This window comes from Panthera uncia, chromosome X (assembly GCF_023721935.1).
Source record: "Panthera uncia isolate 11264 chromosome X, Puncia_PCG_1.0, whole genome shotgun sequence".
Taxonomy (NCBI): Eukaryota; Metazoa; Chordata; class Mammalia; order Carnivora; family Felidae; genus Panthera; species Panthera uncia.
The window spans coordinates 14,486,152-14,774,509 of record NC_064817.1 but is presented as its reverse complement, the minus strand read 5'-3'; the positions used below and the strand labels follow the sequence as shown (position 1 = coordinate 14,774,509).

Genomic DNA, 288,358 nt, shown 5'->3' with positions numbered 1-288,358 from the left:
GTGTGAATTGATGCAGCTTAACAGGGCCTGAACCGTGTACTATTTATGCTCTCATGCAATGGTACTCACCCAGTAGGTTGTTGAAAGATGTATTATTTAAATGATTCCTAGAATATACAGCCTTTTGTCTGAGATAATAGGGTTCTCATGATGGTTGAGTGCAGCGAAAAGCTGAGCCATGTTTAAGATGTGTTGGGTGCTTCATTCTTGGTTCCGGGTGAGTGGCAGGGAATGTGTGGCGCTGTTGGTACAAGCATGACTTGGGGGTCCTAATGGCTGCCTGCGCTCATGCAGGGCTAGAATGCTATTGGCAGGGTGCAGAGTGCAGGGAAAGGTGAGAGAGAGCAGGGGTTAGGGTGGGGGAGCTAGGCCCCGGGTCTTGCTCCTGTGGCCGTTACTGAGAGGGAGGGGCTTCCAGTGTCGCCAGCCCACCCCCCCGCCGCCCCCACGTGTGTCCATAAAGTGATGGGTACGATTTACCTTTTATAGTCCAGGACGGTTACCTTTAAGAAATGGCTGTAGAAGTTGTGTGTTTTAAGAGCCGGAACCAAAAGATACCAGGGCACTAATGACCCCAGAGGCTAAGCAGCTCACCAAAGATCAAAGTATTGTAGGGAGAACGCTGGCCTCTTCCATATGACAGTGGAATGGAAGACACTGCTAAGACTGCTTTTCTGGAATAGTAGACGATCCCCAGCTCTACTGATGGGCCAGAAATGTGCTCATTGCTTTATCTGTAAACTGTTCTCCCTGCATTTGTTTTAGCGTATCTCTGTAAGTGTTTTACATGTCAGGAGGGTAAAACACTGCCCTTCTTGCTCTTTCTGCCAAGGAGGCGGAAGCGGTTCTCTTTCCTTACCACCCTTCCCCTCGTCCTTAAGTGGTGCCTCCTTCGGCCTGTGTCTGCATGGTGCGTTTCCTATTTTGAACAACACCCTTAATCAAATACTTGGAATAAAGAAGTTGTTAAATAGGCATAAAGCACAATACAGATACTTTGCTAATTAGCACAGATCCTTGGTTTTAATCCTACAGGGAAAGGGATAGATTACTTTCCCCTGTGACCATAAAGCAACCCGAGAGTCGAATAACCCATTCTTTGCAAAGCAGGGGTGCATGTTACTGTTTTTTTCTTTTTCTTTGGAGGGGGAAGCCTCTTTTTAACTGAGAACCAGATGTATCAATAATATTTAATAAGGTTTGGAGAAAAGAAAAAAACTACCATGGATGGTCTCTTATCTGAATACATCTGTTTCTACCTCAATATATTATATTCCCGTCCTTGTCATTTGATTACATATGATGAGAACACATTCATCTTGATGGTTTTGTTCCTACCAGCTCGAGATCCAGTGTGATAAGAGGAATTGAATTTTTCTAAAGAGCTTAGTCAGAAAGGGACCCTCTCCTGGTTCCGTCCTCCATCCGCACGGCAGGGAGAAGGGCATGGGCAGATGTGGAAGGCTGCTGTCGGGAGTGTCCGGGAGCTGTACCACACTTCCTCACTTTCCTATCCTCATGCCTGTAGAAGCAGTTTAGAGACTGAAGCAGCTTATAGATGCTTGCAAAACGTGACCTTGTTATCCTTGCCATACACTCAGTCCCTTGACCTGGCTTATACCCTGCTCCTGCTCCTCAGGCCCAGGGTGCTGTGTCATTCTGACACTTCCTCCCCCTCGCTCGGCCCTGCCCCCACTCTCGAGCCCAGCAGCGCCGGAGCCTGGGGATTCTGCCTTCCTGTGTTCCTGCCACTTCCTGTCCGTGGGGCAGCCAGGCCCACGCTGGAGTCCACACCTCTCCGGGCCGGCTGAGCAGAGAGCCTCACCTCCTCCCTCTCCCAGCACCCTCCACAGCACCTTCTCTGGAGGAAAACCCCAGGGTGGCCACCCCAGGCCCCTCTATTTATCATCCTGTAATGGTGCTTTGCTCATGTGACCCCTTTGCTCCAATGAAAGTCTTTAGCAACTTTCTTCACCTTCGTTGTCAAATCCAGCTTGATTCTCCTTGCACTCATTTGCCCAGGCGCTCTGGTCTTAATCTGGCTTTTTGGCCTTGGGCCACATCACCGTTCTACAACAAGCTCTCCTGAGATGGCCCTGTCTTACTCATGTACCCTCCCTAACCTGACCCAGACCATGTTCCTGCCCCCCGGGATGCCCTCTGCCTACCCACTTAGCTGCTTTTTCAATAGCTAATAATACAGCCAGTCTTAACTCATGCTGTGTCATGTACCTACCTGGGCCCATTTTTCGCTTGTAACTTAAAAATGTTCCCTGTGTATTATCAATTTTGTTTTTATTATTTTTTCAAATTACTTTTTTTAATGTCTACTTATTTATTTTTGAGAGAGAGGGAGAGAGAGAAAAAGAGGGAGGGAAGCAGGGAGGGGGCATAAGCAGCGGAGGGGCAGAGAGAGAGGGAGACATAGATTCTGAAGCAGGTGCCAGGCTCCAAGCTGTCAGCACAGAGCCCGATGTGGGGCTCGAACCCAAACCGTGAGATCATTTATGACCTGAGCCGAAGTCGGACACTTAACCGACTGAACCACCCAGGTGCCCCCTGCTTTTATTATTGTTTTTTATGGTCCGCGAAATCAGGTCTCTTGATATCCTGTCCTTGTGCAGATTTTGACTTTTATTCCCATGAAGTATCTGCCAGCCTTGACCTAGCGTTCCAGTTGTTTGGAAGTATGTTAAAATGACAAGTGCCATGTAGATTACCAGCTCTGAGAAACCAGGGTTTGAATTCCAGCAATGCCATTCACGGCTATATGTCTTGGGGCGTGTCACTTAATCCCTCTGAGCCTCAGTTTCCTCAGCCAGAAAGCGGACCTCACAGGGCTGCCGTGAGGATTTGCTAAGGTGCTGTGTATACATGATTTGTTGCTTCACCTTTGGTTGCTCTTTCTCTGACCTCGGACGTGGGAAGAAGGGCTCTCGTGACTGGGCCCAGTTTGCTGCTGGAAGAGGAACACCTTGATATGAGGTGGGTAGCGGTGGTGGAAAATCTGCCCGAAAATAGCTCAGAATTCACAATGGGTGAGATTTCAGCAAGAATTTTGAGAAAAAAAAATACGTCCTAAGTATTTTGCTTGCTGAAAAGTGGAGAAAATGGATCTGTGTCTGTCAAACCCTGCTGACATTACAGAAAACTCTTAATTTTCCTCTGAGTTAAAGGATCACCTAGAAATTTGTTTAGATGAGTATGTGCCATGGACATTATAAAGAGAAGAGCTTCACTATGATTTGTTTAATGTGTATTTTGATATGCTTCCTTATTGTACATATGAGTTGAGAGGAAAGACCTGAATTGTTGTTCTCTAAATTCAACTGCTTTTGCTGTTAGAGGTTCTCAGTGTACCCCAAATTCCACCGGTGTTTTTCTTTGAGAGTCGGCTGAGGTGGTTTCCTTTTGCCCTGCTTTTCTGTGCTGTGGCAGGAGTCACAGGGCGGGCGTTGCCCTCATTTTTAGCCCTCGATTGTCATTTCGTGCAGCTTTCTAGAAAATGAGTCAGACACCCTTAGTGGGTGCCTGTGAGCCCTCCATGATTCCTGAAATAATATGCAAAGACCTGAACTATTTGTGCGTGTCCCTGGAAACTAGGATGAAATGTGGCAACCCAAATGGTTTGTTTTTTAGTTTATTTATAAAGAATTCTTATGGATTTAGGAACATTTCCACTTGCACAGAACACACCTGTGTTTAGCTTTTATTTCCAGTCACTCAAAAATAGCTCCTTCATCTGTGTTCCTGCCGCCCCCATCCCTGCCTTCGTGATTTGTGCTCAGAGCATGGTTGAAAGGGTTCAGAAGCCTCTGGGTCTGGTTTCCAACCAGGGAGCTCCTTGGAGAAAGGCTGACAGCAGCCCGGTACAGGCGAGGCCAGGCTTCAGCAGTGATGGTGGCCGCCATCGAAATGGCGCTCCTCGCCCTGGCCGCTGTCACATGGGGGAGAGGGAGCCCGACTGTGGAGAGGGCCGATGTTCCCGCCGTTGGCCTTCCTTGCCCACTGTCTCCTGGCCTCGGCCCCCCTAACTTGGAAGGAAGGGCTTCCCATGTGACCCCTTTGTAAATAAGGAACTCTATGTATTTCTTATTAAAAAGCTCCCCTGAGTGACCATGTCTTTGACCCCCTAATAAAGCAGACACAACCGCCTCCCCACCACCGCCGTTTCTTCATAGGCATAAGCCTATTTGGTAACGTGAAGGTGAACATTAAGGAAGATAATATTACTGATAAAAATCATGTGGCAGTGGAGATGGAGGGAAGGGGAGAAGCAATGTAAACCAGTATTGACATACGGGAAAAGAAACTGATAGATGCACCCTAAAGAAAGAGAGAAGCCAAAAGATTAGATAAAGGTAGAAATATAAAGTAGCTACTATAGAAAAAATACAGGGGGAGTTTCACCTTCTCCTCAGAGTATGTCAGACCAGGGACCCTTCAATATTTGGAACTTGACCTGCTGTGAAGGCGGAGTTAGGACTGAATACTAACTAACCCGGCCTCCTTCATCTCTACCTTCCTCCTTTCTAGACAGCTCTTGACCACCTAACTTAATAACAGGCCAATTTACACGCGCCAGCATGGTTTCCCAGTGTAGGATGCTTCCGGGTGGCTGGCACCAAGAGCCCAGGGCCCCTCGTCGCCATTCCTTTCCCTCATGGCAGTCCTGGAAGTTAGGGGGGACCGCGGGTGTCCTGTGCACGTTGCAAAGGAGGAACCGAGGCCCAGAGCGTGGAGGTGGTCCTCCCAAGGGTCCCCACGTGGCAGAGCCGGGGCATGGTTGTGCTGCCTGGGCTGTCCGTGGGGCTGTCGGACGCTTGTGGAAGGCGGGGTTGTCACTTCCACTGGTGACTTGTCTTTTCACCGAGTCACACTCTGTTTCTGGCTATCTAGGGCAAGTGCCTATCAAATTTTCTTTCTAATTTAATGAAATCATCATTATTTAATCAGGAAAGTGATATTACCATGCCATTGCCCCCACCCACTTGCATTTTGGTGCCCATGATTGTGATCGCTTAGGTTCAGGATCATCCATGCCTTTATGATTCCATTGTCACCTCTCCGGAAATGAAAGATAATCAGTGCAGAGGAAATGATGACCTCGGCTCAGGGCTAATGTTGTTCTTTTTTGTGCCTGAAGCCCTCTTCTCCCCCATCCTCCTTCTGCTTTCTGCCCATGTCCAGCATATTTTACCTTCCTCTTTTCTTCTGGGCCTGGGTACCACTTAGTTTTCTGTTTGCTTTTAGTATGAAAAAAGAGAGAGAGAAAGAGCGAGAGAGAGGGAGAGGGAGAGGGGGAGAGAGAGAGACAGAGAAAGGGAAAGACAGGAGTCTTGAGCTTCTTAAGTCATTCTGTGATTATAAGTTCTTTTGTTTGTTCTAATGTGTATTTTCCCTTCCTGCTTCCTCTGATTAATTCATTAATTGAAACATTTATTCACGAGAAGAATGTTTTCACACTTCCTTGCTTCCGGCCCCACAGGAAGTAAGGATGTTTCCTCAAAGAGAAGTGGCTGTAGGAATCTCAAGAAGGGTTCTCAGCTTGGCTTAAGTAAGTCCATCAGCTAAATAGATTGCTGGCCTTGACCCTTTCTCTCTGCACTGCCGAAGCTTTTAGCAGAGCTAAGCGTTAGGATTAAATGTGGTTTCAAGGGTGAGGAGTAAATTAGCACGTGTCACCCTGAAAATGATGACACACTGACAGACCCATTAGAAGGACATGCTTTATGAGTGAACGAAGAAGTTAAGCACAGGTCTGGGATCATCTGGGTTTACATACATTTGAAGAATGTCAGTGTTTAGCAAATAAGTCATTTATGTCATGGGATGTGTTTTGTTGTTGTTGTTGTTTGTTTTTTTTGTTTTGTTTTGTTTTTTTGCAGTATGGCCTGTCTTGTTAGGCTGCATATGTCCTTACTAGCAACAGAAGTCACAATATATCGTCTCCTCAGAGCATTAGAAATCCCAAGGAATACATACGGTTGACTGCTGTTTTGCTTCCTCTGTAACATAACCAGGACACGGGGACCGTTGAGAAGAATCCTGATACCATAAGTGCATTTGATCAAAACTCTTCCTCCCTGAGCTTGTTTATTATCATAAACACAGCGTTAAATTAGATGAGGCTGGCGAACATAGGACTTGAGGTGGTAGAAAATCTCTCTTTAGTTTACCAGTAGATAGTCAACACAATAATAACACCCCAAAATTTTGCTGGCCATGATTGCAGATTTTCCATAGATGAGTTCTTCGCAGTTGATGAGAATCTCCAGCCGTGTATGCGTCCACAAGTTATGTGAAACTGTTGAAAGGGACCCTAGTGTTCATTCGGCGTCATGATCATCTCTGTCCAGAGAGCTGTGCTTCAGTGGCAGGGCCTTAGTAATCCGTGCAACACCATCTTGGATACTTTTCTCCTACAACACCCAGAAAAACCTACAGGTGTCTTAAGGAATTAGAGAAACTCTTTCTATTTCTAACCTTTCTGTTGGCATTACCCTGAGAAGGCTTTTGTGAGAATCAGAGGAGATGTTGTGGCTGAAAAGGCTTTAGAAATCTAAAAGTTGAATTATAGTTACGGCTCTGATAAGTTATTATGGGAAGAAGAAAAACAAATTCCCAGTGACTGGAAGTTTCCTTAATATATTGAACTGTCCTGAAATTTAGTTCAGTACTTTCCCTGAAATTCCCCTTTATTATTTCTTTTTTGACTTTTCTTAGGATAAAAGTAATTTATTCTAGTTGTATAGCCTCCGTCTTATTAAAGTATCTCAAAGATCTTTGCATTCACATTTGCATTTTATTAAAATAGGCTTTTCTGAGATGGAAAGTGGCATGGGATGCACTTTTAAATAATACTTTAAAATCATGTAAATACTTTCTCTTGAGGAAAAATGAGAAAAAAACAGATAAATAGATAAATACAAAGAAAAGTCAAAATCACCTGTGACCTCACCACCTTCGGATACCTCTCAGTATTTGAGCGATGTCCTTCCAGATGTTCCACACAGAGACACGCACACATTATAGTTCAAAATAAAAATAAGATCGTATCATACACACTATTTTGTAAGCCTCTTTTTAAAAAATATATCATGCCTGTCTTTGGCAGCATGGCTAAATGGTTCCTTAGCATCCTAATATATGAAGTGCCACAGTTCTCTTTTATATTTAGCTTGTTTCTGGGTTTTCCTTATTTTAGACCATGTTGAGTGCAGTCATCGCTCTGTAAATTCTTGTGCACGTAATTAGTGCTGCCACTTTCTACTACTTGTGTAACCTTGGGAAGGTTGCGCGATCTGTGTGCCTCAGTTTTCACATCTGTGAAATGGGGGTGATGACAGTACCCACCTCCTGGTGTCGCAAAGATGAACTGAGTTTAAGTAGGTAAAGCACTTAGGATGCCTCACTTAGAGGAAGTGATCTATCAATGTTAACTGTTGTTATTATTTCCTGATGATAACTCGCTAAGTGTAATGCTGCCTCAGTTCCTTTTAAAGCTATTTAAGTGATGTTATGAAAGATTGTGCCAATTAGTCTCCCCACAGGAGTGTGTGAGAATATGTTTTCCTATCCTTGTCATCCCTGGATATTATCATTCTTTTTAATCTCTGCTAATCTGATCGGAGTGTGCATTTTTTAAAATGATTACTCAAGTTAAAAATTTTATGTGTCATTTTCGAATTGATTTTTATAAAAACACCTTACACACATGACATTAACCTGTCATCTTTCACATTTACAAGTGTTTTTTCTTCATTTATGACTCCTGGGGCTATTTAAGAAAAACATCATTAAAAATAAATATCTTTTGGACTTAAATTTTTTCCATTTTATGGTTAACTATATAGTGCAGTACAATTCATCCTTTTAAGAACAGTTTTACTTAAGGCCTTTATATTTTTGTCCTAGTTGGAAAGAGTAGCTGGCTATTAAATGCCTTCCTTTTCTGCCTTCCTCAGGGCTTTCAGAGGTTCTATTTAAAGCTTCTCTCCTTACAAGCATTTTTTTTTTTACAGTGGCATTCAGAGAGGCCCTGAGGTTCTGCATGGATATATATGGATCCTCATATTCTAGATCAGAGCTTGGCCAACTTTTTCTGTAAAGGGCCAGAGAGTAAATATTTTAGGCTTTATGGTCTCTGTCGCAGCTATGCAAAAGCGGTCAGAGAACTAAATGAATGGACGTGGCTGAGTTCCAATAAAACTTTATTTTTGGACACTCAGATTTGAATTTTGTGTAATTTTCACATTCCTTGAAATGTTCTTCTTTTGGTTTTTTTAAACCATTTAAAAATGTTTCGACTGTTCTTAGTGGAATGAACAGAAATAGGTAGCAGGCCAGATTTGGCCCATGGGCTGTAGTTTGCTGCCCCCTGAGATAGAATGTCTAGAAACAGACCCCCAAAATACAGCAATTAATTTTCAGCAAAGGAGCAAGGAAACTTTGACAAAGAAAGGATAATCTTTTTCAGAAATGGTATTGGCCCAATTGGTAATCCATAAGCAAAACAAAAACAAAAATACCCTGACCTAGACCTAATACATACATTAACTCAAAATGGACCGTAGATCTACATGTAAAACAAAAAGCAGAAAATGTTTATGAAAACATAGGAGAAAGAGTTGTTAGACACGACACCAAAAGCACAGTCCGTGAAAGAAAACACTGCCAAATTGGATTTTGGCAAAATTAAAAACCTTGGCTCTGCAAAGATACCCTTAAGAGAATGTTGGTTGGTCTTTTGTTCTTACAAGACCATCGGAGCCCCAATATTTAGTAAATAACTTCCTGATACGTGATTGCATGAATTTCAAGGACCTTGGTTTTGTTCTCGGTCTTCCCGAGAATATCCTTTGTAATACAAGACCATAAATCTCCTGTATCGGAGCTTTTCCTCCAAGGTGGCAAACAGATGTAGCCCCAGTCTACCTACCAGGCAGGCCTGGACTCAGCTGAGCAGCCCGAGGGCCTGGATCCGACTGGGAATTGTGTTTTTCATTCCCTGCCCAAGGTCTGTAAGCTAAATTTGCTGCGTGTAGAGAAAAACATCACCAAACGAATTTTTATGCCAAGGAATAAGTTTTCCTAATAGAAAAACTGAAATGTAGATTTGTCTGGTGAAGAATAGAAATAGAAGGTAGGAATTTATGAATTTACCAATAGCTGCTGCAGCTGGCTTGGCCGATCTTGACGTTCATAATGATTATGGCTATGTCTTTCACCTCATATTCCTTCCTGGTCCTTATCTGTAAAATGAAGGCACTCCCCAACCCTCATCCCTAACAGCTTTCTTTGTTTCTCTTGGAGGTGGTGCAGGAGCTCAGAAAATCTCTTAAAGCATAATGAAAGATGCTTTATAAATGCCACTCTTTGTCAAAGAAGCAAAATGATTTTTATTATATCTGCTCCCCTTTTAATGGAAGAAAAGCATGTGTTGGGATGCAGAATATACGGTTTTCTAAACACAAATGCACATGAGAGCTCAGCTGTAGGATGCACATCCTTGAGAGGTAAACGTATTCTTAGCCATGTGCTTCGGATGAGCCGAAGGTCCCATTAGAAACCGTTTTCACAATTGAGCCTTAAGTGTTCATCTCAATGTAAATGACTTAACAAGTAGAAAAGGGGAAATTTCTATGAAAAAAATACTGATGTATAACTTTGCATACTTGATTATGTTTAAATGGACCAAAGAAATGTGAAAGTGCTTCCTTAATGAGTTGTGTTTTGTGTGTAATTGTTCACGTGCCTTCATATGTTAATGGTTCCTATGGCGCATAAAGCCCGATCATGAGTACACAGGAAAGGTCCTCTCTTGCAAATATCTCCTTTTCACATGATGACTGTTTTTTTAAATAGATTTATGGGGGGAGAGGGTCTTTCACTCTGATACTAGAAAAAAGACTAAAAGCCTAAATATTTCCTGAAACTTGAGGTTATATAACCTAAAAATAAAATAACGAAATCAGTAAGCTATTCCTGTGTATTTGTTGTGGGCAAGCGATACGGCCGCGCCCGGGACTCCAGGACTTGCGCAGTATGAATGGTGATCCTGGAGCTGGACTGTTTAGGGAATTATCTGTTGGGTGCTGTTCTCTGAAGAGGCTCCAGAGAGAAGCATCTTTTTCTAAGAGGGAAACAGGCTGTGAGTAACCAGGCCTGTGGGGCTTCTGCTCTGGCTTGTCTCCTATTAAAATCCCTTCGGGCTTTCCTCCTGCCTGCCTGCCTGCCTGCCTGCCTCTCATAATGTCTGTGGAAGTTCTGTTCTCTTTCTGGGGACTGAGATTTGATTTCAGCTTTTTGCGCAGTTCTTGCTGACATCCAGATTCAAGGGTTACTTCTGTAGCATTTCCTAACCCATGTGCTATGAGTGGGTTATAGGAGTATAGGGTAGTGATCCCCTCAGCTCTCCGGGTGGATGGAAAGGGCCTTAGGTAGCCGGAACCCCCTTCTGGGTTGTTGGCCTTTAACATTTGGCCTCCAGCAGTATGCCATCAAAATATTATCATTTTGTATGCGTGCCATTATCTGGAAAAGGTTGGGGGACACTGACCTACTGCCTATATTTCACTTTTGCATATGATGATGTTTAACACCGACTCTACTTTTCCTTAGGGAATATTCCACCTTCCTGTTAGAGAAAGGTGTCTATGACTAGCAGAGGAGACTCCAGGGTAATTAAAAACTCTTGTATGTCTTTTCATTTCAGAAATTCTTTCTCTAGGACTTCTTTTGGGAATTAGACCTTGAAATAGCTCAGACTTTTAAAGATAGAGCTAAAGTTCGATTAAATCTAGAATCAAATAAATTCTAATTAAAGAAACAGCCTTTTTAAGTGAGTATACAACTTCTGGTTGTAGCCATGATGGAATCAAAGGTGTTAGCCTTACCCTCCTGCCATAGACAACGTTAAAATTGGACAAAATACATGAACCCACTGTTTTTAGGCATTGGGTAATACAAAGCATGGAGATGTAATCCTTGAGAGAAGTGTTCCACATCAACCCCGGGGGCGCTTTCTAAATTGCAGCATAGGGCACTGGAGCCCCAACAGAAAGCAGAGGACTCATCAGATAGAGGAAACAGAGATTATAATTCAGGGCTGCCCAGGTGACTGGACTTCTCAGGGCAGGCAATTGCAGAGGAGTGAGCTGTGCAAAGAAAGAGCTCCAGAAGGTTTTGCCAAATGCTAAAGTGTGCATCACTAGGGCAAGACCCCACCAGGCCCGGAAGAAAATCAGCACGGGGGAGTGGGTGGGCTGTGAGCTGAGTGAACATCCCAGAAGTCACCAGTGATGAGACGTGTTAGAATTCTGGCCAAGCAGGGTAGAAAAACTGTGCTGAACATACCTGGCATCTAATTGAGAACCCAGGAGAGGCAGCCACAGGAACAGCCCCTCCCTAACCCACCCTAACAAAGCCTAAAACCAAGCTTTGACGGATCAAGCTGATCTGCACGTAACTTGCACACCGTAACAAAAACTCAACACGGTTACAAGGAAGGCCTCAAAACCCAGTCTCAACGACGTAGTTTGCACAGTTGTTGAGAGCATACAGTCACAAATTACTGTACATATGAAGAAGCAAGAAAATGTGAGGTACGATGTGGGTGGCTTACAGAAGACATGGGGCATTTCTGAGTAGTTTTCAGGCATCTACACATGCTTCGATTCATATTGGCATGGCCAAGTGGAGGCTTGGTTACTGCTCTTTGTGTGTTCCTCATTCGATTTTTTATTACCAGTTATATATTATGTGAAATGAAAGAATCAGAAGTTAGTATTGCAAAGCCTATAAGTTATTGCCCAATAAAAAGTCAGGATTTTTTACAAGTTAGATGAACTCTTTGAGGTCATGAGTTCCCAGTGTCGCAAAACAGTGAATGACTCCCTAAGCCTTGACGATCCTAGGATATTGGCTTTTGTAATGGGACATTTTCCTTTTTTTTTTTCTTTAATTCTTTCATCAGTGTTTTATAGTTTTCATACTATGGGTCTTTTAACTCCTTGGTTATGTTTATTCCAAAGTATTATTATTTTTGGTGTAACTGTGAGTGGAATTGCTTTTCTTAATTTCTCTTCGCTGGGGCGCCTGGGTGGCTCAGTCGGGTAGGTGTCCAATTCTTGATTTCGGCTCAGGTCATGATCTCACGGTTGGTGGGATCAAGCCCCGCATCAGGCTCCACATTGATAGCACAGAGCCTGCTTGGGATCGTCTTTCTCCGTCTGTCTCTCTCTGCCCCTCCGCTGCTCATGCGTGTACACGGATGCACATGTACACACGCCCCCCCCATAAACATTTAAAACAATTCTCTTTCTGTTACTTCATTGTTAGTGTAACGAAATGCAAAAGATTTCTGTGTATTAATTTTGTATCCTGTGACTTTACTGAATTCATTTATCACCTCTCATAGTTTTTTGGTGGAATCTTTAGGATTTTCTATATATAGTATCATGTCATCTGTAAATAGTGAAATTTTACAGCTTCCTTACCAATTTGGTTGCCTTTTTTTTCTTTTTGTTGTCTGGTTGCTGTGGCTAGAACTTCCAGTACTGTGTTGAATTATAGTGGTGAGAGTGGACATTCTTGTCTTGGTCCTGCCTTTAGGGGAAAGGCTTTCAGTTCCTCCCCCACTGAGGATGATGTTAACTGTGGGTTTTTCATATAAGGTCTTTATTATGTTGAAGTATATTCCCTCTAGACCTACTCTCTAAAACTTGAGAGTTTTTATTATGAGTGGATGTTGTACTTTGTGAAATGCTTTTTCTGTGTCTGTTGAGAGGATTGTATGGTTTTTATCCTTTCTCTTGTTAATGTGATATATCACATTGATTTGTGAATATCAAACCCCTGGGGCAACCCGGGAATAAGTCTCACTTGATTGTGGTGAAGGATTTTTTTTTAATGTATTGTTGGATTTCGTTTGCTAATATTTTGTTAGGGACTTTTGCATGTGTATTCATCAGAGATATTGGACCTGTAGTTCTCTCTCTCTCTCTCTCTCTCTCTCTCTCTCTCTCTCTCTTTTTGTAGTGTCTTTCTCTGGTTTTAATGTGAGGGTAATGCTGGCCTCATAGAATGAATTTGAAAGGTTTCCTTCCTCCTCTGTTTTTTGGGATAGTTTGAGAAGAATAGGTATTAACTCTTCTCTGAGTGTTAGGTAGAATTCCCCTGAGGAGCCATCTGGTCCTGACTTTTGTTTTGGGAGAATTTTTTGATTACTGATTCCGTTCATTGTTGGTAATCAGTCTATTGAGATTTTCTATTTCTTCCCGACTCGGTGTTGGAAGGTTTTATGTTTCTAGGAATTTGTCCATTTCCTCTAGGTTGTCCATAGAATTTTTCATAACATTCTCTTATGGTCCTTTGTATTCCTGTGGTGCCAGCTATTATTTCTCTTCCTTCATTTCTGGTTTTATTTATTTGAGTTATCTTTCTTTTTTTCTTGATGAGTCTGGCTAAAAGTTTATCAGTTCCGTTTATCCTTTTAAAGAACCAGTTCCTGGTTTCATTGACCTGTTCTACTGGGGGTTTTTTTAATCTGGAATGTGACATTTTCTTGAGTGAGTTTGTCTCTGAGGCTGTCTCCTTGGCTTCTCTCATTAGCTGTGGTCTGCCAGGCATTTCTTCTAACGTTGAGATAGCCTGTAGTTTTCCTTTTTCCCTCTTCCCTCATAAACCATGATGTTGATGAGCCTGCTTTAATAACTGACTTATGGGGATGTTGGAAATTGTGAGCAGAAATCCCAGTCATGCGGAATAATTGCATCTCTTGGGGAGGCGTTAACAAGCAGAGGCAAAACTGAGTGCTCCTGGGCTCTGGCTTCTGTGGATCTGTCTCTCAATAGCCCCCCTGAAGCTCCACGCAGAAGACGTTCATTAGTAAATATTAAACAGCGCTTTCTGTACTGCTGGTGGGACGCTGAAAGTGTACAACACTCCCTTTCTCCTGGAGTGGTGTCTCAGTCATCAGAGGAGACCGTGAAAAACAGCCACGCTGGATAACTTCTGGGAAACTGGGACTAGGGCATGTGGGCACAGCTGGCCACCAAGAGCAGTGGCTGAGCGTAGTGCTTTTCTTTTTTGCTTGGACCAGCTGGTGAACCCATTTTCATCGTTTCATTTTTTGGTTCGATAGGTCCGTTTGTAAGCTACACATTCCCGTCTGAAGTCAAACAGGGCACTTACGATGTCTGAGAAAATGTGGCTTACGTTCTGGAGGTATTTTGAAGTTGTTTCCACAATTATAAACAAATAATAAATTCAGTAAAGATCAATAGGTAAGCCAGATCACAGAGGTGAAGCTTTCTTGAGTAGCTAATCTATACCTGCCTCTCCCTGATTCAACTCGACCTCACTTCTGGTGTTTGAAAATTGAGAGAAGTAGATCAGTAGTCTGAGGGAAGGTTGGGCCATCCGTCATTTCATCCATTCAGCCAGCCCTTATTCAGGATTGATATTTGCCAGGCAATGCTCTAGGTATTTGGTGGATACAAAAGTGTGAAGACAAGATCCTTATTTTCAAGGACCTGACCATTTTTGAGAATCTTACTATTCAAAGTGTGGTGCATGGACCAGCAGCATACGCATCACCCAGGGACCTGTTAGAAATGCTGAATCTCGGACCCGCCCTAGACCTACTGAATCCAAGTTGGCATTTTCACAAGATGCCGAAGTGGATATTATGTGCATTAAAATTTGGCAAGCGTGAGTCCAAATCATTGATTGTCAGCCTGCATATTAAGGACCGAGGAACCTCTAAAAAGTGCTGATTTCCTGGTCCGACCCCCTAGAAATTGGTGTGGGGTGTAGCCCCAGCCCTGGGAATTGTAAAAACTCCCCAGGTGATTCTCAGTGTGCAGCCAGCTTTGAGAAACCGTGAACTATTAGGTTACTTTGCGTTGTCGACAAAAGGGAGCCCAGGATGAGGTTTTGGCTAGATCTTTTCACAAATTTACAATTCAACCAAAAGACAAGTTTGTCTTTTCTAAACATCTGTGGCGCCGAGACTAGAGGCAGACACACCAGAGCGCACTTGGTGACTCTGCCAAGTTGTACGTCAGGGTGTGGCCGGAAGCTTTCCTGGCGCACTGTCCCTCCAGGTCTTTGGGACCAGTCCATAGAATCACAGTAATGACGACCACCAAGGTCGTGTCGCTCTTCACACCCCATCCAAATTGTCCTGTGTATCAAGAAACCGAGACCCAGAGTTTTGATAACTTGTGGACCACTTAATTCTCAGACAGCCCACATTGCCTGTCTTCCCCCTCTCCCTGCGATACCTCAGACACCCTGAGATAGGTCGGAGCATAGAGGTGGGAGCACGGCACAACTGAGGCTCTGTTTATTCATTCCTTAAAAGGAAAACCGTGGTTTGTAATTTATAAGGAAAAATACCATATTTTACTCTGATATCTGCCTGGTGATGAGGCATAGAGAAACCATTTTTGAGGACTTGGTCATAGAAGAGTGAACGTTCTGTGTCAGAAATGTCATTCTTTCCGTACCCTCAACTCTTGATCAAGTCCAGGTCTCCTTTCCTCTCCTTTCCTGTGCCACTGGAGCTTATTTCTAATGATCGTTGTTCTGGAAGCTTTCTTTCATCTATGTGCTGATTTTTTACTCTCTCCCGCTGTAAACTCCTGACTCATTCAGAAGCTGCTCTGTTTTCCTCATCCTTATTGGAATCTTAAAATCTGCTAGGGTCATCATCATCTTGGGTTACATCTTTGGTCCCGGTGTGATTATTAATAATGTCCCAGGTTTGAAAAGAAATGACATGGTCACCCTTACATCTTCCAGTATTTTGGCCATACTTCCTCTCTCCTCACTATCTCATTGTCCTGCTTTCACTCGCCTTCTGCCATCCTCCCTGGGGACATCTACTCCACTCTGATGATATTCTGGCCTCACAGATCACTGACCCGCTGTCCCTTCATCCTGCTCCTGCCTCTCACGGGTGCCATCTTGCCTCATGCCTCGCATCGCTGGTAAGTCGATGTTGGCTGGGAGCCCTCTGGGAGCCAGACACTGCCTTCACTCTAAGCACCAGTTCTTGAATATTCTCTTCCATGACCCCAGCTTCCCACTCTCCCTCTTCCCTTCCTTCATGCTTGGTGATCCTGCCTTTGACCTTTCTCATTACTTTGGTTCATGCCCTCATTCTCTTTTCAGGCTACCCGGTTTGTCTAGGTCCCACTTGTTTTTAAACCTGGCTTAGCACTCCTGCCGGCGTTTCTGTGTCATATTGATCCACTGCGTCTGCCTCTCCCTCTAGCCTCTGAGCTTGGGAGTCCTGTAAGGACATTATGATTTTCTGTTTACCCCTGAATGCCTCTGCTATCCTGCATGTTTTCAGTCCTTAGCAAATAAATTGAATTTGCTGTTCTCTTATACTTCCAGAAGCACAGCCCTCCTACGAATAACTGTCTCTTCATTTCCGCCATCAAAAGGCTAGTTCTTTTGCCTGGTTTGTTGAAGAAGATGTTTTTTCACTTCTCATTTTGCTGTCAGAATTGTTCCTGTTCCCATTAGATTAGCTTCTTTTGCTAGGGGGTAAGAAGCGCCCCGATTCTCTACCTGTCTCTGCCCCCTCCAGGTACCTTGACCCTGGGCTGGTTTCTGTCCTGCAGCAGGTTCCCTCTTCCGCTTTCCTTTGGCACACTTTGGCACACTAAGGCACACTGGCTGTTTTCTTTTTGGAATGCACTTATCTCATCCACGAGCCCTGAATTTGTCTTTATACCAATCAGAACAGTAAGACAGATTGTGTTCTACCTTCACGCTTTCCCTCTCTTACCTTGAATTACACAATGATTAGTACTGTTAATGTTATCCTTCAAAAGCAGAGTATAGACGAGCCATCCAAGCCATTCATTCACCACTGATGGGAGATATAATAAATATGTCATATGCACTGTTTTCCCCCGTAGGCATGTATGAGTTCTAAAGTTATTCTGGATATGCTTCTGCTTATTAAAATTTTCCTCATTGTTTTTCTTACATATGAAGGAAGAGGCTTCATCGCAATGATTCTTGGGTTACTGCTTGCATGAGACTAAGGTGAGGCATGGATTTGCACCAGTCAGAAAGTTGGAAAGAAGCTTTTTAAAAGAAATGTAGCACTGAACAGTATTTAAGTGCCTTTTGTGGATGTAATTCTGTATCAGATGCTCTGAATTGAATGTGCAGGGAAGTTCAGTCATCACATAAGCAAACCCTTCACACATGAAAAGATTTAAGATTATTTGAAAAACTGTTAATGATTGTTCCTCTTTCGTACCAGACCTCTTGGTTGATACCTGTTATCCAAGAGGGCCTTGTGTAATATTGTGTGGGGGTCTTTCACATAAATCTCTAATCTCCCTGGAGTTAGGGATCATGTTCTTTGCAGGTTTAATGTTTGGTGCCTACAGAAAGAACTTAAATGTACTTTGCATTTAATAGATGTTTGTTGAATTGAATATCGTGAAGTGCAAATTAACACAGTTGTGAGTGTTAGAGAAAAGCTAAAGCGTTCATCAATATCACTTTACTGAAGGTGAGTTTCAAGTTGGGTTTTGAAAAGAAGAGGGACTTGTCCGGAAAAAGAGGAGAGAAAGGTGCCAAGCATTTCCTCAAAAGCAGAGCCTTCTGGATTGAAAGATTTCATTCCTAAGGATTGAGAGTATAGAAATGTCACACCCTAGGCCTTCCCAAGATTTTCTGGGGTTGTGGATGATGATGTCTTCTCAGGTTTGGGAGAACGGCAGAAGCTATCCTACTCTGCCACCGCCATCCCTGTCCGTGAATCCTTTCTGTGGGGACTGATGCTAGATTGTTTAGGGAGTGATGTGACATGAGTGGGGCCAGAATACTTACCTGGGCTTCTCTTTGTTATTTTTCAAGAAAGATAAGCATTCTCTCATGTTGTCTTTTGAACTCCAATTTGTCCTGGGTAAGTCTGAACTTGATGTTTCAAGTGTCTGTTTTTTGGCGTTGGTCTGGACTAGAATTTGCCATCTGTGATTAAGGGCCCATTTCTAAAATCCACATCCTCTTCTAAAGGGTTAGTTTATCTTTGTAAATAGTTACCACTATTGGAAGGGAGGGTGGTGCTCATTTACTTCTCACCTGACGTGGGCCCTCTCTTACATATAGTCATCATGAGTTAAGGTAGATGGAGGCTACCTTGTCCTGACTGCAGGAGATCATAGGACTTAGGGTTAGAAAGAGTCTTCATTGACTCCATAAATATTTATTACATTGGACATTGTGCGGTGGGCTGGGGGCATAATGGTGACAAAGCCAGATGTGTTCTTCACCTTGCTAAGATGTATGATGGAGCAAGGCACCTGTGAGTCACATAAGCTGTGGCCCTCCGGGGGTCTGCAGCAGGACCCTGGGCCAGCTGCACATCTGCTGCTTGAGCCATCCTGGCCCACTGGTTTTGTAGAGGACCATGAGTGTCTCTCCATGGGCCCTGGGCATGATCTCCTCACTTTGCTGAACATCTCCTGCTTCAGGCGCAACTTTGAAAGTCCTATGTGTGACTAGCACTTTTTGGAAAGCCTTTGCTCGTTTTCGGCTCTAGCAGGAAGTTATCGATCACAATCTGAGAACTGGATTTTTACTCAAGGGCGTGTAATTAACAGCACTGTGTGTACATTGTCCATAAGCTGGGCCGGAAAAAGTGCCCAAGTGAGGAGGTTTGCAGTAGGCCAGGTGAGTCTTGGATTAGGGTGGTTCAAGTGGAATTAGAGCCGGGGGACAAATGTGAGATACATTGTGAAACCAGAACAAACTTGCCTTCCAACCAATTGGATATGAGGCAAAATGGAAGTGGTTTATGGCATGAGGTTAAGCGTCCAGGAGAACTATGAGGCCATTAGGCTCAGGACGGAAGCTTGGCACAGGCCGAGCTCTCACTGTCTGCCTGATACCTGGCACAAAATAGGCACTCAGTAAACATTTGATGAGTGAGTGAACAGAATAGGGATTACTTAAAGGGAAACAGGTTTGATCTAGAAGAATGAATAGATTTTGTTCATTCATTTAGTAAGCAAACATGGAATTCTGTAAGGTGGGGGAAGGGCTTCTCATGATGACACCCGTGCCCCATCACCACCGAAAGGAGAAGGTGAAGAAGAGCAGGGCGTTCATGAGCTTGCCAAAAGTGGATTTTTCTCAGGCCTGGCTGACTCTCAACACAAAGCCCTTTTTTCATTTCTGCAAGCTTTGTGACAGGCCAAAGAGAACCTTTGTGCATGTGATACTTTCTAAAGCATGTTTGCTGTTAATGAAATAATTTTATTTCAGTAAAATTAAGACGAAGAAGGTACATATCCTCCCATCTTTAAAAAAAAAAAAAAATCTTCTAGATTCAGGGCATCCGGCAGCCACACTGGGTTTTGAGTCTGAGCAGCTCTAGCACACTTGTGCTCTCCTTCTCCCGTCTGACTTTGAGGTTGATGCTGACCTGGTCTCAGTAACCACGGTGGATGGGTTGACAGTGGCCTCCAGGAAAGGGCCTCCATCCCCTCTAACAGGGTGTCAGACCTCCCTGGAGGGTGCTTGTCCCGTTTCTCACTCTCTGCTCTCCTGTTTCCTAGGACTGCATCGACGTGGGCTGGTGGGAAGGAGAGCTCAACGGCAGACGAGGAGTGTTCCCCGATAACTTCGTGAAGTTACTTCCACCTGACTTTGAAAAGGAGGGGAATGTAAGTGTTCCTGGCTTGGATGTCAGCGCTCCGCACGCTGTCAGAGTGGTGGCTTCCCTGATGGGTCTCGGGGTGAGGGGAGTTTAGCGGACCATTGAAGAGCACTGACATTTTAGTTCGATGGACCTGGTTGCTGAGCCTTCGGCTGTTCTGTACGCTGGGTGAGAGTGTGAATGAGTTCATTACCTTCCACAAGCATCAGTTTCCTCATATGACAGCTAGTGACAGTGATCCTTATTCTCGTGTACAAAGCGCTTGGTACAGTACCTAGAACATAGAAGCACCCACATGACAAGACCTCTTGGGTGCTCCATTTAAGTGGACCGCCTGCATCCTGTGTCGTATGTCCTTGGCGGTAGTGAAGTGCCCAGTATCGTGGAAGTGGCTGAAAAGCACATCGTGAAGCTGAGGACGCAGAGCGAAGCCAGTAATGTTCCTACACTGTGTGTATATACGTATACACCCCTGACCTGTTCTCTCTTTGCGGGGACCCATTTTCCACTGCCGTTGTTTAAATGAACCAGAGTCCACCTTTGCCTCACTGCGGGTGTATTGTTTCTCCGATGAGATGTAACAAGAGATGTTGACAAGTTAGAAGCACTTTACATTATAAGGGGGCAGCACCCTGGTCTTTTCCATTCTGTCCTGCACCTCAGGGCTCTTGGCTCAGGCTTTCACTTGACTTCCGTCTGCCTTTCTGGACTGGTTTCTCTTTGTGCCCATTGGGGCTCTGCTACTGGACCATGAACCTGACTTGGACCCATGACCATTCCCAGGGAGCTGACGTTTATGAAGGATAGCTACATACTGGTGGATTGGTTGGTAAGAATACGAAACCGTGTCAATGGTGTGTGTACTGCTTAGATGAACACACGTGATTGTTCGAGAAGCTGCATGGTACTGGTACCCACCAAGGTTATGCCCCATAGATCTTTAGATTGGTTTTCTTCCTAGGGCCACACCTTCTACGCTTTTGCACAGGTCACTTTCTTGTATTATTTAGCTGAAGAATGCTCTGTTCCACACATGTTGTGCTCTCTTGGAACTGAGTTTGGGGTTCAGAGAATCTGGATTCCGATTCCTAGTTGTTGGAAATAAGCTCAGGGAATTCCTAGGCTCATTCCCCACACCTGGTGTTTTCTGTATCCCTGACACTTAACTGCTGGTCCACGTGCCACACTTTATCAGCATTACCTGGAGCTTGTTAGAATGTTCAGACTCCGCTCTAGACCTGGTGCATCAGAACCTAACGTTTGAACAAGGTCCTCAGGTGACCCGTTGACGTGTTACACGTGACACATTATAATTTGGGAAGTACTGTTTCAAAGTCATGACAACCCCACCTTCCAGTTCTCCACGGTATTTTAGGAGAAGAATAAATTCTCAGAACAGAGAAGAGCTCACCACTCAAGAAACAAAAAAATTCTAGCAAGCAAAATCACTTGAGCCATTTTTGCTAGATGGTCGCAGTGGTGGGTTATCAGTTGATAGAATCCATCCCTGAGAAAAACAGATGCTAACGTTTAGTAATGACTGGATCGTAAATGGTTTGAAACAACAGGACACAGGGTTGAGGTTTGACAGACATTTACAGAGTGTAATGGTTGTAACTCCAGGCTACAGCATAGGACAGACCTGGGCTTGAATCATGGCCCCGTCCATTACTTGTTCCGTTCCAGGTCATCTCACTGAATGTGTCTAAGCCTCAGTATTTTCATCTGTAAAATTGTGAGAATAATCGTACCTACCTTGCTGAACTGTTGAAAAGATAGGAAAGCTTTAGCATAGCTATGTGGTGCTTGGTAAACGTCCCATATATGTTAACTGTTAGGGTCTTTGTGTAATTATCGCTCTGTTATCGCAAGTGTGGGAAGGCTCCAGCTCAAACTGTGCTGTAATGATGGAAGCCTGACTCTGGTTCATCTTGCTTCGGCTGTCAAATCAACGCAGTTATCTTGATGTCTTTATGAGCTTCCCTGGGAATCCAAATGCATCTGAGAACTTTGATGATAGCCTTTAAAAGGAAATCTAATGCTTTATAAAATATAGTCGTAGAGACAAGCGGGCACAGAATGGCATAATCTTCATGTAATTTCTCATCTTTTTTCAGGATCTGCTCCCTGGCTGTTATGTTTTGTTTATTCATTCATCCACCATGTGTTTATTGGGTCCCTTCTCTTGGCCTGACCATCTTGCTGGTTGATGTGTGTACACACACTTCCTGCCTTTGTGGGCTTAGGGTCTGGCAACGGATCTGATGTTCAGGGCCACAGAGACCTGCCAGACCTTTCCAAAAGGACACTGAGGGTGGGCCTCTTCCAAGGAGTGGAGGGGAGAGGGCTGTCCTGACTGCCTGTTTGACCCTTCTCACCCATCTTTACAAGCCTGGTAAAAGGTGTTCGTGTCCTGAAGCATTTGGATGCCATGTCCTTCGTGGTGACTCCTCTCCCTGTGGCCAAGGAACCTTAGCAAGCATGCCGCCCTACTGGTTATTTATGACCTTCTTGGTTCTGATTGATATAGTATGATTTTGAAGGCTAAGGTAAAATCTGGATAATTCTTTTAACAAGTGGGCAAAGCCTGTGGTTGCCTGCATTGTGGCACCTTGCCTTACAGTTCCCGGTCCTATTTTAGTGAGGCAGCAAATACACCAGGTGAGAGAGATTCCATGGCATACTCTTCTAGAAGCTCTGCTCTGTTACATAAGGTATTAAGGGAAGACTTCTACCGAGAGAGTGAAGTTGTTGGTGAGGAGTAGACTCAGCTTGCTCGTTGAGGCATGCACGCTCTTTGCGGCCCCATGGGCATCTCGCCAACCTCAGACAAGCAGCCACCGTCTCTTTGATAGGTCTTTTAACCTTGTCCCTAAGAAGCAGAAAACTCAGTTGGGGGGAGCAATGGTCGTACCTGTCAGACAAAGTAATACGTGCAGCTGAGAAGTGATTGTGTGATGTGGCATTTAGCTTTTAGAAAATGTAAAGTCTTACATACTCTTTATCCCCTCCGGCCTATAAAACCAGCCAACCTGCTGTGCACTGGCCATTACACCAGCCTTTATCGCCACACACAGAGTACTGGTGAGCTGGTGACAGCGTGTCGGGAGCTGGGGGTGTTGTTTGCCGAGCCGAGCCGTGTGAAGATGATTGGAATCATTAACACAAATGCGCCGTGTGAATGACAGAGTCTGAAACATTCTGCCACCGGTTTCAGCACATGTCATCTTGTCTTGCCAGTGGCTGGGGTTGCAACCATTCACCCAGAAAAGAGGACGGTCTGGGATGATTAGGGTAGACGGCAGCAAACCCCATCTCTTCGGCAGCCGACCTCCTGAATCAGTAGGCATCGCGGAAGCATTCTGACGAGGCTGGCCCGTTGCTGCGGCGGTGTGGACCCAGGTGGTTACCACAGAGCCTTCTGGAATTTCCTGGAGGGCTTTCTTTCAGAGAGCGCTCGGCAGATTCTCTCTCACTGGGTGACAAACGCTTTGGGGCTTTCTCTCAAACTATTCCCTGTGGGGGGAGCACCCGCTGATCTCTTGGTGCATATTTTAGAGCAATTATGTAAGCTATTTATGAGAGAACCTAGATTCAATGGCTGTCTGTTTATTTTGAGACTTGACAGTAAAATTGAATATCAAAATGGAAAGATTAAATATGCTGAGAGCTCTATTGAAGCAATCAACGTACGTGCTCTGTCATCATCATTGAAGGAAAACGGGGAACTTGGGCTCTCAAGAACAGAGAACTTCTACTGTCATTAAAAAAATAGAATAGATAGTCTGAAAGATGTTTCTGAAAGATTGCTTTTTAAGAAGAAGTCTCAGGCTGCAGCACTTCAACAGAAGCTGTTCAAATCACCCAAAGAAAATGTTACTGTGCTAGTATACGTTGCCGTGGAGGACTCTTCTGAGTATATACCGTGTCAAGAACCAGAGTGCTGCGAAGGTTCCCAGAGGCATTTCCATAGCGAATGTTCTGCAGCGGAGGGTCTGCCTCTCAGGACCGCAGAAACCTTCCGTCAAAGATTTCTAAAGATGCCTGTGGCTGTGATGCAGGCTCACCTTTGCCAACTCACAGAGACTTACCCAGTGAGCCGACTGCCAGCTTACTAATTGCAACAAGAACGGAAATGTCAGCCAGTCTGGAACGCATGGGCCCGCCTGCCCTGGGCATTTGCTCCCACTGGGCCTGGCTTTTTCGAAGCCAGATTGTACAGGAAACCACATGTACTTGGTGCTTTCTGGGAGAGCAAGGAAGGAAAGCAGGAGGAGCCAGTCGTTTGCAGGCATAGCTTGAGGCCCCCTCACGTGCCAGAGGGAAGGGGGTGCCCAGGCAGCTGTGTGCTGAATTCAGCTGAGCCCAGATGCTCTCTGCTAGTGCACTGCACCTTTGGCCTCAGCAGCTTTCCGTTCTTTTCTGTTCTCACAGCTGACCGGCCCCTTCTTGTTCATTGTCAGTCTGCAGACACATTGTGGTACAATCAAGTAGGTTTCCCACATTCCCAATCACAGTTGAGTACCAACCTTAAGATTGTTCTAGATTACTCAGCAGCTGCGTAGGGTCCAAACTTTTAGACGAAAGGAGGACTCTTCCTTCGTTTCGACAATGACTAATCCACTATAAGTGGATTTTGCCAGTGTAACTGTGACTACATTCTCTTTACCAAGTTCTTCGGAGGCCCCTGACTTTAGCCCCCATCATCTGACAACCCAGTTTATAAAACTGTCTCAGCCCAAATTTTCTTTGTTCCTAGTCATGTCCTTCAGCTCTTTGAGAACCACTATTTCTAGTTTCTAAAGATGTCCGATGATATTTCCCCCAAATAGTCTTCCAAAAAGAAACAAATATGTGCTTCTAATAAACAGCATTGTAAAAAAAAAAAAATTCACCTACAGCCTTGTCTGTATATGTAGTTTCCTGGGTAATTTCACTTGCAGAGATGAGGATTGTCAAGGCATAGTGTCACCCAAGTAGGACCTAATGATGGTGCCCTAACTGAGCTTTGATCACGTGGGCTGGATGGCACGCCTTCTCCCTTCTCTGCTGGTACTTACCGCCCATACTCTCTCAGCTGAGAGCCTCATTCAGTGTATTTTTGCCTGAGATGATTCTCTGTCATCATTTGATCTGAAATGTCATCTCTTTGAGGCAGAGCCCATGTCTCAAGCTTCTCCTTCATGGGCCCGAAAGTGTGTGTCTTAGTTCAGTCTGCTATGACAGAATGCCATAGACTGGGTGGTTTATAAACAGAAACTTATTCCTCACAGTCTGGATGCTGGGAAGTCTAAGATCAAGGTGCCAGCAGATTTAACATCTAGTGTAGGTCCACTTCTTATTTCATAGATGGCTGTTCTTGTTGTGACCTCATACGGCAGAAAAGGTAAGGGAATTCACTGGGGTCTCTTCTACAAGGACGCTAATTCCATTTATGAGGGCACCATGCTCATGACCCAATCAGCCCCCAAAGGCAACACCTCAAAACACCACTACCTTGGGGATTAGGTTTCACCATATGAATAGGGGGTCCATTCAGTGGATGAACATTCAGTCCATAGCAGCATGCTTGGTATATGGTTGGCTCTCAGGAATCACTTGTCCTTTGGTCATTTGGTGACCAGGTGTACCTTCCCTTCCTTCAGTCTCTCCCCTTCTACTTCCTGCCCTCTCCTGTACTAGTATGAGAGAGGAGGAGGGGCAGGGAGAAGCCAGGTCCCTTGTCCGATTCCTCTTTCCAGACATAGGAGAGCTCAGGTCTTTCTATCTGGGTGTGAGGTCTGGCTATGGGCTTGAGGCATCACTTTTACAGTGGGTAGAGGGAGCAAAGGCATGAGCCATGGGGGTAAACTATGCGAGCATCTTGGGGAGAAGCCAAATACCGAAGCCTGGGTGACTACCCAATAGGCTGGCAGTCCAGCTGGGCCCAGCCAAGAGATGCAGGCCAGGAGACGAGGGATGCAGGCCACCAGACCAGAGGTTAAGTAGAGGAAAGTCAAGAGAGACACTGCCAAGAACAGGTTTTCATGGTGGCTCCTGCAGAGCTCCTGTGCTAGGGACTCTTTAAGGTGCAGAGGGGCACTCCTCTGAGCACAGCCCCAGCTGCACTCTTCAAAGATGTTGCCAAATCTATCAGGGACAGGGGAGGAAAGGGCAGAGTGGAGGTCTTTGACCATTTTTAAACCCATGAGTAGTGCCCTGGTCAGGAACTGTCCATTTTTGTCCCCTCTCTAGCCTCACACAGACACTTCTAGAGAATTTAGCTGGATGCCTGGAAGAGGGCTTCCCAAGGCTCAAAATCAAGCTAAGATTTGCTTCCAGGATCTTACCATATTCATCTAACAAAGCCCCCCTAAAGGGCACCCAGCCATCAAGAGTACGCTTCTCTGGTTATTTTCAACAAACCACATGTGTGGGGCCAGAGCTCTGAAGGCAAGAGGCCAAGTGGCAAATCAAAATTCCTGCCGGAGGGGTGGGGCCAGTTGAGCTGATGAGCTCTTCGCCTGGGACTGGCCAGGCTTGCCAAACAGAGGGCAGAGTCAGCTCTGAAATCCATCAGCAGGAAGTAAAACTTGCCTTCCTGCTGTCTTCACTCCAGAACATTCAGATCTATTTCCTTCCTGGCGATAATGGTAAGCGATCAGATCTAGTTAATGCATCCTTTGAAGGATGGTGTTTGCTTCCGTGTCCAAGCCAGAGACTACACGGGCAGACGCACACGCAGGCACACACAGGCCTGGACGCCCCGCATATGTGAAGACCGTGGAAAGCATTCTGCTCTCCTAGAAATCACAAAATGGTGGTTCAGTGATGAATTGCCTCAGTCTGGACATTGAGAGGTGTGAGTTCTGGACCTTCTTTGGCCATCACCTGGCTGTTGACACGGCCCCTGTAGGCCTCAGTTTTTTCAGCTCTGGAGGGGACCCTGGGATCACTCACAGCGCTAACATCCTCTGTTTTTAGCATCCATCTGCAAATTGAGCAGGCTGAAGCCACCTGAATTTGGATCTGGAGTGTTCTATTTTCACTACGGAGGGAGGCATAAAGAGAAGAAATAGAACAAGTGCCTCTAAAAATTCATGACTCAAAATACTCGCCCGAGTTGAAAGGGTGTCTCTGAGCACACACGTGCGGCGCTAATTGGTGCTGGTGAGCGCAACGGAGAAAGCATCGGCCTTCTGCTTAACCTGGAGGCCCCTTCCGTCCTGTGTCCTTCATCCAGTCATGATCCGACATTTGGGGGAAAACCAACTGAGTGATGTGCTTACGTCTTTTTATCTGAGAATCAGGAGTGCCTGTGCTCAGGTTTTCACTGTCACATTTTGCTACAGCTTTTCCCCAGTCTGCCTTCTCGGTTCTCACTGCCGTGTCTTGTGTTGCATTTAAAGCGGAAATTCACTGTAGGCTCACGTGCAATCTTCTTTTAATCATTTGGGGGGGGGGGGCAGCCCAGAGCTACATGGAACCCTGGCCCTGGTTTTGGTTTCGAATTACCTTAAAAGACCTCGTATTTGAAAACGTGGCATCATTTCTCATCTCAGAAGGCAGGAAGGCTAAGTTTGATGGAATCAGAGAGTGAAGTCAAGTCAAAAGGAAAAAAACCAGATAGCCTGTAGACCCACGCCGCTAATAAGCAAAGCTGGCCCCCGGCCAGCGCTGCTCAAGCCTGGGGGATGCAAGACAGTCACAGACTGTTACGTCCTTTCCAAACTGCCCCCGCCTGCCTCCACTAGTGCCAGGGGCTCCTCACAAAACCTCACACCTCAGCCTCCTTCCTCTGCTACCGTCAAGCACACACTTACCATGACCACACTTGTCACACGCTGTCTGTTAGCCTGACACATCCCGTCCTCTCTCTCCGTGCCCCTCTGCTCTGCCCTGTCACGCTTCATGTGTCTGCTCCATGCCAAATCTGACACAACACTAAGGGATTTTTTTTTTTTTTTTTGCACAGTAATCTTGGAAAACATGATCACTTGCGATTGTTTTTTTTTATTTGGGGCCCTGTGGTCTGAGGCAAGGTCGCTGGGGGAACAGCCTCGGCAAGAGGAGGCTCATGTGAACTTGGTTATAAAAATTTTCAAATGAGCAGGAAGTGAGCAAGACATCCACTGGGTAGGCATCTTTGGGGCTTGGCTGGAAAGAACTAGGCCACAGGGTGTTGGCCGTTCTGTGAATAAGAAATTACTCTGATCCTGAGGTAGAGGAAGGTTAGTTGGCAGAGTTTCAACAATAACTTCATTAGATAAACACACATCTGTCCCCAGTCTAATTTATACAAGCGCAGAGAAGGGAGGCAGAAAAAGGAAGAAATTGGGGTGGAGAGCTGGGCAGACAGACGGGAAAGGGCCTTCTGTCGGCAGACGGCCTGGCCTGTATGCGGGGGGAGGTGGCCCTTAGAGCATCTTTCTTTCTCTTTTTTTATAAGGAAGTTTGTCTGTACTCATATAGACAGTACCGAAAAATATTAAGAAGGAAACACGCACGCACCCACACTCCCGTAATCCTACACTAGTCAGATACCACGCGATTAATTTATTCCTTTGCAGTCTTTTTCTCTTTCTGTCCATTTTGTAACATAGTTGATTTGCGCTCATACTATGGCTGCAGTTTGGTACTTGTTTGTTTCCAACTTTCACATACTACAGTTCCCTTTGCTTTTTCTTACACACCGTGTCCGGTATTTGGCCATGTGGTGCTTTGTCTAGTGGATGTGCTCTGGCAAGGCGGGTCCCTCACAGTGGTTAAGAGCACGCCTGTGGGTCAGACAGCATGGGGCTACTCCCCCAGCCCCCCACTTGTTTAAAAGCCTGGTGACTTTGGGAAGCGGCTTCATCTCTTTAAGCCTCAATTATTTCATCTGCAAAATGGGCATAATAATACCACTACTTACAGAGTTGTCAAAAAGATTCAACAGGGCAGTGCTTACTGATGCCCTCTGTTTATGAAACCACCTCCTCTCAGGAGGGAGGTAGTATTATTGTCATTTTACAGATGAGAAGGTTTAGCTAGGTGAGTTCACTTGCCCGGTGTCCACGGCTAAGAATTGAAAGAGCCAGGATTTGTAATCAGTCGGGCTCTGAAGCCCCACCCCTCAGCCACCATGCTACGCTACGTACTAGAAGTAACTTGGCCGAGTCACCCAGCTACTAAAGAGCAGAGGTGAAATGTCACGGAATCCGGAGCCTACATGCTATGATGCCTCCTGAAAAAGTTCCTTATTGGTCTCATATTCCCCAGGTTTTACTTGACATCATTTTTTTTTCTGGTGCCCTAGTACAATAGCAAGCACTGATGGGCACCGGTAGGTAGGGGCCCGGGACTGATGGGGGCTTTTACTGGTCCCTGCAGTGATATCACAGTGGTATATTTTCAGAGTGCAGGAGAGAGTTTGTTGGAACTGTTTAAAAAATCATTGATATGTGATGCCCAGAGAGGGTCTGTAGAAGCATCAGCAGCAACTTGGATCATATTCTCAAATCTTCCCTGTTTCCATCTTTTCTTAATGAAGTCGATGTTGAAATGGTTCTCTTCTCGCCTCTGGATCCCCTCTCTAAGAATGGTGTCCAAGAATTGTGCCCTAGATGAATTCTTGGCCCCTGAATCATTTGCCAAGTCCAGCCTGACCATCTTTCTCCTACAGTCGATCCTGGGTGAGCGAGGAGATGCCCTGGAAGGGGTTCAGGGATGGATGCCACTGATTGCATTGCTGCCTTGTCACCTACAGAGTGACAGGTTGTGAGAGAAAAACAAATCGCAGCCAAAAAAAAAAAAGCTCCATTCCAGTTTCCAGGGTACATCTGTTCTGTGGGGGGGGGGGGGGGGGGGGGGGGGGGGGGGCGCTCTCAAAAGGCCTGCCAGCCTTGGGGTCAGAAGGCACTGAAGGTTTAGAACCGTACCCAGCCCCTCGGCCTGCATTTGCTGAAGGTCCCACATCCGGAGCAGATCTGATTTCGAGCTGTCCCAGTGACTCCTCTGAATCACTTGGTTATTCAGCAGATTAAATCTTAATTGCAAATGCGGTTTCAGCGTAGGAGGACCATTGTGCTTGCTGGTTTCAGGCCATTTTTGCTGAGCCGTGCTTTTCCAGAAGGCTGTTACAAATTTAGAAAGGGGGAAATGGTATTTCATTTGTCCATCAGAGTTTTGTTTTGCAGACCGAATTTATTTTAGTGTTGGTTTAAAGGTGCCAAAACCTGACATCCCTGGAGAGAAAATGGCTCAATTTTTTGGAGAGCTTCTCTGGTCTGTCCAAACTGCATCTAGAAAACAATGTCTGAGGTCCTTATGTGACAGGCCAGGCTTGCCGACAATCTTATGTGTTATCATTTTGATTGATTTTTCAGAGACCCAAGAAGCCACCTCCTCCATCCGCTCCTGTCATCAAGCAAGGGGCAGGTAATGTACTTCCGTTCTGTCGACACGTGTGTCTGTCTGTGTGTATTTACAGCGCCCTTGGTAGAGCTCAAGATTCTTAGTTTCAAATGCTACAGATTACCAAACTGGGAAGTTGCCAGTTGGTCTCAATGGGCAGATTTGAAATATGCTGCCGTTTTTCCTAAAAAAAGAAACATCTTTAAAAATGCATCCCCGGTACAGTGAAAAAATGCAGCCTCCCAAAGAGAATCACCAGGAAGACTTTATTTTGGTGTAAACCATTTTTTTTTTATTTCTTTGTATTTCTAATCAACTGCTTTTTTTAATGTTTTTTTTTTTTAATTTGTTTTTGAAAGAGAGAGGTAGAGGGAGAGAGAGAGGGAGACAGAGAATCCCAAGTAGGCTCTGTGCTGTCAGCACAGAGCCCAATGAGGGGCTCGAACTCATGAACCCTGAGATCATGACCTGAGCCGAAATCAGGAGTCGGACACTTAACTCACTGAGCCACCCAGGCATCCTAATCAGCTGCTTTTGACGAAATAAAAACTTAATTGTCCTGCTTTGCCCGTGCCCTCCTGATCTCGAGGATCAGCTTAGGGAGGATTGCTTCCCACGGGTCGTAGCCTCACCATGCATGTCCCATGTGGTTAAGCATAGTCAGTACTTACTTCACTTACCCAGCCTCAGGAAAAATGTTATTCTAGCAATAAATGCTTTTCCTCATAATTCTTCTTTAGTCTTGAAAAGAGTCCAATTCACTTTTTCTGTGTAATTCAGATACTAAGGTTGAATAATATAGGAAGACGTGATGTTGTTGGACATTTGATAACTCGTTGCACACAGGGTTCTCATACATAAAAGTGATCATTCATATTTCCCAACAGAACTCCTCTTTATAATTATTAAGAACTAATTATGGGGAGAAATCCCTCCATGAATAACTAGTTAAGTGGCATTTAAAAAAATTAACAACTAAAACAGAGGAAGAGTAGGGGTATTTTTAGTTCTGCACATTAATAACTGTGATATTTCTATAGCATTTGAAGTATGAATAAATTTCCAGGTTGGTTTATTCACAGATTTATTAAGGAGTGATTTTTTTTCAAGTTCTTTTGGTCTACCCAGTTGGTGGTGGGAGGGGGGATCAGCTTGACCCCAAATTCCTTTCCCATTCCTTTAGCATAGTTGAGAATTACAGAGATTAAGCCCTGAAATGAGGTGTTAATTATATCTCCTGCTCCGCCCCCATCCTCGTTTGCATTGAGCAGTTTAATTTTGCCACCTAGTGGTTCACACCGGATCAATATTTTTTTTTGTTTTGAAATTAAAGCTGGCTGTTGATTTGCTTTTCTCTAAAGACCCCTCTCCTAGAGGCCTTGGTGATGCAGTACAGACCAAGGAGATGAGCTGAGTGGCCCAAGGCTCAAGCAGCCTAGAATGTAACCAGGATTGGATTCTTCATGGTAGTGGGATTGTCCGTTCCTCCTGTGTCTCTAGGAATGATAATAAACTTCTTCGTTCTCATTAGAAGCCTAGATTGTAGCATGATAGGCAAATTCTTTTCCTTTTAAAGCAGTTTTATCAAAGGTTATGCTGGATCTCTTTAGCTATTTTCCAAGTGTTCTTATGCACCTGAGGCCACAGGCACTGCTCAAGACCCCAGGCGCGGGAACAGCTGGAGTCTGCATGGCCACATGCGTGCGCTTGGGGAAATGTAATATGTAATATTTGAGGGATTCAGGCACAGATAGAAAGGACTGAGGGAGAATCGCGTATCTTCTCTGCACATGCCTCCACTTGAAAATGTGCTCTAGTTCTGTTGCTGCATAGCGAACCGTCCCAAATCTGCTGGCAGAAGACGACGATCTTCTTATGTCCGAGGACTCTGGGGTCAGGAATTTGAACAGGACACGACCGGGACATCTCGTCTCTCTGCTCCTTGACGTTTGGGACCTCAGCTGGGAATGCTGGGCCAGCTGCGGCTGGAGGACCCACTTTGGAGATGGCTGGTTCGCTCTCATGTGTGGCTCCCCTCGGCAGGAGTAGCTGGAGGGCTGGGCTCAGTGGGGGCTGTAGGCCAGAGTGTCCACACGTGGCTTCTTCAGCGGGCCTCGGGGTTGTTGACTTCTCATATGGAGGTTCAGCAGTCCGGCGAATGAGCTACATGGTCTTTTGTAACACAGACTTGGAAATTACATGGTATCGTATCGGCCACTGGTTGGAGCAGTCACAAGCCTACCCACATCCCAGATAAGGGGACACAGGCCTCACCTCTTAATGGGAGGAGTGGCAGACGATTCGAGGCCATGTTTTAAAACTGCTATCACGTGGAATCCAGGTCCCTGTGAAACTTCTTTTTATTTGTAGAGCAAAAGCCATTGACCCATCATTTGCATATTTTGATGGATGACTTGTTTATACACATTTTCCACCCACACCCCGTGATTTCCTGTGACTGTTTTGATGCCTACGGAAGTCACATTTAAATATCAGAAAATATTCATGGTGTTCTTGTAAATTAAGGATGTATACGCAAGCAAACTTTTTTTTTTATTAAATATAATTTATTGTCAAGTTGGTTTCCGTACAACACCCAGTAGGCAGGCAAACTTAATTACACAGGCCGGAAATGGCTTCTGCCGTCTCTAAGCAGCTTGTGTTTGCCAGGTAACACCAGCTCTCCTCTTAGGGGGAAAAAGTCTATTGACTTTGCTCTACCTGATAAATATTTAAAATGCTGGTGTGTCTAATAAATGGATAGAGAAAACATGCTCTGATCACTGCAATCCTTTCCCCCTTAGGTACCACTGAAAGAAAACATGAAATTAAAAAAATACCTCCTGAAAGACCAGAAACACTTCCAAACAGAACCGAAGAAAAAGGTAGGAAATCAAGTCTTCGTTGGCACCGATAGAACAGCGAGAGCCAAAGCTGTCGGTCCTGGGCTAGTCCAGATTACCCACAGAGTTTGTTTTTTGGGGGGGAATATGGTGATTATGGTTTTATTCTGGTTGCTTTTAAATACCCCATCTCTGAGGGAATATGAGAGAGGGTTATGTGGTGCTCCTTTGGGCCAGAATTCCTCGTCAAATGAAAAACAACCAGCCCGGTCACTGGACACATTGGGCTGTTTCCATCCCAGTCTTTCTGCCGTCACCGCCCTCCCTACACCAGCAGCATCCTGAAGTCAAGGTGCTGACTGGAAGTTTCTTGAGCGCCTGGATGTATCAGCCAGTTTCCATCCCGCTGTCTCCGGGCCTAGTGCCCCAGGAGAAACTCCCATCCAGACAAACGAAAGCTGTCATCCCCCCATCACTGCTGGACCTTTGACTCTTGCTACTGTGTCACAGACACGTGTCCTCGGTCAAGAATGCTGGCGGTGGGGGGCACGGCAAACGGGGAGCAGCAGCGCAGTGCCCACAGTCCCCTGAAGGCGGTCAGGACTGTCCTTTGAAGGGAAGTAGCTTCACCCGCCTCACACGGTTTTACACATGTGTTTGACTCCTGCCGTTCTCAGTGTATCTCCCAAAGAAATCTGCACACTGTGGGGGGCTCGTTTTGTTAGGTGTCCGCGATGTGATTGATCACACATTTTATGGGAAAAGTGCTGTGCTGTTATGAGCAGGAGGTGGAGCAAATTCCATTTTAAAAAGCAGCTGTTTGTAAGTCACAAGAGCGATGCTGAATTAATGAACATGATTATTTGGAGGTGTTCCTGGGTGGCCTCACAAAATTTTATTGTGAAATTTAATATTTTATATCAGTCTGCCAGAAGCTTTACCAACAGTGACAGCCCTTAAGAAGTTACACCTCCTTCTTTCACAGGGAACACTTGAAATTTGAGTTGTGAAACCTCATTGTGAAGGCCAGGTCTGTGTCCCAGATCAGTGAAAAAACAGCCCTGTGTGTGTATCACATGAATAGCCCTTTGGTCAAAGTGTGTGTGCTGTGACGTAACCAGACACTGCCCCCCCCCCCCCGGTCCATCCCCATGGGCACGTGATGAGTTTCTGGCTCTGTGACAAGGACACTTCCTGCTCTGTTCCACGCTGACCACCTTAAGGACTTGGCTTACATGTGAAAAACTGCCCTAGTTGGCTGGCCGAGTGGCCACACACTTCTGGTTCCTTCCACTCCTATGGTTCCTTGTTCCGTGCCACGGTGAGTCAGGAAGGCAGAAACCCTGGTCAAAAGCAACAGGGAAGCCAGAGAGCCAGCCCCACCCTGAGGCTTGGACTTCCTGTTAGGTGGGCACAAACCCCCCCTCCCATTTGTGCTGCAGGCTGCTGGAGGCCCCCCTGCCCCCCCCCCCAGCAGGAGGAATCCCCCCTCCTTTGCATTTCAACCAGGCCCTTCTTCCTCTGGTCCCCACGGGCAGTAAATGAGTTCACAGCATTTGGAGACAGAGCATAGTCCCCTACTAACGTGTGGGGATGAGCACAGTGATACGTGTGGAGTAGCTGGTGGGCTTTTTAAAGCTTTGCCAATCAGACTGGGCACCAGAACAGTATGAGTTTGTGTTTGCATGGAAAACGTGTTCAGGCTTGCCACTTAGCAGCGAACATAGGGAACCTGCCTGTCCTCCAGTGGGTGGCCCTCTGAAGTTCCATCTTTATAAGGAAGAATATGGATGCGTGCTTTTTATTTTTAGTTGTGTTTTTTTTTGAGGGGGGGGCACAAGTGAGCTAGGGGCAGAGAAAGAGAGAGAGAATCCCACAAGGAACAGAGAGAGAGGGAGGGAGAGAGAGAGAAGCTGGGCTCACCAGAAGTGGGGCTCGTGTTTTACCCTAAGCGGGGCTCGTGCTCACCCGATGCGGGACTCAGACTCACAAACCGTGAGATCGTGACCCGAGCCAAAGTCAGATGCTTAATGACTGAGCTGCCCAGGCACCCGGATGCGTGCTTCTTACACCACACACAGGGCAACGCTAACTGGGGACACGAAGCTCGTCCGTCATGCTGTACTCGCTTGGCCGCCACATCTGACTTTAACTTCATTTTAGTAGCTCTGACTCCAAAAACCCTCCGTAAAACCCCAGTTTACCTTCCAAGTTTGAACCGTGCACAAAAAGGATCCGGAATTAGTTCCTTGTTCCTGGAAATGCCCCCCATTTTATTGGCTCATGGTCCTTTACACAGACTGACCTGAGAGGCGTCGGGCCTCTTCCCTCCCCACACCCAGCAGGTCCTGAGTTTTACCAAACTCACCAACCATTTGCTGAGCAGTCTGCCTTGCTGGGCTCAGGTGAGGGAGCAGGGAAGTCTGCCTCTGAGGGTGGGTTCTGCTGCCGAGAAGGGAGCCCAGGCCTGATGAGTGGGCCTGCGGAAGGATGAGTAGGACCTCACCGCGGGTGGGCAGTGGCCAGAAGGGCCCTCCAGGCAGAGGCCAGCGTGAGCAAAGGCGATCTGTGGGCTGCAGCTGCACGGGGCTTTTTCTCACATGACAGAGAATAAATGATGCTCTAAAAATAAGTAAATAAATTTAAAAAATTTTAAAAGATGCTCTTTCACCTTCTACCTTCACAAGTAGCATCGGTGGTTGTTTTTTTTTTTTTTTTTTTTTTTTTTAGAGAGGGAAACGCACAATCTGCCCCTATGTACTGTCACTTACGCTAGGTCTCTCTGTCTTCTTTATGCTTTTTAAACGATGACTTAAAGAAAGACCAGAGAGAGAGCCAAAACTGGATTTACAGAAGCCTTCCGTTCCTGCCATCCCGCCAAAAAAGCCCCGGCCACCCAAGACCAATTCTCTCAGCAGACCGGGTGCGCTGCCCCCCAGGAGGCCTGAACGACCAGTGGGTCCCCTGACCCACAGCAGGTACTGCTCCGCTCTTGCCGCTGGGGGCGGGTGAGGGGGCAGGTGAGGGTTGGCGGCGGGACCCAGGAGAGGGGCCTTGAGTGTGGCCAGCTGAGGGAGGGGGGGATAAAGCTGCCCACCCTGTAGCAAAGCCATCTGCAAACTCCGGCTACTTCTGTCCTTGCTCCTGTGCTTGGGCAGCAGTGGGTGTGAGGCCGGGACACACAGCGTGGGTTTTAGGGTTCGCAGGTGGGGAATCAGGTATCTGGCAGGCAGGCCCTGCTCAAATGCAGGGATTTTTCCCTGTTCTTCTTTTCTTTCTTTAGAGAGATTTTTTTTTTTTTAGTTTTGTTATTCATTTTGAGAGAGAGAGAGAACGAGCAGGGGAGAAGCAGAGAGAGAGAGAAAGAGAGAGAGAGAGAATCCCAAGCATGGGGCTCGAACCCACAAATCATGAGATCATGACCTGAGTTGAAATCAAGAGTCGGACGCTTAACTGACTGAGCCACCCAGGTGCCCCTTCCCTGTGCTTCTTTAGAGCAAGCCAGCTGCCCTTCAGACTGGATGTCCCGCTGGCCTCAGGTGTGCATATCTCACTGGGGGCTCCGTCCCCTGACCCTCTCCCTGCTCTCTGGTGCCTCTTTCCACATCCCCAGGCTCCCTCTGCCTTTGACTGCACAGCCCTTTTGTGGAACCAAGGACCCGGCCTGGCAAATATTGTCTTAGTGTACGTGTCTCCAAACTATGAGACCATCAAAGGCAAGGCACACGTGTCGTTCAGGCCTGAGTTCTGAGATATGCCTGGCACAACTCAAATTTGTTCACTGGCTGGCGGGACGCACATGTCAGTGATGAGGAGTCACAGTTGGACTTTGTTCTTCCAGACCTGAGATGCTCACCACAGAGCAAAGAAGCGTCGTGTTCTCTGCACAAGTTAGTTGCCGGAACTTTCCACTATTACATGTGTATTTTATGTGTTGGTGTCCTATACCCGAGCAAGCTCGCGGCCTGGAGGTCTTACCTGTCAGCACACAGGTTTTCTTTTGAGTTAAGTTTGCATGGTGAGAGCCACATGGGGCCTCAGCGCCCTTGCCTTGGAGTCATGCAGGCCTCCAGGTTTGCATCTCACCTCACCTCATAGGCATGTGAGCCTCAGCATGTCACTGCCCCGCTCACCTCACTTTTCCATCTGTAAATTGAGGAGGATAATGGGATGCACCCAAAAGGATGGACCAAGATAATTTCCAAGTGTGTGGCCCCATCCTTGTATCTCAGTGTTAGTTTCATTGTCATGCTTATTTTTTTAAGGTTTTATTAAGTCATCTCTTTACCCAACATGGGACTCAAACTGACAACCCGAAGATCAAGAGTCACACGCTCCACTGATTGAGCCAGCCAAGTGGCCCTTGTTGTCATTCTTATTATTGCATGTCGAACTGGGTGTATAAATGCAGTGACACAAGAACAGCTAATTTACCTTCTTTAAATTTTTAATGTTTATTTATTTTTGAGAGAGAGAGGCGGGGAGGCAGAGAGAGAGACACACACAGAATTAGAAGCAGGCCCCAGGCCCTGAGCTTTCAGCACAGAGCCTGACGCGGGGCTCGAACTCACGAACTGCGAAGTCATGACCTGAGCCGAAGTCGGGTGCTTAACCGACTGAGCCACCCAGGCACCCCGCTCATTTACTTCTTAGTAAAAAATTTTTTAATTATGGTAAATACACATAACATAAAATTTATCATCATAACCATTTGTGACATTAAGGACATCACATTGTTGTGCAACCACTGTCATCCATTCGTAGACCTCTTTTCATCTTACCAAACTGAAACTCTGGACCCATTAAATGCTAACTCCCCTTCCTCCTCCCCCAGCCCCTGCCGACCACCATTGTACAGTAGACCTTTGAACACACAGGGTAGGGGCACTAACCCCCATGTAGTTGAAAAGTATAATTTTTGACTCTACAAAAACATAACCACTAGTAGCCTACTGTTGACTGGAAGCTTTACCAATAATGTAAAGAGTCGATTAACACATAGTTTATATGTTTTGTATTATAGACTTTATTCTTACAATAAAGTAAGCTAGAGAAAAGAAAACATTAAGTAAATCATAAGGAAGAGAAAATACATTCATAGTACTGGCCTGCATTCATTGAAAAAAATCCACGTGTCAGTGGCTCCACCCAGTTTAAACCAGTGTTGTTCAAGAGTCAACTGTATTTTCTATCTCTGTGGATTTGACTCCTCTAGATGCCTCATGTAAGTGGAATCCTAGAGCATTTGTCTTTCTGTGACTGGCTTATTTCACTTAGCCTGATGGCCCCAAGGTTCATCCATGTGGTAGCGTGACTCATTTACTCTTAATAAGAACAACAATATATTGCCCCAGTACAGAGGCGGGTAGCCATGTGAGTGGTTGCGAAATGTCAGAATCCCTGCCGGCCATGGTGGATGCACGTAAGCGCACCTGCGGTGCGGTGTGAACACACAGCCGGTCATCTCAGTGCGGGCGAACCTCTCGGAGTGGCAGCTGCTTCCCCTGTGTTGTTCGGCAGGCATCTCCCAAGGTCCAAACAACTGCCACTATAGGGTGGCCCGTGGGGAAACCGATGAGACCAGGGCCACCACTGAGTTGGTCAGGCCTTACCTGTTGTGCCCTCTTCTCCTGACTGATAGAAGGCTGTTTGCACATGTGCACGACGGGGCCACTTGACAGCCTCAGTGACCTTAGCTTGGGCCTCTTCAGTAGCATGGTTGGCCCAGAAGCCAGCACTCCAGAAGAAAAATGTTGTGTAAACCTAAGTGCTTCTGAAGAGAATACAGGCTATGCAAACAGGGAATGGAGAGCAAAGGTTGTACATCGCTTTGTGGCGGGTGAAAGGGGAAAAGAGGGCACGTTCTGCCAAACTCTTTTAGTCTGCCAGGGACTACACACATTTCCCTGAGGTCAGTAACAATTTCCATAATATTCTTGCTGTTCTCTCTCATGATCTGATCTGAAGAGAAGGACAATTCCAATGGCTTCTTTGCCTTGGAAGGTTGCCGTCACCCGTCTCGTTGTGGGATAGGTGCAGGCTTTGTGAGCCATCAATTAGACCTGGTTCCGTTAGTTCCCCCATGGACCTGAATGCAAGGGAGAAGCAAATTATAACTGCTGACCTTCTGGGCTCACAGAAGCCCCCCCTCGCTTCTTGCCTCTCCCTCGCTCTTCTCTGCCTCCAGCTCGCGCGTCTTCTGCTTGTCCATTAGAAGTACGGATCGCCAGGGAAGATGCGTGAGGAGGGCTCCGTACAGAAGCCAGTGGGAAATGTAACTGTTCACATCTGCGACCTCCCACTCACCCTGTGGTGGCCCAGCCCCCAGGGCACTGGGTCTGCAGAAAGAGGACAAGGGAGGAGAGCCCCTGGCTTCCTGCCTGACAGTCCTAGGAAATGGCAGATCGAGGCAAGGCTGGGAATGTTTGGGGAGCCAGTACCTGCTTTGGCCTCTTGCTCAGCCAGTTGAAGTGAGGACAGTGCCTGCCCTAACTTGGCGATTCTCAAATTTGAGCATGGGTCAGAGTCGCCTGGAGACCTTGTTCCAACAGATCGCTGGGCCCCACCCCCATGGTCGCTGACTTGGTAGGTCTGGGGTGGGCCTGGGAATTTACATGTTCAACAAGCTCCCAGGTCGTAATCTGCAAGCTTCTGGCCCACATTCATTCACCCTGTGAGAATCCCTCGTCTAGATTCTCCCACGTTTTTGACAGTTCCCTACCCTTTCCTGGCTACCTCTCATGCACCTGTTAACGCTCCCCGAATTCAGAGCCCAGTTAGCACACCCAGCTTCTGGAAGCCTTCCCTTATTTCTCGTGATTGCTCTGTCTCCCAAATGCCTGACACCCCATGTTTCGCCTAGTGTGGGGCCCCATGCTGTGCACTTGGGATGCTCACACCCGCGGACTCCTTTACCAGATTTAAAGCAGATCAAGAGTGTGTTTTGTCATCTCCACATGCTTTACAGGGTTGAGCATATGGTAGTGGCTCATTTAACACACTTGTTGAATGCCACGGTTCCCACAAAGGGAGGGACGTGCCAGTGCTTACATTTTGTTCACTTTTGCCTCTCCCGTCATCCTTCCCAGGCCCTGTACAAGCTCTGTGGTGTGTGTGTCTCATGTTCTGAGTCACCCAGTGTGCCATGGATTTCAGCTTTAAGCAATTTAAGAAGATCAAAGAAAGGCTTATTGTCTCTCAGTACCTCGTGCACTTCATATTTTTTGCTAAGCAGGTACATTGGACAACCAACCCGTATGTTGGTTTATGAACTTGTTTTGTTCTGCCCGATTAGTTGAGGTAGGAATGTCAACACCGTTCAAACTGTTTTGTGTCAGTGATCCTCTGGAGAAAAGGCACTGTCTGCTGTGTAAACCCAAATCCTCTCTAGGATTTCCCTGACTACATGGATGGACAGAAAGGTGAACACACGGACACACAGTCATCATTTGCCATCCTTATAGGGAGCTAGGCATTGCCCCTCTCGCTGGAGTGTCTGGGCTCACACTTGCTCTCACCAGCCAGAAAGCTTGCTGCCAAATGTGGCTTCCAGAAGAGATTGGTTTCTTTCCATTTAAACAGGAAGTAGTATCTTTCAGGATAAAGGAATACATAAGTTTAGGAAGAGGGGAGTCATTTTTAGATACATTCGCGTAACAGCAATGTATTGAGGGGCCCCTGCGTGCAAGGCGCTATTCTGGATCTCAGTGATGCTGGGGCTCAGCTATAGATCAGTTTCCGGGAATCACATCTAGGAGAACTAGAGTGACACCTGGGCACAGTTTTGTGTCCAGTCTGAGCAAGTGGAAGCATGCCATTAAGGTACTTACCCATTGGTAAGAATATTCTTCCAATTTCCGGGAAGTAAGTGAAGATGGAATTTTAACAGGGGGGGAAAAAAAAGACTTTTTTCCAAAAAATAAAATTTAGTACCAGAGTTGATTTAAAAATTGAATGATAAGAGATTCTACTAGGCCCTAAGTGCCTCCTTTGTTTGAAAGTCTGTGCCTTGGGGGTGCCTTCGTTATTATTTCACAGTGTGCGAAGACAGAGTCTGCTGGTCTTACCCAGCCCACCATGTATCTAATGTGGGGGCGGTGGGCAACGAACATTCTGTCCGCCACATTTTCACACTTGAAAAGACGGAGGCTCAAGAGTATAGAGCCTACTCACTTGTTTTGATATTTTATCATAAAAAGATTTCAGTTGACAGAATATACCCAACAAACCTTTTTGTATGTGTGTGTACACATACACACGAACCTGTCACACTGTATGTCCCGTAACATGTATTACCGATGTACCAAATGTGGGTTCAGAAACCTCTGTGAAAGGAGGTGCTGGAACTTGGGAGAAGGGTCCAAAAGAAAATACAGGACAAATCCAAGGAAATGCTGGAGAAAAGCAGGTTGCTCTGAGCTCAAGTGATTATTCTGTGCAGCAGAGGCAGCACGCCAGAAACCTGAGGGGCAGGGCAGGTGTGTGCCTTCAAAAGTAAATAAACCCAACAGGGAAAGAGGTAGAAGCAGGCTAGAACAGGTTTGTTAATCCTTGCAAACATAGATACCCTAATTTGTGGTATTTTTTCATTTTCTTCCCAAAGAGCGGGGAAGCTGGAGCAGGACCTTTGTTCTGAGTTGCAGGGGAATCCTGCCCGTTGTCTGCTACAGCACATCCAGCACAGAGCAGCGTGTGCTCTCCACGTAGACGGGGCAGGTGACTGGCAGGGCGGGGACAGCGAGGCCGGTGTTCCAGGGGCCGTGAGTGGTAGACAGGGGGCCCGGGGTGGAGAGGAAGGAAGTGAAGCTGAAAGGCATAAGGAGGAGGTGAGGTGAGCAAGCATAGAGTGAGAAGAACCGATGGCTAGGAGAACGGCAGATGCTGGTCAGAGAGGGGAGGCGTGTGCTCATCACTTCACAGGTGGAGTAGGTCTGAAGATGAACCTATCCACAGAGAGAGGGGCCGTGAATCTGGGTGACTGAAGATGAATGAAGGTCATAAGAACTGAAGGGACCGGGGGAAGGAGGGGCTGGCATTGTGGATGGATTGCCCATGTGGCTGTCATAGGCTCAGGAAGATGGCAAGAGCCAAAGTGAGGGGAGGCTGATGTTCTAGAAGCCAGTGCCCTCCCCCATGGATGTTAGTGTGTTCTGGCAGTTGAAGACATTCAGTGATAAGAAAGATTCCACGGTCAGGCTGGTACCAAGCCATTCAGAGAGGAGACCTCAGATGTGGGGGAGTTGGTACCGTGGCTCACGCATCCCGGAGGGCACACCTGACTTCAGATGTGGAAGCCTGTGTCGGAGGAGGGATCTCAGTGAGAAGGTGGGCATCTCGGTCTTGGACACCAGGCTGTGGGCAGGAGACCTGGTGACTTCCCAGACCTGTGCCGCCCAGAGATGGCTGTTGCTTTAAATGTAAACCCATGAGGTACTTTTCCTGTGAAAGGCTGGAGGCCCTACTATGAAGATGAAACACCGGTTCCAGTGGGGACGGCAGTGGAATTGCAAGGTTTCTACTTGTAATGAAGATGGGGCCAGGATTTCACAGGAACACTGGGAGATAAGACGCTGTCGAGCTCTGAGACATTTGAGCTTGAGGCAAAGATTAAGTAAACATTTATATGCCAAACATCAACTCAGTGCTTAGGGAAGGGCAGATGTCTCTCTTGAGACCAATTTACCCACATGGAAGTTCCTTTTTCTTTAGATTTACACGGGCAGCCTGGCTGCTCAAGCCCCTGGGGTTACAGATGAACAGGAAATCAGCTTCCAGGTCCTGATCACTCTGTGAGGGGTCTGGCCCCCATGCCTACCACAAGGAAGCATTTAAAAAGACCTCTTTGCTCTTACAAGGTATAAACCAATCAGTCAATTAATCAAACAAGAGGAAGAGAAAGATCACTGGTGTGTGCAAATGCTTCCCGAGCAGGTGCGTAAATTGTGCACTTGGGTGTTTAGGCCCTCATTTGGACTTTGGATTACTCGAGTGTTTGAGAGGTCTTTTCAAAGAGTCCCAGTGGTGCATCATGTAGTGTTGGAGCGTTTCCCTTCTCTTCCCCAAATCAGGAACCAGCCATGTCTTTGGAGAATTCGGGAGAGAGATCTTGGCTAGACGTTACAGAGGTGGGTGTCACTGGCTCATGGATGGTAATTCCAAGCATGGAATGGCTATGAGCCCTCCGGGAGATTAGAGTAGAGAAGAGGAGAGAGTGGAGCCAGCAGTGGGGGAAATTGTTATTTATAGGGTAGAGGAAGGACTAGGCGCCCTCAGAAAGGGTGGATGGGGTGTGATGTCAAGGAAGCCAGAAGAAAGGAATGTGGAACAACTACAGATTGGTGGGAAACTGATTACCACATACATTGCCGCTCCCCAGAGTTTCTAACTCACTGGATCTGTGGGAAGGCCTGAGAACTTGCATTTCGAGCAAGCTCCCAGTACTGCTCCTGCCGCCACTGGTTAGCTGAACATGCTCCGAGAACCCCACCACAGTGTGCACCAGGGAGGCTGAAGGGCATCCACAGGCTTTGGTCACTAGTATTGGCCCTTGGTGATCCCAGTCCAGGAGTTCTGTGCAATGGTTGGTGGCTAGAGACAGGCTTGGCATGAATTGGAGAGAATGGGCAGGTGGCCAAGCTTGTGTGGGCTTGTCTTGTGAGAAACTTGGAAAAAAGATGGAAAATGGGGGCTTACAGATGGGTACAGTGATGAGAGAGGAGTGTTGTGTGTGTGTGTGTGTGTGTGTGTGTGTGTGCACGCACGTGCACGCGCGCTTATGTTTGGGCCCGGCCCTGTTCTGGGTAGTAAACTGTGGTAACCAGGCCAGACATGATGGTTCCTGCCCACCTATTGCTTTGGAGCCAGGTACACCAGGGCCAAAACCCCAGCCCTCTCCTTCCTCAGCTGGTGACCTTGGGCAAGGTGTGCACCTCCCCGAGTCTCTGCTTCTGCCTCTGCGGAATGGTAGATTGAGGCCTACCTTGCTCGGGTGTGCTGATTGAAACCAGCTGCTGTACCTCAAGCCCCTGACCCTCTGCCTGGCACCTGAGAGGCACTTGGCAAATCCACGCATGCTTCTTTTCCTGCCATGCGGTTGCTCAGTGGTGACCTCGGTGGGAGAGGGGTTTCCACATGGCGAGAAGCATGCCATGCGCTGTAGCCCTGAGGGAGTGGGGAAACATGGACACTCTGAGACAGCACGTCAGGAGACCTTGAGGGGGTGGAAGCTTGAAGCACCTCCCTCAGAAGCAGCTAGAGATTCACAGGAAGTCAGGGCTCACGGAAGGCCGTGACTGAGGGAGGGAAGTTCATTTCTGGAGCATAGCGACCCCACAGGGCACAGGGGAAAATACCTTGTCACCTTGCAGGGATGTCTGCGTTGTTTGCTGACCTCATTTCGTTTGTATAAATACCCTTCTCTCTTCTTCCAGCCGCCCCTAGAATGCATTTTATTTCCTGCAGCGAGAACCAACAGTAGTGACAGGGTTTAGCCCCAGCCCAGACTGAGGCACACCGATTATCCTGCCAGGGATCGTCCGAACCAGGCAAGGGACCAGTGGGGGACTAAACACCTCACACGTACACGGTGCTTGTTGGGTCATACAACGCTTTTTCCACGGACTCTTTCTTTGAACATTCTTTTCTCAAATGGCACCTCACAAACTTTTCTCAGAGTTGCATGATGATGACTGCCCCCTCTTCTTGGCATCTTTAAAGCCTCTTGCCCCTCTGAGATGCCCAACTGTGGGTTTGCAGATGAGGGGTGTGATGTCAACCTCCTTTTGTCTTAGGGGGTTGTGGGTTTGTGCCCTGGATGGGCTTTGGAGAGAGGCTTCTTCCCACACACGCTCGCAGAGTCTGCACAAAGAACAGAAATTTGGAGGGGAATTGAGTGGGCAGTGTCCCATCACCTTCCACCGTGTCTTCACCAGCTATAAATAGCCAAGCTTGTTTGTGCTCGTCCAAACAAGGACGCGGTTCAAGGGACAGCTGCCAGGAAAACTGCTCTGGTTCCAGCTTCTTTCTCCCCTGGCCTCGTTTGGCCACAGTTAAGTGGGAAGTTCTCGGTCAAAAGTACCTGCGATCCCTGGGACATTTTTGGCCACCAGGTGGGTATGTAGGGACTCCACAGATACCAGCAGGACCTTTGGACCCTTATTTCTCAGGAAAAGGAAGGAGACTTCTCCTGCCCTCCTGCTGGCAAGCAAAGGAACCTGGACTCACCGCTGTTACAATTTTGTCCTTTACTGACGGAAGGATTCTACCTCCCTGGGCGGTGACATCCCAGGGCAGAGCCCTTCTGAAGGACCGGCTTCCCACCTGCTGCCTTCACAGATGGGTGGAGTCTTCTTATAGTTGCTTATTTGAGAGAGGAAAAATTCTCTAGAAGCATAAAGCATGTGAATGTGGGTACTCATTTTGATTATTGTCATCCCAGGTGTGGTGGGCAAAGATAGGGTGGACTGGGCATCAGGAAGCTTCCATCTGGTTTCACTTCTGCCACTAATTGGCCGCATGGCCTTGGGCACATTAACTCCCATCCTTGGAGCAAAGACCCTTGACCAATTTCAGTGGTCAGAGCCTGAGTGTGCAATGTTACGAGCAGGCAGGCAGGAAAGCAGGCAGGGAGCATTCACTTCCTTCGGCCTCGCTTTCTTGCTGCACACTGGGACCAGGACAAGACAGGTATACAATCAGACGGGGTAGTTTTACATTAGAAGGGGCAATAAAACATAGCAGAGTGGGAACAAGAAAGAAGAGAGGGTAACTCACGTCATTTCTCTGGGATCTTCACGTTGACATCTGCCGTCGTCCATATGTGTTGACACCTCCGGAGTGGGATGAAAGCTGGAAAAAAATAGAGGATTTGCAGGGTTGCGCCTTGGTTTCCTGAGCATGAGCACGGGAAACCATTTCTATTTCTTTTCCTTTCCTTTCCTTTCCTTCTCAGCTTTTTTTCTTCCCCCCACCCTGTAACAAATTTTAGGTAAAGCCCAAACATTTACATTATGGGAATAGAGGCTTCTGAGAGTGGGCAGGAGGTCTCCCAAAAAAGAGTCCTCACCTGGACTTGGGATCTTTTGTTCAGTAGGAATCTATGGAGTCACTCTTTTCCCCTTAGTCCCCCCTCACCTCCAAAAGTGTTGTGGTCCTTTTGGGTGGCGTTTGCTGCTGTTCATTTATGTATTTACTGGTTTGCTCGCCTCGGCTTCCTCTGCACTTCAACACCTTTTCCAGGCCACATGTCTTGGCTTAACTGTCCCACCATGGGCTGAATTGGGCCATGCCACTGGCCGAGCTCCTGTTCTCAAGGGATGCACGTGGCACATCTTCCACTTTTCCTACTGTACGCGCCCCTTCTCTTGTCTTGGGTCTGAGTGGGAAGAGCAGGCACCTGGGCTGGTTGGTATGTGATTGTTGTTTATTAGTAGTACTTTTTTAACTTGGGAGCAAAGGCGATTTACTCGGCTCTGGCGGTGAGCAGTGATGACGCAGGCTGCCCGGCATCCTCAGTGACTCACTGTCCCCGTGACCAGGAGGCGGCGTGAAGCAGCTTTGAGAAGTGGTCGAGAGCTTGGGCTCTGGAGTCAAAGTTACTGGGTTCAAATCCAGACCCTGGTATCCTACTACTTTTATGACCTCTTGTTAGCAAGTGACTTAATGTCACTGAGCCTCAGTTTCCTGATCTATATGATGAAAATAAAGGGCATCACAGGTGGGGTTCTCCAGGAAGTAGGCCCTGAGGCAGCGCTTAGTATGCGAGCTATGTTTTTGGGGTCAGTGCCCATGGAAGGGGGAAAGAAGCAGCGTTGGGCAGAGGGAGAAGTTGAGTTGTGATACTGGCTCGCGAAAGCCTCGGCCGACTCCACGGGGAGGGGCTGAGGTGGCTCCTCAGAGTTGTCTGTGTTGGCCTGAACTGGGCAAGGTTTTTATACTGTGGAGCGTGGGCCGCCCTGAAAAGGATGTGCCTTGGCCAAGGAGGCGCTCAGCAACTGAGGTGGTCCCCGGAGGGGCCAACGGCGCCCCCAGCGGCAGGGGCATCCAGCCCTTCACCAGAGGGGGCTCCCTGTCCACCATACCGAGCAGATCTTTCCAGGAGTGGTTGTGACAATTGAATACGGATGGAAGGAGCTGACCCTAGTGCCTGGCTTGTGACAGGCCGTCAGTATGTAGTAGTAGCTGCTGCTGCTGCCTCTGTGGGATCGTGGGTTCCACTTAGGCCTGCGGGTGTCCTTGAGCTAGTCAACCCATTGTCTGCAATTTAGGCTCCCTGTCCAGGAAAGCAAGGAGACTTCCCTGCCAGTTACCTATCCAGGTCTCGTGTTTCAAGTGTCCCTAACCAAAATTGCTCAGAAAAATACAAGACAGTAGCATCATTTGGATTTAAAAATCAGAAATGAGTAAGGGCAGCCTTGCTCTGGTATCTTTGGACATAGGGTGATATGCTTGCTTTCTTTTATTTTCTCCTTTTATTCAGCAGCTGTGGGCATAGAAGCTCACCATACATAAATCCTCTCAGGAGCTAGTAAATTCCAAAAGGATTGGATGTTTCTTTTTTTGTTGCATTTCGTTGCATCCTTTTTGCCAAAATGGTACCCATGTGTTGGGCGGACTGGAGAACAGAGACCATCAAGGGCTGCGGCCTCATTGGGCATCAGCCACTCCAAACATGTGCTTTGGAGAATTTCAGAAATCCTGGTATTTTTCAGAACTGAAATTCATTAGCATTGTTGTAAGAGTCTATAAATACAGTGAAAAGCATTTACAAATAGACATTGTAAAACGCTTCCACACCCACAGTCTGAACACTGTCAAAACACCAGCTGCAGCTTCCCTACTTGGAAGGAGCAGAACCTTTTTTAAATGACACCTACTGTGTTTTCAAAATAGGCTTGCTTCTGGCCCTGTATAGAAGATAATTTCAGCCGAAAGCCTGTGTCTGGCTCTTGGCATGCACGACCGGGGCTCAGAGAGATGAGGGGATGCTAAGCTTCCTGTCCGAATACAGCTGGCGCATTAACATCTGGGGACAGGTCGCTCATGGCTGGTGGCTCCTCTTTCTTCAGGTGGTGTGTCATGGCTTGGACCTCTCAGTCTCGGATTTGTGACGTCACAGATGAGTTCCAGGTGTGGTCACAGGTGATCACAGGGGCACCTGTGGTCAGGGAGGTCCTTAAAGGAGAGTTTGCAGGCAAGGGTCAGGCAACGTCACCTTTTACCTTGACATTACTGTTGGGGAGAAAGGAGAGAGAACATAAGCTGCCTGACTTGTAGGAGTCTCTGTTATTAAAAGTGAACTTTAAAAACACATAAACCTTAAAAGGGAAAATTGACCTCTAGTCTTATCCCAGCGACTGCTCTTAACAGCGACTGCTGTTTCTCTCCCATCTTTTTCCCTATGTGTGATTTGGTGTGTTTTTCATCGGTTTTACATAGTTAGGATCATGCTGAATGTCATACAGCATTGGGGGAAAAATTGCATCTATTGTGCAAATACATAATGCATTCCCATTTCAGAACAAAGGCAGATGTTCATTAATTCCACAAGTGTTTTTGAGCCCCTGCCGTATACCAGGTGCTGAGCTGGGTGCTAGAAATCACCCATCACACTACCCAGGAATAATCACTGCAAATAATCTTCCAATCTTAAAAGAAATAATCCCTCTTCCTGATACATAAGAAGGGTGTGCGTGTGCGTGTGCGTGTGCGTGTGCGTGTGTGTGTGTGTGTGTGTGTGTATGTGCATGGAGGGGTAGGTCATTTGTAACTGGCTTCTGTCCTTTGCCATCATAGCATCAGTATTTGTCCTTCTTGTCATAAAGGTTTATAAATGTAATTTTCATGGCCATCAAATATAGGTTACTCACCTGTTCCCCTCTGGATGAAAGCGCCAGGTTGCAGTTTTTCTTTGTTACAAATAACACTGCGGTAAACATATTGATCTGCAAAACCCACTTGGGTGTTTCACACCATTTCTTTAGCATAGCCTCCCAGAACTGGCCCAAAGCAGATGATCATTTTAAATGCTATTGATATATACCCTATTCTTAGAAATTACTCCTTTTTACCCTGAATCATTTCCAAAAGGCTTTGTGGTAACTGTCCAAAATACATATACAAGAATAAAATAGTTGAGAGTGACAGTAAGGGGGAAAATAAAGGTAGAAAAGTAATAGAGCCCCAGATAAGACGAGCACAGTAATGAGCAGTAGGGTTCTCTACAGTCCTCAAGATAGGCTCACATTCGACTGGAAGCTTCGAGCTGTCAAAGAGGGAAGTGGCTGCTTCAAGATTCATAGTTCCCAAAATGTACGAATAAACCACATGTTCAGAAGCAGCTGAGCTGAGCTGTTCAGAGGTACAGATCATTAACTGCTGTATAAAGTTCCTTCTACCACCAACACCGCCTCGAATTCTCTCCCCAGCCACCTGCCAGGGTGTGTCACCTCAAACCATCTTTTCCCTTAATGCAAAAAAAAAAAAAGTCCCAGTGGAATTAACTGGACTTTTGTTGCCTGTGTGACCTTTCTCCCTGGACAGAACATGTGTTCTCGTAGGTTTAGGTCCTCGGCGTGTTCCCAAAAGGACAGGAGTGTCTGGCTCTGAGTACAGTTTGAGTTGTGCTAGTTTGGAGAGTAACAGCACCAAATCATTCTGGCTCCATAGCTATGAAGCAGTGAGATTAGGAGCCCTTAAGAACTTTAACAAATGAAAACGCTTTCCCGCTAGGGCTCCTGGGTGGCTCAGTCGGCTAAGCGTCTGACTCTTGATATCCGCTCAGGTTGTGATCCCCATGCTGAGTGGAGCCTGCCTGGGATTCTCTCTCTCCCTCCTCGAGTGCACATACTCTTTCTCTCTCAAAATAAATAAATGAACTTTAAAGAAAAGAAGAAAATTCTTTCCTATTAATAATGCTGCATTTCCAAAACATTTCCTTCAGAAGATTACATTCCAATTAGAAGCCACTGGGGCCCTGCCAATAAAATGTTTTGCAGTAAATTTCCTCGGGGCACCTGGGTGGCTTAGTTGGTTAAAGCATCTGAGTCTTGATTTTAGCTCAGGTTGGTCTTCATTTGGGCCCAGGTTGGTGGTGAGATCCAGCCTACGTTGGGCTCCGTGCTGGGCGTAGAACCGGCTTAAGATTCTCTCTTCCTCTCCCTCTGCCCCTCCCTGCTGCTCAAGGGCTCTCTGTCTCTCTCTCAAATAAAACAAGGGAAATTCCCTCAATCTCAGCACTCCTGTTGGCTTGGGGCCTGTCAGAGAGAACGTGCCCTGTGGGGCCTGAGCTTTGGTGAGGGGGTGGGGGGGGATGGAGAGGAAGTCTGCTATGGATACCTGCCCTTGGGGCCCCCACAGTCCTAGGAGGTGGGGCTGAGGTGGGCAATGAAGGCTGTGCCGTGCAGCTCAAGCTGCTTCCTCCTTCCAAGTACAGTAGTCCATGCTCTCCTTGAACTTTTACTTCGGCCGAGCCCTGAGAAGCCCAGAAAGTCTCAAAATGCACACACACGGTTTTAGAGCTGTGTTTTCTCTTGGGGGAGGCCAGGCCACTTGGCTCAGCCTTGTTTCCCTGGAGTTCGTACCTATGCTGGTCTGCCCTTGAGGATGCTTGAGGTTACACTTGAGGTTGTGAGTCAGTCTTGTTCGTTCGGGAACTGACGGGGGCTTACCTCCTTCTGCTGGGCCTTCTCCACCATCACGAGGATACGTGGGTCATGCTGAATGCTAGCTACTACCACAGCCCCTTCTTGAGTGAAGAAACCCAGGCATCAGCCCTGTCAAGTCCCATCCTTGCCCCCAGGTTTATAGGTCCCCTGCCTCAGCGGTCCTTCTATCCCCCATTACCTCCAGGATGGACAGAACCCTCTAGTACTCAGCCCAGCAACATGACCCTTTCCAACCTTTCTGCTCTCACTGCTTTGGGGACCTCAGGCTTTAGCCCTGGGTCCTCTGGCCACACTGGACACTCCCACCTACCCTGGGGTCCTTGCTTCATCCTGTCTCTTACTGATATGTTCTCTCTCCTTTTTCCTCCAAGGCCCAGCTGGAATGCCACCTCCTCTGTGTGCCGCTGGCCCCACCATGCAGTCCCCTGCTCTGACCCAGTCCTTTCTTCTCACGGGACTGTGGTGTGCCTGTCACTTTCATAGCCTGTGCCATGTGGGCCTGTGCTCATGTGTCCGCCTCTTTCTCCCATTTGGACTGTGAGCCCCTCCAGAGTAGGAACCACCTGGCTTGGCCCTCTCAATACCCCCTGCATGATAGGTATTTGACAAGCGCTCCTTGAGTAAGTCTGTTACTCATCGTGTGGTTTGGCTTCAGGCCATGATGACTGCCAAGAGCCATGAGATGGCCCATTTCTGTTAGTTTCCCAGAACAACTGCTTGGCTTCTCCCCCTCATTTTATGGGTGAGGATCTTTCCCCGTTTCACTGCCATCACAGACCTTGGGTAATCTCATTCAGGGCTCGTCCCCCTGAAAGGGTCTAGAGAACTGCCCTTTTGGAGGAAGTTGGAGGAACCTTCTGTTCATGCACGAGTAGGCTATCTCTCTCATCCTCTTACAGGCGTCTTCCCGTTCCTAAGGGCTGTTCCTAGCCCAGATACAGAAGGAAGTCACTCGTGTCCCAATGGGCACGGGGGCACCCACCCAAGAGCTGTCTAATTTTACAGGCCTGTGCCCCATTGCCAGCTTGCAGCTGCCAGATCTTTAACTCAACCCCCTGTGCCTGTCAACAGCTTGGCTGATGCCTCAGCCTCAGGCCAGAAAACCTTTTTCTCAAGGTTAAAAGTAGCCGACCTTTGACTAGCAGCATTGGCTAAATTCCTTACTCCTTAAAAGGGAAGCTCCCAGTTATCATTTGCTGGTGCTTATTTGGCCACGGGGCGGGAGCAGGCCCTACGTTGTACCCTGTGTACCAGCAGGAGGGTTTGTGGCTGAAGGTATATTGCTGAACAGTCATTATTAAAATAGCCACCTCTGAAAATGTGTGCCGGAGAGGTGGGCATGTAGTCTGTCGGCCGGTTTCACCAAGGCCCATGTGTTTGGATAGCTCGTTGACTCCCACTGGCTCCCCCATAGGCGACAGAGCCACCTGCCCCGCGCACGGCATGCTCCTTAACGCATGTGCAGCAAGAAAGCTGACAAAACAACAAGGACACACACCAATGATTAAATGCCTGGACTTGTGTTTTTAATGTAGGGGTGACGGTCCAAAGATTGACTTGGTGGGCAGTTCGATATCCGGCATCCTGGACAAGGATCTCTCGGACCGCAGCAATGACATTGGTGAGTAAGGAGAGCGTTCTGGCTTCTGTTTGCACAATTGTAAAAGAGCTGCGGAGTGCGACTTGCCCCTTCAGGCAGCCTGAGGACTAACACAGCTGTTTCAATGGAAGGCTCATAGCCCTCGGCTGGTTTTAGATGTTCCAGGTTTATAAAGAAGGGGAAGCGATGATGGAAAAGAAGTGACGAAGAGACCTTTTGTAAAAGTGGGCATTCGCACTTTTATTCGTACTCTCTGGTGGTTTATGTGTTTAGTGTATAAAGGCGAATGGGTGAAAATGCAGAATGGCAGAGTTCATTGTAGTCACAACACTAAATGTTTTGAATTTGAATTTCAGATGAGCTTTGGTGTCATAATGGCCACTTAGTTAAAAACACGAGTGAGTTCTCCAAAGGTCGAGGTACCACTGTGTGATAGAGGGCAAGGTAGCTAGAGTCTCTGTGGGTAAGCGAGTCGGAGGGTCTGTTGGGGATGTGCGTGCATGGATGGTGTGAGGTCGCATGTGTGCTGGTTGAGGCCACCGTTGGTCTGACTTGGGTGACAGCCCTTTTGAGAAGTCTAGATTCAGGGACTAATTTTTTTTTTAACTTTACATCTTGTCTTTGCACCTATCATGGCCACAGTATTCAACAGAATAGGACTGTATTTTGGAATTTGCCTTTTTTAATTAAACTCTTTTATTTGGAAATGATTCTAGGTTTCTGTGTGGTCCTAAGAAGTAATACAGAGACAATCGCATACCCTCTACCTGTTTTCTCTCAAGGGTAACATCATAATGAAACTGTAGCGCAAGATCACAGCCAGGATATTGACACTGACACGTCCCCCGGGTTCTGCGGGCTTACTAGTGCTTGTGTGTTTTTAGTTCTTTGCGGTTTTGTCACGTGTGTAGGTTTGTGTATCTACCATACGGTCAAGATACAGAACATTCCATCACTACCAGGATCCCCCGTGTCACCCTTTTATGACCACACCCACCTCCCTCCTGCCCCCACCCCTTCCCTAACCCTTGGCAGCCGCTCTCAGGGACAGATTTGACATGAACGACTTCCAGCATCTTTTCAATTGGCTGCTCAATTTAGAAACAAGTGTGTGACTCTTGGCCGGCCTCGTAAGAGGCCCTGGAGTGCCTGTCGTGAGCATTGTCGTCACCCGGGGTCACTCCTCTTCGGGGTACTGTTTTCTTCCAAACCTGCTAATAGCGTTGCATCTTTGCAACTGCCGGCTTGTGGTCTATGGTCAGATCTTGGAAAGGCTTGGCGGTAGGATGTGTCGTTGTGACCATAAACACCAAAAATACTTGCTCTGTCTCCAGAGACCGTTTCCCATCCTGAGCCTTTGAGAAGCCCAGTCAGAAGGCATGACCAAGGGCTTCTGACAGCTTGGGCGGATGGAGTAATAATAGAAATGCTGGCCTGCCGGAGCTTTCGATCTGGTTAAAGGGCAGAGCAGAGCAGCGATTGGCTGTGAATGAGAAGGGATCCTCAGACTGAGCCTGACAAAAGTTCTGGTCTTGTCCCTGTGGTTTAGCATTTGGGCCCCATTTTAAGGCAGGATGGCCAGTTGGTGAAGAGGCAGAGAAGATCGTGGGGGTCCTCCCACAGGAAGAGAGGTGTTCTCCGTCCTCCAAGGCTGTGCCTTGCTTGTGAAGAGCCTTGGCCTTTGGCCCTTGTTTTCTTGGGGTCTGGCGATGACTCAGATGGCTATCACCAAAATATGAGTTTTGGATTTCTCAGTCTGACAAGCTATTTTGGAAATGTTGGGAAATTGATCGAAGTGGGCTGATCTATGAAAGCTCTTCATACGTGGAAGCTGAGCGCAAGTTGTGTCTATTTCGGAGCCCAGAGAGAGATGCTGAGGTTTAGTTTGCTCTCATTTTACCAAGAAGACCTTAATCCCAGAGGAATGTGATTCCTCCAGCACATAAGGTAATGCATGTATTATTTGCATTGCAAGAAACCGTGGTTGGCGGCCACATAATTAGCCACTAACTACTCAAGGGCAAGGCTGAATGGATACCGAGGCCCTCACACACAAGCCCCGCCTTCCAGCAGCTTTGGGTCTGTTTGGGCCACCAGGACGGCAGATGGAAAGTGAGGCGACACCGACGGTCTGACTGACCACTGAGTGGTAGAAAGTAATGCCGATCAGAGTTATGGGTGCTCCTTGGTGCCCAGGCTCCGTGAGGGGGACAGACTTATCTGGATCTAGAAGGTGAATTCACTGAGACAGAGGCAGAGGCAGGCAGGGAATCCTGTGGGGACTGCCGACACCCGAGCACGGATCAGCCTGGCCGCAGTAGAGGCTCTGTGCTGGCATGGAGGGGGGCTGCCCTGGGGAAGGAGGTCTGGGCGGGATCCGGTTGGACAGGGATGGATTTGTAATTTCATCTGTAGGCAGTGGGTTGACACTGAAGTGGCATGATCAGGTCTAAGCCTTCAGATAATAACTGATGGAGCTCTGTGGGACCAATCCAATGAAGGAAAGACTGCAGTCAAGGAGTCAGGTTATTTGATAGTTTGGGGGGGAGGCAGTTAAGAGAGCCCGAGCCGAGCTGCGCAACAGGATTGTGAAAGAAGGCAAAGATGTGGAAGCAGCAGTGCAAAAGAATTATTGCCAGGCCTCAGTGACAGATTGGATTTGGGAGCAGGGAGGAGGAGAGAATAGTTTGTCAGCTGTGAGGTTGTAGGGTTGGGGGACAAATGACTTGGGTAGAAATAAGCACGTCCGGAGGAGGAACCGGTTTGGGGGGAAATGTGGATTTATTTAAGCGTGTTAACTCTGAGATTTGGTCGGACGTCCCCATGTGGGTGCTGGAGGAGGCGGAAGCTGGAGGGCCGAGGCCGGGGAGGGCCGAGGCTGCAGAGGCCAGCCGGGATTGCGGGTAGAGATTAGGGCCTTCCTGGGGACGGAACACAGAGTGCACAGCGCTGCCTCCGGGCTGGGAAACCTTCCATGATTTCCTTCAGACTCTCTGAGCTTCAGCTTCTTTATTTGTGAAGAAAACTAACATCTCTCCTAGCTTCCTCGCCTTGTCCTCCCGAGTTCTGTAAAATCACTTGGTGGGCTGCAAAATGATAGAAATGCTTATCAGTGATGCTGTCGTCTGCTGAGAAGGGATAGTTAAGTCAGGAAGAGGATGTCCTTAGCACGAGAAAAGAGGAAGAGGGACCTAGAGCTTGAAGACCAAACCCCGCACAAAGTCCACATCTAAGGGAAAAGCACATCTGGCAACATCCCGGAGGCCAAGGGAGGAGAGGATTTTAAGCAGAATGTCTTTAGGCCCAAATGCGCAAATGCTCTTGCAGGTGGGTCGGTCAAGGAGAAGAGGACATTGCAGAGGGGCCGGCTCCTTTCAGGGCCGCTTTGTAGCTCTGCTTTTGTAGCATTTGTTCGTTGCTTTGAATCGAGAAGGAAATTATTGGTACCAGAATGTTTTGTTAGTCACTCAAACAATTGAAGCTGTCCAAACGTGGGCTGCAGTGAATAGCCAAATACAGCCCTGAAAGGCATTAGAAATCATCAGTGTTAGCTATAAATAAATCTGTTTCCTCTTAATAAAGCTATAATTTTAAATTATTATAATATTGAATTAGAGAACATGACTTTTTCAGATCTCGCGTGGGCAGCCACCAGCATCTGTCAGCCCATAATAATTTAGAATGAAATCAGTTGGTCCAAAACGAAGTTGTTGATGTCAGTCAGATATTGTGTATCAGACTACACGGCCGTATTTCAAGTAACATAATAGGAAATGTGGATGAGCTCCAGTGCAGGCCTGTGCATGAATAGAAATGAAAATTAAATTGTCCACTTTTCTCTTGCTGACGGGAGAGTCTCTGTTCCGATCGAATGGGAGATTATAGGCCGCGAAGTCAAGTGCCCTAACATTTACTTTTATTATGCCGTGTGTGGTAGTTCCCACGGCATGGCAGGAGTTATTATTACACTGCGGTACTGTGGAGATTTTCCGTCTCTTTCCCACTAAAGCACGTAGCAACGGGCCCCCAGGTGGGAAGCAACCTAGGAACTAAGCCATCTAGTTCCAACTAATTGACTTAGAAACAGCCCTTCTCATTTCTCCTCTGTCACTTGCCTTCGTTGACCATTGTTCTCCATTCTGTTTGAATCTCATTACGCTTGCCCCACGTCTATCTCATCACCCCCTCTTCACATCGGGGAGCTGGGACTTGCCCCCCCCCGTCTTTTCAGCCCGATCCACAGACACACTTGACGTCGCAGTCCACTTGGGGGCCACGTGTTGCTAGCTTTAAAGCTGATGGACTCAGGACAAGGAACTGGTTTGGAAGGTAGGAGTCCAACTTCCTCTTGTCCTCCGATCCCTCTCGGATGCCTCCTGGCGTGTGGGTCATTTGGACCAGGGAATGCAGAAGCACTTCCCTGCTGACACCCTGGGAATGCTATTAGGTGCTAGTTGATTTGGGATGCTGGCAAGGTTCTGAAACTGGATTGTGGTGATGGTTACACAACTCTGTAAACTGCCTCAAAATTAAGTTGTATGCTTAACATGGGTGAATTCTATGGGACGCAAATGGTACCTCAACAAAGGTGTTAAAAGCAGCTCTGGCTCCTATCCAGGGACACGGGTCACACTTGCGTGCCAGTTTATACCAGAGCTGTGTGAGAAGCAATATGCACGTCTCCGGTGTGATGACAAAAAGCAGAAGAGATTGGGCTTAGTAGAGTCACGTGCTTTATACCAAGGAGGTGAAACATCTGGAGCTTCGGGTGGATGGATCTTGAACCTAGTCAGTCCCCTGAGCAGTTTCGGTGTCCTCCCCACACTTTGGGATGCTCGCCGTTGACTCCCGTTCATTCAGGAGAGGCTGTATGCTGGACATCTCCGTGCAGTGCTCCCCACCTCTCACCTAAGACTCTTAGGGCTCACAGCCTAGGTTTGCGCTGAGCAAACGCAGTCAAGCTGGCAGTCAGCACGGGTTTCAAAATCATTTCACAGTCTTACAGGAGGTGGCCTGATGGCAAAGCCTTGTCCTTCTCGGCACTTCCAAGAGTCCGGTCCCAGATGTAAACTGAGGATGTCTGCTGACAGATGTTCACAGTTATAAACATAAGGCCACACCCAAACCCAGGCGCTTGCCTGTGCCTATTCAGCCCCCATCAGGGCAGTCCTGGCCTTTGGTAGTCTGTCGGGTTGGCTGCGTTCATGCTTCGTTTTGAGGCGTTCCACAAATCTCTTTTTTTCCCTGTTTTTTTTAATTTAAACTTCAGTTAACATACAGCACGATGTTGGCTTCAGGAGTAGAATTCAGTGATTTATCACTTACATACAACACCCGGTGCTCATCCTTAATACCCATTACCTAGTTAGCCCATCATCCTACTCACCTCCCTCCATCAAACCTCAGTTCTCTATTGTTAAGAGGCTCTTGTGGTATGTTTCCCTCTCTCCTCTGCCTGCCGTGCGTTCATCTGCTTTGTTTCTTAAATTCCACAAACCTCTTTTACTCCATCACATCCAAGAAACACAAAAGCGATAAACATTCACAGTGCCAGGAGAAGGCTCATGAATGCTATAGAAACAGGTGGAGGTTAAACAAATCAAAGCGGGGGGATGATGATAAATTGTGGCTTAACTTCATGGGAGTGACGTGTTTTGTGGTGTGAATGATTCTAAAACACAGAGTGAGCAAGCAGTGCCTTCCTGCCTGAGCCACGTACAGCCATCGGCCCGCAGCAGGGAAAGTAACTGATGGGTAAGATGAGCAGAGGGACGTTTGGGTGTTTAACAAGCGTGTTCAAATGACTCTTGGCTTGGAGAGGGTCACAGTGCTGCTACCTGTGTGACCTGTGACCAGCCCCAGAAGCTCACCTGTGCACAGAGGCAGCATGAACAGCCCTGGTATTTTGGTCGCTTTCCTCCATCTTCAGGGCCCCTGCGGCCTTCCTTCACCCCAATGGCTTGAGTGTCTCCACTTTTGTGACATGCAGAGACTATTTGCAGGTTTAAGAATGCAAATGCAGAGGGGCACCCATGGGTCCAAAGTAGTCTATACTCAGCAAAGAGACTCACACACTAACATTTGCCACTTCCCGCAGTGTGCTCAACTGAGGCCTCTGTGCTGTGAGTGAATGTGGAAGCAAGAAGGAACAGGTGACGTCCAGTCTCAGATTGCACATGGCATTTATTTGGCCTGCAGTGCCCTCCTCCCGCGGGCCATGGGCTCACAGATTGGCAGAGCCTGGTTATGGCTTCCGTTCGACTTGTAAATATCCGGAGGGATATGCGACCTGCCGGAAAACCAGGTTCAAGTACCCCTTACGCTAGAAGCATTAGAGACAAACTACACCTTATTAAGGAGGAAAGTTGAGTTCTCACACTCCTTCTCTTCGCCATAGGTCCTTGTTAAGGCATGATGTGGACATCTCAGCCCACTTGGCCTCCCACTACCTTGGATTCATTAAATGAGAAAAGTGATGAATGCTTCTGGGTGAGGTTGTGGGCCCTGTTAGAGGATAATCGGATCTGGTGGTGACAAGCTAAGGATGAGGTGTCAGTGAACAGGGAGCCCTGATTTAGAGCCGGAGGAGCCTCTTTATTTAGCTTTGCGGTGACCTGCAGCCGCGCTCCCCACCTCCCCAGGCCTGAGTCATCTCTCCCTGAGGTTGTTCATATTTTGGAATTCAGACTCACACACACAGAAAAGGCTTTTAATTCGAGGGACTGCTGACTTTTATTTTACTAATTAAGGACATTTTAAAAAGCAAATGCCATCATCGCCTGGTAGAAATAATCTCTGAGTTTAAAAATTGGATAAATTTAGCTTCCTGGGAGACTCACAATGTTGACCTTCTTTTTGTTGACACCTTATAGACCGGCGATAGCCTTGTCATGGGTGGGCACCGCCTCCTGGGCGCCTTCTGAAAATCCCAAATCCAGCACATATGTGCAGAGAAGAGGGTCAGGGGAGAGGAGAAATGTCGAGGGCAAACGGAAGACTGCAGAAAGAGGCAGGTGTTGAAGCGTGGGTGAAAACTCACTGGCTCAGAAATGTACGATTAGCAGATTAATTTTTTTATAGAGATACCGTTACTTGTGATTTTTTTTTTAAATCACTCATGGAATTTTTTAAAATAAAAGGGCACTTTAAATGCTTTGTGCCTCTCTCCTCTTCCTTCCCCCAAGGCTGGAGAAAGGGGGCCTCCAGTTCTAGAGGGACGCCTGTCTCTCCCACTATGGTAAGAGGATCCCTGTGCTTCGGATGGGTCTTTTCTTTCCTCTTCGAGTTTTTTACTCGGCGCTTAATTTTAGATTCCGTGTAACTCCAGGCATTCGGATGTTATTTCACACACAAAATGTTTCCTTTATGAGTGTCGAGAGCTCTTTTCTCTAAGTAAGGTGCCGTTGAATAAGATGAAACGCCCTGTTCCTCTGCTTCCTAAAAGGAAACGTGCCCTCTGAACGCACGCCCCATTGCAACAGGCCCTCTGGCCTTTGGGTCCTGAGGTTTGGGTGGTTGTTGTGTGTTTTTTTTTTTAAATTTTTATTTGGGTGTAGTTAACACAATATTACATTAGCTTCAGGTGTGGATCCCGTTTCCATCTTTAAACCAGGGGCTTGGAGGAAATGATCAAAGGGGCCCCGTTCGGTCTCACAGGCTTGTCTCTCTGGCTCCATTTCTTTTAGCTGAGTTTTTGGGACATGGAGAAAGAAAACTGCTCCTTTGGTAACCTCTGAATCGTCCCTAAGATTGAATGGCTTGTTCTTCTGGGGCACCTGGGTAGCTCAGTCGGTTAAGTGTCCAGCTCTTGATTTGGGCTCAGATCATGATCTCCCAGTTTGTGGGATCGAGCCCCGCATCAGCCAGCGAGGAGCCTGCTTGGGATTCTCTCTCCTCCTCTCTCTCTGCCCCTCCCCCACTTGCATTTTCTCTCTAAATAAATAAATAAATAAATAAATAAAATAGCTTATTCTTTAATTTTTCTCTTTACCACAATTCCTTCCATTCTATTTGTTCCTTTAACCTAGAATTGCTGATTTGGCCCTTTCTGAGGTCTAACCTAGGGTTTTCTTTGGCCTGAAGATTTTTGCTTATAAAAGATTTGCTGGCCAAGTAGAAGTTTAAGTAATTAACAATTGTGGGCATAACAGTTACGGCATTACTTTTTATAAAGGTTTTAAAAGTATTCACTTCTTAAAAACGCATCATGATTTTTGTCACCCAGATCTTACAGGAAAATGTAAATGGGGGTAGGATGTTTGCCATCCCAAATAAGTTTGAGTCACAGAGTCAAGCCTTATGTAGAGACGAGGTAATCGCACAGAGTTACTGAGGAAAGCGTGGGGTGTGTCCGAGAAATCAAGGGTTCTCAGCTAGGCACACTTGGATTTGGATTCTAGCTCCTCTCTCCTCTTCTTCCTGACAGGGTTAGTAAAGCCCACCTGCCTCAGAGGGTTGTTGTACCATCGAGACCTAGTGGTGTGGAGTGGCGGACACAAAACAGGCGCTGTTTCAGGGGTAGGTGGTGTAGCGGTAGTTCAGAGAGCGGCAAAGAACGAGGCCTCGACCTGCATTCTCACCATGACTGCTGCTATTAGAAAGGAGGAAAGTTCTTGAACCCATAACGTAGATCAGCTGACTGAAATTTCCGTAGCCGCATCTGAAATCACTTCATACATGATCCACTCGGTTGTATTTTTATTTTCAAGAGCTCTCTCCACCCCCAATTGCAAAGGGAATAGGTACTTAAAAAAAGGGGGGCGGGGAAGAACGCAGGAAGTTAGAAAGTGAAAGTCACCTTTGTGTCTCAGCCTCTCTTTGAGATGACCACTCTTAATTTGTTGTACACGCTTTTGGAAGTCTTTCCATTAATGGGTAGATGGACGGACTTTTTCAAACGTGAGCATGTTGTATGTGCTGTTCTGGTCTACAGTTGTTTTTTTGTAACAAATAATGTATGTTTGATATCTCACCACAGAAGTCACATAGGTCAACCATAGACTTTTAACGGCGATGTGATATTCCATGGTATGATTCTACCATAGCCAGTTCAGCCAGAGCAGTGCTGCAAAGAGCAGCCTAGGACAGTGATCTATAGACAGGGCTCGCTGCACCTTGGGAGGCCACGGAGACTCCTGGGCCTCCCAGGAGGCGATGGATAGTGTCTCATTTCATAGGTGCTCTTTCTTCAAACTCCTCTCCTAGGAGCCCTGCTGGATGCTGCTCCTCCCTCTCTTCCCCCTTCCTCAGTCACCTGCTCCCACCTTACACAGCCTAGCCAATCTCTTGCCCACTCCGTGGGTGTACAACCCCTGGTGCCAACTGAGAGACACTTCCAAGATGGGTGTCGGACTTGAGAAATTGAGTGACTTCATTGACCGGACAAAAAATCCATTGACAAGTTGGTTGGTTTCTAATTCTTTGTGTCAACAAAATTGAAGGAGGCACCCACTGAGTTGTTCACTGATAGATTGTTAAAAATAGTTCTTGGTGATGCTAGACCACCGTCTGATTTTTGCCACATACCTTGGAAAGAGTTCAAAGAATTGAGGGACATGGTGATAACAAAATTCTTTCCGTTCCCATATACTTCTGTTTGTGGGAACAGAGTTTTTTGGCACTTAGGTCTATAAAATAAAAGATAGGAATAGAATCGATACCAAACCATGTCATTCTTGTGGTAAGTTATAATCATGCACATGTGCATGAAGTTATCTGGGGGGAAAGCCCGATAAGATTCTACTCTTTTATGCTCACAGATTATTAAAATGTGTGGCATGTGTGCTTACATGTGTTTTGATCATTTGCTACTAATAATTGTCATGGTAACTCCTTCCAGGAGAAAAATAATTTTTCCCCTTAGAACCTTATGATTTCAGGAAATTCAGAAATCATAAATTTCAATTTGTATACATGTTTTTATAACAAAAAGATAATTAACAGAAGGCAAAGTTAACAAAATCGTAAAACTAGGTTACATTAGAGTAAAACCCAGCATTATGATGGAAATATGAATTCAGAGAGGGAAAAGGGTGGTGCAGACTTTCCAAGTGCTAAAGAAAAGCTTAGTCCTGATTTTTTTTTAAATTTTTTTTTCAATGTTTATTTATTTTTGAGAGGGAGAGACAGAGCACGAGTCGGGGAGGAACAGAGAGAGAGGTGGACACAGAATCCAAAGCAGGCTCCAGGCTCTGAGCTGTCAGCACAAAGCTGGACACGGGGCTCAAACTCATGAACTGTGAGATCTTGACCTGAGCCAAAGTCGGACGCTTAACCGACTGAGCCACCCAGGCGCCCCAGCTTATTCCTGATTTTTTAATACGGACGGCAGTGTTTGTTAGGTTACTGTGGCATTCAAATAGATGTTGAATGTGTTTAAGAGAGTAATATAATAGTCACATTTTAAAATATCAATATTGAGAATATAGCAGAAATGATATCTTTTGTGACAATAACTTACGAAAAATTTTAGATGTCACCTTAAGATGTGTAAAGGAGCACGTGGGTTTTCAAAATTATCTTAGGAGACACTCTGGAAAAACAGCTTTAAGACCACTGGCCTTATAAATATATCGTTCTAGGCTTACATAAACATTTCTCTGGATCCGTTTCTAGAAGTGAAATATCTGAAAGTGTATGCATTACATTTCATGATAGGTATTAACAAATGGCATTACAAAAAGGCTCTGCCAATTTACATTCCTGTAATAATAGCATAACCACTATTTCCAGTAAATACATTATTTACTAAATCATTTGGCATAACACTTTCGGGTCTGTAGTAAGCAACTTTTAAAGGAATGCAAGTGTGAAAAGTTACTTTCCCCATTTGACGTTGCCTGTTATCAATCCCCATGAAGCATTCTACCTCTCTTTGGTGCTAGACTTCAGTAAGGCATGCCTCCCACTTCCCGTACCCCTTCTCCAGATCTAAATTAGGTCCCCATGCTATCATTGCTAATTTCATCTTTTACCTTTCTTTCATAGTAGCTAGCAAAATGTATAATTATATATATAATATATATATACTGATATATATGTAATACATATATGTACTTATAAGTCTATATATTAATATTATATTATATATTATGTTACATTATATATTATATATAATACATATTATATATAATATATATAATTTATATATAAGTCCATTTCTTTTGGAGGCTCTAAGCTCCGTGAGGCAGGGGCCATGGCTATTTTGTTCACCGCCCCCCACCCCCGATCCCCCCGTGCCTGGCCCAGAGCCTGGATTGTAGTACTCACTTAGTAAATATGTATGGAAGGAATGGACTAAGCAGACATGAGAAGAAATACCATGATGCAGGGTCTGGTAGAGATCTTCATTGCTGCAAGTCGCATGTAGCTATTTAAATTTAATTTATTTTAAATAATCACACTTAGCCATATGACTGTGCTAGGTAGCCACATGAGGCTAGTGGCTACCATATTGGACGGTACAGATATAGCAGGTTTCCGTCATCACAGCAAGTTTGATGGGTAGTGCTGACAAAGTGATGCCACTTTCATTCTCATTGAGATAGCTCTGCCTGGCACACAGTAGATACTTAATAAATATTCGATTAAGTGAAGGAGCAAGTAAACTCTATCTTCCTCTCTTATTCTTCAGCTATAAGTACCCATGTGAAAGTTATTTTGTACTGAATAGCTAAAAAGCCTGGTTTACCTTGCCTAACACCTTACATTTCTTGCCAGAGATTCCCTGAAGGAAGCCAGTTCCTTTTTCTGTCCATTTAAAAACACGTTGGAATAAACCGGAACAAAGACAGCTTGTCATCAGAGCATAAATGGGTTTCTTCACACACACCAGATGACATTCTGAGTGTCTTTTCTTATTCTTGATATAGAAACAGTTCGGAGAGTTCACTGTGGGATACGTGAGACGTAAGGTGAAATGTTCTTGGTGTCTGTTCAGTGGTCTGTAGTGGAAAGAATTCCACAGACATGAATCTGGTTGTCGGCCCTGTCACTTTCCGGTTGTGACCTTGACCAAGTTGTCTAACCTCTGACCCTCTGTCTCCCTTTATGGAGAAGAGCAGCCTACACAGCATGGGTTTTGTGCAGGTTAAATGAGTGTGCGTGTGTGAAGGGGGGAGTCGTAGGCGGGCAAACAGTAGCGCAAACCTGTTTGGCTCAGTACTTGTGTCTTACAGACTCCACCCCCGGATTATAAATGAAAATGCAGCAGCTAATATGCTCTATCTGTCCACATTTTGGAGGACTTATTTTCCCATAAAATCTAATCGTTGGTCAAATGAGAATTTTTCAGTCAGTGATGCAGCTAACACAGGTGTTCGTTTGACCCCTCATAATGGGCTCGTCTCTGTAGTCGGCACAGATTTTCCACACCGGTCACATGATTTACATGCAGGGTAAGGCTTCCTGTCCAGACTGCCTGGAGATGCTTCTTCACTGTGGAGAAGGCACCAACAGCCCTGTGGGTTTAGAGTTCTCTCATTTAAAAAGAAAAAAAAAAAAAACAACCCACGTGTGTGCTTTTTTATAAATTTAGCCTTGCTCTTAGATCTCTGTTCCCAAATCCCATAGCTCCATCAATGATATATGAAAACAAAATTCTACCTGCGTGATTTGAAAGAGTTTTCATACAATTTCCCATTTATAAAAGAACAATTCTACAAAGCTTATAGCTCAGATAATTCTCCCCTTTTTTTTCTGGTGGAAAAACTGAAGCCCAGAAAGGTTGTTTGTTCATTTATTCAATAATCATCGATTGCACACACACTGCAAGCCAGAAGTGATGTCACACCGGGGCAAAACAGAGAGAAAAGGCATAGGCTCTTTCCTGGCTGTTGGGGAGAGAGATAAGTCAGCAAGGAATGTCAGGGTGCTAAATGCTGAGATCAGAGTGGTGGATGAGTAGGGGAACATCCAAGCCAGGCTTTGGGGTGCAGTCTGGCTTCTTGAAAGAGGTCTTCATCCCTAAGCCAAGTCTCGATAGCCCCAGGCGTGAGGAAGGGAGGGAAGGGAAAGGAAGGAAAGAAAGTCATGCAAGGGACAGAGACAGAGGTTGTCACCAGCCATACCACCAGGGCCTTGGCCATGCTAAGTCACCAGGATTTCCTGGGAACTTGGGAAGGATTTGAAGCAGAGAATGGGGACATACTCAGAGCTTCATGTCACACGTCTCTCTGGGGGAAGCCCATGGAGTGGTACTGGATTGGGAGGGAGAAAGCCGTTACAGTCCTGCTGGGCCTGTGGTCCACAAGGAGCCCCGCCAGCCGTGATGATCCTTGACAGTGACATGGAGGAGAAGGGACGGCTTCCAGAGATACCGGGAGGTAGTGACATTGCCACGCTTCAACTGTAGGAAACTTCCACTCTAGGGCTCCTTCGCAAGTCCAGAGCAGTGAGCTCCGATGAATAAATAGCCATTTAAGAGTTTGCAGACGGTTGCTTTGGTGACAGCTGGCCTGTCTCAGACTTTTAACTGTTTCTCTCCTGTGGTGTCAGTGGACGCATTTTGGGTCACCTGTGGTCACTGGTACAATCCCTCCCATCCATGGAAAATAAGGCCGCATTTTCTAATTGAACTAAATAGGGTATGACTGAAATTGATGGAAAATGGGCAACTGTGTGTGCCATGGAGAGTCAAGGGCCCTTTCCAGGCTGGATCCGTGTCCAACATAAATGATCCCCGTATGTCTGCAGAGGGCTCGTCTTTCAAGTATGAGAAAAGCCAAGAACCTCTCATCCTTCTGAAACTAACTTTTAAAAAATACCCAACATTTGCCAGTTCAATAGTTTTGGATTGGCTTATGGGCATTAAAACCATTTCTTACTAAGAGGAAAAATTCCTAGCCAGGCTGAGAAAGCTTATATCAAGTTTCAGCCTGATTCATTTCAAAAACCATCGTGAAAATTGGGACATTTTCTTCACACCACAATGAGTTAGTCATGGAAACTCTGCCTTAATGTCAGCTACCATAGCCACAGTCACGAGAGCATGCTTTGTGCCCCTGAAAGTTTAGGTTACAGTACTGAAGAGTTTCCCCCTCCACTGGCAGAAAGCAGAAGTGTGTCGCAGTGTGGGCTCCGTGCTTTCCTTTTCAGCAAGCGGCCTCCTACTTGGTGTGTCTTTTTCTTTCTGGAAGTTGACTTTTGCTATTGTTTCCCGAAAGTGCTTTTTATCATCTTAAAGTATAGGAAGTTAAACATAGCTGAATATGCATGAAGAGGTTAAAAAGAGTGGCTCCCCCTGCAGGATTCCGGCCATCCTCTTACTCTTGAGTGACAAGGATGAGGCAGTCTTCTCGGCCATCTGTCATTCTTGTTGAGGTGACGCTGGCTAAGTGTGGCCAGGCTTCAACGTGTACGGGTGTTTGGAGCGTAGACTTCAGCCAGTAAAACAAAATGGGCCAGCCAAGCTTCCCCTGCAGCCATGGCACAGAGCGTTGCCCTCCACCCTCGAGCTGCCGCCTCACGTCCTGTTAGTAGAAACCTCTGTAAGCTACACTCCTGGAAATAGAGTTTTTCTTGGGATGGTTTAGTCATTTGTTGGCGAGTTCGTTTGTTCGCTTGTTCTTTCATTCACAGGATATTAAGCACGATTTTCCCGGGAACATGCTAGACTTTGAGAGGACAAAGACGAGTTCCTGTCCTCCTGGGGCTCACGGCCGAAGCGCGTGAGATACACACCACACCTCTGAATCGTTTTGAAAGTGTGATCCATTACAGACAAGCTCATGTGTTGTCGAACCCTCAACTCCCGGGTGGATTTAATTATTTTAGTGGCCCCGGGGCACGGGTGCGGAGCAAAGGTGGAGTCCTCCCTGGAGCCCTGCAGAAGTTTCCCGGGTGTGACCTTGTCTGTCCCTACACACCATGCTGAGTCCATCCCAGGGCGGGCCTGAGGCTGGCCCATCCGCTCCCCTTGCTCCCCACATCCTTTTTTCACCCCGCTCTGCATGCTGGGTCACCTCACGTCCTCCTCCTCACTCCCACTGCGGTGTTTCTGACCCGTCAGCGATCACCCAAGCCTTCGGTCGCCGCTTTGATCTGCTGCTCCGGCACCCGTGTTGCCCCACACACCAGGTCAGCACCGCCCAGCCTGGCCCTGGAGGGGCTCTCCTGACGAGCCTTACTCCTGACGGCTCCCCTGGGCAGGCCATCCACTCGGTGGGCCCTGGAACACCCTATCCCTCACGTGGTGGTGGCACCCCAGTGCCCTCTCCCATCAGCTCAGTCAAGTCCTTACTTATCCCTCCCTCCCCCGAGCCCCCAGCCTCTGCTAGAGCACTGCTTCTCTACGTGGCAGCATACTAATGTCACCTAGGGACACTGAAAAGCCACCATGCCCAGGCTGCACCCCGGACAAATTCAGTCAGTCTCCAGAGAGGGACCCAGGCATGAGTCCTCTTGTTTTTTTAATTGTCCGGTGATGTCACTGTGCAGCCAAGGTGGAGAACCAGAGTGAATTAGCCTCTAATTTTTCTCTCACTGCTTCGCCCTGCTCAGGTTTGGGCCCCAGAGCTGGTTTCAGTTTCCAGGACAGAGTCATGACGTAGGTGGACCCTGTCAGCCCCTGGTAGCGCCCAGCCAAGGCCCACTCAATTGTTGGAACCTTTAATGGCCTTCTCCTTCACCGCCTCCCCTGGCTGCCCGTTCAGTGTCTGTTCCTCAGTCTTGTGTCCTCTGCCCCAGGCTCCCCTGAGCTCATGTGCCTCCCGTTCCCCACCACCAGCCCCCACCCTCCAGCGGCCCTCCCTGTCCTGGGCCTTATTCCCTTCTCCCCGCCGGGAAGCCACATAGAGAACCTGCCGGACTCGTTGTGTTTCGCATGCGTGCCAGAATATCTGCGCGGCACTTTCCTGTGAACAGAAATCAAAGAGGGGGAATGATTTGGAAACTAATTATCTGCTGATACGGGGTTTGATTCAATAAATCATGAATCGCAGTGCAACGGAAGAGTATAAGACAATCAAGATATCATGAGGAGTTTTTAGAGTCCTGGCGGATGATGTTAAAGGAAATAAGCACAAGGCAGTACCACATACAGTGTGGACTAGGTCTGTTTTTGATAGTGCTTGTCTCAGTGTGGCAAGATTGTAGTCGACTTTCTTGTGTTATAATTTTATGTTTCTCTTAAAACAAGTGTACATTGAGCATGTACCACTTTTTTCATAGAGAAACAGCGATTTAAAAATTAATTAGGGAGATAGTAATATCGGATGATGACTTTGGGCATCGATTTAAGTGCATCATGGGGAATTTTGATGTCAGACAGTATGGAGCTGGTGGAGGCAAGTCCCGGGGTATGACCAGGAGGGGAACCTTTAAGGAAAATAAGATTCTCTTAGAGGGAAGGCCCCCCAGAGGGTCAGGCCAGTGATGTGGCACTCAAGAGGCCCACCTAACTGTGGGGATGTTGGCCTGTGCCCAGGCTGTGCTGAGCCAGCCGGCAGGGGGGGTGCCATTTGGGAGCCCTGTACTGACAATGGGTGCTGATCGGCTCCCCATCGTCTCCGAACACCACTGACGCTTTTCTTTGTTCTGTCTCTGCAGATAGTTAACCTTTGGTTATACTTACCTTGCCCTGATGAGTTCGTTGAATAATTATTCATTTACCCGGTGCTAGAATGAAGTCACTTACTGTGATCCCAGGTGTCATGTAATGGTATGTCCCAAGCAGTGATTTGTGCTTGGTTTTGCATATTCCACTCAAGGAAGCAGATTGCATACAGCACCTGCCCGTTCATTAATAGAATAAAGCTGACCATCACACAGCCAGACACCTTATTTTTTTTTAAGTTTATTTGTTTATTTTTGAGAGGTGGGGAGCAGAGAGAGGGGGGGGGAGAGAGAGAGTCCCAAGCAGGCTCTGCACTGTCAGCACAGAGCCTGATGTGGAGCTTGATGCCATGAACTGTGAGATGGTGAGCTGAGCTGAAATCCAGAGTTCCGAGACGTTGGCTCGGGTCATGATCTCATGGTTCGTGGGTTCGAGCCCCACGTCGGGCTCTGTGCTGACATCTCGGAGCCTGGAGCCTGCTTCAGATTCTGTGTCTCCCTCGCTCTCTGCTCACAATCTGTTTCTTTCTCTCTCAAAAATAAACCAACATTAAAACATAATAATAAATAAAATTGGCTGAAATAGGTGCACCTGGGTGGCTTGGTCATTTAAGCATCTGACTTCAGCTCAGGTCATGATCTTGCCATTACTAAGTTCGAGCCCCGCGTCGGGCTCATTGCTGACAGCTCAGAGCCTGGAGCCTGTTTCATATTCTCTGTCTCCCTTTCTCTCTGCCCCTCCCTGACCCATGCTCTGTTTCTCTCTCTCTCTCAAAAATAAATAAACATTAAAAAATTTTGAAAAACAAAAATAAAAAAATGAAGTTGGCTGGTAGAACAGAGGGTTATTAATTTCACATAGCAAGAAGTCCAGGGACTCGATGATTCCAGGATTGGTGGGTGGCTCATCAGGGTTGCCAGTCATCCAACATTTCTCTGTTCTTCTGCTCTGCCATCCTCAAGATCTCCAAGAGCGTTGGCCCTGCTTCCCTCATGGCCGTAAGATGGCTGTCACAGCTCCAGGCATCCTATCCATGCACAGTAGCACTCCGAGCAGGAAAGAAGAAAGGGCAACGATACGAATGGCCTTCTCCTCATTTGCCTCTCCCAACAGAGAGAAATTGTCTTTCCCAGACACTGTCAGCAGACCTCCCTTTATTCCTCAGTGATCGAAATTGGGGTACGTGGCAGCCTCTGGACCAATCACAGGCAAAAAGGAGCAGGGTTGCCATCATTGGCATAGACCAAACATGGTTCAGCTCAGGAGCTGAGCACATTGTCCCGAAACAAAGCCGGGGCTCCACTAAAAGGAGAATGAAGAATGGTTTGGGAAGGCAGTGCCTGGCATGGCATGTGAAACACAATCTACTTGGCGGCAGGGGTGGCGTTGCCCCAGTCACAAGCGATAACGGGCCTCAGTGTCGGCCCCTTTCTGCCAGCCATTCCTTTGTGCAATCACATAACACGCATCTCCACTTGATCTGTAAACCCCCCAGAACTAGATAGAATGTGTGATCCCTTAGCCCAATTTGTTGAAGACGGCAAAGGCCTTCCTTTGGACACCTGCCAGGTGCAGTTATAATCTGGCTGAAATGATTCTGTATTTCTCCGAGACCTCCATCAGCGAGATGTAAGCTCCCTGAGGGCAGGGTCCTTTCTGCCACGCTCACTGGCATAGCCTGGTATCTAGCCCCACGTGTGGCACAGAGTAACCGCTCAGTCATAATGGAGTGAGTGAATGAGCAGACCGATGACTGAAGATCGTGTCTCCATTGAGTGATGCCTCTTGAAGCAGAATGGTGCCGGGCTCTGGGAGTTGTCTGGAGAAGCAGAAGCTTGCTGTCTACCTCCAGGGAGTTTGTAGTAACGTCAGGGTGGAAGCTGATGGCCGGGCTGTGGTAGTACAACCAGAACGGGAGCCTGCCCTCTCTCCTCTTGGGGAATCAATGATGAGCGTTCACCTGTCCATGGGTATTGTACCTTGTGCTAACTGCCTTTTGTGTTAAGACTACGAGACTGTTTTATCTACCAAAATGAACTTACATTAGTGGAGGAAAGAGGATTCCTCCTTTGCCTTTCTTTCTGTAGCTTTTAAAGACCTACCACATTTATTGGATGACAAGAGGATGGAAATCGTCTTCATAAATGGTGAGGTGCATTCCAGATGGAAAGGATGAGTATTAAGGAGAAGAGGTGCTTGTGGCCTGTTATGAGAACCTACCCTCACTCCTATTATTGCTCTTAAAACTCTGTTTTCCTTTTGTTTTAGACCTAGAAGGTTTTGACTCTGTGGTATCATCTACTGAGAAACTCAGTCACCCAACCACAAGCAGACCAAAAGCTACGGGGAGGCGGCCTCCGTCTCAATCCCTCACATCCGTAAGTGTCTCCTTGCTTCTTCTATGGCTACAAAGCAGGTCAGGTTAGAGACTCCGGCCAAGGACTCCCGCAAGTGGCTGATAGGAGGACAAGCCAGGAGAGGGAGGTCATGAGATACACCGCTGAGCAAAAGTGATTTGAGCGTCTTCTGGAATCAAGCAGTATTCCTTTCTCCTTGTTCTTCGCATATCTGCCACTGAGGTGGGCACTGCCTAGTCCCACTCTCCTTTTCTCTCCTTCCGGGTTGATCTCTCTTTGAACCTGAAATGCAATTGGTAAGAAAGAAAATGTCCTGTTTTGGGGTGGAAGAGGAGAGTGAGACTAGTCTGGTCTGTAAACAGAACCTTGCTAAAGAGCGACCTGCCGCTGTCCGACGCTTGGCAGCGGCCAAGCTTTTTTCTCCCAAAGCCCCATTATTGGCACCCCTTCACGGAACCGCACACACACCTTTAGGAGGGTGTTTTGTAAACATACGAGGCACCTGGTCATGTAGTAGAGACCAGTTAGAATGTTCCAGATAACCTACAGATGTTTTTTGTTTGGGTCATTTTGAATAACTTCTTTTCTTACTGGAAACCTGTAACACAGTTGTTGTACCAAATTTCGACAATGAAATGCATAAATAAGAAAGTAAGATACCTGTAACCTGCTTTCCAGAGCTAAGAACCGTTAACCGCTTAGTGTATATCTGTAGTTTTTATTTAAACTTCTGTCTGTACATCTAACCTTATGTCTTCAGAATGGGATCACACAGCACATGGTTTTTTGGAACTTGCTCTCCCCCCTTATATGGTGTACCCTTCTCCCCAGTCATTACCCATTCTACCATGACATCACATTTAATGGCTGCCTAGTGTTCCAACCTGTGAATATATGAGTTTGTCTAGTCCATGCACGATTATTGGACATTTATGTTGTTTCCACTTCTGCATTATAAACACTGAAGTGAATGTCATTGGAGAAAATATCTTGATGCTTCCACAAGCGATGTGCGTGTGTATATCTACCTACCCATCTATCTTCTTTCTTTCCTTCTCTTTCTCTTTCTTTCTTTCTTTCTTTCTTTCTTTCTTTCTTTCTTTCTTTCTCTCTCTCTCTCTCTCTCTCTCTCTCTCTCTCTCTCTCTACCTCTACCTCTACCTCTACCTCTACCTCTGTATATCACATTGTCTTGTCCTTGCTGGGAATGCAGGTCTAAGACCTTATGACCTTCACCCAGATACGCCAAGGAATTAACCTTTTGCAGGCTTTCCAGAACACTTTCTACTTTCGCCTCGTCACTGATCCCACTGAGGTACTCATTTAGAAGAAAAAGAATGCCACTTCCTTTGAACCTCTTCTCTCGTATCTGTTGAGTTTGGGAGGTGTGGTTTGAGTCATGCTATTTTGCCTCTTTGAATGAAACAAACCTAACTATGTATTGACATCTTTTTGGGAGAAAGACTTGACACAGTGGCTTACTTTTTCACTCTTTAGGTGTATAGAGTACTGTGTCACTACCATCTTGACTCTCTCCACACCCTCCCCAACGTGCCTCATATACACACGACCTATTTAATTGCTTCTTAGTATCTCAGAGTTTTGATCCTACCTCCCACAGCTTCTCTATAAATCCTTCTTCAGTTCTGTTTTTTCCTACAAATTCTTCCCCACTTTTCAAGGTTTAGAGGGCCTTGAGGCATCCAGAATCAAATACAGAGAAAGTCAGTTTATCATCCACAACCCACCCTTGGTTCATACATCGCATGCCTGGAGGTTCATGTATATTTGGGGGACTGGGTAAAGGCACCTCATCTTCACTCCGCTTTTAGCCACCACCTTCGTTCATTCGCTCATTCAACAAATATTTATAGGCATTTATCTCATGGGGACTCCGCTCTGAGCCGGGTACCAAGGCTGCGACTGGGAGCGAGACACACATGGGCCCTGCCCATGGGAAGCTTATGGCACGGTGACTCAGAGTTGGGCATTTTTATATGGGACAATTTTATTTGAAGGCTTGAAATAAAATGATACATTTATGCTTTAAAGAAGTACAATCACTCTCTTCCTTCGTTCCCATCCATCCCCACGTAGATGCGTACTTTGAATTCGTATTTGCTCTTCTTCCGCTTAGTACCTGTAGGTTTTTCATAGCAAAATGGGATCGTGGGTATGGACATATTCCTAACAGGCCGTTGGAAGGAATGATTGGGGAAATGCACCAGTCAGGATTCCCCAGCCCAGGGCGTCTCACCCTGCTCTGAGCTGATTTATGTTTATTGCATTCAAAGAGCAAGCTTGGGCTGACAGCTCACGAACTCTAGGTTACAGAGGAGGAAACTGGCTTTTTTTTTATTATTTTTATTTTTAATGTTTATTTATTTCTGAGACAGAGAGAGAGAGACAGAGTGTGAGCAGGGGAGGGGCCGAGAGAGAGACAGAAAGACACAGAATCTGAAGAGGCTCCAGGCTCTGAGCTGTCAGCACAGAGCCCGACGTGGGACTCGAACTCACAAACCGTGAGATCATGACCTGAGCCGAAGTCGGTCGCTCAACCGACTGAGCCACCCAGGCGCCCCGAAACTGGCTTTTTGAATAAAATCTCAGAATGAAAGGATATAGGCATTGCAAGGTGGTTAAGCAGTTAAGCTTAGATTAATAAGAAAGCTTAGTTCGGGGTGTTATTCTAGGTACTTGGATTTTCAGAGGAAACAAAGATTAACAAGTAAGACCTTTTCATTTTCAAACTTTGCTTATAAATCCCTAAATATATTAGTTTGCTGCCTTAGAAAATAGTCAACAGAAGAAGATAAACATGGCATGATGTAGGCATGATTTTTCAATAATGACACCAGCGATGATTCTAAATAGGACTGTTTTCCCACACTTAGCCACACTTCTATGCTAAGTATGAGCACACCCAAAGAGATCTCTGGAAGATTCGTCGTTTAGAAAGATTCCTTGCCACAGGAACGCTTAGTTTCATTTGTTTGGTCCTAAAATTGGGAAATTCTAGCACAGTAATCATTTCTGTCCACGTGCACTCCAGTGAATTGGTTCACATTCATCCAGCTTTTTGACCTTCACAGTGAGGCAGAAAGGGTAGGAGTATTATCCCCGTGTTTTACCAAAAGATGCCGCCATTCTGTAAATGCACCTTAGCAAACATAGAATCCACCACGGATGTTGATTGTCCCTGGCGACGAGGGTGGAGATTTAGCAGTAGACGTCACATTAGAGGTGAGCTTCCCCCACACCCCCACCCCTTGCAGGCAGGGCTGTGCTCTGGGGCTGCGGAAATGTCACTCGCTGGCCCCCGGGCCTGTGACCTCTTGCTCCCTGAAACAGTTTCCTCTCAGAAAAGTTCTTGTAGGCACTTCACTTCGCCTCAGATTTTGTGGTCCTGGAAAAGGATCCAGAGGGAGTGAAGGAGAGGCAGCTTCGAGGCAGCCTCCTCTTGACTTGTGTGTCCCTTTGCACTGGACTGTCAGCCTTGTGAGAGCAGGGACCGTGTTGGGCACGTCACCTAAGTTCGGTATCCAGCTCAGTGCTCAGCACACAGTAGCAGATGTTTACAGAAAGAAGGGAGGCTCTGAAGGATGGAGGGAGCCGGAAAGGACGGTGATGCAGGCCCGCACGGGTGAAATGACCGGCGGCCATCAGTGGAAAGATCCCATGGAAAGATCCCTGCTGTAGGAAATCTTGCTTCTTAGTCCCAGTTCTGCCACTGTCTCTAGTGCACCAGATACAGCACACTTTCTGCCTCTCGAGGTTATAATGAGGAGAGAAACAAAGTAGAAGTGTCGAGCGCTTTGAAAAGCATACAACATTATGTGAACAAAAGCTATGTCAGCTAAGGTGTAATTCTGACAAAAGCATTTTCTTTTGGCTTTATCCAGTCTTCCCTTTCAAGCCCTGATATCTTTGACTCCCCAAGTCCCGAAGAAGATAAAGAGGAACACGTTTCACTTGCACACAGAGGAGTGGAAGCATCAAAGAAAACTTCAAAGACTGTTACCATATCCCAAGTGAGTGACCAGCCATGGCAAGGGATCCCTGCCTTTCCGTGTACGCTCTGACGAGGAGTTATAACCCAGACGAGGATAAACGGGAGTCTTAGTCCGTTCGGACTGCTGTAACAGAGTGGCATCGATGGGGGGCTCAGAAGCGGCAGGCAGTTAGGTCTCAGTTCTGGAGGCCGGCATTCCGAGATCAGGGTGCCGGCGTGGCCGGTTCCGGTGACGGTGGGTTGCAGACGGCTGACTTCTCGTTGTCTCCTCACGTGGTAGAAACTAGGGTGAGGAGCTGTCTGAGGTCTTTTTTCTAAGGGCACTAATTGCATTCCTGAGGCACCACGCTTATGACCTTCACACTTCCCGAGGCCCTGCCTCCTAATATCCCAACTCAGGGCTAGGATTTCCCCATACGAGTGGCAGGGGTGGGGCGTGCAGGACACAAACATTTAGTCCGTTGCCACAGACCATGCGAGTTTTTGTCATTCTTCAGTAACAGTTATTACTTTAGTCATCAAAATCCCAGACGCGTGTTTTTAAAAAGTCCCACAAACTGGGCGGAATGTCTGAGATGCAAGGTTAGTTGTGGCTTTTTCATGTTTTCTCTTGCGGTTTGATCTCCTCGGCATACCGTCAGCCACACACAAGCACACGCCCTCACGCGCCATTGCCGCTGTCACCGTCCCCACCACCACCACCACCACCACCGCCGAAGCAGCTTCAGGAGCCCAGCGGTGTGGCAAAGAACGCATGAGGTACATTCAGTGCCGTGCGCTCTGCCCACACATCTTGGCTTTTGTGTTCAAAACCGATGATATCACAGGTTATGTTTGGCAGCACGTGGCTTTCAAGAACTAAAGCGAGTCTCTTAAAGAAAAGCTGATTTGGATTCATTTATTACGATCAACTGATAGTCTAAAAACCTTTTAGTTTCACTGCATGCCCAAGGAACGGAATAGCAATGTTCAGCTACTGCGCGCGGCTTTTGAAGGATACCCTGTACTAGTCCTGTTCAGCCTAAGAATGTGTTTTCTCGTGCTAAGAGAACCCAGTCAGTTGGAATTATTTTCTATAAACATTAGCAACTGCTTTCTAACAGCAGAACACTACACCCGCTTTTTTAAGGCACTTTTTTAAGCAGGAACGAACACAAAGAAATCACAGGGTATGTAGGCTTTTCCTTCTCACAGATTTAAGAATTTACACATACGTCTAGATTTTCTTAAAAACCTGGTCTAGTAAGCAAAAATATGATCCTATAAAACACATCAATTGTAGTTAGTCACAAAACTAAAGCAGTCTTCCTTTATGAAAGGATTCCATTTGCAGAAACTGGATTTAGACCCGCTTTTTCCCATAGCTGCGCTCTGGCTGACATCCCCGGGGTGTCTCTGTAGTGACATCTACTGGTGGGCAGCGGCTCTTCATGTTTCTGGTTTACACGGTCCCACCCCATTAGCCCCGTCCCTTCCTGGGGGTTGTCGGGTCACGTTGTTTATTGCTTCTATACGTGAACTACCTTGGTCAGGGTGCATAGTGGCCAAAACTCTTGTCAGAGCCTGAAAGGCTATTTGCCGGCTGCACTGGGCTGGGAGGGAAAGTTACGTAGGAAATACTAAAAGAAGCATCGCTTGAAGAGTTGCCTGAAAGTCAGTCTGTGAGGACATCGGTAGGTTGGAGGAGGTATGTGACAATGCAGAGCGGGAAGTGGGGAAAAGCATGAACCCGGGAATAGGAAAGAAGCAAAGAAAATAATGACAGGAGAGCGTGAATCTTCAGGCTCAGGCAGTCATGGTACGGGGCTTGAGGGTCCAGCCGTCAGAGGAGAGGATTGAAGCCCGGTTCTGCCCGTTATTAGCTGTGAGCTTGGGGGATTTCTCAACCACGTCCCTCAGCTTCCGTTTCCTGCTCAGTCGAAAGTGGGTGCCAACTGATCCTCGTTTCCATTATCTAGCGACGTCCGGCACGTGACCAGTGCTGCATAAATGTCAGTCCCTCTTCCCTCTTACTCTAACTCCTACAGCAATAAGCACGGGATGGCAGATCGCTCTCCCTGGCAGCAGAAAGCGCTTTTCCTCAATGGTAACTTGGCAGAGAAAAGGCGGGCGGGGAGGCTGGGAATGATGGCCCATCTGCTTCTGGCTCGCTCTGCCCAGTCTCTCTCTCTAGCACAGCCGGAATCCACGCTCTCCCTCCTCACCATGCCAGCCAGGCCCCTTCTTGGCTCTTGCCCTGGGCACCTGCTGCTGGAAGAGTCCCAGCTGCGTTGCCAAGCTTTACCACCGGCCTCAACTTCCCCGTCACTCACCCCCTCGCCTCCCAGCACCCTGTCTGCTGCTTGCCCTCCCCCCAACCTGCCTTGGGCCTCAGGATCTCACTTTCCCTCGCTTCCGCTTCCTCCCCTGGGTGGCCCGATGCCCCTTTGCTCTCCGGCCCATGACCGTCCCACTGCCTGTGCCCTCCCGGCCTCCTCCTCGGGGCACCCCTCCATCAGGCCGGCCCGGTCTGTCTCCACTGTCTTCGGCTTGGCCCGCCATTGGTCTTTTCCTTAGGATATTATCCGGCTCAGCATCCCCCCCTTCTTTGAAAGCAAACAGAACCGTTACATCATTCCGTCTCCTCCTGAGGCTTCTCCATTGAACGCTTTCTCTTTCTCCCACCTTCCATCTTCAGGCGGGTTTCTGGAAAGAGGGTTCTACACTTGCAGGCCACACCCCTCACCTCCTGTTCAGGTGCTGACCCGCCATGATCAGTCTTCAGTCTCCTTTGTTCCACCAAATGCCCTCCAACCCCTGTTTTCCTCTCAGCACCTTTGATGCACTTATCCAACCCTTTTTCCTTCTGGAAACCCCTCAGGGGACCTCCATAACCCACGCCTCTCTTCTGGTCTTGCTTTGTCCCATCGCTCACCGCTCTGCCCCAGTCCCCAAGGGGTGTCCTTTCTCTCCCCACCTCTTCACATTAGGGAGTCCCCAGGCCCCATCATCGGGCCTCTTCTCTCCTAATTCTGTGCTGTTCACCCCCATGGCACCACTTCCTCAGGTGATTTCTCTGGCCCAGCTCACTTTTTCATGCCTTCCTCTGCCCACTGGGCATGTCCCCTTGGCTATCCGTCGGGCTCCTGAAACTCAGTGTGTCAGAAGTGAAACTTTTCTGGGCCTTCACGCTGTTCCTCCTGCCACAAAGGGTACAGCCTCCATGTGTGCTTCCTCCGTCCCCACCCGTGACCCTGTAGCTGATCCGGAACCACAGCCGCCCACGGCGCATCTACTCCCTGAGGCCAGGCGCCGCATCTCTTGGTTGGTTGAGCCTACCTCCGCTGCATCTCTCAGAGCTGTCCTCTCTCTTTTCCCTTGGCCGCTGTCTGTCAACCCTCCCCCTCCCCGTTCCTAGCTTTCGTTGTATGTGACTCTCCCAGCCGTGCCTTCGCCCTCCTGACCTGCCAACCTCTAGGCCTTTCTACAGCCATTGTCATCGTTAGCTCTGTGCGGGATGTTTTTAACCCCCTCCGCCGGCCCGCTCTACCTCCCCGGCCTGAGCCCCGTCCCCAGCGCCATCCTGGCTGCCGAGTGACAGCTTGCCGTGAATGTGTCTCACTCCCCGGTCTCTGTGCCTTTGCCGAGCCCATTCCCTACTCCTAGAACCTTTCTCTCCAGTCACCCTTCCTCTTCTGGCCGCCTCCTAGTCCTCCTCCTCCAGGATGGGGCCGTCAGCAGCTCCCCGATACCTTCCCTCCCGAATGGTCGGTCCCTTTGGCGTACTTGCGCAGCTCTGCGTCTTACCTCCCTGTGTGCGGACTCCCCCGCATCTGCAGTGTGTCGGCTTGTCTGTCTGCACTGTGCTGTGTTCTGAGCTCTTGGGAGCTAGGAACGTGTCTTGCTCGCTTCGGAGTTCGCAGAGCCTAGCAAGCAGGCGGGCCTCCGGACTTGCACGCTAAACCGGTTAGGAACTACCTGTCCAGAAGGGTGGTCGAAGTTAAAGCACACAGGGGGAGGCACGTGAAGGGGGGATGCCTGTGCCAAGTGGGCCCTTGGGGTCTTGTGGATGACGGGGTGTGACGAGTGTGTCTTGGGCGGTGGGGACGGGGCTGTGGGGGGGGGGGGACTTTACTCAGCACGAATCCCCCGCCTGAATCCTCTCTGCCTTCCCTTGTCATAGGTGTCAGACAACAAAGCGTCCCTGCCGCCCAAGCCAGGGACCATGGCTGCAGGTGGTGGTGGCGGGCCAGCCTCTCTGTCCTCGGCAACATCCTCCCCCCTGTCATCCTCTTTGGGAACAGCCGGACACAGAGCCAACTCCCCGTCTCTGTTTGGCTCGGAAGGAAAACCAAAGACGGAGCCTGCGGCCAGCAGCCAGGCGGCCGTGGAGGAGCTAAGGACGCAGGTCCGCGAGCTGAGGAGCATCATCGAGACTATGAAGGACCAGCAGAAGTGAGTGTCGGGCCCTTCTCTGGCCACCCCGCAGGTTGTTCTCTGCTGGGCCACGGCCTCGTTCCGCAAGCCTGGGTCCCCGCCTGCCTCGGCACGCGGCCCGCTTCCCCAGGGTGGTGGCAGCAGGGGTGAGTTGGGTTTGAACCTGAGAGGCTTCGCTTCCCTCAGCTTCTTGTATAAACCGGATCCGCTGCACGCAGGGACGGCGGGCCGCTGAAAAGGAAGATCTTTAAATCCCCACGAGATGAAGTATGCACGTGTACCGCTTTGTAACAAGCCCAACAGCCAGCTTTTCTTCTAGCACCAGAAAACTGGCCATTTCTTCAGTGAGCTGTCTGACGAAGTAACCGGCTTGCGTTTAGGGGCTGTAATGGATGACAGAGATGTGGGGGATCTTTAGACCCAAGACCTTACGCTTCACAAGATGTTCTGCTTGTGAGACTCGGGGCTCTCTCCGCGCGTGCCTACACACGCTCTCCGCACCCCTGGTCCTCACGGAGCACTTAGATGCGGAGAAAGGCCCATAAGCGAAAACAAATTGCACACATAAACATTACCCAGGGCGCTGTATGCGGTGACAAAGACAGTAAAGAGGTTAGACGCCGCGAGGTCCTTACCTGCGTAAACTGACGCTCGGAGTTTAGGGATCTCTTAGCTCTTTCTTGGGGGAAATGGGGCAGCGGGGGGCATCTATGGAGGTGTTTCCCAAAGAGGAGTTCTTAAAAATAATTTTTTTTTATATTTTCAGAATTTATTTTGAGATAGAGTGCAAGCAGGGGAGGGGCAGAGAGAGAGGGCGAGGGAGAGAATCTCTCACCAGAGAGCCCAACTCAGGGCTTGAACTCACGAACCCTGAGATCACGATCTGAGCCGGAGTCAGGCGCTTCACCAACCGAGCCACCCAGGCGCCCCTGAATGGGCTTTTGAAAGACGATCTAGGGTCACCAAGAGCAGAGCAGTCCAGCGGACAGAGCAGCACGGGTGGGCTCGCGGGCACACGGAGCAGCCTGGTGGCTGGCGAGTCGGCGCATCCCTGCAGGCGCCTGGCCTTCTGGGTGGGAGGTGCCGGGGCAGTGGCGGGCGGTGGCCCGGAGACCCACGGTCATGCCCCGGGAGCACTTCTGCAGCTGGCAGAAGCCTGGCGTGCCAGATGGCCCTGATGTGTGTTATGGCCAGATACTTGGGGGATTTGGGGTTAAACACGGTGATTGCTTCTCTAAAGGACTACTCCCAGCCTTTGCTGGACATCAGGAAGACGGAGAGGATGGTGTGCTAGTTTTCTGAAACGTACCTAATCTCAGAACCCCTTTTCTCTAGAGCACCCTAGGACAAGGGTTACGAGGGACTTACTCGGAGCGTTGCGGCTCCGTTCAGGTTCTGTTCTGCTCCAGCTGGGAGGTGTCGTATGACATTGGGGTCCCCCGGTCTTACCCCTTCCCTGGAAGATATCCATCAAATAACTGCCGACTCAACCGGCTGGATCTAGAGAGGGTGTCTCAGGGCCAGCCGGGCTGCCTCCAGTTCTGTCAAGTCCCTATCTCCTATCCGATTCTGTGGGTTACAGGTTTAGGTAACCAACCACCAGCCCCGTCCGTGTCCGGGTGACGTGTGTCTCCTGCCTAGACAGGGACCCCACGGCCCCAGTACATCCCAGAGCGCTGGTCCTCAGCCTTCTGAAGAGGACCATCACTGAGTCGGGCTGGCCTGGATCCAGGGCTTCAGCCCTTGGGGCCGCTGATTGGGGCCTGGAGCATCAGAAATGGCCTGCGCCTGCCTCACAGTGAAGATCTGTCAGCGCTTCAGGGCCTCCCCCTCCCCCCAGCCCGCCCCATGTCCCTCCCCGCCGTGAGGCCCGGGCCCAGTTGCCCAGTATTGTCCTTCCCCGGCCAATATCTTGTCGAATCAGCGGGTCACAGAGACCGCTCTCCAATGCCCGTCTCTGTCAGCCGTCGTCAGCCTGGCCTCCGTGCCCACGGCCATCGGGCCCCAAAAATCTCCTGTCTTCGTTCCACGTGTCCCTTTCAGCCTTCAGCTGAAGTCTGTGCCGACTCCCCTCATCCCCCAACATGCTGGTTCTTACGTCCCTGCTCCAGCGCCGACCCTTCCCCATCAATCTCCCGATCTCCCTTCCTCTTTGTGGACTCGGGCCCCCGTTTACTGGTTCAAGACTCAGTGCCTTTCTTTGCACTGGCTCCCCCAACCAACTCCTCCGATCTGCCGGACTCCAGGCTTTGCCTGCCGTCGTCTTCCTGGAGTCGCACTGTCTGCTTAGGATCACCGCTACTTCTTTCCTAAGCTCTGAGTAGTGCCCGCTGAGCTAGAGGTGCATAGCGCGTGCTTGAGCAAACATAGTAACGAGTCACAACTGGTTAATGTCAGAGAACCCGGTGTGTCGGCGGCAGGGCCGGGACACCGACCAAGTATAGGGACCATCACTTGAAGTGAGCACATGCAGTGTAGCTTATACCTTATTTATTATGCTGTTTCTGCAGTCCTTGGTTTTTGATTTCCCAATCCAGTTTGTAAAAACATACGTGTTAGATGGAATGTTTGATCCCTTAAAATGGAGTACAGTTCTCTGACCAGAGCGGTGATGGTTGCAGTGTCCGAAATACAGAGTCTTGAATTTGCAAGATGATTAATTGTGTCCCACTTCATTCTTTCATGTTGTAAAAGGCGTTAGACTGCGTGTCCTAACTCATGTCTACTTTCTCGATGACGTGATTACCATATCGTCAGTTCATCTACTTTAACCCCAAGATCCCAGGTATTACTATTTGTAAGGTTTTGTGAGACTCATTGGAAACATAGGCAGTAGCCTTTTATTACTTTAAAACTCTGTGAAAAATAAGTATGTGGGGAGTGACAGAAATGTCTGCAGTGAAAATCATTATGTAAATACACTTAAAGACCAGTGATTCCATAACCAAGGGATCGTTAGAGGGAAGGCGACAGAATCTCAGCCTGGATACCCGGAGTCTAAGGCCTCGGGCGAGTCCGTCCACCTCTCTGGCCTCGCCTTCCCCGTCTTTTCCTCGTAGGAGAAGCTTGGACTAAGGGATCTCAGAGGTCATTTCAGACCTCCTGTTGGACGGCTACACATTTGGGGAGCCCAGAAATAATAGCAAGCCTTTCTGTCTGCGGTAAATATCAAGCAATAACAATGCAAAGGAAACACAATGTTGTGTCCACGTTTTGTTTGTAAAAGGCTCAGATGGACTTTGTAATGGTAAGAGGCTTCTTATCTCTTATTGAGGAAGTCTGGGCTTTTGTTTCATTTCGTGGCCATTTGTTTTTCAGACGAGAGATTAAGCAGTTACTGTCAGAGTTGGATGAAGAGAAGAAAATCCGGCTTCGGTTGCAGGTGGGTCCCTCGGGGTCCTGCTCCCTCTTGAGAGGCTCAGTTCGGGTTGGGGGCAGCATCGGGGCTTCATTTTGAAAGTAAATGATTTTTAGTTCTCTGCAGATTTAGATGTGCAATCAAATCCTGTGGCGATTTTCTTGGAATTGTACAGGCTCATGTTCTCATCCTCTCCTGCGATCCAGGAAGTCTTGGGGAAGGGAGGCATTTACTAAATGTGCCCCTAGTTGGGTTTCTCGTCTGGGGCTTATCTGAAACATCTCCGTGAAAAGCTCCCTCCAATTTCCAAAGGCCTCATTAGAGTAACTGCCAGAGGGCATGGGGCTGGGGGGACCCCACTGCCAGCGGGCTTCTGTCATTGGAACTCCAAAGACCACAGCTGTCCGCGCTCAGAACTTGCTTTCACCTCTTTACCTCTCACCGACGGCCGTGTCAGTCCTGCCAGGGCCCCCTTCACCCTCCGAGCCAACTCAGCCGTTACCAAGTGGCAAAGGGTTGCAAAAGGCCAGAGGCAGACTTTCAGCTTTCGTCCAGTTGGTGTCCTTGGTGGTCACTGGGACCCAGGCTACTTAAAGAAACGCTAGGGAACTGCTTCTCAGACAGTCTCCCCGCCCCCCCGCCCCCGGGCCCAACCGGAGCTGCCTTCCAACACTGCTAGGTGGTCCAGCACGTCTGGACAGCCTGCTCCGCCCTCCGGCCAGGACACTGCAGTTACTGCCGCTTCTGACAAGTGGTGGTTCCTGGCAGCCCAAGAATGAAAACATCCACCGTTTGCTAGCGCACCGCATCTGTGCGCCTGCTCCCTAGGTTTATGTCATTTCTGGCATCGTCGTCAACTCGTCATTCAGAGGTCATTTTACCCGTTTCACCTTTAAAAGTGTCACGTTGATTATTTTCTTTGTCGACCGGGTTGATTATCTCTGAGCTTCTCTCACACCGGCGGATTCATTATGATTTTGTTCGGCTCTTGTTTTTCCTTTATAGATGGAAGTTAATGACATAAAGAAAGCTCTTCAATCAAAATGAATACTTGATAAATGAAATGTCACATTATTCATCCTGAGTCCGAGACTCAAATTTTCCGCCCCAGCCAAAATAACCTTGTGCCAAAAGATTAAAGGTTTGCCTCAACATGTCCCTGTTTGCAAGATTAGCACAAAAGTCTTGATAGCACAACACAAATTCCATCCAAGAGGAGACTCTTCCCCATGGTATAATCCTGGGCATGGCACTGGTTGTGACTTAGAGCAAATTGTGCTAAAGGCTTTTTTTACTCTGAGATCTCATGCGAAACGAAAACTCAGGCAGTTTAGTCCATAGTGGTACTATTTTGATGATATTTTCCATTAATAAAATGTAATTTCAGATTATTCGTTTACAAGCTTTATAATTTTATGATTTTTTTAATCGTGTTTTGTCACAGATTCCCCCAGTGTTTGTATTCCACATCGTCCAGAGCAAGCGTTCCATTCTTTTGCTTTGGGCAGAAAGCTGCCTCGCTTTGTGTCCCCTCTAGATTCTATTACATATGCAATTTTAGGTCCGACCCGTCCCTTCCCCTGCCAGCCAACCCGCCACCCTAAGATAAATTTTAGCTTATATATGATGGTATATTTACAAAAAGAGAAAGAGAAAACCTGGTATTTGCAATGATCTGTGCCTTCTTTTTACCACCCTCTTGATTGGAGCTTTTGTGATGCAGCTACCATGATTCAAAAAACAAAACAAAACAAAACAAAAAAACAAAAAAACAAAAAAAAAAAACAAAAAAAAAAACAAAAAAACACAACAACAACAACAAAAAAAACCCCACATTTTTTTAAAGCCACTTCTCAAAGTCCACTAGAGGCCACTGTCTTCAAAGCTTCTCTCACCTAGCCAAAGGTCCCAAGAGGAGACAGCTGTGAAGTTGGGCGTGCTCTGTGGTGCCAGCTGTGACGTTTAAGTTCTCCTAGTTGTAGGTGGTTCATGGAACTAGAAATGTCACCCCTGCTTGATTTTTCATCAGCCAAGTTAAACCCCTGCTTCCTGTCCTTTGCACCTTTTGCGTGAACAGAATATGCATTATGAAAGCAAAAATAAATAAACGTAAAATGCAATGAAAACAAGGGGGGGAAGTTGTGTTATTTCCTGCACTGGGTCATCCGTGTGTGCTGTTGTTGAAACTGTACTCACATAATGTCATTTGCCTTGTTCTCTTGTAACCCCTTCCTCAGGTCCAAGAGAATGGGGGCACGCTCTTGTTGAAGTGTGGCCATTGGATCTTTCTTGCATTTATGGAATTGCTTTTTCCGTCCCCAGGAAACTGGTGTTTGCTTGTCCGCTTTATCTCTGTAGCAAATGAACAGCTCAGCCTTAGACTGTGTAACTGTTTCCTCATCCTTAGCTGAAAATAAGGGGGCATACTGTATTGCAAGATTGTTTGGGGATGGGGGGTGGGGGGTGGTCCCTTAAGGGCCCCTGAAGACGTTTCATGTGTTTCTAAAAAAGCTGCTTTGTCTATTTCCTGAGTTTTCGAGTGGAAGTACTAAACATTAATGGATTTGCACAACCACAAAGAATGAGAATTGATAACACGGAAGGAGTAATGCAAAAAAGAAATCACCACATGTTATCGATGATCAGAAGTATTACAAATAAATGTCTTTTTCTTCGTCTCTCCCTTCCCCCACCTTCCTCTTGCCGACATACTCATCCTTGCTGCTTGAGGCTGCGACTTCCTCCAGAGTACTGTCCCTACGGAGCCCACACACCCTGGTCTTCCGGGGCGGGGGCACAATTAAGGGAAGGGAGCACATAGGGAAAGAAACCTCCCATCCTCCATTCCCATGCCTGGACATAATGCCTTTTCAGCAGCCTTGCCCGCAGTGTGCTGGGGGCTGGGAGCACCAAGCTTCCAAGGGCGGCATAAAACATTCCTGAACCCCTTGACTCTTCTACGCATTTCTACATTAAACTTAACGCCTTGAGAGATTTCCCACCGCCTAATAGAAGAATGAGGATTGAATTCTTTGATGTTTGGATTTCTCCTTTACTCATCATGAAAATCCCTAACGATATAGTTTTATATGATGTGTACACAGAGTAGGATTGTTAATAATTAAATTGAGAGGTTGGAGCGCCCTCGTGGGGCACTAGCAACCTGGAATGTAGAGAGCTCTCATCTTCCCCTCGCGGAAGCCACTGGCTTTCTTTGTACAAGGAGAGGGAGAAGTCATTCTAGAAGGAGGAGGTGGCATATTTAACGTCGTTACTGCCCCTTGGGCTAACCAGCAAGAGGATTCTACATTTTGGAACGGACGAGCCGCTGCCTGAGCAGCCTCCATCTTTACTCTTTACAAAATGGACCCGTCAAGAATATTGAAAAGCTTGGAAGGATCGTTTTTGAAGAAATTCTTTTGCATTCAGCATGGACTCAACCAGCATCTATGGAGATTATTTTTTTGCTTCATTTTCTAAAATTGTATTTAGAAAAGTCTTAAGTATTGTGCTTTGTAAAGAAGATGATTAAAATGAAATTTTGTGAAAATATTTTTCTTCGAAGTTGTCATGGTCCAAGAGGAATGATTTCTTGGAATTCAAACCATTTTTCTCCATTTTACACAATTTGATTACTCTTAGAGAAACGTCTTTGGAAGACATATAGTACTCCTCACCCTACCTAATCTTTCCCAAGTGAACAGAAACAATCCATTAAAATCTCTCTGGCTGTGAAATCCAGTTTTACATTGTTCAATTTTACATTCATATTTAGGCAGAAAATTCTAGTTAGCTCTACATTGTTTTTTAGTGTAAAAATCATTAAATTATCATTATTCGAATAACTGTGTAAAGCCACTTTTATTCATACACAGCCCTCTAGGCAACATACTCAAGTACATGATTTGTTCTCTCCCATAAAGATAGCCCGTATCTATCATGACGTGTGTCTTCGGTTACTAATGGCGGAGTTTTATTTCCTTTCATAACCAGCTCTTTGATGGGAAAACCACAGGGTGTGTAATCAATTGCTTACATTTGCCACAGTCTGTATTAAAAATAATCCCCAGGACCCACGAAGCCCTTTGTATTATAACCTGAGGTCACCCGGGTCTCTTTTTTGTATTAGATTAGGTTTTGGTTCTCTAGCTATTTTCACACAAATTAATGTCAAGATGTTTTAGCACCAAGAGGGCTTGGTAAAAAAAATAAAAATTAAAATTAAAATTAAAAAAGCTTTTCTTTTCGGTTTAATACAAGGCTCATTGCAGTATCCAACAGAGGGAAGGAAGGCTTGGTGCTTATGACTTAAGCCTGGGGAAGAAGATGTCATTCCCAAAATCAGCTCTGATGAGGGAACACAGTGGCCAAGGCAGAGAAACTCTTTCCTGGTCAGAAATAAATGTTTGTCGGTGGTGTAAGGACAGAGGGGAGGTCCTGTCTCTTATGGTGATAAACAGTTGGTGTCATTCCTAATTCTGTCCCTAGGGTCACTGAGGCTTGATTCCCAACACACGGAGCAGAAGGCAGCCCCTGAAGCCAATGAGAATCTGTGAAGGAGATGCAGATCCCAGAGAGGTGGTTTCATTTCCTGGGTTTTTAACTGATCCCAAATTGGAGTGGCTCTGGGGGCAGCCTTTTCCTATAAATGACATGGTGTGGTCATCATGTGAATTTAGAGTTCACAGGAAAATGGGCTATTCCTTTTTTCTTGTTAGACCAATAGGTGATGAAATACTCGAACCATAGAGCAAGGTAACCTAGTAGGCTGTAGCTAGAGTTTTCTGAGGAGAAAAAAATGAAAAAAAGAAGGGTTGAGTTCCTGGAAAACCAGCTTCATGGGGGGTACTTCTCTTTAAATGGCAACAAGTTTAATTAAATTGGGCAGATACAGCACTGTCATTTAAGTTGTGAATGCTTCCCTTCCCTCCTACCCCTATAGAATGTCACTAGTTCCTCCAAGAAACTAAGATATATTGTCAAGCTTTGAGCTCTTTGATGGGAAAGCGCCCTGGAAATGCAAAGCTTTATTATAGTTTTTATGCCTTAAAAAAAAAAAAAGTTTAGGGGCACCTGGGTGGCTCAGTCAGGTAAGCGTCCGACTTCAGCTCAGGTCATAATCTCGCAGTTTGTGGGTCCGGGCCCCACGTCGGGCTCTGTGCTGACAGCTCAGAACCCGGAGCCTGCTTCGGATTCTGTGTCTCCTCCGCTCTTTGCCCCTCCCATGCTCATGCTTTGTCTCTGTTTCTCAATAATAAATAAATGTTAAGCAAAATTTTAAGTTTAGAGGAAATCTACAAACAAACTTTAAAAATGAGCAAGCTGATAAGGCCATTCTGAAGCCAAACAGAAAAGCCAGGAAAATATCAGTAACATTTCCAAGGTTATTCCTCCTTGGAATAAACACACACACACACACACACACACACACACACACACAAACACAGATATCTTAGGAGAAATGGACTGGATTCTCTCCAAGCTTCATTATTATTGCTTAGTCTGAATCTCCACCTGAGAGAACTGAGAACTTGGCTGGGGCAAATTAAACATGGATCAGGTGTTTATGATGTGTTGGACACCATAACAGGTGCTGAGTGCAATGTGGCCCCTGTCCTCATGAAGCTCAGACTGAGGGAAGTAGATGACAGGTAGGCAGGCAAGTCTTCCCCAGAACAAGACCATGACCACAGAGAGAAGTCCAGAGGCTTTAGAACTGCAGAGGAGAGGTGCCCAGTGGAGCCTTGAGAGTGGAGAGGACAGAGGAAGAGGGGTATTTTTGGTTAAAAACATTTTTTATACTCTAAAGCTGTGATGAACATCTCTGGGCATAAATCTACATCCACAGTTGGTTGGTTCTTTCTTCTTCTTCTTCTTCTTCTTCTTCTTCTTCTTCTTCTTCCTCCTCTTCCTCTTCTTCTTCTTCTTTTACAGAAAGAAAGGGACAGAGCGTGAGCTGGGGAGGGGCAGAGAGAGAGGGAGACACAGAATCTGAAGCAGGATCCAGGCTCTGAGCTGTCAACACAGAGCCTGATGCAGGGCTTGAACTCGTGAACCTTGAGATCATGACCTGAGCCAAAGTCAGATGCTTAACCAGCTGAGCCACCCAGGCACCCCTATGTTTACATTTCTGATTTATCCTTAAGATAATTCCTAGAAGTGGAGTGTGAATATGAGTTACCTGAGATTTTAGCAAGAATAATTTTTGCAAGCAACAAAATCAAAAACAAGTGGGACCATATCAAACTAAAAAGGTTTTGCACAGCAAAAGAAACCATCAGCAAAGTAAAATGACAAGCTATGGAATGGGAAAAAAAAATTTGCAAACCACACATCTGATAAGGGGTTAATATCAAAAACAAAGAATTCATGCAACTCAATAGCAAAAAAACACAACCCAACTTGAAAATGGGCAAAAGACCTCGATAAACATTTCTCCAAAGATGGTATATATACAAAAGGCCAATAGGTACATGAAAAGATGCTCAACACCGCAAGCTATTAGGGAAATGCAAATCCAAATCACAATGAGATATTACCTCACACCTGTTACACTGGCCATCGTCAAAAAGACGAGATAAATGCTGGTGTGGATGTGGGGAAAAGGGAACCCTCATACGCTGTCAGTGGGATTGTAAAGTAGTACAGTCACTATGGAAAACAGTATGGAAGGTCCTCAGAAGGTTAAAAACAGAGTTACCATATGATCCAGCAATTCCACTTCTGGGAATATAGCCAAAGGTAATGAAAACACCAACTCAAAAAAATGTCTGTACCCCATGTTCTTAACAGCATTAGTTATAATAGCCAAGGCATGGAAACAACCTAAGTGCCCATTGATAGATGAATGGATAAAGAAGTTGTGGTATATCTATACACAATGGAATATTATCCAGCCATAAAAAATGAGGAAATCCTACCATTTGTAACAACATGGATGTACCTTGAAGGCATTACCCTAGGTGAGAGAAGTCAGATAGATAAAGGTAAATACTGTATGATCTCACTTATGTTTGGAATATAAAAAAAGAAACTGATAGAAAAATAAATAAGATTTGTGGTTACCAGAGGTGGGGAGGCGGATTTGGAGGAAGGTGGTAGAAAAGTACAAACTTCCAATTATAAGACAAAATAAGTACTAGGGATATAATGTACAACATGACGACTATAGCTAACACTGCTGTGTGGTATATAGGAATGTTTTTAAGAGAGTAAATCCCAAGAGTTCTCATCCCAAAGAGAATTTTTTTTACTTTTATTCTTCTTTCTTTTTATTGTTATCTGTATGGGAAGATGGATGTTAGCTGAACCCATTACAGTAATCATTTCACAATATATATAAATCAGATCATTGTGCTGTATGCCTTAAATGTACACAGTGATCTATGCCAATTATATCTCAATAAAACTGGAAAAAATATTAAGCCATATGCACAAATCCCTGGAAAGGAATTCAACATAATGAAAATACTTGTTTCATTAAGGTGGTGAAACTGTGAGCTACAAAATGGTTTTCTTTTAATATTGCTATTATTTGATAATTAAAGAAAATAATTATAAAAAATTTTAAAAGAAGGGGCACCTGGATGACTCATTCAGTTAAGCATCTGACTCTTGATTTCAGCTCAGGTTATGATCTCACAGTTCGTGGGATCGAGCCCCGCATCAGGCTCCCTGCTGACAGCATGGAGCCTGCTTGGAATCCTCTCTCTCCCTCTCTCTGCCCTTCCCCTTCTTGCGCTTTCTCTCTCTCTCAAAATAAACATATGACAACTTTTTTAAGAATAATTTTTGCCCGATTATAAACATAGTTGAATTAACGTCAGTATGCAAAAGTGACTAACCATCCAACTGCCCCTAAAGTTGTATTTGCCTAAACCTCTATGGGTGTCAGGCCTGGATGTCTTCCTCCTGGCCAGTCGCTGCTCAAATGTCACCTAATCAGAGAGGCTGTCCCTAACCCACTAAATAAAAGAGCAACTGTAGCCTCAGTCCTCTCCCAGACACACACACACACGCATGCGCACACACACATCTATTTTCTGTCTTCCCTCCCTAGAATGAAACCACCACGAAGGTAGCGACTTCATTGTCTTCACTGCTGTATCCCCAGTACCTAAAACATACCGAAGTGAATAGTAAGCCTTTGATACTGATTTGTTGACTGAATAGGTGAGTTGGTAATTGTGACTGATACCAAATGGAATTTATTCCATAAATTCGAGGAGCCCAGTTTGCCTTTACAAAAACTCTATGTGTTAGGGCGCCTGGGTGGCTCAGTCGGTTCAGCGTGCGACTTCGGCTCAGGTCATGATCTCGCGGTCCGTGAGTTCGAGCCCCGCGTCGAGCTCTGTGCTGACAGCTCAGAGCCTGGAGCCTGTTTCAGATTCTGTGTCTCCCTCTCTCTGACCCTCCCCCATTCGTGCTCTGTCTCTCTCTGTCTCAAAAATAAACGTTAAAAAATTAAAAAAAAACCCCTCTATGTGCAAAACTGTAGCATTAGGGAGGATTCCTGACATAAAACAGTTATGAAGAAAGCCTTTAGGGGCTCCTGGGTGCCTCAGTCGGTCAAGCATCCGACTTCGCCTCAGATCATGATCTCACGGTTCATAAGTTCCAGCCCTACATTGGGTTCTGTGCTGATGGTGCAGAGCCTGCTTTGAATCCTGTCTTCCTCTCTCTCTCTACCCCTCCCCCATCTCTCTCCCTCTTCTTTTCTCTCTCTCTCTCTCAAAAACAAACATTTAAAAGAAAAAAGCGTTCAGAGGCACTTTACTTGAATGTGAGTCTCAACCCACACCCAGAGCCTAAGAAGAGTGCCTACGTTACCATGGATTTTCAAACCAGTTCCCACTGTTACCTCTAAGACTATCATCCACCATTAGAAAACCATGACTACCCCTGTTTTGAGACATAAAGCATTCTTTTTTTCATTAGATTCACTCTGGAGAAAGAATGAATTCAAAGGCGAGCCTATTCCTGGCACTTTGCTTTTGACACTACTCGGAAGTCACAGGAGCACCTAATTGTTGCCCCTCGGGGCTGGCCATCTGCCAGATGAATAAGGAGGATGTGCAGGCGAGCCCTGGGCCTCCCAACACATGCCATACAGCTCTTGGAGTGCCCTGGAAGAGCAGTGGTAGCAACACCAACCAGGAACCTGGTAGAAATCAAACTTTGGGGTTCTGCCCCAGACCTACTGAATCAAACTCTGCAGAGGAACCCAGCAGTCCGCATTTTAACTAGTCCTCTGGGAGCTTCTGATGCACACTGAAGCTTGAGGGCTGCTGTCATGGGCTGGGGGGGGGGGGGGGGGGGGAGAACATCTCATTCTCAATGAGTTGTGTGTAGAATAATCTATAGTCGTCTTCTCCAGAGATCTTTTATTATAAGATTGTGGCCGCACCACAACAAGGTGCGCTGTGTACAATAGTCTATTAGGTTGAACCATACAAAATTGCCATTTATGCAGGTCAAATATTGTTGGATAGGGTGTCCAGTCTCAGCTCAGACATCACAGAGCTACAAGACGTCCTTCCATGCTTGCAGTAAGGAAAAATTGGGACAGACCAGAAATTGAAAGAGAGCTGCGCTTGCAGAGCAAACGGCTATTTCAAAATCTGGAGAGAGAAGGGCACTTGCAGTGAGACACAGAAGTGGAACATTTGCTTACCAGGGACAGAAGCTACCAGATGCCATAAAAGTGGATAGGAAGATCAAGGTAGAAAACTGAACAAATTGCTGGAGGCTGAGTGTGGACTAGTTTGAGAGTATGAAGCTCCTGGGGAGAGAGGTTCCCACACTTTTGCAGGCTTTTCCTCCAGGAACCCCAAGTGGCTCTTAGATGGAAGACCAGGAGAAACCCAGAGAAAATTCATGGCACGGGCTGGAGGTGCTGGCTCTGGAGCCACTGAGAAATCTACACGGGCCTTTCTCACTTAAGGAACAAAAGGCTTATTCTGCAGGGGGAATGATCTGAGGACACTGGTGAAATAGCACTGCAGCTGGGGGAAGGGAATCCCACCCAGCCTCAGCCCCCAACTCACCTAAGTAAAATTTTAACCTTAAGGGAGAAAGGCCTCAAGGCTGTTGACTGAGAACACTGTTGGATACCAACTGCATCTAGGGGAAAAGATTGGCCAGGGGGAGCTCTATCTCTGGAAGAAGGTCAGAGGCACTTGTGAAGGCTGTACCCCTCAAATTAAGGGTTCGACTACTAGAGAACACCCCCCTCTATGCCCCACGAGCACACTAACAAACCTTCAGGAATAACAACAGTGGATTACAGCAGGGAGAGCTGCCAGAGACAGGCTCTCTCTGGAAAGCGGCACAAAGGGAAACCCCAAAACACAGAGGAGGAAAAAAAAAAGATCACGAGACGAATTAAAAGTTTCTGGTGTCCATAGGAACAACAAACCTCAACACAGCCCAATTCCTGGCTAGAATAACATAAATTCCTACAGTAAGCGTTTATTTACCACAGTATCTGATGCCTTCCATAAAAAGTCTAGCTTTCAACAAAAAAAATTACAAGGCATGCCAAAAGGCAATCTAAAGAGACAAAACAATCCTCAGAACCAAACTTAGATATGGCACAGTTATTGGAAGGATCGGAGAAGGAATTTAAAATAAGTGTGATTACTACCTTAAAGGCTACAGGGGCAAAAGTAGACAACATGCAAGATCAGATAGGAAATTTCAGCAGACATGGAAGCTCTAAGAAAGAATCAAATGGCTGGGAATTAAAAACACTGTGACAGAAATGAAGAATGTCTTCGATGGGCTTTTCAGAAGACTTGAATGTTCATATTTACTTGAATAAATAGCAGGACTGCTAAAAAGAGAGAAGGCACAAATCACCAAGTTAAGAATGAAGTGGGATGCTACTAGAGATTCTGCAGCCGTCAAAAGGATAATAAAGGAATACTGTGAACAATTTCATGATCACAAATTCAACATCTTAGAAGAAATGGACCAATTCCTCCAAACTCTCCAACTATCGAAACTCAACCAAAATAAAATAGACAAACTTAACAGCACTATAACCATTAGAAAAAAAGTCAAATATGTAACTAAAAGACACTGAAAAGGAAATCTCCAGATCCAAATGATTTCACTGGAGAATTCTACCGAACATTGAAAGAAGTAGCACCAACTTTACACAATCGCTTCCATAAAAGAGAAGAATGCAGAACACTTCCCAAATCATTGTATGATGCTAATATTACTCTGATATCAAGACAAGGAAAAGACAGTACCTCCAAAAATGAAAACTGCACGTCAGTATATTTTATGAAACTAGATGCAGATATTCTCAATAAAGTATTAGGAAGTAAAATCCAGAAATGTATAAAAAGAATTATACACCACAACCAACTAGAATTTATTTCAAGCATGTGAATTCAACACTGGAAAATTAGTGTAGTCCACCATATCAATAGGCTAAAGAAGAAAAATCATATGATTGTATCAATTGATGTAGAAAGAGCATTTGAAAAAAAATCCGATACCCATGCACAATAATGGTTCTCAGTGAACTAGAAATAGAAGGAAACTTCCTTAGCTTGACAAACAGAACCTGCAAAAAAACCACAGCCAGCATCATACTTAGGGTGAAAGGCTGAATACTTTCCCTCTAAGATTAGAACAAGGCAAGGAAGTCTGCTTTCACTGCTCTTATTCAACATAGAACTGCAAGTCCCAGCCATGGCAACAAGGCAAGAAAAAGAAATAAAAGGCATGCCGATTGGAAAGAAGAAATAAAGCTATTTCTATTTGCAGACTACATGATTGTCTACATGGAAAATCCCAAGGAAAAATCCCACAAACCTCCTGAAGTGAGCTCAGCAGAGTCATGTAATAATAGAAATGCAGTGCATGCATTTATACATACTAATAATGAACATGTGGAACCTGAAATTAAAAACCATGCCATACATACTCACTCTAAAAAAAAACTGAATACTTGAGCATAAACTTAATAAATATGTACATAATCTGGATGCTGAAAATTAGAAAATTCTAATGAAAGAAATCAAATAAGGTCGTCTAAATAAATGGAAAGGAATGCTGTGTTCATGGATTGGATGATTCAACATAATATATGTGTTAATTCTTTCCAAATTGATCTATACGTACCATAGTACGTTATTACAACCCAGATAGTAACGTTGATAGGATACAGAACAGTTACATCACCACCAGGATCCGTCCTATTGCCCTTTGATTCCCACATCAGTCTCTCTCCTCATGGCCCCATACCTAACTACTGGCAACCACTAATCTGTTTTCCACTTCTATAATTTTGTCACTTCAAGGATGTTATATAAATGGAACCATACAGTATGTAACCTTTTAGGATTTTTTTTTCCACCTAGCTTAATTCCCTTGGGATTCATGCAAGGTGTTGCACGTATCAGTAGTCCTTTCCATTTGTTACTGAGCACTGACTGTTACATCGTGTGGGTGTGCTACAGTTTCTTTAAACATTTATCCTTTCAAAGACACCTGAGTTGTTTCTAGTTTGGGGCTATCATGAATAAAAATGCTATGGACATGCATGTACAGGTTTTTATGTGAACATAAGTTTTCATTTCTCTGGGATAAGTGCCCAGGAGTGCAAATTCTATGTCATACGACAGTTGCATGTTTAATTTTGTAAGAAACTGCCAAGTTGTTTTCCAGAGTCCCATCAGCAATGTATGAGTGATCCAGTGTCCCCACATTAGAATTAAATTAGAATCAATGGGTAAGAGTTACAAGGGAAGGTTATATTTGAATCTATGGAAGAACTTTCTAGAAACTAGAGCTGTTAACATATAAGATGATGGAATTTGAAATATCTAGAGATACTGACCTTGCTGTTTCTTGTACCCTGGTATTAGGGCCTTTATACTGGCTCTTCCCTCTGCCTGCAGTGCTCTTCCACACGTATTTCCATGGCTAACACCCTTATCTCATTCAAGTTTTTGTTCAATGTCCATTGTAAGTCAAATGAGTGCTCTGGGTTCATGTCATCATCATCCTCCAGACCCTAGGCTGATGAAGCAGGTACCATCTGGAATGTTACTGGTAGCAGAAAGTTGATGATGGAGAAAAAGAGAGCCCTGGAAGGTCTTGGACCAGTAACGAAATGCTCGGTTTCAAAGTGAAGCTGGACATTCCCAGAAAAGGGAATTGGAAATTAGAAGTGTCTTTTCAGAGAGAGATTGGTGCGCTGGTGAGTTCCTTCCTACCCATGGTGTGTTGGAAGGCTGCCTATCACTTACCATGAGCCTAGGGAAAGGATTCAAAGAGAATTTGCTACATATGTCCCAAGAGATTTTTCAGGACATAGAGGACAAGTGTCTGAACCATACCTAAGAAATCTAGAAGGTGAGATGGCCGGCTGGCTGCTCAAATGGTGGCAGCGAGAGAGGGGCTGGATAGGAGTGGCCAGCACCCCCAGAGGTTGTGAGGCGAAGGGTAGATGTTTCCTCTGGACCAGATGTGATCCCAGCACCAGAGAGCCATCAATGGAGTTGTCGTACATCCTCTTGCTATACACCCCCGCCTTAGAGGAGTGGCTAGCAGGGTAGGAGAGGACAGAAGAAGCCAACGCTGCTCCTCCTCTCCACACTGTAAATGCTCAGCCTGTGCCAAGCTTAGATGGAAGAGAAGTGCCTTTCTTTTGATTTTAAAACTTTTAAATGTTTTCATCTTAAAAGAATTTCAGACTTATGAAAAGGTTGCAAAATTCGTATAAGCAGCACAACACAGGACAGAGACACAAGAACAAGTAAACAAGGTGAACCCTACAATTGTCCCAGCTTACTGCCTCGAGAGAGTTTCCAGGCACAGAACAGAGAAAGAGCGCCCATGAGGAGCCCAGTTATCACCCTGAGTTGGGTAGATGGAGCTGGAAGGCCAAGGAGGCTACAGTTAGAGTACTGGAGAGGAGACAGCTGTACATAGAGTTCTGGAGATGCATAGATCTGGAATCTTTAGCAGCGTACTGACCAGCAAGTGTGTGTATAAAGAAGCCACCTGAAGCTGGGGAAAGAACCACCTGAATGCATTAGAGGGAACCATCCCTGAAGGTCCCATGGGGCCAGAATAGTTTCTGTGTCCACTGCCCAGACTGAAAGATGTCATAATTCACAGGACATCGTGTACTCAGAGGGGTATTGCCTCAGTAGCAAGGATTAATTAGCCTTAGCCTAAAGGCTGCTCTGATCCCACTTGAAGCTTAAAAGCAAGCCTCAAAAGAATCAAACTGTTTCCAAGTAACTTAACTATATCCCAGAATAAAGCTCAAGAATATTTATAGGAATACAAAAGTATGCAGTACCCATTAAAGTAAAATTCACAACGTGTGGCATCTAATAAAAAAATTACCAGGCATGCAAAGAAAAGAAAATATGACCCACAATGAGAAAAATCAATAGAAATAGGAATCCAGGAATAAAACAGATGACAGCATTACTAGACAAGGACATTCAAGCAGTTACTGTAACTATATCCCATATGTTCAGGAAGGTGGAGGGCACATGTGGAATGAGAATGGGACTGTACTGGGTGTAACCAGTGGGTGGTCGATTTGAGGGTGATGTAACTGTTAGTTCAGAGATTGCATACTCATACCTAATGACTTGGTCTTTCCATCCCTATCTGTCTATAAGTAACAGTTCCATCATATAGCACGTTCCATCTGTAGTACGTCTTAGAGGAAAATACCTTACACTTTTTAATTCATCTTATGGAGTCTACCTTTTCCTCACAAGCTACTTGCTTACTCATTACATATACTTAAAACATCCTATGGGTTTCACCAATACTTTATAAAGCAATTTTTTACATACAATCTATGCTTAATACTACTTATGAGTTTCATCCCTCCAGTTTGCTTTTTTTGTATTGTATGGCAGATTACAATCATCTATGCCCATGCAATATTTATAGCATCTATACACAAACGTATCTGTCTATAGCCATATCCATATCTATCTCTCAGTATCTGTATCTAACATGACAGCAGGTACTTTGGCCGTGTTGTTCACTATGCTATCCTCAGCACCAAAGACAGTGCCTGATGCATAATAGGAGCTCAATAAATCTTTGCTGAATTACTGTATATGTTAAAGTTTTCCCTTGACAATAAACTTCATATTAAAAAAATAAAGTTTTCCCAATGAATACATATAGTATTATGAAACATGACTGTCTTTTGTCACTATCTGCTCTTGGTTCTTGGGTACAACGAAAAAAGTAATGAAGCTGCCTCTCAAATGGTAACTCAAATATTTTTTGACAACACTGAGTCAAAGAACTAACTAGTTAGACCACAGTTTGTATGAATAACCAACCTACAATAAATAAAGGAAATGAGAAAAATGCCCAGGTTTAATCTTACTCTTTGGCTATAGTGCTTCCACTCTATTCTTCAATCCACTGTTCTAGTCCAAACGACATCGCTGCATTAGGGCAAAGTCATTTCCAAGACATGTACCTAGTAAAGAACAGGCAGGGGTAAGAACCGAACAACTGTTCAACTAAAGAGAAGAGGCTAATCCGGCATCTTGTAATTTTCTCAGCGTGTCTGGGGGTGGGAGGCAGGAAGGACATCAGGAGAAGGGACTGGGGCGTGTTTCGGGTGTGCAAATTACTGGAGATAATGAGAAAGTGCACTGAGAAACTTCCAACTGCGTGGAAGTTATTTGTTAGCTAGGTAAATTCTAAGTTCTTTACCCAGCAGGGTTTATGTTTAGAGGAAGGTAGTATTCAAGCCAGAATTCACAACTCCTGTGAGTCTTATTCTGTCAGCGGGGCCCCAGTGAGAGCTGGAAAGAACACAGGAAGCTTAAAGTGGGGTCAACAGCAAGACACTGGCAAGTGATCGTGAAGTGGGCATCTTTGCTCTTCTGAAGGCTGTGCCAGTCATTGGAATAATTTCAGATAAACAGGCACATTAGGAAAATTATTATTATTATGCATTACAAGGCTATAAGGAAAATGTGTCCATCATGTTTTTTTGAAAGCTCAGAACAGAGGTGTTGAAAGTTTTCTCTAGCTTCCCTCTTCCCAACTTTGGTCTGTGTGTTTTTACAGATCTCCCCAGAGCCCATTTGCCATTCACTGGCCACAAAAGAGGGTGCACACTGGTGGCACTTGTTGAAGTTCCGAATTTTTACCAGGACTGGAATTAAGGCAGGATTTCTTTAAAGATTTATTCCAGCACTTTCTGCTTTCTTTTGGGGGTGGGGTGGAGGCATGGACTGAATGGAAGCCATTCATGGAAGTAATGGAAGCCATTACTGAAACAAGAAGAGAAGCCAAACCATGATTTTGTACGGTAAGTCCTATCCTGCTTTTGTCAGATGGCTTGTGATGTACTACAAAGGATACCATCAAGAAAGTGAAAAGACCAGTCATAGAATGGGAGAAAATATTTGTAAATCACGTATCTGGATAAGGGACCTAGATCCACAATATATAAAGAACTTTTTAACTCAATAATAAAGACAAATACCCAATTTAAAAATGAGCAAAAGATCTGAATAGACATTTTTCCAAAGCAGTTACACAAATAGCGAATAAGCACGTGACAAGATGCTAACCGTCACTGGTCATCAGGGAAATGCAAATCAAAATCACAATGCAAATACAACATCACAGTGCAAATGCAGATCAAAATTACAACCACTTCACACCCACTGGGATGGCTGTAATCAAAAAGACAAAAGACAACAACTGTTGGTGACAGTGTGGAGAAATCGGAACCCTCCTATGCTGTCGGTGGGAATTGAAATGATGGAGCCACTTTGGAAAATAGTGACAGTTTATCCAAAAATTAAGCATGGAGTTGTCATATGACCCACAAATCCACTCCTAGATATATATCCAAGACAAATGAAGACCTCTGTCCACACTTTGTATGATTCCATATAGATGAAATGTCCAGAATAGGTAAATCTATAGAGAGAGAAAGTAGATTGGTGATTGCTTAGGACTGAAGGGTGTTGGGGGAGTGGAGAGTGACTGCTAATGGATACTGGGTTTTGTGGGGCAGGGGCGATAGGTGATGAAAATGTTCTAAAATTGAGTGTGGTGACAGCTGCTCAACTCTGTGAATATACTAAAGCCACTTAAATGGGTGAATTGGATGGTTTGTGAATTATATCTCAATAAAACTGGTATTAAAAATGAAAACCCAGGGCACCTGGGTGGCTCAGTCGGTTAAGCTGAGGAATCTTGATCTCAGCTCAGGCTTTGATCTCTGGGTCATGAGTTCAAGCCCCTCCTTGGGCATTAAGCCTACTTTAAAAAAAAAATGAAAAACCAAAACCGCAAAACCTTGTGACAGCCTCAAGGGCATCCTGTCTTTTAAATACAAGTACTACCTGTGGTGGTAATACTACATTTAATATTGGAGCCTAAAATTGTGAGGCAGGGAAGGTCCAGAGTAAAGATCCCTTTGGGTTCACAGCATTTCATAGGTCAGGTAGGCATCCCACTTGGAGTCCATTTTCCGGGCATAGAAAATTTGTTGCTGGTGCATCCCGGTGCTTTGTCAAGGTCACAGTGAAAGGAGGAGCAGCCCTGCAGGACTGGGCTCAGGAGGGCCATGCTCTTGGGGTGCCTGGATGACTCCGTAGGTTAAGCTTCCCACTTAGGCTCAGGTCATGATCTCGGGGTCGGTGAGTGGAGAGCCCCTCATCCGGCTCTGTGCTGACAGCTCAGAGCCTAGAGCCTGCTTCAGATCCTCCCCCTTTCTCAAAAAAAAAAAAAAAAAAAAAAAAAAAATAGGGGCGCCCGGGTGGCTCAGTCTGTTAAGTGTGAGACTTCAGCTCAGGTCATGATCTCATCGTTCAGGGGTTCGAGCCCCACATCAGGCCCAGAGCCTGGCGCTTGCTTCAGATTCTGTGTCTCCCTCTCTCTCTGCCCCTCCCCTGCTCATGCTCTGTCTCTGTCTCAAAAATAACTAACCATTGAAGAAAAATTTTTAAAAATAAAAAGATAAAAATAAACATTAAAAAAATTTTTAAGGGAGGGCCATGCTCTTGGCAACTGGGACAAGGAGTACAAAATTGAGTTATTTATTTACCTATCTATCAGAATCAGAAGCGTTTTAAATAAGCATCTTCTCATCTCAATTTTGAGTGAAAAGTACCTCTGTATTTAGCTTGAAATTGAATATTTACCTCCAGCCGGCGCTTTGAAAGAGTTTTTGCTCTGCTTGAAAAGCTTCAAATTGTTTTGAGGGGAAAAAAAAGGGACTCCTAATGTCCGTCAGGCTGGAGGGATGGCAACAAGATCCTAAAATTGACGAATCCGCCCTCCTCAGGGCGCTGCCCGGGGGAGGCGGCAGGGGGCGCCCTGCCAGCTCCTGCCCCGCCGCTCTTCCCAGAACTACCCCCCACCCCCCACCCCGCGCCCTCCGCTCGTCCTGACGTCCCAGGCCCCCGCCTCCTTCTCCCCAGCTTTCAAAGGGCGCTTGGGGGCTGCGGGGCTGGAGCTTCCGTCTGCAGCCCGGGGGCCTTGCCTTCACCTGCGGGCCGCCGGGCCACGGGTGCGCGCGGGCTCTTCCGGGTCCCGCCCCGCGCCCCCGGGAACAGGTGCCGGGACTGCTTGCGGCCTTTAGCCGCACGCGCGGAGGTGGGATCAAGGAGCGCAGGGCGGCCACATGGAGAGCGGCGGCGGGACTCTCCCCGCTGGGGCGCTTGGGGTGGCGACCGAGTCGCCACGGTGCCCGCTGCCGCCGGGAGCCGAGGCCACGGCGGAGCCCGACGGGGCGGCCGAGGGCGCTGGGAGCGGCAGCGGGGGCGAGGACGGGGACGCGCCGCGGCGGGCTCTGCGGGCAGTATACGTGCGCAGCGAGAGCCCCCAGGGCGGCGCGGCTGGCGGCCACGAGGCGGGGGCGCGGCTGTGCTTGCTGCGGGCCTGCGAGGCCGAGGGCGCCCACTTCACCTCCGTACCCTTCGGGGAGCTTGACTTCGGGGAGACAGCTGTGCTCGACGCCTTCTACGACGCCGGTGAGGCAGATGCCCCCTTCGCCCTTACCCCACGCCGCCTGCTTTTCTTACCCTGGCACACGCCATGGCCCTGGCCACCCCCACCAGCCCCGCTTCTCCTAACTTAACCACCAGCCTGCCCTGCCTTTCGGGAGGGGAGAGTAGGTAGCATTGTATCTTTTTACAGATAGGAAAACAGAAGCGACTGGCATTTAGCTTCGTTATTTTACAGTCTCCTTAAACATCCCTTAACCCAACAAACAGCCCATAAACTGGATGATGCGAAGCCCTCCTCCCCACCAGTTATCCAGTTTTTATTTCCTCCCTCTGGCCCTGTCCTTATAGCAGTGAGTGGGCCCCAACCCCACCTACACATTAGAATCACCTGGGTAACTTTTACACCCCACCCCCACCCCGCCCCATGCCCAGATTGTATCCCAGACGAATACCAGAATCTGAGGCCTCAGTAGTTGTTAATGCTTTCTCAGATGATTCCATTTTGCAGCCCAGAAGGGGAATCGGTGTGTTACAATTGAGTGTGTGTATATATGTGTAGGGACAGGTGCTCTTAGAAGTGCCCCAGTGTTCTTTTTAGTACTCTAATTCCTGCCCCCCCAAACACACTTTGACGGTGGGGCTGTGCTCTCCCACGTGTGTGACAGATCTATTTTATCCCATGGTGCACAAGCATTTGGGGGCTCAGGGTCTCCTCCGTTGCTGGGATGGGGCCCTAGATGTCTGAGCTCACTGTAATAAGCACTGGCGTGACATTAATAAGCCTTGGGTATCGTGCAATAATTACCTGGGAGTCCTTGTGCCTTGGCTTCTTCACTGATCAAAAGGTGGTAACGGTGCCTACCCTAAACCTAAAAGCATGTCGGAAGGTACAGGGAGAATTTAAGACGCTGGCCACACCACGCTGAAGCAATCAGCCAGATGTAGTGCCATCCATTCTCTGCCAGAGGCAACAGGGATCCGTTTTCTGCAGAGCAAATCCTCCCCGTCTGGAACAGGGGGCGGGGTGTCAAGCTTGTTCAAATAAAGTGGCCCCTGAGCCCGTTGAAGACACTCTCTTGACATTTCTGACCTCTCAGAGTGTACTCTTCAGCACAACGTCTTTTTAGAAAAGTGCTCAGGAGCCCACTTCACCCAGAACCACTCAGTTTTCTTGCCTTCTGTTCATTCTCCTCCGAAACTGGAGTTTGAACAGACTCTTCTCTGAAAGGGTAAATGTTCCTTTAGCCACTCAGCACAGCTGTACCCTCCTGCGTGCTGGTGCCAGCTCTGAAGATCAGTGTGCAGCGGCTTTATTCGGGGGGGGGGGGGTGTGTCTGTGTCTGTGACAAGCCTTCATCTACCAACAGGACCCCTTCTGGGTGGGTGTGAAAGTGAAGTCAGTCAGAAACTCTTTGGCTTTCGATTCCAGATCTACACAACAGGCACATTGCCTTCTCTTGCTCCGGGTCCTGATTCCCTAGAATTTTCTGCATCATGCGCTTCCTTTGGTTGACCTTGGCTTCATCTTTTTAAAAAAAAAATTTTAGTGTTTATTTTTGAGAGAGAGAAAGAGAGACAGTGCATGAGCAGGGGAGGGGCAGAGAGAGGGAGACACAGAATCCAAAGCAGGCTCCAGGCTCCGAGCTGTCAGCCCAGCGCCTGACGTGGGGCTCAAACTCACGAACCGTGAGATCATGACCCGAGCCGAAGTCAGATGCTCAACAGAGCGAGCCACCCAGGCGCTCCTTGTCTTTTTTTAAAAGTTTATTTATTTTGAGAGAGACAAAGACAGCATGAGTAGGGGAGGGGCGGAGGGAGGAAGGGAGAGGGAGAGAAACCCAAGCATGCTCCAAGATGTCAGTACAGACTCCGACGCAGGGCTCGATCCTACAAACTGAGATCATGACCTGAGCCGAAAACAAGAGCCGGATGGACACTCAACCGGCTGAGCCACCTGGATGCCCCAACCTTGGCTTGGTCTTGACTAAGTCGTTTCTCAGCACATCATTACAACTTATAAATATAACTTACGTATTTGTGTATAAATATAAATATATATGAATATAACATTGATATATAACAAATATGTGAATATAACATATTTATATAAGTTATATAAATATATGTAAATAGAACATGTAAGCTATATAAATATAACTTACATGTAAATATATATATAAATATAGCAATAAATTCTTTTTACAGGTTTGACAAAGGATGTATGCCACTCCACTAAGTGGGTTTATGGATTAAACGGACAGCCCCCTCACTCACCTCTCCTGGCTTCCTCATCTCTACCACTCAGACTTTTGATATCTCCACCAAAAATCATACACATCTTTCACTTTGGTTTCTTTGTAGAAGTTCTGTAAGCACGCTGTCCAACAGGTAGCCTCTAGCCACAGGTGGCAGTTTACATTTAAATGAGTTTAAATGCAGTAAAAGTCAGTTCCTTGTGGATACCAGGTGTATTTCAAGTGCTCAACAGGCACTGTGAAGAGAGCATTTTCCTCATCGCAGGAGGTCCCATATGGACAGTGCTGTTCTAGAAAAATGTTTGTGGGGAGGGGACCAATGGAGCTGTCCCAGATGTTTTTTAGGGAGGCTGGTAGGTGTGAAGTGTGAACACTTCCGGCCTCTTGCTCCCATAGCAAGGCGAAACCGGGTTGGGTTGGGTTTTCCTACTCCTGGTGCAGTTTTATGTGGTCCTGTGTGGGACTGGATCAGAGGTTCCAGATCACCAGTGCCTGGGTGATTTGGTGGGATATGAGAGAGCCCCAGGCAGGCCTTCATCCCAGGCAAGGACAGGTGATGCTGTGGGGAAAAACACCGCCATGGCCAGGAGTACTGTAAAAAACAAATCATAAGATCTCCGTAACATAAAATTTGCCATTTAATCATTTTTAAGTGTGCATTTCATTGGCATTAGGTACGTTCATGCTCTTGTGCGGCCATCTACAGAGAACTTTTTTACCAGCTCATACAATAACTCTGCTCCCCTTAAATAGTAACTTGTCCTCCCCGTGCCCCCTAGCTCCTGGTAACCACTGTTCTACTTTCTGTCTCTGTGAATTGGCCTGTTCTAGAGATTTCATAGAACTGGAATCATACAGTATTTGTCTTTTTGTGTCTGGCTTATTTCACTTAGCATAACATCTTCAAGGTTCCTCCGTGCTGTAGCACATACCAGAGCGTCTTTTAAGGCTACCGAATACTCCAGCGATTGCATACACCACGTTATGTGAATCCCTCATCTGCAGATGGGCTTTGGGTTGTTTCCACCTTTAGGGTATTCTAGATATTTCTGTGATGACCGTGGGTGTCTGAATACTTGTTCGTTTCTTCTTTCACTTTCTGTGGTATATGGTAATTTCATGGTTAAATTTTTGTTTTTTTGAAAAACATCCTGTTCACTTTGAGCGGAGGTGGTGGTCATCCCTATGTGCCTTTGGTCCATAGAAGGACTAATTTGTTTTATTTTTTTGAGCATCTGTTGTCCATCTTCAAAGTTGGGAGTCTTGAATTTAGTAGAACTATTGAATTCTTTGAGGGTCGATCACTCAGTTACTTCTAGTATTTGGAGAACAAAACAGGTGTTCTCTTTTTTCTCTAAAAGAAACCCCTTCTGGATATGCCTTGACTCCTTTTGTCTAAGTGCCCATTTATCTACTTGAACAGAATTCATAGTTATGGCTTGAGGTCCTTCTCTTGTGTGTGGAGTGTATTTACACGCAGCAGCCTTTTCTCCTTCTCAGGCTCGTGCTGTGTCTCCCTCTTGGAGGTTCTCCGTGCTTGTGAACATATTAGAAACCAAGAGTTCCTTCAAGAAGGAAATCTGTGTAACTCTGTCTCCTGCTTTCCCGCACATTTTGACCTGGAAATTCTATTCTCCTGGACTCTGTAGTTGAATCCGCTTACTGCGGTATCTGATCTTAACCTGAGATCTGGTTCAGTAGAATACATCGATCTCCTAGGAGTGCACCGTATTTTTGATGGAGGTTTACTCTCCAGGTAAACCAGGTGGTTAATGACCAATCTAAGTTAGAGCCTCCATGGTGAGTTAGCTAGTAACTGCTCTAATGACAGCAGCCCCTTTGATCGAGCCTGCCCCGGGGCACAAGTTCTCTTCCCACTGCTGTTGGGTTTGGCTCTGCCTAACTTGGCTCCTCTCTGAACCTCATTTAGTTGGTACTTTTCTGCCCCACAGGCCCAGCTTCTGAGGATTTTGTCTTCAGTTACTTTCACGGTGATTTTACACGTTGTGAGCTATTGCCACCTACGGCAAGAAGTCTTTGCGCTTCCTGAACATCGATTCAGAAGACCAAGGCCAGGACAGACGAGCTGTTTGACTTTGCTCTATCCGGATGACACCCCTTTTCTGGCTGGCTCATACAGAGTCATTTGGAGGATACCAAGCGTGGCAGAGATTGTTGGGTGACCAGGGATTCACGCTCCTAGTTGTTGCTGGGAAGTGGGGGCTACATTTTCCAGCCCTTTGAGTCTTGGGATGTGTAACTAGTTCTGGCCGATGAAATGGAATTACAAGTGGCATCTGTCACTTCTGGGCCCAGGTGTTAGCATAGCGAGTAGTCCTTCCCATACCTTGTGTCCCCTTCCTGTGGTCCCCACGGGAACCTTAGAGGCTCAGGGTAGACGATGGCAGCGGTGCACAATGGAAGGCCCCCAGATCCCTGAACCACTCTTGGAAGGATCACTGTTGGAGCTGGAGTGTTTACTTAGGAGTTCGCATAAGCAAGAGAGAAGCTTTTATTTGGTCAGGCTACTAAGATTTGGTGTGGGGGGTGTTTGTTACCGTGGTAAGAGTGCAACTTGGGTTATGAAAACCTAGCGCAGCTGCTAGGAAGTTGTCTCCAAGGTATGCCTTTCCAAGAGGAAGTCCGACTGCGTATTACCTCAAGTAGTGGATCGTCCCCATTCGTGACCGTGGGGCCCCACGCTGTGCTGCCGTGAGTGAAGAAAATAGAATTGAGATGCTTGGACCATCAGGTTAATACCAGTGGTGGGAGGACACGTTCTGGCTTTTTTCCTTGGTTTCACTGGTTTTGGAGGCCAGGTTATTTTTGCCTTTTGTATTAACTGATAATGCAGTGATTCTGTTATTTTCGAAGCTGACAGTGATATTGTGCTTCTGCCGAGATAGGATATGTAACGGTTTAACGTAAAGCCAGCTGTAGTCCCTTTTGCTGCGCTTTGTGTGGGTTGTGTCTAGCCTCTCCATCTGTGATGTTACTTGTGGATTCTTTATCAGCTTGGTGATAAAGACCAGGCCCTGCCAGCTTCTGTATACTCTTCCACAGTTCCGGACTTCCCTTGCGGTCAGCTGGGCCCTTGTGGTTAGTACTGGCCTGTGAAATGTGAACAACGCCAACACGTATCACTTCGAAAGAGAAGTTAGTGTGCCTCCTCCGTCTGTCTCTGCCTCTGTTATGGCAAACTCAAAGGTCATGTGTTCAAGATGGCTGTTAAGCCACTGAACTGGGGACTTGTCTTGTGGCACCCTAGCCTAGGTTACCCCGACTAATCCAGTTTGCCACGCATTGTGCTAGAAACGCCTGAATGCATCCCTCGGCTTTCGTGGACTTAGTCCACAGGTGTTTTGGCTTCTACTCAAGAGAGAGCCTTGAGGATGCCTTAGGCCTTCTTGTAATCAGGTGCATACTCTCCTCATCACTGTGGAAAATGCCAAAGGTTCTACGGAAGACAGGCGTGGGTTTAATGGTTGTAGAATGCGTACTTTGCGTGGCATCTCTACCTGGTCAGGCGACTGGCCAAATCGATTTCCAGTAGAATATAAGGGCAGTAGTTCCTTAAACTGTTGCCTTCTTTTAAATAAACACTGATGAGTGAAATCATCAATTGGGAGTCAGTCTTGGCCCCACCTTCTCGGTCATGGACGAATCCGGCCTATTGCTTCCAAAATAGTTCTCGGATCTGCTGGATGTCACTCTATGTGCCTCTGCCACCTTGGTACAGGCATTATCTTCTCTCAGCCAGGGTGCTGTTAACACCTTTGTCCCTGGTCTCTTAAGGTTGGGCCGGTCTTGGTGTGTTCCACCCCATGTCATCTGCTTGGACACCACTGTCCCCTGGCACCCTCCACCACCCTGCAGTCTTGCTTGGTCTCTTACGTCCTCAGCCTTCACATCTCCTTTCTTCAAGGAAGCCTTGACAGATTCCTCACCCTTACCCTCTCTCTGTCAGCTTTGAGCACACCGAGGTCTTCATTCCTAGTGAGTGACACAGTTGTGATTAAACGATTACTGATTTAATGATTGATCTTCTGTGAGACCTTGAACTTGTCACCCATAGGCAGCCAGATGCGGTTTTCTTTGCTACTCTTGGAGTGCTTCCTAGGAATATCTCTCTGGTTCTTTTTTAGAATAACTCTCAGTGGACACCGATGACACTTGGTTTCTCCTGTTGAGATGAAGCACAACTTATTTGGTACCCTCAAAAAGAAATCAGAATGTGGCTTCCTGTAAAAGCCATGTTGAATATGGTGGCCAGGCATAGATACAGTGCAGTTGTCACTTTTATTAGGAAATAAGATCCATCCTAATGACACACATCTGGATCTGAACCTTTCTCCTGAGTGGTACGTATCAAATAGAAGAGACCAGAACCACTCACTCTGGAGACACCGGAATGGAAAGAGTGGTTTGAATTGTGTTCTGGGGATACTGGTTCTTTTTATTTGTCCACATTTTCTACAGTGTATATTTTTTGTAATATAAATAATTTTATATTAAACAAGTGCAGTGGGAGATTCACGATGGGGTTATCAGAAGCCTCTTTTCTCCCTGCTGGAGACAGTGACGTGGCTTGCCCAGACCACAGTGGCTTTACTCCCAAGGACAAGGCTGCGTGAGTGCCTGGCTGGACCTCGGCTGTCTTCGGCTGGACCTGGCTTCTGGCTTGCCCTCGAGGGCCATTCGCGGAGCCTCTTTCCTTTCTGGCTGCTCTTACTGCTACTGACTCGGCATTGAACCTGCAACTTTCCTCCATGCTTAGTCACGTGGGCCGAGTGAAAGAAGGTTGCACCTGCAGCATTTCCTTGCAGCTGTGCTGATTGAGCCTTGAGTGTGTTTGGGGTAGATAAATACTCCTGGGCTGGCCTGCTACACTGCTGGCTCTCTGTTACTGGGGCAGAAGGTGTTTGGGGTTCCCAGCAGCCAGCTTACAAATAGATTTTTGGAATGCAAGCCATAAACTATTGTTCCAAGACTCTGTGTATCAGGCTTTGAGATAGGAGCTGTTTAAATCCTGTTCAAATAACCTCTGTGGAGGAGGGGTGAACTCCTGAAGAGCCTGCTAGAAAACATCTGGTTTCCATCCCCCCCAAACACCGCCCCCCTCCATACCTTCCCAGCTTTCGGGCTGTTGGGTGTGACAGGGCTTGGCCAAAATGCCTGGTGGTCGTTGGGGCTTGATTGGTGGTAGGAGGTGCAGCGCAGGAAGGAGTTGAGCTGTGGACCTCAGCAGGAAGCAGAGTTCACTGGAGAATCTGGGTCTGTGGGAAGCAGCCCGGGCGCCAGGCAGAATTGGACAGGGGTGGCAGTAGGAGAGAGCAGGCGCATTAGATGTAGATGAATTTTTTCTTAAATTTTTATTATGGAAAATTTCAAGCATGTACGTTACCAGCTTCAACGATGATGAACTTTCTGCTGTCTTTATTTGTTCTTTATGTACCCCCTGCTCCACACTTGATTATTACACTCAGACTTTTTTTTAAAAATGTTTATTTTTGAGAGAGCGGGAGGGAGAGCACACGAGCATGAGCAGGGGAGGGGCAGAGAGAGAGGGGGACAGAGGCAGACCCTGTGCTGACAGCAGAGAGCCTGCCTCAGGGCATGAACTCACAAACGGTGACATCATGACCTGAGCTGAAGTCAGACGCTTCACCAACTGAGCGACCCAGGTGCCCCCTACTCTTAAACTTTTTTTCTTTTTTAAAGTTTATTTTTTTTTTAATTTTTTTTCAACGTTTTTTATTTATTTTTGGGACAGAGAGAGACAGAGCATGAACGGGGGAGGGGTAGAGAGAGAGGGAGACACAGAATCGGAAACAGGCTCCAGGCTCTGAGCCATCAGCCCAGAGCCTGATGCGGGGCTCGAACTCACGGACCGCGAGATCGTGACCTGGCTGAAGTCGGACGCTTAACCGACTGCGCCACCCAGGCGCCCCTAAAGTTTATTTTTGAGAGAGAGAGACAGAATGTGAGTGGGGGAGGGGCAGAGAGAGAGGGAGACACACACAATGTGAAGCAGGCTCCAGGCTCCAAGCCACCAGCATAGAGCCCACCGTGGGGCTCAAACTCACCAACAGTGAGATCATGACCTGAGCCGAAGTCGGACACTTAACTAACTGAGCCACCCAGGCACCCCCCTCTTGTACATTTTTAACGTGCAATGTATATGCATCAAAGTACACAAATCTCCACTGACTAAATCCCTGTAAATAGATCCTATCACGATAGAATTTCCATCTGTCCAGGAAGTTCCCTCATGTCCCTTCCTGCTCATTCCCCTCTCTCTTCCCGTTCCTGGCACCGAGGAGTGACGGAGGTGCTGTCACTACCAAGTAGATTTGACTTCTCTGGAGTTTTGTATAAATGGGCTCATGCAGTACTCCTCATTGTCTGGCTTCCTTGGCTCAGCATGATGTTTTTGAGATTGACGTTTACTGTTGCGTGTACCCATCGTTTGCTCCGTATTCGTGCTGAGTACTGTTGAATTGTGTGGATATACCACAGTTGGTGTAGTTATTCTCCTGTTGAAGGACATGTGGGTTGTTCCCAGTTTGGGGCTATTACAAATAAAACTGCTATGAACATTTGTGTGTAGGTCTTTTTTGTGAGCAAATGTTTTCATTCCTCTTGGGTATATACCCCACAGCAGAATGGCTGTATGTGAACCTGTATAAGGACCTTCCATACCTTTCTCCCAACTGACTGTACTATTTATGTTCCTGGCAACGATGCACAAGAGTTGTAGTAGTTTAACGTCCTCGCCGACACTTTGTATTATTGAGCTCTTCAACTTTGGCCTTGCTAGTGGGGGTATAGTGGTTTCTCATTATGGTTTTAATTCACCTTTCTTTGATGACTGATGACGTTGAGCACCTTTTTATGTGCTTTTTGGGCAGGCAGATAGCTTCCTTTGTGGGGTGTCTGTTGAGACCATTTATCCATTTAATTGGGCTGTCCTCTTACTATTGAATTAGAAGACTTCCTTATATATTCTGGATTCAAGGGCTTTGTCAGAAGTATATTTTGTGAACATTTGCTCCCAGACTATGGTTTGCTTATTCATCTACTTGGGACTTTGGATGAGCAGAGAATTTTAATTCTGATGAAGTCTCATTGAGGCTATTTTTCTGTTTAGGTTGCCTTCTGTGTCCTCTCTGAGAAATCTTTGTCTCCTTCCGGGTTGCGGTTGTACACATACACTTTGATGTGTTCTTCTGAATGCTTGACAGTTTTAGCTTTTACACTGACGTCTATAACTGATCTCAAATGAAGTGACTTGTGATAGACCATGCCTGACACCTTGTCTCAAGCACCTGAGAGAAGGGTCTTGCCCCAGATGAATTTTCCAGGTGCTTTGAGTCTAGTTGCCAGAACCACGGCTGCCTCCCTTTCACCTTACCATCCAGGAGAGCGTAGGAAGTGCAGGTGATCCTTCAGGTACATTGCCTTTCTGCTTTTTGGAATAAACACCACCAATACAGATCTGTGATGAGACTTTACCAACACGTGTTCCGTCATTGTGTCCCGCTAACCTTGTTAATACAAATGGCAGAGGGGAAAAAACCTTGGCTTTGCAGATCAGGTTTCTTTTTTTTTTTTTTTAATTTTTTTTTTTTAACGTTTATTTATTTTTGAGACAGAGAGAGACAGAGCATGAACGGGGGAGGGTCAGAGAGAGAGGGAGACACAGAATCTGAAACAGGCTCCAGGCTCTGAGCTGTCAGCACAGAGCCCGACGTGGGGCTCGAACTCACGGACCGTGAGATCGTGACCCGAGCTGAAGTCAGACGCTTAACTGACTGAGCCACCCAGGCGCCCCGATCAGGTTTCTATTTTTGCCGTGTCATTTATTGGCTGTGTGACCCTGGATAACCTACTTAACATCTCTGAGCCTCATTAAAAAGAAAATCTCTACTAGGTAGAGATTCAGCCACAGTGCCCTGAACTCAGTCTCGTAAGTGCTCAACAAATGTCAGTCCCCTGTGCCTCCCTTTCCTCCTACCAACAAATAGACCGGAACCTCGCTATGGAAGGAAATATGCTTTGTGGAATAGTAAAGACTCAGGGATCAAACCCTTTGGATAATCATTATGTAGTAAGGTCACATTATACTCCTGCAATTGGGTAAAACACATTTTTTCCCAAAGTTTTAACGCTGGAGATTTAATCCTAACTCCATTCCTGGTCCTGTGTTCGAGAATGGAGTGAGAAAAAGGCACAAAACCCTGCTTTGATGTTTTTTCTTTTTTCTTTTTATTGAGGTAAAGAATATTTATATAGAAAAGGGCACATTCTTAAGTGTACTGCTCTGTGAGCTTTCATAAGCTATACGTGCTGTGTAATTCTGCCTTGGGATCAAAAAAGTGAATGCCAGTAGCACCCCAGAGTGAGCTTGCTTCTGTTTTCCAGCCTGGCCAAGTCTCAGCATACATTAGTTTTCCTGTTTCTGTACTTTCTTTTCTTTTTAAAGTTTTAATTTTCATTTCAGTGTAGTTAACATACAGTGCAATATTAGTTTCAGGTGCACGGTATAGTGATTAAACACTTCCGTATAACGCGGTGCTCACAACAGTGCCCTCCTCAGTCCCCGTCACCTATTTACCCCCCCCCCCCCCCCCCCCCCCCCCCGTAACCACCAGCGTGTTCTCTGTAGCCAAGAGTGTTTCTTGCTTTGCTTCTCTCTCTTTTTATAAATGGAATAATACAATTTCCTTTTAGTGTCTGGCTCCTTTCATTCACCATTATGTTTGTGGGATTCCTCTCTCATTAATACAGCAATAATTTGTTCATTTTCATTTCTACGTACTGTTGCCTTGTAAGGATATACCACAGTTTATGTTTTCTATTGTTGAACATTTGGGTAGTTTCCGGTTTGTTCCAATTGCTGCTAAGAATATTCCACTTAAAAAAAAAACCCCCAGCTCTATTGAAAAGTAATTCATCCACTGCAAATGTACAGTTCAGTGGTGGTTGGTGTGTGTATGGAATCATGCAGCCATCGCCGCAGTCTTGATCTCAGGCCACTTTGTCCCCCCGAAAAGAACCCTGTACCCATTAGTAATCATTACCCACTCCAGCCACCTAGCCACGCCCCCAGGCGGCCATTACTTTCTACCTCTCTAGATTTGCTTATTCATATAGATGTCATTGTGTAAAATGTGGTCTTCTGCGGCTGGCTTCTTTTCACTTACCATGTGTCCATGATTCATCCTTGTTGTGGCTTGTATCTGGACTTTATTCCTTTGTTGTTGCTGAATGAAATTCTGTATGGATAGACCATGTTGTTTTTATCTACCTGATGGATATTGGGCTTGTTTTCTAATTTTGGCTATTGTGAATAACACTATAACTTTTTGTGTGGATATTTGTTTGCATTTCTCTTGAGTATGTACCCAGGAGTGGGATTTCTGGGTCATAAGGTAACTCTATATTTAACCTTCTTTAAAAAATATATATATATATTGATTGTGAGAGGCCCCTGGGTGACTGAGCATCTAACTTCGGCTCAGGTCATGATTCTCGGTTTGTGGGTTCGAGCCCTGCATCAGGTTCACTGCTGTCAGCGTGGAGCCCGCTTGGGATCCTCTGTCCCCCCCCCCCGACCCCTCCCTCGCTTGCATGCGCTCTCTCTCTCAAAAATAAATAAACATTAAAAAAATTTTTTTTGTGTGCTAAAAAGCCACATAATATAAAATTTGCCATCTTAGCTATTTCCAAGCGTACAGTTCAGTAGTGTTCAGTACATTCACCTTGTGCAACCAATCTCCAGAAGTTTCCCATCTTGTAAAATGGAAATTGCACCCATTAAATGACTCTGAGTTTCCCCCTCCCCTCCATTCCTGGCAGCCACCACCCAGCTTTCTGTTTGTATGACTTGACTACCGTGGACACCTCTTGTAAATGGAATCCTGCAGTATTTGTTTTTTGTGATTGACTTATTTCATTTAACATAATGCCTGCAGGGTTCATCCATATTGGAGCATGTGTCAGGATTTCCTTCCTTTTTCAGGTTGAATAATATTCCATTGTAGGGATACGCCTTATTTTGTTGTATCCATTTTATCCATCAGTGGGCTCTTGGGTTATATCCACCTTATATTTAACCTTTTCAGGAACCGCTTTTCAAAAAACAACTGTTTTCCAAAGCCGCTATACATTTTACATTCCCACTAGCAGTGTGCGAGTGTTCCAGTCACACCGAATCCTCATTAGCACTGGTTATGGTCTGTTTATTACAGCTGTCCTAGTGGGCTTTAAGTGGTAACTCATTGTGGCTTTTTATTTGTATTTCCCTGATCATGAAGGATGTTGACTGTCTTTTCTTGTGTTTGTTGGCCATTTGTATACCTTCTTTGGAGATATGTCTATTCAAATCGTTTGCCCACTTATTTTTAGTTATTTGTCCTCTTACTATTGAGTTGTAAGAATTCTATACATGTTCTGGAGACAAATCCCTTGTTAAGTATGTGATTTGCAAATTTTTTGTCTGATTCTGTGATTTATCTTTTAACTTTCTCGGTGCTGTTCTCTAATGCACATTTTTTTTTTTAAATTTTGATGAAGTCCAGTTTATTTTTTTCTTTTATCCCATCTGCACTGTTTCCCGTTTTTTTTTTTTTTTTTTTTAGTTTTTTATTTATCCGTATAGTGTTTATATCAGTTGTCAGCATGCTGCCACCTGCAAGCTGGCTGCCTTCATATTGTAAATAAAGCTTTATTGGAACACATCCATTCATCTATGCAGTGGTAGAGACTGTGAGGCTACAAAGCCAAAAATATTTACTTTCTGGTCCTTTACAGGAAAAAGTTTGACAACTTCTGCTATGTAAATATAAGCACATATGAATGTACATTCGTATTCTCCCTTTCTTAGTCAAAAGGTACCAGACCAAATACACTGTTATGCACCTTGTATTTTTCCATTAACAGTCGAGCCTGAACAACTTTCCAAATCAGAATATGGGAACCTACCTTCTTCTTTTTTATAGCTGGAGAGTACATGATTGGGTAAATGGATCTTGTGTATTTTACCAGTTCCTCTTTAAAGGATACTTGGATATATGGTTTTTTTTTTTTTTTGTTGTTGTTGTTGCTACTAAGCTGCAATGGATAATTTTGTATATGTGCTATATAATATAAGTATATTTGTGGTTAGGTACCCAAAAGCGGCATTTGTGTATTAAAGAATAAATGCACCTGCAAAAATAGTCTGCTAGTCTTTTGACTCTTGGTAATTTGTTAGTTGAGAGATAGTATCTCAGTTCTAGCTTGTGATTCCCTTATTCTGAGTGTAGTTGAGCACATCACCCTTGTTTCTGAGAGCTATTTATTCATGATCCTTCCTGGTGCTTTTTACCTATTGGTTTACGGGCCTTTGGGAGAGTGTCTTAATTTCTAGAACCTTCTATGTTTGGGCACAAACTCTTTGTTTTCTGTCTGTTGTTCATATTGGATCATTTATACTGCACTATTGTTAATTTCACTGACCCCCCCCCCCATCCCCTTCCGCCCGTCATGTCCATTCTTCTTGTGGGCCCGTCTGGTAAGTTTTCTATTTTGGTTATTATACTTTTCATCCCTAAGATTTCCATATGGTTCTTCTCTTTATGTGGACACTTTCTACTTTTTCCATTCTTTTCAGAAGTGTCTGCCCTTAACTTCTTGGAGAACTTTTATAATAATTGCTTTAAAGTCATTGTAAGGTAATTCTGATATCTGTCATCTTGTCATTGGAGTGCATTGATTGTCTGTTCCTATGTGAGTTTGAAACTTTTCTGCTTCTTTGAATGCCAAGTGATTTTGGATTGTACCCTGAACCTTTTGAAATCCTATCATGAGATTCTAGGCCTTGCATATATCTTGTAAAGTCTGTTGGTATTGTTGCTCTAACAGGTGGTCAGCCTGGTGGTTTTAGGCTGTCAAGTTCAGTTTCAGTTGTGGTTCCATTTCTGATTTCAAAGCCTTTTCAGTGCTGCATGGCTTTGCACTTTGTGATTTACTGGAACTCCCCTTTTGGTCTTGTGGCCAGAAGACTGGGGCTTTAGTTAACCCACTCAGCCTCACATTTCCACCACTGCCCATGTTTGAGGCCAGGAGTTCAGAGAGAGAAAAAGGCAGGGATTCACTGCTGCCCCCCCCCCCACCTTGAGACCACAGCTCCTCCAGTTAGAGCAGAAGATTGCCTCATCTCAGAGGTCCAGGCACCTGTAGACCCCATTGCCACCTGCTGTCTGTGCTGGCATCACTGTGGGCTTGCGAGGGTCTGGGGGATGCAAGGGAACAGAGAAAAAAGTGGAGAACTGCCTTCCCTCTCTCTGAGCATTAGAAGTCCCCTTTCCTGCTTTCTGAGCCACAACTACAGGGCTCTCCTGGCACTCTCTGCATCCACACCCAGCACCCATTTTGGGGTTTCAGGCTGCCTTTAGTCCCAGCTAGGGAAGACTGGGAGAATATGGGCCACTTGCTTTTGGTTTGGTGGTACTTTGGAATTGGGTCTTCTCCAGTTGGCTTGCTTTTCATATTCCTAAATACCTATTCAATCCATTCTGTCTAGTTTTTATAGATGCATTCAGGGAGAGACAAGCTGGAATGTCTACTCCATCTGACTTGGAACCAGAACTTAAACTTGGACCATTACATTTTGAGATGTTTTGTCATGAAGCCTTAGTAGGCAGAATGTAATATCTCTGCATCTTAATGATCAACTTAATAAACAAAAATATCCTCAAGGCCAGCTTCGTTGTATCAGACCAGTTTTGTCCGTATGAGAGGCTCTGTATGGTAAGATTGGGAGCAAAAGAAGTGAAACACAAGATGGTGGAAATGGTTGATATGATAAAGGTTCTTGTTGGGTCTCCAGCGTAGCCCTCCAAATATTTTGGTTGTGAGCCGCAAGCAAAGACCGTTTCGATGTTGAGAATGACCCTTGGATTGTCCTTGGGTCTCCCAAGGCTGAAGTTTTAAGACTTGTTGGATGGGTTCCCTAAAAAAATGTGTTGTCTTTCCTGAAAATGAAAATCCTGCATTCACAGTACTTGTCCTTGCTAAGTAATTTTTGTAAAGTCCGTGGCTAGTGAGGCATACTTGGTGCAAACCAGGAACTCTGGACATGGATTCTCAAAGAACCTCCTAGGAAAAAGGATATTGGCATGTGTGTGGGGGGATTAGATGGGATGAGGACAAAGAAAAATGGCCCTATATCCAGCAGTGAGTTCCCATCACCATTGCCAAATGAACTGTGTTCCCCTCCGTAGGCTGTGAGGTGGACACCACTGAGGAAGCTTGGAGCACAGAATGGGTGAAATCTGTGGTCAGGCAGAAGCCCTGGTACCTAGGGTTGATCTTGAAAGAGCAGTTGATTTGGTCAGGAAAAAGGGGGATGTTACCTTGGAAGTGGATGTAAAAGCCACGGGTCCTCCTGTGTTGACTGGCGGTCATTTTAGCGAGACAAGTAGAGAACAAATTAAGGAAGGCAGCGGCCATTTCCTACAGTTTTGTCACTCTGACAGAAAAGCTCAGCGGTACCCTCTTCACAGTGTGTGCCATGTGGTACCTGTGCTTCAGGCTCTACTCATCTCTGAAATTGCACACATCTTGAAGGCGACATAATGACCCAGACCTTTTAGAAGGAGAAGTCATTATCTGCTGGTCAGAAAAAGCTTTTAAGAAATGGTCTCAAAAACTGTTTGCCAGAGAGCGTTCTGTTAAAGCAGATCCTTTTATAAAAGGGCTGAAGGAAGCTGCAGAGAACATTCAGGTGATGAAGATGAAAATATTTAGGTGGCATGTTTAAAAGCTGCCAGGGAACCCAGAGGGGGAGCTGTGACGTGTACCATCTCGGGTGTGGACGCTGGCACACCGTTTCAAGTGCCGAGCGAATGGTAGGGTGCTGTTGTTGTCCTTGGTAGCCGGAGGAACAACGTCAGTATGTGAACGCTCACTGACTTAAATCATGCTGCCTTCTCTCTTACGGATAGTTCATTGCAAGTGGCCTAAGATGATGCCCGGTAGGGGCACCTGGGTGGCTCAGTCGCTTAAGCGTCAGACTTCGGCTCAGGTCATGATCTCACGGTTTGTAGGTTCGAGCCCCGCGTTGGGCTCTGCACTGGCGGCTCAGAGCCTGGAGCCTGCTTCGGATTCCATGTCTCCCTCTCTCTCTCTGCTTGTCTTCTGCTCATGCATGCTCTCTCTCTCTTTCTCTGTCTCTCTCTCTCTCTCAAAAATAAACATTAAAAAAATGTTTTTAAATGAAGCCCGGTGAGTCCATTCACCTCACACCTTGCTTATATTTGACATGTTTCTTTGAAGAAAACTGGTAGTCAGCACATCTCAATCACACTTACAAAGTTACACACATTTATCTTTTGGTCATTCTTTTTTTATTTTTGTTTTATTCTGATAGTGCACACAAGCAGGGAAGGAGTAGAAAGAGAGGAAAGAGAGAATCCCAAGCAGTCTCCGCTGACAGCACAGAGCCTAATGCGGGGGTCGAACCATGAACTGTGAGATCATGACCTGAGCCGAAATCATGAGTCAGCCACTTAACTGACTGAGCCACACAGGCACCCCTATTTTTTTTTTTTGGTCATTAAAAAAATAAGATCTTGGAAAGCAAAAGATAGGGGGCCAAATATAGGTTGCTCCTGCACCCTGCCTCGCCCGTTGAAATGGGATACCCATCCCATGCCTCTGTGTTATTTGGTAAGGATTTGTTGACATCCTGACACTGAATTGGTAGGTTGTGTCCTCCTTATGAGACTGGAAAATTGGGTTTAAAATAGAAGTAGAATGTGCCTCCTGTCCAGTAAACATGGGCGCTATTGTTTTTAGGTAGCTTCAGATGACTAATGTTGCCCTAGGTCCAGTCAGATGTTTTTAAATGTCTTTGGCAGTAAAGTTATTCTAAAATCCAGTTCATTTAGATACAACCAATCTTCCTTATCTTCATTATTTCAGATTGCCTGGAATATATGTAAAAACTGGCATGAGCCAGTCCAGTCACAGAATTACCATACGGTAAATCATTTACCATTGTATCATTTTGTTGACAAGTGCTTGGCTTTGGAAGTTGGACACTTTTAAACCACACTAGGAAATTAGAGTTTTACTTCTTATAAAACATTTCACAAAAATAATGTTCAAGACAGTGTTCAAAAGTTTTTAATGAACTAAAATCCTGTGCATCATTCATCTTTTCATATTAGCACGTCGTGAAATCCTTGCACTTGATTCTGAAATTGTATGAAGGGCACTTTGATTTCAAATTCAGACACTCTCCTGGTAAGAGTAGATTTTAAGGAGAGCCCTGGCTGTTTTGCAAGTTCCTGTTATGCTATCTCTTAAGGTTTATTAAACCAAGATGGGAAGGGGGCGTGTGTGTCCCCATCAAGGAGAATGGTTTATCCTCTGCAGACTTTTCCCCTGAAACTGACCTTTGTCATTAGAAACTGAAAGGTGATGGTTGCTCGGAGAGCAGGCTGCATTTGCAAAGGAAAATCTGAATTTTACCTCTTTTTATCTGTGGTCTGTTTGCCTAAGACTTAGCTTGATCAATCAGCTGTTTTACCCCTGGTGGCTGTGTTTCAGAGTCAGGAAAGTTGTAGACCTCACGTGGACACTTGGGAGCCCTGTTTCGGTCGGGCCCTCGCTGTGTGACCTTGGGGCAATCTTGATGCTTCATTTCCCCATCTGTGAAGTAAAGCCAGTACCTACCCTGCCAGTCTGCCAGGGTGGTTCTGAAATTCAAACCAAGATGTTTGTGGGACTGTTTCGTAAATGTCAAAGCAGGTGACCATTGTGGTGATTGAAGCTTTTAGGTAACTTATGATCTCTTTAGGGGAAGAAAAAAAAAACCTTGATGCCTCATTTATAATAAAAATTCCATTGTGGTGTTTAAATTTACTATTTATAAATCTGCAAAATTAGTATCTTCGGAGTTGTAAAAATAAGCTGGTTGAATATTGTTGTGGTGTAAATCCTGAACATAAACTCAGTGTAGTGGCCTGAGTGACAAATGTCAGGCAAAAATGTCAGCTTTGGGTGTGAGACAGTTTTTCTGTTGAACATGGATTACGTGGAGTCTGGATAGCAGTATCAATCTGCTCTGTGTTAATTAGGCGCCGGCAAGTCTCTGTCCCAACCCTGGGTGGAGCCGCGGAGGGGCTCTCTAGTGGCGGTGGTAAGGCCGGTGGGGCTAGCGTACAGGACCCAACACAGAATGTTGAGAAGGCCGAGGAAGGAAGGAACTCGCGTCACTGGATTAAAACACGCTCTCCTCAGTGACAAGCTAGTCCATCAAGTTGCAGGTTTCCCCCGAGAATGGTCGACATAACTGGGGGGCTGCTGTCCATCTGTCTTCCGCCCTTTCCCGTCACTCTGCTTTGTCTTCGGATGCTTCCTTTCCTCTGTTAGCTAATTACAGCCATCTCCATGGCTTTGGAATTAGCATCTTCGTTGCCACCTCTTAATAGCATAATTAGGCAACACATTCTTTTTCGTATGAGCAGGTGATCGAGTCTAAGGGACAATCCTGTACGCAGAATGTCTGATTCATTCAGGTGCAGTGTGATTTTTTGACTCCAAGCAAATGTCTCTGGGAGCAGGTACCCTTCTGAGATAAAATAATCAGGCTGGGTCGTGTGTCTTCAGCGTATATGTTTGTCCTTTCTTGAACAACAACCTCCAAAGGGTGAATTTGGATAGGATAGGCTCCCGTGTAAAACCCCTCGTGATTATTTTTTAAAAACTTTGAGGTGAGGCATTGATGCCACAGTGATTTTTTTCCTCTGCATTCTCCTCTTTTAGCAACACATAGTGAAATATTTGGGAATGAAATGCTAGGGTGATGTCTGGGATTTACTTCAGAATAATGTGGAAGGGGGTGGTGTGGGTGGCGGGAGAGATGCGACAGGGCTGGCTGTGAGCTGGTAATTGTTGAGGGAGGTGAAGCGGGTGTGGGGGTTTCGTTATACTATTCTGTCTGCTTTTATATATTTTTGTAATTTTCCATGATAAAAAGTGTTACGGAACCAGGCTGGAACGCTGGCGGAAAAACCAGGCGGCACTCGAAGATCTTGGTGGATCGGAGATTGGTTTAACGCCGGCGGGCTCAGAGGAGACTGTTTCTCCAAAGATCTGAGCACCGAGTGCAAGTGGGGAGGGTAATTTATAGTCATCAGCTTCCATTTCTTTGGGGGTTCTCGTGCACACAGCAAACAAAGGAAGAAGAGCCCGGAGGAGGGGTCTCGAAGCCAGAGACCAGAGTCTGCTTTAGCCCCGTCGGCCATCTTTGGCGTCCTTCATGCACTTCTTCAACAAAAGTAAAAACCACAACGCCACCCTGCCTTAGGTTTCTCATTGCCCTAAGGTAGATTGCAGCCCTCCTCACATGGCCTTCAGCCCCCTTAATCACCTGGCACCTATTAACCCTTCCAGGTTCATCTTCTTAGGAAATTATTTGCAGTAGCCTGAACACTTAATGGCCCATCTTACCTGGCCCTTTGCACTGGTTTTCTTCTCTTGCTGCAACACTCTTTCCATCACCTCATCCTCATCCTTCCATCCAATTTTCCTGACCCTTCTGGACCCTTGGATCCCAGACGACCTCGCTTCTTGCAGGCCTTCCCTGATTGCCCTCTGCCCCAGTGTGGTTGAGTACCCTCCTGGGGGGGGGGGGGGCTCTGTCACAATGACCCTCACTTTAGCCATCCTCTGGGTGATTGTCACCACCACTTCCTTCCTGTCACTGTTGTTGTATTACACATTTTTTTGAGGAAAGGGATTAGGCCTTGTTCACACTTCTGTCCCTTGTACTCAGCACAGTGCCTGGCTTGTGGACACTTGCCCTCCGGTGTCCCACTGCCTCCTGCTCAGAGGCACAACATTGCCCGGTGCCCATGTGGCTTCCGCCTACCTTCTCATTGTTGCTCCCATTCACGTCACCTCTGCTCTGCATCCTTGGGATTTTTGCTGATCTCTGTGAGTCACAGCAGGACGTTCTTTGCAAAATCTCTGCATGTGGATAAGGAAGGTCCAATCAAACTTGGGGCTTTTATACTTTCCAAAATGACAAGTTTTGAGATGGTATCCAGTACTAGTGGGCACATTGAAACACATTCCTTATTGATGTGATAGGTTGCTTCACTGTTCAGAACAGGTCTCTGTAGGACACAACTCCAGGGGTGTTTCAGCTACATTGTCAAGTTGATGGTGGACATGTGAATGAAGAGGAATGTTCATTACAGCGGTTTGAAATAGGAAAAAGAAAAAAAAGTGCATTTTGGATGGATAAAGAAATTTCCATCTAGTCCTCATATAGTGGGATGCTCTGCTGAAGTGAAAATGCATCTGCCAGAGCTGGGCATGCAGATTGGTGGCATCACCAACCAATGGCAAGTCCAAGAATATATATGGTGTGCTACTATGTATATAAGGTTCACAAACCAGCAAAACTAAACAGTATACTGTTTAGGAGTTCATACTTCATAATATGCATACACATGCATATATAATATGTATATATACATGCATACATAATCCCATATAAGCTTGCGCACGCACGTATATAGTATACATGTGCATATACTCATAAGTGTACATATATATTTTTTCATATACACATATACATGCAGGGAACCGAGAAATCCAGAGATCAGGACAGAGGTGTATCTCTGTGCAGGAGGGAGAGAAGTGACTGGGAAGAGACACATGAGAGTCACAGTATAGATAATGCTCTGTCTTGGGTTGGCACGGCAGGAGTATGGTTTTACATTTCATTATACTGTACTTTATAATTTGTATATAAGCTAAATATATTCTGTGGAGATGGCCTGTTTCCTAATAACACTAAAACTAAATCCATCAGTAATCTTTATGTGAGGCTACATTCCCAAGTCCTTTGATGAAGGAATAGGCTTATCTTGTTGTTGCTTTTCTCCCACTGTTCATGGGGTAATGTTAATCCAATCATTCCTCACTTTCTGCTTTGCCTAAAAGACTGTTGCTACAAGTGCAAATTGTGGTAGTTCCCCATTGGTGACCAACAGGAAGTGGATGAAGGACACAGATCACCTCTCTCTCCCACATCGTGTCCTTTCCATGTTCATCACAGATGTCGCCGTGGTGGACATGAGTGATGTCTCCAGACAGCCTTCGCTCTTTTACCATCTCGGGGTCCGAGAAAGCTTTGACATGGCCAATAATGTGATCCTTTACCACGACACCGATGCTGACACTGCTCTTTCATTGAAGGTAAAGGATGTTGTTCATCTTCTTGTGAATACTTTGTTTTGGGAAAACGGTATTATATGGTCAAATGAAATGTACGTGTAGTACAGGAGGTTGGAGAAAAACAATAAAGATTTGCTTGTGCAATTCCTTCCTTTCTACTACAGGTTTTTGCTCACACAGACAACTTCCTGATCACTGTGTGAGCGTATGTACTACAGAGAGGCATTTGTAGGCATCTTGATCGTTTCCAGACTCATTAGGGAAGTGGAGGCAAAAACAGTTTCCACGGAAGCCAACACACAGCTCTGAGTCCTTTAATGGGCAATGTGATGCAAACCTTCACATTAAAAAAATAGTTTCTCAACTTCAATAATAAGACTGCACATAACCGGGGCGCCTGGGTGGCGCGGTCGGTTAAGCGTCCGACTTCAGCCAGGTCACGATCTTGCGGTCCGTGAGTTCGAGCCCCGCGTCAGGCTCTGGGCTGATGGCTCGGAGCCTGGAGCCTGTTTCCGATTCTGTGTCTCCCTCTCTCTCTGCCCCTCCCCCGTTCATGCTCTGTCTCTCTCTGTCCCAAAAATAAATAAAAAACGTTGGAAAAAAAAAAAAAAAGGCTGCACATAACCATTACCATAGCGGGCAGAAAGTTCTAGCATAGATATAATCAGTATTTAATCCGTTACCCCCGCCCCCCACCATCCAAAGCAGAGGAACACTGAAAACTTGTCTGTTTGTGCCCAACTCAGTAATTACTGAGATTTTAAAAAATGTATTCTTGGAACTATGAAACAAGTGCTTTTTGGATAATAGTACTTGTTAAAAATGATCATATTTGGAACAGAGGGCCAGATGGCAATGGAGTAGGAGGTCCTGCGTAAGTGTTGAATCACTGCCTTGTACACCAGAAACTAATAGGACACTGTATGTTACCTATACTGGAAGTGAAGTAAAAACTTCAGAAATCCTCCTGTTTGTAAAATGTGAAGGTCTAGGGTGAGCTACTGCAAAACTCAGCTAATGTTAATATTGTTGAATATCTTAATACTAGTTAGGAAAACCTGGTCTGTATTAAATCATTTCAGGAATAAAAGACTAGTTTGTTAACAGCAGTATTGCTCAACCTTCACTGCACTTTAGAATTACTTGGACAACTTGTAAATATCCCAGTCCCCAGGTCACGCCCCAGACCAATTACATCACAGTCTCTGGGGGGTTTGTTTTTAACCTCTCTGAAGTACAGTCACGGGTGAGAACTAGCGGCTTAAAGTTAGCTTTCATGGACGCCATTTTTAAATGTCCACCTCCCTTAGTGTTAAAAATCACTAGCATATAAATAGCACAATTTTGTGATGGCAAGGATGAACATTTTTGTGTTTCTTGGGGTTTAATATTAACCAGATTTTTCTAGGTTCTGTAATAATTGGGATTATTTCCTGGTAGAAATACAGCCTGCTTCAGGTGTGAAACCTATATGTGTTCAGTATCACATACACTCTACGTAGATGTGTACTCTGTAACTGGAGCACAGTACTGTGTGTTAAGACATCATTCATAGGACATTAAAAGAAGAAACTGGTCATTATTGTACTTTACATTGTAAAATAGTTTCTCAAAAGACTATAAGCCACTGTAAAATATTACTTTAGATATTTAGATACTGATTTTCTTTTACCGGTTTTCACTAAGGAAGTTGTGCTTGGAAGTACTTAGAAATAGAAAATATGAAAGGATAGATTATTACGCTACATTTTGATGAGGAACATGAAATCAAAGTATTTTTTCCAATGCAATTCATTATTTTTCTCAACGATGCCTTAGTGGACTCCTCTGGAAAGTCTCATAACCTAGGTAAGTGTTAATTTTTAATAATATGGAAAAATACTTCCTAAAATGGATATGGGTAGTCTGTTATATCTGACACTGGAAGAGGCGGTCTGCACTTGTCAACAGAAAACTGAAATCTCAGAATATAGAAAACCCATTTTATGGGGCAGCTGTTTAATTATGTTTTCTTTTTGCAGCACATGTTGGCCGACAGCGCATAAATGATACGGTCAAGGGCTGCACAACCATTATGCTAAGTTAACTGACTAAAATTGCTATCGCTGAATCTGAAGGTTCCTAGACAATTACAGTGATGTGTCAGAAACCCTACCAGCAACACCCCTTCTGTAGAAAGGCTGACGGGGGGGCGGGGGTGGGGGCAGCACTGATTGAGGCAAGAAGCGACTGTAGACCTGAGGACCCCGCGGCACTTCCTGGGCATTCCTTGCCGTCACCGCCGTGGTTCACTGGACAGGTGAGGTGCAGGGCGCTCAGAGCCCTAGACCTGAATCTCACAGTGTTTGGACAAAAGCATTGCCGCTGCTATGGGGCATTTTCATAACTGTAAATGTTCCTCAATCATTCTAAAAGCTAGCCAATTATGATCTGTTTTCCTTAGAATATAAATTTTACAATTCTCTGAGGCTCACCCTATTTGAAGCTTTTTGCTCAGGGAAAGTGGGGGAGGTTTCAAATGATAGGTCTTGCTCTAGGGTGGGTGCTGGATGATGGGGGGCAAAGTGCTTGTAGTGCTTATGGAAATTAATGGGTTTTTTTTAAAAAGCTGTATTCATCTTATTTTTTTCTTTTCAGGATATGGTAACTCAGAAAAACACAGTAAGTATTATATTTTCAGATTTTTAACCTGGTAAATGTAGAAGATGCTTGCTTGAAAATCCCACAGATAGCAGGGTGATTTTTTTTTTTAAGTTTTATTTACTTTGAGATAGAGCGTGAGTGGGGGAGGGGCAGGGAGAGAGGGAGAGAGAGAATCCCAGGCAGGCTCCCCACCGTCAGCACAGAGCCCAATGTGGGGCTCGAACTCACAAACCATGAGATCATGACCTAAGCTGAAGTCAGACACTTAACTGGCTGAGCCACCCAGGTGCCCTGCAAAGTGATTTCTAATTATGCCTGTTGGTGTGTTTCTCAGGGGGATGGCTAGAACCCCCTGTCCTTCGAGCTGCCTGCTAGGTTAGGCCCCACTCCCATCTGGGGTGAAGGGCAGAAGGTAAGGTCAGGAAAACGGACTTATTACTCTTCATTGTGTACTAGGACTTTGAGGCTGGAACCATCTGGCTATCTCCTTCTGATCTGGGTTGGTATCTTGGACACCAGCAAGATTCTTTTTATTGGAGCCATTACCTCCCATATTTCCCACCAAAGTTTCCCTAACAACAGAGAAACATGAACGTATACTTGAGGTAATACGGGGCCTAGCCCAGAGTTCCTGCAGTGACATAGTGATAACACCACGTTGGTTTGAATCGTATAATGAAATCCCCACTTTAAAGACATTCAGATAAGTTCATGTTCTTGGAAATTGTGCCAAGGTTACCCTGTGCCTTGAATGAGCCTCGAAGCACTCATCTTCCTAGACCTGTAGCACTGTGGTCTGACCAGTCGTGACCAAGACAGAGGACGTGTCCCTCATTTCTTTCCTTTGCCCTCAGCCTGCTTACACTGGTCCTTCGAGAAAGGAAGGGCCTCCTGTCTTATTTTCTATACCAGTTGAAATTCCTGAAGGGAGAAGGATAAAGGGCCAAGGAGGTAGAGCTCCCCCAGGGGTGCCCTCTATAGGGGAACAGGAACTTTGCATGACATTCCCCCCTCCACAGAAGGCCCTACCCTGCAGCTGTGGGGTTTAGACTTCTCCAGAACCCAGGCAGAGCTCCTTCTCTGTGTTGGAAGCCTTGAGTCTCCTCCTCCAAGCCAGATAATGAAGTTCTAGAAACCAAACAAGCGGTGCAGGTTATGCAGTTACCACTGCAGCTTGGATTTCATAAGCTGACCTATAAAATTAAGGCATCAGGGTGGGTTTGAGTTCTTGGGAAAAGAAATGGGAAGACCTGTCACTTCATTTTGTCCCATTTACATACTGCTGCTCTCCACTTATGGGGCTCTTCCTTGTACTTTCTAGATCTTGATTTCTTAAATTACCTCCATCATGGAGATAGGGGGGATCCAGTAAAAGGAGCCTGAGCCTGAGGCTGCCAGGCACGGGTTGTAGCCCCAGCCTCGTCTCTAAGTCACTTTGGGCAGTCATCCCCGCCCCCATCCTCAGTGTCCTCATCAGGAGAATGAGAAGGTTGAACTCTTTCACTTGATTCATAGATAACTTAAAATTCTCAGAGTCTGTGGTTCCATATTTGTTGCACAAGTGAAAAGACGTAACTTGGATTTAATGCAAGGAATGTGTCAGCAACAGTTATTCCTCAAGACAGGAATCACATTAAGGCAAAGTGCAAAGAAGAAAACTTTTTCCATCCTGACTACTGGGTGTTTTGGAGCCCAGAAATATTCTTGTTCTCGAAGAGACTTAGTGTCACTCTGTTACCATTCCACTGAATACCCTCCTTTCTGGTGCATGCTCTCTCCTCTGAACACCCAGGAACCCCTTCACATTCTTGGTAATTCTGATTATACCATGGCACCATTCTCCTTGTGTGTGTGTGTGTGTATACAGACACACATATATATGTATATATATATATATGTACATATACGCATGCGTCTGTTTGTTTGTAATCAACTTACTCTAGATGATTTGGCAACTAATCTCTCTGCTACATTTGCTATTACTTTAGAATTCAGTGCTCAGTACTGGTTGTCATGCTTCATGGGCTGTGAAAATTTAGAGCATTCAGGAAAACAAAATAAAGGACCAGAGGCAGCTGGAAGAGTGGAAGATAACACCAAGAGGAAAGGTTGAAGGGAAACAAACCTTGAGAAGTATTGTTCACGGTCATTTTCAAATGTTTTCCATTTCTGGAAAGTAGGGAGACAGTTACTACTTCTACTCTGGGTGACAGGGAAATGTGGGGCAAACTCAAAAAAGGTTGCGGGGTGCCTGGGTGGCTCAGTCAGTTGAGCGTCTAATTCTTGATTTCGGCTCAGGTCATGATCTCAGGTCATGATCTCAGGTTTGTGGGATTGATCCCCACGTCTGACTCTGTGCTGACAGCATGGAGTCTGCTTGGGATTCTCTCTCTCTCTCTCGCTCTCTCGCTCTCTCGCTCTCTCGCTCTCTCTGCACCTACCACACTCATGTGCATGCGCTCTCTCTCTCACACACAAAATAAATAAACATTAAAAAAAAAAAAGGTTGGGATCAGCAGAATGGTCATCTCATAGCTAATAGTGATTAAACATTGAAAAAGAATGTCACGGTAAATCAGATGACTTTTAAGGAGGGTTTACTCGCTTGTCCCCTCAATATGGATTGAGTTAATGCTGCTTAGAACCAGAGGTCTGGCTTGTCTGACTGCAGAGGTTTTGGGAAAGAATCTGATGAAATTTGGGGTCTGTAATAATTGGACAGCTTTAAAAAAAAAAAAGGGTACAACATAGTCCTAGGCAGTAAATCAGGAAGTCCTGTGAGGCAGGTGTACAGATTAAATGCCACACTCCGTGCCACTGAGCGCTTGAAGTGATTTGTGAAGAGATGGAAACCTAGAGCCTTTGAGATCTCTGCCTTCACAGAATCATCCTATATTTCTAGGATTGTGCCTAGTGGTGTATTGAACTCGACTTCATTTAGTAGAGGGCTGGTGTCTTAGGGCTCTCCAGACAAACAGAACCAATAGGAGACACAGGGAGAGGGAGTTCTTTACTATGAGCCATCACCTCGCATAGTTATGGGGGCTGAGCATTCCCGCCATCTGCCATCCGCAAGCTGGACACCCAGGAAAGCCGTTGGTGTAATTAAGTCCCAAGTCATGAGGCCTTAGAATTAGGGGAGCCAGTGGTGTAAATTTTAACCCCAAGATCAGAGATGACTGTCCCATCTCAAGCAGCAAGGGAGCAAGAGGGGCAGATGCCTCTTTTTCTCAGCTTCTGTTCAAGCCCCAGTGGATTGGATGATGCCCACCCACTGTGGCAGAGTCCACTGACGCAGCTGCTAATCTCACCCGGAAACACCGTCATAACCACCCCCGGCCCTAATGTTTAATCTCGGTACCCCAGGCCAGTCGAGGTGACACAGAATTAACCATCCCAGGTAGGCACACTTGCTTCCATTTCTAGGAACATTTGTTTTGCAGTGATGTGGAGGATAGGAAGCCAATTTCTAGGCTTCAGGCTGGGCCAAGTCTGCAGCCATTCTGGGCTCGTCTTCTCTTTGGAAACACATTATCACCTTTTGTACTCAGCTCTTTTTTAGACCATGCTCATGTTCTCATATTCCAGGTTTTGTTTTCAAATGTTTATTTATTTTTGAGAGCAAGAGACAGAGCCCCAGAGTATGAGCAGGGGAGGGGCAGAGAGAGAGAGAGGGAGGCACAGAATCCGAAGCAGGCTTCAGGCTCTGACCTGGCAGCACAGAGCCCGATACGGGGCTCGAACCTATCAGCATGACCTGAGCCGAAGTCGGACACTTAGCCAACTTAGCCACCCAGGTGCCCCTAAAATCATTTTCTTAATTTCCTTTTCAGGATGGATATTTTTTTAAAGTTTATTTATTTTAAGTAAGCTCTACACCCATCCTAGGGCTTGAACTCACGATCCTAAGATCAGCAGGGAGCGTGCTTTCGATCCTCTGTCCTCCTGGCTCTCTGCCCCTGCCCTGCTCATGGGTGCGCATGCATGCTCTCTCAAAAACTAAGTAAATATTAAAATATACATATTAAAATACTTTTTACAAAAATCTTCAACGCTCAGCACATTTTATTTCAGTATTTGAGTTAAAAATACTGTTTTTTTTTAAGTTTGTTTGAGAGAGTGGGCACAAGTGGGAGAGGGGCAGAGAGAGAGATAGAGAGAGAGAGAGGGAAAGAGAAAGGGAGAATCCCAAGAAGGCTCTGTGCTATCAGCACAGAGCCCAACGTGGGGCTCAAACTCACAAACCCTGAGATCTTTACCTGAGCTGAAGTTGGACACTTAACCGATGGAGCCACCCAGCTGCCTCATAATTCGGTTTTTTAAATGAACTGTGATTTTAATTTCAGTGTAGTTAACAGGGTTGTGTATATTAGTTTCAGGTGTACAATATAGTGATGCCGCAGTTCTGTTCATTGCCCGGTGCTCATCATAGTAAGTGTACTCTTACTCACCTTCCCCTTTTTCGCCCATCCCTCTATGTAATTCAGCTTTTGATCCAAGTTCCAGAAAAGTTACTTTTCTCTATTATTTTCATCCTTAAGCTGTTTCCTCCTGCTTCACAGATACCAAAGAGAGCCATTTTCAGCGTTTTACCACTTCAGAAAACCTGTTGATGTGATGAAAGATCAAGGTTGAGCCTTTATGGGAACAAAAGTGGAAATGCTAGCCAACCCCGAGAGACTACTTTATCTATTAAACCTTGGAACTTCCTGGTAGTTTTTTACTCATGTACATAGTCCACAGGTATTCTTGAACTGTTTTAATTTTCCTTTGCAAAAAATAATCATACCTTCAAAGCCATGGTATATTTTGCAGGTTGATTTCCCCCTGGAAGTGGACTCTGAGACTGAATTGAGTGTGCAGGAGATTTATTCAGGCGTGCCCTTGGGGTCAAGGCTGAGGAAGCGGAGGGAAGGAAGCAGGACCAGGCAGAGAGAGATGAAGCTGGGAGGCAGGCTCAGCGATAGCCTTGGCTGATCCCGTGGGGGGCTCTAGAGCTGGAACGGCCTTTCTGAGTCGGGGTGAGATGGCCAGGCCTTTACATGCCTGCATCCAGCCCTCCCTGGAAGGTGTGTGACCTTGGGTGAGGTACTGTCTGCGCCGAGGCAGTTTGGGATGGCAGGAGCTAACCGCAGGGGCCACACATCCTACCTTGATGGTCGGGGGTGGTGTCTGTGTGCCTGAGTGTTCACCACATTATAATCATTTTATTGGAGAAATTTGCAAATCCTGTATGCCCCACGACGAAGGATTGTATCTCTAAGGCTGAGAGGCACAGAAATCATTTTCTTCCATTGAATTGTGGGTAATTACCTAGAAGCTATACATATCATAGCCTCGCCAGAAGGAAACACGAGGCCATAAACCTGCCCTGTCCCCTAGGAAAATTACCAGGAGAGGATGAGATATTCCACTCAGTACTTATAGAAGGAATTGTTAAAAGTGCACTAGACCGTATTTTCATTTGTCATGTCCTAAAGGCAGAGTTCACAGTTGGTTTTTAAAAATGAAAGTTAAATTTCTAAGCTAGGATCATGTTATTAAAAAGCACCTTATTAAAAGACTAATCTGGTTCTTGACCTCGGGACTAGGTGTTTGTTTTTTTTTTTTTTCTGCAAAGCCAATGAAATTTAAGAGAAACTCATTGTTCCCATTGAAATAGTTATCTCTATAATCCCAGTAAATTGGAAATTCTTTGAGAAACAGACATTGGCAATATTGGGTACATTTTCTACAATATTGGAAGTCTTTTTCTTGGCTTACAAGCAAATTTAGTACTCAAGTTCAGCGTAACAGAATTCTCTTGGTCTTTCCCTCTTGCATTCCTCACTTTTCAGTTTGCCATGACTTGGGATCCAAAATTATCAAAGATGATATAGATTGCTTAGGCACACTTTGGTAAAAGGACAATCAAATTTCCTTTCTCCTTTAGATATCCTCTGGGTTTTCTGAGTTCAGATCAGAATTTTTACCACTTTTATTAGTGAAGAACCAATTTCCAACAAGAAGGGTATGTCTCCTAGTAAATGGAGAGGCAGAATTTTATTTTGCACATAGAATATGATTTATGTGAAAACCTGTGTCCTTTGAATATTTGTCTCTTGTATAGCTATTTTTTAGTATTTCTACCTTATCTTTTTTTTTTTTTTAGTTATTTTGAGAGAGAGAATGAAAGTGGGGGAAGGGGCAGAGAGAGAGAGAGAGAGAGAGAGAGAGAGAATATCCCATGCAGGCTCCACACTTTCAATGTGGAGGCCGAAGAGGGACTCGAACTAATGAACTGCAAGATTATGACCTGAGCTGGTTAGACGCTTAACCAACTGAGACACCCAGGCGCCCCTGGTATTTCTACCTCATCTTAAATTCTCTTTTCTCTAGTCTTGATGCCTTTTGTTTTTTCCCTATGTGCTTGTGGTCTTGTGATCTCTTTCAAATTGGAGTATTCTGGAAGTGCAAACCACAAAGCTTTTGTCTGTTCCTCTCGAATGTCACAGGAGTGATGTCCCATTTCACAGGGCCAGTGTTAGAACCAAAACAGCAATACCTAATTCTGCCTACCAACTGAATAAGTCTTTGGTGTCTGAAGATACCCATTTGTTTTAAATTGTGATACAATTCATATACCATACAGTTCATTTACCAATCTGTTTGTGATGGGTATTTTGTGCAACATGGCTTGCTTTATTAAGGGTATTTCAAAATTAAGCCACAATGGCAGTTACTGACAAGAATCCTGAGGAGGAAGGGGAAGGACCTGAGGTCGTCTGGCTCTGTGGTCCTCTGTGGGCCAGTCGGTTAACCTTTCTGGGTCTCGGTTTCCTCCTGTATAAAATGAGATGATCAATCAGGTGGTTACTGACATTCCTGCCAGATCTGAAATAATTCTAGGATTTTATGAACAAAGCAGATGAGCAATTGCAGTAGTTCACTTGACACTGCATGGCCTGTTTCCAGCAGTGAGATCTTCAGTTACCTTTTAAGTGTCACAACAGCCTGATGATTCAGTTGAAATTGTTATTGGGCTTCTGTGTATTATTAGTTCTTATCCTGACCAAATAGAGAAAAGTAGCAATACGGAATGCTGTTTGCATCGATCTTCAACAACAACAACAACAACAAAAACACCTGCATTCCCCTGATGTGCATGTGTGGGATTTTGAAAATTCTCCTGTAACTGACTAGACAAAGAATTGTATCTATTAGGCTTAACACCTTGTGATCATTTAAAAAATTTTTTTTTATAACGTTTATTTATTTTTGAGACAGGGAGAGACAGAGTATGAACTGGGGAGGGTCAGAGAGAGGGAGACACAGAATCTGAAACAGGCTCCAGGCTCTGAGCTGTCAGCACAGAGCCCGACGCGGGGCTTGAACTCATGGACCGCGAGATCGTGACCTGAGCCGAAGTCGGCCGCTTAACCGACTGAGCCACCCAGGTGCCCCTCATTTTTTTTTTTTTTTTTTTTTGAGCAGCCCCTGACTTGGATTCTCTTTCTTAATAAATGGACTTTTTAATGCATGCTCATGTTAAATAACTTTTGAAAAATTACTGTCCCGTATTTGTTCATCTGCTCTGTAAATCTTCTTGGGAACACTTTTGCATGCTTTTCTAGTTTTCGTTTTCACGAAGGATTTGCAACCCTTTTGCGTTACAAGATTCAGGCTCCAAAGTAACTACGTTCTGCCAGCATTCAAGATAGGCCTTCTTCCCTGAGTGCTCAGAAATCATTTTTACCTTGAATAGTGTTAAACCACCTTCCATCTGCCTTAGATTCCCCCCCCCTCTCCTGACTGGGTCATTTATTGACTGATTAAACATTTGTATTGTGATAAAAAAATGTTCTTTAGGACATTGAGCTTGGAAGTCTCATTAGGAAGTCTGTTGGGACGAGATTTTACACATTTATTTGCTCCAAAGAATTAATTGATAAAACTTGTGCTGTTAATGACCAATTTTGCCACCTGCTGCTAGCCATAAATAGAAATAAGTGCTGGTGTAGTGAGGCCCCTTCCCTTGGGTTTCTGTCCTGGTGGCCTTGAACCCTTGGCCTTCTTGCATAGAGTAGCTACATAGGAGCCAGCTGAGGGGAAAGTCCTGAGTGTCCTTGGTTGGTGGCCATTATTGAAACCCTTAGACCGTGAGGTGAAGAACACAGCATCCTCTGCTCTCCTGAGCTGTCCTAGAGAATCCAGACCGCTGTTTGTGGGTGGGAATCGCGCTGTTACCCATAAATGTCTTCGCATGTGAAGCCCACTGGAGAAACACTTGTGTTTTAGCGCTGCAGGTAGGATGTTCTATGTGAAACATCTGCTGGGGAGTCCGGAGCAGATACTCTTAGGTTTTGGAGGGCCTTGGGACCCCGTTGTCAATCTGGAGGAACCTATGGACGCCTTCTCAGAACATACCTTAAAATGCTTAAGTAAATACAAAGGATTATAAAGGAGGCAAATTATACTGAAACCTAGCTACTAAAATATTTTTTAAAGTTGCATATTATAATCCGTGTGCTTCTTTATTAATGTCTCAAATAATAAGATCAAACAGCAGGTCTCAAAAGTATCATAAGTTTGGACTGATAATGGGTATAAAGGTTATTTTGAGATCTCTGCAGGAAGTGTAACGTGATAGGAAAAATTCTGTGATTTCTATTAGTGACAAAGTCCCGGGTCCTGCGAAAACTAAGATGTGTTACCTCTGTTCCTAACTGAAGGCAGCTTTACAATTCATTTAAAGGTAAATGGTGACAAAGATGTAATTTTCTTCTCATTCAAGTTCATAGACTCCCAAGGATTAATAGACTCCAGGTTCACAACTCCTGGGCTGGTCTAGAACTGTTGAACACAGCTGATATTTACTGTATGCCCACTATGTGCCATGACCATATTTAGGCCCCTGCCACCTAATGAAGTTGACAGTACGATTGTCTCCCATTTTAAAGATGAGAACACTCAGATTCGGACAGAGAAGTATATTGTCCGGGGTCATTCATCTAGTATGGAATGGAGCTGGGATTCAATCCTTGGCCATCCCAGTTCTCCACCATCTTGCTATGCTTGAGCAGAGATGCTATGATACTTCCTATTTCAGTATTAATAAGGTATTTCTTTCTCACCTGACTTAGCAAATGTTGGGGGGAATCCATCCCACTACCCAGCTCTGCTGAGATGATGAAAAGGAAATGCCTCTGCTCCGTCCTCTTTGACAGCAGCACATACCAAGAACCTTAAACTTCCTCTAGTCATTTCATTCTTGGGAAAAGACAACAGTGTGAAGATGCAAAAGTGTTCATCTCTGTGTACAGTAAGAAAATTTTCAGAACGAAGTTAAACAGTAGAATGGTTAAGTACACGGTAAATATTTACCATGTGGAATATTAGGGAGGCACTAAAAACGACATTCGAGTACGGAAGTGTTGAATCACTATATTGTACACCTGAAACTAATATAACACTGTATTTAACTACCTGGAATTAAAATTAAAACTTAAAAAATAAAATTGGTGACTGGTAAAGGAAAAAAGTATGGCATTTGAGACTATATAATCAAACTTTCATAATGAGAGCTTTTTTAAAAGCACCTGTTCTTTAACCTAGTGATGGTACAGGACAGTCTGTTCATGGTGATGAATCTGTACATGGCAGTAGTTCTAGAAATCTCCACTGCTAACGTAGGGACTAGAAACTTTCAGAGGACAGATTCCTCCACTTCCAAATGTCACGGTGTCTGAGGCCAGTGGCTTTTACTCTGCTCTCTGACCCCACTTACTATATGAGAATCTTCCTTTGGGAGGTATTTGAAGAGTTTTTGGAAGGGTTTACATGTTAATGTGCCTAGCATACTGGTTCTAATGCCCCTTTATTGTAGGAAACTAAGCTGCCTTTGTTGAATGTGTTTTACTAAGCTGGATTCTTGAGATGTTTCCATTTATAAATGTAACAATTACAAATATACAAGCTTGGTTTGCTATTGGACATGTGTTATGCTAATCAGTGTTTTTCTTTTTAATTTCTGCTCTCCCCACCAACAAAAGTCTGAATGTGCTCCATCATTTGAAGATGTTTGAGCCTATTCTTCTTCCTTAGAACAAAAGTACTGCACTCAAAAGCCCGTGCTTTCACTTGGAAGTTTATGAATCGCTTTTGTAAATGTAGCCATTAGTCCCAATTGCTTTCTGTAAAATTTCTTCAACTTTTATACACTTCACGAGAGATTTTCTCAAAGGGAGTATTTTTACTTTGCCAAGGCTCCAGATTCCCATTGTCTGCACAGTCCTGTTCAGTCAGCTCGCTCAGTTGTCAGACGTCACGTATCCCCTCTCTTTCTCCTCATTTTCCTCTGTGGCTGAACGTTTGCCCAAAGGATCAGATCCCGCCTGGCTGTGGGCAGGTCTTGATGAGCCTGCGCGTCTCTTGCTCTGCCCACTTGAGCCATAACCTGGAACAGCACGTAGCGTTTATTTGCCGAGGTCCTATTTTTTTTCACACCTCATTATTGAGGACTTGAGTAGGATGGGGACAGAGTTTACTTTTGTGCTATTTGGGAGCAATGGGCTTGCTGAAGAAAGACTATGAATAAGATTTCAGCGAAGTGTTTGTTTTAGAAATGGCCTTAAGTCCTGTCATACTTGTATCCAAATAAGTGGGATTCTGGCACCTTCAGTTACAGGTCTGTTATGGATACTCCGGGTTATGTAGTTGTAAAGTTGGTAAATATTTTTGTGATAATTATTATTCTGTATAATGTTTTTTTAAATAAGCTGAGAGAAGGAAACAAAGAAATGTATATATTTATAGAGTTACATTAACCTTTTTGTTGACCATTTCTGGTAACTTTTTGTTGGTTTCTGTGGATTCCAGTTAACACATGGTGCAATTTCCTCATGCCTGTGTACTTTGTGTTATTTCCACCTGCATCTTTTACACTGTTACTGTCAAATAAATCCCGTTTCTGTATGTTACATACAGATTAGATGATTATATATGTCATTTTATGCAGTTGTCTTTTTATTGTTAGAGTGAGTGGGAGACAGGGGCAGGGGGGGAGAGTGCGAATCCCAAGCAGGCTCTGTGCTCAACACGGAGCCCGATGCCGGGCTGTATTGCATGACCGTGAGATCATGACCTGAGCTGAAACCAAGAGTTGGACACTCAACTGACTGAGCCTCCCAGGTGTGCCAATGTGATTGTCTCTTAAATTAGTTAAGAAAGAAGAAATTGTCAATCATATCATCTTTTTTTAAAATAAATTCCAAACACCTCACCTTAGCATGGCAAAGGAAGTCTTCTTTTAAAGTTTATTTATTTCTTTTTGTGGGGGACCAGAGAGAGACAGAGAATCCCAAGCAGGCTCCTCAGTGTCAGCGCAGAGCTGGACACGGGGCTCAATCCCACGAACTGTGAGATCATGACCTGAGCTGAAACCAAGAGTCAGGCGCTTAACCAACTGAGCCTCCCAGGTGCCCCCAGTCATATCATCTGTTATCATTAACTGTTTACGTTTCCTGGCATGCTCTGTTTTTACCAAGTGAATTAGAATTAGTGTCTGGTGTCACTCACTTTCAGCCTGAAGAACTTCCTTTAGTAGTTTTTGTAAGGTGGTTCTTCTAGGAACAGATTATCTCAGTTGTTGTTGATCTGAAAATATCTTCACTTTCCCTTGATTCTGAAAATCTAGTTTTGCTAGATAGAAGGTGCTGGCTGACTTACTTTTTCTTTCACCCCTTTGAATATGTCCTCCTCCTGCCTTATGGCTTTCTTATTTCCAGTGGAAAGTCAGATGTTGATTTCAGCGGAGTTTCGTGTGCGTGACAAGATCCTCTTACCTTTCAAGATTTTCTTTTTGTCTTTGAAAATGTTAGCCGTGATATATCTGGGTATGGATCTCTGAGTATCCACCGTGAAGTTCATTCAATTTCTTGGATATGAAATTGAACGATTCATTTAATCACATCTATGAAGTTTTCAGAAATTATTTCTTTGGATATTTTTCTGCTCCTTTCTCTGCTCTCCTTCCAGGACCCCTGCAATGTGCCATGTATGTTGGTTCACTGGGTGATGTCCCACACTTTTGTGAGGCTCTGTTGATTTCATTCTTTTTTCTCTCTGTTCCTCAGACGGCATCATCTGTTGATCTGTCTGCAAGTTTGCTGATTCTTTCTTGCCCTCAGATTTCCTGTTGGGCCCCTTCAGTGAATTTTTAATTTTGGTCCTTGTACTTTTGAACTCCAGAAATTCCATTTGCTGGTTTGTTTTTTGTTTTTGTTTGTTTGTTCGTAATTTCTGTCTCTTCACTGACATCTTCTATTAGATGAGACATTGTCATCATACCTTTCTTTCATTCTTTTCAGCTTGGTTTCTTTAGTTCTTAGAATACCTTTATAATATCTGCTTTCAAGTCTTTGTCTCCTAAATCCAGTATCTGGGCCTTTGCAAAGGCAGCTACTATTGCCGGCTGTGTTTCCTGTGTATGGATCACACTGTCCTGTTTGTTGGCATGTTTTGTTTCTTTTTTGTTGAAAACTGGATATTTCAGATAATGCATTATAGCAACTCTGGATACTCATTTCTTTCCGGCTGTCTCTGGTGCTTATTTTTGTTGTTTGTCGGTTGGTTTGTTTGTTTAGTGACTTGAATAGACTAGTTCAGCGAAGTCTCTTTGCTCCACAACGTGCGGCCTGCGGTGTGACTCTTTGGAGGGTACAGCCTTGGTCATGTACACAGCTACTCTGACCTTGCCACCCCCAGCCAGGGGTGACTGTGATTATACCTGGGCTCTCCTTGACTATATCTCTCCCTGATTTCCTTAAGTTCTTCTTGTATTGAGAATACACCTTAATTATTAGCTGACTACTGTGGTTTTTTTTTTAACTTTTAATTTACATCCAAGTTAGCATATAGTGCTTGCTATAGTGATTTCAGGAGTAGATGCCAGTGATTGATTCCCTATGTGTAATACCCAGTGCTCATCCCAACAAGTGTCTTCCTTAATGCCCCTTACCCATTTAGCCCATCCCCCCACCCACAACCCCTCCAGCAACCCTCAGTTTGTTCTCTGTATTTGTCTCTTATGTTCTGTCCCCCTCCTCGTTTTTATATTCTTTTTGCTTCCCTTCCCTTACGTTCATCTGTTTTCTTATCTTAAAGTCCTCATATGAGTGAAGTCATATGATATTTGTCTTTCTCTGACTGGTAGTTTCGCTTTGCATAACACCCTCTAGTTCCATCCATGTAGTTGCAAATGGCAAGATTTCATTCTTTTGATTGCCGAGTAATACTCTGATTACTGTGTTTTTGATGAGGCCCAAGACACCAGTGTTCCATAGTCTGATATAATTAAAGTTGGGTACCTTTGCGGGGGTGGTTAAGGCCTGTCTCCAAGGTTTACTCTGACCTTATGAAGGTTCTTCTTAGCTCTCTCTTCCCTGTTTGTCTGTGTTAAACTAGCTGGTCTGCCTTTCACCTATTGCTGTCCTGGAACTACCAACTTCCTCTTAGTTTCCTGCTATAAAAATCTCTGTTGTTTTTGATAGTGCTCATAAGTTTGCACTTGCCCATGCTGTGTTCTGCATCCTGGCAGTCCACTTCTGGGTTGCTGCGGGCCTCTCCCTTCCTACAGCACGCCTCTAGTCCTAGGCAGAGCCTGTGCCCCACTGCTCCAGAGCTGGGCGGTGGGGGGTAGTGGCCTGCCTCTCTCAGAACGCTCCCCTGCTTTCCAGGGGGGTAACCGAGCAAGGATGGCAGCGCCTCATCTTCCCAGCTTGCCTTTCCTGACGTGGAACCTTTGTTCTATGTGATCTGGGACAAAGACGATCAGAGCCCAGTTTTCTTGGTGAAATAGGCCAAGCCAAGAAGATCAGGGGCTGCCACCCTTGCTCGGTACCCCACGCTAAAGCAGGGGAGCGTTCTGAGAGAGGCAGGCTCCTCCCCCTGCCCTGGTCCTCTTTCTTGCAGTTGCCCAGGATAGAGCTTTTCCAGCACAGGGCCAGGGTGGATGAGAATGCTGGCGGCCTGGCCTTCCCAAGGAGAAACTGTCAGAGTAGAGGTTGTGGGGTGAGAGGGAGCCCCGTCTACTTGGCTGTACCCACTCAGGGCAGCATTTCTGTCACACTGGGCTGGAGGACAGGGGAGAAGCGGGTCATAGCTCAAATGCTAGAGTCTCGCTGTTCTTACCAAGATTAGTTGATTTTCTTGAATAAATGTCTCTCCGTTGGTATATGCTCTTCACACAATTCATAAAGACTTAAAATTTTTTTTTTTAAATTTTTTATCAGCTAGGGCTGTTTTTCTGAGGAGATAATCTGAGAAGGTTCTCACCGCCCCCTGACCCCTTCCCATCTAGCTCTTTTGGGGGGGAAAAAACCCAACTCTGCTTCCTCACAGATATTTTACCTTCTAGACCTCACTGATCCACATAGCCCTCTTCTCCCTCTGTCTGAAATCGGAAGGCTTTTTACCATAAACTCAGCTACTTTGTGGAAGAACCAGTTTACGCTTCTGACTGAATAAATGGCTTTTAGCTTACCTCAACAACATGGCATTTTGTTAGAGATGAGGGAGAAATCAGAGTCTAACCCACCACATCCTGACTTTGCTGGTCAATACCAATCTCTCTCTGAGAATTTGAAGATCTTAACTGGGGTCTTTGTTCTCCTGGTGCAGGCACTTCCCAATGATTGCTGGGAAGTAGCTGGCAGTCTTCTCCCTGTTCCCCAGTTACCACCCACAACCCTGGATTCTTGCCATCTCTGTTTATAACGCACTGGTATCTGCATTTTGAGTGGTTGAACCCCACTATCTGGTGCCCACAGGGACAGTCTTCAGCTATTGTTCTGCAGCAGGGTAAGCATTCTCAGAAAATCTTATTTTCAGGAATAATGGGATATCAAGGAGCTTAACGTAAAACGTGGCTGGCCTGCCACCTGCTTTTGCGTCGCCTGTCAGCTAAGAAGGGTTTTTCCACTTTTAAGTGTTTGGAAGATGTCACAAGGTGAGGAGTATTCCAGGACACGTGAGAATACGAAATTCAGATTTGTGCCCACAAATACAGTTTTATTGGGACATAGTTATGTTCGTTTCTATGCCGTCTACAGTTGCTTTCATGCCACAGAGGTGAGGAGCTGCAGCAGAAACTGGCCCACAGAATCAAAAACCCTTACTGTCTGGCCTTTGACAGAACAGGTTCGCTGACCCAGTCTTAAGATGTGTTTGAACGAAGCAGCGCTAGTAACTTTTTCTTAACAAAATAATTCAGGGCCTAGAAACATGACTGAGTAGGACTTAGAGATGCCCTCTACAAGGTACGAAGGAGAGAGAGAGTCTCAGGACAAGGAGTTAGAGTTTGAGTTCAGGTGGAAATAAGAAATCCACCTGTTCTTGTGTAAGCAAATCTTACTCAAAAGGAAGACTTAAAAATATGAGTCATGTAGGTATTTGAAATCAGTTCCCCAATGTGGTAGGTTTTCCCACAGCTTCTGTTTGATCTGAGATGGTAGTGTTCTGACCATTTTTTTTCTGTATTTAATGAATTTCTTTCTCATTTAGAAGAAGCTATATTGCTTATTTGGTTTCCTGTTCTTGGAGAAAGTGTGCTTCCCAAGGTTATGTGTGTATTATTCTAAAATGTTTGAAAAATTCCATTAGTCTAGTTTTAAAAATTAAGGAGGAAAAATCAGATGAATTATTTCTGGCATCATATACATTCTTTAAAACTAAGTGAAGAGATAGGAATTAGGAAGTTTGGAATTTTAAGCTAGTTGCTTTTTTTTAATTTTAAATTTATTTATGTTTTTATTTTTGAGAGAGGGAGTGTGAATGGTGAAGGGGCAGAGAGAGAGAGAGAGAGACAGACAGACAGACAGACAGACAGACAGAATCTGAAGCAGGGTCCAGGCTCTGAGCTGTCAGCACAGGGCCTGATGTTTGGCTTGAACTCATGAACCGTGAGATCATTGACCTGAGCGAAAGTCAGACGCTTAACCGACTGAGCCATTCAGGTGCCCCAAGCTAGTTGCTTTTTATGACCGTGTAGACAAAAGATTGACTGACAGAAGAAGGTCGTGTAAGAATGTATTTTAGTCTCAAATGTGCTAAAAAATTGAGCATTATCTAATGCTTTTCAGAGGTAGTGTTTATGCTTTACAATGGATCATGATTCATAGTCAAATTGTAATTATTTCTTAGAAAAAAAGCTACTGTTTTACCTGAGTAGTATTGGACAATATAAAACTTTTTAACATCCTTTTCCAAAATAGCTCTAAGACTAGTCATAGTTATTGATACCTGCTTCCTGCAAAACAATTTTTACTCAAAGTTTAGAATAGTTCAGCTGTGGTTAAATTATCAAGTAATGGGGCTTTTGCATCTATGCTGAAAAAAAGAGTATCTGCCTTTACATTGCAGTTCTTGGTCATCAGTGGGTCCCAAGCTCACTCTGATTTGGGGGGCCCGTAGTGAAATGATGTAGTGTCCAAGACTTGAAACCCTAAAAGCTCTGCCAGTGAAGTTCAGAGCCGTCCACAGATCAGTCCAGCCTCTGAAACCAAATTTTTGTGTTGAAGCTTGTGGAATTGAGTGGTTTCCAGTTTTGTGCCTGATAGACGCGTCGTCCTTTTGCACACACAGTTAATCATTCTCAGGTACTTTCTCCTTCCCTGCCCTACCAGGTTCCACCTGCCTGAATCCACGGCTTTGCTTCTGCATCAGTTACTTTGTGAAACGTGTTTTGTTTCTTTTTTCCAGGCATCCAGTGGAAATTATTATTTCATCCCGTACATCGTGACACCATGTGCTGATTATTTCTGCTGCGAGAGTGATGCCCAGAAGCGTGCCTCGGAATACATGCAGCCCAACTGGGACACCATCCTGGGCCCGCTGTGCGTGCCCCTGGTGGACAGGTTTATCAGCCTCCTCAAGGACATCCACGTGACCTCATGGTAATGCCCATTCACCGTCCTCAACCCTGGGAGCTTTGCCAAACATTGCCCTTCACGTTCATGGAGGCAATAGACCCTTAGGAGATCATAATGCCCAGAGAATGGGGAACCCTAGCTAATCCTTTCTAAGTTCTTCTGGAAGCCTTTATTCTTCTTGCTACCTCACTAAGTTGGGCCACTGGGGTGTAGCCAAAAGAGAGTAGAACTGGAGTTAGGAGGTGAGGGTCAAGCCTGTATCTGTCGCCAACTCCCCATGTGACTTTGATAAGTCTCTGTAGCCATTTTCTCATCTAGAAAATAAGGAAGTTAAGTCACTGGTTTTTTCTTGCTCTTTCAACCCTAAGATTCCTTATTTTAAGATTATTTCTGAACATGATTTCACTCCCCCCTACCCCATGCAGTTGTTGGGGTTGTTAAAATGGCTCAGCAAGGTCATTCAGGTCATAAATTCTTGTGCTATGAAGTCAGATCTGTTGAGTCAAGCCACAGCCATCCTGATGTCAGGATGTCTTGGGATGTGTTCTTTGTAGGCTTATGTCGGAGAAGGTATGGAATACTCATTCAGAGGTGAGCAGGTTTAGGTTTGAATCCTGGCTCAGACGATTCTGCGCTTTGCAGCCTTGCAAATGGCAGCTCACCTGTCTGAGCGTCCGTGCTCAGGGAACCACGCCTTAGCATGTTCTCACTCCAGAAGTGGGAGGCCACAAATTATCCACTAAACCAAAGCATCTAGTGATTTTGCTTGCAGCCAGTTTAAAGGATTTGCTCCTGTAAGTTCGGTCACAAGAAGGATTTGTCCTTGCAAAACAAATGAAAATCCAAAGCCCTGGCAGAATTGACTTACATTGAAATGGAAAGGACCACACGTCCCGCTGTGGCTCAGGTGGCAGCTACCCAAACTGTGACATGTGACTGTTGTGGCAGTGGCGTGAGGTACATGCTTGCTCATGTTCTGTTCTCTTCTTCTATCCTATCATCTCTTATTTGGACGCAGAGTTCCTTGTGTCCACTTTAATGGGACAATGAGACTGGAAACCCAGATCTGTGTGACCAAATGCCAACGCAGACAGCAAATGGGGTCCCTTTGTGGCACATTCCTGCAGAGCCTGACTCGATCACCCCTTGCTGCTCAGTGAACATTTTAGTGACGTTTAGAGAGAAAGCTCCTCAAATACCATGTGTTTAGGTCTGACAAGGAAATAGGCTGGTTTGCGTCTGCCCGACGAGCAGGGTCTCGTAAGAAGTCGACCCGAGTTTGTTTCTCATTAAGCGTGTGTATGTATCAGTAGGAAAATGCCTCTTGATTAGTATCATTTCAGGGGACTTGAAATACCTGTTGGTCACTTCCACCCCTTGGTTGGTTGGTGAGAGGGTAAATGGTGCTTCTGGTATAAAACCTGTACAAGAGGGGTGGCAGATACGTCTTTAGCTCAGGTGTCAACTCCGATGGATTGGTGACGGCTGCCTTGGCCTTGTGCTGAGAAGCGGTTTGAAGCCATTGCCAGGTTCACATCGATTAGCAGCATCTTCCCTCATTACCACGGGCAGAAATGGCTGCATGTGAATTACATAGATGGTGTCCCCAAGCCATACTCAGTTCAGTGTTTTGTTTATTTACTTACAAGGTATGGCTTTTCTGAGGTTTCTTAGTTTATTGAGACTATTTTTCAGAATTAGCCTTGAAAACAAGACTAAACTCAAGTATAACTTTGTATTTGTAAGGCTAAACTAATAACACTTTAATATCATTGATGCCTTTATGGTCCACCAAATGGACAGTGGCTGTCACCCAACTTAATGACTCATTAGATTAATGACAGAATTTTAAACACTGGTAGAATCTGCTAATTTGCTCATTAGGATGATAAGCAATAGACAAATAAGAGAGAAAAAAACAATGCACTAATTTTCTCTGGGGCATCACTTTATTCTTGAAATGTTAATCGAGGTCCTGTTATAAGCATTGGACTAGGCTGTGTACTCTATTCACATTTATTTGACATAGTTTTATAATAAAAATAAGTAATATTCTTATTCTTATGTATTGTATCTCTTTCTCTCAAGACTGTTAAATTGAGCCTGCTCCTTTCTTTAATGAATGGCCTAGTTTTTCTCTGTGGTGAAATCCTCTCAGCTACCTAATGGGATGAGAGTATATTACTGCTTGGCATTGCCCAGTCTCCATGAAAACATTGCTTGGAAAGTAGGCAACCTATTTAAATCTATGGCCATTGTAAGTTGGCCTTCTGTACATCAAATTGGATCATTTTTAAAGGTTCTAAACCAAGTCCCAGGTACTAGCATTGGTTCTTTGAGAGGCTGTGGTAAGGGATTCCAGTGTGGATTTGAAGTGCTTTAGATGTTTTCATACATCTCTATTATTGACTAGATCCCACCGTGAAGGAAGATTAGTTTTACATCAGAAGAGCATTCTGGCAGTTGAAAATGACCAGGGGAGTGAAGGGCAGAGGTTGTTCATAAGCTTCCAGGCACAGCTTCTTGGATTGCTCGTGGGCACATCCAGTTTCCGGCTCTTGGCCAACCGGAAAAAGCTTTGGGATTAGTAGGTGGGCGGTACCCGATAGATTGATTTGAATGACATTCTCAATGTACCGTGTTGCATGGTTTTGGGGTTATATTTGGCTCTGTGATAATGCGTTAATAGTGGGGGAAATAATGATTCAAGTAAGGTAACCTCTTGCTCTCTTTGTGTTTGAAAATCTCGGGGGAGGGCTCAGTAGCAAGTCCTATGCGTCATCCAAATACAGCTGGGGGTCAACTTTGAAAATATTTTCAAGGTCATAATGAACTGAATTTCTATGTTGATGTCAAGTGGTTAGTTGCTACAGAACGGGACTAGCAAGTAGGACAGGTCTCCTCTCTCTGCTGGTGCAGGGAGGCTTAGGTCTGGGAGAGGCCCCCGTGTGTTAACCTGAGTCGTGGCTACGAGAACCTAGTTTGAGCTGCTGAAGGAAGCGGAGTCCCAGATGCATGTAGACGCGACTGGGGGTTTTCGTATTTCCCTCTCCAGTGCTTATTACAAAGAAGCCTTGTTAAACGACATCCGGAGAGCCCGAGAGAAATACCAGGGTGATGAACTGGCGAAGGAGCTGGCTCGGATCAAGCTCCGCATGGACAACACCGAGGTTCTGACCCCAGACATCATCATTAATTTACTGCTATCCTACCGAGACATCCAGGTATGAGTACCTTTAATGGAGGCTAGCACATAGGGGGTTCTTCTTTGGCATAAGGAATTAATTCCTCATATGAAGTACTCTTACACCAGGTGTATGGTTAGGTATCTATTTTATAGACTAAGTAGGTATATGGCTAGGTCATAGGTCACCTAGCATATCTGTTGTGGTCGTAACATTGGAGGTTTTGTGGGATCAGATGGCCACTCCAGCAGAATCTCCTACACAGTACTGCTTAATAAAAGGAACTTAGAATTTCACAGTTTAGATGCACTTTATGCTAGGCACTGTTTCGAGCTCTTGGCAAATACTCATTAATTTGATTCTCTTCACAAGTTTACGGGATGTATAGTCTGATTATCTCCATTTTACCAATGAGGAAATATGAGGCAGAGAGAAGTTAAGTCCAAGGGTCACACGGCAGTTGGCAAAGTCACGATTTATACTGAGGCAGCTGGCTCCATTGTCCTTGCTCTTAACTCCTCCACTATGCCTCTTTAGGCCTTTGTTGCTTCTTTCTTTGTTTCCCACCACCCATTAGTGACAGAGCAGGAGTAGCAGAGGCACATCCAGGACCCAGGGAATGCAGACACTTAATTCTAAAACAAGCATCAGAGACTTGTGGAGAGTCCTTGAGAAAGAGTTTATGGGATGCGGTACCATGAAAGAAATGGTTTCCTCCCTCCAAGTTAAATGCTTTTGAGCCATTTGTAAGGATGTCTTGACTTCCTTCCCTTTGGGGGAACACACGATAGTGGGCCTTCCCTGCAGAACTCTACAAAGCCATATTGGAGGTTGTGGACCACAGGTCTTTAAATCTAAACGAGCGAGGCATCCCTTGACGACCCAAAGGAAGAAGGGTCAACCACTAAGGCACACCTGCCTGGCGACAAACAGGCGCATCTAATTGACTTTAACAGCAGATGCTGTTAGGAATTTTGACAATGATTAGATCATGGCCTAGGGGACAAGAGAATGGGAATGACCTTTTTGAATCTTTCTTCCATCTGAGCTGCTGGCTTCCTTCTGTCCTCGCCGTCACACATCTTTTTATAACCTTCCGTGGGTAGGACTCTCAGGCTCAAAGGTAAGCCAGAAGCTTACCCCAAGAGGGATACACTGTCTCCTTCTCTCGAGCAGTGGCCTCAAGGTGCAGAGGCACACGACAGGCATGGGATTTCAGTGGGAAGTCCTCTTCAGCTAACTGTGGCTGACTGTCAGCAAGTTGGCCAGTAACCGGGATTCAAAGCCTGGCTGGAAGGGTAGCAGATGGCATTGCTCAGAGAGGACCCAGCTGAGACAAACACAGTAGCAATTTTTCCCTGGGTAATTATGCAGTTTAGAGCTATGGTTTTCAACGAGGGGACATGTGACAGTGTCTGGAGACATGTTTGGCTTTCACAACTTGGAGGCTAGGGGGAGGTGCTACTGACATCTTATGGGTCGAGGCCACGGGTGCTGCATAACATCCCAGAATGCACAGGACAGCCCCCACAGCAAAGAATGATCCAGCCCCAAAATGTCGATGGTGCCAAGGTTGAGAAACCCTGGTTTAGATGAATTCACTTAGTTCTGGCAAAATAGGAAGGACCTGGCATGTTTCCTCTCTTAACACAGCAAGTGACCGTAAGATTTTGTGTATGTTTTTATCTCGCTCATCTTCACCCACAGCTGTGCTCTTAGTGTTAACTCGCCTGCCCTCAAAGCGTGGTAGCTATTTTCGGGCTGCTGGACTCATTTGCTTGCTTTTGTTGCCTTTACACTTCTTTCCCTTGATCTTTTTGTGGCCTCTGGTAGCAGGGATTTTTTGTCTGTCTTCTCTCTCATCCATTTTGGGTTTAAAAACAATGTTATTTCTGTTCTCTTACGGGCTGTAAGTAGCTTCACTAAATGCTGTGTGTAGGGAAAAGCTTGTATCTAAATGCTGAGGCAGTCATGTTTATAACTGTTCAGAAAAATCTGTGAAGAGCTGTGTGTTTCGTCTCCTTCTCACCGTGGGACCTCTTGCCAACAGGACTATGATGCTATGGTGAAGCTAGTAGAAACACTAAAAATGCTGCCTACGTGTGACTTGGCCGATCAGCATAATATTAAATTCCATTATGCATTTGCACTGAACAGGTAAGTGTAATAATGTACGTATAGAATTTTGAAATCTGCCTCCTCTTCCGTTCTTTTTTTTTTTTTTTTATGTTGGTTTATCTTTGAGAGGGGGCGGGGAGAGAGAGAGAATCCTAAGCAGGCTCCGTGCTGTCAGCACAGAGCCTGATGCAGGGCTCAAACCCACGAGCCGTGAGATCATGACCTGAGCTGTACCAAGAGTCAGACGCTTAACTGAGCCACCTAGGCGCCCCCAGTCCTTCTTTCATTCACCTCTCACTGAGTCTGAGCCAGATCATTTGCTAAATGCCAAGGTTATGAAAATGGGCAAGGCATATGGTCTTGGTCTTCGGGGATTTGGTCTTTGGAGCATATGTTCCAGCTGTGAGGCCAGACATGTAAATAAAGCCCTAAGAGCTCAGAGTAATAAATGCCTTAATGAAGGTTTGCCCAAAATGCTGTGGAAGCATACCAGAGGGAGGAAGTTATTCTCCTTAGAGGTTTTTCTGTTTCTTTGGGAGAGAGAGCACAAGCGAGGCAGCAGGGGGTTGGGTGGGGCAGAGTGGGGGGCAGGGAGAGAGACAGAGAATTTGTCCAGTAGGCTTCATGCCCAGCGTGGAGCCCAGCACGAAGTTTGATCTTATGACCATGAGATCATGACCTGACCTGAAGTCAAGAGTTGGATGCTTAACCGACTGAGCCACCAGGCGCCCCTCTGCTTGGAGGTTTTTAAGAAGCTTCCCATGGGGCGCCTGGGTGGCGCAGTCGGTTAAGCGTCCGACTTCAGCCAGGTCACGATCTCACGGTCCGTGAGTTCAAGCCCCGCGTCGGGCTCTGGGCTGATGGGTCAGAGCCTGGAGCCTGTTTCCGATTCTGTGTCTCCCTCTCTCTCTGTCCCTCCCCCGTTCATGCTCTGTCTCTCTCTGTCCCAAAAATAAATAAACGTTGAAAAAAAGAAGCTTCCCTGGGGTCTTTTGGGCTGGGTTTGGAATTCATAGTAGGAATAACCTTGCGGGCAGGAGAGAGTGTGGGATGGGGATGGTGAAAAGGCCGTTCTGCTTGGCCAGAACAGAAATTGGAGCTTAGTGTTCTTCATGTGCAGGGTGCCCTCAGGGAGCATCCAGGGTGACTATAACATGGGACACACGGGAAGCAAGCACATGCCATGAGGCTAAGTGTGGAGGGTGGGACTGTGTCTTCAAAGGACCTTGTACACCTGAATAAGGAGTTGATAGTATCTTGTAGATGGTGAGGGACTAGTTGAAGCAACAGGATGACGTTGTATGATAGGAAAAGTAGGTGCTGTCTTCATTTACTAGTATGATCTGAACTTCGGAATATAAATTACTGAGCTAGATAGTCTGTGAGACTTGGAAACTCCTGCCTGGAGACCATGAGCCTCAAAAGCTTGTGTGCTGGGGGGTATTAGTTCAGATGCTGTAACAAAGACACCTCAAATAAAATGATTGAAGTAAGATCAAAATTTCTCTTTCACATGGTAGTCCAGTGGTGAGTGGGCCAGACTAGTGGCATAGCACGCTCCAGGAAATGTTTAGGGACCTGGTTTCAGACCATTTTGTAGCTCTTAAATCTGCAAAAGTGTTGTCTTCTTCTAGTTGAAGACAGGTCGCTGCTACCCTGTTTTCCCAGCCTATGCAAAGGGGGAAACAGTGGAGACTCAGGACAGCCTCCTTTAAAAGCAAGTAGAATTTGCACATGACACTTCTACTCACATTCCACTGGTGAGGGCATAGTCACATGAGTCCATCTAGCCGTAAGGGCAGTTGGGAAATGTAGTCTCTACCTGGTCGACCATGTGCTCATTCAAACTTGGCTACTGTGGGTTTGGAGGATGAATTATAAGTTTGCCATTTCAACCCTCCAAAATCCTAGATGCCTAAATGTCTTAATCCTGCTGTCTCCCTTCTTCCGTGGGTAAGATACAGGAAGGAGAGCAGCATTAGGTGAATATGGTGAGAGCCGTGCCCAGATATACTTACTGCGGGACCTGCCTTCTGCCGGGGCCAGAAATTGGTCATATTGAATTATAAAGCAGAAGACTCTGGGAGGGTGTTCAGACTCAGCCTGAGAGCCAAAGAGTTTTGGCACCTCCTCATCAACCTTCCATGGCCAACATCTTCCACGGGGAATGAATAAAGTGAGTATAGGAGGTGACCTGGGTTAGAGGACTCCTGTGTCCAGTTTCTCAGTCTTGGCTTGGTTTCAGCAGCTGGATTAGGCTCCACATTGTGGGTTTGCCCCGGCAGCATCTGCAGGACAGCAGATGTGTTCAGAAGCCCATGGCTTCAGGAGTCTTAGAACCCACGTGACATCACGTCTCTCTCTTATGTTGAAGTAAAATGTACATGCAGTGAAACGCATAGATCTTAAGTGTACAGTTGGATGAATTTTGATAAATGGACGTAGACTGTACACAACACCCTTATCAAAATATAAAACATTTCCATCCCCTCAGAAAGTTCCTTTGTGCTCCTTTGCAGGCAGTTCCCACCCCTTCGTATGCAACCGCTGTTGTAACATCTGTCAGCCTAGATCAATTTTTCCTGTCCTTGAACTTCATATAAATGGAATGACACAGTGTGTATTTCCGTTGTGTCTGTTTCCTTCACTTGGCAACATGTTTGTGAGATTCATCCGTGCTGTTGGATGTATTCTTAGTTCGTTGATTCTTGTTGCTGGAGAATAATCTGTTGTGTGGGTATACCACAATTGATTTATCTGTTTTATTGCTGATAAACCTTTAGGTTGTTTTTACTTTGGGGTGCTAAGAACAGTGCTGCTATGAATATTCTTGTGCATGGTTTTTGTACATTAATGGCACATTTCTGCTGGATATATAGCACACGTGTATGTCCTGCTGGAGTAGATAATGGCAAACAGTGATAGGATTTTTATTCCTTTTGGAGGGAAGATTTCATGATCTCTGTGAAAAATGTGCCTCCTCTCTCCCCACTACTCTTTTTTTTTTTTTTAAGTTTATTGATTTATTTTGATGGGGGGAGGGAGGGACAGAGAAAGAGCAAGGGAGAGAGACAATCCTGACCAGGCTCCGTGCTGTCAGCACAGAGCCCGATCTCACAAACTGTGAGATCAAGAATTGGACATTTAACCTACCGAGCCACCCAGGAGCCCCTCCCCACTGGTCTTTAAACTCAGCATCCCAAGGCAGGGAGTATTGGGAAGGGCATCTTCATTAAGCCCAGAAAAAAAAGAAAAGTCTTATAACTCTGTTACGTCAAAGTAGTGTGTGCCACTTTCATTCATATTTAATTATACTTGATTAACCCTTGATTTGTAAGGATTAAATGAGCTGGCACTGATGAAGTTTCTGGAAGAATGTCTGGCACACTGTAAGTGCTATGAAAAAATGGTTTGTTAAATAAAAACGCAGAGGGCCATTTAAGTCACTCACCACCATGTCTTCTCTCAGATGGAGTAGAGGTAACTGCTGTCAAACAGAACAAAATATTCTGATTGCCATCCATTGAGAGCACTAATAGAGAAAAATGAGTTTTGAAATGTAAAACCAGTACCTAAGAGAAATGGGTGTGGCAGGATGAAGTGATCACAGGGTGAATGAATGTGTTTCCAGTTTGGAAGCAGAGTGACTGGGACTGCACACCACTGACCCACCTTGCTCGCCGGTGATGGCTTTTTTCTTTCTAGTCACCTTAGCTGGTGGCTCTTTGTGATAGGCCAGGCAAGGTCCTCAAAGCCAAGAACCTCCTTTTTTCCAACCGACTAGGGATTTTCTGTAATATTGCGGTATTTGTTTCCTGTGTATATGCAGTCTGACCCTGAATTTGACATTTTTGCTTTGGGTGGAACTTGGCCAGCTGTCAGCATATGCACAGTAGAATTTGGTACTATGTACAGTTTTGAGAAACTTTATGGCGTTACCCTGTGTCTATAAAGGGGAATATAGTGATAGACAAATAATATTCCTGCATTACAGTTGACCTTTAACTCAGGAAGTGGAGCAAATCACAGCCATGAATTAGTTACTAAAGTTTGGCGGTAATGAACCACATTTGACCCTCAGATGGCAAGGCGTCCCTGTTACTAGGAAAGCTGGCTTGACCCAGCTAGCTCTTCCTGATCCCTTGCACTTGAGCTGTTCAGAAGCTCATTCAAAGCTGCCTCAAGTTTCCTTTGAGCAGTTAAACTGCTTGCCACTCAGTGGCCTGCAATCCTTCATGGGAAATTTTTATTTGCTGTTGTTTTTACAGACAGGACTTTATTGGATATGTTAATGCAGCCAGAAGAACCTGACCAGGTTTCCAAGCAGCAGGCAGAAAGATGGTCTGGAAGAAGAATAACGGAATCAAAGTACTAGGTTAAGAACAACAAAACTGTCACAAAATAGGAGTGTTCTCATATTCTCCTTTCTGCACCTTTGGGTCAAGACTGCTAACTCCAACAAAATTTAACTCCTTGGATTCCTCAGCTAGTGGAAGGGAAGCCAGATGCTTGATGCATTTATTAGAATATCTGATGTATCATTCTATAAATAAGATATTCTAATATAAATATTAGAATATCTGATGTATCATTCTATAAATAAGATATTCTAATATAAATATTAGAATATCTGATGTATCATTCTATAAATAAATAAATAAATAAGTTAAGGGGAGCGATAGAGGCAGGTACGCTGTGGGGCCTGGAAATGTGTGCAGGGGCGATAGTAAACAGATGTTACGAAATCCAGCCTGTGCCAGAGAGGCCACAAGCTTGTTCCAGAACCTACAGCAGTCACCTCATCTTTAGCCCCTGGACTCCAGCTTTGTTATTGCTTGGGTGGAGGGACATGTGTCCCCAGGAGGGCAGCGTGGGTTCCTTGTCTCTGCCGTAATCGCCAGCATCCTTTTCTTTGTGTCTTCTGTTTATGTATACCGTTTGATCTTGCCAGAAATAATTTATGTATTTATATAGCCATTCTTTAAAGTTTATTTGAGAGAGAGAGAGAGACCGTGTGAGCAGGAGAGGGGCAGAAAGAGAAGGGGAGAGAGGATCCCAAGCAGGCTGTGCCTGATGCAGGGCTTGAACTCATGAACCGTGAGATCATGACCTGAGCCAAAATCAAGAGTCAGATGCTTAAACGACTGACGTGCCCCTATGTAGCCATTCTTTAGTAGGTGTTTGTCAAGAGTAGGAAAATGATGACCTAAAAGCATGTTGCAAAATAAGGGTATCTTTGTGGTAAGGGTATCTTTGTGGTAATCATTTTCCTGGAAGTGAAGAGAAGCATGAATCTTGTGAACTGACAGGAGTCATCTGGTCCAAACTCTTTATTTTAGAGAGGAGGAAGAAAGAAAGGCCAGGGCCCAGAATATAACAGCTGATCAGTAAGAGATCTGGGACCACAACTCCCCAGTTTTAGCAAAGTGCTCTGGATACACTAGATTTTTTTTTTTTAATGTTTGTTTAATTTTGAGAGACACCAAGAGAGCATGACTAGGGGAGGGGCAGAGAGAGAGGGAGACACAGAATCTGAAGCAGGCTCCAGGCTCAGAGCCCCGATGCAGGGCTTGAACCCACAAACTGTGAGATCATGACCTGAGCCAAAGTCAGGTCACTTAACCCACTGAGCCACCCAGGCACCCCTGGGAACACTAGTTTAATGATGTCATGGCATAATCCATGAATCTCTGCCCAGAAAGCTTCCTCTTCTTTTTCGTTTGCCTGAGGGATAGCCAAAAGAATCCTTGGGCCTCTTGAACTGTAGAGCCATCCTTTTATATGTTCTCCTTTGTCATCTGTGATGAGAGCATTAGGTGGTAGTTGAGTATTGAAGCCATTTTCCTAATACATACTTTTTATACCAAAAGACCAGTTGCAATTTTTTTTCTGAGAAATGTACTATCTCCTTATGTTCTGAGTAGTGGCCTTGCCAATAATACATGTTTTCCTTTGTGTGTGTGTGTGTGTGTGTGTGTGTGTGTGTGTGTGTGTGTGTGTGTGTTGATTTTTGACAGATAGGCAGAGTATGTGAGAGTGGGGGAAGGTGGGCGGGGGGACAGAGGATCCTAAGTGGGCTCTGTGCTGATAGCAGAGAGCCCAGTGGGGGGTTGGAATTCACAAACCCACAAGATCATGACCTGAGTCTGATGCAGGGCTTGAACTCACGAACCGTGAGATGATGACCTGAGCTGAAGTCGGGTGCTTAACTGACTGAGCCACCGGGTCCCCCTACACGTTTTCCTTTTGAAAAGCATTTATTCAGAGAACTTAAACCACCTCCATCAGTCCTCCCCCTGGTCTTCTTGGGCCTAAGGTATCTTCCTTTTCTGTCCAGTTCCTGCTTTGGTTTCCTCCCTTTTGTCCCCCTCTCACCCCCCGCCCCAATTAATGACTTCTGTGTCAGGGGAGGCCTTTGTACTAAAGAAGGAGACCGCTCATGAGGGGTGTGTAAAGTTAACAAGTGATGGAAAATATACTCACACATGTGATACATTACACACACACACACACACACACACACACACACACATACGCAGTTTGAGAAATATTTCAAAACCACTCTGCTGTTTACAACCCATGAAACTGTGAAATGCACTGCTGTGGAAAAAATGAGGATAATGGAAATTAATAAGATGGGATTTTTAAAATTTCAATTCCAGTTACCATAGAGTGTAATATTAGTTTCAGGTGTACAATACAGTGATTGGACACTTCCATGCATCACCCTGTCCTCATCACAAGTGCACTCCTTAATCCCCATCACCTGTTTTGCCCATCCCTCCACTCCTCCCCTCTGGTAACCATCAGTTTGCTCCCTATAGTTAAGAGTCTGTTTCTTAGTTGGTCATCTCTCCATTTTTTTTCTTTGCTCATTAGCTGAATTACGGAAGCAGCCTAAGTGTCCATCGATAGATGAATGGGTAAACAAATGTAGTATATATGTACAACGGAATATTATTCAGCCACAACAAAGAATGAAGTCTTGTCATTTGCAATGACATGGATGGATGTAGAGAGTATAATGCCAAGTGAAATAAGTCAGAGAAAGACAAATACCATATGGTTTCACTCATATGTGAAATGAGATGGTTTTAAGAATTAAGTTAGAATTTTTTTTTTTTAAGAGAGAGAGGGAAAGAGGCAGAGGGAGACAGAGAGAGAGCATCCCAAGCAGGCTCCATGCTCAGTGTGGAGCCCAACACAGGGCTGGATCCCATGACTCTAGGATCACGACCTGAGCCGAAATCAAGAGTTGAACGCTCAACTGACTGAGCCACCCAGGCACCCCTTAAATAAGAATATCTTTAAAAACTTAGCACACAGTGCCTGGCACATAGAAGATGCTGAGTGAATGTGAATTGCCCTTCTATTTCCTGACAGAATCCCAACCACCAGTGTTCTATTATCTTCCATGATGGTATTTCAGGAAGGCTTCTTAAGAGCTAAAATCTAGAAAGCCATTTGGAGTAAAATGTGAAAGTTAGTTCATAGCTTCTGAGTTCTTGTGAGTAGGAGTCCTTAATGGAGAAACTTCGCCTAAGAGTTAGGGAAATGGTCCCATGTGACCTGGGTCCTGTCTTGCCTCCTGTCCCGTTCCTGGTTCACTGCCCTGTCACCACCCTCACCTGCCTTCATTTCTTAAGAGAGGCAGGCTGTTCTCCTCATGGGTGCTTCCTCTGTCTGGAATGCTCATTGCTTGCCTCACTGAATCTGATGATCCTTCAGGGTCTAGTTAAATGTCCCTTTCTAAATGATTGGTGTTGCAAAGAGTACCATAGCTAAAAACAATGTCCCTGCTGTTAGTCATTCTCATAGCACCTGCTCTCTTCCTTCATAGCACGCACATTTCTGTGTTTACTTGTTAATATTTATTCTCCCTCCCACTAGGCTAAATCTGAGGGGGGCAGGAGCCACAGTATACTAGGCCATTGCCTCCCCTGTGCCTAATAACATTGTGCCACCCACAGAGTAAGTACTCAGTAAGTATTTGTTGAGTGGGTGAATGAATGAATGACTCAGTGATCACCTGTGGCCTACAGTTGGAGAAGATCCATATGGTGATAACTGGGTGCTACAGTTAAGGGCTTGGTGTAGTAGTAGGCAAACCTGTTGAACTTTATATGTGTGAAAATAAACATATCTAAGTCATATGTGTTCAGTGTACACAGAAAAATATAAAGCAGAATTACTGGCAATGCCACCCTTAAAGTAGGGCATGGTCCAAAGCAGGGAATCCCAGAAAAGTGAAGGACTGCATAGGCCAGGTCACGGTCAGCAGTGATGGAAGTTTTCCTGGTGCGGGATCCAAGGTGTCTGTTCAAATGGGATTTGATATAGACTCAGAGGGGAATTGGTCTTTATCACCAAGGAAACCTGTGCCTTCTTAGTGGTGGTGGCTTGTGTATTGGTCAGGGTTAGGGTAACTGCTATAACAAGTAGCATATCAATTTCAGTCTTAACATGATGAATGTTTGTTTTCACTTACGAATCATTCCAGTGTGGATGTATCCTGGTTGGGCAATCTCTTCTCCAGGTGATTGAAAATTCAGTCTCCTTCCATCTTGGTGCTCTGCCCTCTCTTCGATCCTCTGCTCTCCTTTCACCAGATGATAAGAGAGACCATGCTGAATTGCCAAGGATGTTTTGTGTGGGGTGTGTGTGTTGTAACAGCTTTATTGAGATATAATTTGCATTCTCTATAGTTCACCCATTTAAAGAGTACAAGCCATTGATTTTTAGTATATTCACAAAGTTGTGCAACCGTCACAGTAATCAGTTTTAGAATATTTTCATCATTTGTCCCCCCCAAATCCTGAACCCATTACCAGCCACCATCCCCCTTCCACCCCCTAGCTCCCCTTCCCAGCCCTAAACAACCACTGTTATATTTTGGCAGTCCATTAGCAGTCACTCCGTGTTCCCCCACCTCAGCTGCTAGCCCGAGAAAACCACTCATCTCTTTTTGTCTCTCTGCATTTGCCTATTCTGGACACTTCATATAAATGGAATCCTATAATACGTGATCTTTTCTGGGTGACTTCTTTCACTTAGCATAATTTTGTCAAGGTTCATTCATGTTGTAGCATATATCAGTACTAAATTACTTCCTGTGGCTGAAAAATACTCCATTGTACTGATAGACCCCGTTTCATCTATTCATTTATCAGTTGATGGACATCAGGGTGGTTTCCACTTTTGACTGTACCAGGGAGTTTTGTATGAGCCTGGTCAGGAAGTGATGTTTGTTACTTGTTAGCATATGTCATTGGCCGAAGTTCAGTCTCATGGGCCAACCTAATTGCAAGAGAAGTGGGGAAATGTGGTCTGGCTGAGGGCCAGACCCATAATAATAAATGGGTTTTAGTGAACACATCCTAGTTACCACTGCAGCTTGTAAACAAGAAGAGTTTAACTGGATCCATCCATGTGGAGATCCCTGAGAGTCTGTCAGAAGAACCAAGAGTGCAGCAAGAATATTCTTCACCTCCTGTTGCCTTTGTGAAAATGGGAGAGCCAGCCTTCGAAGTGCCTTATTCGAAATTATGGCCTGCCAGTCCACTGTAAAAATGTTTTTCTTAAAAATGTTTCTTTTGAGGGGCACCTGGGTGGCTCAGTCATTTAAGCGTCCAACTTTTGGTTTCAGCTCAGGACACGATCTCGTGGTTTCGTGGGTTTGAGCCCCACACCGGGCTCTGCACTGACAGCATGGAGCCTGCTTGGGATTCTCTGTCTCCCTGTCTCTCTGCCCCTACCCCACTCACACTGTCTCTGTGCCTCAAAATAAATAAACTTAAAACAAATGTTTATTTTGAGAGAGACTATGCATGTGTGAAAGCAGGGAATGGGCAGAGAGAGAGAATCCCAAGCAGGCTCCGTGCTGACAGTGCAGAGCCCGACGCAGGGCTCAAACTCACGAACCATGAGATCATGACCTGAGCCGAAATCAAGAGACAGACACTTACCCAACGGAGTCACCCAGGCACCCCAAGCCCAACCTTTATAGATGTTGCTTGGTGGTCCCAGGGGACTGGAAAAGGTGGTGATGATGGAGGCAAGGATAGGATGATTTAATAGTGGTTCTGCCCTGATGTAAGAAAACAACCATTCTGGTTCATGCATTTCTTTGGTTCTGGGCATTGTTCACACTCAAACACAGGTTGCCTGTAACTGTTCCCTTCTCCGTATGTAAATACGAGGCATCTGGCCAGACAAAGGCACCTGCTTCCTTGTGGCAGGTGTATATCTGTCAAGATCCAATCAGGAAACAAATCTCTAAGTATTTAAAGTAGAGGAAATGTAATACATGGAATTGGTTACACAGGTGATGGAAGAGCTGAGAAGCCAAACAGGGAACTGAGGCCACTCAGAAATGAACATGTACAGGAAGCTGCTACCATCCCTCCTTTGGCTGGATGGATACAGGAAAGAGGTGATGTGACCAGAATCTAGGAGCCAGGATCACTTGAAACCATTACACGCCAGCCTTTTGGGAGCTAGATCTATAGAAGAGATGCAGTTGTTTCTAGAGCCACCACAGGAAACACAGACAAAAAAGGGGAGAAAGTATTATGGCTACTTCATTCTTCCGCTCCTCCAGATACTTGTCCACCATCGTCTTCCACTGGCTGCTCATTGCTGGTAATCAGCTGACCAGGAAGCCCAGAAGCATCCTGGAGGAGCCCGCTCCCCTGTGATGCAGAGCAGAGCAGGTGAAAGAGGGGTGTATCTGAAGGCAAACAGACCACTGATTGGCCCAGCAGGACACTTACCTTTCAGAGACATTGATGGGTTCTATGTATTTTTAGAGCCAGCTTTATTAAGGTATAAGGTAGAACTTCCGTACAGTAAAATGCACCCATTTAAAGTGCACAGTTTGATGACTTTAGCCAAACAAATAGTCTCATATAACTATTACCACGATCAACAGACACAGCGTTTTATCCCACAAAGTTTCCTTTTGCCCTTGTCCTTGTCAACTCTCCTCCCATACCCATCCAGCCCCGTTTGGATAATGGCATTTGGCCCATATTCCAGGTCACTGATCCTGTGTTTCAGAGGGCCCAAATCTGGTCTATGGCCGTACCACCCTGAACACACCCGATCTTATCCGTGTCCAGATCTGATGCTGTGTTCATTCAGTGTTGTTGTTTTTTTTTTTTAACTTTTTAGTTTTAGGACTTCTATTCATTTTTTTTTTTGAGAGTTTCCATTTCTCTCACAAAATATCTTATTTCTTCACAGATACATGCTTTATGTATACATATATATATTTAAACATTTTGTAATAGTTTTTTTAAGTTTATTTTGAGAGAGAGTGTGAGTGGGGAGGGGCAAAGAGGGAGGGAAAGGGAGAATCCCAAGCAGCCTCCGCACTGCCAGCGCAGAGCCCAATGTGGGGCTCAATCTCCTGAATCGTGAAATCGTGAACTGTGCCGAAATCAAGAGTTGGACACTTAACCAACTGAGCCACCCAGGTGCCCATGTTTATAATAGTTTTAAAGTTACTGTCAATTTCTGGGTCTGGTTCTATTGATTATGTTTTATCTTGATCGTGGGTCACATTTTCTTCTGTGCACATCTCAGTTTTATTTTAGACATTTTATCTAAAAGAACAGTGGGGAAAAAACAAAACAGTGGAGACTGAAGTATAATTTCAGTTTGTTTTGTTTATTACCTTGATTATCTGAGCCCTGTCTTAGGTCTGGCAATTAACATATATGACTGATTTTTTTCATATTTCTCCTAGAGAGTAGCTGGGTTGGGACTGGACTCAATTCTAATCAGTTTACTTGCAGTTAGCCTGACCTCCCACCTCTTGTCTGTCTGCTACCTTTCTGATCTTGTCAGTATTTGAGCATGGAAGATTTTGAGTTGCTGTTTGTGTAATTTTTGGATTCAGTTTTCACAGTGACCCACATCTGAGTGCTATGATAATGCGTGTGATCTCTTTTTTACTTTGAGCCTCCCCTTCATCACAGCTTTCTTGGAAAAATTTAGTGGGCAAGTGTGCTGCAAGGGAGTTCTTACACTCAGCGATTAGTTTTCGCCTGGGGACCCTTCCAGATTCCGTTCTTTCCCATCAGCCCATGCTGTTGTGCACAACTTTGCTCATTTTCTCTTTGTCCCTGTGCAGTTTCTCTATCAAAGGCTCCCTCTTCGATTTGTCAGTACCTAGAGCAGGCACCCCAGTGAGGATGCTGTCATGGCTCTTTGCTCAGCTCTGAAAGCATTGTTTTCCTGTGGAATTAATCAAGGAAGTTCTTCCTCCTCTTCAGTAGTTTATATATTGTCTAGGTTTTTATTGTTACTGTGAGAGTGGAAGTCCTTTCACGGTCTTCTACTCCTAATTGGAAGCAGGAGTGTCTTCAGAGGTTTTTGGTGGGCAGCCTGAGACAGAGTTTGTCCTAGAAAGGACACTGGTCTAAGTGAGACATTTTGCTTGTTAATTCTGAGTGTTTGTGTAGAAAAAAAGATTTTTTGGAAGTCTGTCTCCTACCCTATGAGCTTTCTCTTACAGACACACAGTACAGAAAAGACAGGCAGGCAGGATGCTTAGTGACCAATGAAAGCTCTGGCAGACCTGTAGTTCCCCGTTGCCTGGTGAAGTAAGCAAAGTCGAACATACTTTGCACATGAAGAACTGAGGCCCAGAAAGGGTAAGCAACTTGGCTCAAAATTCACATGGGTAGTAAATGGTATAAAAATAACCAGAATCTAGCTGTATAGGATTCCCAGTCCAATGTTCTGTTTTTACTGTGTGTTTTATTGCATAAATAAGAAATACACTTATATATTTTGGGAAGAACCTGGGGAAAAAAACGTTTAAAGAAACTGTCCCTTGTGATTCTAATCTCTAGTCCCACTCATGTTCCAGAAGTAATCTGTCTCATCAGTTTGGTGTATATCCTTTCAGTTCTGTGAATTTACATTCAATTCAATATGTCATACTGCAGGGTTTTTACAATATAGGAGATGCTCTGTAATTAAAAAAAAATGTTTCTTTTTAAAGAGGGGGGAGGGGCAGAGAGAGATGAGAACAGAGGATCCAAAGCAGGATCTGCACTGACAGCAGAGAGCCCAGTGCAGGGCTCAAACTCCTGAACCGTGAGATCGTGACCTGAGCCAAATTCAGACGCTTAACTGACCAAGCCACCCAGGCGCCCCTGTAATTTTCTTTGTTCACTTAACAGTCAATGGATGGAGATCTTTTCATGTCACTACATTTAGTCTTGCTCAGTTTGTCATCCATTTAACAGACAACTTAACAGATACTTATACTTATTGAGCACCTACTTATGTGCTAGATTGAGTTCTAAGCCTTGGGGCATAGCAGTAAACAAACCAGACAGAAAAATCCCTTCCTCTTGGAGCTTACATTCTTAATGGGGAGACACCATACAAACTAAGTAAAATTATTAAAACAGGTTAGGGTGGTAGGGAGGTTGGTGGGGCAGGTTACAATTATGAGCTGAGTGCTCAGAGAAGACTTGACTTACTAGAGAGTGACATGGAAAAAAATGAGAGATGAGGGAACATACCATGCAAATATATTGGGGAAGAACATTCCAGCCAGAGGGATCAGCACGTGCAACGGCAGGGATGCTTGTGCAGCTGGGACAGAGGACCCCTACTCTGTGAAACAACCGGGAGCCAGGTCTTACAGAATCTTGTAGGCCACTGAAAGAAAATTGGCAATGGCTCTGCGATGGGAGCCTCTGGAAGGGTGTTTTGTTGTTTTTGGTTTTGAGATATAATTGATATATAACGTATTAGTTTCAGGTGTATAACATCATGATTTGATGTATGTACATTTTGTGTAATGATCACCACAGGAAGTCTTACTAACATCCATCACCACACATAATTGTGAATATTTTTCTTGTGAGGAAAACCTTTAAGATCTCTCTTAGGAACTTTTTTAAAATTTCTTTTGTTAAAAAAATTTTTTTTTAACATTTATTTCTGAGAGACAGAGCACGAGCAGGGGAGGGGTAAAGAGCGAGGGAGACACAGAATCTGAAGCAGGCTCCAGGCTCTGTGCTGACAGCTCAGAGTGGGAAACTACCCTATGATAGTGGGGCTTAAACTCCCGAGTGGTGAGATCATGACCTGAGCTGAAATCGGACACTTAACCAACTGAGCCACCCAGGAGCCCCAGAAACTTTCAAATATACAATACAGTATTGGCTGCAGTCACCATGCTATGTATTACATCCCCAAGACGCATGTATTTTGTAACTGAAAGTTTATACCTTTTGACCCCCTTCACCCATTTCACCCACATCCCACCCCCCACCTTTGGCAGCAACCAGTCTGTCTGTCTTCTGTATCTGTGAGCTTGGTTGAGGTTGGTTTGGTTGCTTTTTTCAGACTCTGCGTATAGGTGAGATCATACAGTATTTGTCTTTCTCTGACTTGTTTCATTCAGCACAATGCCCTCAGGGTCCATGCATGCGGTTGCAAATGGCAAGATTCCTTTTTATGACTGAATAATATTCCACTGTGTATGTACATCACATTCTGGTTATCTGTTGGACACTTAGGTTGCTTCTAGGTCTTTGCTATTGTAAATGCAGTGAACATGGGAGTGCAGATATCCTTTAGAGTTAGTGTTTTTGTTTCCTTTAGATAAATACCCAAAAATGGAATTGCTGGATCATATGGTAGTTCCATTTTTAATTTTTTCAAGAGTCTCCATACTGTTTTCCACAGCACCTGCATCAATTTGCATCCCACCCACAGTGCATGAGGGTTCCCTTTTATCCATATCCTCACCAACACTTCTTTCTTTTTTTTTTTTTTTTAATATATCTTAGCCATTCCGACAGGTGCGAGGTGATTGTTGTGGTTTTGAATTGCATTTTCCTGATGATGAGTGGTATCAAACATCTTTTCCTGTGTCTGCCTGCTGTCTTTACCATTGGCCGTCTTGATGCCTTCTTTGGAAAAATGTTTCTTCAGGTCCTCTGCCCATTTTTTAATCAGACTTTTTTTGCTCTTGAGTTGTATGAACTCTTTATATATTTTTGATATTAACCCCTTGTCAGATATATGATTGGCATTTGCGTGGACGGTTTTGAGTAGTGGGGTGACATGACGTGACTCAGTGTTTAGCAGGATCACTCTGACTCCCATGTTGAGAATAGATTGTAGAGGGTGAGGGTGAAAGCAGGAAATGATGGTTATTTGGGTCAGGGTAGTAGCAGTGGTGGTCATGAGGTGTAGCCCATTTTTGGATGTGGCTTAAAATAAAAGCTAACAATGATTTGATCGAATGAAAGATACTAGCGATATGAAGCATGACTCCAAAGTTTTTGGCATGAAAAACAGGAGGAACGGACTGGCCATTCTTAAATAAGATGGAGAAGAATAGCTTTGATGGGACAATCAGCAGTTAAGTTTTGGACACATCAAGTTTGAGGTATTAGACATGCAAGTGAGATGCTAGGAAGATAGTTGGATATGGAGTTCAGGGGAGAGTTCTGGGCTGGAGATAGTAATTTGGGAGTCATCAAGATATAGATGTTTGGAAAAGCAGGACAGTAGATGATATACCAAGGGATCTAGTGTAGTTACAGATAAGAAACATCCAAGGGTTGTGCTTAAGGACTCTCCAGTGTTAAAAGACTAGGGAGATGAATAGGAACTAGAAAATTAGACTCAAGTAGAAGGAAAATGAGAGTATGGTGACCTGCAAGCCGAATGAAGAAGGTAATCCAAAGAGGAAGGAGTACTCAGCTATCAAATGCGGCTGGTAGGTCAGATAAGACAAGGGCTTAGAAGCGGTCACTGGGACTTAGCAGTGATGCAGACCTACAGAACATCCAGGGTAAGACACACTAATGCCTGGATCCCATCTCCAGAGACTGATGTAACTGGTCTCAAGTGCAACCTGAACACCAAGGTTTTTGAAGTTTCCCAGGTGATTCTAATGTGCAAGCCAACGTTGCGACCCCACTGTCTTAGTTCATATCTTTTTCTTAATTTGTGAAATGACCTTATCGTCAGAAACATATGTTGCCAGACTGATTAAACACAGGAGATTTTATCTGTAGACTTGTTCGTGGATACTTTGGGATCTGAAAATGATAAGCATATCTGAAAACTGATCATTAACCACTAAAGAGATTAGCTATTTAGCACCTGTCCTAAAGTGGCTTTTAAGCTGAAAATCGCCTTGCTTTTCATTTTTTGCAAATATTTGATTTTTTATTTTTGTTCTTTTTTTTTAATCCCCAAAAGACCTTTTGTTTTTAGTAACAAGGGTAAGTTTCAAGTTAATGAAAAAAATTTAAGGGAAACATTGCTGTAAATGGTCCAAAGAAAACCAAATGAACCCGAACTCAGATCGATAATGAAGCATTTAGAAGAGTTAAGTAAATTCTTTTCAGAATCCTGAAAATTTCACACTTCAAAAGTTGGCTCATAGCAGATGTAAAAATGTTGTACCTCATTAAAGTTTTAGTCTTTTTTCATTTTCCTGCCACTGACTGTAGAAATTATTTCAATGCTGTAGTAAAATTGAGTTGGGTTGGTAGCTCTTCACTCTTTAAAATGGGAAGGAATCGTGAGTGGGCTGTTGGTTAAGAGATCTGTTTTGCAGGCTGATAATTGGATTCTATGGACAAAGAGAGTACAGATCAAATCTCTGAGAACAAGATCAGGCTGGGAAAATAGGAAAAATCAAAGTTGCAATACAGGCCTAATTACTGCAGGTTTCCAGAAGAATGCCAAGTGTCTAGATTAGCCCTTCTCAACCCGGGTTGGGTTCCACAGAGAATTAAACCCTAATGCCCTAAGGCATCCATTGTATCAATCGAATGAACTCTCTTAAGTATCCAGAATGGGGCTACCTATGTACCATACTTGGGAGAATGGAGAAAATAGTTACTCAGATAATCAAATAATTTTCTCTGGAGCTTAATTCACTAGCAGAACCCCCATTGAGAAAAGCTGTTTGACGTACTAATCTGTTGTCTTGAATGATGCAGAGTTTTATGACTTACAGGTCCTCAGGAAAGAAAGCATAAAAGAGCCTGTTGTCGAATTGCCAAGAAATTAAAAAGAATAATCTCTTTATTATTTATTAGAATAGTTATTAGTAAAACATGCACAGGAACACCTTGTGCAAATCCCAGCAGTGATTTTTTTGAACAGTTTAATGTGTATCCTTCCAGACTTTGTGCATGTGAACATAAGTGGAAATAATATTTACTGCAAAGAATGGGATCATGGCATTCATTTAGTTCAGCAATGTTTTTTCCATGAACTGTTATGGAAATTCTTCTATATAATTACATACAGACCTGCCTCTTTCTGAGGGTTGCATGATACTCCATGGTTTGGTTGTTACAAACTGTATTTTATCATTTGACATTTATCATATGTCAGAGGACATTTGGGTTATCTTCAGTTTTTCACTGTTAGGAGCAATGCCATAATAAACATCTTGGTTCAAAAATTCTTGAATATATATATATATGTGTGTGTGTGTGTGTGTGTGTGTATATACACATATATATATATATGTTTTTCTATTTCCAGATTATAGAAGCAGAATGGAGTCAGGATGCATACCTTTTACTTTTTGGTTTTATTAATAGAAATTTCTTTTTTTAAATGAAATTTATTATCAAATTGGTTTCCATACAACACCCAGTGCTCATCCCAACAGGTGCCCTCCTCAGTACCCATCACCCATCCACCCCTCCCTCCAACCCCCCATAAACCCTCAGTTTGTTCTCAGTTTTTTAGAGTCTCTTATGTTTTGACTCCCTCCCTCTCTAGCCTTTTTTTTTTCTTCCCCTCCCCCAGGGTCTTCTGTTAAGTTTCTCAGGATCCACATAGGAGTGAAAACATGGTGTCTGTCTTTCTCTGTATGACTTATTTCACTTAGCATAACACTCTCCAGTTCCATCCACGTTGCTACAAAAGGCCATATTTCATTCTTTCTCACTGCCACGTAGTATTCCATTGTGTATATAAACCACAATTTCTTTATCCATTCCTCAGTTGATGGACATTTAGGCTCTTTACATAATTTGGCTATTGTCGAGAGTGCTGCTATAAACATTGGGGTACAAGTGCCCCTATGCATCAGCACTCCTATATCCCTTGGGTAAATTCCTAGCAGTGCTATTGCTGGGTCATAAGGTAGATCTATTTATAATTTTTTGAGGAACCTCCACACTGTTTTCCAGAGCGGCTGCACCAGTTTGCATTCCCACCAGCAATGCAAGAGGGTTCCTGTTTCTCCACATCCCCTCCAGCATCTATAGTCTCCTGATTTGTTTATTTTAGCCACTCTGACTGGCGTGAGGTGGTATCTGAGTGTGGTTTTGATTTGTATTTCCCTGATGAGGAGCAACGTGGAGCATCTTTTCATGTGCCTGTTGGCCATCCGGATGTCTTCTTTAGAGAAGTGTCTATTCATGTTTTCTGCCCATTTCTTCACTGGGTTATTTGTTTTTCGGGTGTGGAGTTTGGTGAGCTCTTTATAGATTTTGGATACTAGCCCTTTGTCCGATATGTCATTTGCAAATATCTTTTCCCATTCCGTAGGTTGCCTTTTAGTTTTGTTGATTGTTTCCTTTGCAGTGCAGAAGCTTTTTATCTTCATGAGGTCCCAATAGTTCATTTTTGCTTTTAATTCCCTTGCCTTTGCGGATGTGTCAAGTAGGAAATTGCTGTGGCTGAGGTCAGAGAGGTGTTTTCCTGGTTTCTCCTGCTTTTGATGGTTTCCTGTCTCACATTCAGGTCCTTTATCCATTTTGAGTTTATTTTTGTGAATGGTGTAAGAAAGTGGTCTAGTTTCATTCTTCTGCATGTTGCTGTCCAGCTCTCCCAGCACCATTTGTTAAAGAGACTTGTTTTTTTTTCCATTGGATATTCTTTCCTGCTTTGTCAAAGATTAGCTGGCCATACTTTTGTGGGTTTAATTCTGGGGTTTCTATTCTATTCCATTGGTCTATGTGTCTGTTTTTGTGTCAATACCATGCTGTCTTGATGATTACAGCTTTGTAGTAGAGGCTAAAGTCTGGGATTGTGATGCCTCCTGCTTTGGTCTTCTTCTTCAAAATTACTTTGGCTATTCGGGGTCTTTTGTGGTTCCCCACAAATTTTAGGGTTGCTTGTTCTAGCTTCGAGAAGAATGCTGGTGCAATTTTGACTGGGATTGCATTGAATGTATTAATAGAAATTTCAAACACAGTCAAAAGTAGGAAATAATATAGTGAACCCCCATGTACCCCTTTTCCACTCTTCAGTAATGATCCCTGCATGGCCATTTTTGTTTCCTGCTCACCCCATCCACTCTGTCTTACCCCAACACCAGATTTATTATGAAGCAAAGACATACCATTTTATCCAGAGATATTTCTGTATTGTCTGAGGGACAGTTTGACAAAACATGGTCATGATTGTGTTATACCTAAGGATAAATAATAATTCCTCAGTATCAATGCTCAGATTTTCCCAGGTACCTCTCTGTCTTTACCTTTTGTGTTTAGAGTGGGGTTTTTTGAGTCATGGTCCAAACAAGGTCTATACATGGCATTTGGTTGAGATGATTCTTAAGTCTTTTTTAATATATTTTTTAATATTTGTTTATTTTGAGAGAGGGAGGGAGTGCACAAGTGGGGGAGGGGCAGAGAGAGAGAGAGAGAGAGAGAGAGAGAGAGAGAGAGAGAGAATGAATACCAAGCAGGCTCCACACTGTCGGCATAGAACCCAGCGCGGTGCTCAGTCCCACAAACCATGAGATCATAACCTGAGCCGAAATCAAGAGTCGGACACTCAACTCACTGAGCCACACAGGCGCCCCAAGTCTTTTTTAGTATATAGGTTTCCCCTTATCTTATTTTTTCTTTTCCATGTTAATTACTTGGTAAGGAAGCATTTGTCTGATAGCAGTTCCAAAGTTGTGGATTTTGTAATAGTATCCCTGTGGTGTGATTTATTAAGTTCCTCTGTCCCTTTTTCTCCTTGCAGCTTGGTAGTTAGATTTGGAGGCTTAGTTCAGATTCTGGTTTCATTTTTTTTTCTGGAAAGAATACTTCATAGTTGATTGTGTACTTTATTTGTTTTTTCTTTTTTTGTGATGTTAATGGCTGTTGACGATCATTGCCTGGATCCATTGTTTCATTAGGGGTTACAAAAATAGTGATACTTGAATTTTATAATTAATTCCTGAGTTACTAGCACAAATACTTTCTAAAGAGACATTTCGTCTCATCAATGACTTGGTTACCCCCAGTGTACAACTCATCTGGGAAAAGGAGACTGCTTAATTTTTGCTTTGATAATTTTCAAAAATAATGAGACGGTTCCTTAGCGTTCTCCAAGGGTGACCCCTGAAGTTGTGTCAGACGATTATGAAATCATCATTTTAATATAGTTGATATGTTTCAATTCTTTTTTATAGTTATTATTCTTTTTAATGCTCATACTGTCCCTTCTTTGGCCAAAAACTGATTCTTGTTAGTTCCTGAGTCTTTCTGATATGAACTTAGTAGTTTCTTTGAGTCTTTGTATTAAGATGTTCCAGGACCATCTTAGACATATCTGGAATCTGCCATTCCTCCACGAAGTCCTGGTTCCTTGGTGCTTTTACAGACCCCAGTCAGGGTTTGGAGGGTCTCATTGCTACTGAGTTGCTCATCATTTTGGTCCTTTTCGGTAGACAGAGCTAGGAACACCACTGGATAACTTTATATTGATGTTTCAATTCAAATTTAGGACTGTAGGATTTTTACTGAATTCCTTTGATTTTGTGTACGTCTTACCCTGAAAAATCTGGTTCCTAATGATATTAACATCGTCATTTGTTGTATTCTATACTACATGATGTTTTCACGTTACCAGTTCCTGTATTATTGCTAACAATATGATTACCAGAAAGTATTTAAGATTTCTTTGCATTTATATTTTTTCCTTAAGTTATATCCTCTTAGGAAAATACAAAGTGCTGTGCTTTAAAAATCATGTGAACCAGTTTGTCTTTTGTAGGTAAGCCACCAATTGCTTGCAGGGGGTCATTTGTTTGGTTCCAGCCACAAATTCAAATTGTGTTTATTGGCAAATGGTGTTTTTAGGGGACAATGTAAATTTTTTTAAAACTCATTTTCTTTTATAATTTGGTAAAAAAAAAAAAAAAAAAAAAACCTTACAGTTTCCAAGTCACATCCCAAGAAGTGAATTTGGATTCCTGTCCTCTTCAGCACGTTTTCTCCCTCCACCTGTTGGTAGCCAGTTTTATTACCTTTTGGTTTATCCTTCCATTTTGAGCAAATAAAAACAGGTAAATATTCACATCTCTGCTTTGCCTAAATAAAAAGGTAGCACTGTGTGCACAGTATTCAGTGCCTTGTTTTCTGGTCTTAACACTAAATTCTAGGGATCACTCCATAGCAGTATTACATAGAAATTGTTTCTTTATACAAATGTTTAACGTATTGTAATATGAATACGAACATCATTAGCCAGAGTTGATTTAATCAGGCTCTGCAACTGATGGGCATTTGCTTCCAAACCTTCACAGGAGCCCTTAATATTTCACAACCACAAACTCGGGTTATTTTGTGGCAAAGATTATTTTAACAATGATCGAAGGAATCCATTACCTTTGTGTGAAATGAAATTTTTACCATATAAGTTAGTAAGAGAGAAGACTGTGATTTGTGAATATAGAAACAATTTTCTAAATTTTCTTTTCCAGTGGGCAGGAAAACAGGAATTGCTGGGGTCTTTTCCTGTTTGAGGATGGCAAGGTAGAGAAATGCCAAAACACATTTCTAAATTTCTCTTGGCTTTCTGAACTGGGGGGCCCTGCCAGTTTTCCAAAAGAACCTTTTGTCAAACCATGTCATTCTCATGATTCAGGCGTAGCTTCCACAATCCTTGCTGTCCATCCAGCTATAGAAGCTGCCATGTTATTTTGTGTGTCTTCCCAAACACATCAGTCTGCATCTGCTGTCATCCACAGTCTGGATCTCAGTGAGAGAAGGGACCAAGTAGCAACTGTGACAGCGTGAGATTTACTGGTGTGGGTCTGAAGCGCTTGTTACATTTGAACATGAGAAAGTGAATTCTTATTTGGCTTTTGTTTCCTGCTAAAGCACAGCATCCCTACACCAGCCCTTGCCAGAACGAGCGCACATATGCTCCCATGTCTTGCTTCAGACATGAGTGATCTTACCATACAAATCTTTCAGGAGAAACAGTGCGGGTGACCGTGAGAAGGCTCTGCAGGTCATGCTCCAAGTTCTGCAGAGCTGTGACCGCCCGGCCCCCGACATGTTCTGCCTGTGTGGGAGGATCTACAAGGACATCTTCTTGGATTCGGACTGCAAAGATGGCACCAGCCGAGACCGCGCCATTGAGTGGTAAACCCTCCATCCTAGTCGGTAGCGTGTGCATCTCTGCAAAGAACAGAACTGCAGAGGCTAAGGATCCAGGTCTTTTCCGCGTGTGTGTGTGTGTGTGTGCGTGTGTGTGTGCGCGCGCGCGCACGCCTGCCTACTGACGGTGGGGAGAAACAAAAAGTCATACATGTGGTTTGGGAATTTTCCAGATTCCTTTTTCTGAAAGGGACCATTAAAAACTGCGTTTTGTACTGGTGACATTATTCCCACAAGTTCACTCATTTATAGGGGCAAGAAGGAGGCTCACCAGGCTCCTCCCCAGCTGCTCCTTCCCTGCTACTTCATCCAGAACTGTGTTCCACTGCCACTAGCGCATTATCTTCTCAGTTCTGCCTGCCTGCCTTCTTCCTTCCTTCTTTCCTGCCTTCCTTTTTTCTTTCCTTCTTCCTCCCTTCCTTTTATCCTTCCTTCCTGCTTTTCTTTGTTCATTTAACAAAAGTTTATTGAGGGTTTACTGTATGCCAGAAACTTTTCTAGATGGTGGGGATAAAGACACAGCAGCAGACATAGACACGAATTCCCACCTTCACGGACCTTGCATTGCTGGTAAGGGAAGTCAGACAGAGACAGACAGAAAAATAGGATGTCACCTGTTGATGAGGGCTCTAGGGACAAGTTCATCAGGGAATCTGAGGAGGCTTGGGAGGAGTCACCTGCAGTTTCAGGCAGGGTCATCAGTGAAGGTGAGTAAAGTTGTGAGGGTGGTAAGATGAGCCTTGCTGAGAACTGTGGAGAAAGTGTTCTGGGAGGAAGGGCCAGCAGAGGCAGAGACCAGGAGGAGGAAGTTTGCTCCACGTGATCAAGGCCAGTGAGGCATGAGCCAGGGGAGAGTGGCAGGAAATGGGAGAGAACTTTTTATTGTGAGTGAGATGATAAAATACCAGAGCACTCTGAGCAGAGCCGTGACGAGATCCTACATGCTTTTTTACCAGCGCATTTTCACTGTTTTGCAAAGAATACGTTTCAGGGGGTGTATCAGTTATCATTGGCTGCGTAACAAATCCAAAAGTTAGTGGCTTAAAACAGCGATTTATAATTTTTCCTGATTCTGTGGATTGGCCAGGCAGCCACTCTGCTGGTTCCAGTCCTAAAGTGCTGGTCTCACTCGGAAAAATGAGCTCAGCTGGAGGCTCAGGAGGGGTGGAAGGTTCAAGATGGCCTCACACACGTTTGGCAACTGGCGTTGGGTCTTGGTGGTTCACCTGCATTCTCTGCTTGTGGTTCTCATCCTGGCAGACCAGCTTGGTGGGCGGCATTCTGAGAGAATGAAGGTGGAAGCTGCGAGGCTTAGGCTCCGGAACTCACACAGTGTCAGTTCTGCCTCACACCCTGGGTCACATCATAAGCAGGTCACATGGTTACCCCAAATAGACGCCAGCTGTGGATGGGAGAAGTGACAAAGGCACACGTGTCGTGGGATGGGAGGGATTTGTGGCTATTAAATAATCTACCACAGGGGCAAGAGCAGAAGTGGGGAACGGGAGACGGCTGCAGTAAATCAGGGAAGGGCTGATGGTGGCTTGAGCCCAGGCGGTGGTGATGATAATGAGATGTCAGAACCTGGACATAATTCCAAGGCGGAGCCAACAGCTTACCTCACCCATTTCTGTCGCGAGAGCTCTTGCCGCTCCACTCCTAGTTCTCACTGCTTCCCCTTGCCCTCTCCCCTCCCTTGTTCTCCTTCCATACATGTTGCCGGCTGTGTCATCTCCCCTCTTCTCTCTACCCACTGTCCTCCCGGGTGATCCCACTCACTCCCACACCATGGAACCGTTAGCCGATCTCCAGCCTAACCTGCGTCCTAAGCTTTGGCCCCACGTCAGCCCCCGTTTGCCCATCTGTCCCACCCAGAGGTGGTGCCGCTATGTAAGATGCAGTGTATCCAGGCTGAAATCCTCACCTCTCCACAAGGGATGGCTTCCAACGTCTTGCTTTCTCACTACCATTCTTCGGCCTCCTACACATAGACTTTTTTTTTTTAACATCTGGTAATGTTCACTCATTTACCTCCCCATACGGTCAGTTCCCCATCGCAGCCCTTCTCTGTATCTTGCCTCACTTCCTGCCAGTCTTTGCTCATCACCACCACCGTGGTCAGTGCCACTTTTTTTTACTTTCTTGCTAGGAGTGTTCTAACAGTATTCCAAGTAGGCTCTGTGCTTGGTGTCTCTAAAGTCTATCCTTGTAGATTGAACCACTATGCCTTATTCCTCCTAAAGCTCCAAGACCCACCATGGCTCTCCATTTCCTATTAAATAAAAACTCAGACTTCTTAGAATACCAGTCTAGGTGCTCTGCAAACTTTCTCCAACCCACCCTGAGCCCCATTGCCCACTACCTGATACATGGCCCACTAAACTGAAGTTTCTTAGGAGTTTTGCAGACTCTCATCTCTGTTCCTGCCATTCTTTCTGTTGGAGGTTTCCTTTCCAAATCTCTGTCATTGCACATCTTTCCATCTTTGTGCCATATCTCGAGTTTCTAGGGGTGCCCCCACTTCTGTGAGCCCCTGGAGACATGGGTTTGTGTAGTTTTAGGATACTTACCACATTCAAGTTTGTGTTTTCCCTAATTGCACTAGCTGTGTGTAGATCTTATTACCTCTACCATAGTATAGTTTCTTGGAGGGCAGGGACCTTATTTTATTCGTAATTGCACCTGATGTACTGTATGGTAGGAGTCGCTCAAGGTGCTAAGGAGCAACTAATATTGGGTAGAGCCAAAATAGGAAGCTGTGTTCCCATCACAGTGGCCAAGAATTCAGCCCTCAGGTAAGGAAATGACTGCCTGTGGCTCCTTCACCAAAGTCCTAGGAGCCCTTCTCCATCCACTTCATAAGGCAGTGGTTATAGGAACAAATGAAGCTTAGTCTCTGGTATGGTGAGACCTTGGGGTTATCTTACCCAGGGCCTCAGGTACTAATGTGGAACATGGGCACAGGGAGGCAGGGGGCTGGTAAGAGGCAAACCTGGGACTGCAATCCTGATTCCCAGTTCAAGTCTTCTCTGCCCCTAAGCTGGGCCTGTTGGATTTATGGATAAGAGGCATAGAGAAGTCACCCTCCCTGCACTCTTCCTTTTGATAGTAAAAGTGGAAAAAAAAATCAAATACCATAGGACATAATGAGGGAGGGGGAAGGTTTTTCAATTTTATTGGAATTTTATTGGGTAGGGTTGGAATGACTTCCTTAGTGTCCTCTGGTTCATCAGAGCATACTTGTATTATTAGCCCCAAAGTTCATAAAACTGAATTGTAATCGACTTTAAATGATAGGTTCTCCCTTCCACAATTAGTATTTTGTTGGTGTTTAACTCTCTTGTTGTCACACGAGTGATCAAATTCCTCCTGGTTTACAAGTCTTTGGTTTGAACTGTGCCACTTAACAACATTTTAGTGTTGTTACTTCGTGGATCAAATTCTTTGTTCCCAACCATGATATTTCTACTCGCTCATGGAAGGGAAAGAAGCTTTTTATGTATAGAAAAAAAGAATAAGAGAATTAAAATGGCACTCTTTAAACTTCAGGTGTAAAAATGCTACTCTCTATTTTGCATGTTGTTCTTTACCCCAGGGTGACAGATCCCTGCTCTTCTGTCACGCTGTGCCACTACTCTCGGAGCAATCTGGGGGCCAGGATCCTGCCGGTACTGCTTCGTACGTGAAAAAAAATGACTCCATTTTGTGATAGAAGCAAACAAACACCCTGCAGAGTAATTGCCTACAATTGATGGAATTTTCGCCTAATAAAGAATGCTCAATGTACAAATGGAGTCTAACTTTTAAAGTGTGATTTGGGCATCAAATTGTGGTCTACTTTGGGGGATAGGGTTATAAAAAGGTTTTAAATTTCTTCTGTGCACTTTAAAATAATTTCCTTATTTTATACAGTGATCATGGTTTTCTCATCAAAAAGTATAAAACTGATGAAGAAAAATTTTTAACTCCTTAGTGTTAATATTATGACATTTTCAAGAAGCTGTTTGAGTGCTTGGATGTAGCTGTTTGTAAAGAGGGAGGGGATCTGGAAAACAACCAATTAGTTGGTCAAAAAAAAAAAAGTTCATGAGAAGGTGGGCTTGTGCCATTATTTATAATTTTTTGCTTCTACCATAATAAGAGTCGGGCGGTTCTGTACTGGCAGGTATCGCAGAGGATTTGCGCTCCAGTCATCTCTCTATTCAGGAATTAACCTGGCAATTTTGCTGATAGTTGCAGGACAGCAATTTGAAACTTCCATGGAACTAAGGAAAATAGGTAAAGTTATTTTTGATAGCCGATGTTGATGTGCTTTGGTAACACAAATTCAGCATTAAAAGTTACTAGCATTTCGTTCAAATAACTAGCATTTTGTTTCAAAAGGAACAATTACTCTCTGATAGCCTGCCTGAGATGGTAGCCAACATAAAATGGGTACTTTTTCCTCTAGCTAAAGGCTTGCATAATGTGATAGAAACTAGAAATATTTTTCATAACTTCATGTAAAATTCAAATTCTTAAGGTGTCCGGCTAAACAGTTTATTGGGAAGAAAAGGGAGCTTGGAGAAAATGAACCATTACTGGGATGTGGGTCAGTTCTTCAACGTCAGCATGTTGGCCAATGATGTCGGGAAGGCTGTCCAGGCGGCAGAGAGGTTGTTCAAACTGAAACCTCCAGTCTGGTGAGTCATGTCTGTGTGTGGCCTTCACTTCTCTCAATATCTGATATCGTTCTGAAGGGTTTTCTCCAGAGAGGAGAGGGATAAATGCAAAAGACAATAACGATTGCCGTGTTTCTCCTTCTGACTTCTTCATTAAAGCAAAGTTAGGGCACGAAGAACAGCTCTGAAGGCTCACTTGGTTTTATGTGACAGGAGGGAATGACAGGCAGATGGGCACGTACATGCACAGAATACGTCCCAACGCACTCTGTCTCCAAGAGGATGCTCTCAATCTTAGTACTTTCTTCAGGTCGTCATCTCGGTCCTCAAGAACAAAACCTTCCTCAGCACTAGTACGTATTTGTGAGAAAGCAGGTAGTAAAGCTAAAAGCACACCCACAAAGTGATGTGCATCACGCATGAAAACTGGAACTAAATGACCAAGATATGGTCAAGAAAATGGAGTCAGAGCAGTGGCCCTAGCTTAGCCCAACATGTCGCCATGAAAATGGCAAGAAAGAACACTGGGAGGCATGGACTTGCGTTCATGGTTTATCCTAGGATAAGAAAAGCCCATTGCAGGGTATATTTTCCTCTCTCAGTGGTTCTCAAACTTCGGCAGGTATCAGAATCAGCTGTGTTGATTACAACACAGATAGCTGGGCCCGCCCTTAGGCTGTCTGGTTCCAAAGGTCTAGGGTGGGACCTGAGAATTTGTATTTACAAATGACAATCTGATGCTGCTCCTCTGGGGAACCACACTTGGAGAACCACTGTTCTCTGTGGTCTTTTAATTAATCTGGGTTTGGTATGTGACTCAGAGCAAGGTCTGTGAGAGGTGGGCAATAACTGATTTGCCAATAGACATGAAGCTCCATTAGAATCGTCACTATGTCATTGACTCCTGTGGTCTCAAAATAGATGCATGTTAGATATTTGTGTAATTAATAAATGTATGATGGATTTTCCCTGAAATATCAACAGTGGTGATCTCAAGGAGGTAGCCTAATAAGAAGTTTTTAATCTTTTTTCCTTATCTCTGTTTTTCTGATCTGTCTAAAATGCATTTGGATTACACGCATCATGTAAAATTTTTTACTTTTAATGACCCGTGTTCATCTGTCCCGTTATTTCCCAGTTCACGGAGCCAATCTGGACTCCCAGGGGTCGGAATCTCTTCAGTTATTTTTAGTTGGACCCTTTTTCTTCCCAATCTGAAGGACCTAAATTTGATCCCCAAACTATATCAGCCTGTTCAAATTTTTCTGAGGCTGAGCCAATAGGGATTCAGGCAGAGTCTCCAGCCTTCCTGGAGTGGTTGCTGTTGCCAGAATTCTACTTTTAAAGTGCATTGCTGCACCTGAGCTAGACAGAGCCGACTCCAGGGAGGCGACAGCCAAGCCTTGAATACGTTCTAATTACATTAGTACCTACACTGACTTACAGCGTTGGGACCTGATATTGTAGGTCCGAGACCACCCTGAGCTTCATGATTCGCTAGAAAGACTCACAGAACTCAGGAAGGCTGTCGTACTCATGGCTAAGGTTTATTACAATAAAATTACACAGATTGAAATCAGCAAAGGCAAAAGGCACGTAGGACAGAGGCCAGGAGAGAGTAGGTACAAGCTTCTAGTTGTCCTCACCCAGTGGAGTGACATGGACAGTGCTTACTTCTTCTAGCAACAATGTATGGCAACATGTACAAAGTATTGACAACCAGGGAAGCTCACCAAGTCTCGGTGTTCAGGGTCTTATGGGGGTTCAGTCATGTAAGCATGGAGCGCCCATGTAGTTGACCTTAGTCACTGAGTCCCCAGCCTCTGTAGAGATGGCACTGATACAGCATGGCCCAAGGCCCCAGGTAAACAAAAACACTCTTATCAGGCTGGATGTCCCAAGGGCTTAGAGGCAATGTCCCAGAAGCCAGTCAAGAGCCAGACCTTCCTTGGAATGTGTAGAGTTTGGAGGACCCAGGCCTACTGAATTAATCCTTCACTGCATGGTACTCAAGCAAGTCAGTCAGAGTCTAGCCGTGTGGCTTCCCGGAGCAGCCCCAGACTTTATCCTCAAAGAGCAACCTAGTAGTCCAGTGCTTTCAGTCCTTCAGTGCTCCATCCCCATTCACTACCGGTGGTGATGTGACCACCACTGCCCAACAGCTATGTTTCAGAAACCTCAGTTGGCCTGAAGACAGTAAAGAAGTGGGGAGATTGAAGACCTCGTAACTTCAAAATCTGCCTGGTCAGAGCTAATAAAAAAAATTCGATGAGTTTCACATTTGTGATTGTCTGGGGTCAAGGAGGAGAAGAGAGGGATGGGAGGAAAATGGCATGTCTATAGAAGGGAAGCATGACCCTTGTGACTGTGAAAATGTTTTCTATCTTAACTGTATCCGTGTTGGTATTCTGCTTGTGATGTTGTTCTAGAATTTTATAAGCTGTCATCCTTGGTATAAACCAGGCCCAAGGTTACATGGGATCTCTGTATTATTTCTTACAAGTATACGTAAATCTACAATTACCTGAAAATAGAAAGGTTGATTTAAAAAAGACTGTGAGTTTGAAATTTTGTCATTTTGTAATTGCTTTGAATTTCAAACTACATTGTTATTAAGGTAGTTGTTAGAAAATGTCTGCCAGTGTCTACATTTGGAATACCATTAGCCCAATGTTGGTAAAAAGCCATAATGTATGATTTTGTTGGACCAACTTATTTTGCCCGGTGTTCGGGCTTCTTTTGATTAAGTGTGTGGCTGCCAAATGATGAAGAAGCACTCACTACACACTGTGAATTTAAGTAAATTAAGCTTTTGGGGAACCTCTTTTAAAGGGAGTAGAATTGAATTCCATTTATTGAAGGATCTAATTTATTGGTGCTTGTGATTTTTCCAGGTACCTCCGATCATTAGTTCAGAACTTGTTACTAATTCAGCGCTTCAGGAAACCCATTATTGAACATTCACCCAGGCAAGAACGGCTTAACTTCTGGCTAGATATAATATTTGAGGCAACAAATGAAGTTGCTAATGGACTCAGATTTCCAGTAAGTCATGCTAAATCCATTTCTTTCAGATAGAGCCAAAGAAACTGGGGATTGGTGCTGTCTAATTATTGAATACTCTGAAAGGGAGAAAACCTTAGAGTTGTTGAAAATGTGAAGATACCCATCAGTCTTCGGTAGAATCAGCCAGGGATAGATCAGCTCACTAGAACAAGTTGGCTCTGCCCTCTAACATAGTGGTTCTTGACAGAATCATTTTGTCTCCCGGGGGACATCTGGCAATATCTGGAGACATTTTTGGTTGTCACAGCTGTGAAGCAGGTATTGCTACTGGCACCTAGAGAGTAGCAGGCACCTGGCGAAGGCCAGGGGTGCCACCAGACATCCCACAGTGCATAGGGTAGCCCCTCCCCCTACGTAAAATCGTCTGGCCCCAAATGTCAGCAGTACCAAGGTGGAGATACCCTGTTCTAAATCAGTGCAAGACTAATAGTAAAATTTTGGAATTTGACGCTGTTTCCCGTTGAGCTTTGGTTTGCCTCCAGTACCACTAATTAATTTTTAAAATGTTATTGCAAAGCAAAATGGCTATTAGCTTTTCATTAAGTTTTTGTTTCAATTTTATGACCATATTGTAAGGAGTCGTAAGTAAGATACGTAAGCATCCTAGACATAGAACTTGACATAATTGTATTTTGTGTTTATGCCGTGAGATTTTGTGAACATGCTGTGTTCAGGAATTTCATTAAACTGCTAATAGAGATTAAGTTGTTTGAAATGATTATGATAATGATTTTGTTCTTGGGTACTACGTTTTAAAATCTTCTTTTAATTATGAAATATTTCCAACCTATTGAAAGGGACAAAAAAAATAACAGACACTTGTGTAATCTCTACCTAGATTTAACGATTTTAATTAGGTTGCTGTATTTGCTTTGGAAAGCCATTCAGTCTCTCTCTCCCCCCCTCCCCCTCCCTCTCCCTCTCTCCTTTCTCCCCATCTCCTTCCTCTCCCTCTCCCCCAGCAATAAAACATTACTCATGGAATGTCACCTCACTCTTCATTCCCTTGGATGTTTCATAGACTTGGGCACCTACTCACAGATCATCCAGTTTGCTTCATTTCTCTCAAAAACTGTAGCCTCCCTCTTTATTCTCTGCCACCTTGTTGGGCAGGCTTTCCTTGGCCACCCCATCTAAAGTGCTTGCCCCACCTTTATTCTGTCGTGTTTGCTTCACAGCCGTATAGGTGACCGTATTCCATGCCCCTATACGTTTGTTTCTTGTGTGCCCCATTAGAGCATAGACTCCTCCCCCGCCGTGGGGAAGGGACTACTGTCAAGATTGTGGTATCCCTGGGCCCTAGAGTAGTATTGGCACAGAGTAGGTCCTCGAGTATTTGTGGAGTACACCGCTTCCCACTTGCTCACTGGGCAGAGTGACCTTTCTGAGATATTCCTGTGCATCACAGAAATCTGTCCTTTCAGGTGCTGGTGATAGAACCAACCAAAGTCTACCAGCCTTCATATGTTTCTATAAACAGTGACGCTGAGGAGAAGACGGTTTTCCTGTGGCATGTCTCACCCACAGAAATGGTAAGAAAAAAATCTTCCATAGCTGTCTCTCGCCTCTGTGCTATTGAATCACAAATTTGGTATTCAGGTAGGAGGGTCTGTGTTGTAGTACTTGAAAGAATAGGTACCTGTGCCTGACTGGTAAGATCTGTGAGTGCAAGAGGGTATAATCACAGATGGGAGAGAGGATGCTGGTTTTTCCATTTGATGTTTCTTTGTGTACACATGTGTGGGTATGACTCTGTGTATGTTTATGGAAATGAATACAGGCTTGTGGAAAAAAAGAAGTTACACCCTGAGGAAGTGGATAAGGAGTAGTGGGAAAGTCCCTCCAAATCCCCTAGACCCTGTCCTTATTCCCATCCCCACTGACTTGGTGGATATTCATCCGTACCATTCTCTGCACTGCCTTATGTATGTGTAAGTGTGTGTATACGTGCATATATTTATTATTTTAATTTTTTTGATGTTTTATTTTTGAAACAAAACACAAGCTGGGGAGGGGCAGAGAGAGAGGGAGACAGGAACTGAAGCGGGCTCTGCGCTGACAGGAGAAAGCCCTATGTGGGGCTCGAACTCACGAGCTGTCAGATCATGACATGAGCCGAAGTTAGACACTTAGCCAACTGAGCCACCTAGGTGCCCCTATATATGCGTACGTTTTATATATATGTTTGTGCATGCGTGTGTGTATATATATAGAGAGAGAGTATTTTTGTTAAAGTGAGATCATACAATATATATTTATTATTTTGCATCTTACTCTTTTTTAACTGATTCATACATCTTAATGTTTATTTTTGAGAGAGAGAGAGCATGAGCAGGGGAGGGGCAGAGTGAGAGGGAGACATAGAACATGAAGCAGGCTCCAGGCTCTGAGCTGTCAGCACAGAGCCCGACGCGGGGCTCGAACTCACGAGCCGTGAGATCATGACCTGAGCCGAAGTCGGACGCTTAACCGACTGAGCCACCCAGGCGCCCCTGATTCTCACATCTTAGACATTATTTCCATATAGCACACAATGATCCCCCTGATGTTTTTGGTTGGAATATTCCCCATATTCTTGTATCATGGTGGTCCATTTCTGAGTACGCTTGAACTGTAAATTATGGTCCCAGTCTCCTGCAGTGCACCTTTCAGCCTCACCTGTGCACTCTAGCTGATGATAGATGCGTCGGTGCACATCCTGGCGGAGTCACCCTGCACACTCCTATAGATTGTTTCAGGAGCAGAGATTCCCAGAAATGGACTTGCTGGTTTTAAAGACCACATATATTTAAAATTTGAGAGCTACTGGCATATTTGCCCCATTTCAATTTATATTCACACCAAGGATATAGGAGAGGGAACATTTTAATTGCCCGCTAAAGAGATCACAGAAATGCTGGGCCAGGCCTGATGTTTTGTGGTAGTAGCTATATTTTTGTCTCTGTGTGTCTAAAGTACTTCTTCAGCTCTTTTCTTGAATGAAATATTTTTAGTCATGAAAAGATCCAGCACCTTTGACAAGTGCATTCATTATGTGGGTCTGTTCACTATGTATATGTTCTCATGGAGCGTGGGGGGACTTCTGCCATTAACTAGGCAAAGAAGGATTTTTCTCCTGGAAATAAGAGCGTGAGCAGTTAGGTCTTCATCAGGTAAAAGTAAACAGTATCCTCAACAGTGAAATGCAACATGGGAGAATAAGTGGAGGCTCAAAATCATGTAAGAAATTCCTTATCAGAAATAGTCACGACATGGCACCTCCCCATCATTTGGCTGGTATGAAGTCTGCCTTCTGGATGCAGAAGTTGCGGATGTGTGCTGTACGCTGTGGCGCCCGGAGTGAACAATCCAGCACTGTGCGTGCTTCACGGTTTAAGAGAGTAATTCTCATGTGTCCTTATCCGCCACCCCCCCCCCCCACACACACACACGAAACTAAAACCAAGGGACACAAGGACACTTCGGGAGGTGTTAGACATGGACATTACCTTGATTATGGTGTTTGAATATGTCCAAACTCATCAAATTATGTGCATTAAATATGTGCACTTCTTTGTCTATTATTATACCTCAGTAAAGATGTTAAAAAAAAAAAAAAAAGAAACGGACACGAAATCTCAAGTTGCCTTAGTACCCTTGAGCGGCTGTAACAGAACACTGTAGGCTAAGGGCTTAAAGAATATTTCTCATAGTTCTGAGGGCTGGGAGTCTGAGGACAGGGTGCCCGCACGGTCCGGTTCTGGTGAAGGCCCTCTTCTTGGTGTGTCCTCACATGGTGAAGAAGTGTCTCCCTTGTGTCTCCTTTAATAAGAGCACTAATCCCATCACGAGGGCTCCACCCTCATGACCTGATTGCCTCCCCTAGGTCCCACCTCCCAGTGCTGTCACATTGGGGTTTCGACAGCTGATTTGTGGAGGCACAAACATTGGGTCCACAGCACAAGTGTAAGCCAGTAACTTTTCTAAGATTTAACAGTGTAGCGACCTTCTCATTCATCAGAGTCAGCAGCCATTAGGGGACATGAGCTGCTCTGATGTGCTTGGGGTTGTTGGTTTCTTTGGTTTGCTCCACTGTGTGTGTTAATTTAAATACTGCAAAAGAAAAAAAGCCAAAATAAAATATACACATGGTGTTCAAACAGCTAGAGCTCCTTTAAAGAATGGAGATGTTCTGTTAAATTTGCCTCTTTGGTTGTTTTTAACCTTTTATGGAAGTGTCATAGACACTGAAAAGCACATCAGTCATAAATGTACAGTTTGATGGATTTTGCCTAGTGAACACACCTGAGTAACCAGCGTGGCCAAGGAAGAGAACATCAGACCCCACCACCCCCAAAGCCTGGCTTACGCCCCCTCTGTGCCCCCCTCCAGTACCCACCCCCAGGAAGCACCCCGCTTCTGATGTTGGAGTTCTTATACTAGAGACAGACCTTGCTTGTTTGCGTTGTGTCATTGATGCCACTCTGAGACGAGAGGGTTTTCAAAATTCTGGTCTGTGACCTCAGTATTCCATTGATATACGCACAAAACACCTCCTATTTTGACAAGTACTTGGAGTAAAAAAACCAATGTTATTCAAGTGACTCCTCAGACTTTTAGAGCCAAATGTTTTTGGTCTCCTGGAATTCTGCACACTTTGCCCATTTTATTTGAATCCTCTAATGGTTGCTGGCCCTTAACGGAAATTTCTATGGGTACGTATACTGTCTCCCTAGTTGTAAATGTTTTACTTTGTATATAGTCTGTAATAAGAAATGGAAAAGAACTATATAAGCAGCAAATGCTAGTTTTCCCTGACTGATGAAATGTTTTGCACAAGTGCTTGTAGTTGTCAGAACAAACGTCTGAGGGAAATATAAATTGCCTTTTTTTCTTTGAGAGGAAGCTTTTGCTTTTGCCTGCATTTGCATTTTTGAAATTCTGCAGGCTGTAAAAGCCAGCAGATTCGCCTGGAATGAGGGCGACATTTCTCCACGGTGTTGCGTCTTCTCCCGGTGGCCTGTGCCCAGCGGGGAGAGATCAGGCACGTGCACGGTGTTCTCTCGCATACTGGCGGACCACACTGCTGTCAGAGAAATTCAGTTCTGGTTTGCTAGCCAAGGATTCAGAAACTTCTGCTGGTAAATGTTTAACAGCCAGCTCTCCAGGGGACATGGGAGCAGAGGGCTGACCCGTGGTGTTTGGCGGTTTCTGCGGTGTAACTACTCCCGCCGTGGCCAGTTTCAAGCCACGTCCAGTGGGTCTGCAAACGTGGTGTTGGAAGGAGGTGTGCACGGTTGGCCTTCCTAGACCGGCACCAGTGGCACCCAGTGCAACAGTGCAAGTAGGCTACCCGGCGTGGGGACAAATGCAGCATTGCCCCCTCAGCAACTCTCATGCCCCAGAGTCACCACCGGGCACATAGTAGCCACCGGCGCTGACCACGCGGGTAGGGCTGCTTGTTGGGGAAAGCTCTGTCATCGTCCTCGCCACCTTTTATGCTTATGTAAGAGAGCCACAGGACAGACACGTCCAGAGTCTACAGAATTGTCCCAGATGCCCAAGATTTCCTCCCTCAGAGGTCTGCGTTCTGGGAGTAGGAGGGCAGGTGCTGAGGCACCCGGGGTGGGGGAAACCCTGGAGGCCTGTCCCCACCTCTGGCTTCCTGGCCCGTTTCTCCATAGCCCACCCTGGCTCTTGCTCCCAGGAAACTCTTCCTGGGAGCTTCTGACCCCGACATGGAAAGCTGTAGTCTTGAGTCCATTTCCTCATGATTCAGAGGGAAAATATCCCCTCTCCCAAAAGGATGAGGACGCTGCTGAAACGGGAGGCTCGGGATGGGAGGAAAACTGCCCCTGCATTCATGATGGAGACGGTACTCCGTGCCAGGTGACCCACCAGGCCACTGGGTCAGAAACTGCACAGCCACCCTGACTTCCACTACCAGATGCTTCATGAAAAACCCCACTTGTACATCCAAGAGAGTGCCGGCTTCACAATTTCATTCACATAATATTCCAGAACAGGCAGAAGTTGCCGTTTCTACTCTTGGATGAGTAGAGATGGGGGGGTTATGACGGAAGTTTTTGGGCTGCTGCTCATGTTGTCTCTTGATTGATTTTTAGAGCATGAGAGAGTGTGTGTGTGTGTGCAGGAGAGGAGCACACACAGAGGAACAGAGGGGTGGGGGGTGGTGGAGAGAGAATCCTAAGCAGGCTTCACTCTCACCGTGGAGTCCAACAGTGGGAGCGATCCCACGATCCTGGGATCATGACCTGAGCTGAAATCGAGAGTCAGATGCTCGACCGACTGAGCAACCCAGTGCCCCATGTCTCTTGATTTAAATGCTGGTTACAGCAAGTATTCATTTTGTGGAAATGGACTGTGACAATCACTGTGCCCTTTTCTGAATGTATGGTGTATTTCAATTCAGAACTTTCATAATAATTTTAAAACACTTGTACTGGCCCAAACCATTACTGGATCCCATGGCTTTCCAGATTAAAACTCACACTCTCATACTGAGTGTCAAGCCCCTGTATAATCCCGCCCTCTCATTGTCCCCTGAGCTGGCCCACAGGGGCTCACATGTGCACTTCCGTCATCCTTATTCCGTGTAATTTCTTCTTCCAGTGACCTAAGTTCCAACTTTGCCGAGGTGTCTCTAACCACCCTCCCGCCCCTTTCACTCACTGTAGGCTACCTTCTTGCCTGTATCGTGTACACAGTATTTCCTGTTGCTTATTGATCGGTTTTTAAGAATGTCTCCCCAAGTGCTCTGCAAGCCCATGCAGGACTTGTATGTTTTATATCCATAGTATCTACAAAGCCAGTACCTCAAATGCCCATTGGTTATGATAGAAAGGGAAAGAGGAGTGTGTGTTGTTTACTTCTTAGCCAGCAAATCTTCCTCCCCAATCAAGAAGCTCCATAAAGCTACCTCACAGTAAACCTACCATCTGGGAATACTTCAAAAACTCCTGTGGCTGAGGTTTGTTGTTGTTGTTTTTTTTAATGCTTGCGATAGAGCGCACCACCAGGGGAAGGGCAGAGGGAGAGGGGGACAGAGGATCTGAAACAGGCTGTGCGATGACAGCAGTGAGCCTGATGGGGGGCTTGAACTCACGAACTGTTAATGACGACCGGAGCTGAAGTCAGATGCTCAACCAACTGAGCCACCCGGGTGCCCCTGTGGCTGAGCTTTTTATGCACATGCAGCCTCTTGAAGGTATAGGTAGGTGGCCCAAGGCTGTCTTGAATCTGTCCTGGTTCCTGTTTCTGTACCCTAATCCGAAGGTGGGCTCCTGCTCTCCACCACTGCCTTCTTTCAGTGACTTTGAATAGAACTCTGAAATATGCTCAGTCTTTCTACATGGTTGGGTCCAGTGTGCTGGCTTTCATATTAGCATATGCTTTCATCTTTCACAGCCCTCACTGGTTCCCGTCTTCTATAGAGTAGAAGCTGAGGTCCTGATGATGGTCTCCTAGGCCCTGCATGATCTTCCTCGTGAGCTCTCCAGCCTTCTCACCCACTCCCCTCAGTCACTCGCTCCAGGCATGCTCCCCTCTTGGCTGGTCCCCAAACATGCCAGTACACTGCTGCCTCAGGACCTTTGCACTTGCTGTGCCCACTGCCTGGGACTGTTCTTTCCCCCCCAAATATCCACATGGTTCAGTCCTTCACCTGCTTTAGCCTTCTGCTCAAACGTCATCAGAGATGCCTTCGCGGAACGTCCAGTTTAACATCATGACTCCTGCCCCACCTTGATGTCCTTCCTGGTTCTATTTGGCATTGTGGTGCTTTTCGTCCTCTGCCCTATTAAGTTACTACTTAATTTATTTTTCCTCTCTCCTCACTTGAGTGGAAGCTCCATGAGGGCAGGAGTTTTGTTTTCTGTTATGTCCACAGTACTTACCCAGCACATAGTAGGTGCTTAATCAACACCTCTGAATGGATCTTCTCCCATTGAGGGCCATATTTCCCGTTGTTCCTGTTGTCGTTCCTCCAGGATGGCAGGTAACTTGTCACCCCACTGTTCATGGCTATTCTCCTAAGCCATATGCTCAGTCATTGGGCTCTGACACTTCTCTTGGGGGCTGAGCTGGTCACTTATGACATTGTTCAGGCCAACCAAATGTATTTTCTTATTTTAAATGATTGTCCATTGTTGTGATGTATCGGTATTGTAGCCTATGGCTCTTCTGAAAAGGATTTCAGATATTTCTCTTGAGGCTTAGCTTTGTGCAAAGTTTATGACGTGCGTGGAATGGCAGTGGAGGGAGGGAACAGTTATTTTAAAAAATCTGTCACGTACAGACTGAAATCCAAGTTAGTCTTTGTGTTAGTTATGATAATAAGGTATCTGCTGAAACACATAGCCCCCAAATATCAGTGTCTTAACATGATAAAGGATTGTCTGTGCTTTGTGTCACATCCAGGTTGGCAGAGTCTCCGTGCCCTGTAGCGGAATAGAGGATGGCTGGGGAGGTTTTTAATGAGCCCAGCCCACAGGTGGAGCACATCATTCCTCCTTAGACCCCCGTTGGTCAGAACCTCATCCTGTGGCCCCACCTAGCTGCAGGGGTGGCTGGGAAGTGCATTCCAGCTGTGTGCCCAGGGACAGAAAGAAAGATTGGAGAACACTGACTGGAGTCTGCCACAGTCTTGCTTCTGCAAACATTTTCACAGGTCACTCAACTTAGGTGGGCTGTTCCCAAACTCATTTTCAAGTTTTCCTGGTATGTCGACAGAAGATGAAAGTCCATTCAGTGTGTGTTTACTCTGTGCTTATACTCTTTCAAATTTAGATCATTTGCTCTAAACTGGATTAAAGATACAAATGAATTTTTAGGATACCTTAGAAAGTGTTTCAGGTCTTCCAAGTTATATAAAATATATTGCTCTAACTTATAAATCTCTATTGAAAGTAAAATAGCAGAAGTGACCTGAGAATGAAACCCCCCAAAATTTTTTTGCGTGGAAAAAAAATCAAGCTCTACTGACTTTTGTCTTTAAAACCTACAGAAACAAATTCATGAATGGAACTTTACAGCTTCTTCCATTAGGGGAATAAGGTAAGAACGAACATAAGGAAAAATGGAATTATTGTTTTAACACAGGTGATAATGACAGTGTTTTATTACTTTAACGTTTCCACTTATTTATAATATGTGATATTTTCATTTTTAACAATCCGAAATAGACTATGAGCTCTTTTGTAACCCTTGCTCATGTGCTGCTAGTCAGGGCTTCTTGGCTTGTTGTAACACAGTAGCTTTTTGTGGTATCCATAGACTAAAACTCTCTTGTCTCAAGCTTTTCTTTAAAAATGAAGTTGTATCTCTAGAAAGAGAAAGTGTTTCTTGTTTAAGCCGTTGATGTTCAAGTGCTCAGGAAAACCCAGAAACCTAGAAATCTGTACTTCTACCAAGAAGGAGTTACTTGGTAATGACACTTGGTTGGGGTCTCCTGAGCAGAGTAACGGAGCCAAGGGAATTGTTATTAGCTGGGGGGGAGGTGGTGTAGTCCAAGGAGAGGTACGGTGCTTGCTCTTTGGACCAGGGGTGGTGACCATTTGGTGACCCTTGTGGCTGCACTCTGAGCCTCATTCTCCCAGCACAACCAAGGGTAGGAGCGGCTCTGAAGCAGATGTGAGTTCTAATCCCTCTTTCACTGTTTGACCTTGAAAAGGTCACACTAGGACTCTGTTTCTTCATAGTTTCCATTAAATTAAGGGCTCAGATTATAACTGTATGTCCTTTCTCTGATTGTAAGACCACAGGCCACTGAATGAATCCCCTGTTACCACTAGACATGGTACGATCCTATTCTAGACATATCACTGTTTAAATTAGAATGTTTTTGTCACTTTAAAGGGAGGGGAAATAATTTAAGAACAGGGTAGTGAATTTGAGCAATGCTGCTCCAAAAATAAAATTCAAAAAGTGTTGAACATTTTGAAAATCTTAGTACTCCAGAAACTAAGTGGTATAAGAACATGTACTTAAGAACCTTTTGTTTGTGCCTTCTCATGGATCTAGCTCTTGCTGCCATTCACTCATCAACAAGGATGTGCAAAGGGCCTGGGGTGAGAATCAGAACCTGGAACCAAGGTGACACAAAGAACATGTGTTGCACATTCCCACTGCTACCCAACTAACCGTGGTAGTTCCTTTACAAATTGGTTTTCAAAATTTATGTATAACCTAGTTTTAATTTTTTTTAATCTCCCTGTACTATTGCTGTTTCAACTCATTATTTGTCACATAATCCCTGAACACAGGAAGAATGGCTAAAGAAGCTGTGGATCTCAGGAAGAGGTAACTTAGGGCAAGATACAGTGGCATCGTTTGAAGAGAATTTGGGCTTTTCCATAGTGCCACCTGGCTAAATGAGGGCCATTGTGTAGGCTTTGGCCCAGTGTAGGTATAGAACTTTCTAGCAGTTAAGTCCATCAGCAGATGGAGTGTGGGGATTTTCTGTCACTGGGTATGTCCAGGAAACCTGAACATCGACTAAGGCAGGCACTGTAGAGTCAGATCCCAACCTTAGATGGAAATGGACCAGATAACATTTAACGCCTTTCTTGAGCTAAGATGCCATGTTTATTTCTGTCTCCCTTGTGTGGCCACAAATACTCTGTCCTGATACTTTTCAAGTCTAGTAATTCCTTTGGTACCATAATACGTTATCTCACAAATAAGCTTCCTGTCTTTTGTGTGAAATTCTAAACTTTTGAGGACAGAGATCATATTTCTTTCCCTTTCTTGCTGCTCTGTGCTTTAGCACTGCATATATGGTAAGTTCTCGAGAATACAAACATAGGCAAGACCAGTGTCCCTGCTAGCAAAATTTTCATAGAGAAACAGAAGTCAAATTTGGGGGGTATCTGTTAAAACATTAATGAATCTTTCAAATTTGCAAAATGGAAGAAAATCTATTACTAGATTTTTCTGAAAAATTTACAAGGGTTATCATAACTTACATATGGTAAGCATTCTTATGTTTTTCCAATTTTACAGCATATCAAAGTTTGATGAACGGTGTTGTTTTCTTTATGTCCATGATAATTCTGATGACTTTCAAATCTACTTCTCCACTGAAGACCAGTGTAGTAGGTGAGTTACAGCTGATTGAGGTGTTTGCAAACTAATTATGGCAATTCACTTTTTTTTTTTAAGGGAGAGAAAGTGTGAGCAGGGGAGGGGCAGAGAGAGAGGCAGAGAAAACCTTAAACAGGCTGCACGCCCAGCAGGGAGCCCAATGTGGGGCTCGATCTCACAACTCTGAGATCAGGACCTGAGCCAAAATCAAGAGTTGTATGCTTAACTGACTGAGCTACCCAGGTGCCCCATGTGGCAAATCAGTTTTAAGGGTCTTTGTTGTGAAAAATATTTGCCCTTTCTGAAATTTTAACTTTAAAAAAGTTACTTTTACAGCTTCATTGAGGGAAGAATCACATACCATGCAGTGTACCCATTGAAAGTGTACAATTCAGTCTTTTTTAATAAATTCCCAGTTTTGCCACCATCACCACGTTCTAATTTTAGAATATTTTCATGACCCCCAAAAGAAACCTCGTGTCCGTTAACACTTACTCCCCATTTTCCCTCACCCTAACCCTCCTAACCCCAGCCTTGTGCAAAAACTAATCTACTTTCTGTCTCTGGATTTGCCTTTTCTTGACATTTCATATAAATGTAATCATATCATATGTGGTCTTTTGTGTCTCACATTTTTTACTTATTATATTCCCATGGTTCATCTATGTTGTAGCTTGTGTGGGTACTTCATTCTTCTTGTGGCTGATCATTGTTCCATTGTATGGATATATTTGATTTAACTATTCATTTGGAAGGCACTTGGGCTATTTCCTCTTGTTGGCTATTATAAATAATGCTACTGTGAACCTTAACGTGCAAGTTTTTGCATGGACCTGTGTTTTCATTTCTCTTGGAGCTAACTTACTGGGTCTTAGGTAACTCTCTAACCTTTGAGGAACTGCCAGACTGTTTTCCCACTTGACATTGTCGTCAGCAGTGTACGAAAGTTCTAGTTTCTCCACATCCTTGCTACACTTGTTATTGTCTGTCCTGTTGATTACAGCCGTCCTAGTGGGCAGTAGGTAGAATCTGATTGTGGTTTTGATTTGCATTTCCCTAATGACTGATGATAGTGAGCGTCTTTTCATGAGCTTACCGGCCATTTATATATCTTCTTTGGAGAACGATCTGCTCAAATCCTTCACCCAATTAAAAGAATGTTTTAAACTTTTTATTTTGGGAAAACATTCAGAGCTATAAGAATGTTTCAGAAGGGGCACCTGGCTGGCTTAGTTGGTAGAGTATGTGACTCTTAATGTCAGGGTCGTGAGTTCAAGCCCTACATTGGGTGCGGAGCCTACTTTAAAATTAAAAAAAAATTTTTTTAATGTTTATTTGTTTTTGAGAGAGACAGAGACAGAATGCGAGTGGGTTGGGGTGGAGAGAGAGGGAGGCACAGAATCTGAAGCAGGCTAAATTTTTTTAAAATAAATTTTAAAAAAGAAAGTTTCTAATCTGGCCATTTGTAGCAACGTGGATGGAACTGGAGAGTATTATGCTAAGTGAAATAAGTCAGTCAGAGAGAAAGACAGATACCATATGTTTTCACTCATACGTGAATCCTGAGAAACTTAACAGAAGACCGGGGGGAGGGGGAGGGGGAAAAAAGTTACAGAGAGGGAAGGAGGCAAACTATAAGAGACTCTTAAATACTGAGAACAAACTGAGGGTTGATGGGGGGTGGAGGAGAGGGGAAACTGGGTGGTGGGCATTGAGGAGGGCACCTGTTGGGATGAGCACTGGGTGTTGTATGGAAACTAATTTGATAATAAAATTTCTATATATCTATATATAGAGAGATGGATCTATACATATATATGTGTGTGTGTATATATACATATGTATATATACATATATATGTGTATATATATGTATAGATCTCTCTCTACATATACACGTATATATATGTATATACATATAAAAGAAAATTTCAGAGAAACAGTACAAAGAATTTCCATATGTTTCATCCAGAATTCTCCAGTGTTACTCCTTTACCACATTTGTTTTACATTCCTCTCCATATGCATATGATTTTTTTTTGTTCTGAACTGCTGAGGAATAACTTGCAGACATAATGCTTCATCCCTCTCTCTACTTGAGTGCATATTTCCTAAAAACAACATTCACTTGTATGATCACAGCACAGCTATCTAATCAGGAAATTAAGATTGATATGGTTCTGTAATCTACAGACCTTATCCCCATTTTACTTACTGTCCAACTAATGTCTTTCACAGCAAAACACAAGATTTTTTCTCAGCTCCGCGCTCCAATCCACGATCATGTGACATTTAATGGTCATATCTGTGTAGCCCCTGTTTATCTTCATCATTGCTTCCTTGTTTTTCTTGACTTAATGCTTCCAAAGGGTACAGGCCATTGATCGTGTGTAGCCCTTCAGTTGGGGGTTGTTGTTTCTCACGATTACATTAGCATCATGCATTTTGGGGAAGAACCTCACAGAAGTGATGTCCTGTCCTTCTCATGCACGACATCAGGATCTGTACAGCATCTTTGTCTCATTACTGGTGATAATAACTTGGCTTACCTGGTGAAAAGTGGTGTTTGCCAGGCTTCTCCCAACTGCCCATTTTTAATGGCATTATTTGTATTTTTGTTAATGGTTTTAAGGATTCTTTACGTGTTCTGGATACAAGTCCTTTACCAGATACGTGATTTGCAAATAACTTCCCCGACCCCATTCTACGGGTGGTTTTTTCACTGTTGATGATGTTCTCTGCAGCACGGTTTTTAATTTTGATGCAGTTCAATTTATTTTTTGTCCTGTGATTTGTGTTTTTGGTGTCCTGTAAGATTTTGCCTAACCCAAGGTTTTTTATGGTGCTTCTTTTCTTCTAAGAGTTTTAGCTCTTACATTTAGGTCTCTGGTCGAGTTTGAGCTCATTCTTGTACATGGTGTAAAGTAGGGTGTCCGGCTTCATTCTTTTGCTTGTGGATATGTGCTTGATCCAGCACATTTGTTGAAAAGACTATTCTTTCACCCACTTCACGGTCTTGGCAGGCTCAGAAAATCACTTGACCAGGGTCACCTGGGTGGCTCGGTCAGTTAAGCGTCAGACTCTTGATTTCAGCTCAGGTCATGAGCTTCCGATTCATGAGTTCCAGCCCCACATCGGGCTCTGTGCTCACAGCACGGAGCCTGCTTGGGATTCTCCTCCTTTCTCCGTCTCTCCCCTGCTTGTGTGTGTGCTTGCTTGCTCACGCTCTCTCAAAATAAATAAAAGTTTTAAAAAAAGAAAATCAATTGACCATAACCAGAAAAGTTTAGTTCTGGACTTACACTTCTATTCCATTGATCCGTATATTTGTTCTTAGGCGAGTACCACATTTTCCTTCTTGCTGTAGGTTTGCAGTAAGTTAGGAAATCAGGAAATGTGAGTCCTCCCAGCTTTGTTCTTGTTTTTGATAATTACTTTGGGTATTGTGGGTGCTTGCATTTCATGTGAATTTTAGAATCAGTTTGACAATTTCTGCAAAACAGGCAGCTATGATTTTGACAGGCATTGCAATGGCTATGTAGACCAATTTGAGAAGCGTTGCCATTCTAATCGTGTCACGGTAAGCCTTCGATGCCATGAGCATGGCACATCTTTCCATTTGTTTAGGTCTGTAATTTCTTTTGACAGTTGTTTTGTAGTTTCAGTGTACACGTTTTATACTTCTTTAGTTAACCGTATACCTAAGTATTTTAGTTTTTTGATGCTATTGCAAATGGAGTTTTCTTAATTTCTTTTTCAGAGTGTTTCTTGCTAGTATATAGAAATATACTTGCTGAACTCATTTAGTGATTGTAATATTTTTATTTTTAAGATTAAAAAAAATTTTTTAATGCTTATTTATTCTGAGGGAGAGAGAGACAGAGTGGGAGGGGCAGAGAGAGGGAGACAGAGGATCCGAGGCAGGCTCCAGGCTCTGAGCCGTTGTCAGCACAGAGCCCGATGCGGGGCTCAGACTCACAAACTGCGAGATCATGACCTGAGCCGAAGTCAGACGCTTAAGCAACTGAACCACCCGGGCGCCCCTATGATTTTATTTTTTTTTAAATCTCTATACCCAGGATGGAGTTCAAACAACCCTGAGGTCAAGAGTCACATGCTCTACCAAACAGAGCCAGCCAGGCACCCCAGTTCTCATACTTTTTATTGAATTTCTTAAGATTCTCTGTATACAGGATCATGTGTGCTGCAGATTGATAAAGTTCTTCCTTTCCAACCTGGATGCCTTTATTTCTTTTTCTTACCTAATTGCCCGACCAGTGCAATTGTTGAATACAAGTGGCAAGAGCAGATGTCCTGTCTTCTTCCTGAACTCAGGGGGCAAGCATCCAGTTTTTCACCAGTAAGCATGATGCTCCTGGCGGGTTTTTCTTCCTTCCTTCCTTCCTTCCTTCCTTCCTTTTAAATTTATTTATTTATTTTGAGAGAGTGCGCAAGAGAGAGTGAGGGGAGGGGCAGAGAGAAAGAGAGAGAATATCCCAAGCAGACTCTGTGCTGTCAGCACAGAGCCCGATGTGGGGCTTGAACCCGTGAACCATGAGACCATGACCTGAGCCAAAATCAGGAGTCAGACGCTTAACCGACTGAGCCACCCAGGCACTCCATATTTACATAATATTTAAATTAGGTGTAACATACATAGAAGTGAAGTGTGTAAGGTGCACTTAGGTATATCAGCACCCTAGAAGGTGCCTCGTGCCCCTTTCCAGTCATTAACCCCCTTCCAGTGGTAACTATTTTGATTTCTGTCACCAATGGTTAGTTTTGCCTGTTCTTGACCTTCAAATAAATAGAACCATGAAGTGTTTACTCTTCCTCACTTATTTCTTTTCAAATAATATCCATTAGATTTAGCCATGATCTATGTACCATTTCATCCTTTTTATTGTTGTATAGTATTCCTTTGTGTGAATATACAGCAATCTATCTGTTCTAGTGGTGAACGTTTAGATTGTTTCTAGTTTGGTGCTATTATGAATAAAATGACCATGACCTTTCTTGTACATGTCTTTTGGTGAACATATACCCTGATTCCTGTTGAGTACATACCTAGAAGTTGGAGTTACTGGGATGTATGGCAGGTTTATATTCAGCTTTGGTTGATGCTTTCCAAAGTGGGTGCATCACTTCACACTTCCAGCAGCAGTGCACGAGCATTCCACGTGCTCCATACATGGACAAGAAATGGTCATGTCTTTTATATTCTAGTTATTCTGGTGAATTCGTATCCTATGTCTCCTAAGAAGTCTGACTCTTGGTTTTCCCAGCTTTCAGAGATTAGAAGAAGCAAAGGTGGGATGGGTTGCAGAAAATAACATTTTAACGTTTTGTGGAAATTGTCTGGAAGTATACAATACCCTTCCCTATGATCGTGTGAGAAAACCATAAAAATTTTGCAAGTCAAATCTCTTGTACGTAAATAAACAACTGCACAAATGTCGGAAGTGGCTGATGTGGCCCAGCAGCATCCGTGAGAAAGACCTGGGGGTAATAGTTGATGTTAAGCTTCATCTGTGTCAAGAGAATGATGAGTCCATCTTACACATTTCCTCCTCACCCCTCTCCTTAAGACCTTACTGTTTACAAAGAACTAGAGCGTCGACAACTTGAGAGGTGATGATCCCACTATCCTTAGCGCTGATAGGTCACATCTGGAACACTGGTCTTAGGGCCAGACGAGGAGAGTAATGCAGGGACACCTTTGAAGAATTACCTGCTACTGGAGTGACTGCAAAACAAATCCTGGAGGAAACATTGAGGGAACAAGGAGGAAAGATTTACAGGGATTTAGTAAATTTACGTACTTTTCTAATGGACTGTTACATAGAAAAGGGATTAATTCTAAGCAGTCTGTGGATGAGACTCACCTAAAAGGAGTCTTAGCTCAATGAGAAGCTTAGCTTCTCATCAAGTTGTCCACGGAATAAGCAAACTTGTGAGGTAATGAGTTCTCTGTCACTGGAGATGTTCAGTTGGGCATCAGTTGGGCATCAGTTGGGCAACCAGTTGGTGGGGCTCCTGTATAGAGAGGACTCAAGTATCACGTTGAGTATTTGAACTAGATTAGAAAACCATTAAAGTACTATGTCAAATCAAGGAGTAGATTGATTATTCCATGAAATTGTACAAACTTGCTTTATGTAACCACAGTTTAATGTAATAAGGCTAAGTTAAAGCTATGGAGCATGAGTGATGATAATTAGCATCTTTGTGACATTTGCTGTTCTAGGTTTTGCGCTTTGGTCAAAGAGATGATAAGCAACACAATGGGTAGTACAGTGGAGCTGGAGGGGGAAACCGATGGGGACACCTTAGAGGTGAGTCATAGAAGACCTAGAACATGGAAAAAAATATTTATTGTGTCTTTGATGCTGAAAGAAAACATCCCATTTTTTGTGAGAATCCTTCCTATTTAAAAATACTCTCGAATGAATGAGCTAGCTATCACTATCTGTGACTTTCAGAGATTAAGTTGAATATGTCTGTAGAAGAACCTCATTACTTCGGGATCTTCTCAGCCGGAATATTTAAGAAAAATTTGGCATGGACTAAAGTAAAATTTTATTTTGTGTACAACATATGGATAGGGTTTTCTCTGCTGATTAATAATGTTTGTGAGACTACAAGAGAAATAGTTGGTCAGCTCATTGTACCCATTCATCTACGGGTGGGCATGGGGTTGTGTCCATATCTTGGCTACTGTAAATACTGCAGTAAACATAGGTGTGCATGTATCTCTTTGAATTGGTGTCATTTTCTTTGGGTAAATACCCAGCATTGGAATTGCTGGATCATGTGGTAGTTATATTTTTAACTTTTTTTTTTTTAGTTTATTTATTTTGAGAGAGAGCAAGAGAACGCACAAGCAGAGGAGGGGCAGAGAGAAGGAGAGACAGAATGCCAAGGAGTCTGCACGCCATCAGTGCAGAGCCCGATGCGGGCCTCAGGTTCACGAACCACGAGATCATGACCTGAGCCAAGATCAAGAGTCAGATGCTTAATCAAGTGAGCCACCCAGGCACCCCTGTTTTTTGAGGAGCCTCCATACTGTTTTCCACAGTATCTGCACCAGTTTGCCTTCCCAACAGTGTACAAGGGTTCCTTTTTTTCCACATCCTCGCCAACACTTATTTCTTATCTTTTTGATAATTGCCAGTCTGACAGGTGTGAGAACCCTGAGCTCTTTTGGGCAACACAGCTCTCCTCCACGGTTACTACAGTGTTAGACGTGTGTTTAAATATTGCACAATTACTCAGGTTGGCCACTAATTGAGGTCCTCCCATTGATGACAATTTAATGCTATTTTACTATCAAGTTAGTTTGAAATTCATTCTTTGAGGTTTCTTTCAGAAAATATCAAAAGGATTCATTTTAATCATTGACTCACGTACTTGAATTCTTAGTTTAGAATCAAAGTTTGTTGTGGAAATGAACTAAGAGATGCACTTTGAAGGTAACAGATGTGGGGGCCAAAAACGGTGTGAGAGAAAAGGCTTTTGTGGAGCATGCTGATGTCTGGTTAAATCAGACATGATGGGAACTTGTTAGTGATCCTAACTGTCATGAGCATCTTTCAAAGTGTGTGTGGAAGGAACCCACACACGTTCTGTGCACTTCTGTAAGTATGCACAGCGGATCACAAAAAAAGAACAAGTATGGCTCAGCCTAGAGATATGTTGGTTTTAATCATCGAAAAGAACCAACTAGAATGCAGCTGCACAACACCTTTCGATAATGAGATTGGGGGGACAAAACTGCAGTGGCGGTTATAGGCAGAATGTGTGCGATGTGTGTGGTGCTAGGTCTGTTCTTCTAAAAGGCGGAAGGCCCTGCTTATGTGCTTTGTATTAAGACAATTTTAATTTTTATCGACCTTCAGTTCTTCTCTGGGCTACAGAAAAGGATCGGTTTCCTGAGAAGGTAATGAGGGATCATGCAGGAGGGCACCTCTTTGGGGCTCTTGGCATGCTTAGAAGCCTTTTTAAATTGCAGCATTAAAGTGGGCAGAATCTCCCAACACTGAGCCCATGAAGTTACCTATGACTCGTAGTTTTGAATTTCTTGGATTCCATTTCATAAAATCATGTTGTTAATATATGAGTAACTGAGTATGACCCTTTTAAAGTCATTACGTATTGAAAATAGCATAACCTAAGGAATGTGACCTGCTCGGGACTCAGATAACATTATTTATAAATAAAAACTTGCAGGACAATGTTGAGGTTTTTATGGGGCTCCACCATAAGTTGTGTGTTTTTTGATCCTGTTGCTTTGCCTTCTTCAGTATGAGTATGACCACAATGCCAACGGCGATAGGGTCGTGCTGGGGAAAGGCACGTACGGGATCGTGTATGCCGGAAGAGACCTGAGCAACCAAGTGCGAATAGCCATCAAGGAAATCCCAGAGAGAGACAGCAGGCAAGTCGGGGAGGGCCATCCTTGTTGTCAGTTGCCACCTTCACACCCAAACCCTGTGCCCATCAGTGCTGGTGCGGGGGACTGAAGAACGAAGTCATTATGTCATCAAAAAATTGAACATTCTCTTGCGGTAATGGTGATTTGTTGTTCTTTGCGTATCATAAATGGCTGGAGAAGACGGAATAACTTTACTTGAAGGCATGTGGAATGCCAAGAGTCCTATCGTAAAAGAAAACTTTTTTATTTCCACTCATCAACTAGGTCTGAAATTTTACATTTTTACATAGCTAGACATTGGCAAATTTTTTTAAATGTGGCTCTGCTTTAATTCACATTGTCATAATTGTAAATGGCTATCATTTTTTTTAAAGCTTATTTCTGAGACAGAGACAGAGCATGAGCGGGGGAGGGGCAGAGACAGAGGGAGACACAGAATCTGAAGCAGGCTCCAGGCTCTGAGCTGTCAGCACAGAGCCCGACGCGGGGCTCGAACTCACAGACCGTGAGATCATGACCTGACCTGAAGTCAGTTGCTCAACTGCCTGAGCCACCCAGGCGCCCTGTAAGTGGCTATTATTTATTCAAATGTATCATTACAGAAAATTAAGCGTGGCAAAAAGAAAATTAGCTTTTTGCAGTACAGGCTCTTTTTAATACCCTGCCCTTGAATCTCACCCTCAAAGATTTTGGGTATTTTTTTTTAAACCACCACAACTACTAACTTATTTCTTCAACATTGTTTTGAGTCTAATTAAATATTTATGCCTTTTTAAATTCACACCTCCCCCCCCCCCCCCACCAATTCTAAACAAGAACGTGGCATCATTGACTGTCGAGTGTTTTTGTAGAGAAGCTTCATACACAACAATGGCCACTACGTAAGTGTGGTCACATGACATCTGCGTGTTGCTTTCAGTGCTGGACACTGAGGGACACGTGCAAATATCCTTCCGTCCTGGTGGTCACTGAATCATTAGTTATAAGTGCTTTCTAGCAGCCATAAGACCTTTCATCGTCCCTTTGTTCATTTATTCACACATTCATTCATCTGTCCTTTCATTCGTAATGGGATTGCGTGTTCTCCTGTTTGAGTTAAAAGGCCGGTCCTGAAATGAACTCCTCTAGCTGCTTCTAAGGCCGAGGAAGATTAAATGACTTTTCCCAGCATGTGAGGAGTCAAGACTAGGATCTACACTCTGGAATTCCTTGTCCAGTACTGTCTCTTAGGGTCATGCTGGATAAGGTACCGCAGTTGTATCGCGGGGAAATTGCTGGCATGTACCACCTCCTTTGGTCGCAGCACTTAAGCTTTTCATTGCCGAGAGCTTTTCCTGGGATTTTAGAGCTAGAAAGGATCTTAGACACTGTTTTTGTCCCATTCCCTAAATTTAGAGCTGAACTTAGGCTGTCAACCCTTGCCTGGGGGTAAGAGCAACAAGTGCCATCATAGAGGGGCACGCAGAATGTTTGTAGGACAGGAGAGGAACTAATTACTTTTCCTTGGTGAGTTGTGGTCTTTGAGGGATGAGTAGGAGCTCGTCTGACAGAAAAGAGGAAGCCCAAAGCGTCCTCTGCTGCGGGAAGAACAGAGCTGTTCAAGCACAGAGTGTATTCGGAGAACAACAGATTACCTGTTGTGACTTGAATGTAGGATGGGGGTGGAGGGCTCTTGAGATGAGGCAAAAATTTTAAAAGATGTAGTTTGACTGGAGTTTGAACTCCTCGTGTGCCATGCTAAGCAATATGGTCTTTATGTGGATTTCATGAAGAGAAGTGATAGGATGAGGTATGCAGTTTAGGAAGAGAAAATACGGTGACCAGAGGTTGAATATACTAAAGAAGCCAGACACTGGGTTAGGAGGTCTATAGTGTAAAGTGAGTGTGTGGAATGAGACTCGAGGGCAGCTGAGGAGAGAACCTTCTGGAATGCTACCACTCTTCATGAGAGACAGAGGAAGAGGACCTGCTCAGAGAGGCAAAGGGTAGTTGGAGAGTGTAGACCTAACCATAGCAGCCATTCATCGAGTACCCACCGTACACCAGGCGCCATCGGATGCCTGAGAGACGTGACACCCCTTTGGCCTTGAGCGGCCCTGTGTGGCTAGTATTCTTACGGGAAGCCGGGGACTCTCACGGGAGCCAAGGGAGAGAACATTTGCAGAAAGAAGGAACGGCCAGGAGCAAGACAGGGACTGGCACAGTGCCGTGTGGGTCCCAGGCCGCAGGGATCTGGCAGGTGATGCTGGCTTTGTTTTTCTTCCTAGGTACTCGCAGCCCCTGCATGAGGAGATAGCTCTGCATAAGTACCTCAAGCACCGCAATATCGTTCAGTACCTGGGCTCTGTCTCCGAAGATGGCTACATTAAGATATTTATGGAGCAGGTGCCTGGGGGTGAGTAGTCACTAGGATTCTGGTCTCGTGCTCAAATTCATTGATGAAAATATAATATGAACATCATTACCCATCTTGCCACTTAAAAAGTGGCAGACCTGTCGTTTAGATGTGGCGGAACATTTGTTTCTCAGAGGAGTTGGATACAAACTTTTCGATGTCGCATAGTCTATTGCTGGCTTCATTCAATCATCAAATATTCATTGAGGATCTACTGAGTGCCAGCTGCTGGGCTGAGCGCTGGAGACAGATGAATTAAAGCATAGTCTCCAGCCTTGAAGCTTTCGGTCTGGGAGTTTAAAGATGGCTTGGAGAAGAGGGGACAGAGGTCTTAAAAATGACACTGCAAAATAACATGTTTACTGTGAAATCAAACACCAGTGCTTTCTCCACAAAATCCCCCGTATGCAGGCAGTATTGTGTGGGGGAAGAGTTCCTCTGATCTGGAGCCCGGAGTGTCTAGTTTGAATTGGTCCCTCCATCTGCAGGCTGTGTGACTTCAGGCAAATTCTTCACCTCTGTGGCCCCCCCCCTCGGTTTCCTCATTAAATAAATGAACTGTAAGGTCGGAGTAATAGGGGCGCCTGGGTGGCTTAGTTGGTTAAACGTCCAACTTCAGCTCAGGTCATGATCTTGTGGTTCTTGGGTTCGAACCCCATGTCAGGCTCTGTGCTCAAAGTGTGGAGCCTGCTTGGGATTCTTCTCCTCTCCCTCTCCTCTCTCTCTCTTTCAAAAATAAATAAAAGTTAAAAAAATACCCTGCATTTAAAAAATAAAGTAAAATTGAAGTAATAATAGTTACCATAATGATTGGAGTAGTACTAATTATTGGAACAATAGTGACCCTAGCTCAGTGGGTTGTTGGATGGATTAAATAAGATAGTGTATGTAAAGCTTTTAAAATGGTGCCTGGCAGAGAGCAAGAGCTCATTAAGTGTTCATTTAAAAAAGTAATAATAAAATTGGGGCACCTGGGTGGCTCAGTCAGTTGAGCATCTGACCCTTGATTTCAGCTCAGGTCATGTTCCCAGGGTCATGGGATTGAGCCCCATGTCAGGCTTTGTGCTCTGAGCGTAGAGCTTGCTTGAGATATTCATTCTCTCTCTCTCTCTCTCTCTCTCTCTCTCTCTCTCTCTCTCTTTCTCTCTCTTTCTCTCTCTCTCTCTCTCTCTCTCCTTCTCTCTCTCTCTCTCCTTCCCTCCCTCTTCCCCTCCGCCTCCCCCTTTGCCCCTCTCCCCCATTTGCATGCTCTCTCTTGCTCTCTAAAATAAAAAAATAAACAAAATAAATAATGATAATTATGATCTGAATACAAACACTAAAACTTCAGTTAGAAATCTGTATTCATTCATCTAACCAACAGTTATTAAGAGCCTACTATTCTCTTAAGAGCTTAAATGTGTATCTAGCCAGTAAGTGGGCTAGATTTTGAAGGTTACAATAAAGATAAAATGGTTTGTTCTTCCCTCCGGTTGCTCATAGTCTAGCAGAAAATATATCATTGCTGTTCACATTATTTGATACTCCAAGGGCGAGGTTTAAGGATGGCAGAATTGTAGATAGATGTGCACAAACCCTTTTACATGTGGAGAAACTGAGGCAGGTGGCAAGGTTCCTGTAGCACTGTGGAAGGTGTCAAGCTGAGGCTGGCTGCTGCCTGAGGGCCTGCAATGATAACCTCTGAACCAGATGCTTAGAATTGTTTTCTTTGGGCCCAAAGGTTCAATGTTTAGTATAACTGAGTCAGGGGCTGGGGGGATGGTAAGATAGTCCTGCCCCTGTGACCTGGCCCCGAGGGCTTCTCCCAGTGGAGATGGACAGACCCGGGCTTCTCTGATCCCAGTCCCTGTCTCCCTGAATGGCCCCTCATTCTGGTCCTGTCCACCTGATTTCCCGGCAAGGTATATACAATGTGGCTTTGACCCAGGCTGAACAGCCGAGACATTCGTGCAGGATCTCCAGCGGGGGGCTGGTCCTCTCAAGTCCAGAGTGCTTGTTGCACTCTCCTCCTGACTCCGTGAAGCTTAACAGAGCTCTACCCAAAGGGAGCCCCGCTGAATTTTGGAGGTCACAAGGGGTTCCCGTTCACCCTCCATCTCTGGTCCCTTCTCTGGCTGTGCTGCTTGCACATCTGGAAAACAGGCAACAGAGGGAGGAAAGACGCTGCACTTGGCCGGGATGCAGCCATGTTGGTATGATTGCTTGTGTGAGGTTAGAAGCATCACCTCGCTGGGGCACTGGGGTGGCTCAGACGGTTAAGCATCCAACTCTTGATTTCCACTCATGTCGTGATCTCACGGTTCGTGCGTTCAAGCCCCACGTCAGCTCTGCACTGACAGCATGGAGCCTGCTTGGGCTTCACTCTCCCCCCCCCCGTCCCTCCCCCACTCTGTCTCTCAAAATAAAACATTTTAAAAAATACATCACCTCGCTTTATTTCCCTGACTCTTGTGATTGAATCTTCATCAACCTGATGAGTTTTCTGCTGTGTCCATTTCCAGGAAGCCTTTCTGCTCTTTTGCGATCAAAATGGGGGCCAATGAAGGAGCCCACCATCAAGTTTTACACCAAGCAGATCCTGGAAGGCCTTAAGTATCTCCACGAAAACCAGATTGTGCACAGAGACATCAAGGTGCTTGCTCATCTGAGGCAACGAGGTTTCATTTGTGTGTTTCGGACCACATGAGCTGCTGGCTGGCAGTCTGCAAACTGACCAGCTCAGAGAAGGGGAGGAATGGAGCGTGACGGCCCTCAGAGTGCCGAGTCGAGTCTTGCTACATACTTGTGACTGTTTCTTCAGGTACAAATCTTGTTTCATGTTAGCTTGTTTAAATCTGCCTTTCAGCATTTGGTGGTTTTTCTTTTCTGAAGGGTGACAACGTTCTGGTGAATACCTACAGTGGAGTGGTGAAAATCTCTGATTTTGGAACCTCCAAGCGTCTTGCAGGAGTGAATCCATGCACCGAGACTTTTGCTGGTAAGCAGGACAGGGCTTGGTGTGGGTGGCCGTCCCGGAGTTAGGTTTACCGCGCACATCTGCGCGGCAGTTGGCAGTTGCAGTGGACAGCGTCTTGTCCCCAACTTCAGGTGGTGTGAACTTGGTCACAGTGGTGCACTGAGCCAGCTACCTGTGACAGTACTATTGCCACAACTGTCTTGTCTTCACAGGTTGGGTAGGTGTGGTGCTCTGCTGAGGTTTTCTGAGGGTTTCTGACCGCTCAGGAAAGTAGCAGCATCTCTTCTAAGTTAATGTCATGGGTAATTCTGAATCCCGCTAGCCGTCAAGCCACTTGTTGGGGTGTTTTACTGGTCTGTCCTAAAAATAGCCTGTTCTAGTTCACGAGTTCTGGTGCCTTGTGCTTTGATGGGGTTATGTTTCCAAGGGAAGCTAATTGTTCTGGGGAATATGGTCTTGTAAGTGGGTTCGAGGAATTGGATTTTCTTCTTCGTGTGTCAGTGATGGAATCATGTAAGTGTTTAGAGGGACTGGATTCCGAGAGTGGTATAAAATTACCAGCTAGCTTTCCAATTATAAGACCAGAAAGTTGAATGAGGTTCAAAAGCTACCTGTGGCTTTTTGAAATTCCTGCTTAAAAGGAATTGATCCCTGGAAAGAAATACTGATTTTGAATAAGGAAAGGTTTATGGTCCCCTAAGGTATAATAAAAGGGTCACAAAGGTCTTGCTTGATGGAATTAAGAAACAGTGCTTAGATTATTATGGCTCTGAATAAAGCTATAAAAGAAGCATGACCGTTCTCTGTCCTGGAGCACTAAGCTGTAGTGTGGACAGATTTGGCCTTGGTCTTAATGAATGTCTCGGCTCTGCTCCAACAAGAGGGTTTTCTGTGTTGATCGCTAGACGCCCACAGTGGAGGCACATTCCCTGTCTAAAGAGAACTTTTATGTGTCAGAAATGGCATTGCGCTTGTAACACCAGAGGAGATACACACACCTAAAGATGGGAAAATATTACACCAAGGACTCCACCAGAATCTCACAAAGAAAGAATGTGTTGAACTTTCATTTTTTGTTTCTGATAGAAATATACACGTGTCATCATGTATATGTGAGTATGGATGTATATATGACTGGCACATTTTTTTATTACGCTAATTGAAAATGACTTCTTTCCTCCTCTTTGGAAGTCACCAATTAGCTTGGCAATATGTAGCAAGAGGGTCTCTGATATAACAAGGAGTTATTTCAAAACATAAAACCCCTGACAATTTATCTCGTAATTAGCATCCCCAAGGAGAAAAAAAATTCACAAAGAAAACGCATGTATAATTCATCATTGCATATCACATTTTCCCAAGTAATTGGCTTGAGGAGGCATGAATTTTGCATTGCAAAACAATGCAGGGGTGTTTGGGGGATAATAAAGAAGGGGTCTCATTTTGGGTAGGAAATTCCCCTGCATATCATTACTCTTTGCAACACAGAGTGGTTCTGTAAAGAAGTCTCGGCTGGTTGGTGCAGAGCCCTGCTTGGATGCCTGAGGTTATGGTGGGGCTTTTCCATGCAAATGCCCGGAGGCTGTCGGAGCCTGGAAGGAGAGTGAGAGGTTTAGGCAACTTCTGGCACCGAAGCCTCCCCCTCCCGTGTTCTTCTCAAGGGTTTTCACTATAGGTATAAACCAGCTAGAACAGGAGGAAGGGCTGTTATGACCCAACCGACTGAGCCACCCAGGCGCCCCCACATTTTGGCTATTGTGAATAATTTTGCTACGAACAGTCACAAGCCTTTGTGTAGACATAAGTTTTCATTCATCTTGGGTATATGCCTAGGAGTGGATCTTGGGAAAGGAACTCTGGTCTATGGTTGTGAACATCTTTGGTTCAAATTCTGGCTCAACTGTTTGCTAGCTGTGTAACTTGAGGCATGTTACTTAACGTCTCTGTGCCATAGTTTCTTCAGAAGTAAAATGGAACTGTTAATAGTACCTAGATCGGAGGGTTTTTACGAGGATTAAATGAGTTAATATTGGTGAAGTGCTTTGACCCGGTACCTGACTCACAGCAAGTGCAGGTGAAGTATTTGTTAAATAAATAAATAAAATAAATACTAATTTGCACTTAGAAGATCCCAGGTTATCAGAACTGGCAGGAGTCTTTCAGAGAATCAAGTTTCTGTGGGTAACAAACATGTTGAACCTGTCAGACTCACAGGGTGTAATCATAAAAGTCACCCCCTCTTTGTCTCCCACTGCCCTCTATGCCCTGCCCACGGTGGTAGTCCTTTCCTGAGACTTTGCCAGCCACCCTCAGGCAACTGAGAGAAAGTCTTAATGGAGCTTCGAGAAGCAAACAGTCTGAATTGGGTAATTAAAAGGGGCCACACTGGGGCTCCTGGGTGACTCAGTCGGTTGAGCATCTGGCTTCGGCTCAGGTCATGATCTTGCAGTCCGTGAGTTCGAGCCCCGTGTCGGGCTCAGTGCTGACAGCTCAGAGCCTAGAGTCTGCTTTGGATTCTGTGTCTCCCTCTCTCTCTGTCCCTCTCCTGCTCGTGCTCACACACTCGCTCGCGCTCTCTCTCAAAAATAAGTAAACGTTAAAAAAAATTTTTTAAGGGGCCACACTGATGTACTCATCAACACTCTGGTCCTCATTCCAGGGATAGCGACCTAACCCTGTCCCTGCAGATCTGGTGGCAGGCGGCACGCAATCTCGAATCTCGTCCTTTCTCACCTGCCCCCCCCCACCTCCTTTTCTGCTCCCCAGCTGCAGGAAGGGGAGGAGAGGGGCACAGAAAGTGGTCACTTGACTGGTGCTGTTCTAAGCTGGATTTGTGTGCTCTGGGACTGGCTAATGGTTATTGTCAACGCTTTCCTGCCAGATCCTTTGTAAGTCCCACGTCGTGGGCAGAGACCTGTCCTTTAGTTGACTGCTTCCTGCCCCCCGCCCCTCTTTTACCCCTCACATTGTACACACTCCTCCGTGTTTTTCTCTTGAGGGATCCAGGCCATAGGAAATGGTCTTTGAGCAGGATTCCTCTAACAGAGACCCTAAAGCGGTATTTCTTTCTTTTCTTTTTAATTTTTTTAATGTTACTTATTTTTGAGAGAGAGAGGGAGGGAGGGAGATATAGTGTGAGCGGGGGAGGGGCAGAGAGAGGGGGAGACACAGAATCTGAAGCAGGCTTCAGGCTCTGAGCTGTCAGCACAGAGCCCGATGTGGGGCTTGAACCCACAAACTGTGAGATCATGACCTGAGCCGGTCGGACACCCAACAGACTGAGCCACCCAGGTGCCCCTAAAGCAGTATTTCTACACTGGGTCCCACATCTGGCATCCAGGGTTCATGCATCTTTCACCCACTGTTAAGAGGGCATGGCCGTATCCTCGGACGCTATGGGCCGCTCCCCTGGGAACCAGTCCTGTGTGCAGCTTACCAGCGGGGGACATGTACATGTGGAGCTCTGCATGGGCCCAACGAGGAGTCCTCATCTTTGGGTTAAAACAAAGTGGTGTCCCCTCCTACCAGGCCCGTCCTTGGCCAGGGCAACCAGGGTGGTACAGGAGGCATCTTGTTTCTCTTTCCGGTACTTCATTAATATGAAACTTGGAAACTTTGGGCTCTAACAGTGTTTTCCAGGGCCTGTAGAAAACGCTTATGCGTGTGCCCTCCTTTGGAGTGTGACAGTTCTGAGTGCTTGTTGAATTGCCTGAGTCGCCATTTTGGGCACAGCCTTTCCTCGGCTCCTGTAATGAGAGGGCAGACCTCCCGGCACAGCAGTGTCTAAAGAAGTCACTCACAACATCCCCCACCTCTAGTCTCTCCTCTCTCGATCTTTTTAATCCCTTGATCTGGGTGGCAGGACCCTGGGCTAGAGGCCTGCGAGGTGTGTGACCACTTCTGTCGGACCCCCTTTGAAACGTGCGCCTGTCGTCTGTGTCTCACCCCTTGCCTTGGTGTCTGGCTTTTATCTTGGCGCCTTGATCAAAACTTCTCAATTATTGTCCTATGCCATGCGTTTTTGTCGCTGGTGATTTGAAAATCCTGCTTGGGCAGTTCTCCGGGAGCCCCCACAATTTCATGTCCCCGGTGGTCTGGGTCCATGCCTGTGGGTCTCCTGTCCCCTTGTTCTGAACTCTGTACCCCCGATCACATGACCTGTGTGTGGGCACATCTTGGGGGACGTGCAGTTTTGAAAGGCTAGGATACCCTTAAGAGAGCCAGATTGAAGGCAAGCAAGTTTCCCAGGATTTCCACATTATTCAGATGCCCCCCCTACCCCCGCCGCTGGCATCTTTACTTGATTTCTCGACAGAAGCCGATTTGGTGCAGCCGATACACACCCACAACGTGCACACCGCTTGGGAACAGTCCCTTGACTATTGGAAACAGTTGTGTGGATCCGTCTCCATTGGATGTTGACTGTGAGTGGGTGGTTTTTCTGTAAATCTGGTGGTCAATAAAATGGAGCACCCGGTTCTCTCTTACCGCCCTACGCCTTCCAGCTATACGGGAACACGTCACATTATGGCTTTGGAAATCCTCACGTCAGCTCGACTTTTGTTCAGGCAGCATTTGCTTCACTTGTGCTTGTCCTGGATTCATTGCATACATCAGCAGTGTCATGGTGAACAGTTCCAAATGTGGAGACGGAAGACCTGAGTTCTAGCTTGAGCACATCTGCTGCCTTCTCTGAGGCTCATTTTCCTCATGTATAAAATGGGAATAACTGTTAGACAGCGCCGACCTTACTGGGTTGTGAGAGTCGCAGAGACAGTGCTACGTGGAGATGCTCTGTAAGTCATTGAATACTGATGGGAAGTCAGGCATTGTGGCCATTAGCCTCCAAGATGGCCCCCAGCGGACCCCGCTGCCTGGCCTTCACAGCCTCGTGTAATCCCCTCCCCTTGAATGTGGGCTGGACTTAGTGACTCACTTCTCTCTCTTTTTTTTTTAAGTTTTTAATTTTGGAGAGTGCACAAGCAGAGGGGGGACAGAGAAAGAGAGAGGGGGCGAGAGAAAATCCCAAGCAGGCTCCTTCAGCACGGAGCCCAATCTGGGGCTCAATCCCATGAACCGTGAGATTATGAACTGAGCCGAAATCGAGAGTTGGACACTTACTTAATCAGCTGAGCCACCTGGGCACCCTGATTAGTGAAATCCCTTCTGATGAGCATATGAAGGCAGAGTGGCAGTGTGTGACCTGGAGGCTAGGTCGAAGAGGACAGCGTGGCATCCCTCTTGCTTGCTGTCTGTGGATCCCCGGCTCCGGGGGAAGCCGTGTTTTGAGCAGCCCTTTGGAGGATCCCACTCGGTGAGAAACTGAAGCCTCTTCCCACAGCCTGCCTGAACTTGGAAGTGGGTTTCAGCTCCAGTCTGCGTTTCCCTTGACTGTAGCCCAGCAGATACCTTGCCTACAGCCTAATTAGAGACTCTGGGCCAGATCCACCCAACCCAGGTGTTCGTGGATTCCGACCCTTAGAAACCGCATAACATCCTAATTCCTGTTTTAAGGTGCTAACATCTGGGCTAATTTATTACATAGCAATAAATAACTAATACGGATGTCCTTGCTAAGTCCCTACATTTATAAAGGGTGATGTTTACTATGTTGTCATATAAAGAAAATCTCTAAATTTGGCATCAAGCGGGCTTAGCCTCCAATTATGAAACAGTTGTACTCTGGTGCACAGTTGTTTGACGAGGGTCAGTAAACCATTGCGGTTTGGTATAGTGCTATTTTCTACGTTGCAGAACTTTGTAAAAGTTGATTCTCTTACTCTTTTAAGAATTAACTTTTACTCGTTGTGTTAGTTGGGATCCAGGCAGGAAAACCAAAATCGCCCCAGTTATTTTTACACAGAGAATTTAGTAGAAAAAAACGGTTTACTGGGACTGAGTTATCAGAAAGCAGCTTCTGTTTCTAGGGCTTGCGGGGAGCACAAGGAAGGGTGTTACTGGAGTGGAGCAGGCAACTAGTGGTGGGGCAAGATGAAGCTGGATCTGAAACTATGAGGGGACAAAAGAGCTAGAAACTGGAGCCAAGCACTGCTACTGGAACCAGCTGAGGGTCCAAAGTGCAGCTCCCTCAGAGGGACAGCGGCAGACATGGGGGAGCAAGTAACCAACCTCTCCTTCCTCCCTCCTCTAGGTAGGTATGCCTGAGCAGGCCCGTCTGAGCTCCTCCTCCTGCGGTAGCTCGCGCTCTCTCGCGCGCTCCCCCTAGTGGCAGAGCCTAACAGGAAGCTGCAGGCAAAGCACAAATGGGGTTTGCAGAGTCCCGGAACCAGCATCGTAGAGCAGAGCTGAGAGAGAACAGCTGAGTTAACAAAAAGCACAAGTCTTTCCTTGATTAACAGATTGTGGATTAGTTAGTAGGCACATCCTCTGTCAAAGCCTCTCCATTCATTATTCACAGCAGCACAAGCCTGGGAGGGGAGATTGTGTCACTGGAAGTTCCCTCCCTGGGGCTCTAGGATTTCCCAATGGTGCAGCAAGTGCTATGAGCCTGTATCTTGCCCAACCCTGCAGCAGCTGAACACTTCCCTAGCAGGCTTTCAGCTTTGGAAACCAAAACCATCGTTTGTGCCCTACTGATCTGTTGAGCTCACAGACCCAACCCAAGTTATGTTTCACTTTAAATTAGTTTGAATTTTTTTAAACATTTATTTATTTTTGAGAGAGGGAGAGAGACTGTGTGAACAGGGGAGGGGCAGAGAGAGAGGGAGACAGAGAATCCGAAGCAGGTTCCAGGCTCTGAGCTGTCAGCACAGAGCCCGACGCAGGGCTTGAATTCATGAGCCATGAGATTGTGACCTGAGCCGAAGTCAGACGCTTAACCGACTGAGCCACCCGGACGCCCGTAATTACTTTGAATCTTTAAAAATTAAAAGAAAGTAAAATTCATGTCATCCGTCTCACCAGCCATATTTTAAGGGCCCAATGGTTATATGGGGCTAGTGGCTACCATATCGAACTGCACAGATTTTCATTATTGCAAAACTCTGTGGGTCGGTGCCTTTCAAATGCTCATTGGGAGGAAAAATACTAAAAGACATTGGATTTTCAAGAAGAAGATGTAGTACATAGCTTCTCCAAATGTTTTTTAAACCAATGAGCCCTTTGTTTTCATTGATTTAGACTCTGGAGACTTGCTTTGGTTGCGTGATCTTGAGATAGGCACTTGAATTTCTCTGGGCATCCGTGTTCTCTGTTCACACCTTGGCCAGTGTCATATGCAAGTTTGTTCTTTATTAGAAACCACTTTGCCAGCATATAGTGTCTGGTGCTGTTGCTTTCCTCGGCCTTAGTTTCAAGAAGAACCTATGATTTTACTCCCAGAGCCCTGATTGACCTCCCTGCCCCCATCTCTGCAGTGCTTTCTCCTCCCAGCACTGTATCTGATCACCACCTTCCCTGTGGCAACTCTGGCGGCCCGTGACCCACAGGAGAAAGTCTGAAGCCAGAGCCTTCATTATGTACTGCTTGCCATTCGGGCTGTGCCCTCGCCACTGCCTCCTTAATTTTTAACTCCTAATACCCTACTCTGTCAGCTTCCGCTGGTGGTTCCCCGAACTCACTCTGTACTGCACACCTTCGCACCTTTGCTCAAGCTCTTCCCCCAGCCTGGGAGTCCTCCCATCCCACTGTCCACCTCCTCAACCCGCCTGGTGGGAGGCCAGCTCGCTGGCAGCCCCGTGTGCTGCCTTCTGTGGCTCTGCCTCCGTGTTCGTGGCGGGGTCGTCCGTCACCCTGCCTGCTCCTGGCCGACGACTGCACGCCGGCGGCGTGCTGGACCAATGTGATGTTCCTCCAAGGGGCAGCTTTTGGTCAGGGACTCCCCAGTGGCCTGGCCGAAGCCATCCCTGGGCTGTTCTTCTGTCTGAGACTCTGCCCACCTCTTCGTTCCCTGCCCTCTCTCCCAGGTGTCACACTGGCACTGAGCTTGACAGTTCCCCCTGCCCATCCTGCTCCCTCCCCCTTTATCCCACGTGTATTTCTCCCCAGTAAATCTCTCTGGTGTCCAGTGCTGTCTTAGCATTTACTCCTCGGAGAACCAAACTGATCCAGGTAAAACTTCCCCTGACTTGAAGCAGGCAGAATCAAGCACTTTTTCATCTGCTTTCTCGGAGCCCTCTGCTTTAGCACTTACTCCGTTTTGCCATTAGCCCGCCCCCACCATCGTCCTATCATCTGTCGCTTCCACTAGGCAGCTCCTGAAGTCGGTGGGGTACTGTGTGTCCTGCGTTCTGTGCACTGACTGGATGGGGTTGGGGCCCATTTGTCCTTCGCGGAGCTGAACAGTCTTCTCTCAGTGTGACCAGTATCAGAGGAAGGGGCGTTGCGTGCCTCTGATCAGAGAAAGGACGCAACGGCATCATTTATGCATGAGAGCAGGCTCCGTCTGTCATTAATGAGAGGGTTGAAGTCCACACGCTTGTTTACCAATGGTCCGCTGAGATTTTTGTGCAGCTTGGTGCCCACAATCTTTATTTTTTTCCCCATAGGCACTCTGCAGTACATGGCACCTGAGATCATCGATCAAGGACCTCGCGGGTACGGCGCCCCGGCGGATATCTGGTCCCTGGGCTGCACCATCATTGAGATGGCCACCAGCAGGCCTCCGTTCGATGAGCTCGGTGAGCCGCAGGCAGCAATGTTCAAAGTAAGACATGTTTGGTGATTGAAGTTGCTGGTGTCAGGGAAATAATAAGTAAAAAGAAAATCTCCTGCCACTCCAGAAATCTCTCCACAAAGGTAGAAGAGAAAGCAAACAGTTTTATTGTTGAATAGGCATTAAATCAGAATGCGATGCATGCCACAGGCAGTCCACTAAGTGGTTGCAAGGACAGAAAGAACTTGTCCTTTTCTCCAGCCAAGCACTACCACCCTCTGACCCGTGGTCTCAAAGGAAACGATCACTAGTCCTCCCGTGCGTGGACAGGATAGTGCCACTGGTCACAGTAGTGCATCCAAGGGTCACTCGATAATTGGGACGACCATTTGCATCAGCTAATTGATTTTACCTAAAGGAAAAATAAACTTCTCCAATATTTAAGATAGGAGGTAGTTTTGGAGGAAGACACTACTGAAGTTAGGGCTCCCCCGCAACCGGAAACTGGGAGATAGAGATGGATCCTTCTTGATGTTGACATTTCCAGGAGTTGGCCCTCAGGTCCTTGAGAAAGGCATTCTTGGCAAGAGGCTTATTCAGCTTTTAAAAAGATTCACATAGCGTCTCAAAGACACCAAGAACTTGCAGTTACAAGTTTTCTAAAGTACATGCTCTAAGAAAAGAGGGGGAGGGGAGGTCTCTTCCCTTATTTTCAACAGGGAGGATGAAGGCTCTTTGTTTTCTCTTGGGTTTTTTTTTTTTTTTTTTTTTTTTTTTCCAGTCTTATTTTTCGTTTTAAAAATCATAGCTGTTGGGGCACCTGGGTGGCTCAGCCATCAAGCGTCCAACTTCAGCTCACGTCATGATCTCACGGTCCGTGAGTTCAAGCCCCACGTCGGGCTCTGTGCCGGCAGCTCAGAGCCTGGAGCCTGCTTCGGATTCTGTGTCTCCCTCTCTGTCTGTCCCTCCCACACTCGCTCTCTCTTTCAAAAATAAGTAAACACGAAAAAATTAAAAAAAATCATAGTTGTTAACATATTATCCATGTGATTTTTATCTCCTGCTTCTTCCCATACTGTGAGGAACTCATCATAAACATCATGTTGCATGTTGTTTATTTCTAACTTTTGCTTGTACAACTAACATTATTTTTTTTAATTTTTATTTAATTTATTTTATTAATTTACATCTAAGTTAGCATATAGTGCAAGAGTGATTTCAGGGGTAGATTCCTTAATGCCCCTTACCCATTGAGCCCATCCCCCCTCCCAGAACCCCTCCAGGAACCCTCTGTTTGTTCTCCATATTTATGAGTCTTTCATGATTTGTCTCCCTCCCTGGTTTTGTCTTATTTTTGTGAAGCCTCTTATTTTGAATCTGTATTTGCCCTTACACTAGGTGAGGCTCAAATACCACATGGGCCTGTATCTTTGGAGGGCAGGTTTCTGACTGGTTTTGAAGAGGTGGGGCTTCGGATAGCAGACAGTGTTTACTTTGTCATTCTAAAAGCCCTCCCCGAGCTCACGGGAAGGCCACCCCAAGTACTGAGGCCCACATAAGACCGACTGGCCACCATGGCGGGGGGGGGGATTTTACCACCAGGCCTGCTCCCTTGGGAAGGGACATGCTTCCCATCCCACGGGAAGCTGATGCCAGGATAGCCCCTTGTGTCTAAGGCCAGGTCTGTGGCTTCTGGCTCTGAGTACACTTGGAGAAGTTGAAGAGAGGCTGTGGTCTTAAGAGTCCCTTAGCAGCAGTGGCCTCCCTGGAGCATTTTTGGTTGCCTGAAGGCTAAGGAGGAGGAGAGTGGGTTCACTGCTTATGGACAGTGAGGTCACAGTGCGTCAAAGCAGCCCGATAGAACATGCTCCAGAGGCCTTGCTTCCTTGCTTCTCTGCCAGGCATGGCGGCCCCTCGGCCCGTCTGCCCTGCAGCCTTGCCGCCTGAGTCTTCGCCGGATATTCCGGCTCAACCTCTGGCAGAACGAAAAGGAACGAGTGCAGGTTTCTCGGCGAGCGGAGTGCAGGCCGCTCAGCAGACGGACTGCTCTGCGCTGTGGGTGCCGTGACTGCTCCCCTCAGCCCGGCCCCTGCAGAAGGTTCTCAGAGCAGCGGTCAGGCGGCTCCAACGTCAGGACCTCAAGTCGCCGAGTGTCTTCTGGCCCCCACGATCCCGACAAGACCCTGAACGCGAGGGCCGGGGGACAGCGGTAACCTTCCCTGCCCTGCGGCGTCTGTCCGTGGTGGAGCCGTGTGGCTGTCGAAGATCCTACCTGCAGCTTCAGTCGTAGGCCTCGGGACAGATACTCGCTGGTGCAGAGACAGACATCGGGGCCAGAGAGTTGATGACATGGAGAGACACGGAGGGCGGCACGCCGAGGCCAAGGTGAGGGTGATGTGTCTGCAAGCCAACCGTTGCCGCAACCGCCCGAAGCTGGAAGAGGCAAGGACGGATTCTCTCTAGGTTTCAGAGGGAGCGTGGCCCCGTCAGCACCTTGACTGCAGACGTCCAGCCTCCCAGACTGAGAGAGAATAAATCTGCATTGTTTTCAGGCACCCGGTTTGTGGCGCTCTGTGAAGGCAGCCCAAGAGAACTCCTACAGGGGCCTTCTGAGTAACAGCAAAGCACCTTTAGATGTAATGTAGCGACAGGGCACCAAGGCGCCGCCCACGTTCGCTCTCTGCTTTCCGACAGTCTTGTGGGGGACGCCACCCCTCTCTCCTTTGGGTTCTTGCCCTGAATTTCGGTCCCTGGCCCCTTAGTGGCCTTCCCCCCTGCCCCTCAGGTGAGGGGTGCCACTGTAGGTGTCCTGCATTTCACATTTTGGAGGGATATTCCATCCAGTGTTTAGTGTTCTCAAAATCTAAAACTCGATTTAAAAACTTTTATTTGATCGTGGTAAGAACAGTTAACAGGAGCTCTACACCCTTAACATACCTTAAAATGCTTGCTGCGGTATTGTTGACCCTAGGTACAGTTGTTGTACAGCAGAATTCTAGAATGCGTTCATGTTGGTTTTGTTTGTTTTTTTGTTTTTGTGGGTTTTTTTTAAGTTTTTAAACTTTGTAAACATTTTTTTAATATTTATTTTTGAGAGAGAGAGAGAGCACGAGCAGGGGCAAAGAGAGGGAGACACAGAATCTGAAACAGGCTCCGGGCTCCGAGCTGCCAGCACAGAGCCTTATGCGGGGCTCAAACCCACGAACCGTGAGATCATGACCTGAGCTGAAGTCGGGTGCTTAACCAGCTGAGCCACCCAGGCACCCCTTAAACTTTATTTTTAAAGTTTTTTTTTTTTTTTTTACTTGAGAGAGAGAGTGCAATCGGGTGAGGGGGCAGGGGTGGGGAGAGAGAGAATGAGAATGCTAAGCTCATCATGGGGCCCGATAGCAGGGGGCCCATCCCAAGACCCTGGGATCATGACCTGAGCCCAGATCAAGAGTTGGATGCTCAACTGACTGAGCCACCCAGGTGCCCCAAGATTTTTTGATTTTTAAGTAATCTATGCACCAAACGTGGGGCCTGAGCTTAGAAACCCGACATCAGAAGCTGCATGCTCTTCCGACCGAGCCAGCCAGGTGCCCCAAGAATGTGTTCATCTTTCTTACCTGAAACCTCATGCCCTTTGATTAGTAACTCCATGCACCTCCACCCCCAAACTGCCGAGCCTCCCTGCGTGTGGCCTCAGGGCTCCACTGAGGACTAGAACAGAAGCCCCAGGACCTCTTAAGCCCTACGCTCTGAAACTCCTCTGATTTCACTTTTCCAACAACCTACTGGGCAAAGCCAAGTCCCAAGAGGCCAGCCGGGCGAGTCGTCGAGGATGTTCTAACCCACCAGCTCCTCACAGGATGGCAGGGGTAGGAGCTTTATACTGAAGGCATGTGCACTCGGATGTGCCTGAGGCCTCACAGTCACGTAAGTCACGTAAGTCCCCTCTCCCTTAAATGCAGGTGGGGATGTTTAAGATCCACCCTGAGATTCCAGGAGCCCTTTCAGCTGACGCCAGAGCATTCATTTTATCCTGTTTTGAGCCTGACCCCCACAAACGTGCCACTGCTGCCGAGCTGCTCAAAGAGGGTTTCTTAAGGCAGGTGAACAAGGGCAAGAAGAACCAAATTGCTTTCAAGCCAGCAGGTGAGGTCTGCCTGGACAGCGGGGGTGCCGCCCGGGGCGCGGTGGATGCCTGGGCTCCTCTGTCACTGAGAGTGCCTGCTCTCCAGAGCCGCACGCACGGAACCTGTCCCTGTGAAGAGTGGCAGGGATTGGTGCGGGGGGCGTAGGAGTGGTCACACCCAGCCAGTGAATGTCCCTTGATTCCCTGACGGACAGAGGGAGCCCCACAGGTGACAGCGGCACCCCCCCACCCCGCCTTGTTAAAGTCTTTCATTTGAGATTGTGCCGAGAAGGGAGGCCAGGGGTCCCCTGCCTGGGTTTTGGGTCTTCGGTTGGTGCAGAGCCTGGCCTTTCCCCCTCTGCTGCTCCTGACCTTGATTAAGGGGTGCAGCAGCTGTCCTACAGGTCACTGAAGCGAAGTGGCCCCTTCTAGGGCAACGAGCCCTACCTGGCAATGACATAAATGTGGCCTCTGGAAAGAAAGCTGTTGGTTTTCTCTTTCCTGGTGTGAATGGAGTAGAAGCCAGGACAGATGCTCAGCATCTTGCTTGGGGGTGACAAGTTGTGTTTCCGTCAGTGTTTCCTGCAGGCTGGTTAGAGACGCGGTCTTGGGCCTCAGACCTGCTAAAATGGAACCTACATTTCAGGGACCCTGGGTGACTGACTATACCGCCCCGTTAAGAGCAGCACAGACCTAACAGTCCCTGCATGGGTCACCTGGCCTAAGGGGCTGAGGCTCACCCTCCCCACTCCCTGTCTGCCCCCACACAGAGGGTACCCGGGGCACCACCCTGGCCCTGCCCACGTCTGGGGAGCCCATGGGCAGCAGCAGCAGCAGTGACCACGGCTCTGTCTCCCCGGACTCTGATGCACGGATGGACGCGTTCTTCGAGAAGGCCCGGGCACCCAAGCACCGGCTCAGCCCCCTGCATAGGTACGGCCCACCCACTTCCCTACACTGTGGGCCAGGAGCCAAATCCCTCCCAGGTGAAAACCAGATGGCCGCCAGGGGCTTTAGCTTTCTGCACGGTTAGTAGGGCGGCCAACAGTGCAGGTGAAGGCGGCGGGCAGCGGCAGCGTGTTCACTGCGGTCACTTCCCCATCTTTCTGTTCCTTCCCCTCCTTTCTCATCCCCTCCGCCCCTCCTCCCACCGTCCCCATTTTCTTTCCCTTTCTTCCCTTCTCTCTCCCTCTCTCAAAACTGGTGCTGTGGGGGTTAGAAAAAACACTGCATCTCTCTTCCACCTGCCTGCCTCCTGCAGTTTCACCTTAAGGGTGGGGACTGCCGACTCGCCTCTTAGCCCCTCCCCCGTGGCGTCCCAGCCTGGAGACTTTGTTCCAGGACACGCGGGGATTGTCGCATGTGTTTGTCCGCAGCGTTCCAGATGAGAGCGCAGCCTCCTCCCCGGAGGACAGGGACCCGGGCCTCTTCCTGCTGCGCAAAGACAGTGAGTGCCGCGCCATGCTGTACAAAATCCTCTGGGAGGAGCAGAACCAGGTGGCTTCCAACCTGCAGGAGTGCGTGGTCCAGGTAGGGCCGGGTCGGGGGAGCTGCTCATGCCGCCCCCTCTGCCTGGCACCAGGTCCTGGAACAGGGACGAGTGTCCTGCTGCCCTGGACCGTTTGCAAAGTTACGGTAATCACCATAAGTATTTCCCAATGCCCTTCCCTCTTCCAACAAGACAAAAGAAAATACAAAGCAAAAAAAAAAAAAAAAAAAAAAAAAAAAAAAAAAGACTCCACCGAAGCCTGCATTTGCGGAACACTGCGGTGAACCGAGGCATGGAGTGCTGCTGCCCCCTGGTGTAAAACAAGCCAAATGCAGCACGAAGCTTAGGGACTCACAGCCTTTGCCCTTCACTCACGTGAACCCTTCGTTTTGAACCCCCAGCTGCAGGACACATTGAGTTGCCCTCAGAAGCTGGGAAAACAGCCACTTTAGGGGGAAAGGTTATGGATAAAAATGTTTGCATTTTAAACTTTTTTTAAATGTTTTATTTATTTTTGAGACAGAGACAGAGCATGAATGGGGGAGGGTCAGAGAGAAAGGGAGACACAGAATCTGAAGCAGGCCCCAGGCTCTGAGCTGTCAGCACAGAGCCCGACGCGGGGCTCAAACTCACGGACCGCGAGGTCATGACCTGAGCCGAAGTCAGACGCTTAACTGACTGAGCCACCCAGGCGCCCCAAAATGTTTGCATTTTAACTTACTTTGGAAGCGGGAAGGTCAAGGCCACTTGCCCTGCTATGAACTGTACCTTCTACCAGGGGCCGGCAGAGGGGGATCAGTTAGAAGGGGTTCAACAGGACGACAAAACCATTCCTAGAGGGGGGTTGGGCAGTGAGGAGAGGGGGCTGCCTAATGAAAGATCTGGGGGGAATTCCAGACAGACCCGTTCTCACCTGGGGAGCCCACAGAATACATCTTGAGTTTCCCCCTCTCTGACCTACTCAGTGAAAATTATTTTTGGGGGGGGGGGTTGGTGATCAGAGTTCAGAAGACTTGCATCTCTCAGCCGGCCACATCAAGCAAATAATTGGGATCCTGAGGGACTTCATCCGCTCCCCGGAGCACAGAGTGATGGCATCCACGATATCAAAGCTAAAGATGGACCTGGACTTTGACAGCTCGTCCATCAATCAGATTCATCTAGTACTGTTTGGATTTCAGGATGCTGTAAGTGTTCCGTCTGGCTCTAGAGAACATGCTAGAAGGCAGGAAGCCCACTGAAGTGGCTCACAGCCGGGACCCTGGAGTTCAGTTACCATCTTCTCCCCTAGTCCCCATCTCTTCTGTGTACACCTGAATCCCTAGTTTCAGCAGTTCATTCTAAACACAGAATATGCAAGTACAGGTGAACGAGGGGATTGTTTCTGGCCACTAAGAGCAGGAGTGTAGGACTCGGGAACAAGTGGCATCTGCCAGCTGAGTAGGCATGGGGTTTAAGCTTACGTGTCTGTGCAGACAGATGTGAGTTGCTCCAGGCGTGAGACCGTGTCTGGTCCAGCTTTGTGTCCCACCCCCCCAGCGAAGAGCCTGACTTTTCATAGGTGCACCAGAAATACTCTCCGAGTAAACAACAACGAGCCCGGTGCGGGAGATCCGATCACCGCACCCATCCCGAAGACCCGGCATGACTTAGGGTCAGCTTGGAGGGAGACCCAGTCCGGAGGGAACGTATGTCAGGTAGAGATGCAGGGCAGCACGGTTAACATTTTATCTCTGAGTAGAAGTAAACTAGAATTCATAAGAACTCCTATTTCTTGAACGTACAGCAGACCAGAAATCTGGATTTTTGTGATTTATAGGTGAATAAAGTTTTGAGGAACCATTTAATTAGGCCCCACTGGATGTTTGCAATGGACACCATCATCCGGCGAGCGGTGCAGGCTGCGGTCAGCATTCTCATCCCGGGTAAGCGTGCCGCCTTCGCAGTCCAGGGCGGGCTCAGGCCACGGGCAAGGTCACACGTGTGCTCCGCGCTCAGCAGTGGTTTTCTCCTTCCCATCTGGGCAGTATACTTCCCTGCAATTCAGCGAACGCTAGCAACTTCTGGAGCCATACTTTTGTGTCCCCTACCCATAACCAAGGAGACTGCACAGAGACAAAACTTGTCATCAGAGAGGGAGCCCTGGGCCTGAGGGCCGGGATCCCGCAGTGCCCCCCCCCCCCCCCCGCCCTTCACTCGGGAATGCCTACTGGTGGCTTGATGGTGCCTACTACGGGCTCCGTCTCCTGTCAGAATCATCATGGGGTAGCTCTAGAAATCTTTGGCTTTTTTTAAGTTGCTTTCTTCAGTTAGAGACAGCGTGAATGGGGCAGGGGCAGAGACAGGGAGAATCCCAAGCAGGCTCTGCTCGGTCAGCACAGACCCTGCCGCGGGGCTTGAACTCATGAAACCGAGATCATGACCTGAGCTGAAGTGGACAGTCACATGCTTAACGAGCCACCCAGGGGCCCCAGTTTTTGGCTTTTGTACCTCTCATTTGTCATTTGTGAAGCCACAGAGCCGCTTGATACCCAAGTTCTCTCTCCTGCGGTGACTTCATCCTCGGAGGGGGAGGCTCTGCACCACTCGTGTTGACATTGCCGCTTCCTCTCTTGACTTTGCTCCCTCCCTGTCATGTCCTCTCCTGCCTGGTTCTCGTTAAACCCCAGGACTTCATCACGCACCACTCCAAGCGGGCACCTTTTCTGTAGTAGAACCACCCAGGCCAGGCCAGGTTGGAAGCCTGGTTGCACCTCTGTAAAGCCATCCTTGGCTAACTAACTTAACGTCATTCAGCCTCAGTTTGCTCATCTATAAACTGGCCGTGAGCATCTTTTCACTGCTGAGAACGGAGTAACGGCTCCGCCCCATTTATTTATAACGTCAGCAGTCCCCTGATGGAGCACTGCCTCGCTGGGCCAGCCTCCGAACACTCCCGTTCGCTGGCATAAGGACAGAAGCTCCAGTGAGCCCTGGCCTTGTGTCACCACGGTGCTTTCTCCTTCCGTCATTTCACAGAGCTCCGAGCCCACTTCGAGCCCACGTCGGAGACCGAAGGGGAGGAGAAGGACCCAGATGAGGTGGAGGACGACTCTCCCCCCGCAGACCTGCCCGGGAGTGAAGGGCACGCGGCATACCGAGGGAGCAGCCCCCCGTCAGCGGGCGCCCCAGAGCCACAGCCCCAGCAGCTCCACCACCGGCACCTGAGCCTCCAGCTGGGCCAGCTCAGGCAAGAAACCAACAGGTGGGCAGGGGTGGGACAGTGACCTGGGCCAGGAAGGTTATCACTCTGCTTGCCTGAGGGTCTCACCCGGGTCTCGGAAAAGCATCTTCACCAACAAAGTGGGCAAGGGGGTGGTCTCAGCTTCAACTGGGGGAGAAAGCCTCCCTTTCTTTAACGTTAGGAATCAGAGAGCTGCGATGCCTTGCCACCAGGCACAGAGCGATCAGCCGTGCCGAAGGCACCAGCGTCTGGGGAGTTTTTTCTGTCTCTTCACCAAGATGAGCCCCCTGGCACGGTGTGGGAGTCCGGCAGAGAGCAGCGGACAGCTGCAGCCTGCCCCTACGGACGTAGCCAAGCCAGGGGTTGGTGTCCCAGAACCCTGACCCTGCAGAAGTTTACCCTCCCCTCTTTGAATCTCTTCTGCGTGATTTGTCAGGATTAGCCGGCAGGCATTCGTGGCCTTCTTTCCCAGCCAGGGGACCCTGGCATTGGTGTGAGGTACCCCCGAGAGAGCTGGTCTGTTTTGTTCACTTCCTGGCACATAGTAGATATTCGAAAATATTTTGTCAAATGAGTAAAATGAGTCCCGTTTGCCCTGGGTAATCACATGAGTAGACCTATAAAAGAACCCACGGGCAGAGCAAATGAGTTGGTACTGGTTCCAGATGATGCCTTGTTGCCATATGATCACTACTAATGCCAATTAATACTTGACAGGGAGATATGGTATCAGGTATCCATATTTTGGAAGAAACATGGTATACACTCCAGGGATCTCTGAAGTCTGACCTTAGGCAGATCTAATCACTTCTTTTTAGAGACCTAGAGGGTTTTTGTTTTCATTTTTTTAAGCTTATTTATTTTGAGAGAAAGACTGCAAGTGGGGAGGGGCAGGGGGAGAGAGAATCCCAAGCAGGCTCCACGCCATCAGCACAGAGCCTGACGTGGGGCTCGCTCCCATGAACCGTGAGCAGACATCAGGAGTCGGACCCTTACTGACTGAGGCACCCAGGCGCCCTGAGACCTGGAGTTGTAGTTAATAGGTAGCGGTAGCAAAATTGTGAAAGCTTTTAAAATATGACACCTGTGGAAGCTCGTGATAATTAGCCCCACTTTAAAATATTTTCTGGTGGGGCGCCTGGGCGGCTCGGTCGGTTGAGCACCCGACTTCAGCTCAGGTGATGATGATCATGGCTTGTGAGCTGGAGCCCCACGCCGGGCTCTGTGCCGACGGCTCAGAGCCTGGAACCTACTTCTGATTCTGTCTCCTCCTCTCTCTGCCCCTCCCCCACTTTTCCTCTGTCTCTCCCTCTCAAAAATAAATGTAAAAAAAAATTAATTTTCTGGTAAGGTTTATAATTACTAAATTCCTAAACTGTTACATACGGGCTCAGTGGCTCTTCATCTACACTGCTGATAGTCCTTCTGTTACTTTGCAGTTTCAGTAGAATTAGTAATGACAGCAACCGACTACAGATGGCAGACAAGCACACCTGTCCCTACGGCATGGAGATGCCTTAGCTGCTGTCAGGTAGAGCACGAGGATGGCACCTCCCACCCAGAGTGGTGTGGCCTGGAGGCACCTGGTCTGTCCTGAGTGGGAGGCCAGCCCCTGTGAAGCATTTAGCAGTCACTGGTTCCACAGACGTCTGGAGCTGTATTCCTCCCACTTGAGGTGGTCTTTTTGCCGGCTCCCTCCCACCACTGTCCATCAGAAGCAGGGGCACCCGGGTGGCTCAGTCAGTTGAGTATCCAACTTCGGCTCAGGTCATGATCTCACAGTTTGTGAGTTCGAGCCCCACATGGGGCTCGCTGCTTTCGGTGCGGAGCCTGCTTTGGATCCTCTATCCCCCTCTCTCTGCCCCTCCCCTGCTTGCACGTGCTCTCTCAGTCTCAGAAATAAATATTAAAAAAAGAAGCAGCAGGGCTTCTAGCTCCTTGGCCTCCTCCCCAGAGGAGAAAGAGCCTGAGAATTAGTTTCAGCAACTTGATCTGACACAGGGAGACAAGTTGTAATTATCAGATCCCTCCTGGCTGAGTTTACTGATCACCCTCAGGTTATCTTTCTGGTTCCTGATAGGTTTTGAGACAAAATAGACCCATGCCCTGAGTGCTGGTCTTTTTTTTCAAAGGGAGGAAACACAAGGTAGGTGCCCAGGTACAGGCTGCAACCAGACTGTTGGGACTGTGTAATTTTTTTCTCAGCCTGTAAGGTTCAACAAATGTTTGTGAATGGAACTGAATGAGGTTAGGCTCTCTCTGGATAATGGCTTGTTTGTTTAACCAGACTTTTGGAACACCTAGTTCAGAAAGAGAGAGAGTACCAGAATCTTCTACAGCAAACCCTAGAGCAGAAAACTCAAGAATTATATCATCTTCAGTTACAGTTCAAATCTAATGGTGAGTAATTTTCCACTTGCTCTGACTTGGGGGAGCGAGACCACTGAAAATATGCCTAACAGTCTAGTCAGCCTTGACACTGCTGCAGTTATTCTCTATGAAACCAGCAAGCACTCCAGTAGATTCTGGAATACTAACGATAAAAAGGAACTGCCGGTACATTCAAAAACACAGATGAATCACAAATGCATTATGCTAAGTGAACGCAGATTCAGAGGCTACACACTAGGACTTCCTAAGTATGGAATATTTATATATGCAGTACTCAAAGGCAAAAAACCAATCAGAATGGGGGCAGGGAGGGCACGGATTATTCAAGGCCACAACAACTTTTTGGGGTGATGAAAATGTCTTACCGCATACCTAACCAGGGCGATTTACTACCTACCTTCTGAATTCATTGTGTGCCTACAAAAGGGCTACAGCTGCCTCTTGGAATGTAGAATGGATAGGCTCTGGTACAAAAATCTCAATACTGAATTCTTTCCTCATTTGATTTCCAGTGCAGATAAGGATGGGATTCCTTACAAAAGGCATTTTAAAGACTAGAATAAGCATTTAAAGTGGTAGACCTATAGCATATCAAATTCCAAAGAAGGAAAATCACCCTTACCTGTGGTTCCTTTAATCTCTGGAAAGTGAAGCCAAGAACTGTGTGATGTTGTGCACTGTGGACTAGAGCTGCTAAGACGGGTTTAATGAATTAATTTGCTTTCAAGTCACATTTACGTTCTGGAATAGTTTATTTCATTCAACTTATCTTTGCAGAATTAATATACAACAAAACAAATCTCTCATCGTTGCAGATACTCCAGAGAACCCAGCATCCCCACCTGGGTCTCATGGGCAGAAAACAGATAAAGAGCTTGTAGACTGGTTACAAGAGAAAGGAGCAGATGCGAGTACAATAGAAAAGGTAAATTTGTAACAAAAAAACATTCCTATGCTGTAATAATAACAAATAATAATAGCAGCTTAGCTCTTATGTATTTGATGTCTGTTTCAGATTGTTGAAGAGGGCTATACGCTTTCTGATATTCTAAATGATATCACTAAGGAAGATCTAAGACACCTTAGACTACGGTAAGAATGGCTTCAAAAGACTAACAGAAAATGACTTTTTTCCCTGTGCTTATGCTTTTAAATAAAACAGTAGAAAACAAAGGGCTGGTAACTTTCCCCCTTCATTGAAATTAATTTCCTATCTGGGTAGTGTGTTTTCTAAGCCACAATCTCAGCCCCCAACTCTGGAGGTTTCCTAGGATCAGGTTGCGGATGAGTCAGAAAGAGGGAGGGGAAACACAAAAGCTCTCCCCCTCCCACCTTCTGCCATCCATGCGCCATCCAACCCTTTTTATTCTCTAGCAACCTGGCATTCCTGCACATACCTCGCAGGTCACGTCCCCTTCCTACTGGGCACAAATACAAGAGGACGTATCTTTAAGTTAGGGACTGCATTTTGGCAAATCTAGACAAGTCTAGAATTACTTAACATAGCTTTTGACATAAGAGCTACCCAGGTATTTGGTGGGGTTTTGAAGTTCTTTTCTTACCACTCTAAAAAAGACTCTGGATTGTTTCCTAGTGGCGGTCTCCTCTGCAGGCTCTGGACAGCAGTCTCCCAGTACAGAAGAAAGGCTCAGGGGTCCCTGGCCTCACAAGATGAGGCTGAAACTGTCAGCTAAGCCAGGGAATAGAGGGAGCCAAGAGCTGTCATCTTTGTTTAAACTTCTGTTAACATGACATGAATTTCACCGAGTTTACACAAGGAAACCACCACTATTTAAGACCTTGAAGTTTTAAAACGTGTTGTTACTTCTCAACATGTTTTAAAGGTGAGTGGAACCTTAGCATTGTGAGAACAGTGACTGAACCCTAATTTTGACATCCCAGAATAGTATGGCGTTCTTAAAAACGGATGAAAATTCCGTACACCCTATAGCACTTACTGGAAAGCAGGCTGGCATCACTGTTCTAGGTTAAAGTACCACGGGGTACTTACAAGATTAAAATGTTAAGAATATGCCTTCTGTTTGATACTGAATGCACATAGAAAACTATGTTTTGTATTTAATATATAAATGAAGAGGTCTTATTTAAAAATGGAATTGTCCTTCTATACCCTGCCTGGATATAATAAATATTGCGTTTTATTGAGCAGTGGTCAGTGTGAATTGGCTTCAGCCTCCACACACACACTGGTGATGGACACGTGCCACTACAAGGGTCCAGGGAACGATTCTACTCCCCTCGAATGATGGCAGAGTTGGACAGGTAGAAATGGCCATTTTTCATTTAATGTATACGATTTAGCAAATACTTCTCAATTATTAAAAGAAATAGAACTATTTTAAGGAAATAATTTTAAGTCTAAAATACCCTTTGTAACTTTCACACGAAATACTTAGGTGTGCAATAACGTCTTTCAACGCAACACTATACAAAACGCATGCAATTACTATCTTAGCCTACATCCTTTCTTTTTATGGGTTTTTCTTGCTTAATGTTAAAAGTGGAGAACACAGAGTCCCTTACAGTTGAAAGTATCACCATCCGTGATGTGCAGTTTCCCTTTAACTGATGGACTTAAACTTGATCCACTGATTTGCACCCCGAACTTCAAAAGGTGGGTCGCTGCTGTAAATGTGATAGCCTAGTTCTTCCAAAGGCGGTTCAGGATCAGCGGTGGCAAACTGGGCAGCATCCTCAATTTCTTTCCTCACTTCAACATCAATTTCCTAAAAATCAGATTATAGTTCGGGAGGTTTTTGAACACACAGCAGCTTAGGTACCAACTAGCTCTACCTGGAACCTGTTGCTAGTATACAAGTGCTAATAGTTGCTATTTTTGAAGGTGATGATTGTTTTTTTAAATTTTGGAACATTTATGAATTTAACATCCAAAGTCTATTTTTAGGGAAAAAAGAATGGTGCTACTGGGAGGGTTAAAGCTTTTGCAAATACGACTGATTCATGTGCTGTGAAACCTTCCCATTTACGGAGGCAGTTCCCCCAGGAGCGGCAGCTTTCTGTGTGCAGAAAAACGTGTTGCCCAGAAAGGAGAGCAGAGAGCCTACCTTTAATTCTTCAACACTGGCCAGGTTGCTGTTCACCATTCTATCCTTGAGAAGCATAATAGGGTCACTCTTACTTCTTACTTCCTGAATCTCCTCTCGTGTACGGTAACTACAGGGAGGCAAACGAATAGGGAAGAACATTTCTGGTACAGCAAAGACCGTTCTGTGAAATACAGATGTGTGTTTCCGACAGGGAGCACAGCAATACCTCTGTCACTGTGGGAACAGTGCAATTCTACTTTCAAAATACAAGAACCCCACCTCTAACAATTCTGTAAGAGCTGCTTAGTATCTTTGACAGGAAACTCTACCCTGGCACTTCCCCCGGCTTTTCAGGCATTCTGACAACAGGGGCCAAGCCTTTATTTGCTTCTTGGCTCTAGATGAAGGGTAGGAAGGACGGGGTAGAGCCTCTTTATGTGCCCACCGTCCCACCCTTCTGAGCTTCTACATTTGATGTGGGTGGTGAGAACTACAGACTGTGAGGCAGAATGCCAAGCAGGAAGCAAACGTGAAGACCCCAGAGAAGCGTGGCCAGCAAACCCTCGGACAGCAGGTTTTCCGATCCCTCTTCTACGATACAGCTGACCCCTGAACAACGTGGGGGTCAGAAGCACCAACTCCCCATACACCCCGTAGAAAATCTGCAAATTTTGACTCCCCCAAAATACACATTTTGTACATGTGTATTATATTCTTAATGTAAACTAGAAAAAAGTGTTAAAATCAGAGTGAAAAATACCGTTCTGTAACAAATGGACCCATGCGGTTCAAACCTGTATTGTTCAAGGGTCAACTGTACTTCCTTGTCCTAAGTCACCTATAACCCCACAAGGAAGGGCTCTACCGTTTTTTGCAAACACCAAGGACATTTTTCCCACTTGCTCTTTATAACCTTTTCCCTTAGAACTCCAGTCTACTCCAAGGCTTGTCAGGGCTTACTCTGACTAAATCTACTTCTTTTAACTGTGTCACACGCTGGGATGGCAGCATTACATGCCAGAATTACTAAATCGACAAGTAAAACTATCTTCCTACCATAACCTACCTCTGACTGATAGATTTCAACATGCTGAATACCCCACGTGCCAGGTGGCCTCACTCCACACCAGCCAGCTTTTCAGATTCCGAGTCTTCATGGGGGTGGTGCCTACAAAAGCTACATGCCCCTAAATATATAAACTCTTCTCTCTGCAATTTTTTTTGAAGTAACCTCTACCCCGAAAGTGGGGCCCGAGCTCCCAATGGAGACACAAAGTCGCATGCTCTACCTACTGAGCCAGCCCGGCGTCCCCCTCTGCAATTTTTTTTATTGCTGCTCTTGCTAACAAGAGCATAGTGCATGCTGTGTATTATAGGCATTTTCAGAATGCTTCCAGGCAAAGACTCCTAGAACTACTTTACTTGATGTCAACTAATTCACCGCACGAAGCCCACTGGTGTCTGGCTTCCAAAGCAAAGGCAGAAATGCTTGCTTTTTCATGTGAGTAGCCACACACAAAGCCCAGCCACTTGGGACACCACACTGAGATTTCCCATGACCGTACCTGACACCAGGGTCACTCATGCTATGTCCGTGGTAGCGGTAAGTCTGTAGCTCCATCAGTATGGGCCCCTAAAACAGAACCCAGTGGAGAGTGAGATGATGGGCACAGCATATCCTTTCAGAATCAAAGATCTTCTCGTCAATCTGTAAATTGGCTGAGTCGTCAAGAATTCCTATTACCTGACGTAGCTGTTCTCATTTCTAATACCTGTGTATTCCGTTTCATCCTTCTTTTTTTTTTTTTAATGTTTGTTGAGAGAGGGAACACAAGCGGGGGAGCGGCAAAGACACAATGTGAAGCAGGCTCTGAGCTGTCAGTGCAGAGCCCAATGCGGGACTCAAACCCATGAGCCATGAGACCGTGACCTGAGCCAAAGCCGGATGCTTAACTGACTGAGCCATCCAGGTGCCCCTCCTCCTCATTCTTAACAGGAACTTACTGGAATCCAAAAGGCATTTAACATGTTATAGAGCCCACTGATCTTAATCATTTTATTAGCATGGTCTTTGATATATAATAATCCTATGAAACAGCTGAGATTTAATGAAGAAAAACCTATTAGCAGTTATGACACCAAGGGGGAGGGTGTCAGTTTATCTTATCTAGTTTTCCCCCTCAGTCACAGAGGACATGATCTACAAACATTTGGATCCTTTTAGAAAGCTAGAGAAAAACACGAACATAAGATCTCACAGAATAAGACTAAAAGCAAACCTGTATGTGCTGGAAAGTACAGAAGGCAGAAGAACTAAAGCTAGGCTGGGTAGGTGAATCTCCTCCCCCCATTTCACGCAGTGTTTCAGAGGGGCTGGCGACCAATCCTGCTGCACACGGATCTGGCGAGTGTGTGGCAAAGACGGCAGTCATGGACAACATCTGCTGTTTAACCCTGCGACTCTGCCGGCCAGCCTGACCACCCCTAGGACACCTTCCTCCTGCTACGCCAGCCCCCTTCCAGAAGACGAGGTTGAACACTGAGGGGGAGAGGGTGGATCTAGGATCCCCGGGCAGTTTGGGTGCGGTAGTTCAAGTGCCTGGGGTCCGATCTGAGCTGTGGCGTACAGCAGCTATGTACCCTTGACTGCTCTGCGCCTTAGGTTCCGGTCTCACAGATGAGGGACCGGACTCAAGAGTTGTGCCGATGAACACATGAGAAGTATTTACTGCATCACCCGACCTACGTCAATTCCTCAGGAACTGTCAACTGTTCTTTCTGTTCTGTGTCATCCAGGAGCTACTGAGAAGCGCAGTGGGTTGGGCTAAGGGGGTTTCTAGATTCCTCTAGTTCCAAGATCAGGCTGGGAAAGTCAACACATACCACAAACCGGTGATGACGTTTCTACATATGTTTGTACCCCACATATTCTTTCAGGAACTGGGGAAGAGGGGAATGATACCCACCTCCCAAGCCTGGACCTCTTCTAGTCTTGGGAGTCTGAATACAGACCGCTGAGCTCACTGCCACCTCAGTCATACTCTACATTTCCCCCTCTGCTCCACCCCCTGCCCCACTAGCATCACTGCTGTCCGAATCTTACCACACAGGGGAGGTCACTGAAAGGTCAACCCTAAGGACAGGATTATTGGGCTGTGCAACACCAACTTAGGGAGAACATCGTTCTTTCCACCAGCTCTGATGGCACCTTCGCCAACCTCACTGTTGCCCTCTTGCTCTACTGCTCTCCCTGAAAGGTCGAGATTCTCAACTGGAACAGGAAGACTAGGATTACACACTTGAACCATAATATTTAACTTATAGAAGACATTGTGAGGGTCTCCAGTGTTCATTCGAGGGGCTTATGGAGGGGATGGGTGGGTAGAGGTTGGAGGCAAACCACAAGGCAAAATGCTGAGGAAGCACTCAAAAGATTTGCCCTAAATGGAGGCAACGTGGGATCTTTCGTTTCCCAAAAGGTGAGCTACCAAGACCACACTATTTACAAAGGGCCCCGATTCACTTGACTCTGCTTCTACTTTATACATAACCTCAATTACCAGCTACCCCTGAAGAGCTACGATAGACACAGGGGAGGCATTCTTTTAACTTTAAGACAAACATCAATAGAAATCTCTAGCCCACAGGCCTAAGAGAAAGCCTTACCTTTCCAGATCTACAGTAGGCGGCTGCAAACCTCGTCGCCTCCCGGACACACAGGATATCCATTCCATCTACCTGTTAATACACAGGAAAGGGGCAGAACATAAATCAACCTAAAACCATTTTATTTTTACAGGACCTATTTGTGCACTAAAAACCGAGAACTCTTCAATGTGTGTGAGATTGTCAAGGTCACGCAGAGGCATCAAGGGGGTAGCCCTGGCTTCACACCAGGTGTCCTTACCCTCAGCCCAGGAATGAAGTCACCTCTCTTGTAGTAATCCGTGCTGGCCGCTGCTCTCTCAACAGATGTTCCCATTCCATAGCGGTTATTTTCACAGATGAAAATACATGGCAATTTCCACAAAGCTGCCATATTGTAAGCTTCGAATATCTGACCCTGGAAGTATGTAGAAGTTCAAATGGTTTCATTTTGCCATTTTTCTCTAGACTTCTTCATCGTCCCCCGCAGCTGCCCTCTGACACAGGAAGTTTTCACAAAACACGAAATGCCTCACCTTCCACAAACCAGCTTTTGAAACCAACGAGTGTGTGTCAGGGACAAGCAGCAGCAAACATCTCTTTTTGCAACCCGAGGAAGCCACAAACCAAATACCACCACTTGTTAAGTGGGGTCAAGGCAGTAGTACAAAACACACTGGCTCTGTGGCTACCTGCTTTTATGCTTTAATGGAAATGCTAGGAGACCCGATGGATAACCAGAGTGAACCAGTGCCTGAGAATCAGCATCCAGAGCAGTGCCTCAGAGTATCGTGCACGGGCTGGTGATGACTCGGGCCATGACAGAAGTACAGAAAGAGTCACGGCTCACAGACCGTGAGAGGAGTCTGACGATGCCAGGGCATCCAAGAGAATGTACGTTACGGTACTGACTGAAGAATTGGTTTGCAACGGGGTAAAATGTGAAAAGGTCTTTCAGCCGCCAAGCATTTGTGAAGCACTGAGGTAGAGGCAAAGGAGAGTTCCCTCACGGGTGTGCCCGTACAAAGCGCTTGGTGAAACAGGCCATGAAGTAAACCTTTAATCTGGCCATAAAACCAAGTTTTAGCTTTCCACGAATGGCTACTTCAACTAATAAGCAATATATTCTTTCTCTATAAATGAACTGTGAACGTTCGACGCTTTAGAAATAAAACTGCAATGGTTATTAAAAATTTAAGAGGCATATACTCACTTGGTTAGCAGCACCATCGCCATATAAAGTCAAACAGACCTCATCCTTTCCGTTATACTTACAGGCCAGAGCAATCCCTGCTCCCAGGGGCACCTAATATTAAGGACAACCAAGAAAAGAACCACTGAGGTTTATATATACAATGGAATACTACTTGGCAATGAGAAGGAAGGAAATCCTGCCATTTGCAGCAACATGGATGGAACTAGAGGGTATTACGCTAAGTGAAGTAAGTCAGAGAAAAACAGATACCATATGTTTTCACTCATATGTGGAACTTGAGAAACTTAACAGAAGACCATGGGGGAGGGGAAGGGGAAAAAAATAGTTACAAACAGAAAGGGAGGGAGGCAAACCATAAGGTTGATGGGGGGGGGGTGGGGGAAAATGGGTGATGGGCATTGAAGAGGGCACTGGTTGGGATGAGCACTGGGTGTTGTATATAAGCAACGAATCAAGGGAATCTACCCCCAAAACCAAGAGGACACTGTATAGACTGTATGTTAGCCAACTTCCCTCCATGAGGAGGGAAATTAATGCTCCGTATTTTAACTCCTGGCCAGAATTTAAGATAAAAATTACAGTATCACTGCAAACTCCCTCTTCCACTGCTATCTCTAACTACTCCACCCCCATAATTACAAACTGGTAAAACAGCGTGAATAATTCTCATTCTCTTTCAACCATGAAACAACACTTCTGCAAAGATTCCACTACTAAAGAGCCACTACTAAACATGAAACCTAATTTTTTTTTTAACATATAATAGAATTTCATTAGAAAACAAACCAAACAATCTAGTTACATTTTTACACTGTTACTTCTTCACTATTCACTAACTGATGAGAACGAAGAGGACTACATAAGCAAGAAAGCTGGATTTATTTCTAACTAGGCCCCTAAGATCCTGATCACCTGCCTTTCCTTGTCAGACACTAGCATCAGCAGTCTATAGCAGGGAGAGGTAGGGCAAAGTGGATGTGACAAAGCAATCAATGTACTTAAATGGAAAAGGTGAAGGTATAGCTGTTACTACAGACTCTTGCTTCCTTATAAAACCTGACAAATACCTAAAAGAATTTTAAATCACTGTCCAAACCTGTTTATTAACTGATCAGATGGTAGGCTATGAAGCAACAGGTCTTTTAAAGAACACCAGGTCCCCTGGGGCGCCTGGGTAGCTCAGTCGGTTAAGCATCCGACTTCGGCTCAGGTCATGAACTCACTGCTCGTGGGTTTGAGACTCTGTGCTGACAGCTCAGAGCCTGGAGCCTTCTTCAGATTCTGTGTCTCCCTCTCTCTCTCTCAAATATAAAATATAACCTAAAAACATAAAAATTTAAAAAAAAAGTACACCAAGCCCCCACAGTCCTAAAATACTTCAAGAGGAACATTCTCTGGGGTGTGAAGATCTTTAAGACATGGTCTAAGGCCAAATCAAGGCAAGCATGCAATCCTCATCCTCATCTCGGGTCACCTGAGCTCCGACGATGCCGTTGCCCCCGTAGAAGTTTTTGGCATACATATGCATCGATCCGCCTTTCCCTTTAGCGCAACCTCCTCTTCGTCCTAGAAATGGCAGCATATACACATCAAAAACCAAATATACAAAAGAAAATCACATGCCAAGTATTTACCGAGAGGGTCAACCACGGGGACTCACAGGCTAATTCAACTGTATAAGCACCCATCCCTCTATGCAAATATATGTTCCACTACATCCTTTCATGAACACCAATCCAGTCTCATGTCCTTGACCTTTATCCTTTAGACGTTAGCATGATACCCTGGACTTTTTTTCCAGTTATAAACATCTTCTGATTTCCCCTACACTGGTACAATGAACAGTTCAAAAGTCAAAGGGGACATGAAAAAGATTCCTAGAATTTAAATTGCATACAATGAAATGCTCCTACCCCATTTACTTTCTATGACTGCTAGATTTCTACTGGCATGCTTGAGTGATCAACAGTATTCTGATTTTACGGAGCTAACATTTTTAAACTTCTACCTGAAGGACCAGATGACCTCAAAAACGGTCAGTTTACTCAAAAGCACAAGAGAGGTACCAGAGCACCAAAAGGAGAGGCTTTCTTTTTTTTAACTCAAAAAGGTTTTAATGTTAAGTTGTAATAGCATCTTAATATGAGAGATCTGCAAAGTTATTTCAGTAATTTCTCTTTTTTGGAAATCAACAGCAAACCTGTAAGCTCTGCAAGAATTTCTCGGACAGAAAGTCCACGAGTAAAGGTGAAGCCATGAGCCCGATAGGCTGTGATAAGATGGTCTGTGGGATTTATGCCGGCCTCCAGGCCCACACAACAAGCTTCCTGCATTAAAAGAAGGAGCAGCAATGAGTCAATACAATTCACATTTCTAGATAAAAGAATCCCTAGAATATTAGGAAACATTTGGCCTAGCGGAACTCTTTAATAACCACAAAAAGAGCTCTATTTTTCATCACAAACAGAGTAGAGGGTAAAGCACAAGCCAGAAGCTGCAAACCGGCAATCCACAGATGTACAGTTTCAAGCCCATAGAGTGATATGGAAAAAATCCCGAATTAGACATCAACATTAATATTAGGGGAATTTCATGTGAAAATCCAGACTTCTGTCTTCTCTAGAAGAAACAAACAATAGGAAGCACTAATCTCATATGTCCACATGGCATCAACCGGCTAGAACCAAGTTATGATGCCCCTGGTGGGCAGGGGGGCTGCCTGCTCAAGGTCACTACCAGTCCTAGTCACCGTTCTCTAGTTTTGTACAGCTGGCCTTCTTCACTCATTTATTCCACCTAGCTAGTCCCCACAGGCATTTGAATTTGTAACCCTTGGCCTAAATCCACAAGACAAAAATCAAAATGAAAACCCTTCCCCCAAAAAGTATATCCAGTACAGGTGATCACAGTGCCATGTAAGGCACAAGGGCATGTGAAAAAATTCTCCAGTGTAAGCTTCATAGCAGGTCTTGGCATTCTCATCTTTACTCTGACAAGCCAGTCTCGAGTCTTTCTGATGCAAAAGGCAAGGTAAAAACCAGTAAATACAAACCATACTGAGGCACCTGGGTGGCTCAGTTGGTTGAGCGTCTCTTGATTTAGGCTCAGGTCTTGATCCCAGGGTCATGGGACCGAGCCCAGCAATGGGCTCTGTCTGTGCTGAATGTGGAGTCTGCTTGGGATTCTCTCTCTCTCTGCCCCTACCCCGTGCTCTCTAATTAAAAAACCACAAAACAACCATACTTAAATTCCTAAATCTAACATGGTTTTATTACAAAACCACCACTTACCTGACCATCACACAAGTGACAAAAACCACGAATAATTTTCTGTTTATACAGCTGATCTGCCTTTAATTCCATTCGGCGAACAGTCTGCATCATCCTATAGTATTTGAGCCCATCCTCCCTGGTGAGTATCGTGGTGACAGGAGGGCCCTCTTCCAGTCGGTGAAGATCACATTTCTGAAATGGAATCAGACAGTTAACTTCCAGTTACTACAACATAAACACTGCCAACCCATTCTAAGATCTAATATCGCAACAATATTTAATTCAAAAAGCTGTAGAGGAGCACATTGGAAATGCTACATATTGCTTCTGACTCCTTAAATCATAAAGCTCACTGTGCAATGGGATGGAGTTTTGGAGAAAAGAAATATTTCTAAGACGACTTTCACTGAGAACCCCTCGAAGTCAAAGGAGTTACAGGTTGAAAGACAAACTTTTAAAGAAGCACTCTATTCCTACTGAAATATTTTACTGAAACACATTCTAAATTTTGGATTAAGTCTTCAATTTTTTTAGGTCTCCCCCCTTCCCCCTCCCCAAAACACCACCAAGCTGCTGAGCAAGAAAAGTGAATTCTAACTTTTGCTAAACTTCTCTGAACCTCTGACTCTAGAACATTTGGAAGAAAATGGTAAAAGAGCACGAATATCAAAATGTTCGATTTCAAAGGTAAAACTGTGTAACAAAGTATACCTGTGGAAATATTATTAACACAAAGCAAAACACCTCTTACCTTAATTTCAAATGTAGCATCATTTGCAAAATTACGGGATGCCACCAGCACTCTGCTTGCCTTGAAAGACCAAAATATACAAATATATCAGTACTTTTTATTTTTAGGTATTTTTGAAAGTCATTATTATTATTAACCAATTATCAGGATGCAGTCCTGGAATTTTCATAAGCCCCAACACATTCATGGGTTTATCTTCCTTTCTCTTCACTGTGTTGGGATCTTGTCTTCAAAATGATTCCATGCTTTGGCCAATGAAACATGATTATACACTCTTCCTGAAGGCAAACAGCGGAAACAGAAAGGAGGAAAAAAAGTCAAACCCGTCCACTTAGCCATTTTGTTTCCAAAAAAATTACATTGAAAATATAATGAAGTTACTGGCCAACAGAAAAGACTAGACAATCTCTGGGCTTTGTTTATAGTTATACACTGAACAAGCTAAAGCTTTACTTTCAGAATTCTTCTTCAAATAAAACTGTGATTCCATTCCTACTTCAGGCAAACCACCATTCTATGAAATGGTTCCATAAAAAAAAATATTTCCAACTATTCAAAGTATGAGATAAATATGTTTGTGAGACATGTACAAGACAAAAGAAAAGATACTTAGCACTCCCTGACTTAAAAACAATGGACTTGACAGACATTTTATAATCTGAACAGCTTAGGTCTTCAGTAGGCTGTTCCTGAAGCCTCAGAAGGGAGAGATGTTCCCTGCAACAATGTTCCCTTCTTGATGTTATGGGTGGCTGTCACTGCTTGGGTGGTAAAAAGATGGGGGAAACGTTTCCTTTTCACTTTCGACTGAACATACCTGCTCACAGCAAAAATACTGCTAAGTGATGACCAAGGTCCAGACCGGACCACAAACATTTAACCAATTACTATTATTATATTAGTTTAGCCACACTCTGCCACGTTTTCACACGCTGATATGTAAAGTTACATGACTTCTCTTCATGGAGACTTGAAGCACATTCTTGACATCCCACAGAAAGTACCTGTGATGTGTTCCTACAGTGTGTCACCTTACCATCCAACTTCTAGCACTGGACTTGATCTTGTTGAGAAGGGTAAAGACTGACCTGCTAAATGCACCTCCAAGTATACAAAAATCTATTATTTACTTATCTTTTCACCTATCAATATACCCTTATCTGATAAAGCCAACAAAACAATGACACTGCTGGAGGAAAAATGCCTCAACACTAGAAATAAATGCTTCAGTTACAGGTAGAGAGAGTCCATTAGTATACCTAGAATACGTGAAGAAAATTGAGGAATTTGGACAGAAGCTAAGAGGGGTGAGGTGACAAACTAATTTCTGGCAATCATGAAACGGACCTATTATTTTTGCCGGTTCACAAATACTGTTGTGGGGCCAGAAATATTTCTTGTAATGCAAAATAAATTTCCAGATACAGCTACAGAAACTGTAGTCTTCAGAAATATTTACAACTAGAGACCTTGGGGCAGCTGGGTAACTCAGTAGGTTAAGCATCCAACTCTTGATTTCAACCCTGGTCATGATCTCACAGTTCAGTTCAGGAGTTTGAGCCCCACGTCGGGCTCTGTGCTTGGCAGCACAGTCCTTGCTTGGGGTTTCTCTCTCTATCCCTCCTCCACCTGCACGTGCACATGCTCCTTCTCTCAAAATAAATAAGTATTTTTAAAAATATATAAAACTAGAGACCTTGTGGAAATACTTTATTGTACACCTGAAACTAGTATTACTGTTCTCTGCAACAGTTTTCCCTTCCTGATGTTTGTATGTTAACTGTATGTTAGCTGGAATTCAAATAAAAACTTAACTAATAAAAGTAAATAAAACTAGAGACCAAACCAGCCAGTAACCAACCATACCTGTGAAGAGGTAAATTTTTCTTTCTCCATCTTAAAGTTGAAACCAAGAATGACAGAAAATTCTATATAATAAAGAGCAGGAAGGAAAGGCCAAAGATTATGACTGCCAGAAAGCTACTCATATCTTTTCTCATCGTTTCATTATTATGAATCTCAAAAATTAGAGGAATCACTCACATAATGGGTAAAAGGAGCTGAGTTGAAGAAGCTGAAGTTAAAGAAGCTGAAAGTCCTATCTGAAGTGTGAGTATATAATAATTTGTAACTGTTGAGATTGCTGAAAAAATTACCTTTCATTTTCTCTGGAGAGCCATAAAAAGCTTCTCTGTTAAATGGGATTCCTCTTTGAGAGACCATGGACAAACCCATTCACATTAAAAATAAAAACTCTGAAGTTCTTAAATACATGGGAACCATTCAAGTGAAAGAGGGAAAATGGTTCAAAAATTTCAGATTCTACAAGTGTAAATTAAAAATCTTACCTATTACCTAAAAAGCCAAAAGATTACTGGTAGTGAAATTCTCACAAAACAAGGGATCATATTGGAAATACAAACAGTAAGACAAAGAATAAAAATTTTAAATGCAATTTAATCTGTGAAATAACTGAAGACACTCAACCTCATTCAAAGATGAAATCACAGGTACTTAAGCAACTTAGGTTACCCTGGGCTCTCTGCTTTCATTTTAGAGACTCTCATTTTGTAGAAGGTGCTAGCATCCAATTTCTTTTTTTTTTTTTTTTTTTTAAAGTTTTTAATTTATTTTTGGGACAGAGAGAGACAGAGCATGAACGGGGGAGGGGCAGAGAGAGAGGGAGACACAGAATCGGAAACAGGCTCCAGGCTCCGAGCCATCAGCCCAGAGCCCGACGCGGGGCTCGAACTCACAGACCGCGAGATCGTGACCTGGCTGAAGTCGGACGCTTAACCGACTGCGCCACCCAGGCGCCCCAAGCATCCAATTTCTAAAGGTTTTGTGGGTTGGTTGAAAGGTGGCAAGCCTAGAGAGAAGAGTGGAACAACATCCTAAGGCTTCCACCTAGGCCGGCCCCAGTAACCCCTGAGAAGTGAACATTGTAATAAATTACAGCAACATTTAAGATATTAATTCTACAAGATTCTTTAAGATATTAATACTACATCTACTTCACACAATGAGTTTGTTAAAGGACAAGTTCCTTACACTTGTTTGTATCACCTATGATTGGAAACAGGTTGTTTCTGTCTTGATGGAAGTAACATCAGATATGCTTCATTTTAACGACACTGTTGGAAATCAAAGTGTCAAACCCAGAATCACTGGGAATGTGTGGCAAACTGTGCAACGAGAAACTTGTCCAGTTCATCTAACAATGATCTTTTCAGTGTTAAGAAGTATAGGTTCAAAGAAGAACGTATACATCTATGTTGATTCTAAAACACTTTGAACACTCTAAGCAACCTGTATTAACACAACTGAAACCTGATAAATAAGCACACTAGACCCAAGACCTTAAAGTACACCGAGCTCTTTGGGGACATCTCATCAATTATTACAGTTTATGGAAACACTAATTACCTGATTCGCTCTGTCGCAGGGAGGAGCTATTAAACAGGGTTTCAGCCCACAGACACACATAATCCACGCTGAATACACAATTCTTCAAAATATTTTTCTGTGCCTTAGTATAATTAATGCCACATATACAGGCATCAGGAGAAACATGCAAAATAGCCAAAAAGAGGGGGGGTTCAAAGTAAGGAGCATTAACTCTTTCACTGTCTCTCATCCTCAAGAATCTATTTCTGCTGTAATAATCTTTTCTCTCAATAAAAATTTGTGACTAAATGAAGTTATATTCCGCTCTGGTTTTATCCAGTTAACAAATCACTGAAACCCAAAATTCATTTCTATTTGATTTTTGAGGAGGCCAAAGTTTTATTGAGATGAAGTGCAATTTGCATTTCAAGCCAACGACTTGCCGGAAGACTGCAAAACACAACCAGGAGTATTTTGGACAGTTGAGTGAATGAGAGTCTGATATTAAATGACTTCTCTGTATTCACAGAGAAACACAGGTGACAGTAATTTGAAAACTCACATACCAATTTTCCTCTTTCTGTAGAATATCACCAATTCTATCAAAGTTTTTCTTTTCTAATGCAACCCTTTAAATGTAACATAATACCGAACTAAGACCTTTATGTAATGTTGAAAATATGTTTCTATTACTTACATTCAACTTAAAACTGCAGTTGTGGAGATTAAATAGCCTAGTGCCTGGCGCTTAAGAGCTCAGTAAGTGTTGGTCGTATCATGTGATATACAGAAATAACACTTAAATGTGCTTATCCTTCAGGTAGATCTGGTTACAATTACATGCTAATAACTGATTAACCAAATTGTGTTTTGTAGTCATTTCAGTCAATGGGATTCCCAAAAGGCTATATACTTCCTACCTTTCGATGATATCTGCCCATACTAAGCAGAAGTGCCACAAAGTCCTGGGAGAGTTACTAGAAGCTGAATTGCAAGGCAAGTTTGGCTACAGTTATACCCAGTAACACTACCTTCCACTACCTAAGAGGTCAAAATGGTTCAAGGTCTTAGGCACATCTAAGAGCTGGAGCCGCAGCCTCCAATCACCACTGCTGTTTTCTTTAGCTCCTTTTACCCTAAGCGTACGTAAGGGGGAGGGCGGTTTCCTCTGGGTTCTGCTTGACTGCCTTTGAAGCGGCTGCCAAATAAAACCTCAACGTTTAAGGGGAAGGTTTGCGGGGGGGAGCGGGGGGGGGTGCTTTCTGGTGAGCATGACCCGGTCTTAACCCTCCAAAGCTGAATGCAGGTGTTCCATAAATGTATACCCACTGGGCATTGAAATAACATTGAACACAGATGGCACCTACTATGTACCAGGCACTATTTGGAAAGGTTTACATACGTGTCACGCGTTTAAGCCTCACGACAACCTCATGGGGTAAGTACTCGTACGTATTATCTTCCCTTTAGAGATAGGGGAACTGAGCACCGGAGGTTTAAAAAAACTTGCCCAAAGTCACAAAGTTAGTGAATCGGTGAGGCAGGTGTTTGAACACGACCAGTTTCCGGATTTCATACTCTTAACGTACTATATGGCCTCTCAGTCAAGAGGAATAAAATTAGGAAAATTTAAAATGAATGGACAGGAACAACTGGAGACTCGAGGAAGCCCAAGGCCCCCTTTTCTGTCTGCAGTAAATGAACGGGCATTTCTGGAGCACACCAGCTTTAGCAGGCGCAAGGAGCCGCAGCTGACCTCCACGCGGACTTTGCAGAGCTCCCGTCCCCATTAACCGCCGAAGGGCCCAGTAGCCCCTCGTCCCGGAGTCGGAGCGGAATGCACGGTGCGAAAGCAAAAACAAAAGACCCGCGGCTCCCCGGACGCCCCGCAGCGCCCTAGGCGGCACCAAACCACGCGCCCCGAGGCCCGGGCCGTCCTCCCGCGTTCTCCAGCGTCCGGCCCGCCTTGGACCCGGGCCCCGCCGGTGCCCTACCCCGGGCCGCCCACGCCGCCTCACCGGCTTCTGGGCGACGCCCGACAACACGCGGGAGACAGCTGCGAGCATTTTCCTCATGGGTTGCCGGCAGAAGCGGCGACGACTACTCCCAACAACTCAAGCGCCGTGGCCCCGACCCTCCAAGTCTCCTTCAGGCGCCCGGAGCGGAAGCCACGCCCTAACCGCTACGTGACAGAACGGAAAGACGTCAGGCGCCGCGCCGGCCGCAGGCCTACCGGGAAGGCTCCTAAGGCGCGCCCCGCCCACCAAAAAGGCCCGCGGCCGCTCATTGGTTGTGGGAGCCAGGGCGGGCGGGGTTGGGGAAACTCCCGTCACCGCGCCACCGGCGGGTGAGGATCCGGGAACTTGAGGACGCCTGCCTGGGAAAGTGGCGCCCGGCTTCCGGGGCCCTGCGGGAAAATGGCCTTTTCCTTGGATTTTGCAACTCTGATTCGGCGTGCACGATTGGAAATCGTGCAGGTCACCTACAGTGAGCCCAGTCCCGCCGGTGCTGCACTTCTATAGCCTTCGGTCAGTACACGGGATGATTCAGATTAATGGCACGGTTGGAGCCAAAAGAGAGAATATTTGGTTTCTGTAAATGGTTATGCTGCTAACTTGAGTTTAAGAGGTCATATAACAATTGTAGAATGCTGGCCTTTCTACCTGAGCCAGGATCAAAAAATCGGTTCCCCAAGTAAATACTGAGAGATCAGTGAGAGTGTAGCAGGATTCTCCCACTGATAGTCGTGACACCGACACCGAAGCTTTTCTTTCCTGGAAGCAATTTATATTCCCGCCAGTGGCACCGCTCAGTTGGGTTGTATCCAAACAACTGAGCCCCGAACGCCACGTAGGGTAGTTTTTTATATATTTTTTACTTGTTTCTCATATATAACACATAGTTTGATTAAGTGGTCTCATGTTACAAGGTCGCAAAGGATGTTGTCAAGTACGTGAATAGCAAGGTTGAAGGTTTTTTTTTTTCTTTCCTTAGGAAGGACACCCTATGACATCCCCCCCCTCCTTGGATGCTCGGACCCCTTTATTTAGGGTCAAAGAGCATCACCTTGGTTTAGAGGTTTATTTATATAGGCTGTTCTCCCACATATCTAGTATAGTCCACCTGAGGCCTGCCATTTGATAGCCACATTGACATTGTCCCAGGCCTCTCAGAGATGAGACAAGTTAGACAAGGGGTGGGGATCTGGCTCAAGGTTATCTGGGGCCCCCCATCATTGGGTTTTTTTGGGTAGTTGAGTTATAAAATCTTTGGCCTAGGCACGTTAAGTTTTGAACAGAGACGACGGTGAACTTTTTCTGCACTAGGCAAGACAGTTTCTTTACCCAATAATTGAGCTTTTAAGAAGCCAAGCCTGGATAGTAGGACTGGGGTGTTTTGTCCTACTATAAGGTTTGTGGGGATCTAATTTTTTAGTCTCTTATGTCCATTGTTTCCCCATGTTGGTACCAACGAAGTATTCTATCCACAAAAAGAAGGTGAGTGTTAACAGAAACCTCGCTTCATATTTTTAGCCGGCCGGGGAGGGCCTCGGCCAATCCTATGGCAAAGAGTAGAGCAAGAATCACAATAATAGTGAGAAACGGGGAGTGACAGTGCATCACAGTAAGGAAACATATAGAAAATAAGGACAGTCTTTTGTTTCATCGGACTGTCGATTCCTCAAACTTCTGCCGTGCATAGATTAGTTAGCTTCCGGAGTGGCTAAAGCAGGGCTGCAGTCTCCCAGAGCCTCTGGAGTTGCAGATTGCTTCTTCCATATGGTCAGCTTACACAGTGTTGGTGGATCAGGAATGCACTCCTAGTTTCGAGATGCCGGCCTCACTCTGCTGTAGTGAATCCAGGGACCCACTTCGGCTACCTGTACTGCAGGTGGGGTGGACAAAATGACAGTGAACAGGCTCCTCCAGAATGGTTTTAGGGGTTGGATATTTTATTCCTTTATTCATATTGCATCTCCTGGTTTAAAGGGGTGAACGTCTGTGGTCAGATTCACAGGTAATCGTTCCCTGACCCAGTGGTGTAAGGTGGTTAGGGTAAGGCCAATGGCCTGCATCTGTTGTTTTAGGGTTAGATTGTCTATCTCATTTAGATCCCCCCTTATGCCCTGGATAATGGGGGTGAGGACACCCATAAAGGATTTCATAAGGGGAGAAAGCACGAGCGGGGGGAGGAGCCGAGGGGGGGGGGAGAGAGAGAGAGAGAGAGAGAGAGAGAGAGAGAGAATCTCAAGCGTGGAGCCTGATGTGGAGCTCCATGTCACCATAGTGAGATCATGACCTGAGCCAAAATCAAGCGTCAGATACTTAGCCTACTAAGCCACCCAGGTGCCCCTCCAATTTGTAATGAGTAGGATATTTTCTCACTTTTTTTTTTCTGCCAGAAATGTCAAAACTAGAGTTGGAAGTGACCCCAAAGGTAAGGGACACTTCAGGTGTTATATGAGTGGTGACAAGCTAAGGTTGCAGTTAATAGTCATTGGCTATGGGCCATGGTGATCTCATCTGTGCTAGAACGTTAACAAAGGACTCTTGCACCTGGAGGAGGAAAGGCCAGGGAGATGGAGAAATAATTATAAAAGGCAGGGACCTGAGGAAGAGAAAATCTTAAGAAAGAGGAGAATAAAAAATAACAAGTGTTGGGGAAGGTGTGGAGAAAAGGAAACCCTCATGCACTGTTGGTAGTGATGTAAATTGTTGTGGCCACTATGGAAGACAGTATGGAGGTTCCTCAAAAAAATTAAAAATAGGGGGCACCTGGGTGGCTCAGTCGGTTAAGCATGTATCTTCAGCTCAGGTCATGATCTCACGGTTCATGAGTTTGAGCCCCACATTGGACTGTCTGCTGTCAGCGTGGAGCCTGCTTTGGATCCTCTGTCTCCCTCTCTCTCTGCCCCTCCCCGCTGTGTCCCTCAAAAATAAGTAAACATTTTTTTAAAAATAATATTAAAAAAATTAAAAATAGGACTACCATACGATTCAGCAATCCCACTTCTGGGTATCTATGTGAAGAAAATGAAAATACTAAAACCCCATATAGTAAACTAATATGTTTACTGCGGCATTGTGTACAATAGCCAAGATATGGAAACAACCTAAGTGTCCATCAATGGATGAATGGATAAAGAAGATGCAGTCTGTATGCAAAATGGAATATTACTCAGCCATAAAAAGAAGGAAATGGTGCTATTTGCAACAACATGGATGGAACTTGAAAGCACGATCCTAAGTGAATTAAGTCAGACACAGAAAGACAAATACCATATAATCTCACATGTAGAATTTAAATAAAGATAAGAACAAAAACAAAACCTAGGCTTATAGACACAGAGAACAGATTGGTGGTTACTAGAGGTAGGAATGGGTGGTGGGGAGGTGGGGGAAATGGGTGAAGGGAGTCAAAACGCAGAAACTTTCAGCTATAAAATAAGTAAGCCCTGGGGGTGGAATGGCGACCTTAGCTGATAATATTGTATTGTATATTTGAAAGCTGCTAGGCGATTAGATCTTTAAAATGCTCATCACAAGGGGACAAAAGGCACAGTGTGGTGATGAATGTTACCTAGACTTCCTGTGGTGATCATTTCACAATACGTACAAATTTTGAATCATGTTGTGCACCTGAAACTAATATGATGTTATATGCCTATTATCTCCATTTTAAACCAGAAAAAGAATCCCTTCATTTCTTAAAGGAAAATAAACACTGACGGTTTCTATAATAATGTGAAAAAGGGGGGCGGGGAAGACTTCAGAGCTTGGGTGGAACTGGAGATGAGGGGCTCCTTCTCTCTCCAGTGCTCCTGTCGTCCACTGCTCTCTGCTCTCCACTCTCTGGGTGAAGCTGGAGGATTGGGAGAAATATGCTTTTTGACCTTCCCTTTGCAAATTTCCCCAAAACTACAATCGAGCTGAACTTTAGGGCAAATCATGGTCCTTACACGCCTTTGGCTTTCTTGGTGGGAGTTGTCCCCCCCCCCCACCCCCCCCACCCCCGTGAATGACTTGGCATAGAAGGATCATGGATCATATACCCAGGTGAAAAAGTCAGTGGCTACTTGAGTGTTTGGTGTGCTAGGCCCCAAGCTGGTGGAAGGATTATGGCTAAGGGCTATTTTGACTTTGGAACCATATAAATGTTTTACGTAACCATAAAACAAAATGGAATAAAAACAGAAATGAGGGGTAACAAATGAATTTAACCATATACCAAGTTGCTGACATAATGGCACAGAGAATGGCCTGGAGCTATTGACTAATGCAGTAGTAAAACCAGAACAAAAACAGCTGCTAAAGACATCTTAAATTCTTTTCAGTTTATCTGTGTTATTGTTATTTCTAGATTACACACACACACACACACACACACACACAAAGTGAATATATAATTATGTTAATGTCATTAGGAATCAAGATTTTCTGCATAAAATGGACACAAATCAAAGAAGTCAAAGCCTGGTGGCCCGGAATTTGAACTGGAAATAGCAGTATAAAACTATCTTCCCTTAAAAGATACACAGTAAAACCTTGCTTTGTGAGCATAATTCGTTCTGCAAACATGGTTGTAACCCAAAGCACTTGTATATCAGAGTGAATTTCCCCATAAGAAATATTGCAAACTCGGGCGCCTAGGTGGCTCAGTCGGTTGAGCGTCCGACTTCAGCTCAGGTCATGATCTTGCAGTCCGTGAGTTTGAGCCCCGCATCGGGCTCTGTGCTGACAGCTCAGAGCCTGGAGCCTGCTTCAGATTCTGTGTCTCCCTCTCTCTCTGCCCCTCCCCTGCTCATGCTCTGTCTCTCTCTCTCTCTCTCTCTCTCTCAAAAATAAATAAACATTAAAAAAATTTTTTTAAGAAATATTGGAAACTTAGGTGATTCGTTCCACAACCCAAAACTATTCATATAAAAATCATTACAATACTGTAATACAAAATAAGAAAATCAAAATAGAAAAATTAAAAAAATTAACCTGCACTAACCTTTGAAAACCTTCAGGGCTGGTGTGAGGGAGACGAGAGAGGAGGGTTATTGTGTAGGGAGACTTTCATTCTCACTAACGGAATCATTGCTATCTATTGGCTCAGGGGAATCTTTTTCTTTTTGTGCAACTTTAACAAGGAACTTATCCAATGACACTTGCTTTTGCCTCCTTTTGAGGATTTCTCAGAATGTGACAATGCATTGTCATTAAAGAGATTCCTCACTCACTGCTGCAGCCTTATCCGGGTGGTGCTTTTCTACACAATTTCGCACTTCTTCCCACATTTCACACATCTCCCTAATCTCACTTGAAGTGAGGGATTCCTCTGCCTTTTTCCCCTCCTCCTTTGCAGAGGAGATCTCCTCCGTAGCCTCTTGCTGTAGCTCTCGATGCAGATCCGTCGTTTCCTCAGTGGTCAGCTCCTGGCCACGTTCCTCCACCGGCTCCTGAATGTTATCCTCATTCACCTCCAGTCCCGTGGTCTTCCCCAAGGACACAATTTTAGTGACAACTGGCGGCTCCTGTTCACGAGCAAGCCCCTCTGCGTCATGCCCAAGGACGCCTTCAGGCCACAGTTTTCTCTAAGCAGAATTGAGGGTTCTCTTGGCAACCCCATTCCAGGCTTTATCGACGATCTGGAGGTAATTCACGACGTGGAAATGACTTTTCCAAAATTCTCGGAAGGTAAGGTTTGTTCCTTCAGTCACCTTGAAGCATTGCTGAAATAGTGCTTTTTTAAGTGTAAAGCTTTTTAAACTTTGAAATGACCTGCTAATCCATGAGCTGAAGGACTGGAGTGGTGTTGGGAGGAAGGAACTTGACCTTAAAAACTTGAATTTCTCCAGGAAGTCGTCCTCAAAGCCTGGAGGATAAGCAGGAGCATTATCCATAACCAGCAAGGGTTTGAGAAGCAGATTCTTTCCTAAAAGGTCTATTTCTTCACTGCAGGACTGAAGGCCTCATTGATCCACTCAATGAACAAGATAGGAGTGACCCAAGCTTGCTGTTGGACTCCACATGACGTTTAAGTGGCTCTTCTGCACCTTGCATTTCTTGAAGGCCCGTGGATTCTCGGAATGATACACAAGCTGGGGCTTTACTTTAAAATCCCTGCTTGCCTTAGCACAAAACAAGAGGGTGAGACGGTCTTTCATGGGCTTGCGACCGGGCACTGCTTTCTCTTCTTTGTAATGTAGGTCCTCTTTGGCATCTTTTTCCAAAAAAGCCCCGTCTCGTCGCAGTTAAAAACTTGCTCCAGCAGGTAACACTCGGAAGCCATGAGCTTCTGGAACTCCATAGCGAATGCCTCAGCTGCCTTAGCGTCCGAACTCACGGCCTCTCCGTGCCTCACAGCACTATGATGATACTTCCCCTCTTAAAGTTTTCGAACCATCCCCTGCTTGCCTTGAAGCCTTCTTTGTTTTCTCTTGACGTACCCGGCAGTTTACTTACGAGGTTGGCGTACAAGGCCTTTGCCTTCTCGCACATAGAGTTCTCACAGTCACCTCCTAGTTGTTTCTCGTTTAGCCGAACGAGAAGCAACTTTTCTACATTTTTCAGAACACGTGGCCATTGTTTTGGTATTCTAGTGACTCCTTTTGCTGCCTCTAGACCCCTTCTTTCTTCTTTCTTCTTTAATATTTTGCAAATGGCCGACTTAGACTTCTTATAAAATCTTGCAATTTCAGCCACTCTTACACCTCGTTCGTACTTCTCGATGATTTCCTTCTTAACTTCCACCACAATCATATCCTTCTTCTTACCGCTTTTCTTTTCAACCTTTTTCTGCATGGGGGCCATTGTATACACTCGCAAGGATGTTGACTACAGTACAGTATTAATCAACTCTTGTCATAGTCTGTAGTTAATGTAACTGGCAATAAGGCAGCAGAGGAAAGAGTCTATATCTGCAGGCAGCCTGATCTAGAATGAAGCAGAACATTCCTAAGCTTACTCTTGTCTGGAAAAGCAAAGGACTGTCCACAGGTGCTCTGAAGGGACAAAAAATACACTAGTGCCAGTTGTGGGCACCTTCCAACATTCTGAAAAATCACTGATTCCTGCCAGACACCACGGCCTGAGACCAAGCATCCGAGCATGGGAGATGATCACCCACAATCCCACAGAAAGAGAGAAAGCGAGAGAACCATTGGCTCAGTTGTGATCATGTGATGTTCAGCGTCATGTACTACTTGTATTGCAAAACATCACTCATTTATCAAGTTAAAATTTGGGGCACCTGGGTGGCTCAGTCGGTTGAGCAGCTGACTTTGGCTCAGGTCACGATCTCGCGGTCCGTGAGTTCGAGCCCCACGTCGGGCTCTGTGCTGACAGCTCAGAGCCTGGAGCCTGTTTCAGATTCTGTGTCTCCCTCTCTCTGACCCTCCCCCATTCATGCTCTGTCTCTCTCTGTCTCAAAAATAAATAAACGTTAAAAAAATTTTTTTTAACTTATTAGAAATGTTTGCTTGTCTTTTGGAACACTCGCAGAACAAATTACTCGCAATCCAAGGTTTTACTGTACATCCTAACTGCCCCCACTGGAAATACCTAGAAACAAAGAGCTGTCCAATAGTAATTATTCTGAAAACTGGTAAAAAAAAAAAAACTGGTAAAACGAAAGAATCAAGGTTTTATCTGGCCTCTTGTAAACCAATAGTTAGTGAGGGAAAGTTCTTTATGGGACAGTTTCTGCCAATAAATACAGAAGGAATCCTGGAGTTTTCATATCCCTGACATTAAATAACAGATCTAGCCACCAGGAACTTTATAATGCACGACCAAATAGCACCTGATCAAGCAGCAGTCCGCACCTCCTGCCAGAGACCAGCCCAGGCGCCTCACTCGTCTGCAGAATGTTCTTGCCTCTAAATCAAACTAGAATTCCAGCAAGCCTTAGACTTCTTACCAGCTGACAGGATGCAATCTAAAATCAAAAGATGGGGAAAGCATTATAGGAGAGATGAACTAGTATCTTTAAAAACCAAATGGCAGGGGGCGCCTGGGTGGCTCAGTCGGTTGAGCGTTCAGCTTCAGCTCAGGTCATGATCTCACGGTTGGTGAGTTCAAGCCCTGCATCGGGCTCATTGCTGTTAGCGCAGAGCCTGCTTTGGATCCTCTGTCCCCCTCTCTCTCTCTGCACCTCCCCCGCTTGTGCTCTCTCACTCAAAAATAAACATTAAAAAAAAAAAAAGCCAAATGGCAGGATTTAAAAACAACAGGACAAGGGAAGTGTCATATGTTAAGAGATTTAAGAGACTTGTTAGCCAAATGAAATCTGGCTGTCTCAAACAAACCAAATGTAAAAAAAAAAAACAAAAAAAACCAACAACAACAACAACAAAAAAAACAAAAACCAAAGACATTTAGTAGGTAATTTGGACAATTTAAACACTGACTAGATGTTTGATGATATCGAAGAATTGTTTAGGTGTCCAGACACTATCAAAGTCATTTTAAAAAGACTTCTTATCTGTAACAGATACATGCTGAGGTTTTCGTGGTTGAGATAATTTGATGTCTGAGAGCGGCTTTAAAATTATCCAGCAACAGTGGTGGCCTCGCTGGGGTACCTTGTAAGACGGTCACAGGAAACCGGGTGGGCCGATGAGCCGATAACCGTCACAGCCGAGTGGTGCCTACGTCGGAGGTCACCGTACTCTTCTCTCTACTCCCGAGGATCTTTGACGATTTCTCCTTGTGGAAAAAGCATTATAGATGCCAGACACCGGCGATTACATATTAGACAGTTATGTTTAGTTGATTTAAGAAAATCCCCATTCCCACTTTTTGGTATTTACTGTAGGGCCCGGAAGCTATGGAGGACTTGCTCATGTCAGGCAAGTGTAGACATTTATAAACGTCCGGTTCACAATACACACTGCACACCTGTAAACCAGGCACTGGCATTACAAACGTCAGGGGCGCGATGGCTGTCTTGGAGCTCGTGGTCTGAGGGGCGGGAGGGGGCAGACATTAAGCAGATACATTACACACATAATTACACGTAAAATTAAGACATTTCCACTGTAATGAGTGTCATTAAGGGCAGAGGGGCTGGGGGTGGTCAGGAAATGCTGAGGGAAATCTTTTTAGGTACAGTCTGCCAGCTGGGGGCTGACTGGTTAAGGCGAGGCAGGCACACAGCCAAGTGTGGAAAGAAGCTTGGCAGTAGATCTTCCTGGTCCGTTCAGACCCCATCAAGGATCTAGACATTTGTCATAAGTGCAAGGAGATGCCGAAGAAGGATTTCAACATTAGCTTTGCAAGATAAGATGTACCCGCATATCACAAGACCCCAAGGGAAATCAATTGGAACAGGTGCCACAGGGTTTTCACAGAAGCGTGGGTTTCCTGAAGCCATGGTAAGATGTATGAATAATGGTGGGCATGGTCTGCTCTTTCTTTCTTTCTTTCTTTCTTTCTTTCTTTCTTTCTCTTTCTTTTTTTAATGTTTTTATTTATTTTTGAGACAAAGAGAGACAGAGCATGAGCAGGGGAGGGGCAGAGAGAGAGGGAGACACAGAATCCGAAGCAGGCTCCAGGTTCCGAGCTGTCAGCACAGAGCCTGACACGGGGCTGGAACCCACAGACCGCGAGATCGTGACCTGAGCCGAAGTCGGACGCTCAACCGACTGAGCATCCCCTATTTTTTTTTTTTAATGTTTTTATTTAGGTCCGCTCTTTCTATTAGCCAACACAGTGATGTGGACAGATGGATTCCAAAATCGTCCCTATTATGGGTGCACTCAAGCTGGAGAGAATGTAAGCATGAAAAGCTGGGACCCCCGGGTCTGTATTTCAGGCCTTTGACCTATTCTGTGTGGTCCAACAAGAGCAGGGTGAGGATCTCCTTTCCATCTGTGGTTGCATCAGCCTGGGCCGCCTTTCATCAGACCACAGATTGCATCACCTCGCACATCTTTCCAAGTCTGGCCTCATTCTCCCACCACGCAGACCTTTGCTGACCAGTCTGGCCTTAAGTTACTGTCAATCATTTTCAGGAGCTGATTCCCCAACCAGAAGCAGCCTTTGGAAACCTAAGACCAGGCTGAGGGAGAGGCGGCATTACACCTGGGCTCCGGAACCAGTCCCCCTGGGCTCCTATCTTGGCTCAAGCCCTTACTAGCTGTGTGACCAAGGGCATGTTGTCTAGCCCCTCAGTGCCTCGGTTTCCTCATCTTTAAAAGGAGAATAATGACAATATTCATGTCACAGGGCTGATACGAGGCTTATACAGATTAGTATTTGTCAAGCACTTAGAACAGCACCTGGAATTCGGTAAATATGCAAATCTTTAAACCTCTTGGTGCCTTGCTGTCCTCATGACAAAACCAACTTTTAGGGGCACCCGGGTGGCTCAGTTGGTTAAGCCTCCCACTTTTGATTTCAGCTCAGGTTGTGATCTCGCGGTTTGTGAGTTCAAAGCTCCGCATCAGGCTCAGGGTGACACTGACAACCCGAAGCCTGCTTGGGATTCTCTCACTCCCTCTCTCTCTCTGCCCCTCCCACACTTGCTCTGTCTTTCTCAAAATAAATAAATAAACTTAAAAAGAAAAGAAAAGCAACTTTTAGAAACTTCTATCTTCCAGATATGCTTTGAAAATGAATCAGTTTGGTACCTGGTTGATTTAAGGGGTGACTATTACCTTTACAGTCAAGTTTAACTACTGTTTGGGGACCACCACCAAGTGCTATTAAACAAAGGGACAGAATCTGTGTTGCTGTAGTACCTGGCCAAAGGTCATGAAGCAGCCAGGCCGAACAACGGCAGACCGTCCAATGGCAGATGTGGGGCGCTCAGTGAGCTCTGCACCTGATGCGACAGCTCACGGCTTCTTACCGCGTCAGGTTCTCCCCTCGTGAAAATGCACAGGGCCTTGTCAATTGCACAACTGGCTTCACCGTTGACAAATCTTGCCAATCTTTTTTTTTTTTTTTTTTTAGATTTTTGATCTTTTGATTTTGATTTTTTGATAAAAAAATCGCTTTTACTTTTTTTTATTTTTTTTAGTAAACTTTATTAGCAATCCAAGAAACGCAGATTAGAGTAAAAATGATGCCATTTTCACTTAGTAACTTGAAGGAGATTTTCTGTTTGTTCATCTGATTAATTCTCTGTTTTAAATGGTGCTGCTACTTGGTACTGGCAAAAGTGAGATCAAACAGATACTTGGTTCCAACAGCGTTTATACCCTGCAGGGACTGGGGTAACTGAAACCCTCTTTCTGAAAACCCATATGGATGGGTGTCTCATTAGTTTTAGTTATGATACTCATTTGTATCTGGTACTTCTCTCTTTTTTTTTTTAAGTGGGCTTCACGCCCAGCATGGAGCCCCAAAGCAGGGCTCAAACTCACGACCCTGAGATCAAGACCCGAGCAAAGATCAACGGTCAGAAGTTTAGGCTGCTTAACCGACTGAGCCACCCAGGTGGCCCTGCATCTGGTAATTCCTCTTTTAGAATGCCCTAGGAAATATTTGGATCTATCAACGAAAGTTTTGTTCCAAGAGGTTCATAGCAACTTTATACCAAATAAAAGGGGAGAGGGAGAATAGCTAAGTCCCCAACATTAGAAAAATGCTTAAGTACATTGTATTTTGGGACCTCATTCTTAGTGGTTGTATAATATTATTTCAGTGCATATATTTACACATATATGTATTTACCGTTAAAAACGATGTATATAGAGGTACCTGGGTGGTTCAGTCGGTTAAGCGTCTAAGATTATTTATTTATTTTTAATATGAAATTTATTGTCAAATTGGTTTCCATAGAACACCCAGTGCTCATCCCAACAGGTGCCCTCCTCAATGCCCATCACCCACTTTCCCCTCCTTCCCACCCCCATCAACCCTCAGTTTATTCTCAGTTTTTAAGAGTCTCTTATGTTTTGGCTCCCTCCCTCTCTAACTTTTTTTTTCCTTCCCCTCCCCCATGGTCTTCTGTCAAGTTTCTGAGGATCCACATAAGAGTGAAAACATATGGTATCTGTCTTTCTCTGTGTGACTTATTTCACTTAGCCTAACACTCTCCAGTTCCATCCACATTGCTACAAAGGGCCAGATTTCATTCTTTCTCATTGCCACGTAGTATTCCATTGTGTATATAAACCACAATTCCTTTATCCATTCATCACTTGATGGATATTTAGGCTCTTTCCCTAATTTGGCTATTGTTGAAAGTGCTGCTCTAAACATTGGGGTACAAGTGCCCCTATGCATCAGCACTCCTGTATCCCTTGGGCAAATTCCTAGCAGTGCTATTGCTGGGTCATAGGGTAGATCTATTTTTAATTAAAGATTTTTATTTTTAAGTAATCTCTACACCCAGCGTGGAGCTCCAACTCACAACCCCGAGATCAAGAATCGCATGCTCCACCGACAGAGCCAGCTGGTGCCCCGATCTTGCCAATCTTAAAGAAAGCTAAAGCGGGGATTTACCAAACACAAGGTAGGGGTAGTTATGGAATTCATCAAACAGCTACAATAGGATTCTTTTATGAAACATTTCCTCATCATTTTAGAACTAGTGCTTTTCTTATTGTACAAAAGCATGTTCAACGAAGAAAATCTGGAAACTAAAAAGAAGTCTGTGTGTCACCTCCCAGTGATACACTGTCACGACACATTTACACATTTTTAAAATGTATAGAAATGAGATCAGAAGATACCTCATATTTTGTAATCCTTTCCCCACAGGTGATTAAATCTTTTTAACAACCTAATTTTTAACTCCTAATATTAGATTGTAGCTACAATTCAACCACTCCCTTATTGTTGCACAATTAGATGGCTTTCCACTTTTACAGTCATAAACCATGCTTGGTGAGCATATTTGTAGCGATCATCTCATCTAGATTTTTTTTTTTTTTTAGGGTACATTCCTAGAGGTGAAGTTGCTGGGTCCGACAGCACGCAAACACTTTAGGGATGTGATTCATATGGCTACTATGCCTTCTAGGAAGGGTTAAACCCTTTTCAGTAAGTGAGGCCCATAGAAAACATTATACCTATAACAAAGGGTGGTGGTAAAGGGGCTAACAAGTGGGACTTGGAGAAAAAGTGGTGTCCTAGGTTCACTTGCTTCCCCGACACCATGAGGAGAACATGGCACATAACTACCCTGGCCCGTGTGTGCCCCCGGGTGACTGGATCTGGGGGGCTGCAGGGCCAGGAAGGCAAATGTATTTACAAGTAAACTGAAGAAAGATTGTGTCAATAATTTGTTTTGTTCTGGGATCTTCCAAGACTTGTTTACCATTGCAGAAAACTCCTATCACCAATGGTAAAGCTGCTAGTGGTATTCGACTCACTGACTTAACACCCCACTTCCATCTACACCCGCAGCTGTTACAGAGAGGGAGAGATTCCGCGTTCGGGGGCAAACATCCAACCACTCCGTTGCAGCTCTAGGTATTCACAGGCAAGCCAAGGTATGAGTTCGTAACACATTACTTTGCTTTCCTTTCTTCTTTATATTAAAGTCTTTAAAATATATAAAAATTGGGTGTGTTGGTAGGTAATATTATCCACGAGTTGCATTTCAGAATAGTAAAGAGGATGTTTAAAAACATTTGCTATGAAAAGGGACCCTTGGGCTGTGGTAGCGTTGAGAGCAGTTGCTGGCGACCTCTGGTGGCACACTCGAGCATTGCTTCACTCAGCTAGTGGTTCTTGGGCTTAAAAGCTTGTTGGCTCCAAAATGTGATAAAAAAAAATGACCTTTTTGGCAAAACTCAAAGCAAAAAATTCCCTGAGTTGTTCTTGGCCGTCTATCTCATCTGTCGTCATTTGGATCCACCCCCGCCCCGGGCCACACAGCTACCATTCCCTAAAGTGAAGCCTGGTCCTTTCCGGGGAAGGATGCCGCTGCACAGGGCTCCTCCTCGTTGATGTGCCGGAGACCGAGCCAGGGAAATGGAGGGAAAGTCAGGAGCCGAGGGAAGTAACGCCAACCCCATGTCTCTGTTCAGAACTAGAAAATGTAAGCAAAGAGGCAGCTTATGTCACATCCCATCATTTTTTCTGTCTTACCTGCTGGGGCCTCCCGGCCTTTCCCCCTCCATGCATAGCAAGGTCCCGGTGTGTACTTTCTGCACAAGCTTTCCTTACACCAGTGATTCTCCATCTTAGCATGCATGAGCCTCACTAGTCCGAGCACGGCCTGTCGGGGCCGCCCCGGCTTTCGGCTTTCGGGAGCTGGGAGAAGGACTTCGCATTGCCCGCGAGCTCGCAGGTGGGGCAGGTGCAGCCTGTTTGGGGAGGAGCTCAGGCGGCCTCAACTCCTGGTCAGTAGTGAGCCATGTTTACCATTCTCATTTCCTGAGACCACAATACTTTGCTCCATTTCCTAAGTGCCCGGATTTTAGGGAATTTGCGGTTTTCTGAAGGCAAGCCAGCTCAGGACCGCAAGGCCGCCTCATAGAAAGGGGCTCCGGGAACCCTCTCCTGGCGAGGGTGGGCGGAATCAGGGGTGATTACCACCCCCCCTCCCCCCGCCTCGCCCAGGGGGAGCAGGGTTTCCTGCACCACAGCCTCTACCCCAAATGGGGCCGCGTGCACCCAACACAATGCCCAATCGAGAAAAACGATTTCCCTCCTCCTGGCAACTCCGGGACCTTTGAGAGGATCCCGTCTTCCGGCGCATGAGTGTCTTTTCAGGGAGAACTAGAACCTCAAGTGGCCAGAGTCCTTGTGCATTTGTCATTTCTCGTGGACTTGTTCTTTGCAGTCACTGAAAACCAAAATCTTGCCGGGCTTTCTCATAACTGAATAAATATGAAAGCAAAAGACATAGGGAACGAAGAGAAGGAAAGATGTAAGGGGGAAGGCGGAGAAACCTAGGTTGGGAGGACTGGCCGGAAAGGGGAAGAGCGGTGATTTTTCTGGAAAGAAAAAAGTCGAAAGAGGGAGACGGCAGAGGAACTGGAGACAAAACAGAAGGCCAACAAGATCTCCGTCGCCCCCGCCGGGGCGGTGGTGTCCGCGCCCTGGGCGCGCTTCGCAAGCGCGGTGTGCGCACGGCTCACGCGGGACCGGTCCCCTGACCCCGGGTCCGGCCTGCGGCGTCCCCGCGGGGTCCCCTGAGCACGTTGTCACCGGGGTGGTCCGCGTGACCCACGGCATCCGGCAGGAGCTGACGTGGGGCTGTGCGGGCGCGCCGGCTCTCGGGCTGTGGGCGGAGGCGGCCGCCCCGTCGGGGCTGCGGAGCGGACAGGCCCCCGGGGCCGACGAGCCGCGCAGACTCCTTCAGGCTCCCTCGGGCCTTTGGACGGCCCGCGTCCGGGCCGCCGCCTCCAGAGACACCCTGACCCCCACCCACCTGGCTCGGCTGCTTCTGGATTCCCGACCCCCACCGAAACTGTGCGACAATAAACGTTTGCTGCGTCGAGCCACTCTCGTTTGTACCGGAACGAGACACGTCTGCTGAAGTGGGGGAGGCCCGGGAACGCGGCGTCCCAAACGAACAAGGAGAGTTCCAGACCGATTGCCCTGCCCTCCCTCTCAGCTGCCCAGCGCCCTGTGTTTTAGATCTCCCTGGGGCATCATTTTCGGGTGAGGACCAGGACCCCCTGGTCTAAGTCGCACATTTCCAGGATCACCGTGGGATGCGGGAGTGCTCGCCACACTTCTTCCTGCCGCAGCGCGTGGCGAGAACGGTGCTCTTTGTGCGGCGCAGTGGCGTGAACCTGCCGGGCTGCCCTCACCCCAATGCGGAGGCCCCACAGGGGTTCTGGCCTCGGTGAATGTAGGGGAGTAGTATGCTGACACCCCTATGGCTCATCTGTTGCACCCCGACTGCGAAGTTCTCTGCGAGATGATCTTTGTGGTTCTGCGGTCTTTCTCACCCCGGGGTTCTTAGCTGAACCTCAGAACACCGAAAATGACATGACCCTCTTTCCAATTCTCGCGGAGAGCACATAACCCTTCCTATTCTAGGTGCAGAAGAGAGGTTCATTCCTTACCTACAACGGATGCTCCGGGTGTAATCCTCTCCCGGGCTAAGAGGGCCTGGAAGGTAATAGAACTTTGCCAGTGAGTCATGGTTTCTTTCTGAAAGAATGCAACCTTGCCAATTTAGAGCTGGGGTAGATTTAGCAATGGCTGGTTCAGGTCTCTCGTTCACTAATGGACGGACTAAGGCCCAGAGAGGTTAAGTAATTTGTCTGAGATCACACAGCTAGTTAAAGTTCTCTGGGATGAGAACAGAACTCAGAATTCTCGACCTTTAGCCTAAATTCCCACTCTGTAAGACTTTTAATGGAGAGTGAGGGAATAAATGCACGAGCAAAACTTTTATTTCTTGGCTTTATAATGCCTGCAATTTACTTTAACGTAATCCAGTGTAAATGGAGTGCTATAGATGTGTTTGGGAATTCACTTTAATCTTCTCTACCTTAGGGGCAGTTAACCTGTAAAGTACCCTAATCAGGAAGCCACACTTCAGGGGTAGGTTATTAACATTGGAAGGACCCTAGCCAGAAGTCCATATTTTAGGAGACCTGCAAATATCCTAAGTTTCCACCGGAAAGGTTACCAATTCACGTAAGAAGTGTTAGAAATGATTTTCAGTTGGTGAATTGAGTGGTGTTCAAGACATGCTATTGGCTAAAAAGATGACAAGGGACCTGAGCCCTTGCATGAACACAGTATAAGAAACAGTCTGACAAGTCAGAGCCCCAACGCCTGTGAGGTAGTGGCTTGTGCTTGCTGCTTACTGAGGACTTTGTCATCTCTATCTGTCGCGGATCAACATTTTGGGAAGAAGCTCGTGACAGTGCCGAAAAGGAGTAAGCAGAACTCTCAACTGCATATGGGAACAGGCCGTGTGGCAGGTTCTGGGCCTGCATACGAATAAATGATTTTGACAGATTTCTGTGGCTTCTTTGCTTGTAACATGCCAGCGAAGTGATAGGGAGGGAAGGAGACAGAGTTTCTGCCTACTTCAGTTTCAGGAAGCTGTCGTATTTATCCAAACAACCTGACAAAGTTGAAGGCCTGGTTCATTCATTCATCCAACGGATATTTAGGGAGCACCCATACTAGGATTTTATGATACAAAAACAGACAAAATCCCACATTGTAAAGTTGTGTAGATAAGTTTGCGAAAACATATCCAAAGTAACTGGTAGGTTTAATCAAAAGGTATCCTGAGTTCTTTAGAGAGACTCAGGAGGGCAGAGCTTCCTAAACTCTACAGTTTTCCAAAAATGAAACAGTTGCAGAAATTACATGAGAAAAGAAAGCCATTTATGTGTGAAACTAAAATTTAAGGAGTATTTCAGTGCTTCTCAAAGTGCAGTCCCAGACAAGTAGCATCAACATCAACCAACACCTCATTAGAGATGCAAATTCCCAGACCCCAACCCAAACCCCCCAAATAGGAAACTCGGGTTAGGGGCCTGCAGCCTTTCTTTTAAAGAGCTCTCCAGGTGATCCAGATGCCAAGTTTGAGGATCACTGGTCTACTTCTTAACAAAGAGCAATTCCACCAGGTGGGACTCTTTCACAAGTAACAAAAAGACATTTTTTTTCCCTGTAAGTGCTGGATGATTCTGCCAGGTGGTACTCTTACGTGAGAAATTAAAAACATACCTGTTCTGTAATTGTAGGAAAATTCCACCAGGTGGCACCCTAACCCGAGTAGCAGAAAAAACAGTGGTTTTGCAATTACATATTTCCACTAGGTGGCATTCTAACCCGAGTACTAGGAAAAACATATGTGCTCTGAAATTACATGATAATTCCACCAGGTGGCACTCTAACCTGAATATAGCTTTCCCCGAACTAACCACAAGTGAGTTATGCCACTTCCCTCTTGGGAGAGGACTGCGTTAGTACTGTTTTCCCTAGGTGAAAGAAATCCGAAGAGGATTTTCACTTTTGTAATAATGTACTAATGTAGGTCCTTCCTAAGAGCAAGCAGTGTAACTCGAACTTTTGGAAGGGAGGGGACACTCTTTGCTTTATGCCATTTTGGCTTAGGAATGGTTTCATGGGAACCTTCAACTTTTGGATAGCAAGGGAAACCTGTAAGAAAAACATGTTATGTGATTGCAAGATAATTCCACTGGGTGGCACTCTAACCTGAGTAGGAGAAAAACGTATCATGCAATTGCAAGATAATTCCACTAGGTGGCATTCTAACGTGAGTAATAGGAAAACATCTGATTTGGAATTACTTGAAAATTCCACTGGGCGGCACCCTAAGGATATAGGAAAAACTTCTCTGATCCGCAATTGCACAATATATCCACTGGGTGACACTGTAACTAATTAGCTAACTAGCCAACTAGCCAACTAACTAGCCAACTAGCTAACTAGCCAACTAGCCAACTAGCTAGTTAAATAAAAGAATGGACAGCTAAAGAGATAGGTAAATAAATAAATGAATGATAAGAAACAATCAAACAGATAGTTCGATAATAAATAAATAAAAACAAACAAACAAACAAATAAATAAATAAATAAATAAATAAATAAAAATTGCTTTGCAATTACACGTTAACTCCACCAGGCGGCACTGCAACACAAAAAGAAAATAAATAAATAATTGGTGCTGCAATAACATAAAAATTCCACCAGATGGCACTCTAACACAAGAAATCGGGAAAATACAATTGTGCAATTATAGAAAATTCCACACGATGGCACTCTAACATAACAAATCACTGATTGCTGTTCTCCAGAATTTCCAGTAGATGGCACTCTAACATAAGAAATAGGAAAAATTCACCTGTATTGGGAAACTTTGGCATTTAAGTAAACTTTTTACAAAATACGTGGTAACAAATTTATAGGAATTATTTATTTATGAATTCAAGTGTAAATTAAAATGTAGTAATACGCTTTCAGTGCTTTGGACATAATTATAGGGCTTATTCTTTGCATTTAAAGAATATTTTTTTTAATTTATTTTTTAATTTACATCCAAGTTAGTTAGCATATAGTGCAATAATGATTTCAGGATTAGATTCCAGTGATTCATCCCCTATGTATAACACTCAGCACTCATCCGGACAAGTGTCTTCCTTAATGGCCCTTACCCATTTAGCTCATCCCCCCCATCCACAACCCTTCCAGCAACCCTCAGTTTGTTCTCTGTATTTAAAAGTCTATTATGTTTTATCCTCCTCCTTGTTTTTATTTGGGGGGTGGGGAGAGGGAGAGAGAGAGAGAGAGAGAGAGAGAGAGAGACCAAGCGGGGGAGGGGCAGAGAGAGAGGAAAACACAGAATCTAAGCAGGGTCCAGGCTCTGAGCTGTCAGCACAGAGCCCTACGCAGGGCTCCAACTCACCAGCCGTTAGATCATGACCTGAGCTGAATGAACCACCCAGGCGTCCCTTATCCTTTACATTTTAATGACTTGTTTGTACATTCTTCCCACCATTGGCGGGTCCTCTAGGGCAGAGACTATCTAATTTTTCTACCTCCACAGCCTCTATTACAGTAACTGATGCATAACAGGAATTCTGTAAGTATTTATTTAAAAAGTGAGAGAAAGAATGAATGAAAGTGTGAGAAGCCAGTGAAGGTCAAATAAATGGAGGGAAGACATCACGAATCTAGAGTTGTTGGGCTGTATTCCCAGGGCTTCCGTGCCCAGCAGTTGGACAGGTAGGGTGAAATGTAGAGGAAAATGTGCTTGAGACCCAAAAAACAATGATGTTCATCTAAATGCCTTCCAAATTTGAGGGGGGGAAATCAGCAAATTATAAGATTTTTGTTTTAAATTGGCGAAGCGTAGGGGCACCTGGGTGTCTCAGTCAGTTGACTCTTGATTTCAGCTCAGGTCATGACCCCAGGGTCTGGGATGGAGAGGCTCCTCGGGCTCTTGCTTGGGATTCTCCGTCTCTCTCTTCCTCTGTCCCCCTGGTTCATGCTCTCTCTCTCTCTCTCTCTCTCTCTCTAAAAAATAATAATAAATTTTTAAAATTTTAGCAAAGTGAATTAGAAAGGATTAAATTCAGTGAGAAAATTAGCTTTGATTGTGTTTTCAATAGCCGTCAAAACGATCTCAGTCCTATAATCGTTTTGGAACTTGGTTTTCGAATTGGATGTTGGCCTTCCTCCCCCAGAGTAGCCTGGGAAAGCTGCCTGTTAGGATCCCCTCAGGATTCCTTCCCCTGGGGCCCTTCCTGCTCTAAGGCTAAGCTGGGCCAGCCGAGATCCGAGATCCGAGATCCGAGATCCGTTCAGGGAGGAGGTAAGGGCCTGTCAATCTGCAGACCAGACCGAGGAGGCTGGAGCTCACGTCAGGAAACGTGGGAAGAAGCCGCGCTCGCCCTCCTGGCCTCCTGCAAGCTCTTTCGGGTCCTCATGGACGGCCTCCCCCTCCTCTCTGAGCAACCCTCACCCCGCTCCAGCCTGCCCACCCACTGGCAGCCCACCCAGCGCCCGTCCACTCTACATACGCCCTCAGGTCTTTCTGAACCAGAACTTCCAGCCTCCTGTCCCATCTGATTTCTCATTGCCCTGCCCTGCTCCTCATGGCCCAGTCTCCATCACTGCTTTCTGTTTCGTCTTGGGGAAAGGAATTGGTATTTCATGCTGAACTAAAAATCTAAGCTAAAAAGAGTGTCAAATGGTGGCGTTTTAGGCACCAGCCCCCAAGTAGGAATTTTTTACAGAAGGAATATGAGGCTCTCCCCCCAGAGGTGGCCCAGCTTTGGCCTGTGCTCTGTGCCGCTTACACAGCTGGGACCTCCTGGCGCCATTTGGCTCTGACTCCCAAGGAAGTTACAAAATGCCCTACTTCCTGGCTGTTAGCCTATTTAAAAATAAAAATGGGTTTACAAGGCCCTGGCGTTCATGCTGTCTGTCATTAGTCACCGCTTCGCTCCCCGGCCCTCCAGCTTCAGGCGGCCCAAGCGCTCGCCTCTCGCCTCTCCGGCAGCTGGCTCGGCTTACCCGGGCTGCAGGGCCCACGCAGGCTTCCCATCCATTTCCCGAATCTTCTTCCGAATCTCACTGCTTCGCCTTCACCCTTCCAACCTAGTTGGGCCACCCCGGTGCATCTCTCACCTGGACTCATGTGGAGGTCAAATGACAGATCTCCCTGCACACTCTCATCCTGCTCAGGTCCGTTCCCTGCATGGGGTCGAGGTGACCTGGCAAAAGCGTAAACTAGCTCTTGTCCTCCCTGCTTGCGATCCTCCCGCACCTTCCCGCACTGCAATTAGAGTGCAACCCCAACTTCCTGCCAAACCGGCGAAGATCACCTGACCTGACCCCAACTTCCTCCTCCTCCACTAGCTTGGGGTTGCTGGGCTTCAGCTGCTTCTCTGGCTCCGGGCTTTGCAGAGATGCCGTCACCTGTGCACGTGGTGCTCGGAGAGGCTGCGGCGGCCAAAAACACTCCCTCCTGCTGAGCCGCCCTCTTGCGTGTGACCTAATTATCCTCGCCATCCAATTATCCCGTTCGCATAAATGTGCCCCCCACCCCTGCTCACTAGAAACGGGGATCTCTCCGGGGTAGGCCTCTGGAACATCGTGTCCACCTCTGTGTCCTCAGAGTCTAGAACAGCACTAAGCGCACACAGGGGGCTCAGTAAACACTTCCTGATGGACTCAGACTCATCCACTCAGGCTCATATCATAACTCTCACCAACCCCTTGGGGAATTTTCTTGTGTCCGTTGCATTTACGTACGTATGTGTAACCACCGTTAAATCGCTGAGAGTAATGGTACTGAGGAAGTTTTGACAGCAAACATTTCAGGGTGTTCTTTTACCTCCCGTCCGTCGTCCAGTGTGAGGCCAGATGGGAAGCAAGCGACCCATTAGGGTGGCGTGACTTCAACTTTTGAAAGTCTGAAACTCCTAGAAACTGAACGATGGTATCTCGGAACCTGTTATCGGTTCTTCTATCACACGTCTGAGGAAGTGGCCTCTTCTGGAGCAAATGTTACTTTAGGTTATAGGTTGAACGTGACATTGATTTCTTCAACATGAAAAAAAATCATGCATGTCTGACACATTTTGAATAATCTTACTTTATTTCGTGGCCACTAACTGCTATCATGGGTTTACCCCTTGAGGTTCTCTTAGGCCGATGGTTCTCAACTGGGTGTGATTTTGCTCCCAGGGGACACTTGGCAGTGTCTAGAGATATTTCTGATTGTCACAGTTTGAAGGGGAAGGCGTCGCTGGCATCAAGAAGACAGGTACCGGTGCTGCTGTTAAACATCCCACAGGGCACAGGACGGCCCCGCCACAAAGAATGATCCATTCCAAAATATCAGTCACGCTAAGATTGAGACATGCTATCTTAGACTATGTAAACTAATAATGCATCACCTTAAAGGTAAAAAATACATGTTATTTCTAGAAATATTAGAAAATATAGACAGACCCAGAGCTGGCGAGTGTTAATCCTTCGGTGTGTTAGCTTTCTAGTATTTTTCTTCTACGCACATATATATTATTGTTAGTGAAAACGATAGGTACCAAAGATATTGTTGTGTAACCCTTGTTTATTTGATTGTGCCTACGAACCGTGCCCGTGTCATTAAGTATTATTCTACAACATGGGTTTTCATGACTGCATAGTGTTCTGTTGCATGGGCGTACCAGTATTTATTTCCCCACCGTTGAACATTTACATTGACATTTGCTACTTGTATCTCTTATTCTCAATGCTTTGATGAGAAATGAACATTTTGGTATCTAAGTTTTGTGCACAAATATTACTTTTGAAAGATGTATTCTTAGACGTTGAACTGCTGGCTCAAAAGTTATATTTCAAGGCTTTAATGTCTACTTTTATTTATTTTTTTAAGTTTATTTATTTTAAAGAAAGAGAGAGAGAGAGAGAGAGAGTGTGTGTGTGTGTGTGTGTGTGTGAGCAGCAGAGGGGCAGAGAGAGATGGAGAGAGAGAGAGACTCCCAAGCAGGCTCTGCACTGTCAGCTTGGAGCCTGATGCAGGGCTTGATCCCATGAGCCATGGGATCATGACCTGAGCTGAAACCAAGAGTTAGGTGCTTAACCTACTGTGCTACCCAGGCTCCCCTTTAATGTCTACTTTTAAAAACTAGTAACTAGAGGGTGAACTTGTTGTAGGTGGAGATGTATTTTATGCTTCTTGGTATCCCTCATTATAACTAGCTCGCTTAGGTGGGGCTCCCTCAGAAGCAGATCTAAGAATAAGATTCGAGCACGAGTTGTTTATTTGGGAGAAGCACCAGTCAAGGAGTGAGGATAGAAGACGGAAGGGAAAGAGGCCAGTGCTAGGCATGTGTTAAAGAGCAGCCTACCTCTGTGGGCAATTGCGGCTTCACACCCCCGAGAAGCTGTAGGAGAACATACGGAGCGCACCTCAGAGCTGTTCCACCTGAAGGGGAAGAAGCCAGGGTATTGACACTCTCCCTCCCATTCATCACAGCCAAGGGCTGCTCCGGGGGCGATCCTTGCCACTCTGGCCTTCCTTGCACGCAGGCTAGGTGGAAGCTTCTGGGTGGAGGGCGGCGGGTGCTTGCAGGTGAGTGCCGAGGGTATCGCCGTTGGTGCACTGATGGCATCAGCTACGCTGGCCCCATAGTAAAGACACAGTCGATGCCCACGCAGTCTTTTTCAAACAAACGAATGGCACTTTGTGTCTTTTTTTCCTTATAGGATGAAAGAGTCATATCTTTTTAGAGTAGGAGGGGAGCTCAGGCACAATCTCAGTCAAGCTTCCCACTTCACGAATGAGGAAACAGGTCCAAGATTGTCAAAGCGAGGCTTCCTTTCCTCACCTAAGATGAAGGACTCCCTGTGTTATGCGTGGGGGTCTGATCATTACAATAATTGACAAGGAACGAAGCATTCGGTTCTGGCCATTGAGATGCATTGCCAGTCCCTCAAGCTCTCCAAATGCCATTCTGTCTCAGAGCTTTGAACTTGCTGTTTCCTTCTGCAGAGAATGGTCTCCCCTAGATCTTTGCATGGATACCTCCTTCTTATCATTCATTTCTTGGCTCCGATGTCACTTACTCGTTGAGGTCACATTGACCTATGGTTAACTAAACAGCTAAAGTTTAGGGAGACGTCATCAGATGGTCAAGGCACACAAAAGGCACAGACATTTAGAGACTGTATGGACATCAAACACAAATAAAGGGCCATAAAATATGTGGGAAATGTGCAGGTGCTTTGTGTGGAAGGAAATGAAGAAGGGAGAGTCTAAGTCAATGGGTGTTCAGCAAAGGGGGCTGCTGAGAGTGGTGTGAATCGTTTGGGTGCCGAACATCTTCTGTTTCCACTCTCCAAAGCTCACTCTCCACCTCTCCACCCTTCTCCATCCTGTAACCCAGGAGGCTGACCTGCATGAGTTGTGTCCACAGGGCCCCCTGCTCTCTGGCTTCCTACTGGGTCCAACCACTGGGCAACACAAGCAAGAGATGGGAGCCAAATAGGGTCAGTGTAAGTATCACCTGTGGAATTCCTTCCTGGGGCATTCTGTGGTGTTTGCCCAATCCCTTATTAAACTTGTCTTCACTTACCCAGTGTGTGTATTCCATTTGTGTCCCGCTGGAACCTTGACTGATACAATGATTTAGTATACTTAAGACTCAGACATCCGACTCAGCACCTGTTTACTTCAGAGGCTTTTACACAGTTATTTGGAATGATGTTATGCAAAGACTCCTGTTTGGTTCTCTTCTTCCTTTCTTGAAGGTCATGTTTTCTCTACCCTTTTTTATCTTCGTGACCTTTAAAAAACTCTGTCTAGGTTGATCTGTTGAATGTGGCTCCTGACTCCAGAGGGGTCAGGCATTGAAATCACCTATCAGAACACCTTCCCGCCCTCTGCTCTCTGGGCCACAGGGAATTGGAATAAACAACAGAAAGGCAGACATGGGAGATCATTTGCTAATCTTCAGAGAAACTGCAGTTGTGAAACATCAGTAGCTCTTAATTAAAAAACAAACAAACAAACAAAAAACCGGCAATGACCTTTAGGTGAGAGTCTGTTAATCTCTGAGGCTGTCAGGTATGGGGAAAGGGTTCTGTGTGGGAGGATGGGATTCTCTCCTTCCAGCATGTCTCCTTTATTCCTATCTGCCACCTGTAAGAATAGTAGTTTTTGACAAAATATGGTATTGCAACTTATACAAAGTAGGCATTGAGAGATAGAATATTAGAAAAATAAAAGGTTGATTTGGTTTATGGAAGCTCCATTCTAAGAAATATGAAAGCCTCCTTCCATGACCTACCATCACAGGGCAGGATGGAGTGGACAGGAGTTTTTGGACCTTGAGAATCTGATGGTGCTTCTCCAGATGGCTCTGGCAGCCCCAGATGTATAGAGTTCATAATTGCTTCTCCACAGTGAGCATACTTAGGGTTATGTGTTCTTAATCCACGTTGCAGATCAAGAAATTATTTTATTCATTCAACAAACATTTATTGATCACTTACAATATGGTAGACACTAGGGACAGAACAGTGAACATGACACAGGCTCTGTCTTTGACAAACTGCTCACAGTTAGGTGGAGAAACAAGTATAAGTAAATAATTACGCAGAGTTATGAGGGTACAACAGTTGAGGGAGTAAATTTCACCTGAGGCATTTAGGGGGAAGGCTTGCTGAGGAAGTGATAATTGTGCTAGGTATTAAAGAAGCCATAGATATCCATCATGTAGGGAGAAGGGATAAGACTGTTCCGGGAAGAAGGACCAGCATGGGCAAAGGCATACTGAAGATAGACAAGGCATGGAGTGTTCAAAGAATAGCCCTCAGTAGCTGCAGGGCAGGAGTCACAGGTGGGAGCAGGAGCAGAGTAAGATACCCCCAAAATTAATGAAAAGTGTGTTTTGAAACTTCCAGAAGAGAAATTTATTTTGGGAGGGACATGCTTTTCTTGCTAAGGTCTAATTCTATCACACTGAAATGGATCTTTTTCAATGCACATATCCATTTTAAATATAAAATAGGAATTTAAAAAAATCCAAGAGGCAAAAAAAAAAATCCAAGAAGCTGGGGAATCCAAGTTTGTAACCCATTTCAAGTACATCTTTGCATATATGTGAAATGGGAATTGTCTTTCTTTTGCACGTGGTTATCCGTTTTCCCCAGTACTCTTCATTGAAGAGACTATCCTTTCCCCTTGTGCATTCTTGGCTCTTTTCTCATAAATTAATTGTGACCTCTTTTTTGAGACAACTTAATAAAGTGCACAAATCTTAAAAGCACAGCTCAATGATTTTGTACATTTGAATACACCTGTGGAACTACCACTGAAATCAAGATCTAGAAAGTTTCCAGCATCCCTAGGGGCTCCCTCATGCCCCTTTCCAGTCAATACCACCCTCCCAGAAGTAACCACTCTTCTGATTTCTGTCGCCATAGATTAGTTTTTCCTGTTCTTGTATGTCATACCAATAGAATCATATAGTATGCACTCTTTCCTATCTGCCTTCTTTCCTTTTGTTCGATGTCTATGAGATTTGTCCATGTTGTCGAATGTCCTCTGCTTCTAACTTTGATTTGAACTGGATTAAAATTAAAATCATGTCAGGCTTATATTAACTTGGTTACTTGTTTGTAAAATGAGATACATGACAGCTATGTCTCAGGGTTTGGGGGGTAATCAAATTTATATGTAGCTGTATCCATTATAGTTTTGTGATTTGACCCATAATAGATAATAAATATAATTGCAAACACTACAGTAGCAGAATCAAAGCCTGCCATGCTTCTCTCAACAGAAAACAAATGTTATCAGGGGCAAGCCTTTCCAGTAAGTTACTGGGCATGAGTCTTGTTGACCATGCTACCCCTTTTACTGAGAGAAAAGACTTTTATTTCCCCACTCAGAGTGCCATCAAGCCAAGTGGAGACTATCACTAATGCTCAGTCCGCTCATGAAAAAGACATTATTTTCCGCAGATCTCTGTGATCTGTGTGGTTTGGATCTGTTGAAAGGGTAGGCTCCCCAAAGCCCCATTCATGCATCTGAGCCTGCCCCACCAAGTCTTGGGAAGGCCAAACTCCATCTGAGTGATGCCCTTGGTTTCTGTCATTTGGACCTCCTCTCCAGCTGGAGGCAGAAGGATCCTTAGCTGCCAAGAAGAATTCTAGCCTGGCCACACATCTGAGACCTCAAGGAGCTTAAGCGGCTCCAGAAGGAATCTGCAAGTAATTATGTTTCACAAATTACCTTTAGCGTGGGACCAGCTTTCTTCAGGCCCTGGGTGAGGCACAGTGTGCGACTTGGGCAGGTTTACCTACCTAAGTTACACGTCCATGGGGGGAGTGGAGAACACCAATGTCGTTTGGAAGAACCCCACTCTTTGCAGGAGAGGAGGGCATCACCAGCCAGGACGTTTGGCAGTACCAGTACTGTCACACCCTCCTGGGCACAATCAGCTCCATCTTTTAGTCATCCGCAGTGTGGAAAATTTGGCTGCCTATTGAAAGGGATGGAATTAATGATTTTCTTGTGTTCTGTTGAGCTGGGATAGATTTCTTACATTTCTGTTACACCGCAGAGTAGCATCTTCCCTTAATAGATCACAGGCCCTATTCTGTAGTGGGTATTGCTAGGGGGAGGACTGGCCTTATGGCTAGGTGGGTAGCCACCTGTAAGCAGGGTGGAGGGGCTGAGCACCGAGACTCTGGAGGCAGCCTGTCCGAGTTCACCTATCTCCACCGGTTACCTGCTGCGTGACTTCAGGCAAGTAGTTAATAACCCCTCTGAGCTTCGGTTTCCCCATTTGTAAAATGGGGACTATTTTACCTGAGTCATAGAGTTGTTGTGAGAACGAAATAAAACAACCATTATAACATGCCCAGCATATCATACATTTCAATACATGTTACTTAACGTAATAGGAATGAATCTCAGTCCAAACATTCAAATATAGAAACATTATCTTATTATTTATTTTAACTTAAGTTCCATTTTGGACACCTGTGAGGTGGAGGGAAATTTGAACTCAATTACTGAGTCTTTTCTAGGCCAGCGCTCTGCAGTTGTTTACGTTATCGCCCATTTTCCTCATAATGGACAGGGTCCTGGTTTCTTTTTCAGTCCAGCAGTTCTGCTGCTTCCAAGATACACTTGGGTGATAGGACTCAGGCAAAGCTGGAGCCCCTGCCCCCGGGACCCAGTATCCCTGAGTGTGCCACAAGTCTCTGCCTTCCAAAATCTTGCCATCTTCATGAGGCATCAACAAAGCAGCAGGGACCATGAGGCTGCAGATTCTTTCCCTCTCTCAGGGCTTCATAATAGAACATTCTAAGGTAGTCTAGGGGTGTCTGGGTAGCTCAGTCAGCTGAGCGTCCGACTCTTGATATCAGCTCAGGTTGTGATCTCGCGGGCATAGGATTGAACCTCGTGTCAGGTTTCACGTTAATAGCACGGAGTCTGCTTGGAGTTCCCTCTCTTCTTCTCACTCTGCCCCTCCTCCCCTCAAAATAAAGAAATAAACATTTAAAAAGAACATTCTAAGGTATTCTATAAAAGCTACAACTGTTCCCCGCAGAACAAGTCTTTCTATTAAGTTCATAGATTATGCTAACTAAATAAGAGAAAGGATATTTTGCCTGTGTGATGATGAAATGAAGCAATTAATAAATCTGTTAGAAATTATAGTGCTGTCATTTTTCTTCTACAGTGCCCAAGATGACTATGGTTTCATGTGATATGCACAACAGAAGGCATAACTTGATTTTATCCGAAAGTAGTTTTTTCTTGAATGTTTTAGATTTTTTTGAGAAATATTTAATCCCTCCATGGAAGTTGCAAGAATACAACAAATACTTGAACGCCACTCACCGAGATTCACATGTTATTGACATTTTGCCACATTTGCTTCCCTTCTCTTTCTCTCTAATTTTTATTTTTATTTTTATTTTTATTTTTTTAACGTTTATTTATTTTTGGGACAGAGAGAGACAGAGCATGAACGGGGGAGGGGCAGAGAGAGAGGGAGACACAGAATCGGAAACAGGCTCCAGGCTCTGAGCCATCAGCCCAGAGCCTGACGCGGGGCTCGAACTCACGGACCGTGAGATCGTGACCTGGCTGAAGTCGGACACTTAACCGACTGCGCCACCCAGGCGCCCCAATTTCTCTCTAATTTTTAAAGAACTATTTGAGAGTCAGTTATGGACATGGTGACCTTTCACTCTGCATACTTCCTGCATGCATTTCTTATGAACCAGGACACTTTTATGAAACTACAGTATAATGATCAAAGTCAAGAAATTTAGAAATGGTGGATACAATATTATCCTCTACATGTGGTCTGTGTTCAAATTTCACCAATTTTCTCAATAATGTCCTTTATAGCATTTTTTTCCTTTCCAGGATCCAATCCAGAATTATTTGCTGTATTTAGTTGTCGTATAGAAATCAGCACTTACAAACACCACTAGAAAAGCATTAGATTGAAAGTCAGAAGCAGTGACTCCATATGACCGTTTAGCCTCTTTGAAACGCAATGGTAATGAAAATGAACATTCACCCTGCCCACTTCCCAGGGTTGTTGCAAGGGTCAAATGAGGTACCCTATTCCCTGTGAATGGCAAAGCACTGTGCAATTATGTAGAACTGCTCCATACACACATTTTCAGCTAGTTTCTTAGTGCTTAATTGCAAAAAGTTACTTTCTGAAGACATGGGAAAGTGTGAGGCAGAGTCAGGAAAATGCTGTCAACAGCTAAACCTGGCGGAGATCATAGCATGCCACCAGTCATTTCAGAACTTTAGGAGACTTCGTATTCCTCTGATGACAGTTCTTTCTTTCCTTCCTTCCTTCCTTCCTTCCTTCCTTCCTCTTTCCTTCCTCCCTTCTTTCCTTCCTTCTAGAAAAGTTCCCTTAATGCTCTAAGAATCTGTGATCCTATTTCCGTAGTCTTTATTCTTTCTCCCAAAAATTGAGGTATAAGTTTCACACAGTAAAGTGTGTATCTTAGGGCATAGTTTGAATTGTATGGGTAAACACCTGTGACACCTGCACACAGATCAGGATACAGAACATTTTCATTATCCTAAAAGGCCCCCTCATGCCCCTTCTTGGTACCCCTCAATTTCACACTAACAGAAACTGCTATTCTGACATGTTGTCATAGATTTGTTTCTTTGCTCTTGAGCTGCATGTAAGTGGAATCATACAGGATGTGCTTTTTTGTATCTGGTGTCTTTTTCAGCACTGTTGGTGAAATTCATCCATAATACTGTGTGTAAGGCTAGTTCATTATTTTCTCGATTGTTGTGTAGTATTCCATATTGTACGTATTGCGATATTTATTTACTCATTTTACTGTTGATGGACACTTGTGTCGTTTCTAGTTTGGAACTATTATGAATAATGATGCCATGAATACTTTTGTGCACGTCTTCTGATCGACATAAGAACTCATTGCTGTCACTTAGATACCAGGAGCGGAATTGCTCGGTCATAGAGTGTACATATGTTCAGCTTTTCCAAAGTGCTTGTACCTGTTTACGCTCCCACTGACGATGAGTGAGAGTCCTAGTTTTGCACATCTTAACTGTCACTTGGTGTGTCAGTCTTCCTTTTACGCGTTAGCCGTTTTGGTGGGTATGTAGTGATGTCTCATTGGGTTCTGTTTGCATGTCTGACATATTTGAAGTGTACAGTGACTAGGTCATGTCTGCTGTATCAGGGCCAACGTTAGGCAGCTGCTTTCACAAGGAAGTGACTAGAAGTGCACAAGGAAGGCTTCCCAGACCCAAGCTGGGGTGACTCCACAGAAGTCATCATTAGGGGTGACTTGTGGCCACCTGACATCTTTTGAACACCCATCTTATGTTTGGAGCACTTCGTACATGGATGCTGACTTTTTAAAGATTGAAATCATAAATTTGCTTTCCCAGCAACCCCTGCAGCTAATTCCCACTGATCAGATGCACCTCGGGAAGACATGGATTTGAAAGCCAGTTATGCATGGGAACAAGTGCTATGAGGAACTGTTTTCTGCTGAGGGAAGTAGGAAGCTCTCTTTTCTTTAGAGGCAGCAGTGAATGAGTTTCAGGCATCTGGTCCCCGCTATCATCTGTGAGAGCTGCAGTGTCTGAGAAGTAGTCACTCTTTAAACTTAAAAAAAAAATGTTTATTTATTTTTGAGAGAGAGCAAGTGGGGAAGGGGCAGAGAGAGAGAGAGAGAGAGAATCACAGCAGGCTCCGTGCTGCCAGGGCAGAGACCAATGTGGGGCTCGAACTCACAAACTGTGAGATCACAACTCGAGCTAAAGTCAGTCACTTAACCAACCCAGGTGCCCCGAGAAGTAATCTACTCTTGGCTGGAGCAGACCAGTGATGGCTCGGGGAATGTTCCTGGCTGCCTTGTGTTTGAGCCTGACTGTGCCACACCCTATCCCCACCCCCAGGTTCTGTGAGCTTCCTAAATATTGTTTTTAAGAAAACTTTCTTTATTTGGAAGTAATTTTATGCTTAGGAAAAAGTTCAGTGCACATTTCCTAAGAAAAAGGATCTTCTTTTTTTTTGAATATTTAATATTTGGATTTATTTAAAAAATTATTTTTATTAACTTTTGTTTTTTATTTTCTTTAATTTACATCCAAATTAGTTAGCATATAGTGCAACAATGATTTCAGGAGTAGATTCCTTAGTGCCCCTTCCCCATTTAGCCCATCCCCCCCCACCACAACCCCTCCAGCAGCCCTCAGTTTGTTCTCCATATTTATGAGTCTCTTCTGTTGTGTCCCCCTCCCTGTTTTTATATTATTTTTGTTTCCCTTCCCTTACGTTCATCTGTTTTGTCTCTTAAAGTCCTCATATGAGTGAAGTCATATATTTGTCTTTCTTGGACTAATTTCCCTTAGCATAATACCCTCCAGTTCCATCCATGTAGTTGCAAATGGCAAGATTTCATTCTTTTTGATTGCCGAGTAATGCTCTGTTGTATATATATACCACATCTTCTTTATCCATTCATCCATCGATGGACATTTGGGCTCTTTCCATACTTTGGCTATTGTTGATGGTGCTGCTATAAACATGGGGGTGCATGTGCCCCTTCAAAACAGCACACCTGTATCCCTTGGATAAATGCCTAGTAGTGCAATTCCTGGGTCATAGGGTAGTTCTATTTTTAGTTTTTTGAGGAACCTCCATGCTGTTTTCCAGAGAGGCTGCACCAGCTTGAATTCCCATCAACGATGCAAAAGAGATCCTCTTTCTCCGCATCCTCGCCAACGTCTGTTGTTGCCTGAGTTGTTCATGTTAGCCATTCTGACAGGTGTAAGGTGGTATCTCATTGTGGTTTTGACTTGTATTTCCCTGATGATGAGTGATGTTGAGCATTGTTTCATGTGTCGGTTGGCCATCTGGATGTCTTCTTTGGAGAAGTGTCTATCCATGCCTTTTGCCCATTTCTTCACTGGATTATTTGTAGAAAAAGGATCTTCTTAAGTAATCACAGTACAGTTATCAACATCAGGAAATTTAATGTTGATACAATATTTTAATTTAATCTACCATTTGAGTTTCAATTTTGCCAGTTGACCCAATAGTGTCTTTTACAGCATTTTTCACCTCTCATAAGGATCTACTTTAGGATCAGGCATTGCATTTAGTTGTTTAGATTGTTTCCATTTAAAGAAAATTAGACATTTCTTGGTGAATACCTAAGCTCATGTACTCTTTGCTATACACACGCTGTAACGTAACCTCCCATTTTTTTTCACTCCATGATACATCATGTCAACTTCCCATATCAGTAGAATTGTCCAAACATAATCATTTTTAATGGTTGCCTAGAATGTTTAATTTCACCAGTCACTTGTTGGTTGATATTTAGCTTACTTCCATTTAACGACAATTCTAATCAGCTTAAAGTGGTGATTGCTAGGTATCTCCTCTACTAATTTTGAGAGAAAATCCTCCATTGACTGAAGTGTGTGATGACTCCCTCTCCCAACTTCTATTGTCCGAGTCTGAGGGATTCCACCTCTGGGCTCAGACATTACTGTTTTCTGTGTCCTCACAATAGCACAGAAGAAATAAAATGGCCGTAGGGCTGATGTCAGAACTCCCAAACTTAAGAGTGACTGCAAATGTCACAGCATTGGGTCTGAAAGGCCTAGTCATCATCTGCAGACACGTAAGGGACAGCAGGAGGAGCCTTGCCTAACACCTCCATTTTTATAGATGAAGAAATGGCTAAGTGGCTTGCCTGAGGTCATGTGACTGGTTAAGGTCATAGTTTAGATTGGACCCAGGTCTTCTAACTTCTGGTGGGTGGTTTCTGTTTCCCACACTGCCCTGTTCCGAGTTCTTGAGGTCCTCGCTCTCCAAAGTATGGCCAGGCAGCACTGGCCTTTCTGGCAATCTGATAGAAATGCAGACTCTCAGGCTGCATCCCAGACCTGCTGAACCAGAACCACAAACCTGCTGAAGTTTGAGAAGTAGCGGTTTACGCTTCAGAGCTGTTTTTAGGGTGAACTTCCGTGTCTCCCAGCCACAGAAGCTGGGGGCTTCAGGGGATAGGATGAGGTGCCCGAGGAGACACCTCCTAAAGAACTACACAGTGTTCAGTGTTTCAAAATAGCCCCCAAATACTGTTTCAAGTTCACTGAGAGGTGAGACAGTGCAGACCCTGACAGATCCCGAAGTCGACTTACAAAAAATCCTCTTAAGAGCAAAGTGGCGATTCTCACCTCTGGGCCTTTGCACTTGCCACTGCCTCTGCCCGGAAACTGGTTCCACATGCGACTCCGGTGTTAAGTCAAATATCACTCCCCTTGCCGGGTCAGCCTGGCTTGCTGGTTTGTGTGGTGCCAGAAACAGCTCCCATAAGATGACTGCTCCCACCGCTGCCGTCTGAGTTCCAGCTACCGCACTCTTCTTTGCCCTTCCGGCAGAGGGGGGTACCAGCTCCCTGCTGTTACTCTGCTGTACTGCACCCTCCCAGGGATTTCCCTAAACCCTGACCGCATCTCTGCAAAGCATCCCTTCCTTAATCTCTTCAATGCCTCCTAATTAGCTGTGGCTTTTGTTTCCAGCCAGTACGCTGTTGGTGGGTGCTGGGTAGGGTGTGGATGGGATAGTCGGTTGGCCTTCATAACTGTGCGGGGTGAAAAGCTCTCCAGGTGATTTTAAATTTTTTGAATGTGTTTTTAAATTTATTTTTGAGAAAGAGAGCGCGAGGGGGGGAGGGGCAGACAGCGAGGGAGACACAGAATCTGACGCAGGCTTCAGGCTCTGCGCTGTCAGCAGAGAGCCTGACTCAAGAACTGTGAGATCGGGACCTGGAAGGATCCTCAACCAGCTGAGTCGCCCAGGTGCCCCCAGGTGATTCTAATTCACATTCACTTCCCTGCCTTCAGGGGCCACCCTTCCCAGGCCCTCTTCAAAGTAGCAGGAAGCAGGGAAGGTGGAAGAAGGAGGGGAGTGGAAGGAAAGGAGAGGCTGAGGCCAAGAGAGGAGCAGTTATTAAAGCAGAGAATGCCTGGGATATCACCATTTTCTTTTCACATCAGGGTCTTTGAAAATCCCGACTAGTCTGGAAGCAAGTACTGGACGGCAAAGACGAAACTTACCAATTTGTAAGAGCAACTTGGATGTGGCCACTCATTAGTCTACAGCATATTCTGCTTTAAAAGAGGAAACGGTACACAGGAAACATTACTCTCCTTTTCCCCTCGCTGACTATTTCAACTAATAGGCCTATGCATTAGTCACTTTGCCAATGAGTAGTTTTACCCTGGCTCTCCGTGAACTAGGCCAGAGAGGGGCCCTGCAAACTCTTGGGACACCTCGTGAAAAGTCCTGTTCTTGTTGACCCATTAGCAGAGAGGTGAGACACGCCGGGGACCAATGTTTGTATATCCGAGCTATGTTTGGAAATTTAATTGTTTTTCTAAAAATCTCAGTTGAGAAAAGTTGAGGACTTGATAATGATAGAGTGAAAACAGTACATTCTAAGACCTACTGTGTTCTTATTTTTCATTGGCCTCTCCCACTTTCATCGTCCAGAAAAGCAAACAAGGGAAAAACTGCTTCACCACGTCTTCTACATCAGAGGTTCTCACCCAGGGGCAATTGTGCCCCCCAGGGGACACTTGGAATTTGTCTGGAGACAGTTCTGGCGATCACCCCTGGAGTGAGGATTCTACTGGCATCTAATGGGTAGAGACCAGAGATGCTGCTCGACATCCCACAGTGCACAAGACAGCTTCCACAACGGAGAATGATCTAGCCCCAAATGTCCAGAGTGCTGAGGCCGAGAGAACCTTCTCTGCCTTAAAATTACAGCTCTATTAGCAAGGAAGTTGGTGTTCAATAATCTTCATAGCTTTGCAATTTAAAAGCCACTGTTTTTAAAGTTAGGTGCCCCTACTGTACTGATATCACTATAAATCACTCATTAAATATCATTGCCTTGGAGTTTGTGGAGTTTTGAAAATGGCAAGTTTATTGCATTTTTTCGGTGTGTAATCGATGTTTTCCAAAATAGAAACCAGGCTAATTGGTCAGATGGAAGAAAATCGTTTCGGAAGACACAGAATTTTATTTTTAATTGCCTCGCTAATCAAAAGCATTTCCCCTTCAGATTGTGGTTCTAACTAAAGAGATGCCCAGCCCGAAAGGAAGTGGTCTGAGGTTCAGAGTACCCAAGGCGAAGAAAGTGGAATTAGCATCTTAACCATTAGCCACTGTAAAGAAGAGATGAGAATCCAGGGCTCTGTGGGAAAGATTTTACCAGACACAAAGGTATCGAATGTCCTGTCTCCCTTCCACCCAAAATAGTTCTGGCCTGAACATGAGGTCCTCAAGGTATCTTCGAGTAAGGAGGAAAAAATCTGTTCTGGGCATTGACAATTACCAACCATTGAGGTCTGCTGGTCAAAGAAGAGGCCAAGAGTGTCTTACTTAAATGATGTTTGTCACTGAGGGACATGGCCTGCTGGTTAAAAAAAAAAACACAACAATCCCAAAACCCTTTTGTTAAACTTTACCCTGTGCCGGAGAAGCAGGCTCAGGAGGAATCAAAGAGCTATCAAAGAAGCTAAAAGCCTTTCGTGGCAAAGAAAAATCAGCCTGGTGTTAAAATTAATGAAGATGCTGGAAGAGCAGAGACAAAAGTGCTGGAAGGATGAAGATAGAGAAACTATTTTAAGGTCAGTCTCCAAGAAGATGGGGAAAACACATGAGGCCAGGTAGAAGGAAATGCCAACCCCTCCAAATTAACTATCCAAAGAAGGACTACATTTCTTGGAAAAACTGACCCTATGCAAACTTGCAGCTCCAAATACCATTCTTCTGAGTCTATTACAAGAATGGGCTCAAGGGCCTCGCCGAGTTTGAAGAGCACTTGAGAGTTTGTTGAAATTTCTGCTCTTCTCCAAAGGAATGTTCCTAGAAGCAGAAATTGGTCTGCTTAGGCTGACAATACTAAAATGATGAAGAGCTCAGATAGGCCCAAGCTGCAGGAATTTAACAAGGTTGTCCAAGTAATGGATACGTAGTAGACGAAGCTCCCGGCCAAAGTTGTGCAACTTGACTTTGTGGATCTTCCAAGGCCAGCTCCCTGCCAGGTGAGGGTACGGGGGAGCGTGTGGCTGTCGTGGCTGGCTCCCTACTGTGCAGCGTGCCAGAAGCAGGCTATTCCACCGATACTTTAAGAACATTCTCATTTCCAAGTCAAGAGGGCCTGTGAAAATATGGTGGTGAGTTGGGGTCAACACACTCCAGCAAAGCCAATAATAATACTGAACAATAAGTAACTAAAAGTGCTGACAATCTTTGTTATCGATCCACTTTTTGAAAGTAAACCAATCAGTGGCTTATCCTAATCAACGAGATGATCACAAAAGGTGGGGATCAAAATAGCAGAAAGCATTGACTTAGTATTTGAAAGCACCAGAGTAAATCAAGAAGAAAAAAGAATTTAATGTGGTAGAAACAATTCCAACAAGGATTAGCAAGAAAGCAAAGATGGTCATGCCCCAACCGGAATAAAACTGATGACAAGAACACCTAACACTCACTTGCCCCTTACTCTGCACAAGACATTGTTAGGTGCTTCTATTAACATTATTGTATGAAATTTTTCTCACAGCTCTATAGAGTAGGTACCATGACCCCCCTTTTGTAGATGAGATTGTGAGATGCAAAGACTTTAAGTGATGTGCCCAAGTTTCCTTAACTACAAAGCAGTGGAGCCGGGATTTGAATCCATGTCTGCCTGACTCCAAAATCCGAGCTATGCAACACTATATTCTACTAGCATAAACTTTCTGGCTCTGTGGTGGAGTAGGATGCCCCAGGGGAACAGCGGAAGTTTCATCACTTGGGTTTTCAGACTGAACAAAATATTAGTATGTGTGTCATAGGAAGTAATCTCTAATGGCTCAGGGTGGATTAAAATAATATCTGCAACTTCCATTTCTGAATGTTAAGAACTCTTAATCCACAGCACTGGCCATATTAGTGCAGCCCATTGCTCTTTCACACACACTTTCTCATCTGATGCTCACTGAAACCTTGTGAGGTAGGCAAGCCACATATTACCAGGCCTCTTCTCAAAGAGATGATAGGCAGTCCCATCAGAAATGAAGCATTGCCAAGTTACTTATCATCAAAAGTATGTGGGAGGAGGGGGAAATGGGATTCCAAAAAAGTTGCTTATTTCAACCCTGAGCAGTTCATAATTTATTTCCACAGCAGCGTGATTGCTTCCTTTTCAACAAGGCTTTGACTCACTCAGAGGAATGTATTCCATTACAAGTCCGCTGGCTTCAGGCTTTATGTAGAACCCGGTGGTTGCCATGACGACCAGTATTAACAAAATATAAACCATGAACTTTTTCAATCCTGGTCACTAACTCGCTTGTAACAGTCCACCTCAGAACAGTGGAAGCTGATGGTGCTTCCGAGGGAGTATATATTCATATCTCCATTCATTCCAGAGGGTTCCTCTTTCACATTTGAACAGAATCTCGAGACATCTGCTTTGGGTTCAAAGATAACTTGGACATAAGGTTTTTTTTTTTTTTTTTTTTTTTTTTTTTGTCTCTGTGGTGAAAGAGTGTTTGGAGAGCAGTGTCTTCAGCCATGATATTCTATTTTTTAAAAACTTGCATTTCTCATACCAAATAAAGGTTTTGCCTCAGGTTGAGGCAAAAAAATTAATACACTGAAGGTTAGTAATGGCTTGGTATAGCAAAACCCCTTTAGCATTTATTACTTAAGCACCCAGCTCCTATCAGAAGATGTTTATTCACCATACCAAAAGCCTATAAGATGATATGTTTGAATTTTGGAAAACAAGACAATTTTTAAAAATTTATTTATTTATTTTGAGAAAGAGAGATAGCAAGAGCAGGGGAGGGGCAGAAAGAGAGAGAATCTGAAGCAGACTCTGCACTGTCAGCACGGAGCCCGATGTGGGGCTGGAACTCACAAACCGTGAGATCATGACCTGAGTCGAAGTCAGGAGTTGGAAGCTTAACTGACTGAGCCACCCAGGCACCGCAAAAAAGAAGATAATTTCTAAGACACCATAAAACCTCGTTGGTCACAGCTAAATGGGAAATTGGAGGAAAGAGAGGTGGGGAAGTTTAATTTGAAATAGTTTTTCTGAATTGTAGTGAACCTGTTTTTCTTTGCTCAGTGGTCATCCCCAAATCTTCCGACAACACTCTGACTCTCTTTGGGGAGCCACCCTCTACCCCAACTTCAGGCATGTAATTCAGGTACAGTTGACCCCACGCCAGTTCCAGGAATGCACATGTAACACAAGCCTGGGCGATTGGAGTAATGTGTCCCATTGAATATGGAGATTAGTTCAAGGAAACGCACGTGACCAAAGTCAGGCTGATCTAAGCCAATACGATTCAATTCCACAATTTTATTTTGTTTTGGTTTTAAGACTTTGTTTTTAAGTAATCTCGATACCCCATGTGGGGCTCGAACTCACAACCCCGAGATCAAGAGTCTCTCGCTCCACCGACTGAGCCAACCAGGTGCCCGAATTCCACAATTTTTGTTGGAGTTCTTGGGACAGAGGGATGATCTTTGGGGTTGCTGAACAGGTGTATGAAAGCCTAGAGCCACTGGCAACGATCTTGCTACCAAGAGGAAATAGTAACCTGAGAACGGAATCTACTTAGAGGGAAAACAGAAGACAGATGGAAAGAGTAAGACCCAATTTCCAATGACATTGTTTGAGCCCCTGAATCAAGCCTTGCCTGAAGTTTGTCTCTGGACTTTTTGGCTATTTGACCGATAGATTCCTTTTCTCCTTAACTTTAGTTCAGTTGGATTTGTTATTTACAACCAAAAAAGTCCTGATCAATAGAGAAAAAAGATGTATATTATTTTATTTTATTTTTTTGTTGAATTGCTCTGTGCATTTATTCGCTAATATTATTAATGCAGCAAAGAGGGCACAAAAGCTCACAAACACTGTATGTAGTTTCACAGGACACATCGCAGAGAAAGGAGTGACTTGAGAAGGATTGACAGTATTGTGTTCTGGTGGACACACTCCTGGGGGAGGGGGACCTCTAATACCTGGCGGAGGGGGTCTCATTCCTGGAGGGGGAGTGCCTATTGGCGTCCCTCCGGCAGGGGGAAGCCCAATTGGTGGGCCCATGGGTGGTCTCATACCACTGGAGGAGCCCTGATGCCTGGAGGTGGTGTGGCTCCGTCCATGGGAGTGGGTGGGGTCCCCCGTCCCGGTGGGCACCGGGTGGGGGCTCCAGCAATGCTGGCAATAGCAGCGACTGCAGCAGCTGCTACAGTACCTCTTCCCTGTGGAGCCATTTCCTGTTGGGATGGTCCCCCAACCCCTCGCACGGGGCCTGCAGATCCAGCAGGAGCCGGGGGGATTGGAACACCGGCTGGCACTCCTCTGCCCGCTGCCCTGCCGACCCCAGGACCTCCTGCCGCTCCAGCAAGTGGTACCCCGAGCAATGCCAGGGTCCCTGGGGGGTGGTCCTTGACAGGCATGGAAACCCAAGTTCTCCCTACGTAGCAACACCAGGCCCCCAACCCGCTTTTCTTCACACTCTGGCCGCTTCGCATTCTTTGGCCTGATCTTGCTGGATTCATCATAATTCCGGAGGATCACGTTCCTACGTTTGTCAAAAGCCTTAGAGGTGCCAATGAATGTTCGGTCATCTTGCAGGATACGCGTGGGTCTATAGTCCGTGTGCCGTGGCATCTTGCTGCTCTTTCCCACAGTCACGGCTGCTGTTGCACCCAATCCACCGTCCGCGGTAAGGTTTCAGGATCCTTAAGACCTGGGGGAAGGCTACAGATAAAGGTGTGACGGAGGCTCTCCTACACACAGTGCAAGCTTGGGGCAGGAGCTTCAAACAGTAGATGGAGGCTGCTTCTTCCCCTGGCAATCGGCTAAGCTGGATGTTCCAGTGCTGCTTTCACCACTGCTTGGTGTCCCAGCGAAGAATCGCCGTCCCAGTTCGGCCTGGAAATCCACCACAGGTACTTGCTGCTGCCGAGACCGCCTTGGGTACAGCTGACACTCTTGGTTGCTCAGGGAGGCTCTCCTTCGACATTTGACTTGGACTTGCACCTCGGGCACGTGCGGTTCCACAGTCCGTCTCAGGTGTAAGCCGTCCCTGGCTCGCTCCACCGCGCTGCTAGACGCCCCTCAGAGCAGACGGTCGGGCATCTCTGGCGACCACTCCGCTGTGCCAAGATCTGCATTATCTTAAATGCAATGATTAAATCTAAGCTAAAAAGTAGAAGAGATCTCCAGGGACCCTGTTTCAGTGATTAGATAATTATGTCATCTAATAAGCCTAATGAATTCCCCTGAAATCAGTCCCTTGGGGGAACTTTATTTGCTTAAACATTTTAGAGATCTCCCCTTACAATCTTATTTATGATTTTAATTTGTGCTCCTGAGAAATAGGTTTCTCAGAAAGGATACATTTTGGCTCCCATGTTAACTGGAACCCATCAGCGGGATTTTATTGAAGCGGGCGCTGGACGTGTGGATATCCTGATCACAGACAATCCTGAACTTCCTAAAGAAAAACTGAAAACATACTGTTTTTTTAGTCTTCAGCTTCAAGGCATTGTTACACTTAATTAGCTTTTGCTCCGTTAGGCACTGCACAGTTGCTTTTTTAAAAGTATAAAACATTTGGAGTCCCAGCCAAAAAAAGACTTTAACAACATATAATTATTATCTTGTTTTTCTTTAGACATCTTCAAGAACTTTACAAATTTTCCTATTCATTGTCATGCATCTTAGGGGGTTAGTATATTTACTTTAGTAGATTTCCTGGACTATTAATAAAATCCTAAATGTTACATTATGACAAGGATTCTCAACTCTGGCTGCCTAGGGGAATCACCTGGGGAGCTTTTCAAAAATATTAATGGCATGGCCCCACCCTAGACTAATTGAATTAGAAATTTTTGGAGTAGGGTTCTGGCACTGGTGTTTTTTAAAAGCTCCCCAGGTGATTTTAATGTCCAGCCAGAGCTGAGAACAACTGTATTATTGGAAATATTGACTACAGTCTATGATTTGTTTCAGCAAGGAATCGTTTAACAAGGAATACTTTGGAAACACCCTTAATTTCTCAAAACAGAGTTTAAAAAATTATGCACATACACACACACACACACAGGAAATACATTGTATGTGTTTGAGAACTCACTTATGCTCTTGGGTATATGGAGGCAACTCTCACCAAACCTGATCCTTCAAAGTTACCTTTCAAAGAAATATGTAAGAGGCCGACTACTTTCCATGTGTTGGAACATCATTCTTCCTTTCTTCAAGGTGAATTATATCCGTTATTATCCTCGAATATTGTCTGTTTGAAATTGCATAGTTCTGCAACTGATCCTTGGTTAACTTGCCCGAAGACAGAGCTCACTTAGTATTCCCCCAACTCCAGCTCATGGCGCTTAGACTTAGAGGAAGACTCGTGATTACTGTCTCAGGGGATACTATCTTTTTGGTTCGGAATAGTACATAAAACCTCAAATGACCCAGAGAAACTTGCAGACCACGCGAGAAAGAGTAAGATCTTGAGGTAAAGGTGACAGGATGAAGCCAATCACAGAATCTCTTTCCTTTAATATGAGCAAAAAGGGATTTTTAAAAATAGCAAAAAGTGACCAATAGCCACCATGGAAGAAAAGTGGCATGACCTTGCGAAAATAAGAAACGGTGGCCGGAGGAAGGACTGGATAATTCGGGCGCTTATTCTGGCTCACTGGTGTGCTGGAGCAGGTTCCCACTGGCTCAGGAGAGCCTGCTGATAGTCCAGTTTTCAGGGATTTTTCAAGCCAGGGATTAAATAGAGCAGTTCTTAAAAATTACACTTACAATTAAACAAATTTTATTTAAAACAAAGATGGTAAATGCTCAAAAACACCGCTTTCTAATTATTTCACTTCATTTTACTCTTATTTATGCTTTTGAGGTTATCTATGTATCCGCAAGGTGGAAATACTGTTTAATAATGTGCTACGCTATCTAGCGATGTGTGTTCCAATTCCACACTTAGTCACGTCACATTGGTGGCTTGAAATTGGCTACGGGGGGGGGGGAATACTTATGCTGTGGAAACTGGCATACACTCTACATTAGGGATTTTTATTTTTGAGAGCCAGTCTTTAAACATTTACCACCACACTACTGCTCTTAACCTCACCCCCATGTTCCACTGACCACCACCTGATATGGTACCGGGGGAAGAAAAAAAAGCCAGTTGACAAAAACCCATATTCTCACCACTCACTCTCAATTTAGAGAGAAGTGAATTGATGAGGAGAATCAGAAACCCTAGGGAAAAAATCAAGGAAAAGAACTGAGTATTTCATCAGGGACAGAAGAAAACATCCTCAGTGTATGCCATTTACTAGGGATTCATACGGAATTGAGGGCATAATTCCAAGCCTAACATATTAAGAATAGGATTTGTCTCCAAGTATGAGGTCTGAATTCCTAGTGCAGAACACAGAAGATATTCTTTAAAGAGAGCTCGTGTCCACCAACAAAGGGGGCACACAACCCCAGTTGAACTCTATGTCTGCCCCTCTGGCCATATCATCAGTGTAGAGAAAAGTATATAAAACACTTCATTTAGGACTCAAATTGGAGCTCTTAGAGGAAGACAAATGAGTTTTAGGTAGGTTAGAATGGGGTCAAGATGTCGCTCACACATGTCAGGGAAAACAAAAACGTCCAGTCAGCTGCCAACATCGAGAATGAGAAAGTAAAAATAAGATAAAAAACCAAGATGAAATGCTAAAACAGCAGATGGGGCTAAAAAGGGCGAAGTCAGAGTTAAGAAAACAAGTTGAAGACCAGCACAATACAATTATAGGTTGAATGAATTGATTGGAAACAGCAAGAAGAACGGACACCAGGTGAAATATCACATTATTGACAGAAAAGGTTTGGGGTTATACAGTTAGAACAGAGGTAAAGACAAATGTCAAATTTTAGAATATTAGTAACTAAACAGAATTTGGTAGCACCTCAACTAGGGGATCAGAATTAACATCACAAATGAGGGGCAGATAGACATCAGATGGGTGTGATACCCTGAGAAGGACACAACATTTATATGGAATTCTGGCTGGGAGTGTAAAACTGGAATCTAAGAAGCATTCTATTAAAAAGAGAAAAAGGTCTGTATTCTTTTAAGATGTCAGTGTCATAAAAGACAAATGCTGAAGAATTGATCCATACCTAAGGGGACTGAAGAGGATGACCAGTGTTCTTGCCTGAATGTTTGTGTGCCCCCAATATTCATACGTTGAAAGCCTAACGCCCAAGATGATGGTGTTAGGAGGTGAGGCCGTCGGGAGACAGTTTGTTCATGAAGACAAAACTCTCATGAACGAGATCAGTGTCTTATAAGAGCAGCCCCAGAAAGCCAGCTCACCCCTTCCATCACGTGAAGCTACATGCAACAAAAGAAAAAGTAGATAATTTTGGTCCCATCAACATTTTATGTTTCAAAGAACAGCAGCAAGACAGTGAAAAGACAACCCACAAAATGGAAGAAAATTTTTGTACGTCATGTATCTGATAACAGATTTGCATCTACCATATATAAAGAACGCTTACAACTCAATAATAAAAACAACCCAATTAAAAAATGAGCAGGGGCGCCCGGATGGCTCAGTTGGTTAAGCGTCCAACTCTTGATTTCAGCTCAGGTCATGATCTCGTGGTTTGTGTCTGTGCTGATGGTGTAGTGCCTGCTCGGGATTCTCTCTCTGTCTCTGTCTCTCTCTCTTTGTCTCAAAAATAAATACACATTTAAATAATGGGTACAGGGTTTCCTTTTGGGGGCGATGGTGAAAATGTTCTAAAATTGACTGTGGTGATAGTTGTTCAACTGTGAATATACTAAAAAACCATTGAACTGTAGGCTTTCAATGGGTAAATTGTATGGAATGTGAATTATATTTCAGTAAAACTGTCATTAAAAAAGATTTGAACAGGGGCGCCTGGGTGGCGCAGTCGGTTAAGCGTCCGACTTCAGCCAGGTCACGATCTCGCGGTCCGTGAGTTCGAGCCCCGCGTCAGGCTCTGGGCTGATGGCTCGGAGCCTGGAGCCTGTTTCCGATTCTGTGTCTCCCTCTCTCTCTGCTCCTCCCCCGTTCATGCTCTGTCTCTCTCTGTCCCAAAAAAAATAAAAAACGTTGAAAAAAAAAAAAAAAGATTTGAACAAAGGGGAAAGACATAGCATGGGATTTAACTAGCATAAGAAAAAACTGTTGTGCTATTTTGGTTGTTTAACAGATCAGAATTTAGAATCACCCCACCTTAGCGCTAATGGACACAAGGAATGGCAATTCACTCTGGCAGTCAATTGCTCAGCAAGATGTTTACTGAGTTACTATGTGCCAGGCACTGGGCTGGGGGCTGAGGACAGTGAACAAGACAAGCATGGTTGTCATACTGACAGTAGTCAGAGTGTACTTCAAAGACATACATTAAATTACAAATTACACAACTGAATAAATGCCCTAGGAGAAAAATCCAGATAGTAGGAAAAGGTCACTGGAGGGTCCCAATCTAATCTGGGAAGGGAGGGGGGCTTCTTTGAAGAAGTGATGTTTGAGTTGAGCTCTTGAGGATTATCAAGAATACACTAGATGAAGACTGGGTGTGAGGTAGAGAGGATTCCAGACAGAGGGGCCTGGGCCTCCTCTGACAAGGAACCAGGGGCCAAAGGGCAGTGAGAAGTGGGGGGGGGGGGCAGCATGGTGGGTGCTGGAGAGGCTGGCAGACCCTGAGGGCTTCATAAGCCACATTAGGAAATTGATCTTTGTTTCAAAGGCCATGGCAAGCTGTTGACAGATTTTAAGGAGAGTGTTCCATTTATGTCTCTAGTATGTTTTCCTGTTAAGTCTCCCCCTGCGTAACACAAAAATAAAACTACCTGATTATGTCAGTGGAGGTGATGTGGCTCCCCCACTACCAAATTTCCTAGGCCACGGTTCTCATATTTTGGTCCCTGGGAAACAGCGTACACAATTCCCAGATGGAGAAGGGAGGGGAAAGTGTACAGAGGAGCCCCGAGGAAATTAAGCTGGGCCACATGAGCTTCGGTGAGCTCAGCGACACCAGTAACGCAACGATCCATAAGGACATATTGGCCTCTGTAAGCTCTGGATGTATGTAAGAGATGAGATCACTCCCTGTGACTCGAGGGTCTTGTTATTTACAGCTGCAGTGCTAAAAGTGGCACCATAGGCACTTTATAAAATATGGGTGGAGTAGCCCCTGGCCTCTGTTATATATCGCTTGGGCTATGAGCTGGTATCCTCAATTGAGTACAGGTGAAAACAGATGGAAAATAGATCATCTTACAATTCTCGGTGTGTTTTCATTGCCTTAGCATCTGTTGGAAAATTTATTCTGAGAATAGCATCAAGGAGCTGATCTACATAGTGGGCAGTGGCCAACTGAGGCCTCTGAGAGATGGTTTCTCCATTGGCCAAGGAGCGCTTTGCCAAAGTTCTTAAGGCTATGATATTGCCTTGACAACACTGAGTAAAACAAGACACTGAAGTTCTTTAAATTTACCATAAGTCACAAGTTACACTTGCTGTTAATTCCAGATCTTGGGAATATGTGTTCTCTGGTTGATTTAACTTTTTTGTCTTGGCTGGATGTGGTGAGGGCATGCCTTCCATGTTGTAAATGGCAACTCAAAACACCTTTTGATTCTCCTTGCTCTTGACCTTCCCTTCTTCTTTCCTTGTCCTCTTTTACTACCATCCTCTTTGTCTCTTGATCTTTCCTTTGAGTGACCTGCTAGAATTTTGAGCTCTTATATATACATGGCTCCAAATGGATTTGGCGAGTTCATCATGATCAACCACCAAACAATACATGTTACTGAAAACAATTCAATTCTACTATGTGCGAGGTATACACCCTGATCTCAAAGTAGCATTTTGACTCTTGTTGGTCACCCTACTTTCTTCTTTGGCTTCTCTGACACCCATCTCTCTTGCTTCTCTTTTGTCACGGCCCCAGTGATTGACACCTCCATATTCATTCAAACCCAAATATGACTAGTCTGAGCCAATCGTAGTGGTTCTATTGTTTTTGACAATGAATGATTGCTTTAAGAACTTCTGCAGCCATTTTTCCTCCAGCTTGAGGAGGAAGCCAACACTATTCTGGACAAGTTACAAAGAAATGAAATTGGAGCTCTGATGTAGTGTGCCTGGAGCCCATGCTAGTTCTGAACTTCCTGTTACATGACATAATTAGTTTTCTTATTGTTTAAGCTGATGTGAGCTAGGATATTCTGCTGCTTGCATCTAAAAACACACTTACTGGGTGACTCAGTTGGTGAAGTGTCCGACTCTTGATCTCAGCCCCGGTCTTGATCTCCAGGTCGTGAGTTCAAGCCCCGTGTTGGGCCCTGCACTGGGTGTGAGGCCTACGTAAAAAAAAAAATAAAAATATAAAATAGGGGCGCCTGGGTGGCTCATTCGGTTGACGTCTCACTCTTGGTTTCAGCTCAGGTCACAATCCCAGGGTCAAGGGATCGAGCCCTGCCTCAGGCTCCATGGAGCCTGCTTAAGATTCTCTCTCTCTCTTCTCTCTTCCCCTCTCCCCTGCTCGTGCTTTCTGTCTCTAAAATAAATTTTTAAAAAATAATTCAAAAATAAATTTTGGGGCACCTGGGTGGCTCAGCTGGTTAAGCGTCCAACTCTTGATTTCGGCTCAGGTCAGGATCTCACAGTTCGTGAGATTGAGCCCCACATCAGGCTCTGTGCTGACAGCGTGAAGCCTGCTTGGAACTCTCTCTCTCCCTCTCTCTCTCTGCCTGTCCCCTGCTCATGCTCTCTCTCCCCCTCAAAATAAATAAACGTAAAAAAAAAAATTTTAAAGAAAAAATAAAATAAAAACACACTTGCTGATGTTCCTTTTTAGTCCTGTCACCTCCACTTCTCAGGCTCCTTTTCATTGATTTTGCTTCTTTCGATCTTAGGGTTTTGTACTTGGTCCTCTTCTTTTGCTCACCAATCTCTATGAGTCAGCTCATCCACTTCTTTTGCTTCAACTACAGTTTACAATGTCGACTGGCTTCCAGGTCTGAATTTCCAGTTCACCCTCTTTCTCAAGCTCCATATCTATATTTTCTGCTGTTTGGGATCAATAATGAAATCAATCTCGACTGCACTTCACAATTACTGTAGACCTTTACAAATGTATGGTGTCCATGCCCATCCTTGACAATTTTGGTCCACCAGATTTAGATCAAGGCCAGTGATATCCACTAGAACTTTCTGAGACATTGGAAATAATTTACATCTGCACTGGCCAATACAGTAGCCATTAGCCACATGGGTCTACTGAACACTTGAAATGTGGCTGGTATTAAAAAGGAACACAATTTTTGCTGTTAGTTAATTTCAATGCATTTAAATAGTCACACGTGCTAGTGGCTACTGTAATGGACGGTGCAGCTGGCCCTTGCAATCCCTACTTGATTACATCCGGGAATCTTTATGAACTTAAATACAAGAT

At 45.3% G+C, this 288,358-nt stretch overlaps 4 protein-coding genes across 8 annotated transcripts in view; 2 read left to right on the top strand and 2 right to left on the bottom strand.

Moving 5' to 3' along the window:
• Window positions 1–84,418, top strand: part of SH3KBP1 (SH3 domain containing kinase binding protein 1) — a 328,594-nt gene extending 244,176 nt beyond the window's left edge. For 4 of the 5 annotated variants that reach the window (XM_049643565.1, XM_049643561.1, XM_049643563.1 and 1 more), the window contains 10 exons: window positions 19,599–19,706; window positions 30,046–30,097; window positions 32,878–32,958; window positions 35,735–35,894; window positions 52,115–52,200; window positions 71,000–71,109; window positions 74,991–75,119; window positions 79,263–79,534; window positions 82,835–82,898; window positions 83,880–84,418. In XM_049643565.1, the coding sequence (XP_049499522.1) occupies window positions 19,599–19,706; window positions 30,046–30,097; window positions 32,878–32,958; window positions 35,735–35,894; window positions 52,115–52,200; window positions 71,000–71,109; window positions 74,991–75,119; window positions 79,263–79,534; window positions 82,835–82,898; window positions 83,880–83,921 (1,104 nt within the window). In that variant the 3' untranslated portion in view covers window positions 83,922–84,418. The remainder of the gene's footprint in view (window positions 1–19,598; window positions 19,707–30,045; window positions 30,098–32,877; window positions 32,959–35,734; window positions 35,895–52,114; window positions 52,201–70,999; window positions 71,110–74,990; window positions 75,120–79,262; window positions 79,535–82,834; window positions 82,899–83,879) is intronic. The other variant, XM_049643564.1, reaches the window with a different exon arrangement.
• Window positions 84,419–101,301: 16,883 nt separating this feature from the next.
• MAP3K15 (mitogen-activated protein kinase kinase kinase 15) lies at window positions 101,302–224,784 on the top strand. The gene is made up of 29 exons (XM_049643553.1): window positions 101,302–101,884; window positions 123,239–123,378; window positions 125,995–126,018; window positions 142,738–142,931; window positions 145,963–146,131; window positions 148,143–148,249; window positions 170,425–170,595; window positions 174,776–174,888; window positions 175,133–175,292; window positions 178,166–178,316; window positions 179,762–179,869; window positions 187,342–187,391; window positions 189,339–189,434; window positions 195,666–195,753; window positions 197,722–197,855; window positions 200,120–200,247; window positions 202,749–202,879; window positions 203,119–203,224; window positions 211,711–211,868; window positions 215,771–215,954; window positions 216,705–216,867; window positions 217,311–217,464; window positions 218,425–218,610; window positions 219,243–219,348; window positions 220,442–220,667; window positions 222,934–223,046; window positions 223,853–223,962; window positions 224,053–224,129; window positions 224,632–224,784. The coding sequence occupies exons 1-29, from the start codon at window positions 101,536–101,538 to the stop codon at window positions 224,729–224,731; spliced, it is 3,996 nt and encodes a 1,331-aa protein (XP_049499510.1). The 5' UTR covers window positions 101,302–101,535; the 3' UTR covers window positions 224,732–224,784.
• A 59-nt stretch (window positions 224,785–224,843) lies between these two features.
• On the bottom strand, window positions 224,844–240,552 carry PDHA1 (pyruvate dehydrogenase E1 subunit alpha 1). The gene is made up of 11 exons (XM_049643552.1): window positions 240,395–240,552; window positions 234,990–235,049; window positions 234,257–234,430; window positions 233,167–233,293; window positions 232,441–232,532; window positions 230,964–231,056; window positions 230,013–230,168; window positions 229,772–229,843; window positions 227,671–227,738; window positions 226,124–226,232; window positions 224,844–225,784 (listed from the first exon to the last, which is right to left on the bottom strand). The coding sequence occupies exons 1-11, from the start codon at window positions 240,449–240,451 to the stop codon at window positions 225,620–225,622; spliced, it is 1,173 nt and encodes a 390-aa protein (XP_049499509.1). The 5' UTR covers window positions 240,452–240,552; the 3' UTR covers window positions 224,844–225,619.
• Window positions 240,553–280,675: 40,123 nt separating this feature from the next.
• LOC125932371 (SNRPN upstream reading frame protein-like) lies at window positions 280,676–282,105 on the bottom strand. The gene is made up of 2 exons (XM_049644892.1): window positions 282,053–282,105; window positions 280,676–280,964 (listed from the first exon to the last, which is right to left on the bottom strand). Exons 1-2 carry the CDS (start codon window positions 282,103–282,105, stop codon window positions 280,676–280,678), a joined length of 342 nt encoding a protein of 113 aa, XP_049500849.1.
• Between the last annotated feature and the right edge of the window lie 6,253 nt (window positions 282,106–288,358).

Excerpts from the sequence above, each read along its gene's own strand:
- MAP3K15 (XM_049643553.1), top strand. The coding sequence starts at position 101,536 with ATGGAGAGCGGCGGCGGGACTCTCCCCGCTGGGGCGCTTGGGGTGGCG. Across the intron at positions 195,754-197,721 it reads CCGATGGGGACACCTTAGAG|TATGAGTATGACCACAATGC; the intron begins GTGAGTCATAGA and ends TGCCTTCTTCAG. Across the intron at positions 218,611-219,242 it reads TGTTTGGATTTCAGGATGCT|GTGAATAAAGTTTTGAGGAA; the intron begins GTAAGTGTTCCG and ends TGTGATTTATAG.
- PDHA1 (XM_049643552.1), bottom strand. The coding sequence starts at position 240,451 with ATGAGGAAAATGCTCGCAGCTGTCTCCCGCGTGTTGTCGGGCGTCGCC. Across the intron at positions 235,050-240,394 it reads CGGGCGTCGCCCAGAAGCCG|GCAAGCAGAGTGCTGGTGGC; the intron begins GTGAGGCGGCGT and ends TGGTCTTTCAAG. Across the intron at positions 227,739-229,771 it reads CCTACTGTAGATCTGGAAAG|GGGCCCATACTGATGGAGCT; the intron begins GTAAGGCTTTCT and ends GTTCTGTTTTAG.
- LOC125932371 (XM_049644892.1), bottom strand. The coding sequence starts at position 282,105 with ATGATGTTCCAACACATGGAAAGTAGTCGGCCTCTTACATATTTCTTT. Across the intron at positions 280,965-282,052 it reads CTTACATATTTCTTTGAAAG|CAGCGCGGTGGAGCGAGCCA; the intron begins GTAACTTTGAAG and ends AGGGGCGTCTAG.